The sequence below is a fragment of the Tenrec ecaudatus genome, chromosome 16, assembly GCF_050624435.1.
Source record: "Tenrec ecaudatus isolate mTenEca1 chromosome 16, mTenEca1.hap1, whole genome shotgun sequence".
Taxonomy (NCBI): domain Eukaryota; kingdom Metazoa; phylum Chordata; class Mammalia; order Afrosoricida; family Tenrecidae; genus Tenrec; species Tenrec ecaudatus.
This window is the reverse complement of record NC_134545.1, coordinates 106,755,743-107,038,972: the sequence shown is the minus strand read 5'-3', so window position 1 is coordinate 107,038,972 and position 283,230 is coordinate 106,755,743. Positions and strand designations below refer to the sequence as shown.

Below are 283,230 nucleotides of genomic sequence, written 5' to 3'. Positions count from 1 at the left end.
CTGAAGCACGTCTCCTCGATCTTTAATTACTTATCTCCTGCGTTTAGACAGGAGCCCTGGTGGCGTGGTGGCTCCGAGTTAGCATGCCAACCTAAAGGCAGTTCCACGAGCCGTTTCTCAGGAAAAAAGAGAGTTTTCTACCCCCGTAAGGAGTGACAGCCGTGGAAACCCACGGGGACACTTCTACCCGTCAGGAGTTAGAGTGGACTCGATAGCTGTGTTTGGTTTTCTGATTTTTTCTTCTCGACACCCTGCATCAGGAAGGACTTGTTGACTTTCATTGAGTTTTTAGGACGTCCAGGGAATCGAACATGTGAAAACGCTTCCCTTGTGCTCGGAAGACGTCACCTGTATTATTTTCCAGGCCTGGAGAGGTCACGTAGCTAGGTGGAAAGAGCAGGGGCTTTGGAGTCAGGCAGACCTGAGTGGGAATTCTGCTCTGCCACGTAGCTATGCTTGGCAGTCCCAGTTTCCTCACCTGAAAAACGTAAGACACTTTCTCCCAGTTCTTCGTAATTGGAAAATAGATGAGAGAAGAGCAGAAAGGGCCAGGCAAGGGCCTGACTACTTCAAGACACATGTATCCTGGTGGTTTCTTCACTCCATGTGGGACCCAGGGCGCAACTGGAGGTGCGGCACCAAATGAGGCAGTTGCTCCCCATGGGGGCTAACAGTCTGTTGGGGTGATTCTCAGCCATTTGGCTACCTAAATCCTGTAGGGGGTCTGTGGAGAGGCCCCAGGGCCCATGAATTTGGGAGGGGTTAAGAATCTACATCTCTATTTCCACTAAGATGTAACTGAAAGATAACCCTGGCATCAATGATCAGTGTTGACAACAAATCACACTTATATTATCTGTTCTGAGACTTTGGCATCAACAAAAACCACCAGTGTTTTCATACCAAATTACAGCTGATGTAGATACTTCAAAATACGGCTAAATGCAAAGCCGTGTGGGTCAGTGGGCCTACCTGTCAGTCGCATCAGGAAGCATTACTGAGGAAGTGTCTAAATTACTATAGATAGCTTGTTTTTAAAAATTACTTTACTGCACGCTCTTACAGACAAAGCAGGTCATAATTCAATTAGATCAAGCATAATTGTACAATTGCTGCCACCATCATTTACAAAACATTTTCTTTCTTCTTGAACTCTTTGATGTCAGCTCCCCTTTATCCCCTCTCTCCCCAACCCTACCCCCCAGGAACTCATTATTATTATTACTTTGCCATATCTTACACCATCCAATGTATCTGTTCACCTACAATTCTGTTAATCGTTCCCCTTGAGTGGGATCATACAGTCATCAGTGCTATCGATTTCCCCTTCTCCCCACCCCTCTTCCCACACCCTCAGGGAATCACTTCTATTTCTGCAGGCTCAATCTATCTGGATTTCATGCATCCAACAACCTTAATTATACAAATGGACATACATAGGTCTCACAAGATTACTGAGGTGAAACTAACCCATAATAGTAAGGAGAGGAAATATTAAAGAACTAGGGGATACTTAGGTGTTTCATCAGTGCCCAGCTGCATGCTGGATATATCATCTCTTCATGTGGCCCTTCTGTGAGGGACTGTCCAAGGATCTTATAGGTGGGTTTTGGGTTTCCACTTTGTCCACACTCCTGCATACCAATCTTATTGCTTGTTTTTGAATTTCTGATACCTCTTCCCATCCATACCTCATGATCACACAGGCTGGTGTGCCTCTTCCTTGTGAGCTTTGTTGCTTCCCTGCTAGGTGGCCGCTTGTTTACCTCCAATCCTTTAAGATCCCAGATGCTCTATCTTTTAATAGCCAGGCACCATCAGCTTTTTTCACCACATTTGCTTATGCACTCATTTTGTCTTTTGTGATTGTGTCAGGAAGGTGAGTATCATATAAGGTCATATTTCAAACAAACTGTTCTTGTACTAAGGTAAGATTTAAGTAGAGGCCCAAAGTCCATCTGCTTCTTTATTGTATTTACATATATATAGATAGACAAACACACCTATCTTTATACATTTATATATTTACATATATATTTATATGCCTATAGATATAATTTTCACTTTCTTGGTCTTTCCTCTCTTTTTTTCCTCCTGTCCTACTATCATGCTTACCCATCATTCACCTCTCAGTAATTCCTCAGGGACACATTTCAATTGATCGAACATGGCCAGGAATGCTACACCATCCTCACCACCAATTTTAGATCCTTTGCTGTTCCCTGTCCCTGTCATTATTTGTTCATTGCTCCCTTCCCACTATTAGATATTTTAAATATATATATATTTCATAACTATTTCAATATGATCCCTTGAAGTCTCATTCATGTGTGCAGTTTATTCTGAACGTGTCATGGCACAGAGCAGGTGGTTAAATCCTGGCCTGGTCAGTGCTAGGTTGGTGTTTATTCATCTCCAGGACAGAACGGCAGCTGCTCTACAAGGCAGTCCAATTTCTAATGCTCCAGAATAGGACACGGCGTAGGCAAGCCAGGCAGTTTCCTCCGCAAGCAGGAGAGGGCGGAGAAGCTGCGTTTTTCACGTGAATGTGATGGGCTGAGCAGGGAGAGAAGAGGAGACTTCGCCAGATGATGAGAACGCAACAGAGCGACTTCATTAAAGGATAAGAAAACTTGGAAAAATAAGAAACTGGGCGATGGTCAGTCAGCCTCAAAGATGCTTCCCTTTTAAGTTGTCTTGCTCATGTAATCAACTCCAAGGGAATATGTACCCGGGGCTTATTGTTTTCATAAACTTCCCATTTCAGTACTGACACCACCACCACTGCCCAAACACACACTCTTCTCGCTGTCTTCCCCCCTCCCTTCCTTTCTGTTTTTCCTTCTTCTTCTTGCACATGGTGGCGGGGCGGGGAAATGTACTGATCTGGAATCTCTTGTTTTCTTTCATGCTGCATTACACAATGCCTATGGAATTGGAAACCTCCTGCCATCTTTGCAAACGATGAACACGCTCGGGAATCCAGACGTCATTCCTAAGTAGTAAAGTTAGAGTGCCTCGTGAGCTCTCATTCCTCTCCAGGAATGAGAGACTGTGCAGTCTAAAGCTTCTCGCCTGCTGGGAAGCTATTCATGACATCCTGCAAGTTCTTAAGCCAATCATGCAAATGATTACGTTGATTTCAAAAGCACAATATACATCCAAAGAGCGAACCACAGAGTGGCTGCCTCTAAGCTATGATGAAACCGTGCCAATCACAACATCCTGATACCTGCCAGCTGGAAGATATAGCAGTGCTCTGGGTTAAGCATTGGGCTGCTTCTCGAAAATTCAGCAGTTGGAACCCATCAAGTCACTCCATGCCAGACGGACGAGGCAGGCTACTTGGACACAGACGGACAGCCTCAGAGGCCCTGTGGGGTGAGTGTAGTGTGGCCCACGGGTCTTTATGAGTTGGAATTGCCTTAATAGCACTGGGTTGGGTTTGGTGTGGGTTGGTTTCCTAAATTTTAAAAGGAGCTGGTCAGGCAATATAGCTTTTGTACTCAAAGAAAATGACTCATTTGGGCCACCAACCTATGAATTGTCTGATTGTTGAACTCATCAGCTGCTGGTTTTCATACCTTACTTGACAAGTCCAACCTAGAGAATCAGCAGGAAGTGCTCCTCCCGACGGTTGAGATAGTTTGCCTGTTTGTCACTGATGTACACATGCTGAGCCTCAGGACAGTCCCTGGCATCTACTCCTGACACTTTGGAAATCTCTGTTCAAGGAGAGAATTGGTCTTCCTTTCTTAGTGTTAGTCTAGCTGATGAATCAAGCATTTGAATTTTCCTCAAAAACTTAGCCAGTGATACAGCTTTCTTCTCAATTGTGATCCACACATCTTGCACTGGATTTCAAGTGTTAAGTTTATAAACGAAGGTGCATGGATATGATGTACCAAACCAACTTCACTGCCACCGAGTCTATTCTGACTCCTAATGACCCTGTATGACAGGACTCAACTGCCGCTGGGGGTTTCTGAGACTACGGGAGTAGAAAGCCCCATCTTTCTCCCAAGGAGCAGCTGGTGGTTTTGAACTGCTGACCTTGCAGTTAGCAGGACAACTCATAACCACTGTGCCACCATGGTGCCTCTGAATATGAACCAACACCTATGTCAACTTTCATGTTTAGTGATTTTTGAAAAGACAAGGTGGACATTGTGAAATTTGATCTGGTCCTGGAATGCCTGAAAGTGTCTGAGAAACGCCTCTCAGTGGCTTTTATCATCTGAGAAAGGTGTAATTCTCAAACAGCATTCATGGTCAAGAAAGGTTAAAATCCACAGTCTTCAACTGCATTTGGCATTTTTAGATAGCCATCATTTATGTTTTTGAAATCTTTCCGTTTTCAAAGCCTGTTCATACCCATGATCTCACTCCCCGTCGTCCATGTTGAAAGGGGGTGTCCCTGACCAACGGTGGGTGGGAAAGCCGAGAGACAAAGAAGTTACAGGACTCCCTCTTTAGGAATGAGGATTCGGGGGCTACCAGTTCTAAGGCAGGGATCCTTACCGGAAGCGTTCCCATCTCTCCAGCTGGGACCCTAAATACAAAGAGCGAATGGGTTTTTAATAGTACTACGTGTGGGCTAAAAACAAGTAAATACTAGGACCTTCTCTAATTTTGAGATTCATTTTTGTTTTATTTTAAGAACTCTTTGAAGATAGAATTTATTGGAAAACTATTGTTCACAAGTACTGCACGCTTTTGGAGTAACACGCACCCCATCGATAAGGACCGTGAGAGAGCACAAACGAACTCGACTTCAAACCACACTTGGTCGGTGGTGAACCTGAAGGACTGAACCGGCCAGGCACTGAGTGACTGTGCCCATCGGGGGAGGCCCAGCACACCTGTAAGCGTGTGTCTTGAAAACGTTCCGGTGAGAACGGTAGCTGGGGAAAGGAAGGGAGCAGGTGGGGGGGGCGTTCACTGGAGGCGTACTCTGGGCAGGTTGGGGAAAAGAAGATGCTGACCTGGGAAATACAGAGTGGGGTCCGTTCAGAACGACACGCATCTGATCCTGGACCACCCGGGTGCTGGGGAAGGCCACCGCTCACCTGGGAGCTCTAGAGATGGCAGCATGAGAGCAGGGCAGAGTCTCAAAACACCTGACAGAAGCACATCCTTCCTGGGCCATGTTCTGTAGGAATGTGACCAGTGTGGGGAGAATGCTCAAGGCATCTACTTTCAATCTACTCAGGATGCAACATACAAAAACCTATCATCGGCAAAAGAGCCACTATCTCTCCTTTTTCGTGGTGGTGATGAGCCTGGTGATGGCGAGTATTCAGTCAGGGTTCCAGGAGGCAACGATGCAACACCCAGTGGAAAAGCTGAGATGCTCAACTAAGGTGTGTGCAGAGTTGAAGAAAACCAACACAGTGGTGGGACAGCCGAGGGCCAGCAGCGGCAGGGAGATGCTGCCAAACCTGGCGAGGGGATAGTGGCTATGAGGAGGCCCTCCTAGAAAAGCATGACCACTGTCAACGTGAGGTCCAGCAGGGAGGGAGGCCAAGTGCATGTCTTGACCCCCTCTCCTCTGATTAGCTGCTGCCAGGGCCTCCCTTGGTCAACACAGTAGAGACTGCAGGACTAGACACTGGCTGACACGGCCTCATGGGTCAGCCTGGGAAAGGTTGGGGAGATCTGGAGACTGCCCAGCAGGCTAATGTAAAGGAATGGATGTGTCCAGGACCTGGAAGGCCCAACAATGGCCACTGTGGATCCCTTTGCCCAATGAATGGCTACTTCAACCAAAGGCAATGGGTCTAAGCGGTTTCCTTTTTTCTAGTTAAAAAAAAAAATGCCACTCAGCCAAGACCAACATGTTCTTCCACCACAAGAACCATCAGACTCATCCAACCAGCACACTAACCAGACAGACAGAGCACAGTGAAAAAAGCAAAGAGTCACCGGAAAACAAGTCTATAAACCGAAAGGCTACCCACCCAGCAGAATCTCTTTGGAATGAAACTAAGCGCAAACGAGAAGATGTGTACAGAGCCTAGACCTCGTCTCAAGCCACTCATTTCCTCCGTGAAGCAAACTGTGTTTCCACAGCTGGACAGTATGACAGACTCTCCCTTCATGCTGCTTTATTTGTTTGTGGGGTTCCCATCATAAATCAGGATTGGAGCGCAGGAATCTTCCCTATGCTATTAAGTATGGGAAGCAGCGGGGGGGGGGGGGGGCGGAGCAAGGGAGGGCCTGCAATGTGTCGAGGCCAGCCCTGATTCCAAGATAAATATATTTTAATCAAGCATAGATCATCATGGACGACAGGGACGTGGTGTTGGGCATAAAACCCCTGAAGGTTGTTTCTCCAACCCCAAGGAAAAGGGTCCTGCGAATACTGATATCGTGGCCCTCTGTCATTGCACCTGGAGAGTGACAGTTTGTCCCTGCTGCCGCTGCGCATGCTGACTGGCATGACTCCAGAAATGAATCTTCAAGAGAACATGAAGGGAAATGAGAAAGACATCAAGAGAAAGACATCCTCTTGCTCAAGAACTAAGAAAATGTTTTGTTTGTAACCAAAATATATCTGCGCATCCTGTCTGAAAGCCTGGAGGAAAAGCGGAGCAGATCCTGAGCTGTGACTCTGAGTTAACAAAAGAGAGGGACGCTTTCTTTGCTGGACGTTATTTTCAACAGACTAAAAGGAAAAAATAAATATTCAAATATATGTATGATGTTCATTTGGAGAAGCCTTTTCAAGCCTCAGAACTTAAACTAATAATACCGTCGGATCAACACGTGAGGACTTATTTTCCCAAAAGCATATTTAAAAGGGGTGAAGGGGACTTTGTCCAAGGAGCACCTCCCTCTGTACTGCTGTGAAACCTGCAAATCATTAGCTCACCTGCCCAATGCCAGAGCACACGCGGCAGACTGTTAGAGTTGAAGGCACACACACACACACACACAAAGGCTGAAGCTCAAGTTAATTTTTCAATAGCGTTTTTCATTGGAGTTGTTAACAGCTCCACTGAGAGCATTTTAAAATGGAAGCTTACCCGGGTCCTAGGAGTTTGGCACTGATTGATTTTCCTGCAATTCTCAGCCTCCCTTAACTTACAAAGAAAGCGAAGTCAGTGTTAGTCGCCGAAACTGCTGGAGAGCCTTCCCAACGTCCATTCTCCTTCCCCTCCAAGCTGCGAAGCATGATTGTGAACCTATGTTCCCCTTAGCTGAGGACAAGTCTCCACTGCTGCTAGGTGGGAGCGTGGGACCAAGTGCTGGCCCATAGCGTGGCGGGTTTAGGCATCTTTCTCTGTATATCTATGTAAGTGGAAATGTTGTTACGGACTTCACGGAAATGTTCCTGAAAAGAGAGGGCTTGGGCCATTCTGCCCAGCCTCTCTTCGTTCTTGGTGTGTGGATGGCCAGACCCTGTGGCCATCTGGAACCGTGAGATGATTTCAGGATGGTTGGAAACCTGAGGCCCTGCTGAGACCCAGAAACCCCACTCCGGCCACGCGTAGCCTGCCTTCCCCTGGACAGCTCTTAGCTGAGAGACACCGTCGTCTGGCCGACGCTGCTGTGTGTGAGGATGTTCTTCCGGGTACAAGAAAACGCTCCTTTGCTTTTCCTACATCGCTGCACTGGGTCTCGCTTACCCTCTGCTGTGCGGTCAGAGAAACCCTCTGCAGACGCAGAGAGGAGGAGGGGAGCAGATCGCTGCGCTTTCCCAAGTTTCCCAGAACAGGGCAACAGCAGCCCTGTAGGACAGGGGGGAACTGGCCCTGTGGGTTTCCAAGACGGTAACTTCACGGGAGTAGAAAACCCCATTTTTATCCCTCTGAATGGCTGTGGTTTTGAACTAGACCTTGTGAATTGCAGCCCAGTGTTTAACCTGACGCCCGCCGGTGTCTAGCTTGGGGAAATTACCACAATGTAATAGGCACATCTCTGCAGGCACTGTCATGTAATAAACATAAGGAACTCCATGTCCAGCTTCCATAGTAGTGGACAGACTCCTGGCCAATCTGCTTTCAATTACATTTCTACCCACTCCCACCTTGCCATGTGAATTACAGGTCCCACACCATGTTATTTCATATGTAGATGTTGCAACATCTCTAAAAGCAATATATATGTATATATACATATATATATGGAATGGGAAAAAGAAATCTCAGCAGAATTTTCGAGGAAGGGCAGATCAAAAGGTAAAGGGGCTGTGTTGGGCACTATGGAGCCCCTAAAGAGCCTTGTTGGTGCTGTGGTCAGGCCTTGGGCAGCTAACCATAAAGGCAGATCCTGATTCAAATCTACCAGGCGCTCCGTGGGAGAAAGATGAGGCTGTCTGCTCCCATACAGATGGATAGTCCTGGAAACCCTGTGCAGCGTCACTGGGGTGGCCTGGCCTCCAGAGTCCTGGTGGCCCAGTTAAGCCCTTGGCTACTCAGCCAAAGACTGGTGGGGGATTTGAATCTACCCAGCAGCTCCAGAGGGAAAGAGCTGTCTATCTGTCCCAGGAAGGATAAGCCCACAAAACCCAATAAGACAGCTCGTCTCTGTCCTATGGGGTCACTAATCATTTGGCACCTAACAACAACACAGAGTCTTGTTGGTTTAAAAGCAGCATGTCCAGAGAACAAGCAAAGAATGGGACATCCCCTCACAGAAGGGTCACAAGGAAGGGATGAGTCAACCAGGGCGCAGTATAGTGCCGATGAAACACAATATTCCTCTGGTTCCTGGAGGCTTCCTCACCCCCCACTATCATGACCCCAGTCCTGCCTTTCACTGCGGGTTAGACCAGAGCATGTGCACAGGTACAGATAAGAGATAAGAGCTCACGACACACAGAATCCAGAAACAGGAATGGGAGTAGCAATACAAGGAGGATACGGGGAAGGTGGGAAGAGGGAATTGATCTTAATGATTAATACATAACCACCACCCCCGGGGATGAAAAACAGAAACCATGGGGGAAGGGAGACAGCGGTCTGTGTAAGATATAAAAATAATAACATATTTTATCAAGGGGTCATGAGGATGGTGGGGAGAGGAGCTGATATTAAGAGCTCAGTAGAAAGTAAATGTTTAGAAAATGATGATGACAACATATGTACAAATATGCTTGATACAATTGATGTATAGATTGTTGTAAGAACCGCCAATAAAATGATCTTTTAATAAAAAATAAAAGAAGGCAGATAGACAGTGGGCCCTTACTCAAGTACTCCCTCAACACAAGTACACTTTGTTCTAACAATTCGGCACTCTGAGATGGTCACCTTCTTGGTATGATCGCTGAAGACAACGGGTGCACAAGCAAATGTGGTGAAGAAAGCTGATGGTGCCCGGCTACCAAAAGAGATAGCATCTTAAAGGGATCTTAAAGGCTTGAAGATAAACAGGTGGTCATCTAGCTGAGAAACAACAAAGCCCACATGGAAGAAGCACACTAGCTGTGAGATCACAAGGCATTGAAGGGATCAGGTATCAGGCATCACAGACCAAAAGAAAAAAAAACATATCATTGTGAATGAGGGGGAGTGCAGAGTGGGGACCCAGGGCCCATCTGTGGGAAACTGAACATCCCCTTGCAGAAGGGCCATGCGGAGGAGACGAGCCAGTCAGGGTTCAGTGTAGCAATGATGAAACACAATTTTCCTCTAGTTCTTGAATGCTTCCCACACCCCCCCCACTATCATGATCCCAATTCTACCTTAAAAATCCGGCTGGACAGGAGGATGTACACTAGTACAAATAGGAACTAGAAACACAGTGAATCCAGGACAGATGAACCCCTCAGGACCAGTGCTGAGAGTTGCAATAACTGGAAGATGGAGGGAAGGTGAGGGAGAAAGAGGGAACACCCACTATCATGATTCGAATTCTACCCTGCAAGTCTGGATAGAGCAGAGGATGGACACTGGTGCAGATAGGAGCTGGAGGCACAGGGAATCCAGGGTGGATGATACCTTCAGGACCAGGGGTGTGAGTGGCGATGCTGGGAGGGTAGAGGGTGAGTGGGTTGGAAAGAGGGAACCAATTACAAGGATCTACATGTGACCTCCTCCCTGGGGGACTGACAACAGAAAAGGGGGAGAAGGGAGACGTCAGACAGGGCAAGATATGACAAAATAATTTATAAATTATCAAGGGCTCATGAGGGAGGGGGGAGCGGGGAGGGGGGTTGAAGAGGACCTGATGAAAAGGTCTTAAGTGGAGAGCAAATGCTTTGAAAATGATGAGGGCAATGAATGTACAGATGTGCTTTCTACAATGGATTATGTATGGATTGTGATAAGAGTTGTATGAGCCCCTAATAAAACGTCAAAAAAAATAAAATAAATGTTTACATGAAACACATCAATAATTAAATTTTATAAATAAAAAAAGAAAGGGGGAACAGATTACAAGGATATACATATAACCTCCTCCCTGGGGGATGGACAGAGGAGAAGTAGGTGAAGGGAGATGTTGGAAAGTGTAAGATATGACAAAATAATAATTTATAAATTATCAAGGGTTCATGAGGAAGCGGGGAAGGAGGGGGGGAAATGAGCTGATATCAAGGGCTCAGGTAGAAAGCAAATGTTTTGAGAATGATGAGGGCAACAACTGTACACATGTGCCTGACACAATGGATGGATGGATGGACTGTGGTAAGAGCTGTACGAGCCCCAATAGAATGATTTTTAAATAACTAAACAAAAGAAGGGAAAGAAGCCGCATGTCCCTGAGGACTCGGTCCCTGAGCTGTTCTAGACACAAGGGGCTCGGACACAGCCATCTGTACCTCTGCGACTCTTCAGGTCAAGTCCAGCTGTACTCGTTAATCAGCTTAGTGGGTAATAAACTACGAACCTACATTAGCATCGCCCTTCAAACGCCGAGCGTAAGCCAAGTCTCCCTCCAGGGGTCCCCCTTAAGCAGTGCACTTCATCATCAGTATGTGACAAGATTTGTCTGATTAGTTTTGCCCAGCGAATAAAAATAGCAAGCCTATAAATAGCCATGGGCGGGGTCTTGCAAATGGCCAGGGACTTTGAGTCCTAAAGCCGCTCCTGCTAGAAAATGTCACGTCAGTGTTAACGGTTCGTACTGCTAATTGTAATAGCTTTCCCGGTTGTTTATCAACACTGGAGACAACAATTCCCTGACCAAACGGCTGCCATGGCCTGTGCCTTGTGGAAAGAGCTTTAGAAAAATATTTTTATATTTTAAATATTTTTTGTAACGTGAAAATGAATCGGTCAGGTGTTGCAAAGTGAAAGGGGTCAAAGGAGACACGTTGACATTTTAAAGGCAGCTTGGTGGCCTAGTGGGCATTGGGCTGCTAACTGTACCGTCGGCAGGTCAAGCCCAGCCAACCCTTGGAGGGAGAAAGATGAGACCTTCTGCTCCTGACGAGTCGGAATCAACTTGACGGTAATGGGGATGGAGTGACATTTTAAGAGCAGCTGGATCTTAAACCTTAGTAAACTTCTCTACGGTTCATTTCCAATTAAGTACTAAAAAGCTTCCAAAACACCACATGAAACATCACTTCAGAGCCATTGCACGTTACACAACAAGAACCCAAACCCATGGCCTTGGCGTTTGAGCCGGCTCCATCGGCCCTGTAGGACAGAGCAGGACTGCCCCAGGGAGTTTCCAGGGCGGTGGTTGTCATGGAAGCAGATTCCGGAGATCTTTCTCCCATGGACCACATGGTGGGTTTGGTCAGGCGCTTTAACCATGGTGCGACCAGAGCATATTTGGTTACACACAATTCCACAAATGTTTTTCTCCTCTGCTTTTTACTCAGTGGGGGAAAAAACATTAGTGATTTATTCCATTTTTTAAAATTGTGGTAAAATTATATTGACACAACATTTGCCAATTCAACCATGTGTGTACATACAATTCAGTGACACTGATTACATTTCTATTGTGCAAACACTTCCTAGTGGTTCCACCATCATTAACGGAAGCTCAGTGCCCCCTACAGCCTTCCGTATGGATAACGCTCCCACAGGCCCAGCACCGAGCCAAACCTGCGGAGAGACCCTATAGGAGTTTTACAAGGTTGTGCATTTCTTTTTCTGCAGCCTCATCTTTCTCCGGTGGAGCAACTGGTGCTTTGAACTGCAGACGCTGAGGTTAGCCACTCAATGCTTAGCTGACCGTGCCACTAGCACTCCTTATACTTTAACACAGAGAAAACAAAAAACGCTCCACGCTGGACCAAGAAGTAGCACCTTGATAAGGGAAATATGAACATTGTGAAGGATTTCATTTTACTGAGAGCCATAGTCAACACCCATGGACACAGCAGTCCAGCGATCAAATGGACCACTGCATCGGTCGAATACACAGCAAGATCTTGAAAAGGTTTAAACGCCAAGATGCCACCCCAGGGTCATTTCAATCCCTTCACAGACGTGTGAAAGTTGGCCAATGGTGAATGGAGACCCAAGAACTGACGCCCGTGGTGGTGGCGGTAGCGAAGTCTTGACTGTATCCCGGACTGCCCGAAGAATCAACAAACCTGACGGAGAATAAATAAGACCAGCCAGATGCTCTTTAGATGTGAGGACGCAGTGGTCATTTCATCCTTCTGACCTGCTGTCGGGAGAGAACCGTCCTCGGAAAAGGACATCCCGCTCGGTGAAACACGGGGCCAGTCCAGAAGAGGAAGACTCTCAAAGAGCTGGACCGACACAGCGCTGCACGATGGGTGTGAACGTGACAAGGACTGTGGGGCCGTGCAGGCCTGGGTGACGGGTGAGGATGAGACGGGGCTGGCTCAGTGGCCTCCAACAGCAGCACCGATGGCTACAAAGTCTGAGAAGCACATTGCCAGTTCTGTGTATTACTTGGGCATCTAAATACCCCTTGAAGCGATGGCAAAACTTGCGATAGAAGTAAAAGCAATGTATTTGATTAAATTGACTAGGTTGTCATCTTCTCTGAAAGGAAAGGAACTTGTCACGCGGGACCCACCATGTCTGATTTTGTTCTGTGAAAACCGTGGTTTGCTTCTGAAGCTAAAAGTCTTGCTTTCATCGTTCTGATCGCCATTCCACTCACCGCTGCTTCAACAGAGCCGCGTTTCTACACCGTGACCATGATTTCTTGAAAAACTGTCGGAGAACCACAGCGACACCAGAAAGGCCGTCTCGTTGGTGGCTGCTGCCACTCGAACACAGCGATGTGGGAATCTCGCGGCCGGCAGCCACAGAAGCAGTGACTTTGCTGGAAAGCAGGAAAAGAAAAGGAAGGACTGAGCGTCCGCCGGGAGGGCCGTCGGGTCACGGAGGCCTTTACTGCTTACACAGCCCGCCAGCGCCAGCTGGGAAGCAGCTAGGCCAGTACAAGAATCGTTGAAAGCGGTTGTCTTTGATATTCTGCCAACTCTCTGAAAATGGAAGCCACAGCTTCACCAGCGTGAATGCACTTTGTGCCCGCCTACGTAGATGCGCTTGGCAAGTCAGGAAGGTCGAACATCATTGGAGCAGGTTTCCGATGAGTGAGTTTTAGACATACAAGCACGTGGCACGGGCATCCGTTCACTCTCGGGGAAGCCTGTCCTGAGGTCGCGGCTCCTGCATGTACACGCAGGGGTGCGGGGCAGCTCCATTTCGAGTCTCAACAGCTTTGACAGCATCTCAAGGGGCGGTGCTGCTTGGGTTGTAAGCAAAAGTAGGGAAGAACTGGTCCAGATGGCAGCCGGGTGGGGTGCACAGAAACCACCCGGAGCAAGGTGCATTCCTTTGGTGAATCTCATTTCAGCCTGGGGGTTTTGAGGTCCTAGTTACTAGACTTGGGCCTAACGGGTAGGCCAGTGGGGGGCTGGACACCAGCTGCAGTATGTGTGAAGGTGGTACCCTAGCAAGGGAGGCCAACGTAGAGAGATCCAATTGGATGAATCCATGAAACCAAACATGATAGGCTGCCCCAAAAGAGAGCTAGAAGGACCCAAGAGGCATGAGCAGGGAGCCCCCAGGGAACCCACCAGCTCCTAGCAGCTGACACGCCAGTGGGCCCACTCCTCAGATGCAGCGCCATGGCTTCTGCTCGAGAGCATCGGATGGACTCAGCCGGCTCTCTGGTCATCTTTAACTAGGGCCGGGGTTCCCTCATGGGAGCATCAGTCTTGGAAGAAGTACACCCAGAATGCTCCTTACCGGCAAGGACAGCAAGACTTCACCTCACATAGTTTTGACATGCCGGGAGAGGCCAGACGCGGGAGAAGGACCCCGTGCTGGGTGAAATGGAAGACCCTGAACAAGATGGACGGACACCGCGACTGCAACATCGGGCTTCGGCAGGAGCACAACTGGGAGGACTGGGCGTTGTTTCACTCGGTGCCTTAGACCAATACCTCGCCCCGATCCCTTCACAAGAAAGGGACAAGAGGACCTTTCGGTGTCTTCCCCCCAAAAATGTTTATGACAAACCTGTGCACCCCCAATGTGTCTATGACAAACAATTGTCCAACTGACTTAGGGGTAAGGGCTCAAGATGGGGGAAGTGAACTGTGAGCGTCCTGTCCTCCAATGCTTAAATCTGCTCCTCCCACCCGAGCTAGGGGTAGGCTCTGTCCCTTACCTAGGAGGTCACACCTTTCAGCATGAGGGCAGGGGAGGTCAGGAGGCTGCTGCTGGTCGGGCAGGGGACGCAGGAGCAGGAGCCAAGCAGCAGTGACAACGTCATTGGAGATTAGAGCAGAGGTTCTCAACCTGTAGGTCGTGACCCCTTTGGGGTTGAATGACCCTTACACAGGGGTTTTCCGATTCATAACAGTAGTGAAATGACAGATATGAAGTAACAACGAAATAATTTTATGACTGGGGGTCTCCACAACATGAGGGGCTATATGAAGGGCCACGGTGTTAGGAAGGTCGGGAACCGCTGGATTATTAGCATCATCAGTCCTCAGGGCCGCTCCGCTGACCTCCCAGAGGGCAGCAGATTTTGGAAGGGCAAAGTGTTGCACTCAGGCTATTCCGTCACATGAGCTCTTCTCGCCATGGATGTCACCCAGGGGTGGACAGCGGTGAGGAAGTGACTGGGTTGGAATTCAAAGACAGCCCACCAAATCACACCTCAGACGTCATTGGGCAGCTAAAGCTACCCAGAAGCCAAGTGACACGTTGACCTCACTACCAGTGGTGCCCGTGACGTCAGCGCTCAGTGACTGTACCCAGCACCCTGGCAGCTCAAGCTACACAGGGCCTCCAGAGGAAGCAATTGAAGACACAAGCCACGACAACAAAGTCGCACTGCCATCAAGGGTAGAACTGTGTCAGGGTTTCCAAGACTAGCCCTATAGGAGAGTAGAAAGCCTGTCTTTCTCCTGAGCGGCTGTGGTTAACAGCCCAACGTGTAAGTGACCATTCTGCCAACAGGGCTCCTTGAAGACGCCAAGACCTGACGACTGACGCACTCCATGGGACACTCCTCTCAGGTCCGTGAGAAGAGGACACAGAGAGGAAGGACTGTCCCTCTGGTCTTCCTTTGGGATGAGCTGTGAGCAGGGCCGTTGTAGGGTGTCTGAATCATCGGTCTGGACCCCCCAGAAAGCAGCTGTCAAGACAAGTGGAAAACAGATCCGTGTGCCAAAGGAGTGGAAGACTCAGGGCATGGAGGAGGACCGCCCCCCCCCCCGCAGTCCTCCTGGGCCATGTCAGAACAGACACATGCTCCATAGGGGTTTCAAAGTCTGGGGCTTCGAAGGTCACTCTGGAAGTAGCTCAGCAGGCTCCTGTGGTGGCCAGCAGGGAGCGGACGAGGACGTCGTACAGATAAACCATCCATGCTCATCATCACGGGTCTGAAAGGCGACTGTGGTGGGGGACACTCTCAGGGTTATGAGATGTAGATATTACTATACATTCTCATGACTGAACACAGTCCCTCCATAACCTCCCCCCATAAAAGAACCGTCATAGAGGAGCTGCCATCCAAGGTGAATCACTTCTGTGTCTGGCGACGTCACCATGGTTAGCTGTAGACAAACGCAGCCACGGTCTATAGCCCATCCACCCCAAATGCAGCACACTCGGTTTTGACATCTCTTGCTGACATCCATCAGAGGTTACTCTCCCTGGGGAGGGCTGAGGGGCATTGAGGTCAACGAGCACCAGGTCAAAGTGCTGGTGCACCTCACTATCTATTACGTACCTACTAACTATGATGTACGAGCCTTGCGGAAGTTCTGTAAGCCTCAATATGTACACCCTCTGGAAAATACACCCTGTCCCCACTGCAAAATATACCCTGCTCCCACTGGAAAATACACCCTGTCCCCACTGGAAAATACATCCTACTCCCACTGCAAAACACACCCTGTCCCCACTGCAAAATACACCCTGTCCCCACTGCAAAATACACCCTGTACCCACTGCAAATACACCCTGTCCCCACTGCAAAATACACCCTGTACCCACTGGAAAATACACCCTGTACCCACTGCAAAATACACCCTGTCCCCACTGCAAATACACCCTGTCCCCACTGCAAAATACACCCTGTCCCCACTGCAAAATACACCCTGTACCCACTGCAAAATACACCCTGTACCCACTGCAAAATACACCCTGTACCCACTGCAAAATACATCCTGTCCCCGCTGCAAAATACACCCTGTCCCCGCTGCAAAATACACCCTGTCCCCGCTGCAAAATACACCCTGTCCCCACTGGAAAATACACCCTGTCCCCACTGCAAAATACACCCTGTACCCACTGGAAAATACACCCTGTCCCCACTGCAAAATACACCCTGTCCCCACTGCAAAATACATCCTACTCCCACTGCAAAATACACCCTGTACCCACTGCAAAATACACCCTGTACCCACTGCAAAATACACCCTATACCCACTGCAAAATACATCCTGTCCCCGCTGCAAAATATACCCTGTCCCCGCTGCAAAATACACCCTGTACCCACTGGAAAATACACCCTGTCCCCACTGCAAAATACACCCTGTCCCCACTGCAAAATACATCCTACTCCCACTGGAAAATACACCCTGTACCCACTGCAAAATACACCCTGTACCCACTGCAAAATACACCCTGTACCCACTGCAAAATACATCCTGTCCCCGCTGCAAAATACACCCTGTCCCCGCTGCAAAATACACCCTGTCCCCGCTGCAAAATACACCCTGTCCCCGCTGGAAAATACACCCTGTCCCCACTGCAAAATACACCCTGTACCCACTGGAAAATACATCCTACTCCCACTGGAAAATACATCCTGTCCCCACTGGAAAATACATCCTACTCCCACTGGAAAATACACCCTGTACCCACTGGAAAATACACCCTGTATCCACTGAAAAATACACCCTGTACCCACTGGAAAATACATCCTGTCCCCACTGGAAAATAGACCCTGTACCCACTGGAAAATACACCCTGTACCCACTGGAAAATACATCCTACTCCCACTGGAAAATACACCCTGTACCCACTGGAAAATACATCCTGTCCCCACTGGAAAATAGACCCTGTACCCACTGGAAAACACACCCTGTACCCACTGGAAAATACATCCTACTCCCACTGGAAAACACATCCTGCTCCCACTGGAAAATACATCCTGTACCCACTGGAAAATACATCCTACTCCCACTGGAAAATACATCCTGTACCCACTGGAAAATACATCCTCTCAGTCCTGACATGAGACGAGGAGCCCCTGCACCCCGCTGTCGGTCTGTCTGTAATATTTTCCACAATTGAAAAGTCACTCCTGAGGACCCGTTTGAGTGTTTGGGACCCCCTCACCCCGACACCTCACAAAGAGACTCTGCTTAACACCCGGGCACCACCCTGGGATGCAAAGATGAGATGCAAACCGCAGCAGGAGGCTTGGAGGATCTGAATTTGGTCCAAGAGGGAAGAGTCTCCTTCCAGGTCTAGGCAAGCCTGCTGTGGGTGTCAGACCTCTGGCAGAACCAGAGGGTGAACAGAGTGGGCCCAGGCCCTTACTGACTCTGACAAGCAGCACTCTGTGGACATTTGGATCCTGAAATCCTCCTCTGGATGTCTGGTTATTCTAAACATCCTGACCAAGATTCAGCATTGCATTTATGAATGTTTCAAAATAGAAGCTAGCCTGCTGGCCAATGCCAACACCTCCTTCCTTCCTATGGCCCGGCACATCCTTCTTCTCTCTCAGCTTTTGTTTCCTCATCTGTAAATTGTTTGTTTTTCTAACTAGCCTATAATCTTTAATAAGCCTTCTGATATTCCTTGCATTCTTTATATTTCTTATATTGTTATACTTTTGTTTTTATTTTACTTGTTGACCATTTGCTCTTACAGAGGTATTCTTTTTACATAGATTATTGTTCTTTTTTAGTGTGCTTATTTTATTTTATTTTTAAACAGTTTTATGGACATTTAATCCACCCATCACATTATTCACTATTTCAGTCAATCATCACCACAATCAATTTCGAATACCCCCTCGCCCCATGGTTAAATCACTTTAAAATGAGTTGTTTAATCACCATCCGTTCTAGTGCTCCCTCCCCCCTCCCCCCTCACACATACACTGTCTGCTCCCCCAACCCCCTCCTCATCTGCAACTTGTGAGTGGAGGCAATAGCAACATCTGCCCAGCCTCCTACCCCTGCCGGGGCTCAGTGAGGCCACCACCAGCAGGTGAAATCCGTGAGTAAGTAGTTGGACTGTCAGCGTTCTTCAAGACACATCGCCAATGTTTCTCTATTTATCCTTGGGCTTCTTTCAGTGGTATACTCAGTACACAGGAAAGGAGACCTCCCCACCACACCTGAAAGAATTACCCCTCCTGCATTCATATGACAAGGACCCCTGATGGCCTAGTGGGCTAGGCTTTGAGCTGCTAACCATAAGGTCAGCAGTTCAAACCCAGCAGGTACACTGTGAGAGAAAGATGAGGCTTCAGTCCAGTGAAGAGGTAAATTGTGGGAAACCCACAGGGGCAGTTCTGCTCTGTCCCATAAGGTTGCCTTGAGTCAGAACAGACTCAAGGGCAGTGAAATTTGGGGGATTCATATGCCACTTGGGACTGCTTACTGACACATGAGAACCTTTACTGAACGGAGGCTCTGGGTGGCACTCAGCTACTAGTCCAAAGGCTGATGGTTAGTGGTTACGAGTTGGGTTGCCAACCGCAAGGTCAGTCACCTGAAACCATCAGCTGTTCAGAAGAAGAAAGACAGGGATTTTGACTCCCATAAAAAGGTAGTTCTGGGAAATTCTCAGGAGCTCTTCTATAAGGTGGCTATGAATCACCATCGACTCAATCGCAGGGAGAAAGAGGTAACTCAGAAGAAAGGCCCGGCAAGCTTCTTCGGAAAGGTCCCAACTTTGAGAAGAGGATGGAACATGTTCTGCTTGGCACCCATGGAGTTGACACCAACGAGAAGGCAAACACAAAATAAATAGAACTTGGAAGTGGATTCAAAAAACCCTTTGTTCGACTGTACAGATGTGCTTTATACAATTGATGTATGTATATGTATGAACTGTGATAAGAATTGTATGAGCCCCAATAAATTGTTAAAAAATAAATAAATAAAATAAAATATTATTCAATGATAAAAAAAAAGATCATGAAAAAAAAAAACCCTTTGTTCTTTCATCATCAGTCTCTATTCAGCTCTGGGCCATTCCTGCCAATTAAGTCTCCATGTCTGTCAGTCCTTTGCCCCAGACATCCTGACCTGGATTGATAATTAATAACAGTCTGCTGAGCAATGTGAGGAGCCCTGGTAACCTAGTGGTTATGAGTTGGGCTGCTAACCACAAGGTTAGCAGTTCAAAACCACCAGCTTCTCTACAAGAGAAAAAGGAGGCTTTCTGTTCCCATAAAGAGTTACAGTCCCAACTGCTAAGTGGACACTTGCTCCTCCCCAAGAAGAATCCATTTCAAAAGACAGTATTGAATCTGCAGCTCCAGGAGAGGGACATACTGATCAGAGGACACGGGTGCAGATAAAGGGAGAGGAGGAGAGAGTGGAGCACATCCTGGCCCACCAGGCCTTGAGGACGATGTTCCCAATTAGAGCAGCCAGTCCACAGAGAGGACCACATGGCTGGCCACACTATGAGACATGACATCCCTCACTGACCCATAGTCCTACAGGGGACAACACCGGAAAAACAGTGTGGGAATCACATCCAATCTGATCCCGCCACGCCGAGGCAAAACACTAAGGGGGTGCAACAGAACAGCAAGGGAATGGAGTGGCAAGGTCCCCAGGGAATTCTGAAGGTAGACTTTGGGGCCAGGGGTTGGTGCCCCAACAGACTGGGCTGGAAAACATTCCTAAAGGCCAACAAACAATCCTTGAACTAACTACAAGCTTTTCTTTCTTGTTGTGTCTTTTTTGTCATTGGTTTGTTGTTGTTGTTTTGTTGTATATTGTTGCTTGGTTTTGCTCTGCCTTGTTTTTGTGCGTGTTATTATCTCTGCAGGACTGTCTAAATAGGATAGGCTGGATGAACAATCTGGAGGAGAAAACAACGGGACCAACAGTTCTTTGGGGACATGGGAGAGGGGGAAGTGGGGGGAAAGGTAGTGGTGTTAAACCAGGGACAAGGGAACAACAAGTGATCCAAATTGGTGGTGATGAGGGTGTGGGGGGCCTGGTAGGGCATGATCAAGGGTAATGTAACCAAGAGGAATTGCTGAAACCCTGGTGGGGACTGAGCATGATAGTGGGACTGGAGGAAAGTCAAAGGAAATAGAGGAAAGAGCTGGGAGGCAAAGGGCATTTATAGAGGTCTAGGTAAAGACATGTACATATGCAAATATATTTATATATGAGGATGAGGAAATAGATCTATGTGCATATATTTATAGGTTTAGTATTAGGGTAGCATAAGGATATTGGGCCTTCACTCAAGTACTCCCTCAATGCAAGAATATTTTCTTCTATTAAATTGGCATTCTCGCCGGACAGGGTAAGATATGACAAAATAACAATTTATAAATTATCAAGGGCTCACGAGGTAGGAAGGAGCAGGGAGGGAGGGGAGCAAAAGAGGACTTGATACAAAGGGCTTAAGTGGAGAGCAAATGCTTTGAAAATGATAAGGACAATGAATGTACAGATGTGCGTTATACAATTGATGTATGTATATGTATGGATTGTGATAAGAGTTGTATGAGTCCCTAATAAAATGTTTTAAAAAAATGGTACTCTATGATGCTCACCTTTCCAACACAACCGCTGAAGACAAAGCGGATGAATAAGCAAATGTGGTGAAGAAAGCTGATGGTGTCCAGCTATCAAAAGATATAGTGTCTGGGGTCTTAAAGACTTGAAGGTAAACAAGTGGCCATCTAGCTCAGAAGCAACAAAGCCCACACGGAAGAAGCACACCAGCCTGTGTGATCACAGGTGCTGAAGGGATCAGTTATCAGGCATCGAAAGAACAAAAATCATATCATTGTGTGCTCACTTCCATGATACGATCACTGAAGACAAATGGATGCATAAGCAAATGTGGTGAAGAAAGCTGATGGTGCCCAGCTATCAAAAGATATAGCGTCTGGGGTCTTAAAGGCTTGAAGGTAAACAAGCGGCCATCTAGCTCAGAAGCAACAAAGCCCACATGGAAGAAGCACAACAGCCTGTGCGATCATGAGGTGTCAAAAGAATCAGGTATCAGGCATCATCAGAACAAAAAAATCTTACCATAGTGAATGACGGGGGGAGTGCGGAGTGGAGACCCAAAGCCCATTTGTAGGTCACTGGGTATCCCCTTACAGAGAGGTCTCGGAGAGGAGATGAGCCAGTCAGGGTGCGATGTAACAACAATGAAAAATACAACTTTCTTCTAGTTCCTAAATGTTTCCTCCCCCTCCCCAACTATCATGATCCCAATTCTACCTTGCAAGTCTGGATAGAGCAGAGGATGTACACAGGTGCAGATAGGAGCTGGAGGCACAGGGAATCCAGGGCGGATGATACCTTTAGGACCAGGGGTGTGAATGGTGATACTGGGAGGGTAGAGGGAGAGTGGGTTGGAAAGAGGGAACTGATTGCAAGGATCTACAGGTGACCCCCTCCCTGGGGGATGGACAACAGAAAAGGGGGTGAAGGGAGACGTCAGACAGGGCAAGATATGACAAAATAATAATTTATAAGTTATCAAGGGTTCATGAGGGAGGGAGGAGCAAGGAGGGAGGGGGAAAATGAGGACCTAATGCCAGGGGCTTAAGTGGAGAGCAGATGTTTTGAGAATGATGAGGGCAATGACTATAAGGATGTGCTTTACACAATTGATGTATGTATGGATTGTGATAAGAGTTGTATGAGCCCCTAATAAAACAATTAAAAAAAAAGAGTTACAGTCACAGGGGCAGTTCTGCCCTGTCCTATGGATCATATAACAGGAATCAACCCACTATCACCTGACGGGGGCATCCTGGCAAGCGGCTAGATCACTGCGCCTCTCTATTGGTGTGAGGGGGTAGTGATTAGAGACAGCGCTCCCTCAAGTCACAGGGACCTTTCCAGTGCTGCTGCTGCTGCCGCCTGCATGGTGACCCTGGGCACACTGACCCCCACAGCTTGGAGCTCCTCCAAGTTGAGGCGAGCAGCCTGCTGATCATTGTGAGGGGTGGACAGGGAGTCTCCCTCCATTCTCCTTCCCAGGCACCCACTGCCCACGAGGAGGCCCGCAGCCTGCACTTGCTGTGCTGACAGACGGGGCAGGGCGAACTGGCAGAACCAGTTTGATTCTCTGTGAGGCCCTTGTGATGAATTCTCTTTGCATCCACTGGCCTCTCTTCTCCCCAGACTCACAGCCAACAAGTCGGTTCGCCCTGAGCGGACAGGACAAGGTAGAACTGTCCCCGTGGGTTTCAGGGACCTTAACTCTTTACAGGTGTAGAAAGCTCGTCTTTCTCCCAGCCTCTCTTCCTGAACAGGAGAAACTACGACTGTCCTGTTGTCACGGTGGCAGCTGTTTGCTAGAACATGGAGGAGAGTGAGTGGCCCACAGCGCAGCTTCACATGAGTTTGTGCTTCGACAGTGTCGCTGCCCCAGAATTCTGTTCTCAGCCTCCAGGAAGTGGAAGAAGCCAGGTGGGCAGGGCTGAGCTGCAGGCCTGTCTCACAGGTCGGGCTGGCTGCCAGTGGCCAGGGAGCTTTGTGCCAGGACTTCCAGGAGGCAGGGGCCTGAGGGTCAGGTCTGGGACACAGCTAGTGTGGGGTGCTGGTTCAAGCCCCACATCAACAAAGCTGAACAGATGGGAAAAGTTGCATTACCAGATGCTGCATTCCTGATAAGGGAAAACAAGCACTGTAGTGGTGAAAGGAGCTCAGCTGCTAACTGGAAGGTTGACGGTTTGAGCCCACCAGCCACTCTTGGGGAGGATGCTGTGACCGCGGTGTTGTCACTAAGGGAAGGGGCCGACACTGTCAGAGGAAGTGACACCAAATGGCTGTCTATAATCTTTTAGTGCAGTGTTTCAGCAAAACTTTATTTTTTCAATAAAAATATCCCTTTAGTTTGTTGTTAACAACAAAAGCACTTCTTTTGGGGAGCCCAGCATGCATCGTCTCCATATAGCTACAAGGCTAAAATGCTGTGCTAACTTACTTGTCCAAAGCTGTGTGGACCAGAAAAAAACCTTGAGAAGAATGGAAATTCCAGAACACTTCATTGTGCTCCTGAGGAAACGGATCCGAAATCAAGAGGCAGCTGTGCAAACAGAAGAAGGGAGACTGCATGGTTTAAAAGCAGGAAAGGTGGGTGTCAGGGTTGTAGCCTCTCACCATACTTGTTCAATGTGTAGGTTGAGCAAGTGACTGCAAAGCTGGGCTATATGAAAAAGAACGTGGCATCAGGGTTGGAGGAAGGCTTGCTTGCTGAAAGTGAGGAGGACTTGAGGCAGACGCTGATGAAGGTCAAGGACTGCAGCCTTGACTGTGGATTGTGACGCAGTGTAAAGAAGACCACAACCTTCACAACAGGTAACATCAAGACAAATGGAGAGAAGACTGAGGTTGTGAAAGATTTCTTCTTGCGTGGATCCACAAACAATAATCATGGAAGCAGCCGTCAAGAGATCCCATGATGCATCGCATCGGGCGACTCTGCTGCACAGACCACTGTAAAGTGGTGAGAAGCAAGGCTGTCACTTCGAGGACTAAGGCGCGCCTGACCCAGCCATGGTGTTTCCAATTGCCTCCTATGCGTGCGAAAGTTAGACACTGCCAAAGGAAGACTGAAGAAGAATCGACGCATTAGAACTGCGGTGCTGGGGAAGAACGCTGAAAGTGCCGCGGAACAAGCAAATCTGTCTTGGAAAAAGCAGGGCCAGATGCTGTTAGAGGCAAGGGTGGCAAGATTTTGTCTCAAATACTTTGGCCATCTTATCAGGAGAGACCAGTCCCTGGAAAAGGGCATGATGCTTCGTAAAGTGGAGAGGCATCGACAAAGAAGAGGACCCTGGACAAGATGGGTTTACACTGCCCTCAACCCCGGCTGACCATCAGAACACTCGTGAGGATGGCACAGCACTGGGAGGTGCTTCCTTCCGAGTCGGAGCCGACTGCGTAGCCACCTAACAACAGCCTCGATCCCACCGAGGAAAACACCCGCCAAGCCCAAACGGGAGGTCGTCCTACACAAACGTCTGACCTGCCTGCTTTCAGGAGTGCCACCGGCATGAAAGAAAAGGGCAGATAGTAGGTCACCAGATGGGGAAGTCTCAAGGGACATGACAACTGAACCCAGTAGAGGATCCTGAATAGGAGCCAGAAACCCTAAAAGGGACATTATAGTAAATGAACTGGTGAGATCCAAATAAGTTCTGTACTTTGGTTCATTGTGTTGTTCTGGGGCTACGTTCTTAGTTTTAATAACCGTAAGGAGCCATGGTGGTGTCATGGGTTACACATTGGCTGTTAGGCACAAAGTCAGCAGTTCGAGACCACCAGCCACACGAAGGAAGAGGATGAGGCCTTTGGTTCCCATGAAGAGTTACAGTCTTTGAAACCCACAGGGGCAATTCTACCGAGTCCTACAGGGTTGCTCTGAGTCAGAATCGACTTCATGGTAGTGAACGACGGTGACAGAAGATACTGACTGGCACTAGGGGAAGCTTCATGCAGGCGAGATGGGAACTCTTGGTATTACAGTTGCAACTCTTCTGTACGTTTGCCATGCTCTCAAAGTGAAAGCGTGTTTTTCCTTTGATCTTGCTTGGTTGTTTTAAGAAAGGCTGTTTGTGTTCCTTTTTCTGTGGGCTATCAACTCAAACTTGCTCGTTTTTAAATTTTAGCTCTTTAATTTTAACTCGGAGAATTGTAGGGGCTGTTTGATTTGTTAGGGAAAATAAGTTTGGGTCAAATTTTGTTGTAAATGCTTCCCCTATAATTTGTCTCTGGTAATTTTAAAAACTAAAAGTGTTTCATTTTTACATAAATACATGAGTAAGCTCTTCAAGTAGGATTACTGTTTCACCACTTAATAGTTTTCTTCTGATATGTTTATGGTTTTGACTTTTCACATTTAAACCTTGTATCCTTCTGGATACCCTTCCAGAGTAGAAGAAAGTTTACAATGTTAGCTACTCCCCGCACCCCACCCCTGTTCTAGGGACACTGAAACTCTTACAACCATCAGGTCAGCTCTGGCTTGGAACAATCCTATCGAACAATGTAGCACTGCCCCGAGGGTTTCCCACACTGTAACTGTTTTGTTTTTTATTATTATTGTTCTGGTTTTTAATATTTCATGTTCTATTGTTTTTCATTATTAATTGGGAGTTCGTACCTATATCATATCGTTCCATAGTGAAATCATGTCAGCAGAATTGTACAGTTGCTTCCAGGACTGTAAGTTGTCATGGGATTTCCTGTAGTTTGGGACCATCAAGTTGGTTCTGAATTCACAGGGACCCTGTGCACCACTGAAGGAAGCATCATCCGGTCGGTCCTACGGCATCCTCACCATTGTCCCTATGTTTGAGCCATTGTTGCAGTCACTGTGTCAATCCATCTTTTCCCGGGTTTCCTCTTTGTCGATGCCCCTCCACTTTCCAAAGAATGACATCCCTTCCCAGCGACTGGTCTCTCCTGACAACATGTCCAAAGTTCATGAGATGAAATCTCCCCTGCTTACCTCTCAGGAGCATTCTGGCCCTGCTTTTTCCAAGACAGGTTTGTTTGTTCTTTTGGAAGTCCATGGTACTTTGAATAGAATAGAATAGAATTCAAATGCATCGATTCTTATTCATTGTCTAACTTTCACACGCACAGTTTAAAATCAGGAAAGGTGTGTGCCAGGGATGCATTCTCTCAGCACACTTATTTAATTTGTAGGCTGAGTTAAAAATCAAAGAAACTGTATTATATGAAGAAAAAGGTGGCATCAGGGTTGGAGGAAGGCTTATTAACAATGCACCAGACTCTGAAGTGTTGAGAAGCAAGGAGGTTACTCTGAGGACGAAGGTGCACCTGACCCAAGCCCTGGTCTTTCCAACGGCCTCACATGCCTGTGCAAGCATGCAGTAGCCCCTTGTTCTGCTCAAACAGCTGTCTCTTGACCTATGAACAGGTTCCTCATGAGCACAGCGAAGTGTTCTGGAATTCCCCTTCTTCTCAAGATTGCAGCCTTCACTATGGGTTACATGGGTCTCAATGTAAAGAAGATCAGAGTCCCCAGAAGAGGGCGTGGGCCAAGGGATACGACTGCTAATACCGGCTGATCTTAGCTCAAAGCAGAGAACACCAGGAAGGTGTTTACTTGTGTGCCCTCTTCTGAATTCAACCTGAGCTTCTGGCAGTTTACCTGTCAGTGTACTGCTACATCTGTCATTGGATGATCTTCAACAAAATTTCACTTGTATGTGATACACATTATATTGTTCTATAATCTGTGTATTCTGCAGGGTCACCTTTCTTTGAAATGGGTACAAATATGTGTCTCTTCCAGTCAGTTGGCCAAGTAGCCGTCTTCCAAATTTCCTGGCACAGACCAGTGAGAGCTTCCAGTGCTTCCTTCATCCGCTTCTTGAGACATTTCCATTGGTATCCCGTTAATTCATGGAGCCTTTCGATGCATCTTGGACTTCTTCAGTACCACTGGCTCTTGATCACGTGCCACCTCCTGAAATGGCTGACGGCCAACTGGTTCTTGCTGGTACAATGACTTTGTGCATTCTTTGCATCTTCTTTGGATCCTGCATCAGTCAATATTTTGCCCATAGAATCTGATAATATTGATGATTTGGGGAGTAATTTCAGCTGAAGATATTCTGAGCATGTTCTTTCACACTTCATTAAAATGCTTTCCTTTGCCTTCTCGGGCAGTATACTTAGAAACAATAGTCAGAAAATATGGCCTTGGTGTTAGAAATGAAGCAGGAGATCATACGATAGAATTTTACAAGGCTAATGACTTCTTCATCAAAAATATCTTTTTGAACGACACAAAGGGTGACACATGGATTTCTCCAGATGGAATGCACAGAAATTAAACTGACCAAGCCCCCCAAACAAACAAACCTGACAGTGTCTATGGGAAGAGACTGTGGAAAAGTTCACTACCAGCCGCTAAAACAAGTCCAGGGGGTGACTGTGGAGCAGACCACCAATTGCTCACATGAAGTTACGGTTGCAGCTGAAGAAAAGTAAAGCAAGTCTGTGGGAGCCAAAATACGACCTCGAGTATCGTCCACCTGAATTTGGAGAACAGATTTGATGCCTTGAACTTTGAAGCCAGAGGCCTGGTGAGCTATTTGATGACATCCAGACCATCTCACAGGAAGAAAGCCAAGGTCACGAAAGAGACAGGAAAGAAAGAAAAGGCCAGGCAATATCAGAGGGGACCTGAAACTTGCTCTTGATGATAGAATACCCACGGCAAATGGAGAAGTCAAAGCACTGAACAGAGAATTTCAAAGGGTATCTCAGGAAGATCTGAGTAGAAAGCCTCATCTTTCTCCCACAGAGAGTGGCTGTGGTTTCCAACTACTGACCTTGTGATTAAAAGCCCAACTGCCATCACGTCAATTTAAAAAAAAATAAACCATTTTATTGGGGACTCTTACAGCTCTTAGAACAATCCATACATTAATTGTATCAAGCATATGTGTACATATGTCACCATTTTTTCCTCAACTTTTATTCTCTATTGAGACCTTGGGATCAGAGCTCCTCTTTTTTCCCTACCACCCCCCCCCCCACACACACACACCCTCATGACCCTTGATGAATTTTAAATTATTATCATTTTCATATCTTACACCATCTGCTGTCTCCCTTCACTCATGGTTCTGTTGTTGTCTGCCTCGGATGTGTGTGTGTGTGTGTGTGTGTGTGTGTGTGTGTGTGTGTGTATGTCAATCATTGAGATGGGTTCCCTCTTTCTCCCCCATCACATCAATTTTGACTCACAGGGACCCTGTAATGTGAACCAGGAGAGAGACAGTCAGTGTGAACAGGGGTGGAGCCTCATCTGTCTCCCCTGGCGCGACTGGTGATCTCAACGTCAGGCTTAGTGGTGGGCAGCTGGAGGAGTGACCCCCACACCCCAGGGCTCATTGTGGGAGTCTTCCTTTTCATACTGAGCTTTGTTGGGGGGCGTTGTTGATTTATTTTTGATTAGACTAACTGAACATAAGGCTGCTGCAAGGAAACATTCAAGAATGGACAGGAAGTTTCAGAGACAGAAGTAGCATGAGCCTAGACCTCACCCAACAGAGGCATTGGGGCCCATTACAAAGCTACTAGCAATCCAAAGCATTTGTTTACTAAACTGGGAGCCATCAGGGGCAAGGACTGAGTCATCCTGCACAAAGCACATTCCCCACAAGACCAGGAAGTCAGGACGTGTTTGTTGACTGACTGTGAGATCAGGCTGAAGGCCTGCGTGCGTCTCAGGGGCTTTTTGTTCGTTTGCTCTGCTGAGTCGTGTTTTACCTCCATTTTGCGCAGGGGCTCCGAATGGTTGAGCCAGTGCCCCAGATTCACAGCTCGTGATGCTGGTGTGGAGCTGAGACTTGGCCAGGGTAGTGGATGAGCATTAGGCTGCTAACCACAAGGCCAGCAGTTTGAAACCACCAGCCCGTTCCATGGAAGACAGATGAGGCTTTCTACTCCTCTTGAGTTACAGTCTCGGAAACCCACAGGGGCAGCTCTACCCTGTCCTAGTCTAGGGTTACTATGAGTCAAAATGGACTTGATGGCCGTGAGTTTGACTCAGCATTAACTTGACAGCAGCGATTTTTTTGCTGTGTGTTTTAATCTCCACTGACCTGCTGCATCCCCCTCGGGAGTCCAAGGAAAGGCATGCCCTGTAGTGTGTCCAAAGAAGCCAGTCCCTCCAGCCACCGCCCAGCCCAGGCCTTATGAAAGCAGCTCCTGATCGGGGTGCCATGAGTCAGCAGCGTGAAGGGCACTTGCCCCACCGCCCAGTCTGGGGCCAAGTTCCAAGCTCTGGACCTCAGCCAAGGAGTCTGAGTTTCCCAGGAACAGCTGTCACCTCCCAGGGGAGGGCCCAGGGATTTATGGGTCTGCTTGGGGCCTTTGGCCCTGTTATGGGAGCCACGAGACCATCAGGTCTCAGACAAGCACAGGTAGGTTCTAACTCAGACCCGGCTGCCGTGCATCTTGGGCCCACCTTTACCCTCTCTGAATCTCACCTGTAGAGGGGGTGCTCTTTACGGAGAGTGATGTGCATAGACTTTATGGGTACAATTCACTGAGGTCTCTGTGGGCTGTGACCTCTACTTCTGAAACCAGGTGTGGTGTGTGTGGGTGGGCTGAGGGGCAGGGCAGCAAAGTCTTGCTCACATCACCTTGACTCAACCTACCCCAGGTTCTACCTCGGCTGCTGGGGGCTCTCATTTGGGGTGCTGGTGCAATGGGGCACCCCCTAGATCCCATGGATGAAGGGAGATTGGCTTTTTGTTTGGCTGTGTCCCTGGGTTATATGGCTGTGTTGGTTAGGAATCCCCCAGTGAGGAGGGGAAGCTACCTAGAGGATCAGGGGCCACCAGGACCCTTGACCTGGACAAAGACCCCAGGAGACAGCAGGGACAGGAAGTGTCAGCTGGCACAAGGCAGCACTTCTGCGGGACACCCCACACACGACCATGCGTTTTGCTACTCTGTGACCTGTTAGCGGGGAGAAAAGAAAACTCCGCTGGGGTCAGGCAGACCCTGTGCATTAGTGCCACCTCCCTGTGCAGCGTCCCCTCCCAGGTTCCAAAGACCAGCCAGTGCCCTGTGATGGTCTGGCGATGTCCCCCTCACTCCTTACATCGAGCCGTCCTTCCGAAGCAGCAGTTTCCATAGCTAAAGAGCTGTGGCCACACGTTTGTGTTGTGGGACCCCTTCCCCGCCCAGGCAGGATTGGTAATGGTTGTTGGAAAACCCAGCTCAGAAAATAATAGTAATAATCCCATGGACATTGAAGATGTCTCGAACTTTCAGAAGCTGCTGAGAGAAGAGCTGGAGGTGCCAGGGTGCCCACGTAGGTGCTCCTAGTGGCAGGCGTCCTGCCAAGCTCTTGGGGAGCACCCCGGGCACAGGCTGGAGGTGCTGGTCCGTGGCTTTGTCGTCATGAGGAGCAGCCTGTCCCAGAGGCAGGGGAGAAGGAAGGCACACAGGTGAGAGACCCAGTCAGAAAGGAACTGGGTGTTGCTTCCTTCGGATGATGGAGTGGCTGAGGGCACGGGCCCTGCGTTCTAGCCCTGCTTTCCCCACGGCAAGCCTGCCTACCTCGCACGGGCTGGAGCAGGTACTCAAACATGTGCTGGACTCCTTAGCACCAGCCTTACAGGCGATAGTCTAGCGCTTACACACGGCACGCCGGATTTCCCGCACCACGTCGAGTACCATGAGATAGAACTAACAAAGGGTGTACGAGCTGAGCAGAGAACCAATTCTGCCATAATAAAGAGATGCTAATCATTAACGAAGACCGGATGCTGGCCGAGACTGGTTCACTGGTGAGAACAGTTAGTATTAGAGTTTGGTCCAATCTTCCCGTCACTCCCTTCTGTGGGTGCTGGATCAGGTGCCCCTGGACGGCAGGGCGGAACTGCCCCTGTGGGTTTCCAAGGCTGTAACTCTTTATGGGAGTAGAAAATCCCATCTGGGATCTATTGACTATAGATCTTCATTGATCGATATTCATAGAACTATCAATTAAAATTCTAGCAAGATTACTTGGGGGCTGTGTATGTGCAGGCAGGCAAGCTGAGCCTAAAATGTATATGGAAATGCAAGGCCCAACAATTACCAAAACGAACAGAGCTTGAGGATTCATACTACCAGGTACCAGCAGCTGGGACAGACCTGCATGCAGGTGAACAAATCACTGGACTAACATAGCATTCATAAACAGACTGGACTTCGATTGATAACAAATGCAACAGCTTAGCACAGGGAGGAAGGATTGTCACCAACTGAGTAGTCGCAGGGACCATTAGATCACAGCATCTGTCATCCTTTCAGCTTTTCCTACATTCTATGCAAAAAAAAACAAACCCAAAACATCAGCGGAAATTTTCAGGGCCTTGGATTAGGTAAAGATGTCTTAAACAAGAAACAAAAGCACTCAACCATAAATGGGAAACAGCTGGTAAATTGGATCACATAAGAATTTTTTAAAAAAAGTAGTACCGATGAAGAGCGCAGCTTTCCACCAGATCCTGGATGCTTCCTCCCCCCAACTACCATGATCCGAATTCTACCTTGCAGGACTTATGGGAGCTGGAGGCACAGGGAATCCAGGGTGGATGATACCTTCAGGACCAGGGGTGTGAGCCCCGATACTGGGAGAGTGGAGGGTAAGTGGGTTGGAAAGGGGGAACCGATTACAAGGATCCACATGTGACCTCTTCCCTGGGAGAGGGACAGCAGAGAAGGAGGGGAAGGGAGACTCCGAATAGGGCAAGATATGATAAAATAGCAATCTATAAATTATCAAGGGCTCATGAGGGAGGGGGGAGCGGGGAGGGAGGGAAAAAAAAAAGAGGACCTGATGCAAAGGGCTTAAGTGGAGAGCAAATGCTTTGAAAATGATTAGGGCAAAGAATGTATGGATGTACTTTATACAATTGATGTATGTATATGTATGGATTGTGATAAGAGTTGTATGAGCCCCTAAAATGTAAAAAAAAAGAAAAAATATATTGTTCCCACCGTACCCTCCTGTCATGGTGCTGCCTTAGAGTGCCCTCCGACAGGTACATGGCTGAGTGCTCTGCCGCCGGCAGCTCTTCTCCAGGAGCAGACACATGCTCCTGCTCTCTGAGGACAGCCCCTCCCTCACCTGCCCTGGGCACTGATGCTAGGTTACTCCCTTATGTACTCGGGGGCCTTTGGGGCTAGGGTACAGCCCACTTTGTTACACGTGTGGTTACCTGTAATTCAGGAGGCTTGCACGCCCCCTGAGTGTATAGATAAACCTTGATTGGAAATACATTCTCTCTCTCTGTGTGTGGACCTGGCTCCTGAAGTCAGGGTGGTCTCAGAAGTGAGCCTTTGAATGCCTTGTCTGCTGTCTCTAATGTTTCCCCTCAATTACACAACCGGCCCTTGGACCCATTCGATTGTGAGGGCTGGTACCTCACATACAGGGAAAGTTCAACCTCATTTGTGTCCAGAGAATTGCAACTTCAAACTACAGTGAAGTCACCATGACAAAGTAGCCAGTAGGGCTATACTTTTCAGCCGACAATACCAAGTGCCGGCGAAGATACATCGCCCGAACACTCAGGTTGCGTGGTTGTGTCAGCTGGTGTAACAACAGCAGAAAGCCATTGACTGTACCTATGAAGCCGAACGTTTGTATACATATGGCCAGCAATTCACGCCGAGTCCCGTGTTTACCCGCCCCAATAAATGAGGCATACATCTACCCAAACACGTGACAAGGGATGAGGATAGTCAGATGGGGCCTCATTTGTAGTAGCCTCCCAAATAAGTCTTGAACAATTGAACAATCGCTGAACTCAGCCGCCTGGTGAGCCTCACAAGCATCCCGCTTAGTGAGCATTAACAGCCGCGTTCGTAAACAGACCCAAATCCATATGCGGCGATCAAGGCGGTCGCTGTTGACACGGCTGGGTTGGTTGCTGCCTCAGAGCAAGCCCATCATCCAGAGTAGCCCTGCCCCGCGGGGCCACCTGGCTTGTCAACTTTATGGGAGCAGATGGCCGGGTCTGGAGTCCCTGGGAAGTTCAAACTGGCAGACTTTGGGGGTGCAGCCAAGCACTAAGCCACGACACCAGCAGGGCTCCTGAGGACAGAGATCGATGGAGGAGGTAAGTGACATAGGAGAGTCTAAGGGGCAGGTGACGGGCAATTTCTTGACCTCTAGCTGGTGACATCTAAAAAAAAACAAACAAACAAACCCCAAACAACGCCCCTGCCATCCACACAATTCCAACTCATAGCTGACCTACAGGACAGGGAAGAACTGCCCCGTGCATTTCCAAGGCCAGGACTCTTTACAGGAGTAAAAAGCCTTGTCTTTCTCCCACAGAGCAACTGGGGTGGTTTCAAACTGCTGACCCTGCAGGTGGTAACCCAATGCATAACCACTATGCTACCAGGGCTCCTTGGATAGGTTCATTTTATGAAAATTCCACAAGTTATGGTTTGTGTCTGTGTGGTATATGTTTATGGGTTTTTGTTTTGTGTATATTTTTATCTGTTAATGGTTTTGAATATGTTTGGGGGGTTTTGTTTTATATATTTTTGCATATGTTAATGGGATTTTTGGTTTATGGTTATTTTTAAAATATATTCATGGTTTGTGTCCTTTTGGGATACATGTTACACTTGGAAAAACATATACTCAAACAAAAGAAGAGAGGGAGAGAAAGGAAAGGGGGAAGCGTAGAAGGGAGACAGAGAAGCAGGGAGAGACAGAGACTGCACCACCCAGGTAAAGAAAGGGCGGAAGGCAGGACAGAGCCAGTCCCCCCTGGTCCCCCAGCGCTGGAGCACAATGGTCCGTGTCTGCTGAGGCGAGCTCACTCACACAATGTTTGGTCAGGACAGATGGCCAGCAGAAGGTGCCAGGAACCCCTCCCGCCACGTCCCTTCTCCTGAGGGCTTGCGTGTAGCTTGGTCTCGCCCATAGCTGTTGCCCACTCTCCCTGGGTGGTTAGAGAGCTGTGTGCCAGACTCCGGATAAAGAATGGGGATTAATTTGATCTGCCACCTGGCCACCTGAGTGGACAGGCCTAGAGAATGGGAAGGTGGAGGGGGGTGTGCACCCGGAGACATGGCGGCCGGGCCTCCAACAAGCCCTTCCTGTCAGGGTCAGCGTGGAGCACGCTTGTGAGGACAGGGTGGCAGTGGCTCCAGGCCACAGTCCCCTGCCTGTCCACCGTGACCTGCAGGATGCCATGAAGGACAGCAGCTGCCAAAGAGGGCCAAGCTTCCCGAGCAGGATGCCAGACCCTGTGGGGGCTCCCGCGCAAATGTCCCAGCCGTCAGTCAGGGACAAATGTTGCCTGGGATGATCTCCACTCTCCTTTTCTCAGAGAAACTCTCTGGGGCGGCCATGGACCAGAGCAGACGCAGCTGAAGCAGGAGGCCCAGGCTCGGGCTCCTTCAATGACATCATGACCTTGAGCAAGTCACAGTCTGCCCTTCTCTCAGCATCCTCGTTGTGAAATACAGGGGCTCAGGTCTTGTGCTGTCCAATATGGGGGCCACTAGCTACACAACCTATTGCTGTAGTTAGGTGCCGCTGCGTCAGCCTGTGTACAACACACCGGGACCCTGCCTGGCTCTGTGCCACCCTCCCGACCCTCCCCCTGTGTTTCTCTCAGGAGAGGCTGGTAGTTTCTAATGGCTGACCTTGTCAGGGTCTCCATGAGGCAGATTCGACTCAGTAGCAGAGAGTTTGGAGTTTTGGAGATATAATGGGAGAAACTATTTTGAAATTGGGTATCTGCTAAGGGTTTAAGTGTGTGTGTGCGTTTGTGTATGCGTGTGTGTAAAAGAATCACTGCCTCCCAGGGGAATGGACAACAGAAAGTGGGTGAAGGGAGACATCGGTCAGTGTAAGACATGAAAAATAATAATAATTATAAATTATCAAGGGTTTGTGAGGGAGGGAGGGGGGAAATGAGGAGCTGATGCCAAAGGCTCAAGTAGAAAGAAAATGTTTTGAGAATGATGATGGCAACAAATGTACAAATGTGCCTGACACCATGGATGGAAGTATGGATTGTGATAAGAGTTGTACAAGCCTCCAATAAAATGACTTATTGAAAAAAAGAAGCAGCACTGCCGCTACATCGATGCCAATTCAAAGAAGTGGGGGACAGGGGGGGATGAGGAGCTGATACCAATGGGCCCCAGCAGAAACAAACATTTTGAAAGTGATGATGGCAACATACACACAAATGTGCTTGACACAATGGATGGATGTATAGATTGTGATAAGAGCTGTACGGGCCCTCAATATAATAAATATTTAAAAAAACCTATGTAACTGAATTTATTCTGAAGACACTCCTGAGAAATGAAGGATGCTTTGGGCCCAATTTAACCACCGACACTGATATTTGTTGGCTCCTCCCCGATCGCTTAGATTTTAGCTCTGGAATGGCATATCCTCCACTAAGCTGCTCATCCAGTTTGGATCTGTGATAGAAGAGTTAAATCCCACATTATGGTAACTTCTGGAGCTAGAAAAGCCATTTCAGCAATTGAATCAACCAAGCCCCAAATCTCCTTGGATAGTTTTCTCAGTTATGGTCCTTCTGGCCAGCAGTAAGAGAAAGCCAGGGAAGTTAATAATCGGGAAATGTAGTACCTCACAAAGGAAGCGTCTAGAGGGGTTGATGACTCAGCTAGTCATTGTCTGCCCGGGTTCCGGTTACTTCCATGTCCACCCGGCCTTCTGTGGGGTCAGCGCTCGGATGGTCGGAAATGGCGGCCGCAGTTCCGGGCATCACAGGCACATGAAACCACCCCCAGAGGAACCAGGGACATGTAAATCCATGTATGTCTCATCAAGACTCCTTAGACTCCTTCCTCCAACACTCTCCTAACACCCTCTATCTCCTGCTATTCGGAGCCCATGGTTCCATGGCTATTTTGTAATAGTTTCCCTTTTAAACTGCAAGAGAGGTGAGATTAACATTGGGACCTATCAGACACACCCACTGACCTCAGAGCAGAGTCACCTTCACCTGAAACCCATGACTCCATAGGAGAGTAAGAAACACCTGAACAAAATCAAGGTCCTAAAACAAAAAAAACAAAAATACTAGTCTACAGGATACAGCGTTTCAATATTTCACCAGAATACTCATACTGAACGCACCTCCTCACTCTAGGTGTGCGCACGATATGTGTATGTCTGTGCATTGTTTATTTAAGTGCGTTACATGTTTAAAAAATCAGTATTCACAACAGCCAGAGGGTGGAAACCACCCAAGTGTCCATCAATAGAAGAATGGAAAAAAAGTGTATGTGCGTATATAAATATATATTTATATGTAAATGTATATATACATATAGCCAGTGGAATCTTAAGAAACCATAAAAAATTAATTAAATCTGAAAATCTCTACAAAGTGGTTGAATCTTGAAAATGCTATGCTGAGTGAAATTACTCAAAACACAAAAGGACAAATATTATAGCAAGGGGCTTCAAACGTGCTTGGAAAGATTCCATCCCTCATTTGTTTATTTCATCTTCTTCACGAACAGTTTGAAGTCCCCTCATATGACCCCTCTTACATGAACCATCTAGAAGAAGCAAGAGTATATGTAGAGAACGTAGAGCCCAGACCGGGCGTGAGGTCTGGCTGGAGGGAAGGCTGAGTTAATGCTGCGTGGGAACTACGCTTGTTTGGGGAGACGAAAACGCCTTGGAAGCAAATAGTGGTGATGACCGCATATTATTATGAACATAATTATTACCAACAGCCATGTTAGATGGTGAACTTGTGTCAGGTACATGTTACCACAATGAATTTTTAAAATTAAAAATCACATGAGACCTAAATTACATCTTTTTAATATGAATTATATTCCAATAGATAATGCTATTTGGAAAAGTGAGCATGTTCGAAAAAGTACACCTGAAAATCTCCTAAAATAAGAAAGGAACAATAAATAAATAAAAGTAACTTAGAACAAAATATTTTATAAATTAAAAAAAATCAAGTGACGTTTTTCTCTCAGTTTTATCGGCCCATAATCCACATCCTACTTTTCCATCATTGAATCGTGTCAAGAATTGTAGCCATCACCGCAATCAATTGTGGGACATTTTCTCCCTCCCACCCTCTTGAGCAAATCGCCTCTAAAATCAGCTGTGTGATCACACTCCCTTCTAGTGCTTCCTCCTCCTCCCACCACCACTGCTTACTCCCTGGAAATGTTTTTTTTTTTAACTCAAAAACTGAAGCCATCAGCTGTCAACCGGCACGTTAGTCTCATATGCATGTGAGTGTCCGCATCACTTGCATACAGGCAGGATTTCAGATGTGCAGGTTTCTAATGGATTTGATATCCTTTTGGAACATGAGGGGGCTTCAAAAAGCTTGTGGGGGAAAAATAAAGAAAAATTAAATCCTTTTTTTATATTCCATCTTTCCATGAACTTTTTGAAACCGTGTCTTATTTGAAATAACTCAGACATGAAGCTCAAGAAAGATGACTCCTGGCGGGGGTGGGGGTGGGCGGGAAATTCAAGAAAACCTTGCTTATCTGCAGCCAGTGTCAGTGTGATGCTACTGACAAAGTTCAAAGTTGGGTCCAAAATAGAGAAAACTTCTGGAGGCGTTGATTTGATAGTGAGTGTATTTTAAATCACCTGATAAACTTCATGTCTGCTACAATGTTACATGACTAATGGAAACATATATATGTTGTGGTTGTTACTGTTGTAAGTTCTGACCCACAGCAACTTAGGCACAACGGAAGGAAACACAGCCTGGCCCTGCACGTCCTCACGAAGGTTCCCGCGCTCGAGCCCATGTGGCAGCTCCTGTGCTTGTCCACCTCGAGGGCCTTCCTCCTGTTCCCTGCCCCTCCACCGTATGCAGCACGATGTCTTTCTCCAGGGCTGCTCTCTCCTGACCACGTGTCCAAAGTATGGCGGACGAGGTCTTGCCATGGTTGCGTCTCAGGAACACTCTGGCTGCTCTTCATCAGGCCAGAGCAGGTTGTCCTTGTCGCCATCTGTGGTACTTCAGACATTCGCCTGCATGTGCACCAGGATTCAGAGGCACCCCTGACTCTCCAGCCCCCTTTCCTTACTGTACAGCCTTCCCCATGCATACGGGGCGAGGGAAAATACCATGGCTTGGGAGCATTGAATCAGGCCTTTTTTGTGGCAAAATGTTTTCAGAGCCTCTAAATAGAAAGCTTGATTAGCAGTCTGAACTGGTGGAACGAACTCCAAATGCACTGTCCTCTCCATATCAAGAAAACAAATGAGCATCGTCTTGACCTATGATTTCACTTGATGAGATTTTGGGGGGGTGGTGAGGTGATAACAGTATCTCCCCCTGGCTTGACTGATGTTTGGTTTTGAGGTTGTAAGAATAGCACCATGTCTTCTCACCAGTAATGACCTTGTAAAAGGTCTGGGTTGCTTTGGAGCTGTTCTTTCAAGTCACAGCAAGTTTCCACTCGGTCTTTTCGCTGGTCAGTCAGAACCTGAGGCACGGACTTCGTAGCGACCCTTCTCATTCCCAAATCTACCATTAAAATTCTCTGAAACTAGCTCCAAGATAGTCCAGATAACTTCTTCGTCTCTTCAATGGTCCGTTGTTGGTCTTCACGCACAAGTGCACAACTTTTGTCAACGTTTTCATCTGTGAGGGAAGTCGATGGATGTTGAAAATGAGCTTTGTCATCAATCGACATTTGGCCTTTTTTGCAATGAGAAAACCACTCATATGCTTGAGTTTTTGCCATAGCGCTGTCCTTATTAACTGTGTTCAACATCACAACAGTTTCTGCAGCATTTCTCCTAGCAGAAAACAAAATTCCACAGCCACACGCTGTTCTCTTAAATCCACCATCACAAGAAATGAGGTTAGAGCAAACTGCTTTTACAAAAAAATTCACTGTGACCAGCGAGAACCTTCCGAGACGATGCCACTGAGTACACCAACTCAGAGCGAGCTGCTTGATGCTCACCTAGTCCAAAAAGAGCACACTGCAAAAGCTCTGCCCAGTGGAGCTTTTTAAAAATTTTTTGGTACCCCCATGTGTGTGTGCATGCGTATGTGTGTACGTGTGTGTATACAGACTAAAGAACTTGGAACCCAGATATTAAAAATTAGAATACTTACCTCAATGGGAAATTATATCAAACCTTATCTTCAGGAGAAATTATAAAAATAGGAATAGATTAATAACTGGAAAATGAAGTCACACTTTAGACAGGTGTGGTTTTAGTAAATAACCTTCTAGGAGAAATGACTCTACTTTCTTTAGGTCTATAAGAAAGGAATGTGGGGAAAATTTAAAAAGAAAAGAAAGAGAAGGAATGTGGGTAGGAACCAGTGGAGAGGTCTGAGGGTCTGGCCCCAATCCCAACTAAGTGGACAGCTGTCCCTCCCCCCAGAAGAATGTATTTGAGAGGCCAGCACTGAAGCTGCAGCTCAGGGAGAGGGACATGTCTGATGAGAGCTCACAGAAGCAAATGAAGAGGGAGGAAGAGAGAGTGGAGCACATCCTGGCCCATCGAGCCTTGATGATGAGATTCCTGCTCAGAGCAGCCAATCCACAGGGGAGACCATATGGTTGGCCCCACTATGAGACATGTCATCACCCACTGACCCATGCCCTACAGGGGACAACACAGGAGACACAGTGTGGGAATTGCGCCTGATCTGATCCCACCACACCGAGGCAAAAACACTAAGGGCGTGAAACAGAATAGCAAGGGAATAGAGCAAGGAAGTCCCGAGGGAGTTCCAAAAATAGACTTTGGGGCCAGGGTTTGGCACCCCATCAGACTTGACCGGAAAACACTCCTAAAAGCCAACAAATAGTCTTTGAACTAATTACAAGCTTTTGTTGTTGTTGTTGTGTTTTGTTTTTGTCATTGGCTTGTTGGTGGTGGTGGTGTTTTGTTTTCTTTTGTTGCTTGGTTTTGCTCTGTCTTGGTTTTGTACATGTTATTATCTCTGCAGGTCTATCTAAATAAGATAGGCTGGATGAACAATCTGGAGGAGAAAACAGCAGGACCGACAGTTCTAGGGTGACATGGGAGAGGGGGAGGTGTGGGGAAAGGAAGTGGTGTTAACAAACCCAGGGACAAGGGAACAACAAGTGATCCAAATCGGTGGTGAGGAGGAAGTAGGAAGCCTGGTAAGGCGTGATCTAGGGTAATGTAACCGAGAGTAATTACTGAAACCCAAATGAAGGCTGAACATGGTAGTGGGACAAGAGGAAAGTAAAAGGAAATAGAGGAAAAAGCTAGAAGGCAAAGGGTATTTATAGAGGTCTAAACTAAGGAATGTACATATGTAAATATATTTATATATGAGGATGGGGAATTAGATCTATGTGCATATATTTATAGGTTTAGTGTTAAGGTAGCATAAGGACAGTGGAGCTCAAGTACTCCCTCAATGCAAGAATACTTTGGTCTATTAAACTGGTATTCCATGATGTCCACCTTCCCGACACAATCGGTGAAAACAAAGTGGGTGCACAAGCAAATGTGGTGAAGAAAGCTGATGGTGCCCGGCTACCAAAAGATGTAGCGCCTAGGGTCTTAAAGACTTGAAGGTAAACAAGTGACCATCTAGCTCAGAAGCAACAAAGCCCACATGGAAGAAGCACATCAGCCTGTGTGATCACAATGCATGGAAGAGATGAGGTATCAGGCATCAAAGAACAAAAAGCAAGTCATTGTGAATGAGGGGCAGTGTCAAGTGGGGACCCAAAGCCCATCTGTAGGCAACTGGACATCTCCTTACGGAAGGGTCGCTGGGAGGAGACGAGCCAGTCAGGGTGCAGTGTAGCACCGATGAAACATACAACTTTCCTCTAGTTCCTAAATGCTTCCTTCCCACTCACTATCATGATCCCAATTTTACCTTACAAATTCAGGGTAGACCAGAGGATATACACTGGTACATATAGGAACTGGAAACACAGGGAATCCAGGATGGATGATTCCTTCAGGACCAGTGGTGAAAGTGGCGATATGGGGAGGGTGGGCTGAAAAGGGGGAATTGATTACAGGGATCTACATATAACCTCCTCCCTGGGGGACGGACAACAGAAAAGGGAGTGAAGGGAGACATCAGACAGTGGAAGATATGACAAAATAATAATTTATGAATTATCAAGTGTTCGTGAGGGAGGAGTGTGTGGGGATGGAGGAGGAGAAATGAGGAGCTGATGCTAAGGGCTCAAGTAGAAAGAAAATGTTTTGACAAAGATGATGGCAACAAACGTACAAATGTGCTTGACACAATGGATGGATGGATTGTGATAAGAATTGTACGAGCCCCCAATAAAATGATTTTTAAAAAAAGGAATGTGGGGAGGGAGAGGGGGAAAAGGCGCTGATACCAAGGACTGGAGTAGAAAGAACATGTTTTGAAAATGATGGTGGCAACATACGCATAAATGTGCCTGACAGAATGGATGGATGGATGGATGATTACAAGAGCTGTAACAGCCCCAATAAAATGATTTGTTTTTTTAAAGAAAGAAATATTTTGATTATCAAAGTTGCTAAAATGGTAAAAGTCATTGAAGATGTGAAACTGATGAAGGGAACCATGAAAAAGAAGGTATTACAAAAACAAATGTTATAAGTCTATTGAAACAATACAATGTAGCAATTCCTAAGGGGGCCAGGTACCTCTCACCTTGCCTAATAAGTTATACTGAAAATAGATTTGCTGTGTGGTGATCACCGTGAACAGATATAATTAACTTTTACATTTGTTTCGTCCTGAAAACTGGCCAAGAGACATTTGCAAAGTTCTTAGGATTTTAAGTCCACAGAGATTCATAAAATGAAGCCAACTAATATGACCTCCTAACAGTGTCCAGTCTTAGGACAGTTGACAATAGACACTGGCCTGGGAAACCCCAGGACGGCAGGTCGGCTAGGGAAACTGCGAGTGACTGCTCGGTGTTGCGAAGACACGGAGACAGTCCAACACTGGCAGCAAGGCTGTTGGCGGTGAGGGCCATTTTGTGTTTACTGGGACTCCCATTAGACTGGGTTCTCGAGAGAAGCAAAAACAGGGACACACACATGTACGTGTATGATAAGCCACCCTGGGCTTATCTATCTGTCTTTCTATCTTCCGACTCCTCCCACACACATTCCCCAAGACGGTCTAGTGGTTTCTCCCCATTTCAGGTCAGTTGCCCCACATTTGTACAGGTTTACATGAGACTGCTAACCTGAAGGTTGCGGGTTCAAATCCGCCCTGTGACCTGCTTCTGTTAAACTATGACCAGGAAGACTCTACGGAGCAGTTCTGCTCTGCACCAGCATGTTGCCAAGAGTCGGGCTCAGCTGACGGTAACTTCCAACAAGGCACATCTGTTCTCAGCAGTTGAGCCTTCGTGCCTTACCGCTAACAAGGGGTGCCCAGAGCAGGTGGTAACGCAGAACCACCCGGGCTACAACGCACGAAATGCCCTGCCCTGTGCCCTCCTCCTACTCCTTGTTTGAGCCCTTTGTGGTAGCCGCTGTGTCAATCCATCTTGCTGAGGATCCTCCTCTTTTTCGCCGCCCCTCCACTTTACCAAGCACAATGCCCTTTTCCAGGGACTGGTCTCACCTGGTAACATGTCCAAAGTACGTGAGATGGAGTCTCGCCCTCCTGGCCAGTCTTGTTCCGCGAAAGATTTGTTTGTTCTTTCGGCAGTCCGTGGCACTTTCGACCTTCTTCTCCAGCACCAGTTGACACGCGCCGATTCCGCCCCAGTCTTGCTTACTCCGTGCTCAACCTTCACATGCATGTGAGGCGGCCGAACCGAGCAGCACTGGGATCAGGCGCACCTTAGTCCTCAAAGGAACAGCTTTGCTTTTCAAGACCTTATGAGGGTCTTATGTGGCAGATTTACCCGATGCAATGCTTCGTTTAGTTCCGACTGCTGCTTTGGCGAGCGTTGATTGTGGAGTCGAGCAAGACGGTTCCTGGGCCATTTGAATCTTTTCTCCTCTTACCGTGATGTTACCCGCTGGCGTAGTAGTAATTGTATTGCGAAAAAAAGACCAAGTGCAAGTAAGTGCAGATGGGGAGGGTCGGTGCCCGGAATGACACTGTGAATACTTGGTGAGACTGCCTCTTCTCACAGTTGTCCATCAGCACCCTAAACCCACTGTGGTCGTGTCGATTCTGACTCATGGTGACCCCAAGGGGGCAAAGTAGAACTGCCCCATGGGGGTGGCAAGGCTGTCGCCTTTACAGGAGTGGACTGCCACGTGTGGATCCCGCGGCCTGGCCTGGCCAGAGGGCTCTGAGCACCAGGGCTCCTGCTCTCCGTGGCAGTCCTGCTTAAGGATGGGGCTTTCCCGCAGCAATTGGGTCAGGCCGGGACTGCTAGCTGGCGAGTGTTCTCTTCTGTTGGCCTCTGGAAGTCTCGCTTCCAGGACACGGATGTTACATTCGGAATGGCTGAAGAGGATTCTTCTGTGGGCCAGGCCGACACTTAACTATTCTCTGAGTATCAGCATTCACATTCTTTGCAGCTCTTTGCTGCTAGTGAGTGTGCAGCGGCCAGGTTCTCCCTGCCAGGTCTGTGCACAAATAGGAAGCTACCCTGGACTCCATCTGTGAGACCCGGTATTCCAGGGGTCACCTCTCTGTGGCTGTTCGAAGGTTTGCTCCCAGCCTCAAGGAGCAGAGCAACCCAGGGCCCTGCAGCTGGACTCTATGGGCTGCGGTAGGTGGGACAGGACTCATAGCGACCTTCCGAGACAGCATGGAGCTGATCCTTGGTGTGTCTGAGACGGTAAATCACGATGGAAGCAGACTGCCACCTTGCTCCCATGGAGGGGCGGGTAGGTTTGAACCACTGACCGTTTGCTAAGCAGCCCAACGTGTATCCACGAGGCGCCTGGGCTCCTTCTGCCCCATTTAGGGCAGCACAAGAAACACGAGGAGGAAAGGCCGCCGCCGAACTAGTTCCCAAGACTTCCCTCCAATCTGCTGGCCATGAAGTTGAAAAGTAAACACTTTCTGTCATTTATGAGCATCCCTTGGCAGGGCCACTGGGCCCTGGGCTTCCCGTCTGGCCGAATAGAGGGCTGCTGCGGGAGCGGAGGAAGCAGAGCGTCGCAGGAGGAAGACCTCAGAATCTGACCGTGGAGTTCATGAGCAGGGCTTCTTCCGACTGTTTCTGACACCATCCCCAGAATGCTGCTTTGGGAAAGAGAAGCCTCCTCAAGACAGGGATTTACGAGACCGCCCGTTTGAATGCATTCATTACTACATCACCGCTGCATCCCCATGGCTGCTGAATCCTTCTCCAGAAGGCCGGTTACCGGGCCGTTCAGCGCTCCCAGGCCTCGGAGTTTGAACAAGCCCAGGCTTCTTTTCCCCAAGGAGCTGGAGGGAGATGTGGAGTAAGCACCCTAAAAGGCTACGGCCCACTTACTAAAACTTGCTGCAAACTGTCACCATAGCTTTTGGAAGAGGGAGGCGTTTTGTTTCTCTGGGAAGGCATTTCCCCCCTCCCCCCACCCAAACACTCACACAATTCCTGTCGCCTGCAGTGTCCGAAGGCCCACGGCAGCTCCAAGGACTCCTTTTGACAAGAGGGTTTCCCATCACAGGAGGAACTCCGGGGGACTTTCAAGATGACATTTTACACTCAATGGGACTCAGTTCTCTGTCACTCCGATCCTCGCCCAAGTCTCCTCGAAACCACCATAAACATTTGAATCAGCTGTCTTTTAGGGTTTCTCCTGCACCAGCCTGACAAAGAGCCCAGAATGAGGATGAGATTACGATTTCAAAGAGGCTACCAGGAACCCGCAGACGTGGCAAGGCCAGGCTTGGCCGAGTGCCATGAGGAGACACGCTGTTGGTTGTCAGGTTGAACCTGTGTGGCACAATAATATCTTCCTGTCCAAATCCAAAGAGAGGAAATGGCCCCAGCTCTTAAAACAAACAAAAAGAGCCTAACGAAAAAACGAAGCTCGCACTGGCACCACAGAGCTGCTGGGTGGAGGCTGATAAGATGGGAACTGTCCTCCACAGCCTCCATCAGAGGCGGAGGCAGTTAGAAAGCAGAGGCCGACACTGGGGTTCTATGGAGGACAGCGGCTCTCGCCACCCCGGGCCAGTTCAAATGGCAGGCTCTCCATTATCTCGGGAAGTGGAGTTGGTGGGAAGATGCTCTCGTGAGAAACCAGACCAGTTTTGGAAGGTGGAGGGTAAGGCCTTCGGCCAGCTTGCGCCCAGTCCGGAGGCAGTAGCTCCAAAGGGTTACCTCTGGGGCTCACTGGGTCTTCAATGGTGGGTCTCGCCCATTCCACACGAGCCTGCGTTACGTTACCCCCCTGCGCTCTCGCGCCTTCACCCCCAAACCAGAAGAACAGTCAGTAAGAAATATAATACAAGCATAACCCACCAGGTCCTATACCTTCCACAATGATCCCCCGGGGTAACTAAAAAAAGTATGATTATTCAGATTTAAAACCAATCTTTATTCACCAAGATTCCCACAAGTTTATGAAATGTGTTTCCTCCACAAACCAAACCAAGGGGAGGGTTTGTCAGAAGAGCTACGTGAGTCATGTCCCTGACATACTGAGTCCAGCATCTGGAATTGTGTGGTCCGGGACTCCTTCCTGTGACCGGAGTTCCAGGCTCTGGACCAGCAGCCAGAGATGTGGCTGGTGCAACACAGTTGCCACTGTCACCCCCGAGAGAAAAATAATTCATTTATTGTGTAACATACTTATTTGGATGATTACTGACTGGTAATTAGTATTTCTACATGTTTTTATTTTTCTGAAAATTTTAAAGGCAACCATTTTAAGGGACAATACGTTATCAGGTGAGTAGAAAAATTAAAGCGGCCACAGAGCCCTCTTTGAACCTCACAGAGCCATGCAGACGGGAGGAGGGGCCTGGTGGGCCAGCCAGGCTTCTGGGTGTTTTCAACAGTCCCTTTCTGGCAAAGACAGATTTGGCTCACCACGGGAAGCAGCGCTCTGAGGCTGCTGTGGAGCTCGCATCCCTCTGAGAAAGTAAACGTGGAGGCGTGCTCATGGGAGAGGTAAGTTCTGATCCAAGGACGATCCACAGACTAACGGCTGCCCGTTTGCTGTCAAGAACCGAAACAACTCGGGTCGTTTCACTGGGGCCAAAATTTACCAGGACGGCTGAGAATCACACCAGAACGGGTCGCTGTGATTATCGCCCTGGCTCGGCCAAGAATCATGCTCACCGCCTGACCAGCCAGGAGCAGCGGGCAGGCCCTGGGCTCCGGCTAGTTTGGGGCACGGGACTGAGCCCCGAGGCCAAGGGTCCCTCAGACTCAGTCCTCGGGTCTCTCAATCAGCAGTAAGAAAAGGAGCGTGGAGTGGAGAGTGCGCTCGCGTCGCTACATCGGGGAGGGCCGAGTATCCCTGGAGTCCCCGTCAGGATGTGCCAGGGGCCTCGCCTCCCGGGGATCCGGGGAGTAGTCGCTGTGGGCGGGCTCCATCAGATTCTCATAGTCACTGTCGTCGGACCCGTCCACGCTGTCCCCCGCTGTTCTTTGGGAAGGAGGGAGGTCTGCCCCACTCGAGGGGGACTTGAGCCCTCCGCTGGTGGACGCATAGTTGGAGGAACCCACGGCTTGAGGACGAGGCATAAAGGCGGAATGGCTCAAAGTGCTTTCCTGATTGTTGGGGTGAAAATCAGAGTAAGGAGGAGGCGGGTCAGAGGCCTCGGCATCTCCAAGTGTGCTTCTGCCTTCAGCTGCGAACCCTGAGTAGGGCGTCCGAGGGCTGAACCCCGGCTCCAGAGCGTCAGCCGGCAGCTGTCTGCTCAGCACGGCCAGCTGCACGCCTGCGAAACAGACAGAAGAAACACTGTCACCCTTTGTGTCTTCTCGAAGCCTTTCATCTCCAGGCCGTGGACAGCCCACCTGAATTCTCTAGAAGGGGTCACTGCTCCCCTCCTCACTTATCGACAGGTTTCGCTTCCAAAACCAAGGCCAGTGTGTGAAAATTGGCATTATGGGAAAATGGATAAATGATGTCTTTATACAACAGTGAAAACACCAGGAATCGGGGGTCTGCTGGGCCGACCCACAGCCTAACTATCAACGCCAGGCTCCCTCTTACTCGGGCATCCACTGGGGTCAGATATAGTCATCCGTGTGCACACGGGTCAGGCTGTGGGGCTTTCTTTCACTATCTGTGGAAAGACGACGTCAGTAACGAGATGCACGGCAAGTGAGGTATAGATAGTATAGTTATTCTACATTTCCAGAGGACTTCCTGTTTGCAATCGCTTTCAGACATACTTCATTTAAACCTCCTGGTCACCTCCCGAGCCACCATCGTGACACGACATTTGTGAAAGCCTCAGCACCTCTGTCTGTCTGCCACTCCCTCACCCCAACCCCAGAGGTGGTCTGCAAGGTTTCCATTGCCGCCGTTGTCCTGTTTCTGCAGCACAGCCAGAGACCAGGGTCAGAAAGACTCAGCTGGCTCCACTAGGTTTCTCACAGGAGCATGTGGGCAACGGGACCCAGGACGACTTTCACTTTCTTTGTTCACTTTTAACTCGCATAGGAGGGTGTGTTATTATCCGCCCCCTTCCGAGTGTGTTATTTTTATGACCAGACACGTGTTGCTTGGAGTTGTTTTCAAGGGCTCGGGGGAAGGACGGGCTGTGGGACTGTTTCGAAGCACTGTCTGAAGGACTGTGAGCGGTGGCTCCGTGCCTGGGGAGTGGGCCTCCTAATGGCGGCTTTTCTGCCTTGGGGAGACAGGGGGTGTCCGTGCGTCTGTGGGGATCATTCTAGCGAGCGAGGTCTCTGACGTGAGGCCAAGCACTCCAACTCAGGAATGCAGCCAGTGGCAAGGCCTGGCCAGCCTCACTCGCTGTCCCCACTGACTGACGTCCTCCTGCTTCGGAGCTGCACTGCTTGCGTTCTGCACGCCAGCTTTATCGGGGTGCGCGCGTGTGTGTGTGAGAGAGAGAGAGAGAACGCGCGCAGGCACTCGATCAAGCACATAGCTGGGATCATGTTGCTTATGCAGTTTTAACGCAGGCTGTGGTTGCTGTTAGCTGCGGTGAGGTTGGACCCTGACAGGTGTGTATCATGTCCCCAATTGACTCAAACATGTGATTACATGGTGTTACAATTACTCTAGTAGATAGTGCCTCACTTTCTAGAATGATAAAGCTGAAGTTAACCTTTTTGTGTGTAAGTCCATGTTTGCATCTTTGACTGTTTCTAGAAAAAGTCTAAGGGCTATAGCTACTTAGGCATCAGTTGTCCGGTTATGTAGGCTCCAACTTGAAAGGGATTCATTTCAGTAGTCTTACGGTTCCTGGGAGGTGGAGTACAAGTGGAGATGGGGGCACAAGTGGATAAGATGACTTGTCAGAATGTGGGTGGTCCGAACCCACCCAGAGCTGCCTGAATGGTCACAATTCTGAAAGCACTGAGCAGCGGTGCTCTGCACCACGGGTCACCTTGAGCAGAGGGTCAACTCGAGGACAACCTGCAGCACACGAGCATCCTTGGGATGTGAGGGGTGACTTGGCCTCGCCCGCTAAGGGAAAGCGGCCATGGGATGGCCCTCTCGGCAGCCCCAGGGAGCATTCCTGCTGGGTCCTACAGGGCCCCCGAGAGGCGGGCGGGGTTGACTCGCTGGCAGTGGGCTTGGGGTCACCACACTCAGACCTCTGTACACCTGGCAGTCTGTGCCGGAGTGACAGGAGACACTTCCCCACCAGGGGGCCCACACCTCTCAACCTCCTCGTGTTCCTACACATACACCCGAGGCACGGCTGTGGCTCTGACGGGGAGGCGCAGATGGTTAAGAGCACCTGAGGGCGCGTCTGTCGTGGCTGTCTGTCCTCACCAGCCACAGACATCAGTGGTCCTCCTGGTCAGGGGCACATACACTCACAGCGGTCACTCCTGGGCTAGAGCCTCACTCTCTGCCACCTCTCTCGCTCGCTCTCCCTGGTGAGGAGACGGGAAGGAGGGTGAGAAGCCGGCACGCCTTGGAACAAAGAAGGCCTGCCCGCTGGCCCACCTGCACTGGGGACTTCCGCGTGAAGAAGGATTCTGGTACATTCCTTTGGCATTTAATTTTTGTACACAAAGCGTCTCTGTGGCCTGAGTGGTAAGATCCGGCAGAAACTTACGCTTTTCTTGTTCTTTTTCCGTTTTCCTCTGAGTGATCTGTCTTTTCAATTTGTTCACCTCTGCCTGACAAGCCTCCACAACCTGCTCGCTCTTCTCCACATCTGCGCACACTGCCTGAAGGGAAGGGGAACAAGCAGTGAGCTTCCAATCCAGGCGGGCCCGGGGGCGGTGACACTGGTCAGGCGTCTGGGCGAGGACAGCCCTGCGAGCTGATCGCTGGCGGAACCAGGGCAAGAGCTCATCTGTTCCACTTCCCATCGTTCTTACTGGGAAGGACAAAAGCTACCATAGGAAGGAGATGCTTTCGGACAGGACACAATGCAACAGCACAAAGAAACCAATGAAAAACCGGGAGAGGACAAAAATAGATGTTTCTCCAAAGAAGAGCTGTGAACGGCTAACAAGGACACTCATCATTATGGGAACGCGAACCAAACCTGGAGGAGACACCAGGCCACACCCTGGGACGGCCGTCCCTCCTTTGGGGACCGCGTGCTGGGGCAGCCGTCAGGAACGGGTGAGGGGTACCACGGTTCCCTCTCTGAAGGCAGGCGCTGCCCAGTGGGGGGAGGGGGGTCAGGGTGAGGTGGGGTCTGCTCTGAGGCGGAGCTGGCAGAGGCCTCGACTCCTGGTGAGCTCCTCTAACCCCAGGATAGGTCCGGGGCATCCCTGCTCAGGCAGCCGGGCAGACTCCAGCAGAAGGAAGCTGGGAGAGCAAGCGAGCGGGCCGTGGGAGCCGCTACCTGCACTTTCTCCTGGAGTGCGTTATAGACCTGGTAGATGGCCCTGATGTCCTTCATGACTCCGTCCTTGTCAAAGAAGTCCGTCCTGGAAGACACAAGGACATGTCACCCGTGAGCATCATGGCCAAGCCAGAGAGCCCTCCCCGCTTCCCGTCAGGGCGGAGGCTGAGCCAGGGGCTCACACGACAGGAATTGCAGGAGAGAGAGAGAAGAGTCCTGGTAATAGGTGAAGCCCCTGGAACCCCTGCTCGGACACCACGCTATTAACAGTTGGCAGGTTTGTCTGGGGCGGCCAAGATCTACCACGCCCCTGCTTGGCTCGTGCCTGCCTCTCAGAGAGGTCACTCTGGGGACAGTGCCCTGCCTCATATTGACACTGCGCCCTCACAGAGCTTCACAAAGCTTGAGGGAAATGGAATGGAAAGATAAGGTGAGCCCCTCGGGGGTTTGTACTTATTATTTTAAATCATTTTATTGGGGCTCCTACAGCTCTTATCAGAATCCATACACACACCCACTGTGCCAAGCACATCTGTGCATCGGTTGCCCTCATCTTCTTTCTATTTGAGCCCATGGTATCAGCTCACACTTCCCTCCCTCCCCTCCCCTTCCTTCCTCCCTCATCAACTCTCGATAACTTAGAAATTATTATTTGTTCATGTCTTACACTGACGTGATGTCTCCCTTCACCCATTTTTCTATTGGCCATCTGGGAGGGGATTATATGTAGGTCATGGTGATCTGTCCCCCCCCCCCCCTTCCCCTGCCCATCTGGTATCGCTCCTCTCATTGTTGGTCGGCCCTGAGGGGTTGTCTGTCCTGGATTCCCTGTGTTTGCAGCTCTGATCTGCACCAGTGCACATGCTCTGGTCTAGCTGGATTTGTAAGGTAGAATTGGGGTCATGATAGTGGGGAGGGAGGATGGGAAGCATTAAAGAACTAGAGGAAAGTTGTGTGTTTCCTCAGTGCTATGCTGCACCGACTGGCTCATCTCTTCCTTGTGACCCTCTGTAAGGGGATGTCCAATTGTCTACAGATGGGCTTTGGGTCTCCACTCCGCACTCCCACTCATTCACAATGATATGGTTTCTTGTTCTGAGTCTTTGATGGCTGATACCTGATTTCATCAACACCTTGTGATCACACAGGCTGGTGTGCTTCTTCTATGTGGGCTTTGTTGCTTCTCAGCTACATGGCCACTTATTTATCTTCAAGCCCTTTAAGACCTCATACACTATATCTTCATAGCTGGGCACTATCAGCTTTCTTTACCATATTTGCTTATGCACCCATTTTTGTCTTCAGCAATTGTGTCAGGAAGGTGAGGATCATGGAATGCCAGGTTATTAGAACAAAGTGTTCTTGCGTTAAGGGAGTACTTGAATAGAGGCCCAATCTCCATCTGCTACCTATTTAATACTTCACATATAAATATATACATACATAGATCTAGTTTGCTATCCTACTATATATTTACATATGTACATGCCTATATTTAGACCTCTAGAAATGCTCTTTGCTTCCTAGTGAACTTTTATCTACACCGGGAAACCCCAAACTGCCCAGCCTGCTTTCCTGTGGAGCTACTCGGCCGCGGTGGTGGGCGCTGAAGTGGCAGGCTCTCGGCCGCTGCCTCCACCAGGAGGGCGGTGCAGGTCTCGGGAGCTACACTTAGCTTGCAGACCCTCGGGGACGCACACACGAGCCAAAGTGTTGCAGCCATTGCGAGAAAGGAATATGGCCACTGATAACAGGCGGCTTGGTTTGGTAAACTGACTCCTGAGGTGGAAGAGGGTGTGGCTAGACGGTGGTGAGGGTCAAGCTAAGGACTGGCCAACTGGTAAGGCAGAAGAGCCTCCGGTGCCCCCTGTTCTGAGGCGGAAATTGATTCTTAGAAGCGAAATCACTGTATGTGAACAGTATTCTTTAAAAGCCTTCAGAGGTACTTCTGAGACACATGTGCATGTGGAGAGAGCCACATACAGCTCCCGGGTTGCAGTGGGCCGAGCAGGCTCTAGAGAATGACCCCACCGAGCAAACTCGAATCACGCCCCCCTCCACCAGTCTCTCAACGCTCTGATCAAAGCCGCGCCAACCGTGTGAGGGCAGGGCTTCCCCAGCGCTGCCGCCTTACCCGTGCTCTTTAATCACGTTGGCGTAGCTCTGCGAGGTGTTTGGCACTGAAGACACTCTGTACTCCTGCTGGCTGGTGTTGCCGAGGTTGGGCACGGCAAGCGACAGCCTCTGGTTATAGCTGCGGGGAAGTGAGAAGAGGTGGGGGAAGAGCCCGCCTCTGGCCCGCCTGCCCGCACGAGGTCCTGGAGGGGGGCTGCATCTCGGATGTGCTGCTCAGCAGGAGGTCTGCGGGCATCGGCTGGCCCCTCGAGGATGTGGGCACCAGAAAGAACTCTGAGAGACTGGTTCGCATGAGGAGGGGGGAAGGGCTGTGGCTACACATGGCGAGAAGGCAGGCAGCCTTGGAAGCTCAGTGGGGCAGTTCAAAGCTGTCCTGAGGGGTTGCTAAGGGCGGGGAGGGGCTCCGGCAGTGGGCTCGCTTTGGGGGTTGGTTGCTGCCTATATACTCAACAACAATAAAAGACACACTATTTGAAGAAGGAAAAACCACCAGTAGAAGCTCATCTGGAAGCCCCTGGAGGGCCGAGGTCATGTGGTGTGCGTGCTGCCGGTACCGGAGAGGCTTTTCCTGGTAGAGGATCTGTGTGGGCCGTAATGCGTGGCAAAGCCACCAGTTGCCACAACTTGCCCAGCATGCCTGGTACCGGCAGCGGCTGGGAAAGCACGCCTTACCTCCGGTTTGGCCTGAAGAGGACGTATTCTAAAGCATGGGTGGAGCTGTTGGCGGTGGAGATGAAGCTGAAGAGGAGGAAGACGAGGTCTGGCACACCCAGGATCCTGGTGAGCTGTTTGTGGAGAAGCTGCTCCCTGTAGGACATCTGCTGCTGCGTGTTCCGCCGAAATCGGTACCAGCCAATGACTTTCTGCAAGAAAAGCCACAGCAAACACACCAAGGTGGCATGAAGTCCCACGGGCACTAAGGTGCAGAGCGGCATCATTTGCAATGGTGAAAACCGGAATGCCCAATGGTCCACCAACAGGTAAACAGACAGACAAGCAAATGTGGTCTCCCCAGGTGTGAGAGCGTGCTCAGTGATAGGAAAGACAAAGCTGCTGGTATCCACCACAGCCGGGGCTCGAGGGAAGTCCGCACCAAGAAGGTGGCGCTCTGTCCCCGCCAGAGCGAGGCTAGAAGGTGAGCACTGACGGGCATCGAGCCGAGCAGGGGCGGGCGTTCAAAGGGACATGAGGACACCTTTCACAGGATGACTCTGTCCTTCGTCTAATGGCAGAAATGACTTCATGGGTGTATTGCCATGAAGCCTACGACACTCTAAATGTGTGTGGATGATCGTACACAAATTGCTTTATTTCATTTGCATTTTGCTCTGAAAAGTAGGAAGCCAAAAAGATCCTCCTACCATCCGAACCAATGAAAAATACGGTGCCAAGTTCCTTCCCGTTGGTGATTTTGATGATTCTACTGTTCAGAGCTAAGTGAGCTGCTAGGCTCCTGAGAAGTGGGCCTTGGAAGCTGGAGGACATTTATAAGAGCTTCAGTTGGGACGCAGTGAACGATCATGAGCTCTTTCCTTAAACCGTCTATCTACAATGGCAGAGACCACAGTGACAGACACGGTGACTCGGTTAGAGGGTGCCTCTTCTAGAGCAACGGGCTCAGCACCGGCCGTGGGGAGCATCATCTCTGGCTGTGTCCCTCTGTCCTCGGGAAGACACTGGCGGGGCTGCTCCACTGCCTTTATCTGTTTCAGAGCAGACACTTCTATAAGGCAGGCAGCTCCCTTCTAACTTGCCTTATTTGGCCTTCGCTTCAACCCTGGGGCGAGGAAGCTCTGTAAACACCACGTGGGCTCGACCGGAGCAGCAACAGGGCGCAGGAGGCCCCCCTCAACCACAGCCACGGGGCTCGGGCAGGGCAACAGAAGCCTTTCTGAGGTGAAGCCACCATTTGTGACTTCTTTGGGGACAGTCACAAATCTAGAATCAATTGTAAAGCTTTCCAGCCATGGAAATATTAAATACCCTTTCTACTTTGATGCTGGGAATTTGGCTTTTTACCAGGGGAGGGAGGAGGAGGGAGGAAGGAAAGAATGGTGTTTAGATTCTGTATAAAGCACCAGAAAAAACACACTGGAATCAAAGCCATCGTTACGACCCTGACTGAACCGGAAGGAAAACCAAGCATCTCTAAGTAGATTTTACTCATAATCGTGCAGGAAAGCATATGTTTTAGCACAAAGCCTTATAAGCCAAAGCTACAGATCAGCTTGCCGCTTATTGGAGATTCTTGGCCCTGGGAGCAGCGGTCAGGCAGACTCCAGCTAACCATGGGCTCCCTGCGCCGCAGTGGGCAGCTCAGGAGGCACGACCTGGCTGTCGCTCAGCGCCTGACAGGTATCCTAAGGAAAGCCATTTTCCTTCCTTCTGACCTTTTTCTCCGAACTCCCAACTTGCTTACTGACGTGTGGGTCTTTTAGCCTGTGCAGGAGACACGCCAGCAGTATTGTATTTCCCTGAGAACACACGCACGTCAGAAAGGCCGAGAGCTAGTGGAGTGGCCTCCTCGGGCCACGTGGGGACCGAGCCTCACCGTGACCTCACCGTGTTACGACGCATGTCTTCACTGACAGCCCCCGCCGACCAGCTTCTCTACAAGGCTTTCCAGTGTACACGTTTTCCTGTTTGACAAGCTGAAAACTCTTACTGGTCTACTTGAAATTAAAATGAGAAAAACTCAAGAGATAGGTGAACAGCCACCTATCTTTCTGAGGTAAATCTCCCATGGAGAGAACGGAGAACTCACGTGTGTCAGAGTTACGTGTAAGTTGCAAGGTTACAAATACGCCATCGGAAACACTGCGGTCGAGAACTTGGGCTCACGGCACTTTATGCGGGCAGACCTTCTACAAGCACGCCGACAGAACCCTCAGTAGAAGGCCTGCTGGGAGCACGTCTTGTTCAACTTTAGGGGAGTGGAAAGGAGAAGCGTCCCCAGAATGTTTGGTTACAATCTCCATGCTTAGGACACTCTTTCCCGCAATTGTACGGTTCATCTACAGGCAGCAGATTTGCAACCAGAGAAGGAAGAGGCTTTCTGCTCCGGGAAAGGGCTACAGTCTCTAAAGTTCACAGCGCAGGTCTCTCTGTCCTGTAGGGTCGCTATGAGTCCACACTGGCTCGATGGCAGTGAGACAGAGAGGGAGGTGGGTCTACAAAATTACTTTTTTAATGACAAGGTAGGAAACCAGACAACCCACAGTCAAAGAATGCAATGTCCTCGATCCTAGTTCATTTCTCTTTTCTGACACGCGCGTCAGCTGGACTCATGGTTCTGTCTATGGCTTCACACCGGACATCTGCCTTTCAAATCTTCACCAGGTAACAGAATTTGCACACCTTCTCACCAAATTTCATCGTCCCACGTTCCTCCCTGTTTGGTCTTTCCGGGGCAATGAGATACAGAGGGCTCTTCTGAACCCGGCTACTGGGCGGCAAGTAGAGCTTACCTTTCTTTTTAAAAATCATTTTATTGGGGGTTCTGACTGCTAACAATCCATACATCCACTGCATCAAGCATAGTTGTGCATATGTTGCCATCATCCTTTTCAAAACATTTTCTTTCTACTTCAGCCTTTGGTATCAGATACTCATTTTTTCCTCCCTCTCCCACCCTCATGAAGCCTTGATAAATTATAAACTATTTTCATATCTTTCACCATCTGCTGTCTCCCTTCCCCCGTGTTTCTGTTGTTCTTTACCCCAGAGCTCACCTTTCTGTGCTCCTTCAGAATCCTGTCCAAGTTCTCCTCATTAACTTTGCTGGCGTAGTCATAAAAACTGGTGTATTTTGTTAAAAGGAAAAAACATTTTCGGTTACATTAAAATCACACGGTATTGTGATATGGGCATTCTTAGTGGCCTCTAACCCTAAGAGTTGGTACCCAGGATAAAGTGGCTTGCCTTCCACAGGCACATGGAGAGATACTGGGCTCCATGCGTCAGTAAAATGAGGCCTCTTTTGGACCACAGGATATTCCAGAGTGTGCTTCCAGCAAGAGCTATTGCTTTCACATGTAGACATTGATACCAAAATGCAGGGTTTCCAGTGACTGTCGCATCTTTGGTTTCTAAGTGTCAATTCCTTAGGAAATAAACCTGGGCGGCAGTTCATTCTCTAAGGGTTTCCTGAGGGAAGGGGAAGGGGAACGAACATTTCCATGAAAGACTGCAGATGCCCCAGGCTGCACTGCCTTGTGCTCCCCTATTGCTGCCTTCGGTCTAGCCTCCATGCTGGGAAGACAACAGGGTTCGCTTCTATTTTTGTAGCTCAGACATGGAGGGCGAGGGACTTGCTCCAATCACAGGGCGGGTAGATGAAGAGCTGGGGTTGGAATGCAGGGCCAGCTAGCTCGGCCTAAGCTGCTCCCCTCTGGACAAACCCACCTGGCCCAGAGCCTGGGTGAGTGGACCTCCTCCAGCACAGCTGGTAGGTGTAGGCATGCCCAGGGCCCATGAGGCAGGAGGGAGTTTCCAGTACAGCAGGCAGAGTCAGAGATCCCACGTCCAGTCCCAGTTCTGCCTCTCACTGTGCGGCCAGGACAAGTCCCATGGCCCAGTGGGCCACCACTTCCTTGTTGGCCAAAGAAGGGCTTTGATGTGAGCAGGCGATCTGTAAGGCTTTTTCCCTAACCTCTAAGGATCAAGAGGCCATGATTTTACAGTCAGGCAATCCTTGTTTGGGTGCCACTTTGCTGGCAGGGCTTTAAGGAATTCCCCAGAGGGGCGAGCAGGGCGTGCCTGGGGGCCTAGGGCAGTCAGGGCAATGCTGACACATCTGGTGATGAAGCAGAAGCAGGGTGTGGAACAAGACCTAACCCATTTGCTCCAAGTTACCGGCCTCCCTGCCATAAGGTGGGACTGACTTGGACAATGACCCTCTGGAACCATCACCAAATAGTGGTGTGTGTGTGTGTGTGTGTGTGTGTGTGTGTGTAGTGGGCATTTGAAATAGTTTAAATGGTACCCTGGGTGGTGGCCAGGGAGCAGCAGCAGCCCGGGGAGTGGGACTCCTGGCCCTTTCTTCCCCCATCCCCCCATCCCCCCGAGCCTCCTGCTGACTGTTCTCTCCCTCCAGATCCTCTCTCCTCCCATTGCCTTTGCCTTCTGTTCTCCGGTTGGTCACCAGAGAGACCTGGTACATATTAAACACAAGAAGAAGGTTTGCCGTTCTCTTTCTTTAAAAACTTAACTTTGAACTCTAAATATTTTATGTGCCTCCTTAAAAACAACCATTCGATGATTCTCTCAACATGCAGTCCTTGCTTAGCTCCTCCCTGTGTGGGTGAAGAACCCAGTAAGGAACAAGGACTGACTAGGTTTAAATCATGAACTCATCGCCCTAGAACTGAGAGATGCCCACTCAGCTGCGGAACACCTCCACCCTAAATCCTGAGGCCAGATTGACATGGCTCTCCCCGAACCCACCCTGACCTAGTGCCTAGTTCCTGGCTTGCCCTCAGTAAGCAAGTTGCTGCGGTACCTCACTTCGCCACTCCCCCCATTTCCTGAGCCCTCAGCGGCTATAGGCCTCAATCAATCACTCAGGCTTTGGATCTGGCTCAAGGGCGACAAGGAAGGGGGTGACTTACCTAAACAGTCTGGAACAAGGCTGATGGTTATGGATTTCTGAAATGAGAAAGAGAGCAGAGGGGTCTCCATTAAGCAGGTAAACACAAAACTGAGCCCAAACCCCGTGGTCATGTCGGTCCTGACCCTACGGGTACCCGAGACTTGGTCTGGAAACTAATCCTTCTCCATCGCTCAATATTCAGGTAACCAATGGATAAGAACAATATGAGCGAGGGAGGCATACTTTAGAATCATCAGCCATCTAAGACCAAGAGGGCAGCTTTTACCTGCGCTCCGAGCTCCGAGCTGGGGGCAAGGAGGAGGGAGACAGGAAGACGGAAAACGCGGGATGGAGATGGGATGAGTGATGTGGCACTGGAGGGATTGCAGCCCATACCGGGCATGAACGACAAAAAGTGTACCAATTGCTGAAGGGAAGACGGATCTGCTTTTTTACACCTTCATCCAATTCAAACATTAAAAAATGGGGGGTGGGGTCCCTAGTTGTCAATTCTGCACTCGGCACCCCCATAGCTGCCATCCACCGGCCCCAACAGTTTCACGACTGACCATCAGGAGGGGAAGACCTCGAAGCCACACACAGACAGCGCGTCCTGCTTCCCACAGGCAGCTACCGCTCCCCACCGCACTGCTGGCCATCTCCAAGCCCTCCTGGGAGGGAACAGGGCGAGGGCTCGGAAGAGGAGAGCTCTGTCTGAGCAGCGAGGCTGGCAGCCAGACGGTGGCTTTGCCGGCCTCACCTACACTGTCCCGAGTTCCCACACCTACCACCTCCCCCCACGCCCACTCCGCCCTGTGCACCTGCCCGTGTGCACACACTTCTTTCAGCCTCTCACCATGGGGGACGGCTGCTGCGGCCGCCCTCCTGCTGGCTCACAGCTCTCCCCCTTTCCTTCCCCTCCACTCTTCCCCAGGGACTGTCTGCGAGTCATTGAACTGAGGACTCTGTCTGCTACTGCCTCCTCCTGGCACTCCTGCAACCCGGAGTTGACAAGCTCCACTGGACAGGATTTCGTGGAGCCTTTACACAAAAGTGCACGCAAAAGAATCCAGTTTACATCCAACCTGCGCGACCTAACACCAAACCCGGCGCCATTGCGTCTGTGCTGACTCAGAGAGCCCCTGTGGGTTTTAGATTCACACATTTTTAACACGTAATAAATTTGGTCAATGTATTTTACTTCCGCCACCTTATTCAAGCTATGGCAAGCATGGGAGGGAGCACAGCACATGGGCCACTCCACCCAACGGCTGCCCTTTTGGTAAAGGTTGGCCCAGAGACCCCAGTTTGCATTCTCAAATATGCACGTCTTTTTGAATGAAAAACAGTGCAGCAGCAACTCACTTCAGATAACAACACTCAGAAGCACTTTCTTCATGAGGTCCACAACTGTTTATCAACGAATGAACCGAAGGGAGCTCATCAATAAAGCAAGAGATGGTTGTCATGGCACTGTGTTAGCTGGGGCTTCTTCGCACCTACAGTACCATGGAAACCGGCATTTCCTGCGAGAGCCAGGGGGTTATACATCAAAATCAGTAGTACACTATGCTAGGCAGCATTCCAACGATCTCACCACCATTCGGTTTCTTTAAAAAATCATTAGACACACCCTCCCGCACACGTCTCAGTCCTGGCCAGGCCTCTGGTGCCAATGGGCTCTGGACTTAGCCCTTCGTCCCCGAGCCTCACCACCTGTGATCTCTCGCCAAGGTTTCCTTCAACGGGAGCATGGTGGCGTCCCTCCAGCAGCTCCGTCTGGCCACCCAGGGCTACTACCGGTGCTGCGTGGGGTCCATGTTCCCTGGAGAAGTTCCTTGTCCCCTGGGGAAGCCATCCCCCACTCCTGGGGCTTCCCAAGGCTGACCAGGGCCATTGATGGACCAGCTTCTCCTTCAGGAAGGCTGCCGTGCCATTCATGGCTCTCGTGTTGGAGCCCCCAGAGCACCTGGGACCCCACCAGGCCCGTGATCTGGCAAAGGACACCAAGGGGAAACCCCCTAAGCAGTCCAGCCTCTCCAGCGCCAGGCCCTCCTGATCAGCCAGAACCCCCGGCAGGGCCCCTCCCTGCCTGCCTGAAGACTAGGCAGGCTTCGAATCAGCCAAGTGTCAGGTTCTTGTTATAGAAAAAAACCCAAAACACCAGAAAGAAATTGAGAGAGCCCCTCTTTACTGTCTACTCACATGTGCACTTTCCCAACCCCCACAGCCCATGGAAGTAAACTCAAAACCACACACACACACTAATAATCACCAGAAACATGTTTTTTGAATCATGCTGGTGGTTTGCTGGCATCACAGCTCGGATTACCAAATGCCCCTGACAGCCCGGCGCAAACAGTGCAGAGCTGCACAGATGCCCCTGGAGACCAAACATGCACGTAGGGTAGGGCCTGGGTCACAGAGTAAGCAGCTGTCCCGCCTCCACGCAGGCTTTCACTAACGGGTTGAAATGATGGCGAGTGAGCTTTAGTTTCAACCGGCTAGCTCACTCTTGTTGCTGCTGGATTTCACACCACTCATCTCCACATGGTGGTCTGGCGTCGCAGGCCAGCCTCTCCCTGGGTGCTCTCGGCATTCCCCGGCTCCTCATGTCCACCTCTGGCCAGCTTTCCTGTCCCGTCCTGCCCTCATAGCATCAGTTGGCCCTGGTCAGGCTTGCACAGACCTATTGCATCCTCCCCATCTGGTCCGTGGGGAGCTGGATGTTCTGCATGCTGCCCAGCACCTGCCTCACCCGGGGAAGCTCCTCCACAAGTGGCTGCTGGACACAGGAATGGAAGGGCCCCTGCTCTGTTCACTGGTTGTCAGGCTAGCTGCCAGGTGAGGTGTCAAGGTGCCGTGGAAAGGACAATGAGCCGAGTTACCAAAAGGTGGCAGATGCTGACAGGGAACACCTGCAGTAGGGCCTCACCTGCCCCTGCCACCTCACCTACTCTGATGGTTCAGCTCATTGCACAGGAGACCTGGAAGTACAGCCACTCTCACTGGTGACGCCCCATGAACAGCCAGCCAGGGTCCTTCAGGAAGGACCACACAGCACTTCCACACTGGCATGCACTGTAGCAGGAGGCAATGCTGGCAATGGGCCTCATCTGCATACCTGAGGCTATCAGTAACCATGGAGACTCAGGAATCCACAAACCCATTCATGGCTAAGAGAGAGCCTTATGCACAATACCTCAACTTATAGCTAATACCATATAGGACCACGTGCGGAAATGACCAGAAGAGACAACTGTACCCTAAGACCCCCAGCTGCGCTGCAGGAGAAAGAGGATGCTCTCTACTCCAGTCACAGTCTCAGTCTCAGAAATCCAACGTGGCAGTTCTAGTTTGTCCTCTAAGGGCACAGTGTGTCAGAATCGACTCGACAGCAATGAGCATGCACAGTTCTTAATCCTTTAGGTCAAAACGAAGGGAATGAGTCCTAGAACAAAATATGCAGTGTGAAAAAAAATTAAAGATCAGTGATAACTGTACTTACCAATTACTTGCAGAAATTCTGTGTTACTGATCTGTGAGTCACTGATGCTAAAAGTCTCCTCTTGTTTCACCTCCCCCAGCAAGAAACCCTCCTAAAAGAAAAGAGAAAAGCTGCAGGTTGAAGTAAAGACTGTTTCCACCTCAATCAAGGCATTGAGGACGCTATAATGTCATCATCATGTCCACAATAACCAAGTCAGCTTGCTGTGGAAACTACTCTTCCACAACACCAGCAATTAAGACTACAGCACCCTCAGCTTCATCTACTAACTGCCTGTTTTAAACAAAGACATCCACAAGACTTGCTGTGGAAACTACTCTTCCACAACACCAGCAATTAAGACTACAGCACCCTCAGCTTCATCTACTAACTGCCTGTTTTAAACAAAGACATCCACAAGACGAAGGGATGGTACTTCATCCCGCAAGTCTTCCCTGTTTTCATGGAGTCCACTGCCTCCCTTTGTTGAGTCTAACAAGCCAGGTCAGGGAGGGGCAGGATGCATGACGTATCTCACGCTGTGAGGCCACCTCTAGCTGCCCTCCTCACTAGGCTGTCAGAGGAAACGAGCGTTTCTCACAGGAATTTCATTTACGTCGCTCACACCCATGGAGAACATAACATACCCACCATCATCTGACGGGGACCACTCCCCCCCCCGGGCGGCCTGCCTCCACCCTCCTTGCCATTGCCCAACGGCTGACAGAGCAGAGATGCCCTCTTTCTCTGGCCAGGAGTGATGCTGAGCTGACTTGTCCTAGGATGCTCTCTCCCCACACACCCACAGGGCTTCCGCCTTCCCTTCACACAGGCCTTTGCTCAAGTGATAGCTTATCAGAGAGGCCTTTCCTGCCCAACACGGGGAGATAGCAACTGTCGGGCTTGCTGTGCCGTAATACATGGTTGTATAAATTAATAGACAGCCTTCCCCAAGGGTTTTGTGCTCGGCTAGCCGCCAACACTCAGCTCCAGCACCTGGCCTGCAACAGGCCCCACAGGAGCTTTACCCTTAGCTTCTATACTGGATTTGGGCGTGATTGTGGCATAACATTCGACATCAGCACAAACAAGGCTTTTCTCAAATTTAAATAATAAACAGATCTCTAAGAAACCCCTTTTATTTCATCAGTCTTTCGGCCATAATTCTCCCCACAAAAGAGCAGCTCTCTGTAACAGAGTTGCTTAGATCACAGTGAAAACACAAGAAGAATCCCCTCCGAACTTCCGACCTGAGGACAGCTACTTCCTCCTAGTGTTGGCAGGCTGTAAATTTAGCAGGTAAAAATGCAGGGCACTCAAGTTAAATCTGATTTTCAGGTAAACAACCAACATCTTATGCTAAAAAAAAATTCACTGTTTGTTTAATCTGGAACTCAAATCCATGTTTCGTCTGACAACTCCACTGCAGTTCTGTTTGAGGAAGTGATAGAAGCCAACAGCTACATCAAGACAAGGCAAGTATACAATGCATATACAATGCATACAAGTATACAATGTACACAAGGAATGGCTAATTGCCTACTGGTTTAAAGAGGCTTTCTATTCCGGTAAACAGTTACCCAGTGGGAAGCTCACAGGGCCAGTTCTATCTTGTCCTACAGAGTCGCTAAGAGTTGGCGTCAAGTCCACAGCATTGAGTTTTGAGTTTTGTTAATGAGCCACTGACACTTTATAGCAGGGACAGGTAAACTACAGCATAGGGCCAAACCTAATCCGGCCCACAAGCTAAGTAAGAACGGAGTTTCATTTTTTTAATGGCCAAAAAATACATTTAAAAATATTTTGTGAAATGTGAAATTCACATAGAATTCGCATTTCAGAGTCCACAAGTCAAGTTTCACTGGAATACAGCCTTCCAGGTGCACTCACTGTCCGTGGCTGCTTTCTCCCTGTGACAGCAGAGTTGAAGAGCGGGACAAAAGAGAGCATATGGTACCCCAAAGCCTAAAATATTTATGGTCTGATCCTTTACAGGAAATGTTTGCTAAGCCTGGCACTATAGGATGACTGGGTTTAAACTAATTTTTCCCTGAACAAAATGAATCAGTCTTTTAAAAATTAAATCCCTGGGTCAACTTTAAAGTTCTTTTGCAGTATTTCACATCTACCATTGCTCGAGGCAAGAATAAAATAAACATGCTTAGTCATCTGACACACAGATGCAAACCACTAAGGCTGATGAGGAGTTCCATGAAATCTAGCATGGGGCATGGCCCAGAGCAGATACTAAAGAGCTATCATCTGAGTAATATAGCCACGTGACGGCAGCTGGTAGGAAAACTACCCATTTTCAACAAGTAGTGGTTTATTCTTTTTGTTGTTGTTTATTCCTTTAAGAATCTTGCCTCAGGGTAAATTCATAGTAAACAGATACTCGTAGACAGTCTTTAAGAAACAGCGAGGGTTGGAAGCACCACAGAAATCCTACTTACTGCTTCCACGGACACACGGAACTTTGAAAACTAGGCGGCCAGAGTACCAAAGACCTTAGTGGTGCCCAGAGAGAGATGCTTCTGGAAAAACTCATGTTGTCTATATTCCTATCATTAATCTCCGATCAACATCAACACAGAAGAGATGAAAGGTACGCTCAACTTACTAATAAAATCACCTCCTAGTGAAATCGGTTTTTATTCATGGAAGTTATGATTGCTGACAGAAACCCAAATCCAGTGCCTTCTACTGCATCGTATCCTTTTGCTTTACACACACACACACACACACACACACACACACACACACACACGTTTAATGAATTGGGATCATTCACTGTTTAAACTTCCAACTTGGTAAGCAAATTAAATACCTGATTTAGGAGCAAACATTTATTTTCACCAAGAATTTCCATCCAGAGGTCAGGGACATTAAGGTTTGTCATTGAAGCAAGCAGGCTCTGCCCCGTTGTGAGCTCCAACAAAGGCTAAGTATTTCCGATCTCGCTCAAACGTGGGCCTGTCACTTCCCTATTTCACTGCGTCTCGTTCCGCGGTCTTCGGAACACTCGCCAAGGAACTAACAAGCAACTGCCAAGGAAAGCCGAGTGGACCCCGCACCTCGGCGCTCCACTTTACAGCCTCCACCCTGCCCCCGCCCCCGCCCCCCAACGACCGGGTGGAGGAAGTGACCAGTGACAACCGTGATTCCCCCGTCACACCCGTGACAACCTGGGAGACCGGCGGGCAGGCCTGGGAGCCTCGCCTCCTGGCTCCTTCCCGACCCCGGGCGCCCCTCATAAGCAGTCCAGGATCCGGACTCTCTGGGAGGGGCAGGCGCTCGGCTTCCCCCGAGCGACTCCTGACACTACTGGCCGCCCGAGGAGGGCAGCTTTGCTGGCTGGGTGCGGCGGCCCCGGGAGCGCCGGGCGGCGGGGTGCGCCGGGCGCGGGGGCCCATCCGGGGCCGAGGCAGCCCCGGGGCCGGAGGTCGCTGCGGCCGGGAGCAGCCCGAGCACCCTCCTCCGGCCGGCCTCGAGCCGGCGACGAACAGGGAGCGGGCCCGGCGCGGCCGCGGACGCCGGCCGGGGGCGGCAGCCGGAGGACCCAGCAGCCACGGCGGGGTTCCCGGCACCTACGTGGTCCGCGTTGCTGTTGGCGCTGTGGAAACACACAGCGCTGAAGGTGTAGCCCGAAATGGAAGCCGCCATGATGGAAATCTCCAACTCCCCCATCATGCCCCGCGGAGGGCAGACGGCCTTCCGGCAGACCCTGCCCCTTGGCATCCTGGGAAATGGAGTCCGGCGAGGACCCGGCTGGCCGCCTCTGGCCTTGGGCTGAGAGGCAGGTGAGCTCCGTGGGCCTCCAGCGCCCGCCCCTTCTGCCTCCGTACCCCAGACCGGTTTTTCTCTTTGCAAGTCAAAGTCGCAGTGGTAAAATCCCATGTTTACCGAGTTCCACCTGGACAGGAAGAAGAGAATACACATGAACACGATGTGAGATGAGTCAAAATGTACAGCTAGAATACTTAGAAGTGAGGACAATGAGATTTTTGTCTCACGCACTGTGGACATGTAGCCTTCCCTGGAAAAGGTCATAAAACCAAACTCACTGCCATCCCCACCCCATCGATACCGACTCACAGTAACCCTTTAGGGACAGGGTATTAGGACCCCCGGGAGTTTCTGAAACTGTAACTCTTTGGGGCAGTAGAAAACTCCTTCTCTACCCCGCAAGTGGCAAGTGTTTTCGAACTGCTGACCTAGCGGTTAATAGTCCAACGTGTAAGCACTCCGCCACCAGGGCTGTGATAGCAAAAGGAGTTAAGCCTTCAACCTGGGGGGTTGACACAATGGCTGCAACAATGGGCTGGAACCTAACAATTGTGACGGTGGGGGGTGTACGTTTCATTGTGGGCCCCATAGGGCGCTGTGAGTTGCAACCGGCTGGACAGAACCCGGACGAGAACCCACGCTGCCTTATTCAGAATGGCTGGAAGTGGGCAGAGGAGAGATGATGCTGGCTTAGAGCAGCGGCTCTCAACCTTCTTCAGGCCGTGACGCTTTCATAGAGTTCCTTATGTTGTGGTGACCCCCAACCATAAAATGATTTTCGTTGCTACTTCATAACTGTCATTTTGCTACTGTTATGAAACGTCATGTAAATATCTGATATGCAGGGTGTATTTTCATTGTTACAAATTGAACATAACTAAAGCATAATGATTAACCACAAAACAATATGTAATTATATATTGTGAAATAATTACATGTCTTCTGATGGTCTTGGGCGACCCCTGGGTTGCAACTCACAGGTTGAGAACCGCTGGCTTAGAGGTTGTCAGAAGTGAGACCGGTCAACAGTGGGTGCACATGAACATAAAATGAATGAGAAATCATAGTTAGATTTAAAACAAGTTAGAAATAACAGTGAAAACAGGGGCAGAGCTCACGTTTCTAAACATTGTTTTCCAGCTTGCTCCTTCAGAGCAGGGTTGCCGGTTTCCCGCAAGGCTCCTTAAGTAACTTGCCCAAGACCATCCCTCAGTTGGGACTAAGTCAAGACTGGAGCTCAGGCAGTAAATACGAAAGAAAGGGTGAGTGATGTCTGTCTGAAGGGAGTCTCAGGCTCCTCCAGAGCAAGCAGGGAGCTGACAGCAAGCTGGAACCATGCATGGACCTCGCACTGAATGTATGGCCCTCGGGAGTTTGCTGGGAAGCTGCTGCTGCAGTTTCTGAGAGGTGAGCTGTGAGCTGTGAACCCTCAAGGCCCCAGGCAGGTAGGGCCCATGGTGATAGGTCCCTACGACCCCGAGACCAAAGGAAGCCTGAAAGGATGGGTTGAGGGAAAGGCAAGGACCACACTGGGCTTTGGGTGTAGGTCCAGTCAGGGACCATGCTGACAGCCAGGAATCTGAACTGAGAACTGGGAAAGGCAGAGAGATTGATCAGCTTGGGGGCGGGAGGAAGGTGGCCTGATGCAATTAAAGTCTAGAGGGGATCTGAGGGAAAAGGCTGGAACTGGAAGCAACCAAAAACAAGAAAAGGAGCCCAGGTGGAGCTTCAGTTTAAACCCACCAACTGCTTCTTGGGGGTGGGATGCGGCTGTCTGCTAGATTCACAATCGGAAACCCTGTGGAGGACTGCTATGGTATCGACTCAATGACAGTGGGTTGGTGTTTGCTTGTTGTTTTTTTAAATAAGAGGAATAGCTAATATTTTCTGAGTATGAATTCCAGGTCAGGCTGCGTTCTGAATATAACTCACCTTGTGACCTTAAAAGACAAGGCAAAGCTGCCTCTGGGAGGGGGTTCTGAGACTGCAACTCTTGGCAGGAGTCAAAAGCTATGGCTTTCTCCCATTTATTAATATATGACCCTCAGTGAGGTGTACTGATACCATGGCTGCAAAATTGAGCTCGGACTTGGCTCCGCATGTGAGGATGGCGCAGGGCTGGACAATTTCTTTCTGTTATACCCGGGGCTGCTAGGAGTCAGAACAGCGATTCTGGGAAGTAGGCCCACTTTAATTCCTTGTAGGTGAGTCTGAGCCAACCTGTTTTGAGCATGCACCATGTGCCAGGCACGTGGCGCTTCCCAGGGGTTATCTCACTTACTCCCTGCAGTGGCCCCACAGGACAGGGGCTACCATCATTCTGCTGCATAGAAGGATTAAAGGAGGTCTATGGAAATTACACATGGTTAAGGCCAGGGCTCAGAACCAGACAGTCCAACTCCAAGGCAGGTGTTAGCTCCCCGCTCCTTTTTTTTTAATTGGCTCACTTCGGAGCAGGTTTTGATGGGAAACATGGAGGAGGGCTTTCTGGAAGGATTGGTTCATGGTGCTGACTGCTGCAGAAGACCGAGGGCGTGGCTATTTGGTTTGCCAGGTGAGATGTGTTTGGGAGCCCAGAGGAGTTGTAAGTGAACAGGACACCAGGCTTCCGGAGGGTGAAGAACAAGGGAGAGAAAGGCAATACAGACTACTGGGAGTCTCCCTCCTGCCTCGCCTGCAGGCCCCTGGCAGGAAGTACTGTTTTTTGGCCCATCCTGTTTGTCCCTGGTGCTGGGCAATCCTGCTCCCACTGCGCTCCTCCACCTCACCCAGATTCCAGTTGCCCTGGGTGACCAGCTGTGGTGCCCCACAGCTTTCAGTCAGATCCATCGTGCCTGGAGCAGAAGTGGAACTTTGAATAAACCATGGGCTTTTCCAGGGCCCCGTATTAACAGTGGTTTATGGCTTTTTCCACCACGCACAGCTAACACATCTGAAGTGCTGGCAAGATAAAAAAGAAACTCCAAACTGGCTGTCATGGAGTCTGTTCCAGTTCCCGTGGACCCTACAGGGCAGGTAGATCTGCCCCTGGGGATTTCCAAGAGAGACGGTAACTCTTTACAGGCATGGAGAGACCGGTAGCATAAACTGCTGACCTTGGGGTCAGCAGCCGACATGTAACCCCACACGCCATCAGGGCTCCCCGGCAAGAGAGCAGGTCAAAAAGGCCTTATCTTTCCCAGTGCCTCTTAATGAGAATGGAAAAGGTGTTCAGTCCCACTCAATGACACTCGGGCTCCCTTTGTCTAGCACTGAGCCCTCAGAGAGGATCAAACCAACCCTTTGTCCGGGGCAGCAGTCGTTAACTGGCCACCGCATCAGGGTCATTTATTATGTGGTAACAAGGCCATTCCAGCTCCTGAGTCCTTTGATCATTATAAACATGGATTCCCATCGACCCTTTCCCTATTCCTCCACCAGTGATGGTCTGAGATCTCGGACACCTTGTATAGAAGGTAAGACACAGTTAATCCTAATCAGGCTTTCTGTGAGCTGGTATGGCACAATTGACGTTGCTTGCCTCTGGGACTGGTTATTAGGCTTCTGTTTGCAGGGCAAACAGAAGCATGGCCTAGAAAAATGATCCCTTTAGGTTGGAAGGCAGCCTTGCAGGGGCCTTTAAGACCCTAGGATCCTGGACCACCAGTATTCCATTGCTGCTACCCACCGAAACAAAGGCTGGTTTTGGCCTGTAGAGCTCTCGCATCCTAGAACTGGACTGAGACCAACACTTAGGACCTAGAGGTTGATGTAATTTTGGGGGGAGGCCAATTTCAGAACATTTTTCCCACACTCCATGATTTAATCACCTTTAAAACGAGTTGTGTACTCACATTCATGTTCCCTACCCCTCCCGCTTTCACTGTTTACTCCAGAAATCCCCTCACCCTCCCCATCTCCACCCTCACCCCCCATCCCCTACAACCTCCTGCGTCAGTTATTTCTACGTGTCCACTCCTGTGCTTCACAAACTGGTACACCCAACAGAAACAATCAAAACAAGAACTAAATGAAGTGGTAAGGACAAGACAATAGTAATATTGGTCATACTTGAATTTTGTTAGTGTCATATTTGGATCACACTCATCGGGAACAATCTTCTAGCTCAAGCCACCTACTCCGTGGAGTCCCACATAAGGGAGAAAACAGAAGCACAGGGTAAGGGAGGCAGGCAAGCTGCATGGTGAGCGGCCGAGCTGTGGCTGGATTCTAGGCATCTTGACTCTCACAAGAGAGCCCAGATGTTGCCCATTGGGCTGATCCTGCTCTGGGGGAGAAAGACCGAGCTTTCTACTCCCATACCCAGTTATTGTCTCAGAAACTCACAGGGCAGTTCTACCTACCTAGTCCCATTGGCTATGAGTGGGCCTTGACTGAGGGCAGGGTGTTTGTTCGAGTTTGGACTCCCCCCTCCCCCAGTATTTTCACAGTCTACAGATCCTGGGATGGGCCCACTTGGGAGCAGTTACAGAGTATTTATTTCCCTGGCTATACATTCCCATGCCCACCAGCAAGGTCAAGTCAGAAGAGGCAAGAATTCTAGCCACAAATGAAGTTGGCTATCCCACTGGGGAAGACAAAGGCATGGGGCGGGGCGGTGATCCGGTGGCGCCCCGGCCTCCCCCCACCCCCTCCCCCAGCGATCTGGAGGGGGAGGGAGGAGGAGATGGGTACATCTGGTTGGACCAATGTCGACTTCAGGTTTTTGGTGTGGCTTCCTCACTGCCAATTGCTCCAGAAACCAATACCTGGAATGGAGCAATCCGATAGGAGGACAGCATTTCCCAGGCTGTCATCTAGACTGAAGCATGTGTCTCCCAAGGAGCCGAAGCTGGGTTCGAACCAACTACCTTCAGGTTCGTGACCGAACGCTTAACCACGGCGCCACCAGAGCGCCTTTCCTTAAAACAGCGGCACCTCGAAGAGAAGGTCTGGATCGGACGCTGGTTGAAGGATCCGAAGACGGAGTGGAGGCTCTGCGGGTCGACACCGGTGCTGGGGGGCTCCCCTGGGCGGCTCCCCGCAACCCCCGACCCTTTCCAGCCGCAGTCCCAGCGGGATGCCGAGAGCAGTTGGAGACCCGCGCCCGGGCGCCGGGCTGGAGCAGTAGAGAGGGCGGCCTCCCGCCGCCTAGAGGCGCCCCCCGCCCGCGTCCGCTCTCGCCACGCCGCGTCTCTATGGCGGCCCCAACGGCTGTCCGGCGCCGGGGAGATGAGCGCGGGCGCTGACGGCGGCGCGGCGGCGGCGGAGGCGGCGGCGCAGCGGTCCCGGGAGGATGGCTTTGCCCCGTCGGCGCTGGGGACCCGAGAGCAGTGAGTGGGGCGCCGGGCCGGGAGCGGGGTGTCGGGGCGGGCCCGGAGGGGCGGGGCCGAGCTCCGGGCCGGGGGCGTGGCGGGGCCGGGGCCGAGGGCTGGACGCGCTCCGGCCGGCGCGCAGGGGGACCGGGCTGCGGGGCTACGGCCAGACGTCCCGAGAGCGGCCGGGTAGGAGCGGAAGGGGCGCCGGGGCGAGCGTGTGGACCGGGGGCGGCTGGGAGGGAGAGGGGCAGTGCGGCATCTCCGGGGAGACTCAGCAGCGCCTGGGGAACTGGTAGGTGGATGCAAGACTCTGGGGAGAAGGGGTCACCCGGAGGTGGCCGGGAGGAAGCAGAATTATGGAGAGATGAAGTGGGAAGACCCCCCCCCCCCCGAAAAAAAACCACCCCAAACATAACCAAAACAAAAATATTTCACTACCTTTGGGTTGAGGTCTGACTTTTAGAGACTCTATAGGACTTAGGACGGGCTCCATGGATTTCCAGGACTAACTCTCTACAGGAGGAGGAAGCCTCATTTTTTCTCCTGTGGAGCTGCCGGTGGTTTCAAACTGCTGACCTTGTAGTTAGCAGCCCAGTGCATAACCACTACACCGGGGCCCTTCAGACGCTCCACAAATGCTCAAACCCAAACTCACCACCACCAGATGGACCTAAGAAAATCTAAGCCAGGAGTAGAAGACAGACAGAGGCAGGAGAGACGAAAACCATAACAGGTAACCTGTTAGCAGAGCTTGTCCTGGGTGCATTCCATTGTGAGTCACCCCTGTGCCCGCAGAAGGACCTGCACCTGCACGTTCAAGACCGAAGTCAAGTGTGCCATCATGAGACTGTGCCTGCAGGAGCTGGGCCTGGGGTGTGCAGTTACTGGGACAAACACCTGTTTATTTTGGTAGTTTTTAAAAGTTCACTCTTACACAGCACTTGAAAGGTATAGGCCAGCAGTTTGAACCACCAGCTGCTCCTCAGGAGAAAGACCAGGCTTTCTACGCCTGTAACAAGTTACAGTCTTGGAAACACACAGGGACAGTTGTGCCCCATCCTGTAGGGTCACTGAGGAGCTGACATCCACTCCATGGAGGTGAGTGTGATTTTAGTTTGGCTCCCAGTGCTTTCTGTGTTTACACTTCCCTTGCTGGCCATGTCTTTCAGTCTGTTAACATAAGACTCATAGAAGATTGCGCTGTAAATCCTCGTTAACCATAACATTGTCTTCAGCCTCTTTCGTCAATAATGGGTGTATTGGGAGCAGACTTTTTAAATCTGTAAATGCAATTTAGTTCAAGAATTTTACTTTGCCTTTCATTCTCTATAGTTGGGATGCTGTGTATGACAGAGAACTTCAAACTTTCCAGGAATATGGAGATGCAGGAGAAATCTGGTGAGTTACAGGGGGCGTAGGGAGAAGAACTTATGTGTGTGTGCATTTGTGTGTACCAAGTGCTTATACCAACTCCAAAAAAACCAAGCTCTGCCATTGCATCGATGCCACCTAATAGCAACTCTGTAGGACAGAGTAGAACTGCTCTTGTGGCTCTCCGGCCTTGTCAATCTTTGCAGGAGCTGAAAACCTCACCTTTCTCCCGGCATGTACCAAAGAAGTGCTTCTTATAGCTTATAGCAAAGGAAAAACCAACCAACCAAACCAGCAAGCTTTTGGACTGATTCTGACTTTAGTGGGTAGATTTGTAGTATCTCCCTCTCTCCCTTCTCTTTTGATGACTAGATTTTAATTAGTGTTAAGAAATTCCACCCATCATATTTGTCCTTCAATAAAAAAATGTACCCATCAACATGCACAGATGTTAATATTGTTGTAGAAAACCTATTAATGAGCAGCATCTTGACCTTGTCTATTCTTGGTGGTTTTTCATTGTAAATAATAGACATGAAGCTTAAACAGCCACAGATAATTATTTCCTACTGTTAAAAAAAGACAAGTGTATGGTATCTAAATGGAGTATAGTTGTAACTTTTGCTTATACCCTGTTGTTACTTGTGTACCTGATAATCTGTTTCCTCATAGGTTTGGAGAAGAGAGTATGACCCGGTTAATAAAGTGGATGATAAAACAGAAGATCCCACTGGATGCTTCAATACTTGATATTGGAACTGGAAATGGTGTTTTCCTGGTTGAACTTGTTGGTACTTTTAGTATTCCTGTTTTTGAGCTAAATTTTAAAATGGCAGTGCGAAGTGTGTTGGGCGTCTATAGCTGAAGTAGTAAAGAGTGCTCCGTGTGAGCCACGTGGGACAAAAACTAGGCTGCATGGATTGTGAGAGAGCACCGAAGCCAGGGGACCTGAGTCCTTTGTTGGGCCCTTCTGGCTATAGACCCTGACCTTGGACAGCCACTTATTTTCTCTAGGTTTCAGCTCCTGCCTACGGGTTCTGAAGACATGATCTCTGTTTGCTTCCATTAGCTTAAAATTCTGCACAGAAGAAAGAGAACCACTTCCAGTAGGACTCCTGCACCTTGTCTCAGGGGAGCGTCTGAATGGACAAGTGTATTATTGTTCATGGCACTGAGGGTTGGTGCAGGTGCTCCTGTTGGAAACTGTCCTGTGGTTGCCCCATTGTGTGCTCATTGCTGTTGTAGATGCCACGCAGGAAGGATAGCATGAAGACTTGGTCCTAGAGGGTTTTACAGCCTGAGAAGGAAGACTATAAGAAGTAAAGATTTTCATTATTTAAAATTATTTAACTGTTTGATTGCCATATAATTCACAAAATCATACAATTCAATAGTTCTGTCATCTATAAAGTAAAAATTTTAAACTACCAAAGTACCAAGTTGCTTGGTTTATTTAATATTGGATAGACTGATGCATACACAGACTATCTCTTGGTGAGTATAATAACAGATGCGTATGAATTATAGAAAAGGGAGCAGGTAGCTTCAGGAAAGAAAACCAGGGATTTTGGAAGAACTGTTCTTCCCAAATCCTTTCCTGGCCTTTCCCAAAGTAACCTGCTCTCTTTCAAAGCCAGGCAGTTGTTGGACTGCTAATCACAAAGTCAGCAGTTCAATCCCACCTGCTGATCCTTGGGAGAAAGGTGAGACTGCTTGCTCCTGTAATGATTTATAGCCTCAGAAACTCTTTATAGGGTTGCCATGAGTCTGGATGGACTTCATAGATGGACACTTTCAGTTTGAGTATCCAAGTTGGGTGGAAATTGTGGGGCCAAGGTGGGGTGAGTAGTGATGGTGTGAAGAGGGAGAGACTTTTAAACATTGGAAGCAAGGTCTAAAAGCATTAATGTTTAGAGCAGTACCGCATGTTCTGGGGCCTATAAGTGATTTTGTAAATTGGAATGTAATTCTGGTATGGACATTTCTTTTACATAAATATTTTTAAAAACATTTTTCTATTGGAAATTGGGTGGGAGTGGATGGGTTACATTGCAGATCATCAGCTTTGGATCAGTAGTCCAAACCACCAATTAAACACTCCAGTAGTCCACCTCCCACCCATTACATTTGTTTTTTGGTTTTTCTTACATTTGTTTTTATAATGCATATATGAGTGGATTTTTTGGTACATACCTAAGCATGGCATTTCTAGGTCAGAGAGTGTATGTGTGTTTCACTGTAACTAATAAGCCAGACACTTCTCCCCAAGGACCTTGCCAGCTTATATACCTTCTGACAGTCTGAACGTTGCATTAACCCCACAGCCTGGGCACTACCTGTGCTACTTGGCTGATGAAAATGTTTCAGCTGTTCTGGTAGGTGCTCGGGAGTCCTGGGTGTGGTACAAAGTACCACACTTGCTGCTAACTGGAAGGTTGGCTGTTTGAGTCTCCCCAGAGGTGCGTGGGGGAGCCCTGGTGACACCGTGTTTATGCATTAGGCTGCGATCCACAAAGTGTGCAGTTTGAAACCACCAGGTGCTCATGGGAGGAAGATGGGGCTTTCTACTCCTGTGAACAGTTGCAGTCTTGGAAACCTACAGGGACAGTTCTACCGTGTCCTGTAGGGTTGCCATGAGTCAGAATTGACCTGATGGTAGTGAGCTTGGTTTGAGTTTGGAAAGGTGCCTTAGAAGAACATTGGCCATTGAGAACCGCATGTGGCCCAGTTCTAAACTCACATGTTTGGGGCCACTCAGTTGGAATTCTCTCAGTGCAACTGGCTGCTGCTTGTTGGTTTGGTCATTGTGTGGAGGCTCCGGGAGGGTATAGTTTTATTGCTCAGGTGACTGAAGCAGGCTGTGCAGCGTTTAGATAATTATTTTTGAAGTGGTCAAGATTTTTCTATCTTTTAAAAAAATTTTTTTTACCCATATTTAAACTCCGACACCATCTATTGCAATGGCATCCTTTAACCTGCTCTGTGACAGTGACTCCTCTGTCATGGATGGGTAATCGTGTATGTTTGGGTCTGGTTTGGGAATCTCTGTTCCTTTGTTCTGCTTGCGGCTGCTAGGGCTACAGTGCTACCTTAATGAGTGTGGTGCAGCTCTGTGGCTCGTCCCTGCTCTGGTCTTGGCTATTGTTAGCTAGCTCTCTGGACATTTGCTTACGTTTTAGAATGAGTACCACTTTCCAGCAAAGAAAACCCCAACAACTTGGGTTTTTGTATTTCGATTGTGTTGTATCTCTTGGGAAGAATGTGCATCTTTAATTATTGAGCTTTGGGTCCATTGGGTGTATGTTTAGGTCTTTCTTTGAGTGTCAAACAGTTACAGTCTTAGAAACCCACGGGGTCGCTCAGCTTACACACAATGGCAGTGAGTTTGGTTACAGATCTTTTGTTAGATTTATTTCTAGATGTGTGTGTGTGTGTGTGTGTGTGTGTGTGTGTGTGTGTGTGAGAGAGAGAGAGAGAAAGAGAGAGAGACAGACAGACAGAGACACTGGGAGAATGTGTGTGTAAGAGAGAGATTATTGTTAGACTTTTAAGATTTTCTTTTATTTTTAAAACTTAAATGTAATTAGCATGGTAGGTATAGAAGAAAAGCCACTTAACTCACACTATATGGATTGAGGTTGGGTGGGACTCAGACCAAACCCAAGGAAGTACATGTTATTCCAACACAAAGAAGGGGAAAGGGGAGGAAGAAAAGGGGTGGGGTGGGGAAGGGAGCCAGTGGCACTGGGGGAGCAGGGCACAGCCCACCCAGGGGGAGAGTACTGTTCAAGTTTATGTCTCCTCAGAGTGTGCATGCAGACCCCAGCACTGAGTACTAAACCTCAAGGCAACCACATGGAGCAACGCCTGGTTTGTTAAAATGAGAAATTTTTAAAATTATTTTTTATTGACATGTCTTATTCATTCCAATGTATCCATTCACATACAGTTCTGTGTTCAATTCCATCGGGTGGGTTTATCAGTTCTATCTCCGCCCCCCCCCCCGGATTTTATTTTACAATAGTTTATTGCTAGTGTATGGAAGTACCACCGTTTTCATTAATACTGGACTTGCACAAGTGAATTCTAATAATTTATAGATTCTTTTAAATTTTTCTCATAGTAATATCACAGGCAAATAAGCTTTACCTGTTATTTTCCAGTCTTAGGGCTTTGTTTATTAAATGCTGTTTCAAAGACTCTCGACTGTGTTGTTGAATAGAAATGGTGAGGGCACATAGCTGTGTATCTCCGAGTTGCCTGCGATCTGGGAAAATCTCACGTTTCACTGTTAGAGTTAACTGTTGGTCTTCACAAGATACTTGATAGTTCACAGTTAATTAGATTGGCTGAATTTTTTTCTGTTTCTGATTTGTTGAGTTTTTATCATGAATAGGTGTTGACTTTTATCTCGCTTGTTTTATCTGTTGATGATTAGATACATTTTAAATTTTATTGTTGAATTAATTGAATTTGAGGGGTGTATCCATATTTTTTTCCAGCTGATATTTTCATTGAGATAATTGCGGGGATGGATTTTTAGGGTCCAAACAAGCATACATGCTTGGAGTAAGCCTATTGGATGATGGCCTGTTGTCTGTTTTGTATTGTTTGATTTGTTTTGACAGTATTTTAGTTTGGAGACACAGAATTCTATAAGCGATTGAAGGAGCCCCGGTGATGCTGTGGATTAGGCATTGGGCTGCTAACCATAGGATCTGCAGTTCACACCTACCAGCTGTGTTTGGGAGAAAGATAAACTTTTCTGCTCCTGCAAAAATTTACAAGCTCGGAAACTATGAGCTGCTTTCGCTTGAAAGTGCCTTGATGCCAGTGGGTTTGGTTTGGGGCTGTACGAGAATTAGTAATTTTCTTGTAAGATTTTCATTTTAAGGTTATGCTGGCCTCATAAAATGAGGTGGGAATTCTCTTTTTTTAAAACAAAAATGTACATAAGTTTTGCTTTCTTTAGTTCTTAAATATTTGGAAGAATATGATGGCCTCAGGATGTGAGACTGTCTAAGGAATGTTGACCCAGACAGGGTTCTCTAGAGAGACAAAACTAGATTGCTGGTAATTTTATATGTATATATTTATAAAGATGGATATATAACACAAGGTATGAACCATTAAATTATATACAGATAGATAGATAATACAAGAAATGAACAGTTAAATTATGAATTATAAAGCAGTGAGACACTAGCAGTCCTTTAAGTCTTGAGGGCTGCCAGTTCCTCTTCTGTAGAGATAGCTGGGCTATATATACCCAGGCAGCAAACAGCAAGGCAGGTCACCAACTGTCCCCAGCTCCAGAGATGAACATTCCAATCATGTGGGCTTAAAGGGACCTTAACTTAACACAGCGACACAATCCACAGGCTAGGCTTCCCACAGGTAGTGTACCCTTTAAATTGAGGCACAGAACAAGCAAGGCAGCCGCACGCTGGTCCGATGATTAAAGAGCAAGAGACAAGCAAGGCGAGGCTCACCGAGCCATTTATCTCTCCGCCCTTCAATTAATTCTACTTGTGTGTATCAACCAGGCTGGCACAACTAAACTATCGCAAATGTTTTACATAAATCAGTTTTCATAGATTTAATACTCATTCCAATTTTTTTGTTTTTAGGACATTGATTTATTTTATCTAATTTCTTAAATATCGGCATAAAATTGATCCTGTTAAACTTTAAAAGATGAACATATTATGAAATTGAGTCAAAAAACAAGCAGAAAAATAAATTGACTCTTGCTTGCATCCATCTCTGAATTTTAGTGCTTCTAGAGATGTATATAATCAGAAGACAAATTGATCAAGCCAATTAGTGGCCCTTTTGTAGGCCTACATTTGGCCCCTGGCTTCTGCTGATCTGGTCTCGGCCCGTGGCTTATCTTTCTTAGAAAGTCATGTAGACATAAACCTGTGGTGTGCAAGCCGTGAGACCAGCTCACTCAGCATGATTCTCTTTGTAGAGGGCTCTGGTGTTTTGTGGAGCAGTGGTTAATTTCTTCTGTTGCTGTGTTTTATTGTATGTGGGTGTTGCATAGCTTACTTACTCATTCACTTGTTGAAGGGTATTTAGGTCAATTTGGGGAAATTGTGAATAAAGCTATAAACATTTGTGTACAGGTTTTTAAAGTTTTATTTTTTTCTAGGGTAGGTTTAACTTTATAAATATTTGCTAAACTTTTACTGAGTAGTTGTTCCATTCTGCATTCTCACTTTGCATACACGAGCAATGCATGAGACTCTGAGTTGTTCCGTGTCCTTGGCAGCACTTGAAATTGTCCATATGGTTTCATTTCAGCTGTTCTAATATGTATGTGCTTGTTGTTAGCTGCACCTCTAGGTGGCCTCTGGTTCCCTGATTCAAGGTGCACAAATACATGTCCCAAATACATGTGCACAGTTATGTATCTAAAAAATTTAAACTCACTGCCATCGGGTTGATGCTGATTTATAGCGAGCCTACAGGACAGGGTGGAATTGGCCCTGTGCGCTTCCAAGACGAGGTCTGTGGGAGTGAAAGCCCCATCTTTGTCCCATGGAGTGGCCGGCAGTTTCAGACTGCTGACCTTGCAGTTATCAGCAGTCTGTCCCTGGGCACTGTGTGTCCATGTAGAGGTGTCTAATCGTGGTTCTACAGGTGCTCTTAATTTACAACAGGCTTCTCCTATTCGCACAATTTTGTTCTGAGTCGGTTCTGATGTAAATTGAATGCTTTTTTTCCTTCATCATTATTGTATTTTATTATCAGTATCTTCACAAAGTCCATCTTTGAACATCAGTGAGTAAACATCTGATAATAGTAACATCAGCAAACGGTGTGCTGCGCATCCTGTGTAGTCCATGTCACTAACGATGACCCGCAAGGCCCCCACAGCACTGTAAGTGCAGCTTGTCATAACTGCAGGGAGTCGGGGGCTACCCGTAATTTGTTTTCCCCCTTAATTTGTGGCTAACCTTAGAATGTTTTTATTTTATTGTTGACGTCTGATTTTTGAGACTCCCTTATGTGTTCTGGGTTTCAGTCTATCTGATACGTGATTGCAGATGGCTTTCTCCCAGTCTGCAGCTTTTCCTGTCATCCTCGGAACTGAGCAAATATTGGTCACTGACTGAAGTTCCAGTTTTTCAAGTTAGTTGTTATGTATGTATTGTGCTTTTGATGTTGTACTAATACATTTTTGCCTCATCCAAAGTCATGGAGATTTCCCCCTTTCCCTCTCCTCCCTGGCCCAGAAGTTGTTTGTTTTCTGCATTTAGGTCTGTGAGCCATTTTGAACGATTAAGGTTTTTGTTGGGAGTCTTTTTTTCCTCATAGATGCCGCCTGCTCTCATGCTAACTGTTCTGTGCCTTTGTGTCAAGTCCATGGCTATGTTTGTGTGTCTTTTCCTGACTCCGCCCTGTTTCAGTGCTTCAGGGATGTGGACCTGTGCCCTGGCCAGTACTACACTGTGGTGATTAACGTCGCTTTGTTGTGCATCTTACAGCGCGCAGGGTGAATCCACCTACTTTGTTTGTGTCCAGTACTCTTTGGACTATGAGAAACCCTAAGTAAATTTTAGGGTCACCTTATTTGTATCGACAGAGAATCTGTGCTAAGATTTTTGATTGAGCTAAGTCTGTAATGTGAAGAGAATGAAGACCTTTGTTTTCTGGAGTCTTAACCCATGAGTATGCTCTAACTCCATCTTTTAGATTTTCTTTGCTTTCTTTCATTAGTACTGTACATATTTTTAGATTCCTATGAGGGGCTCCAAAAAATTCAAGGAAAAATGGAATTCAAAGACAATGGAACTTTTCCATAAACCTTTTGAAGCACCCACATAATAGGTATTTCTTATTTTGTTGAGCTATTTTAATGGTGTTGCCTTTTGAAATTCAATATCCAATTGTTTTTTCTTGAAATGCAATTGGCTTTTATGTGTTGATCTTGTATCCAGTGGCTGCACTTTTTAATTCTACAAGTTGTTTTGTGGATTTCTTGCATTATAACCCATTCTCCAGGGTGAAGTGCAGGTATTTGCGTTTGTCAGTCCAGTATGCCCCTTGGGGGCAGTGTGCTGTCTCTCCAGTTAGCTGTGAGTTGGGGTCTCAGGATGATCCTGACTTCATCAAACGAGTGTCTGCGTTTCTTTTCTTTTTTTTTTGGTGGAGATTGTGCAGAATTGGTATTATTTCTTCTTGAAATATTTGTTAGAATTTTCCAGTAAAACGATCTAATGTGGAAATTTCTTTTTTTCTGGATGCTTTTTTTACCCATTGTCATCATGTCATTTCCAACTTGACAATTCTTTGTTTTTTAAATCATTTTATTGGGGGCTTGTACAACTGTTATCACAAACCATCCATCCATCCATCGTGTCAAGCACATTTGTACATTTGTTGACATCATCATTCTCAAAACATTTGCTTTCTACTTGAGCCCTTGGCATCAGCTCCTCATTTCCCTCCTCTCTTGCTGCTCCTCCCTCCCTCACAAACCCTTGATAATTTATGAATTTTTTTTAAATAGGGGAGAGCGCGAACGCAGTCCCCCACTACCACAAATTATGCAGTTGAGTTTCCCGCACTTGGGGAAATGGCAGGGGTCAGCACACCCGCAGTGCAATGCGTGAGCCTTGCCCTGGGGAAACCACCTTCCTGATCACCCTGCCAGGTGATAATTTATACATTATTATTTTGTCATGTCTTATATGGTCTGACGTCTACCTTCACCCACTTTTCTGTTGGTCCACCAGGGAGAGGGTTATATGTAGATCCTTGTGATCAATTCCCCCTTTCTACCCCAGTCTCCCTCCACCCTCCAGGTATTGCCACTCTCACCACTGGTCCTGAGGGGATCATCTGTCCTGGATTCCCTGTGTTTCCAGTTCCTGTCTGTACCAGTGTACATCCTCTGGTCTAGCCAGATTTATAAGGTAGAATTGGGATCATGATAGTGGGGGGCAGAGGAAGCCTTTAGGAACTAGAGGAAAGTTGTATGTTTCATTTTTGCTACACTGCCCCCTGACTGGTCTTCTCCTCTGGTGATCCTTCTGTAAGGGATGTCCAGTTGCCTACAGATGGGCTTTGGGTCTCCACTCCACACACCCCGCCTCATTCACAATTATATGACTTTTAGTTCTTTAATGCCTGATTCCGGATCCCATTGACACCTCATGATCATACAGGCTAGTGTCCTTCTTCCATGGGGTCTTTGTTGATTCTCAACTAGATGGCTGCTTGTTTATCTTCAAGCCTTTAAGACTCTAGGGGCTATATCTTTTGACAGTCAGGCACCATCATCTTTCTTCATCACATTTGCATATGCACCCACTTTGTCTTCAGTTGTGTCGGGAAGGTGAACATCATGGAATGCCAGTTTAATAGAACAAAGTCCAACTTGACAATTCTATAGAACACAGTAGGACTGCTCTGTCAGGTTTCCAAGGATGTAGAGCGTATGGAAGCAGAGTTTCATCTTTTTCCTGCGGAGCTCCTGCTGGTGTGTTCCGACTGTGTCTACCTTTTGGTTTGCAGTTGAGCGCTTACTCACTGTACTACAAGGGTCCTTTGGAGGCTTTTACTCCAAATGGAATGTCTTTAGCTGTTAATGAACCATTCTGCTTATCTATTTTGTGTGAGTGAGTTTAGGTAGTTTGTAGTCTTTGAGGAATTGGTCCTTTTGAATGTATGTGTGTAGAGTTCTGGGCAGTATATAGTCTTTTCATGCCTGTGGGGGTCTGTAGTACCAGTTCCTCATTTGTGCATTTTTTCCCTTTGCCAATCACACTGGAGATCTATTTACTTTTTAAGAATCTTTTTTTTTACGAGAAAAAACACAACTAAAAAAACCTTAAGACCATTTTTACGAATGAGTTTTTGTTTTCATTGACTGTTTATTTTCGATTTTTTTCATACTTCATTGTTGTTATGTGCTGCTGAGTCAGCTCCGACTTGTGGTCCTAGTGACCTTTTGTGCAACAGGGAGAGCCACTGCCTGGTCCTGGGACATCTTCCCTGTCACCCTTGTGCTCGAGCCCAGGGTGACACACTTTGTGCCTTTAGTTTATTTCCCTTCTCTTTGTTTAATTTCTTAAAGTGAAGCTTAAGTTCTTGATATGAGAGGTTATGACTGTGAATATGTAAAACTGTGAATGTGGCTTGTTTTCTTTTGAGTATTAATATAGTTGATTTTGTGTGTGTGTGTGTGTAAGTGAGAGGTTTATATCCAAGAGTAATTGTATATTGAGGAAACATCCCAGCAGCCCAGGCCAGATCAGGTCCCTAAGTCGGCTATTAGCTCACATGTCTGACACTAGTCCATAAGTTCCTCTTTAGACCCATGCGGCACATGCAATGATGTTGAATGTAAGAAGATCACAGGCCAGTGTAGGTAGGACGTCTTGTGGATCCATTGGCAGTGGAATCATCTCAATGCTGGCATGGGTCTCCTCCAGCACTCTGTGTATCTCAACAGCAGGAAAGGGAAGGCAGAGAGCAATACAGTTCATTTTTACTTGCAGTGAAAATATTTTTCAAAAGCATTTTTTGTTTTGAGTCATGGATAACTTAGAGTTCTGTTGTTTAAGGAGATTTTTCTGTTATCTTTCTGTTATGGCATTGCTAGTCTAATTCGATTTTTGCTAGAGAACAGACTTGGTCTGATTCCAGTTCTTTTAAATTTGTTAAGGCTTGTTTTATGACTAGGGTATGGTTTATCTTGGTGGATGTTTCATGTGCACCTGAAAAAAAAGTGTGTTCTTTTTTATAAAAGTTCATTAGATCCAGTCAATTGATAGTGTTCAGTTCTTCTGTGTGTCCTTGGTTTCCTGTCTAGTGAGTATGTTAGTTGCTGATAGAAGGGTTTTGAACTATTCAGCTGTAATGTTACTTTGGTCAGTGTTTGCTTCAAATACTTTGAAGCACAGTTATTAGGTCCTTGTATGTTTAGGATTATCATTTTAAAAATTGTGTGTGTGTGTGTGTATGTGTGTGAATTGACTTCTTTTTGCATAATGCCCCTCTCTGATAGTTTTTTTGTTTGAACTTAACTTTTGCTGATGTTTATAATATAAGGTCTTTAAAAATTTTAGATGTAATTCATGAACTGCCAAATTCTCCTTTTAAAGTGTGTAATCCTTGGTTTATAGTGTATTCACTGAGCCGTGCAGCAATCTCCACTGCCTTGATCCAGGTGTTTCATTCCCCTCCCTCAGGCACCCCCATAGCCATGAGCAGGCCCTCCCTCCTGGCTCAGTCACTCTGCCTCAGGCTCTGCCAGTTATCAGTCTGCTTTCTGTCCCTGTGGATTTGCCTCTTCTGGGCAGTCTTTATAAATTTGTGGCCTTTTGTGCCTGGGTTTTTTATGTTAACTTGATGTTTCCAGCATTCATCCATGTTGAAGCCTCACTTAGCACTTCATTTCTATATGCGGATGAGTAACAGTTCATTGTTTATCCATTCATTAAGTGGTAGCTGTTTAGGTTGATTCTACTCTTTGGCTACTAGGAAAAATCCTGGTGTGAACATTTGTGTACAAGTGTTTGTGAGGATGTGTTATGTTATCCTTTCATTCCTCAGTAGTATTTTCATTTGATAGAGAATTCTAGGTTGACTTGTTTTTCTTTCCATACATTTTTTTTTCTGACTGCCATTGTTTCTGATGAGATATCCACAATAATTTGAATTATTATTTCTTTTTAATGATGTGTCATTTCTCTCTGGATGCTTTCAAGAGTTGTCTTTGCCCTCGGTGTTTAGCAGTTTGCGGATGATGTGCTGCTGTGCACATCTTCATTTTTGCCCTACCCAGGCTTCCGTGACTCTGGAATCTCTAAGATCCATCTTTTAGCATGTATATTTTAGCTTTTATTCCTTTAAATATTTCTTTTCTGCAGCATTCTTTCTCCTTGCTTCTCTGGAGTCTCCATGTGAATGTTAGAATGTTTGTATTATTCCAGATGTCCCTGAGGCTCTGTTCATCGTTTTTCGGATCGTTTATTTTCTTACTGTTCTGCTCATTGGACAGTTTCTACTGGTATATCTCCAAGTTCATTGACTTTTGCTTTGTCATCTCATACTCCCCTGTTTAAGTCCATACATTGCAGTTGGTTGATAGTGTTCTTAAGACTCTTTTAGGTTTCTACTTCATGTTTTATTTCACCTTAAAATTGATTTACTTAAAATTGCATCTGTATTATCCCCAACGTCCCCGAGGCCTTGTTTTTAGTTTCTCTCATCTCTTTTTTTCTTAGTGATTAAAAAATAAATATACTGTTGTCAGGATAGATCCTTGGTTTCCTCCCTCCCTCTGATCTTACTTTTTTTCTTTTTGGTCAATAATTTTTTCACTGTGTTCAGTTAGGATAATTTCTATTGGCCTTTTCTTGTTCTACAGTTTCTTTCTAAATAGTGGGGATTTCTCTGTTTGCTTCTTTAGAGTATTACTCAACATGTTTTCTGACTCCCATATTTGATATAAGGTTGAGATTAGATTTAGAATATGGAAGCAGCAAACTAAGGACCTCAGCTCACATCTGGGTCTCCACATGCTTTTATAAATCTTTATCGGGATACAGTGTGCGCACAGTGTGACTGTGTGGGTGCTGTAAAGGCAGAGTCAAGTAGTTTAACAGACGGTTATGGCTCTCTTGCTCTGCACCAAAAGTGTTGGATGATCTTCGAGCCAGAGACTTGATCAAATCCAGTGGTCTTAAAATTTTTTTTTTAATTCAGGATATTTTTAAAATTCAGAATCCTTTTTCTTGCTCTCTAATGGAAGAATATTTCTTTATGATGTTTTATGACTTCTTTTTTAAATAATATTTTGCAGAAAGCTGGGTAAAAGTTTTACACAGCAAACTAGGTTCTCGTTAGGCAAGTTATGCTAAGTTTTTCATTGACATAGTCGCCTTTATTCTGGTGTGCCGGTGCTCTCTCTAAACATGCCTTTCTTGTACTCTAGTTCTTAGCCGGCCTCCCAAGCCACCACCACCCCGCTTTCAACCCCCTGCTCTCTGTTTTTGAGAAGCTCCTGTCTCATGTCGATGGTTGATTTCCGGTGGGCATTGATCTTACGGTTAGCGTCCTACCGTTAACAGGCTGCACTGCTGTTTCCAGGCAAGAGGATCTTGGCATAGACCTGGGCTAGGTTGGTTTTTTGTTTATGCTTATTTTCTCAAGTTTTTTTTTCCAAAGATTTACACATAATATTCCAGATAAGTGAGTTTCAGTCGTATCTTCTTCCTTTGTTTGCCTTATTACACCTGAAAGTAATAAAATGCTTAGCTTTCTTTGCTGGTAGTAGCTGTGTGAAACAATTGGTTAGATTGTTCTTGATTCTTCCTAAAATAATTTTATAGGTGAGGTGTTTTAAATGTCTTTGGGGAAAAAGCACCTTGGAGCTTATAGGAATGGTGCTTGCTTCTCTGAATGGTTACAACTCCCTCATGGAGGATATCGGCTTTCCTGTTTACACTGATTCTTTCTTGAAGAAACTGCTTAAAATTGATAGCATCCATGATTCCATTTTCCACAGGGTGGGTGTGATTAAGTATAAACTTGAGAACCTGTTTCTTTTAGGGGGGGTCCCATCACCCCAAGCTTTTGCACAGCTGATGAAGTGGCATGGAGGGAGAAGGACCTCCGGGCAGTAGGCTCCGGAGACCCTGTGCTCACTATCTACTCTTCAGCTTTTTCTGAGTTTTCCTTTCCGTCTTGGAGGAAACATTTGCTGCCTGTCAGGCTCGTAAAAGTGGTCGTCGGGCACCACCTAGTCTTCTGGCTTTCTAGGGTACATAAGATGGTAGATTTTGTAGACACGTTTGTTTTCTTTTTAAAAAATAAACGATGTTACATTGTGGAGATTGCAATCACTTCCCCCACCCCTCTGTTTCCTGCGTCTTCCTTTTTTCCTAATCCTTTCTGAATTTTGTCCTTGGGTAAAGGCTGCTCTTCTGATCTAAAATGGTTGATTCTTCTGAGGCAGCAGTGCTCAACCTATGGGCTGTGACCCCTTTGGATGTCAAACGACCCTTTCACAGGAGTCGCCCGATTCACAACAGTAACAAAATGACAGTGACGAAGTAGCAACGAAAATAATTTTATGGTTGGGGGGGGTCACCTCCACATGAGGAACTGTATTAGTGTTGTGGTATTAGGAGGGTTCAGAACCACTGTTCTAAGGTGTGTTTGACCTCGGAGTATTAATTATTTCTGGCCATTATTTGACTGAATATTGAGCCATGGGGTGAGTTCATTTTTGGCCTTGAAAAGATAACAAAGGTTTGTAGTCTCTTGAGTTCCACAAGCCTCTCTGTCTCATCAAACTTTGCTTTTACAAGTAAAACCAATTTTGAAATTTTAAAAAATTAATTAATTTAATTGAGCTGTAATGAGCATATCATACGTAGTAGTTCAATCATATCAAGAAGGGTTATACTATCATTGCCACGATCAACCTTGGAACCTTTTCTTCCATTTTGTACCCATTGGTGTGGACTCCACATTTCCCTTGGCTTGCTTTTAATGTCCGCAGCCAGTGTCTTCCTACAACCACTCCTCCCAGGTGAACCGGGACTCAGCAACAATGACCACATAGACCAGAGTCTGGGCTCAAGCTGGAAAGCAGTCACCATTTGGACAATGGTGAAGAGCAGAGGGGGACCTGCTTGAATACCTGTAGCTGATTTTGTTCTTCCAAGTGATCGTAGCGTGAATGCTCTTAAAATGTTTGTCTTCGTGTGTGTGTGTGTGTGTGTGTGTGTGTGTGTGTGTGTGTGTGTGTGTTGGAGACCAGAAGCTGCCATGAAGCCTTTGTCACTGGCTCCACCATAGACCTTCCATTTCAGTGGGGTCAGACAGCAGCTAGGACAAGAGGTGTTACCACCACATGCTATGAAGTCCAGTGAGCTCTCTCTAATTCTTTAAAGATATTAGTATCTGCCTTGTCTACCTTGCAGGTGTTTTGTAAAGGTCTAATGAAAGTTATGAAAGGTTTAGCAGATCAAAATGTTCTATTCACATAGCTGTTGGAGAATTTAATAATTTATGTAGAAGGAAAAAATTTATAAAGACCTTTACATATGCATATAATTTAGTCGTATAAATTGTGTTCCATGAAATGTATGACAAATTCAATGTGTGAATTGGAGCAGATCAGAACTGTAGCCTTGCTTTGTTCTGCCTTGGGGCATAAGCATACATTTTCATTATCTTGGAGAAAATGAATTCCCTTTGAAAAAGAAATATTATAAAGACAAGTTAATTGCCACATGATATAAATTTAAACTTATGGTTCCTGTTTAAATCCTGCAATAAAATTTACAGGTAGATTTTTTGGATAGTATGTTGCATTTGATCTATATTAAAAATAAAACAGTCCAAACCTTACCAGGACTATGATAATTCACAGGCAAAAATTGTAAGGAATTTATTTAAACTAAAGAATAAAAATTTTCAAAAAAGAATAAAATTATTTTTCTGTCTCTAGGCAAAATGTGGTTTCTCTAATATTACTGGGATCGATTATTCTCCTTCTGCAATACAGCTGTCCAAGAGTGTTACTACGAGAGAAGGACTGTGTAACATTGAGTTGAAGGTAACTATTAGTTACACTATAACCATTTTGTTTTATTTTTAAACAAAAGTTATAAAGCTTGCATATTCCTAAAGTATGTTAATTTGTTGGCATCTCTTATAAATTAAGGATCAGGTGAAATCGTCCTCTTTCTCGTTCTTCCATCTTCCTTTTTCTGTCTTTTCCCTCCAGCCCTCTTTGCTGAACTGTTTGTCGAGCTCTCACTGGCATGCTTGCTCTCTTAAGCTCGCAAACACGGACCACCAGGCACAAAGTTAGAAAAGCACAAAGTGGTGCAATGCTTCCAAAGATTGCTTAACGTGAGTTTGTATCCTAATGTCTGTGAGGAGATCATGGCTCCCAAACTGGTATATGGAGCGCAGATCCTACGTAGGATCGTAAAAGAGCTACTCTTCTACACGTCCACTGGGATACCTCACTTGAGGAAGCATCAGAACTTTTCACGGATAAAAGATCATGAAATGTTCCATGGGCTTTTTAAAACCGCTTCATCGTCTCTCCCTTCACTGTTTAAAACAAAACTTTGGGTTTTCTCCCCGAGTCTGCCTCCTGCCCTTTCCCACCCCTTCAGTGGCACTTGCACTCACCCGCCAACATCCTTTGAGTCCTCTCTGCCATGTCACTCCTAATCCCAGTCCTGTTGTTTGGAACGTGGGCATTGTGGGCATTCAGCTCTCGTCTCCTCTCCAAGAATTCACCACCCTTAACAGGAACTCTGTGCTCTGGGTTTTTGTCTTCAGGGCATATCAGGAGTGTGATTATTGTTGCCATAACTAAGCCACCATAATCTGTTGCCCACACTACTACAGTACCTTTTGATTGGTTGGCCTCTTTTCTCTGTCCACTGCCCCCACTTCCTGTACCACTGGGTAGCCAGAGAAACCTTTTAAAATGGAAAGCCCTAGGGGGGTGGGGTAGGGCAGCATCAGAGACACAGTGCAGGAATTGTGCATGGTTTGACGCCCCATCCCAGGGCGTAACACGAAGGGAATGCAACAGAACAGCAAGGGGAGCAAAGCAACAAAGTTCTTAAGGAATTCTGAAAATAGACTGTGGACTCAGGGGTAGGGCTTGGCACTGCATCGGACCCGATCAGAAAACATTCATGCGGGTCAACAGACAGACCCTGAGCTATTTATAGGCTATTTTTTCCCCCTTTTTTCTTTCTCATGTCTATATAAGATTGGCAGGATAAACAATCCTGAGGAGAAAACTGGGACCGATGGTTCCGGAGGGACAGGGGAGAAGCAGGAGGTGGAGAAAAGGGAGGGGGGGAGCCAACAGACCCAGGGACAAGGGAACAACAAGAGATCTAAAATCGATGGGAAGACGGGCATAGAGTGCCCCTTGGGGTTCAATCAAGTGCAATGTATCTGAGACCGTACAGATACAGTAAAGTAAAAGGAAATAGAGGAAAGAACTAGGATGCAGAAGACACTTATAGAGGTATAAACATAGGCATGTGCATATGTAAATATTTTAATGGATAATGATAGGGATACAGCTCAATGTACATATATGTGTAGGTTAAGTATTAAGGTAGTAGATGGACATTGGGCCTCTACTAACGCACTCTCTCAATGCAAGAACTCTGTTCTGATCACCTGGCATTCTGTGATGCTGACCTTTCCACCAAGGCCGCTGAAGACAGAATGGATACATAAGCTACAGTGGCGAAGGAAACTGATGATGCCTGGCTATTACAAGATACAGCGTCTGGGGTCTTAAAGGCTTGAAGTTAAACAAGTGGCCATCTAGCAGGGAAGCAACAAAGCCCACATGGAAGAAACACACTCACCTGTGTGATCATGAGGTGTCTACGGGATGAGGTACCAGGGATCAAAAGACCCAAAACAAACAACTTTTCGATGCAAATGAGGGGGCTTGGAATGGAGACCCAAAGCCCATCTGTAGACAATTGGACACCCCATGTAAGAAAGGTCACAAGGAAGTGATGAGTCAGCCAGGGTGCAGTATAACGCCATGAAACACACGGCATTCCTCTAATTCAGCAGTTCCCAACCTGTGGGTTGCGACCCCTTCTGGGGTCAAAGGACCCTTTCACAGGGGTCACCTAAGACCATCAGAAAACACATATTTCTGTGATGGTCTTAGGAACGGAGATACCGCTCCTCTCATCTCCAGGTGGGTCTGATCCCGGCATGAAGACTGTGACCCATGCTCCACCAGGCTTCAAGACAGCATTTCATTTACCGAATATACTCGTGTATAAGCCGAGTTTTTCAGCACAAAGTGTGCTGAAAACCTGGGTTTCGGCTTATACACGGGTCAGTGGGACCCTAGCGAGGTGTAACATCTCGTGGGTGATTGCCATTCCTTCGCTGCTCATTCAAAGCCCCGCTGACACATCTAACCAATCAGAGCCGTCCTATGACGTGGACAGCTCCAATTTACAGAAGCACCCGTAGTGATTCACTTACGCTGGCAGCTGAACTGGTAAGGATGTGCCTGTGGCTGTACTCCGTCTCTCCCCTCCGGTCTCTGTGTTAATTCACATCCTGCATTTCCTACCCTAGGCTTAAACTCGAGTCAATCAGTTTTTCTGGTTTCCCAGGTAATAATTAGGTACCCTGGCTTATACTCAGGTCGGCTTATATTCGAATATATGGTATTTATAATTAGAAATAAATATTTCACAAAATATAACTACATATTGTTTTTGTGATGAATCACTATGCTTTCATTATGTTCCATTTGTACCTGAAAATATATCCTGCATATCAGATATTTACACAACGAATCATAATAGTAGCAAAATGACAGTTATGAAGGAGCATTGAAAGTAATTTTGTGTATGGGGGGGGGGGTGTCACCACAACATGAGGAACTGTATTAAAGGGTCCGGCATTAGGAAGGTTGAGAACCATTGCTCTAGTTCTTTAGTTGTGCCACCCCTGGGTCCCCACTGTCATGACCCCAGTTCTATCTTACAAATCTGGCTAGACCAGAGGATGTGCACTGATAACAGATAAGAGCTCTCACAGAACAGAATCCAGGACAGATGACCCCCCTCAGGACCAATAATGAGAGTAGTGATACCATGAGGGTAGGGGGAAGGTAGGGGAAAAGGGGGAACCGATAACCACAGTGATTGACGTACAACACGTTCCCCCGTCCCCTCCCAGGTGTGGGGCGAACAATAGAAAGTGGTGAAGGGGGACAGCCGGTGGTATAAAATATGTAAATAAAAACAGTTTATAAATTATCAAGAGTCACGAGGGTAGGAAGATGGGGGAGGGAGAGGAAAAATTAAAATGGAAATCCCATTGTGTTTGGGCCCAACTTGCTTCTACTTCTCCAGTGGCTTCCCAAGTGAGCTCAGAATAGAACCTAGACCACCAACCCAGCCTCATTCCTTTGCTCCTCCTCCTCCTCCTCCTCCTCGTTCAGTGCTCCAGTCACAGTGTCTTTCTGACCCTTGGTCTCCTGTTAGTACACCTGGTGTCCTCTGCTTAGCATAATCTTGTTCCAGATTTCCTCTTGTTGGTTCATTCTTGGGATTATTGAGCTCTCTGTGCAAAAAACACTGTCTTAGAGAGGCCGTTCCTGACTCCAGAACATCTCTCTTTCCAGTCACCTTTTCTCAGTACTCTGGTTTCCTTTTCTTCATAGCACTTTTTTTTGACCCGCCCGCCTCCCCAGCCCTCCCCTCTCACCCAGCTCTTCGTAGCACTTGATCGGAAATTATTTATGTAGCTCATTGCTGTAGATCATTGCTTTCCATTGATAGACTGTAAGGTCTGTTTTCATGGAAGATCATGTTTAGTTTTGTGGACTCTTGTTCTGTCTGATTGAGTGGGCTTCAACTTGTAACAACCCTGCTCAGTCCTGTGCCATCCTCACAATGATTGATTGCTCTGTGCTTGAGCCCATTGGAGCACTCTTAACATTCCCAGTGCTTAGAAAGTAGATGCCCAAGAAATACTTGTTGATAGATATGTTGGCTAGGTATAGCTGGGAGATACTGCAGGTTTGGCTGCAGGCCACTGCAGTTAAGCGAGTCTGTGCATCTCAAAGTTGCGTGTGTGCTGTACGACATCAAGTGTGTAGTAGCACGATGAGCACGTTTGTGTTACTGTGAGGATGACCAGTGTGGGACACAGACTGGACACTGAGCACATGCTGTTGGATAAATGTCAGCAGTGGACTCGTTGGACCCAGGGTTGCCACAGACCTTCAGTTTGTCACACAGCCTTGGTGAAGTGGAGCCCAGCAAGGTCTGCCTGGCCCGTAGCTGAGGCGTGGTCCTTGTGTTCTGTTAACTTGAAGTGTGCTTTTGAAGCAGGAGGAGAAAAAGTCATCTTCGAATCTGAGTGAACGTGAGAGCTCACATATTTAAGTCAGATAAAATTTTTAGATTGTACACTATGTTGAGTAACCATGAGCTAATTAGTTGCTTAATTAGTTGTTCGGTAGCTTTTCTGAATTAAGGTTCCTGGCAAATTGTGCTATCACAGACAGATCACTATTTCAGATGCTTATTCGGTGTCATTAGGCTATTGAAAATCAAAAGTACCTGATAGTTCTCAAGTTAATAATGTTATTATGGTTACATAGTTAGTTTTCTGCCAGTCATTTGATTCATTTGTCGCGTGATAAGCTGCTGAGTTGAGGCAGAAGGACTTCTGGTGTACTGTGTTGGCTTTAGTCCGTGGAACTTGTGGTGCCAGCTAGGAATCTCGTTACAGATCAGTGTCGTCATTGTGAAGACTATGCCAAACACTGTACTTCTGGCGAAGGAGCCGTTTCCTCGGCAGACTCAGAGACTGGGATGTGCTGGCCCGCGAGGCCCACACCTGCCTTTGATTTGATTCTCAGTGTGGAGGCAGGGCACTTCCAAGAAGCACTGCCGACCTTGCTCGCTGGTCCGAGCTTTCATGATCTTGCATGGAAACATAGAAGGTCGCTATCCAGTTGCAAACGGGTAGTTTATGCAAAATGTGACGATACTTACTTGGTCTGGGTAACCCTAACTTTTTAAAGGTGGTCGTTTCCATGCTGGCAAGATTATGTTTCTTGTTCTCACATTGATTTGATTTTTAACCAGGTTGAAGACTTTCTGAATCTTTCCAACAAGGTGTCTGGATTTCATATCTGTGTTGACAAAGGGACTTTTGATGCCATCAGCCTCAGTCCTGACGACTCACTTGGAAAGAGGAAGCAGTATGTGAAATCGCTCTCCAGGGTGTTGAAAAGAAAAGGCTTTTTTCTAATAACCTCGTGTAACTGGACCAAGGAAGAGCTGCTGAATGAATTCAGCGAAGGTAAGCGGTGCTGTGCTGTTCAAACATGTGATGCAGTGAAGCTCATTCACTTCTCGCTTTGTGGCCCTGCCTGCCTTCTGTTAGTGATTCTGGGACTCCTTGTCACAGTGGACACAAAGCAGAGAGGAATCCCAGTGGTGGAAAACCAGAGTCCTTTCAATATTTTCCCAAGTATTCCTTGCAATAAGGTGCTAACATTTATGAGCCTGCAACAATTAAGCTCTGTATTTTAAGCTATAAAATCCAAACTTGTTGCCATTGGGTCATTTTAATTTTTGCAACTCCCTAGGACAGTAGAACTGCCCCCAGGATTCCTTCCTAAGACTGCCATTGTTAGGGGCCCACGGCCTGCCTGCCTGCCGCCCAGCTGTGGGCTCCAAGCAGAATGCTTAGCTACCGTTTTACCAGAACTCCAGATTTCAGCCCTGCACTCTGTTACTTAGAGAATCAAAGATGAAAACACACATATGAGGGGGACTTCAAAAAGTTCTTAGAAATGCATTCTCTGGGGGTGGGGGTGGGGTGGGGATGTCCATGTATTTGGGATTGCGGCTGGCCCCACCCGCAGACCTCTATTGGTTCGCTGCTTCATGCCAGTATGTTGCATTTACGTCTTGGCCTACCCTGAGAATGATATTCCTGCTTGGAGCAGCCAATTTGAAGAGAGGACTATAGGGCCGGCCCCACCAGGAGCCATGACATCCCCTCACTGACCCATAGTGCTGTGGGGGACAACACTGGAGACACATTGTGGGAATTGTGCCCGATCTGACCCCACCACACCAGGGCAAAACGCTAGGGGCATGCAGCAGAGGGATGGGGGTCGGCAAAGCAACGAAGTCCCCAAGGAATACCAAAAACAGACTTTGGGGCCAGGGCATGGCGCCCCATTGGACTTGACCGGAAAAGACTCAAAGGTCAACAAACAAACCTGGAACTATTTATAGGCTTTCTGTTTTTGCTGTTGTTGTTTAGTTTTGCTTTGTCTTGTTTTTGTGTTTCTTGTGTCTGCATGTCTATCTAGATAAGACAGGAAGACAAACCATCCAGAGGGGAACTCACAGGGACTGACAGTTCTGAGGAGACACGGGAGAGGGGTGGGGGTGGGGTAAAGGAAGGGGGGTGCCAACAAACCCAGGGACAAGGGAACAACAAGTGATCTAAAATCAATGGCAAGGAGGATATAGGATGCCTGGTGAGGCTTGATCAAGGCCATTGTAGCTGAGAGGAATTACCAAAACCTGAATGAAGGGCGAACATGATAGTGGGACAAGAGAAAAGTAAAAGAAAGTAGAGGAAAGAACTTGGAGTCAAAGCACATTTGTAGAGGTCTAAATACAGGCATGTACATATATATAACGATAGGGAAATATATCTATGTACATATATTTATATGTGAAGTATTAAGGCAGCAGATGGACATTGGGCTTCCACTTAAGTACCCCCTCAATGCAAGAAGACTTTAATAACCCGGCATTCTGTGATGCTCACCTCCCTGATACGATTGCTGAAGACAAAATGGGTGCATGAGCAAATGTGATGAAAGCTGGGGTCTTAAAGGCTTGAAGGTAAACAAGCGGCCATCCAGCTGAGAAGCAACAAAGCCCACATGGAAGAAGCACAGCAGCCTGTGTGACCATGAGGTGTCGATGCGATCAGGCATCAGGCATCAAAGACCCAGAACAAAGAATCATATCAATGTGAATGAAGGGGAGGGCAGAGTGGAGACCCAAAGCCCATCTGTAGACGATTGGACATCCCCTCACAGAGGGGTCACAAGGAAGAGACGAGCCGGTCAGGGTGCAGAATAGCACTGATGAAACACACAACTTTCCTCTAGTTCTTTAATGCTCCCCCCACTCCCAACGATCATGGCTCCACTTCTACCTTACAAATAGGGCTAGACCAGAGCATGTGCACTGGTACAGGTAAAAGCTTCAAACACAGGGAATCCAGGACAGATAATCCCCTCAGGACCAATCATGAGAGCAGTGATCCAGGAGGGGAAGGGGACGGTGTGGGGAGTAGCGGGGAACCAATAACAGTGATTGACATAGAACCCCCTCCCGGGGGTGGGGGATGGGGGACGGACAGCAGAAAAGTGGGTGAAGAGAGACAGTAATCAGTGTGAGACATAAAAATTAAAAGTTTTTTGGATTATTAAGGATTCATGAGGGAGGGAAGGGGGAGGGGATGAGCTGATACCATGGGTTCAAATAGAAAAGAATGTTTTGAGAATGATGATGGCTACATATATACAAATGTGCTTGACACAATGGATGGATGTATGGATTGTGATAAGAGCTGTAATAAAATGATTCAAGAAAAAAGTTTTTAGAAAAATGGGAATAAAAAAGAATGGACTTTTCCACAGTGACTTTGTAGCTCCCTTGGATTGTGCTTCTGCGGTGCAGCAATTTACTGGTGAGTGTACACTAATGCAAGCAAAACCTTTGTTCAAGGTGTACACAGGGAGAGTTTCAGTTCTGTAGGTTCTTTGTATATCCTGAGTGACCCTGGTGGTGGTACTGTTGGGTAAGCATTGGACTGCTAGCTGCAAGGTTGATGCTTCAAACCCACCAGCTGGGAGAAAGTTGAAACTGTCTGCTCTGGTAAAGACTGACGGCCTTGGGAACCCCCTGGGGTTGCTGGGAGTTGGAATCGACTAAGTGGCAGTGGCCTTTTTGGTTCTGGTTTTGTGTGCTTGTCTGGAAATCATGTAGGCCTTTGGGCTCTGACTTGCTGTTTGCAGTGCCCCTAGAAACCGTCTTCTCCACATTGCTCAGAGACATGGCTAAGTGCAGGCTCATCTCCATTCCTCCACGTGGGAGGACTGCAGATTGCACTCAGCACTGCTTGGTTTTCTGTTTTTTATTGGCACATCTTAGGGTCCGTAATGTGTGCTACATACTGTTTGTTGTTTTCATTCTCAGATGTAATGTTGCCAACCCCTAAAGACAGTGAGCAGATGTGTGAAGGTGCTGACAGTACAAAGCACAAAAGAGAAAGAGAGAAAGGTATTCAATTCACTTCTCTCCGATGTAACTCAGACGAGTAGTCCTTGGAAAGGAGGGTCCGCTGCAGCCTCGGCCTCTGGAGGACGCTTCTGCTGTGCTCTAGCTTTGGTGCCTTAGCAGCCCCCCAAATAAATAAACAGATAGATAGATATCTGTCTGTCTATCTATCTAGGTCCCATCAACTGAATGTCATTAGTGCTATATGCTAAATGAAGAAATTGTAAAAATCAAGGAGCTATGATCGATGTGGAAATTGAGAATCTGTAATCTCTATGCAGAATACTTTGCATTCTCTGGAAGGCTGTTCTTATTCATTGTATTTATTTATTTATTTATTTATTTATTTTCCTTGTTCATTTTAAAGAATGTCTTATTTACTAGTTCACTTGTGCCCTGTGTAGACTTTTCTGGGAAATAATCTAGGTCTTGGCCTTTTTCTTCTTTAAGAGTCCTTTTCAGATTACTATAAATTTTTCTTTGTAACGGTGCCATTTTACCAGTTTCTGCTGTGATGTGATACATGTGAACATTTGGTAAGGGCTCTTCAGAAGGTTCCTGAGAAAGCCCAAGATCTTCTCATTTTGGTTTCCCGGCAACTTTTGGAGGCCCTCTCATCTGTATACATGTGAGACTTTTCCCTCCCCATTTCCACTTGCACCAGTCATGCTGTCTTCATGGTGTGCGACCAGGACGACACTCTGTATGGTTTGAATGTTTTTTAAAAAAAGAATAGGAGGTTCGAGCCCACCCAGGGACGCCAAAAAAAAAAAAAAAGACTAGGAGGAAAGAGACGATATTAAGGAGTCCAGGAAGAAAATTAATGTTTGGGAACTGATTGTGGTAGCAATTGTACAGTTTGGCTTGATGTGATTGAACTATACATGATGATACATGTATTAGCTTCCAATTAATAAAAAAAAAGGAATAGGCGTTTTTAAGGCTGAGTATTAAGCCAATAGTGTTGCAGTTAAATATTTGGTTGAATTTTGGAGCTCCATTGTCCCAAACTAATGGGATGTGAGCTACCTCAAAAGAGTAGGTTATCATGCACTGTTCCTTTGCCTCGTTATGTATTTTGGTGATTACCATATGTCTTTATTTGATGTTCCAGGGTTTTTACCTTTATTATAATTATTGCATTTGAAAAAATATATATACTATAAAAGTATTCAATTCATTTTAAGAAAAACATCAATAACCCTGAAAGGTAAGCATATGTGTTCAAATAACTGCAATCATTCTCAATAGCTACAGCTATTGTGATATTTTGGGTGTTGTCCATCAACATGGAATAATACCCTAATTCTGCAGGGAGTTAACAAATTGAGTAGGCCTGGAAAATCCACACCAGGCTCCACTTCCTCTTGAAAGAAATTTTTTTTGAAAATTTGTATGATCAAGGATTGTCAGTCTCGGTCAAAGAGCACCAGACAAATGTGAGTGTGTATTAGCAGACTTAGCACAGCAGCTCCCTCATCCAGCATTTGAACATATGTCCCATCTAGAAGCCTTTTCGAGGATCGAGGATCCTTTTGTGGAAACAGTTTCTCACTATCTGTTTTTAATTAGTGTATTAATATATAGTCCTATCTATTAAGGTGTGGTGAATTATGATGAAGAATTTGAATTAGAATGTGTAATGTAACAACATCTTAAAGACAAGTTGATGCACTAATGCATATCCTTCACATTATCTTTGTTTATGAAGTTTATTTGGGTTCAAGGCGTTTACACACACACACACAATGGGGGGAAAACATCTCTACAAAACAATAGCCCTCATTGATGGAAAAACCGTGGTAATGTGGCGCTTGCCCTTCCAGTCTTGTTTGTTTTATTTTATACTTAGGGAAATGTGACCCCATGTGATTTTGCTCTGTACAGACAGACTCACTGGACTAGGCAGGGGCTCTGTCACCTCTCACCTCTACATGGAAACTGGATCTTGCTTCAGGCAGCTCGCCTGCCGCGGCTCATGCCGGGTAACTGGTAGTGCTGGGACTTGATTCGAAGTGTGTGTGCTTACTTTTTGCCCTCGGTGCCCTTCACCTCAGTGTGCTCTGTTCTTGTTGTGCATTCCGTGAAAGTCTGCTCAGTTTACGTCCTGGCCGTGGGCTTCAAATCGCCCTGGATTTTTTAGTTAGCTCAGCGTCCCTGTATGCAGAGCCCCCGTATGGGTGGTGTGGATTTACTGCCTGGCTCCTGTGGTGAGCTGCTCGCCCTCACTGGGCATGGGCTGCCGGGAGGAGGAGCTGCCATGAAGGAACCCTCAACAGGAAGTGGAGGCTGCAGAGAAAGCTGCTGTTGTGCAGTGCAGCTTTGGTCCTCTTGGACCCTTTTCCAGTTTCTAAGGGTTTTGGAGTACATGTGCCTGCCACACACACCCTATATATTTACATTCATAAAATGAAGGCCAGTCACAATTTGGAGTCTGTAATCAGAGTTTTCTAAAGAGTTGGAAAATACAAGGTCAGCACCGACTTCCATTAGCTGTGGGTTCAGTTGCTAATAACAGTATCTTCCTTTTGTTTGACAGGATTCGAACTTTATGAAGAACTGCCAACCCCCAAGTTCAGCTTTGGTGGCAGATCTGGAAACAGCGTAGCAGTGTTGGTTCTCCAGAAAACCCGAGACTTCTCCTCGGAGCAATTCAGTTAGCTTTTTCACGAAGTTTTGCCTCAGAGTACCGCCCACTTGCCAGAAGAACAGGCCAGTGCGGAGAAGTGTGTAGTAAGTACTCAGGATGCGCGGCCGACTGGCTGTGGGCGCAGAGAACCGTGAGCTTGGATGTGGCGGGTTGTAGAGATCACGGAGGGGGAGTCCTCATTTTATTTTGTATTTGCAATGTAAATCATTGGCTTTTTGAATGGGAAAAATTGTTATTGCCAAACAGTTGATTGAACACTTCAAAACAGTAAATGGATTTACAGAAAGCATGTATTCTTGATTTGTGTGCCTTCAGGATGTTGGGATACACTTTCTTATAAAGACTAGAGTCTGTTATGGTAGGGCCAGAATAATATGCAAAACAGCCCTTTTGGTGTTTCCTAGGCTATTTGTGAATCACAATGAGAAGTACTACTTAGGGTATTAGTATTAGTAATGATGGTTATTTTTAAAGTTATCTAACATTAGGGGAACCCCCCTGGCCTTCAAGCACGCACTGAAGCATCCCAGAGAAAGCGCTCAGCCGATCAGGAGTAAGTACCAAGTGTGAACTGTGTGACGGGCCGGTGGTCTTCTGCATGGGGTGGGGTGGGGGGGGGGCACAAACAGACAGGAAGTCAGAGGAACTCGGACAAGCAGCTATTAACAGCTGGCTCCGTGCTAGTTGTGTTGCTCTATTAAATCATTACATCTTCCCAACAGCTCCCTGAAGTCTGCACTACGCCTGTCGTACAAATAGGAAAACTGCTCAGCTGGTTTAGGATGGAGCCAGGGTTCCTGGCTGGGTCTGTGGGCCTCACACCCATGGCATCATCTGCCTTTCGGGCACTCAGTGAGAGAGAGAGGGAGGGGCCTGTGCTATCATTCAGGGCCTTTCCCCGTCTGGCCACTGGTCCCTTGTCCCACAAGACTGGCCTAGATGACCACGGAATCGGACCCTGCTGTGAGAGCATGCCCTCCAATGTGGGAACAGAGGTGTCCCAGGGAGAAGCTAAATCGCCGCAGAAGTACTTCGTTACCATTTCTGACAGATAAGATTTATTAATACTCAGGACCACCTTATATTTGGGCTAGCATCTTTACATAGAAATTATACCAAGAGCTTTTGAAAAAAGTGCTAATATTTTTAAAATGGGTTTCAGCTCTCTTGGGCCTCTTGGGTTTCGCAGTCAAACTAGCAGAATTTTTTGTTTCCCTGGCAATTGCTATTCATCCTTTTTCCTTTTCCTCTTTCCTTCTTCTCTTGCAAATAGGGTCGGGGCCTTTGATAGACATCAATGTTGGTAACCTAGCATTGAGATTCCCACAGCTTGTTACTAGGTCGCTGGAGGTAGAATGCATTTATGTCACCTTTCAACACAACCTCTTTTCAAAAGGTTTTATTTTTGACCATACAATGTGAGAAATGCTTCAGAATATATAGGATGTAAACTTCTTAGAGACGGTGCTGATGTTATGAACTAGACCTGGACCCTTCATCCATTGAACTATGAACAACTAGTTTTAAGATTTACTGAGATTTGGTCTCTTGTTGATTTATTTTTCCTATTACTGTGTTTTGTGTTCCAGTTAATTAGGCCTTCTGTGTGATTAGACTAAGTCTTTCTTTGGTTTGAGTCACAGGCAACGTGGGTTTGAGACCCTGTCAATCCCAGGGCTTGACATGATGATGTTTGCATGTGTGCTCCATTTGAGAAGATGAAGTTTGTTTGCTTGTTTGCTTTTTAATTCTGAGCTGTTGATGAATGAGGATAGGAGAATTGTCCCAGTCTTGTCAGCTTAATCCTGCTGGCAGCCAGCCTCTTGGGTCTACAGAATCGGAACACACAGAAGGCCCCAAAATGCCAACAAATTATTATGTTCAAATAGTACCAAGCTGTTAATAACCAACACATGATCATTCAACCCAAGGTTGTTAATGTGTCCCTGTGGGTGACTGGGGAAGAGATCATGCAGTTATAAAAGGTGCTGAAATTAAGAGGAGTGATTGAGTGCTGTATTCAGTGGATAAGATGTTAGGGATCAAAATTTTGTTTTATTCAAAGACACTCTTACTTTTAGGACTCTGGTTTGAAATGCAAACGAGAGTGCTCCATGGAGCCTGCTCACAGCTGTTGGGGCACAACAGGCCACTTCTGTAGGTAGGAAGTGTGCAAGTCCAAAGGGAATTGAGGCCCGAATTGGGTGGGGGGGACTCACCAATTAACAAATAGAAAGTTTCCAGAACATTTGGTTTTAAGCCAGGTGCACAGCTAGAGCTGCTCGGGAGCACTGGCGTTCATGCAGCTGAGACTCGGGCCTGGCGCTCTTCTTGGCGGCTTGACACAATCCATTGAAATGAAGACTTTTCCTTCTCACCGTGCCTTTGTAGTAGCAGCGAGTGTTCAGGTTCTCCTGACTTTGGGATATGCCTCAGTGACCGGCCACTGGGCTGAGCAAGTGCAGAAGACCCCTGTCGCTGTGTCAAGAGTGCTGTCCACTCACTGATCACTTACTGACGATGTCCCTGAGGGTGGAATGCAGTATTCTCTGCTGATCCTAGTTCACCTTCGTCTAGAGGACAGGAGAAACCTTAATTGTAAAGACATGGAGAGTAGTAATTCTGTTGTCAATGGCCTTGGAATACTTTTTCTGAAGCTGGCCTGTGAAGAAATCGACTGCCACGTCCTCTGCTGACAGATTATTTAATCTGTGTTCTCTCCAGTCTGTGTGTGTCTATATGCGCATCTCTTTGGGGCTTGCAGTTTTCCATCTGGACAAAGATGGCAAAGCTGTTGTCCCCAGGCCAGCCCACGGCTGCTGCGGCTGGTCTGTCGCCAGAGTCCCTGCCCCAAAGACAAGCTCTCTGCTTAGAGAGCAGGAGACCAAATGGCTTCTCGTCCGCAGCAGTAGCCCCTTCTGTTACTACGTGGAGGTGCAAGCATGCTAGAAAGGCAGCCTATGTAGGACACTTGATGGGAAGCTGGCTGTCCACAACCGTGGGCCTGGCGGTGGGAGGCGTGGGACATGGCAGGTGGAGGATGACTGTAGGGCTGGGAAATGAAGGGCTGCTTCTCATTCTCTGGGAGGGGCAGGGCACTGTGATGCCCTTCGGAGGAGGAGGAGACCTCGCTCACAAGTGTGTTTTATGAACAGTTTAATGGAAGAAAATTCATGCTAATTTATTCTTCATGTACACCCTGCAATTTGTTTGAAAAGTAAAAGAATAGTTTGAAGTTCTTTGGTCAGTTGATGGGTTTCTATTGCTAGGGCCATGGAAATGAAACCCAACATTAAACATTAAAAACCCAAGCCCACAAGCTACAAAAGTGCTGAATGAACCCAGCCCCACAATAGGACTCTGAAAAGCGAGGGCTAAGAGCCTAATGAAGAATTGACTGTGACCTTCGCAAAATCCCCAGTGTGTTGTTGAGGGATCATTCACTTTCAGCTTGCATGTCAAGATGGGCTCTAGGAACCAGGGAAAGGGAGCTTGAGCCAGTGCTTCCTGTGCTTCAGAGTCTACCACACACTGCATTTGGCTCATCTTCAAAGGACCCCTGTAACTGGATTTGGAGCTGTCACTGGACTGTAGGCTCTGGAATGCCACATTACAAAACAGGAATAATTTCTAAGACATGAATATATCAGTACCTTGCCTTTTTTTTCCTGGAGTAGACCTTGAAAAACATGGATGGATGGGCTGCCAGAATCCACTTTTGTCATGCTGATAGCATTGTAAGACAGACTTACAACCCTGAGATCTTGAGGCCTGAAAGTGTTTGCCCATGACCTGCCTCCCTTCTTGGGGGAAGATAAACAGAAACAAAATAGCTGGGTTTCTAAAGGGCGGGCCTGTCCTGAAGAAATGACCAACCATTTCTGTTATTTTATATATATGTTCTGCATTAAAAAAGATATGTATATTAGTTATTTTGGAGCTTTTTAATGAACAGTGAATCTAAGGTGTTTGTTTCCCCAAAATTCCTAGATATTTATACATGAATGAACTGGCAGAGAACATCCCTTGGATGTTATCTGAGGGCTGAGGAGAGAAATACGAAAACCCTTTGGCTGAATAACAGCGCATTAGTATTTGTGAATATCAGTGATTACTGCCGGATAGGAGGACATGGAATGATCTAGTTCTCCAGGATTGCTGTGCTGCCGGGGACCCGAATGATCTAGTTCTCCAGGATTGCTGTGCTGCCGGGGACCCTGCAGCTTCTGTCCAAAGAAGGGAGGGAAGGGTCGTAGGTTGAAGCTGAAGGGCCAAGAATGTGGGTGCCGGCAGCTCCCATGTCTCTCCTAGCGCCTCCTCTAATGTGAAACGGCTTTCCTTTGTTCCCATCTAATTTTAGTACATCCTGGTGAAAAAAAAAAAACCAATAAAAAAATGCTGGATGAAAAAGGTCCGGATGGTTTCCAACCATAGAAGCTGAGGGTGGGTGCGCTCAGGAGGGGGGTGGAACTGGGAGGGGGAGAGGAAGGAGCCGTTTATCTTCTGCATCCTCTGCCTCTACCCCAGCGGCTGTGGGTCTGGGCTGTGAGACAGATAGATGTAGACGCTCTGAAGCAGCAGTGATGGGCTTTTCCTTGGAGGGCCCAGTGGGTGTCTGCTCTGTGGTCTGGGAAGCAATGACTGGCTGACTTAGAGTGTGCCTGCAGGAAGAGAGGCCTGGCACCAAGCGAGAGGAAGGGCGAGTCTGGGTTTATTGATAGCAGCAGGTCCTGGAGGACTTTTGCTGTCGTTTTAAAGAAATGCTTGCTGGTTTTGGAGATGAAGACATCAGTGGAGGTGCACACATTGAAGCTGTGAACTCTTGTAGCAGACCCCACTGACCGAGGCCAGTGTGTCAAAGAATGGATAATATAGTTGGCTCAAGAGACTAGAGCGAGTCCCCTGTGGTGCTGTAGTTGTGGTTGCTATGGTGGCTGTGAAGCCTCTCCCCCAAAGGCCTGCTCACTGGGTGGTGGACACTTCCTCTCGGAAACCCGGGACCGTCAGGAGGAATAGCGGATGCTGTGCTGTTCAGTCCATCAGATAGGTGGTACTCCAGGGGGGTTTCTGGCATGGAAAGTGGGTTGGATTTTTGGTTTATGTCTTATTAACATGTGATTCACATATACAGTGGTTTGAACATACTACAAATATCTGCAGTTATCACCACAGTTAATTTTAGAACACTTTCTTCGTACTTGTACTTCCGCCCAGCCTCTCCTGCCACGGCCCTGCCAAGCTGTCCATTGGTGGGTCGCGGGCTGCACTTGTCCCCTCATCTCGAGGGGACTCCGTCTATTTGCTAAATGTTAATTGTTAGTTAACTGTATAACTGTATGGTTCTTTTAAACCAAGACATCTCATAGTGCATATGAAAACAGACATGAGAGGGCTTCAGAAAGCTCATGGAAAATAGGGATTTTTTTCATGAAGGTTCTTTTTGTTGATTTTTTTTCCATAAAGGTTTTGAAACCCCCTTGCATACCATGTGGTAAAACCTTTGAAGCAATCCACTATTTTTCATCTAAAATTTTTCTGTGTGCATGTTAACCTGTCCTTCCACCTGCTTCTCCCCTCAGAGAAACGGAAGAATATTGAAGGGGCTAGCCTCACACCCACTGCGTGCCTTCCTCCGCATCTCTGTGAGGCAGCTTGGCCAAATGGCGAGAGCTGCAGTTGTTTCCACCCCGTCAAGTAGGGTTGTGGCACTGAACAGACACAGATCTGGCAGCCCCAGCCCTTCCTATCACAGGGGGAAGCCCACCTCCCTAGGGTCAGTGGACAGGTCACTGCTCAGGCCCTGAGTCGGGGGAACTGTGCTCTCTGCTGAGCTTTCAGAGAGCTTGCCAGGCCTTTCCTCTGAGGTGCTTCTGGGTAGACTCGAACCACCAGCCTTTCAGGAGGCAGTTTGTATTTGAGGAGTAATTCACTGCGGGAATATAATTAGAGCATTCGATAAGTAGGTGAGGGACAAAATTCAGAATGGATGCACCTTCTAGAACTTTGTTTAAAAAAATCACCTCATCAATCCTTTGCCTTTGGTCTCTAGGTAGGGTTGGTGCTGAGCACCTTTGAGGTTGTTAGCTGAGATGTTAGACCAAGTATCCTAATGCCATATTCCAGAGAACATCCTTGATGATGTATTTTAGCATATTGTACGAATCTGTTGAGTTTAGGCCATTATCTGGTTAAACGGAGATTCAACCAAGCCCATTGCCATTGAGCTACTTTTGAGTCACGCTGATCTTATAGGACGCAAGAGAACCACCCCTTCGGGGTTTCCAAGCCTTTGAATTGTGACAGTAGTTGGTTGCACTGATGGTGTGGCTGGTGGGTTTGAACCACTGACGTTCAGGAAATGGCTTGTCTTTTAGAATTAATTAACTATGTGAATCCAATTGCTAAGGCTTTATTTTGCATGCTGTCCAGCAAGGAAACCAAGCTGGCCAGGCATTTGGAAGTTGTAGCCTAGGTTAACTGAGAGGGTGGACATGGGTATCGGCAGACCCTGGAGGGGAGGAAGCAACGGGCCAAGCTTTGTCATTGTCCTCTACCCTGCAGCCTCTAGATGTGATTGTCTTTGATCAGTGAATTGTGTTTGTTTGCTCTGCTCGGAGTAACAGTGCCGTTCACAGTGGCACTTTAAAGTTTGATGTCAATCTGATCCTACCTGAATTTCTCCTGGAATCCACAGTATAGTATGTGAAGTACAATCAACCAGTAGCAAACATTGTGTTCTTCCAGGTATGTGTTTCTTTTGTTTTCTTGGTGGCGAAGTGACTGTCTCAGGGCTCGGGGTGCTTTGTGTGACTAGAAATGCCACTGACACTGTGGGGTTCTGCTTTTCCTAGTCTGTCCATCCATCCGCACTCCCCTCCTCCCCCCCCCAAGCTCTAGTCTCGGAGCCACTTTCAAGGATGAGGGCAACAAGTTGGCAAGTTCATCTTCAGGACAAAATGTAGTCAAAGCTCTGATGGTAGAGAGTTAGTCACTTGGTTTTTGCTCAAGATGTTCTCCGTGAGTTCCCTGTGAGAGCTAGTAGGAGCTGTAAGCCAGAGTTCTAAAAAGCCAGCCAACTTCTGTTTTCCGACTTATTTCTGCTCCAGGGACCTTGAAACCACAGCTGCCGGTGCGCACCAAGTAAGCCAGTCCTTGCCTGCTGAGGAGCAGCCCTGGAGGAGCTGGCAGGAGTGAAGGGAAAGACGGTAGCTTTTGGTTACTGTAGCAGACTGACAGGCTGCAGGCTCCTGTGCAGGGCAGGTGTGCTTTTCGTACGGTTCCCGGGAATTCTGATGGTTGGCGTCTCTAGATTGGGCATTCAAACTTTGGGAAGTCCCCACAGATGTGAGTTGCATGGTGTTCCTTCTCCGAGAAAGGAAGGGCAGCTCGTTTTCTTCCTTGGAGAGCCAGGAAGGCTAGCAGCAATCCGAGTCCCAGTCAGGATATGGGACTGGTGCGGAGGACTCCTTAGCCGAGAGTTTCCGTTGGAGGCTGATGGTTTAATAAAGCCTTCCCCTGGGTGGGCAGTTCAACTCTTTCCAGAAGGTGTTCATTCCAGCAAGATGGACCTAGCAGAGCATTTTGGTCTCTTCCGTGTTTTGCTGGAGGGACTTAGGCGCATTTGGTGGGGAGGTACGAGCACAAGGGGGGTGAGTGGCTCCTGTGAGCTCCAGTTGATCAAGGAGACGTCACCACGAGGTTCTGAATCTTGGTAGAATCGTAAAGTAGTGCCAGTAACTCTGCGTGGAGACTGAAACCCTTCAACTCACCGATTTAGGGACGCCTTTTCCGATCCATAAACCCCAGCGTTTGCTTTCTTGGGCTTGTTTGTTTCTTGCAGCACCTAGCACCAATAGCTACTGAGAGGTTTTCTTTTTGGCGGGAGGGGTGGGATGTGTGGTGGTGGTGGCTGGAAATAGGTAATGGGGCATGGCAACTTTCACTGTTCCTTGTCACTTGCTTTGCCCAGAGTGCTCCCAGCCAGTGAGTTGCAAGTGTGACATTTGCTGTGTTTTTAGCACCTGCCAACTTGGACACCAGGGTCTGTGTTCAGGACTTCAGCTTACAACGACCCCACCCCCACCCCATGGTACATAAAGCTGCCCCAGCCCCTGCATTTTCGTACCTCAGTGGTGCTAGACATCTGCTTACAAAGCCAGGCTGGTCCAGATGACTGATTTCAGCCCTCAGTTCCCTGGAAGCTGCTTGCAAACCCAATTGCCTGAGAAGGGAGTTAGGCGGTGACATGACATGCACAGCTCTGATGGTTTTTCAAATGTAAGCAACTTTGTTACTCTTGGTACTTTTGTCTTTAAGAACTAAAGTGCGTCTTTTAAAAGATGCATATATGTGTATGTGCGTGTGTGTGTATGTGCATGTATGTACTTATATGTATGTAAATATGATTCCAGCTAGAGCTATTGGCAGGAGAAGCGTTTCAGACCACAGATGACAGGACTAGAAAGGAAGGAGTAGAGGGGCTGTGTTGTTAGGTGCCAAGTCAGTTCTGACGCATAGTAACCCCGTGGGCAGCAAAGCAAAACCCTCCTTGGTCTTACGCCATCTTCACCATCGGTACCACATTTGAACCCGTTGTTGAAGCCACAGGGTCAGTCTGTCTCATCGAAAATCTTCCTCTTTTTCACTGACCTCTACTTTGCCAAGTGTGAGGTTTTCCCCATGTACTGGTGTCTCCCGATGCCATGTTTAAAGCACGTGAGACGAAGCCTTGCTGTCTTCGCTCTTAAGGAGCAACCTGGAGGTTTCCCTTCTGGGATGACGTGTTTGTTCCTCTGGTAGCCCATGGTACTTCCCACCCAAGCTCCACGCCGCCAGTCTTCGGCCGGATTCTGCGTTATGTGTCCAGCTTTTCACGGTGAGGGGGGCTGTATGGACACTGCCATGGTTTGGGTCAGCTTCTTCTCAGGCCTCTAAATGGCCTTTTTGCTTCTTAATTTTTATTAAAACCAGCAAAACTCTTAAAAGACGTCTTTTGCAGCAGATTTGCCCCGTGCGATACATCATTGGATGTTTTGGATAGTGGTTTCTAGGGCATTGATTGTGCATGTAAGCAAAAGGAAATCCCCATCAACTCCGCCCTTCTCTCCTCTGATCCTGATGTTGCTTTCCTGCCCCGGCAGTGAGGGCGAGGGCGAGGGTGTCCTAAATGGTGTGGCATCTTCCACACTGAAGCCTGTCGTTTTTGGTCAAGTCCTTTTTGCTTTCTGCAAGCGAGGCTGTGTCCTCTAACGAGCCTCCCCCAGCCTCTTGGATTATTAGCTCGGCACACAGGCCGACTAACTCATCACCATCCGTGGGAACTTTTCCGACCACACGCTGTAAAGAAGGGCTCCTGGGTGATGAAGAGGGACCCACATGCCAAAGAAATGTATTTTGCCAAATTGTCTTCAGTTTCTGCTTAAAAAAAACAAAACCCGACTTCAGGTGGCTTTGGTGATGCCTGTCTTCCCACACTCCATTATCAGGCCCTTTTATGGGTTCTGCTTAAAAGGAAAAAAAAAAAAGATCTTTTCACATGTAGAAAGGACAGTGTGAAATGTGAATGACTGGCTCTTAATACACCAGTTGTGACAAAGAGGCAGTGGCTTTTGGATGCTGAATAAAGGGGTTAGTACACATGCATCTGCAGGCTGCGGTGGGGTCTGCTGTGTGTAACTTGGTGGGCACTTGTTGAGCTCACTGTGTTGTGACAAATCCCGGGGTGCTGTTCTCAGCCAGTGTGCAGTTTGGGAGAGCTGAGCTCTGGCTACCCTGGAAATGCTGGTAGATTGGACGCCGGGAAGTGAGTTTCTCTGGAGCTTCAAAGCTTAGCTTTTCATTGTTGGAAAAATCACATTTTTTTTAATTCTAAAGACACAAAAGTAACATAGCCACCCACTAACCAGCCAGGATCTTGTTCTGTGTCTCTCAGAACCGACCTTTGCCCTCCTCTGCACACACGTGCTGAGATGTACCCTTTTATTAGCTTGTTGATACAAGTTATAGTTGGTTACACCCTTTCTTAATAAAGCACACCCTTATTGTCTCCTGTTGCTTAAGAGCTTTGAACGTAGGAAGGGCAAGCTCTCTGCTAGAGAAAGAGGCTCCACCGAAACCTCCCAGTCTGTGTGGAGTGGCTGTGTGATGTCTGCTGTTCATTCTAAGTGGGAGTTGGCCCAGGGGGCACCTGGGAGCTGGCAGGGCTGGACTGTAGCTCCTTGCTTTCACATACTAGCTAGAAAGATGGGCTGCTGCAGGCCTCCACACCAGTTAGTGGCTGCCAGGCTCCGGGTCGGTAGATTTGACAATACCAGAAAGGACCGGGCAGTTGCTCTGGGTAGACTCCAGGTGCCTGTGTGTGGGTTCCCCGGGCAGACTTGCAGCCTGGGCCGGATTTCATTTTGACTGTTGAGGAGTGAGCACCGGCAGGCAGCTCCACTGTTTTAAAAACCAGCGCTTGACTGAGCTCTGTGCAGCAGCGTGGGGTGGGTGCTCATAGGGAAGAAGCGGGGAAGCGCAGCACCTAAGAGCACGGCTCTTCCCCAGGACGGCTTACCACGGGGCCTGCTTTTCATGCACAGGTGTTGGTCCTTGGACAACTCAGTTCTAGAAATGAAAAAAAGAGACCCTTTGGCTAGGAGCACAACCCTTGAAGCCGGCCCTTTCGTTTGGTAACTCACAAGAATGGCCCAGAACCAGAAAAACAGGCTGCTGTGGGCTGGAAAGGAGGCGTTCCGGCACAGGAGCTTGCCATGGCCACGGTCCTAGGCATGTGTCTTGAGTCCACAATCAAGGCAAGGGCCACAAAGGAGCCTAGGGGTGACCGTCACTGTCTCCAGGACTGGGACCGAGACCTCTTGTATTTGAAGGTGCCCTGATGAGCCGGTCCTGGCAGGGATGCAGGGGCTGCTTGCCAGCAGGAGTCACTCTAGGCCATCTAATACACAGCTAGTCCCTTACCCCAGCTCCCTCCCTAACTGCGCGAAGATAGTCTTCTGGAGACGGAGGAGGGGCTTTTCCTAGAGGGGAACTGCTTCCTCGGATTGGCTTTGGGCCTTCCTTTGTGAAACCCAGGAAAACTTGGTTCTCAGGTCCTTCCAAAAAAAAACGGGCCCTTGAGCGGTATTGTTTTTAAGGCACAGACCGACCCACGCTGGGTGGGATGGCCATCCTTCAAGCCTTCTGGGCAGAGGGGCTGGCATCACTCTCAGAGGCAGGCAGATACAGTCCTTCTGGTGGTCTGCCCTCATCTCTGGGCAGGAATGACTGGGCTGAGTGTGAGAGGAGATGTCCGCCCTGGCTTCTCTGAAAAGAAGGAGGCCAGTGTGGAGAAACACTGAAAAAATCTCAGCAACAACCACGAAATATAATAGTTTCCCAAGCACACACAGCTCAACTAGTTAATTGTTCATTTATGTTTGATACTGGGATTGAAACATTGGATCAAACCCAATGCAATGTTCCTAGAAGCAACAGGAAAGGGTTCCTGATGTATGAATAGGACCATTCAAATGGTGCACACGCAATCCATGGAATGAGGTGTTCTGTTTTTTGGACCAGGAGAACACAAAACAGGCCTGGGGAGGTCTTTTAAAACTTTCCCCTGAAACATCTCCTTTTGGAGACAAGGCTAAAAGCACCATCAGCGGAGGGAGGAGCTGGCACGGGAGCTTCCCTTCCCCCAGTCCCCTCCCCCCAGGTGTGCAGTCCCGGGAACTTGCCACCCGTTGATTCTGTCAGGGTTGCATTCCTGAACTTAAGTCAACACCCTCAGTGACTGAGCCCAGCATGCTCGGCCCCTGCTTAGCAACCACCAGGCCGGCCTTCCCCGCTCGCATATATTTGGATGTGGCTTCCGAAGGGCACGTTCTTTGGTTGCGACCCGAGTCCCGAGTTGGGAAGCTTCAAGCGTGGCCACATCCCCTCCCCCGCAAAACTCCGGAAGCCGGAGTCGGAAGCCCACGCGGCCGGGGCAGGGGCGGAGGGCGGCCCGCGGCCCCCAGCTCCGCCGGGGCCCCTTCCCTTGGCCCGGCCCGCGGGCCGCCCTCCAGCCCCGCCGGCCGCGCGCCCGCCCGCCCCACTCCCCGCCCACCGCGGCCGCGCGCCCCGCCCGCCGCGCGCCCCCCGCGCCGGCCCGCCGCCCGGCCCGCAGCGTCCGCCCGCCGCCCGCCCAGAAGCCACACGCAGCCGCGCTCGGCGGCCCCTCGGCGGCGGCAGCGGCGGTGGCGGCGGGCGGCCTCCGGGGCCGGCGAGGGGCGACTCGCGAGCAGTTCAGGAAGTGACAAGCCGGCTTCCTCCTCCGGGACGCCGCGCCGTACAAAGCGCTCGGCGCCGGCCGGAGAGCGCGCGCGGCGGGCGGCCCGGGACGACCGGGCGAGCGACGGCGCGGGCCCCGGAGCCACAGCCAGCCCGGCCGGCCGTGTCTCTGCCGGCGCTGCCGCCGAGGTGGGTGGCTTCCGTTTTCTGCCGGGTGCCGCGCTGGGTCGGCCGGTTTCTCGGGGCGTCGAGTCCGCGCCCCCACTTCCCTCCCCGCGCCGGCCGCGAGCGGCGTGAGACTGTCAGCGCGCAGCCGGGGGAGCGAGCCCGCCCGGCCGCGGGCGCGGGGAAGCCCGTGCTTCCGGCGGGCGCGGAGGCGGCTGTGCCGGGGGCCGTCCCCGGCTTCCTCCGCCTCAACTTGAGTGGCGTCCCGGGACCCGGCCGCGGGTGGCCCCGCTCGCCCCGAAGGTCCCGCATCGTCGGGAGACCACTCTTTGTTCGAGCAAGTTTGCGGTCGCCTGCCCCCGCCCCCAAGACCCCATGCGGGCTCGCGGCCGGACTCAGTGGTCAGGGTGGGGGCGGGGGCGCCTGCGCCGGCGTGGCTTCTGCACATGGCGAGGAGGGCGTCCGGCTCGGCGCCCTGGCCGTCCACATTCGCAAGCCGTGCTCGCGTTCCTGGCCCTGGGCTTCTCCTGCCTGGGTGGGGTGGGGTGGGGACCTAGCAACCGAGCACCCTCTGAATCTGGGCAAGTCTTCAGGTATGCGTGGCCCCAAGTGTTCGCTTGGGAACCCCCAGCACCCCACCCCCGCCCGCGCACTTGGGCAACAATGCTCGGGGCGCCGAACAGGGGCAGCGGTGCAGCGCGGACAGGGTGGCCGGCTAGCTAGGGTCCTTGGATCCGGACGCCCCCCCCAAGCCAGGCTCCCTCTCTCTGACCGCTTGGTGAATTAACATGTACAATACTTAGTCCGACGGTGAACAAAGAGCAGCTCTTTGCAGCGTGTGATGAATGGGATTCTGCCTCCTATAGGCCGCCCTGCGAGTCTTCCATACGTTCCAGTCTCCGGCCTCGGGGTGGGGGAAGTGGCCCGCAAGGTGGGCTGAGATCTAGCCCTGAGTCCCCCGGGCAGGGCGTTCGTGTCGTCGTCCTCGTCGTCGTCGTCCCCGCTGCTGCTGCTGCTGCTGCTGCTGCGTCTGCCTGCCTTGCTGAGCGGTGCAGATGGAGCCGGGGCCCTGGTTATTCAACAGGAACAAATGTTTGTGGAATTGCTGGATGGGAGAGAAAGAGGCAGACTTTTCTGTGGGCTGCCTGCCGCCCGAGGTGGACTGGCATGGCTTATTGGCCTGGGAAGCATCTTGCGCTGCATGCAGCGTGTTAGACTTGCCAATGACGTGCTAGCATATGTGTTCCCAGCGGTCCCCAATGGTTGGCTTGGGACACCTCTGCGCTGCAGATCCCAGACGCTGGTTTGGAAGTGGGGGGGGGGGGGTGCCCGCGTGTGAGGACCTGGGGGACCGGATGGAGTCGGCAGAACTTTCCGTGAAACCTACTCTTCCTGACTTGGGCGGACTTTGGTTTCAGTTTAATTTATCCACTTAGTAGTAACCGGGCTCAGTTACAGTTTTCTTCCCCTGAGAGACCGCACGGCAAAGTAAACAGAAAGCAGCTACTTCCTACAGCCCACAGTCCCCCTTTCCGTGCATAGGGTTTGGGTCCAGTGGGCCTTGCCCCCTGACCCAGAGGCTGCGAGTCTGCATGCTGCCAGTCTCTTCTGCTGCAGACCTGGGCACACTGCGATCCAGCTCCTAGGGTGCTGCCCCAGACTTGGGAGGGAGCCTGCCCTGCCTTCCCTTGTATTTTACCTCAGTGATGCCCCTCCAAGAGCAGGTCATTTTAAGACCCAATCAAATGGTTTCGCCCAAGGGCCTTCCCTCCCCTCCCCACTCCCCGGATGTATGATTGTTAGTCAAGCGTTTTAACATTAGAAAAAGAAAACCCTCGAACTAAACTCACTGTCCTGACTGATGGCCACCAGTGGGTGGACCTGCCCTTGGGGGTTCGAAAACTGTCACTCTTTACAGGACCTGTCTTCTTTAAAGAAGGGGCTGGTGATTTTAACATTAAAGCTTTGCCTAAAAGTAAGGGTCCTAAAGTGCAGTAGAGAACACTGCCCCCCACCACTTGCCCCCAATCAGAAAAGAATTGAACTTGCTGCTTACTGCTTTCGTTAATAGTCCCCAGTTTCACCCAAAGATGCTCTTGTGCATCTGCTGGGCGTGGGTACTGCACCCAGCATAGCTGAGCAGGTCGGTCATGAAGCTTCCCTGGAAGGGCGCTGAGATCCCCTGAAGACCATCCTGGTGGTTCCGTGTGGCCACCGAGAGTTATTTCCTGGGCTCATTCCCTGCACATCTGTTAGTCCTTCTCTCCTATTGATTTCATCAAGTCCCCGTCTCCACCCTTGGTATTGGCAGAAGCCTCGTGGGTTCATTGAGCAGGAAGGAGCAATAGCTCTGCTCCAGAGGCTGGGGAGCAGGGAGCCTGCATGCAAAGCCGGCAGCAGAGGACGCTGCGGAGCCGTTTGGAGCGCCATTTTTGAGCTCTCTTGAGAAAGCTCCTAGCCCCCCAATGATTGAACCAATGGGCAGTGGACCCTGATCGATGAGGTGGTACAGGTGATGTCCTTGCCGGCGATGGAGATTAGTAACTAACCCTTCTAGAGTTCAGTTGAGCGTTCAGTGGTTCACTTTGTGCTCTCACTTTCGGGGGACCTGAAATAAGGAAATTCCCTGGTCAGCCCCCCCCCCCCCCCACGTGTGCCTCCGGTGATAAACCGGCCAACGCAGTCGTTATCCACCATGCTGATAGTACACGTTTCCCTTTGCGGATGTGGAGGGGCTCAGAGCAAACGGGAGATGTTACTAGAGGCGCACATACACCACCACCCCACCCCCCACCCCCCGGCAGACCCCAACGGTGACCCAAGCATGGGATGGGTTTTTTGTTTGTTTGTTTGTTTGTTTGTTTTAACTCCAGTGGAGAATCCCAAACTCCAGGCCTTTTTCGATGTTTTTGCCTCTTGGCCACGTGCTTCGCTGCAGCTGTCCTTTTTGTCAGCCTCTTCCTCTCTTGAAAGAGGGTCAGCACGTTGCCAACTCAGAGCACATGGGCAGCACTGGCCCGGCTCAGCGCAGCTTAGCGTTGCTGGACTTCTCTCATCCCACACCCTCCACCCTCCATCAGGGCCTGGCCCGATGTCTGGGCTGCAGCCAGGCCCGTTGCCTGGCCTCCCTCAACCCTTTTCTGAAACGTCCGATCCCAGGGAGAGAGGGGCTGTTTCAACTTGCCCGGTGACTACTCCTGCCCAAACCCTGGGTTCGCCTTCTGTAGTTAATTTCTGTGTTTGTTTCCTGACTCCTGATTTTATGAAGGTTCATTCTCCCCACGGCTGAGTCACCTTCATAATGGCCCAAGGTTGCGATGGCACTGTAATCGCCGCTGACCTCCGGTAGCAGCAGTTTCCTTGCATACAGGGATGTGGACTTTGGAAACAAATCCAGAGGCACCGATATGCCTGATGGGCCTGGAGACTCAGAAATGTTTGGTTTGGTTTTGTTTTACTGCCGTTTACTTTGCCATGATTACTGGCACCGCTCTGGACACGCTGCATTCAAACACAATCCACCACACTCCGGAGGGTGCTTCATCAGGTGAAGTCATTTTCTCTGCCACACGACTTGGTTTTTAAGCTAACTCCTTCTTTGATGCTTCATCCAAACCTCCTGCACATTCAGCTTTGGATCATCAAGTTTTGGGCTATGACTTTGTTGGTGCCAGGGGCCTGAACCTGAACCCTGGTCCTAGAGAGTCTTCCCCCTCCACCCCGAATGATGTCTAGAAGGTTCTCAGGTTCTGAGCTACAGAGGCAGCATAGTGGCAGTCAAGACAGAAGGAAGTCCCCCCCCCCCAGGGAACTTGCCTTTCCGGGTGTGTTGGAGGGATGAAGGGCGGGGGTAGCTGGGGGTGAGGACAAGATTCCAGCCCCCCAGCCCCTGCAGAGGCTGAAGATACTTAAGTTTTTTTTTTGTTTTTTTTTTTTTCAGGAAAACCAGAGCCATCCTTGCTGCATGCAGCCTTTTTTGTTAACTGGGGGGTTGATTGAGAGGGGACATGCTGATGGGTGGGTCTGAAAGAAAATAAGAACACATTGAAGGCTCCCGAAGATTTTGCATTTCAAAGGGTCCACCTTGTAGAATTTCACATCACGTCAGGGGTTAAGGAGAAGTGTGACCAGCCTGGGCCACTCTCTCTCTCCTCCTGCTGGGGACTTGTACTCTGCAAGGAGGGGGTTGCAGGGGAGGGGCAGCAGGCCATGGCAGCGCCTCCTGGGCATCATCTCTGGCTGGGAAGCTGGGTTCCCCCGAGCCACTAGTTGGAGGGTGAGGGCACAGCAGCTTAGCAAGCAGCCCACGTGGCTCCAGCAGGCAGTGGCAGACTCCTTCCCAGCCTCCTTGCTCCTGGCCTCCTCAAGCCAAACAAAGAATAAGTGCTCTCCTCCCCTGGTGTGCTGGGGCTCCCTGGCCCCCAAGATTCAGGGCCATGAAAAGCTGGACGCAGATTGTTGAGGCAACTTTGGCCTAGCCGCCCACTGGGGGTGCAAGCTCGCCTGTGCTTGCCGGCAGCTCCGCACACTTTGTGACTCGAGGAGCCCAGCTGGTGAAGTGGTTGTGAATCGGGCTGCTGATTGCAAGATCAGCAGTTTGAAACCACCAGCTGCTCCTTGGGAGAAAGGGTTTTTTGTTTTTTACTCTCAAAGGGTCTCGGAAACTCACAGGGGCAGTTCCACCCTCTCTTTTAGGGTCACTATGAGTGGGAATCTCCCCCAAGGCAGTGAGTTTGGAGTTTCGGTTCTGTAGTTCTCAAAGCAGTCGGGCCGTTTGGATGGGAGGAACTCGAGGCTCAGAGAGGCCAAGGGACTGGCCCAGGCTGCTCAGCCGGAAGGCATCCTGCCCAGCCCCTTCCGCCTCAGCCGGTTTGCTCTGCCCTCCCCAGCTGGCCATGTGGTTAGAGGCACTGCTTTCTGTTTTATCTCAGGATAAATTTTGTTTAGTCTTCTTAACACCACAAGGAACTTTGAAACTTTTAACTGCCTCTTCCCCTGCCCCTCCCTTTCCTATGACTGGTTTTGTCTTTTATAAAGAGGCTTGCCTGGATTCTGCATCTACGGGGGTGGGGTGGAGGGCAAAGGTAGGGCGGCCTTGTTTGATGAGACACACGTGTTGGGCTTCATCCTACAAGAGACAGATGGGGATAAGGTGATGGTGACCTGGAGGAAGCAGGAGAAACAGGGAAGGTGGGGGGCAACCTGGGTTGCCCTTGAGAGGTTTCTCCAGTCACTCCAGCTTCTGCCCTCACTCTCAAACTCAGGTCTCCTCGTGCATGTGTAATCTGATGTCTCCCAGTAAATGATTCTGCTGCCTGCCACCCTGGCTTCAGACAGTTTTGTGTTTTGTCTACGCATCCACATCATCAAATGAACATCTTCGATGATGCTTCAGCGGGGTGGGGTGTGTGTGTGTTTGTGTTGGGGGTGGGAAGATGCTCAAGTTCCTGCCCAGTTCTCTGCTGGTTGGTCTTGGGTGTGTGTGGCCGGTGGGTTGGTGGGGGATAACCAACTTCCGCAAGCATGGTCTGGCTGGCGCACCCCTTCCTTCTGCACAGTGTTTTTGTGGGAGAAGTCTGGGGCCCCTGTGGCTCGCTCCAGCAGCTGGACTCCAGCAGTGGTCCTCCAGCTCGGCTGTACCTGGTGAGGCAGAGCCCCTTCTCCAGGCCCAGGCGGCATCCCACTGCATCTGGAGAGACCAGTGGGACTGGTGGTGGAAAGTGGAGGCTTTGTGTGGCTGAGGCTGAGGGCTGGAATCCCCCAACTGCTGCCCCCCCCCCCAGGTTAGGACCTTCCTGCTCATGATTGGAAGGACCCCTCTGGAATATCCAGCTCCCACGAGTCTCAGTTCAGGAGGGTGTGAAAGGCTTCTTGGGAGAGCTGCTGCGTGTAGGTGCTGCTGTTGGTGCCGAGTCCGGACGAGAGGGGTGTGTCTGGACGGCCCTCTCGACGGCACCTTTAGTGTCTGGAGACTTTCCATTCCATCGTCCAATGCTCTTTGCAGCTGCTTTTTCCTTCTGGAGGTGTGGCCCCGGGGAGCTGTCTCCCGTGAGGGCAGTGAGGGGCATGCTGGGTGTCGCCTGGCCTTTGGGAGTGCCATGGGGGTTCCGTTCGTAGTGTGGTGTGAGCAGGCTGGGGCTGCTTTCTGCACAGCCTGCAGACCCCGAGCCCAGAGAGCGGCAGGCCTTCCTCAGGTCACAGAGCCCTGACCCAGGCTCCCTGGCCCTCCGGCAGGACACTTGTCTCTGCCTTGCCCAGCAGCCCCCCTGAACCACAGTCAGAAAGTTCTGGAGGCAAACGGTGCTCCGTCAGCTCCATCAGCCAACCTAGCCCAGCTCTGGCCGCCTCCACTACACCTGCTCATCGGAGCCCACAGGTGCCAAGGAGACCCACTCACTCTGAGCCTGGGATTCAGTGTCCAACCCTTTCTCCACCCATCCCCAAAATTGGTCCTGATGGGAGACCCCAATGGGGTGGGCTGTTCTCCTGTTCTCTGTGGGGGGAGGGAGTGGGCAGCAGGGGCACATCCCATGCTGCTGGTGGCTGGATTTGGACAGAGGGAGGAGGGTCCCCTGTTTCTGACTGCAGAAGTTCATTAGCACTGGGCTTCATTCTGCCCCTCCCTTGAGTCTGTCTCTCCACCGCCCTGGGCAGAGGGTCGCCCGACTCGGATGGCAGAGAGACCGGGTGAGTGGGACAACCAGAGTCTGACCTTCCCGCTGGCCATGGTTGCTGGGGGACGGAGCTGTTTGGGTGACTGTTGAGGGCAGGGTGCCCCTCTGTGGGCCCAGTGGCCCAGTAGTCCTGCGTACAAAGGTGGCTGCCCTGGGCTCACAGCCCCTCTGGCTGAAGTGTCCTGACAAACAGCCCAGCTGGGAGAGGCTCTGGAATTCCCCCAGCTCTGGCATTCGCCTTGGCTAGGGGCCTGGCCCCCATGGAGATTCTATCCCCTGCCTGAGAGCAGCCCTGTGTTCTGCAGAGGTGGAGAGAGATCGCCCCCTGTAGCCCACCTCTCCTGGCTGGGGGGTGGGGGGAGAAGGGCTGGCCCCCGGGGCAGGAGAGGCGACAGACGCCAGGGGGCTTGGCCCTCAGATGGTGGGATGGCTCTCTGGGTGGAAGGTAGCACCCACAGTTGCGCTTATACACTGGGACCTGGTTTGCCCTGGGACGGGCCCCAGCCCTGGCTTCTCATCCGGCACCTTGTGGTGGGCTCAGGCTACAGCATAAGATGCAAGGTCGCTGCTGCGTGCCCAATGGAGTGGGCAGGCCTGTCTGGGTGCTAACAGGGCCTCCTTGTGGGCGGGAGATGAGTGAAAATGTTCATCATGGCAAAGCTGGAGTGCCCAGGTTTGAATCCCCAGTCTGCCACTTGCTGACCAGGTGCCCATTTCTCCCAGCCTTCATTTTCTTGCCCAGACTAATCCATGCTGAGGATACCCAGTCAGTGGGGCTCAGGTATGCCTGGAGCCCAGGGAGTGTCTGGGGGTGTCTCTCAGCATGTGACCAAGCGCACGGTGTTGGGGGGGGGTGACAAGTGGAGGGATGGGCAAGACCTCAGCGGTTGTCTCAGTTGCCCAAGGCTGCAGTGATAGAAATACCAGGGGGGCCGGCTGTGACAAACGTGTTCCCTCCCAGCAGACTGAACCCAGGGTACCCGCTTCAGGGGAGGCTCTCCGACTGTACTCAGGACGGAGGTGAGCGTCTGTCCCTGGGCGAGCGCTCTGCCCGCGGCTTCACCGCCCGTGTCCATCGCCGGCTCTCTTCTGCTCACTTGTTCATCTTGTGTTTCACTTGACCATAGGCGAGCCCTCCACCAAGCTTCTGCCTCATTGCCATATAAAGATGGCCCATTCCCAGTTGGGATTAGAACCATTGCCAGAGAGGTCGGGAGTAGCCCGCTTGAAGTCACCAGGTTGGCTTCCCACCACCAATCTCCTTTCCAGAAAGAGCAGCGAACATGACGAGGCAGTACACTGAGCCTGGAGGATGGCGGTTGAGTCTCAAAGTCCTGGCCGAATCTCCAGCAGGCCAGAAGCACTGCCTGGGATCTAGTCCGGCCCCAGCATATCACTGCCTTTGACCTTGAGCCAGCCCCTTGGTCCCCTGGGTGCTGTAAGTCGGAGCACCCACAGCCTTCCTCCCAGGAGGCCTCCTGCTTCCATTCTTCCTCCCGCCTTCCCAGCTTCTCCCTGCAGACGCTTCCCTTTGGGTCTCTGGCCGTCTCTCCCTCCCTCTTGCTGGTGTTACTGCTCACCTTCATGGCCGGTCTGTTGTTTGGCTGGAAGTTGTCACAGGTGAGTTCATTTCCTGGTGAGAAGGGTGACGGAGGGCCGCCGCCTCTATCAGATCAGAAACCTGGGTGTGTGTGCTTTTAAATAATTACCCATAGGGCTTTCTAAGGCCAATTCTTCAGAAGTGCATTGCTGGACCTTTTTCCCCAGGTGCCAATGGGCGGACTGGAACCGCTCCCCTCTCCATTAGTGGCTGCATGTGGGAGCCAGTGACATCAGCCCGCCAGGGGCTCCAGTCTCTGAGTCTGAGCTCTCCTGTGTTCGGCGCACACTCTAGGACCATCTGCATGGGCTGGGTTACAGCGTGGCAGTAGGCAGCAGTCACGGAAGGACGCCGTTCAACATGACGGCCACGGTGCTGCCCGAGGAAGGAGAACGAGCTCCTGCTGCTGCCCCTCATGGTGGGCACGACTGCAAACACTGGCTGGCAGGCATGTGGACCGGGCACCTCTGTGGCTGCCGAGGAGGTGTCAGCAGGGTGACCGGCCTGAACTCTCCCTTACTGGCAGGCAGGTGGGCCTGGGAAGCAGAGTTGCTCGACTGTTTACTATCAGAGAGTCCCGGTTAACTGGCCGGCCAGTGGGGGCTGGCCGAGCCAGGCTCTCTAACGAGGTGTGGGTGGCGTGGTGAGGGAGGTGGGATCAGCAGGAACCCCCGCAGCTTGGGCAACATCCTCACCCTTTGGAATCAGGACACAGGTTCACCAAACCCAAGAAGAGTAAGATGCCAGGAGGAGCTTCTAGAGCTGGGGCCTGGAAGGAGAGAAAAAAACCAAGCTGCGCCCGGCGGAAGTAGCCACAGGACAGGCTGGCTGAGGAGGAAGTTGGGTGAAGAGAGAGTGTTTCAGGAGAACGTCTTAGGGCTCCGAAGGCAGAAGCATCACCCTGAAAGCCAGGTGGGAATACATGCCCCTCCCACCAGGACACCTTGCCCACACCCAGAATGCCCTCTGCATCTTCCTCCCCTGGCCAGCAGAGGGCCAGGCTGCAGCAGAGTGCACTGGTCACAAAATGGCCTGCTGATATCTCCCAGCACTTGGAACAGGGGACATATTACATCTGCTCCCAAAGGACCTGGGGCGAATGACCTTCCAGTGAAGTGTCCAGGGTGGGCTCTTTGTTTCCTAGTAGCTAGGAACTAGGCACACTGACATTTGTTGCACACTCAGTCCATGTTGAGTAACTTACACTCAGTTTCTCTCCTGATTGTCACCTCCCAAGACTGGTCAGCCCCTTCCCCGGGACAGGTGCCCTGCTGGTCAAATCAGGTTGCTGGCCTCAGAAACCCTGCTTAGACTCACTTCTTCACTCAAGTATCACCCTGAGTTTGTGGCTCCTGAGGCCTGGGGCATGGCCGAGGGTAGGGGAGACACTGCCAGGCTAGCAAGGTTTCCAGGTGTTCCTGGCAAGCACCAGGTGGCACAGCTGGTGGGGGAACCCCACATCGAGAGCTAAAGTCACATGGTTGAGGCAGGTGCCTGGGTCCTGACAGGTGGCCCTGATGGGTAGCCCAGCTGGTGTGCAGGCCATCTTGGGCCTCGGCTGCCCCTGGCGCACCGAGAGTCTGAGCTGTGTCGTGTTCACACGCTCGAAACCTGGCATCCTGTTTGCTGGGCACTGTGGCTCCAGTGGCCTCGAGGCTGAGCTTTCCACTCAGCTCGTTACTTCTCAGAAGGTTTAAAGTGTTGGGCTGGTGCAGTGCAGCTCACGGCCTTTCCCTTCAGCAGCGTCTGCCCACCTTGCTTCCTCTCACCCTCTGCAGCCCCTCGGTGCATCCTCCCGGGTGTGGCCTGCTTCCTCCCCATACTCCCCGGCCCAGATCTGCCACTTTTATGGAAGCCGGGTTGTGTTCGGTAGACTAGAGAAACCCAGAGACACTAGAAATCCAGAGACAATCGAGTATAAGAAAGAGCTTTATTTAAAAGAGTAACTGTACATTAAGAAAATATTCCAGTAAAAAAAAACCAAAAACATCCCAGTCCAGATCAAGTCCATAAGCCCAGTGTTAGCCCATATGTGGATACTACTCCATACACTTCTCTTTAGACTCACACAGCCATGCAATGATGCTGAATGCAGGAAGATCACAGGCCAGTAGGTGGAAAGTCTTGTGAATCAAGTGGTGGTGAGAGCATCTCAACGCTGGTGTGGGTCTCCACGTGGTTCCTCCAGCTCCAGGGCTCTCTTTCAGCATAGCTTCATTGGCTTGTCAATAGGAACATCTCACAGGGAGTCAAGCAGAGAGAGAGTGTGTGTGTCCCACCTCCAGTGAGCTATTTATCTTCGTTACGCCTCCAAATGAGGTCATCAAGCTGTGACCTGACTGACAGGCTAAACCCCAACCCCTTCACTCTTAATAGTCTCAAGTTGACACCAGATGATGGAACTGCCACACTGGTTCTCTGCAGACTCTGGTCGGAATCAGCAGGAGAAACATCGTGCCTCTTGTCATTCTCCTTTCTTGCCTCTGTGTCCTCCTTGCGGGAGAAAGACGAGGCTTTGTCTGGAAACCTGCAGGGGCAGCTCGCCTGCATCCTCTAGGGCTGCTCTGACTGTTAGGTGAAGGAGTACTTGTTCCTTCCTCCTCATCCCGACCCAGAGGCCTGTCGGTGTCAGTGGTGGCAGGTCTTCAGCGCTGAGCTTTGGTTTCCGTGACACCACTCCCCTCCTCGGGAGGCCCCTGGGTGAGTGGACCTTCATAGAACTGTGTGGGGCCATTGGGCACCCCCCTGCTGCAGCCACTGCCATCCTCTGGCAGCTGCATGTCCCCTCGGAGTGCCTCCCTTGGTGCCCGGCCTGGGGGCAGTTCCCACAGGCGCTACAAAGTTAGCGTTTCTTTGCAGTGGTGGCAATTGGGGTGTCCAGAACCGCCTCTTTTTTCCTCACAGGCAGACGGCTCAGCCTTGGCTTTTTGTGCCAGGGGAAACTGAGGCCGGAGCAGGTGATGAGCCGGTTGGTGGAGGGCCCCAGGCTGCCATGGCCATCAGCTATCTGCAGAGATGATTCCACTCTAGAGTGGTCGTCTCTAGAGCCTCAAGGGTACAGGCCGGCCCGTTTCAGCTCAAGGTGGGGCAGCAGAGAGGGGAGGTAGAAGTATGCCCGTGCCCCCTTTCCCTTTGCTCTGGGCTGTATTTGGAAAGGGAGTAAGGGAGTGCCGCCCCCACTCCCCAGCCTCAGGCTTGAATGACACTGCCCTCCCGAGTTGCCTGGCTTCACCCTGGTGTTCTGTGTGCCCTGGCTCACTCGTCCCTGGGCGGTGGTGGCACGTTCCTTGTGCTTTCATGTCCTCGCTGACACGTGGGGGACGTGTGCGGGCACGTGCCTCGAGAGCATCCTTGTCACTCGGGAGCCTGAGACGACAGTGACCTTCTCTGGGGGCTGGATGGAGCCCCTCCTCTTTCCCAAGGGGGCGGACAATGGGCTTAGTGTCTGAGGCAGCATTCCGCATGAGCCACGTGGGTGAAGGCAGACCTGCGGCACCCCCGGCGGGGGGGGGGGGGGGAGAGAAATGACTGTTTGGTGGTCTCTTCCTTGTTTATTCTCTGCCATTTCATGGGGTGAGGGGAGTGGCGCATGAGAGACCCTCTGGGGGCCCTGTGTCAACTGATTCCACCCCAGCAGTCTTGTCTTTGCTGCTCAGCTCCTGGTCGGCAGAAGCGGAGGCAGGACGGGTTGGGGTGCCTGAGTGAGGGGCAGGGGCAGCGGTGGCATAAGCTGGCCTAGCCCCCACCTTCCAGCAGCAGCCAGATGTGTGGTTGGCCTGGGGCGCTTCAGCATGAACTGAGGCTGGCTCTCCACCCGCAGCTTCCCTCCCCCCAGCTTTCTGGAGTGCTGGCATGGGTTTCTCCACACTCTTACAGTGCTGCCTCATGCCCCAGGGGTTTTGCACAATCCAGTGGCAGGTGTGTGTGAACTTGGGGTTCTGTGTACGTGTCATTGTTCTCATGACCTTCCTCCCCAAGTGGATGCTGGTCGGGGGATGAGCAGCGTCACTGTGGTCACAGGCTAGGTAGTGGTGCAGGCCGGCAGACACGCAGGTGAGCTGGAAAGCCCTCCCCCTGAGTGCACAGACTGTCACTGGAGCTCAGTGCATGCCTCCTGCAGAGACGAGCGAGGCCCTTCGCAGCCCACCAGCCAAGTGCCCGGGCTTCCCTCTGACTGGGTGTGAGCAGTGCCTGCCCCGCCGCCCACCCAGGCCCTGCCTGGAAGGAGGTGCCTGCTGACCACATCCAAGGATTTTTGTGCCGACCACAGATTCCACTGCTGCTGGAGCCCAGCCCTCCTGAACTGGAGGTGAGCTGCTCTAATGGGGGACCACGTGGACAGCTGGGGGAACCTTTTCCCTGTCGAGCAAGAGCGCCTCGTAGCTGTTGGCTGTAGTGAAGGCGACCCTCGAGGTGGGGAAGGGGTTCTTTGGTTCACAGGTGCTGGGGACCCAGGGGGCTCCAGTGAGAATCCTGCCTCAGGGACCTCCCAGTCCGTGGGGCCGACAGACATACCTCGGTTCCCATCACGTTCCTGGGACTTGCCCTCCACCTGGAGGCCAGGGATCATGGTGTGGTCAGCCCAGCTTTCTGGAGGAGGTGGCACCCGTGAGCCTCTCAGTGCTGAGGCGGAGGAGGGGTGGGGACAGGGATTTGATTCAGAGGAGCAATGCAGGATCGCAGGGTCCTGGTCCTGATGCGTGCTCGGTGCATGGGGACCAGGAGTGGGCTGTGTCGGGGCTTGGGTGCAGTGAGCCCTGGGAAGCCAACCTCACCTGGGAAGCCAACCTCACCTGGGAAGCCAACCTCTGGGCCCTGCAAGCTTTCTGACTTGGACAGTAGACTGTCCCTGAGGGTTTCCAAGGCTGACCAAGAGACGCTCCGCGCCCAGAGAGACCACCACACGGCCCGTGGGAGTGGGGCGTGGAAGGACACCCCTCTCGGCTGTCTGTACCCGCACCTCGGCCTCATGCATGTGCATGTCTGTCTGCATACCTGGGGAACCTCGGGCAGGCTGTGGTGGCCACAGGAACTTCAGAGGGTCCCACTGCTCACACTCTGAATGCCCTCTGCTCCTCTGAGCATCTCAGGTTGCTTTGGATTCCCGTTACTTGCTGGTCCCCGTGTCCACTCCCTTTGGAGCAAGGCCTGGGATTTGTGTGTGCTTGAGGTCAGCCCTGACACAATCGGGGACACAGTGAAGACCCAGGACTTAGAACTACCCCCGGAGAGAGCCTGACACTCCTTTCAATACCCTGGTACTGGCCTCCAGTGTCACTCAGCCTCGTACGGTCCCCTCATTCTGCAGGAGGTCTTTGTAGGTAGATGTAACTTCAGCCTTATTGTTTTTGACCCTGAGAATATTAATCCTCATCCACATCCCGTCGGCTTGCCCCTGCGTGAGTGGCCAGCACTGCTTCCCTTGGGTGTGTGTGTAATTTATTTTTCTAAGGTAGTTTCCGGGGTAAACCAAAACATTGTGCAGAAAGCGCTGATTGTTTTCCATGGGGTTCCTCTGCACCGTGTGTGCTGCTGCCTGGTTATGAACGTCTTCGTTCCTGCCGTGGGACCTTTGTCACCAGCGGATGAGCCAGGACGGATACATTGTGATGACTGAAGGCCAGTGTGATTAACCGCCGCTGTCAGTGTGGGTTGCATCTCCAATAGGACAGATGTCCCCACAGCCAGGCCAGGAAGCAACAGCAGGCTAAGCGGAGAAAACACGCACGCAAGTTGCCAGGGATTCCTGGGACCTGAGTCCACAAACACCAGCCCAGCAGCAGCAGTCAGGAGGTCGAACGGTGCTCTACTGCACTGGGCACTAATTCAGCAAAGTGTCCAACAGAGGACGGAGGGGCCCTTGACCCAAGGCCTGGTCCTTCTGGTGTGGAAACGAGAGTGACGAAGGAAGTCCAGAGAAGGGATGCCTACAATGACGGTGCTGGTGGCACCAGGGCACCAAGATCGGAAGGACAAACAGCTCTCGGCAGAAGCACAGCCTCCAACGTGAGCCTGAAGGGAGAGCCTGTCTCAGACACCTTGGGTTCAGAGGGAGCAGCCAGTCCCTGGAGAAGGCCTTCGGGCTTGGGAGAGGATCGGTGACAAAGGAAGACCCTCAGCCAGGTGGACTGGATCTGTGGCTATGAAAACGGGCTTCAGCACAGCACGGGGGGACAAGAACGGCGCAGAACTGGACAGTGTCCATTGTGTTGTACATCAGGGCACTGGGAGTCAGAACCGACTGACTCGGGGCCACCTAACAGCAGCAGCCACAAAGTCCATGGTTTAACATCAGCACTCCCACCCAGGGAATCTCGGTTCTGACCAGTGCCCAGGTCACCTGTCCACCAGCATAGGGACCTAAACAATGACTTCACTTCTTGAAAAGTGCCCAGTACACTCTACCTTCCCCCTGGCCCTGTCTCCCAAACCCTTGGGTGCCCCGGGATCCTTTAGCTCAGTGGTTCTCAACCTTCCTCGTGCCGAGACCCTTTCATACAGTTCCTCATGTGGTGGTGACCCCAAACCATAAAGTTCTCGTTGCTGCTTCATCACTGTCATTTCGCTACTGTTATGATTCATCATGTAAACATCTGATAGGATGTATTTTCATCATTACAAATTGAATATAATGAAAGCATAGTGATCAATCACAAAAACAAAATGCAATTATATATTGTGAAATACTTATTTCTAATGACAAATAAATGAAGTTGTCCTGAAGCACGGGGTAACATGGGTCACAGTCTTCATGCCAGGTGCGCGTAGGTGGCCGTAGCTGCATGTGGGCGGACCCGCCTGGAGACTGCGAGAGGAGCAGTGTCTGGGCCCCTGAGACGATTGGAAATAAGTATTTTCCGAGGGTCTTAGGCGACCCTTGTGAAAGGGTCATTCAACCCCCAAAGGGGTCTCGACCCACAGGTTGAGAACCGCTGCGCTAGCTGCTGGCCTTTGCTGCCATCCTACTGTACTTCCTGTGTGCTTCCCTCCCCCGGAGGTGTAAGCCCAACGGGGCCCTGGGTGGGATGGGGAGGCCTGGCTGCAAAGTTTTGCTGGCGGACTAGTACAGTGGGCTTCCTTGGGACAAGGGGCAGGCGGGGTCTGCCCCAGACCCGGCTGGATGGCCTCCCTGGTGAGACAGTGACAATGACCCCGAGGGCGGCGGCGGCAGCGGCAGCAGCAGCTGGTGCATTTGGCAGCCTATCAAGTGCCTCGGGGTCTGTTGTAGGCAGACAGGAGAATGGACCCTTGTTCCTCAGGAGCAGAGGCCATCGCTGGTGAGAGAGGATCCCCCTCTTCCCCACCCCCGGAAGTCTGGGTAACTCCTCTGGGGGCTGTGCTCAACAGCTGGGGTGGTAGCTGCTGAAGTTCTGCGAGAGGAGGCTTCCCAGGGTGCCTTGCTCTTTCCTCTTGGCCCCAGGTCTCCAGTGAGACCGGGCGGGGCAGCCCCTGCCTGGGAGGAAGTCGAGACAGTGCTGGGAGGCGCTCCTCTCCCCTCCACCGCACACCTTGGCCAAGAGGAGAAGGCCCAGTAAGCAGCCCCTCCACCCCAAACTTGCCCCATGAACCCTGGGCCGAGAGTGCGTGTCACCGGGTGGGTGGGTGGGGGCTGGGGAGGCCTCCTTCCTGCCCAGGAGTCGCAGGCAGGTGCGAGGGTCCCTCCTGCAGGCTGCTCCTGCCTCCTTGGGGTTGCAGCTGGGCAGGGGGGTCTTCATGACACCCTCTCCCCAGGTCCCAGGCAGAGGGCTATGGGCTTTGAGCTGAGAGAGCCAGGGCAGACAGGCTCCTTGGTGTGACAGGCCCATCCTGTCAGAAGGCCCCCGAAGAAATTGCTTTGGCAGATGGTGGCGTTCCTGGAAGTGTGGTAAATGAAGTTTGGGGGTGGGTACAGGCAGGAGACTTCCAGCGTATGTCATCACTAACCCGCATGACTCATTTCCACGCCGGTGCTCGGAAATCAGTCAGGAGGTAAGTCCATGAGAACAGGAATGTGAAGCTGTGAACATGTCATATTCGCCTAATTCAGGGTGTGACCTCCAAGCGAGTGCTCATCGGGCGGCTCTTGGGGTTGGGGCAGCCCTCTTCCCCTCAGCTTTCTCCTGTGCCATCTAAACCCCACCCCACCTGTGTCCCCGTGTGAGATCTCTGATACTGCATGGGAGCCATGGGCCGGGGCCTGGAAGTGACAGAATGAGTCTAGAGGGGACTGTGTCAGACACAGCAGAGCAGGCCAGGGGCTTGTGCTGAGCTCAGGCAGACTGCCTGCCAGGGCAGGGTGAATGTCACCCTTCTGGGCACTGAGTCGATTCCAATTGATAGCAACCCTATAGGACAGGGTGGTTAGTGGGTTTGAACCACAGGCCTTGAGGTTAGCAGCCTAGCTGAGCACCCATGAGGCCACCAGCTAAAAACGCACTGCTATCGAGTCATCCCATCTCACAGGAACCCTATAGAGCGAGGCAGAACTGCCCTGTGGGTTTCTGAGACTCAAACTCTTCAGGAGTAGAAAGCCCCGTCTTTCCCCAGGGGGTGGCTGATGGCTTTAAACTTGCAGTTTAGCGGCCTGGCGGGTGACATCAGGGCTCCTCACTCTGGGTCTTAAGGGCCCAGATGCAATTTTGCAAGATAAGGACATTTTAAGGGGAGAGGGTAGTAGATGGGGATAGACGCACCCTCCAAGAGACTCTCCTAATGTACACAGATCTAGCCCCGGGGGTCCTGTGCTTGGATGCTCATTGGAGGTTGGAGCCCACCCAGAGGCTCCTCAGAAGAAAGGCCTGGCAATCTGCTTCTGGAGAACTCTGCTCTTGCCAACAGTCCTCCTCTAACCATCTCGGGTCCACTCAGGCCTGAGGGGAGCGCTTTACTGCACCTCTACAGATGGAAAGCCAGCCGCAGCAACAGCACGGACATGCCGCGTCTCCATGTCATGCCACAGTCCTCCAAACATTTCCTAACACTGGGGCACTCTTAGAGGGAGCCCTGGTGGCATCGTGGGTTATATGTTGGGCTGTTAACATCAAGGTCAGCAGTTCAAGCCACCAGCTGCTCCTTGGGAGAAGGATGAGGCTTTCTACCCCCGTGGAGAGTTACAATCTCAAACTCACAGGGCAGCGCCGCCCTGTCCTAATGGGGTTGCTGTGAGTCAGCACCAACGTGACGGCAGTGAGAGGGTGAGTGGCATTTGTAATAGACATCCAGACCCACTGCTTTCGAGCCAGTTTGGACTCGCCCTGTGTGGGGGTTCCGGGGCTGCAGACCTGTAGGGGAGCAGGCAGCCACCTCTTCCTCCTGTGGAGCGGGCGGTGGCACATCATGTGGCCGTGGCATCCGTTTTATCATGGCACGGAACCCATCCCACCCCATGGCGAGCCCCGAGCATATTGGTTTGCTGTGTGGCCCTAGGAGTTGCCATCTGCAGGGGCTGAGGGAGGGAGCGGGTCCTCAGTGAAGTTCTTGATGGCCCCTGGCCTCTGCTGGGCCAAAAGGAGCCCCCATATACCGGGAGAAGAGACCTGGAACCTGGATGGCAGAATTCAACCCCACCCACCTCCAGCCATGCTGGTTTTGTGGTGTGCTGTCTCTGAGCCCTCCCTGCTCCCTCTCCGGGCTTTAATCATGGCTTGTCTAAGTGTGGTGTGCTGTAAATGGAACAGGTCACGGGCATCTTAGGCTAAGTGGCTTACTGTGGTGGTAGTGGTTTATCCCTGGGGCTCCTCGCCGACCCTCTACCTGCTGGCCTCGGCCTGGTTTGTAAGAAAAGGCGGCGACATCAGCAGAGTGCTGTTGCTGTATCACTTGGTCTCTTTCTCTTGCGTCCTGTCTTCCCCTCCCTTGGAATCTGCTGGGCAGTTTGTTGTGTGGACGCTGAGTGCCTTTGGGTCAATGCTGGCTCATGGTGACCCTGCAGGTCAGCAGTTAACCGCCCCACAGGATGCCAAGGCTGTCCACTGCACGGCAGAAGACCTGCCTCCTCTCTCCTGCAGAGCAAGTGGCCTGTGGGTTTGAACCACCAACCTTTCAGTGAGCAGCAGAGTGCGTGCCCGCTGTGCCATCAGGCTCCTCGGCAGCTCCAGACCACTGCAGACTCTTCTTGGGTGAAAATGGCAGGAAGGGTGGTGGGAATCGTCACTGCGCACTGAGCTACACGACGAGCTCTTGACGAGTCACCCTCCTGGTTCTGGGCTTCGGAGAGAATGGGGGTGGGGGTGGGGGTTGAATTCCTGAGTCCAGGTCCCCAGACAACTATGTCCCCGAGTCATTCCATCCCCTCCCTTTCCCCACACACCTCTAGAGGTGCTATTTGCCTAGAAAACAAACGGAAGTTCTCCCCAGAGTGACAGGAGTGCCCTATAGGATCTAGCCTTGATGCCTCAGGTCAGAGAGAACTCGGGTACTGCCCAGTGCTGGGTGAGGTGCTGTCAGTCTTCACCCCCCCCCCCCACCAGTGGTGCTGCTGGACTGCCAACGGCCAGGTGGGCGATTCCAACCCACCAGCCGTTCCAGGGAGAGAGGGGAAGCTGTATGCTCCCAGAAAGGTCTGCAGTCTCGGAAACGCTCCTGCACTCTTGAGGAGTCTAAGCCTGAACCCGATCCGCTCCCTGTTTTGGGTGACAATGCCAATTGGGGGTAGGTCCCCTTTGTTAGGTACATGAGACGGGCTTAGTGTGGGGCGGGTCTCGAGTGGCCTCTGGGGATCTGAGAGCACATGAAGCCACTCAACTCAAGCGGAACAGGAGGGAGCCGGGGCCTAGGGCAGCTCTCCACAGTCTGAGGAGACAAGGACCCCCACCTCCAGCAGAGAGAGAGTCAGGGGGGGAGGAAAGGCTTCTAGTGCCTTCTCTCCAAATTTAGACTGATAGGCTCTTAACTGTGAGAAAATAGCTTTCTGTCTGTAAATCCACCCACTTGGGATATCTCTGTTTCAGCAGGACCAGAGCACCAAGACCGTGGAGTTGAGCAGAAGGGGGCAGACCCCCTGCTCCACCTTGGGTAACTGTGTGACCTAGGGCCTCAGTCATACTTGCCCCGTAAAGGGCTAGCACAAGTCCCCACAGTGCCACACTGTGTGTGGTGGTTATTCTTGCTCGGTCCGTGCTGCTCGTGTTCCTCTTGGTACAGATCATTGGAGTCATGAGGTTCCGACCCAGGAGGCCCAATGCCCCACCCAACGGAGCACCGCCCGCCCGAGCCAGCCTCGCAGGGTTCTTGAACCCATTGCGTCGGCCACGGTGTCGCTCCCTCTTCTCTTTGTCGCTGCCCCTCCACTTCACCAAGCATGGTGTCCTCCAGGGACTGCTCTCCCCAGTGAGGAAAATGTCATTGATTGGATGCAATCAGTCATCAAGATAGCGATGTTGAAAAGTTTCTTCTGGGTCCAGCCCTTGTTGTGTGTCTTCCTGATGCCAGGAATGGCAGAAAGAGCATCTCCTCTCAAGGGCTTGCTGGTGGGGGGGTGGAGAGGGGACATGGGACAATGACATTGAGTTCCTTTCGTCACAGTGACTCCACGTGCCCCAGCAGAACTGCCCCACGAGGTCACTAGGCGGGCATCTTTATAGGAGCAGGCCACCCCCTCTGGGTGGATTTGATCTGCCAACCTTTGGTTAGTAGCAGCCTAGTGCTTATGCGAGGGACCATCAGGGTGCAAGGTACCCTTCCTGTTAAGGACGTGGAAGACAAACCCATCGTTTATCAATCACCTGTTAGTGGGGCTTGCCAGCGATGACTGGGCCGGGTGGGTGGGTGGGGGGCGTTCAGGTGCTCTCTGTGGCTGCTGGGTGTCATGTGGTTACCTCTGACTCATAAAACGAAACCCTGTCGGGTCCTTTGCATCTCGCCACACATCCTCTTGAGACTCCAGCCCCAAACCAAGGCTGTGTGGTAAGTTTGGAGCTGTGAGAATGGGCCTGGGAGGCTTGTACGGTTTCCCCTTTGACCCTAATGGCTTTGTTCCCACATAGCGAGCCGGAGGGCTCTCTGTGCTGGTGAAATTCTGCTATCTGTGGATGAGAGCCTGACTTGGGGGTGGGGGGGGTGGGAGGGGAGTCTAGAATCCAACCACCCCTCCCGTCTGATCTGTTGATGAATCTGGAGGGGCATGAGAAGGTAGCCTTGTGGAGTGGCTTCCCAACCCTGGCTACAAGTTCCTACTCACAGCGAGGCTGAAGTTAGGAATGGCCAGAAGTGCACAGCCCCCTGAAAGCCCTATAGGAGGCGGCCTTGCTGCATGGCCCAGTTTGGGGTGCAGCAGGCTCTGAAGAGGAACAGCTGGCTGGAGCCCTCAGGAAATCACCCCTAAGGGGCCGAGGTTCAACTCTGGTTTTGCTCAGAGCCCAGGTGTAGAGAACTCACTTGTGCAAGTCACGAATACAGGCTCTGTAGAGAGCATCCCACCTGTGTGCCCAGAGTGAGCCTCTCCCTTCCACAGGGTATCTGGCAAACCCTTGTAAGTGTTCCCCAACTTCAATGAACCTTTCCTGAGTGTGAAGAGCCCTTAGCCCGTGCCCTTAGCCAGCGGCCCTGCCCTGTGGCAAATGGGCCAGGCCAGAAAGCTGTGAGTGCAGACACACATAGTGGGCCACTGGCCAGTGAGGTTCCACACTAGCCTGTCCCTGGTGGCTGTGGCCTCTCGAGCAGGGGGAGCCTCGGTTCTTTTTTCTTTTGCAGCCATGGTCTTCTCGTCTGGGCAGTGGGAACAGACAGGGGTCTCTGCCTCAGGGACATAGACCTGCAGAGGCATGAGCTCTACCGCGGCTGGGGCTCAGAGAGGCAGGGGGTCCTGGGCCTCTGGCTTGAGCAATGAGACACCCCGATTCCCACCTACAGCCCCTTCTTTGGGCCCGTCTTGGGCAGGAAGTGCCCTTGGGCTAAGTGAGGACTTGCATGCTGAGTGGCTGCCCTCGGCTGCCACGCCTGCGCTAGGCCTGCCAAGGTGGTCAGAACAGGGTCATGGGCTGGTAACAAGTCTGACCTTGCCCTCTGCTCATGCACTGGGGTCCTTTGTCTCCTCCAGACCTGTATGTGTGTGTGTGTGTGTGTGTGTGTAGGGGGTGGGGGGGGGGGTGTCCTTGACCTAGCCCTCCTCTGGTCCGAGTGTGGAGGACATGGGGCAGCATAGGGGTCTGTGTCTCCCGGGAGCATGATGAAGTGCACAGGGCAAGAGGGACAAAAGGGACAGCATATCCCACAGATGGGATGCCAGCCCAGCCCTCCAGCAGCCTGGGATCTGAGGACCTGGATGTCTAGGGACAGGCTTGAGGTGAAGGTTAGGTGCCCAGCCCCACAGCAAGCCCCCCACTGGCCCACTTAGCCCTTACCCATCCAAGTTTTGAACTAATTATAAGTTCGCGTGCTGTGGAAATAGTACGCTTAACCCCGCTTCCCCTCAGTGGCAAAAATCTTGCAAAACTCTGATACAGGAAGCAAGCTGACATGGGGACAGTCCAGACACTGAGCATCCACCACCACCAGGGGCCCCTGTGCCCTGTGACCTTTTTATAGACACGCCTACTTCCTCCTTCCCCCCCCCCCCCCCCCCCCCCGCAACCACACACCTGCCCTTCAGTCCGTTAACGTTGCCATCGGGAGTCAGCCGCTCGGTGGCAGTGAGTTTGGACCCTGGTGTCTGTGCTGCAGTGGCAGGATCCCTGATGGCATAGCGTGACGATGAGGTCTGCGTTGGACTGCCACCTGCAAGGTCAGCAGTTTGAAACCACCAACCACTCATTGGAAGAAGAAAGATGAGGCTTTCTACTCCTGTCAAGAGTCACAGCCTTGGAAACCCGCAGGGGCAGTTCTACTTTGTCCCATAGGGAGGGTCTCTCCAGGTCAGAATTGACTCAGTGGTGGTGAGTTGGGCTCCAACCTGTGGAGATCAGCTCCGTGCAATGCTGTATCGGGAGATGCGTGCAGGTCAGTGTACGCATCCCGGAGTTGGCTCCCGTCCACGGCCGAGTGGGTTCCGGTGAGGATAGATCAGTCCGTATAGCCATCTCCCCTGTGGAGGGTGGTCTCTGGGTTCTGAGGATGGTGACAGACGGGTGCTACCATGAGCATTCAGGTGCAGTGGCTGGTGTCGACATAGCTCTCTGGGAGGCGTGCCCAGCAGGACAGTTCCTGGCTCCGCCAGTGGCTGCTCATGTGGGCTTGCAGAGGATGTGTCCAGGGCACTGTCGGTGGGCCCCAGTGGGGAGCACAGGCCTGGGAACTGGTCCTCCCAGGTTCAAATTCAAGTTCTCGCTCTGGGACTCTGGGTGAGCGGATGCTTCTGACTGTGAAATGGGGGTGCGTGAGCCTACCTTGTGGCTGGTGTGTGCAAAGCGGGTGGGGCCTCTGGTTTTTCCTGCAACTGTGAGAGCACACACCAACTCAGCATTTTCTGTTTGCAGGATTCGAGGACCTGGGTGTTCTTGCAGTTCAGCCATTGTCCCCCTCCCCCTGAACGTCCACTGCTCCCAAGGCCCCTCTGATCTTTCCAGTTGCTGGCTTGCACCCACAGAGATTGAGTGCCACTCGAGACAGGGGCAGACGCGGTTCTAACTGGGTCCAGAGGGCACTCCCAGCAGGCCGCAGGGGAGGACTTTGTCAGGTGTCACCTTGGACAGAGCCCCGGCTCCTCCCTGTTCTCAGCCTGGGCACTCCCTGTGAGCTTGGCAGGCCCCAGACCACAGGAATCTCCGGGAATTCCAGGCAGCGCCAGGTCCTGGAACATGGGCCCAGGGAGTTAGCCTCACAAGGCCTGAAAATGTGCTGGCTCTCTTCTGCTGCCGGGGCACAGCGTTAGACCGATTCCAGAAGCATCTATCATGCTCCTAATTCACACAGGGTATACAGTGTGCCGGGCCCTGTGCTAGGTGTTGCCACCTTGGGGAGCCCTGGCATGCCAAGCCCTCGCCCTGGCTTGCATCTGCCTTCTTCAACCCCTTCCAAGTACCTGGGCGCCAGCCACAGGCCTCTCTTGCCCTGTTTCCCAGCGTGCCCCACTGACTTATGTCTTTCCTTCTGCTGTGGGTGGGTGGGGTGGGGGCTGTTCCCGCCCTGGTAAAACAGGACCGGTTTTTGAGGCTTAGGTGAAATATGTAAGATTCTTACTGAACTATTTGCAGAGGCCCCAGAGCAGGCCCTCTCCTGGGCTTGGTGAATTTCACTTTCTAGCAGCCTGGCCTCTGGGATACACTGTATCCTTGCTGTGCAATTAAAATTGCCACATTCAATGTCTTCCTGTAGGCACAAGGCATTCCCTTACTTGGTGACAGGCAACGGCATTGTTTTCTTTGTTCAGCCTGTGCCCAGGGGAGGCAGCTAGTTTGTGCTCAGCCCTGGGCTCCTACCTTTGGCCTGGGTGTGCCAGGGACCCTCCGTAAGGCCCAGCTCTGCCTGCCTGGCTGGGGTACCTGACATGTCTGCATCCTCTCTCCTTCAGCCGTGAGCCTGAGCTCGGGCTGGACCTTCTTACTGTTCTGGGTGCCAGTCACTTCCGGTGTCAGCCCTTGGGCTACTTCCCTTCTCCCGTCCCTTATAGAGGGCTCATTGAGGCTGGAGCCTGGATGTCCCTCACCACTGCTTCAGGGGGTATCTTGTTTCCGTGGCAATAGATAGACTTATGCACCATGCTCCTTCCTGACAGTGCATGCGTTAGGCCATCAGAGAGACTGGCCCCAGGGGTGGAGGACTTTAGTGAAGAATGGAGAGGAGCAGCTTGCGTGTCCGTTACTGATGTACCTGGGCCCACAGACTCCCTGGAGACTCGAAGGCCCAGCAGGTCTGCCAAGTACTTGCTGACCAAGCTGGGCAGGGAGCAGAGGGCTTGGCCTGCCGTTAACAGCGAGAGCCAAGGGCTGAGGGGGAAACCGAGGCTCAGATAAGTCTGTCACTTGCCAGAGGTCACCCAGATTTTCCAACGCTGGGATTCCACCTCAGCTGGGTTTGACTCGGGCCCTGAGCTTGCGGCTACTACCCCTGGCTGCTGCGGAGGAGGTGCAGGGGAGGACAGGATCGAGGCCGGTCACCACTGGAGCGCCCCCTTTGGAGGGCTGAACCCAGCATTCCAGGTGTGCTTCCTCCTGGTGCTGCCGGCAGCAGTTCTGGCGCAGGACAGCGGGGAGCAGGACAGACTTGCCTCTTGACCAGGCCATACTTGGTCCCGTGGCACCTCTCGGCGGAGTGGGACTGGAGCTAGGGCCCCAGATTCTGGGGTGGCCTGGGAACCCTCTCCATCCCCAGCCTTCTTGAGCGGTGTCGGCCCCCTCCCCTTCCTGGTCTTGCATGGTGGACGGACTTGCTTTCGCAGATCGGTAGAAGGTAGTTTCCCCAAGGTTGCCAGCTGGCCCCTAAGGGAGCGCTTTCTAGAGCACCGACAGGGAACCCTCATTGGAGCCAGCAGGAAAATGGGAGTTACAACCTTTGTGGCAAGTGGAGACCAGCCTGCAGTTCACTTTGACCCAGGCTGTGGGTTTGACTCTCAGTCCCTCACAGAGGAGCAGCTGGCTAAGGAGGACAGACAGGCCCCACCCAGCTGGGTGCAGAGCCCAAGGCTGTGAGGATTGGGCCTCACCTGAGCCTGACCATGGGACGGTGATGGGAACTGTTGACGGGCCGTCTCCATTACAGCTCACAGCTCGTGGAAGGGGCAGCCTCGCGGTGACGCCAGACATGGGGAGGGGACCTCGGGCTGCGGATCTGTGCTTGCAAGGTGGTGTTTCCAAGGGTGAGAAAGCTGTGCCCGTGTGTCTCTGAAGCCCCCTGCCTCACCTGCCTCACCCAGATGGAGAGGTTGAAGGTTTGAATCTAACCAGGGGTACCACGGAAGAAAGGTCTGGCAGCCTTCCAGTCCTGGCCAACCATCTGTGCTTGGGGTCACCATGGATGACTTCACAGCATTACGTTTGCTGCTGAGGGAACCTGGCTGCCTGAAAGTGGTCTCTTCCATTTTGCATGTGGAGATGACATGTGCTGTGTTTCCCTCTTCACCCCTACCGTGCCCGCCCTCTAGCCTTCAGCTCTGGTGTGGGCTGCAGCTGACTGCACAGCCCACTCTGGGACAGGATGTCACGTGACTTGGGCACACTCAGCAGGAACCCCAGGTTGTGAGCAGCCTAGACCCCAAGAGACCTGAGAGGCTGAGCCCAGAGGTTCTGCCTTGATGTGCCCCGTGAGCAGGGGGCCTAGGCCTTCCCGCCCTCCCTGGAGGTGACTTCTCATGCCATAGCCCCCCGCATCCCAGGAACGTGCAGCCCTTGGGGGCCCTGTTTTTCCTCATCCTACAGCCCAGTCCCCTCTTTTGTCTTACCAGGAGGGCCCCACGCAAGGCTGCAGGGCAGCTGGTTCTGCTGATGCCAGGCGCCTGGAGGGTGCCAGGACAACGCCCCTGTTCTCACCCACCCACTGATGATGGCTCGAGGCCACCCTGGGCTGGAGCCCTGCCCCTGAGGTCCCGACCATGGTGATGGTCCTGAGCAGAAGTCTCAAGAACCAGCAAGCTGACTCCGTTACCTGCAGGACCTTCAGCCCAGAGCTGGTAAGAACTCGGGAGGCCCCATGGGGTAGGGGTGGGGCATTGGACAGACCCACCCTCTAGGGCTGGCAGGCAAGCCCCTGGGAGTCTGAGAAAGGGTAGGCGAGAGGATGGGTGAGTTGGGAGGACAGTCCCAGGATAGAGGTCTTGGGTGAGGCAGACAGCCTGGCCCCTGGTCAACAGCAACCCCCTTCAGTGTGGCCGGCCCCCTCCAGCCCGAGGCTGGCATTCCGTCAGTCTCGACCATAAAGAGGGGCTGTTTCCAGGGGTGAAGCAGGCGGTGCCTGCATGGGGGGCCAAGATAAGGCCACACCTCCACAGGGAGTTGGAGCGTGAGCTGCACCCAGGGAATGGTTGGAGAGGGAGTCCGCCCTCCAGCTGCCCTCTGCCAGGGTGCCCTCCGAGGGGGGCTGTCTCAGGGAGGCAGGGACAGAACAAGGGCATACAGCCGAGCCCCTTCCCAGCCGGACTCCTTGGAAAGAGGGAGCAGAGGTATGTGTGGAAGGACTATTGCCTGTGGGTAAGTCCCCCGAGGTCCTGGTGGCCCCTGTGGGCAGCAGGGGGCTGGCCACCAAGGTCATGTTGCCCAGCCACCTCATGAGAACTGATAGCTGGCCCTGTAGTGGGCTCTGGTCTACAATGCACCACCAAACCTGGCTGGCTGATCCAGGAACACCACCAAGAGCTGATTGCACCCCCGCAGACCTGTCCAGAGCCCCTGTGAGGGTTGGGTGATAGGCCACAGGGATTCTGGGAACGAGGCTGTGTCAGAGTGAAGCTTGGCCTCCTCTCTGCCCTGTGACACCTCTGCTCTGGCCTCTCTGCTGCCGTGGCTCCCACCTGAAGCCCAGCAAGTCCAGAGGGGGGAGGGCTGCTGGCTCACCTGTCACCGGGACACTGGACTGGGCTTGGTTAGGGGTGAAAGAAGTGTCAGGGTCCCCTCCCTGACATTTTGCAGGCCTGGCTGCCCCCTCACTCTGTGATGCTCTCCCCATTTGTGGCTCCTGAGGCCAAGGCTCCAAGGTACACATGAGGTGCCCCCAAGTCCTGCAGCCTTCAGCAGACAGACCTGGTGGATGGGCCCTGCCTCCTGGTGCTGGCAGCACATGGTTAGGGTAGGCACCTAGGATGTGCTTAGTAGATGGGTCCCTTGTCCCCTGCATTCATCGACCTTTTGCCCATCTCTGTTTCCTCCCAGTTTGCGTTTGGTAATGACTTCTCGTGTCCCCGCTACCCCCACCCTGGGCCAGCATGCACCCTCTCTCCTGGATTCTTACAGTAACTGCTCTCTCTCTCTCTCTCTACACACACACACACACACACACACACACACACACACACTTTCTACCTTCTGATCTTTTCTGCCCAGTGGCCGCTGGCTTTAGCCACAGCCAGGAACCCTTTAGGATGTTCGAGGCCTGGGTATGCACAACTCCTGCTGCCTTGCCCTTCCCAATGTCATCCCTGCCCCTGGCCCGGCCCCAGGGGCTGTGCATCTCTCTCTCTCCCTTCTGCAGCCACTGGACCAAAAAAGAAACTCCATGCTCCCTCTAGCCCATCCACCTCTCCACCCCTGGACTTCCCCCACGGAGGTACTTAGCGCTTTCCAACGTGTCACATATGCTCTTGCTACCCAAGTGACCCCCCCCCCCACCCCAGAAGTGAACTTTGTCCTGCCTCTCTTGCTGGTGGCTGACCACTCGGGACCGAAAGGCTGGGCCCAGCAGCCCCGTCCCTCCTCGGCCTGTTGGTCCTGGGGCAGGTAAAGGGGGCGAACAAGGAGGGGTGCTGTTTCCTGTTGGTGGTGCCTGAAGAACTCATCTAAGAGCCACGATGTCTCTATGGGTTGGCGCCCCTTCCCCCACCGCCCGACTTCCTCCTGTAGCCGAGCACACAGACAGCTCTAATCATAGAACGTAGTGGTGTCACAGGGTTGGTGTCACCCCTGCAGTGACAGTGTCGGTGCCCTCTCTCCCCGCCCCCCGGCCTCCTCCTGTGTAAATGAGCACACCGAGTGCTTCGCGATGCCGGCTGTTGGTTTTCTCCACAGACTGATACGTGATCAGCGTAGCTCTCCATCGCTGAAACGGGGTGTTTCTCGGACCCGTGGGCACAGAGAGCGATGAGCTGTCGCACTGACTCTGTTAGCACAGCACCCCACTCACGGTGGGGAAGCCTCCTTTGCGTTTTCTCCCCTTCACGTAGGAGCCCTGGTGGGGTAGTAGTTTACGCGTTGGGCTGTGACCTGCACGGTGGGCAGTTCAAAACCACCTGCAGCTCCGGGGAGAAAACCTGGGTTTTTCTATTTCCTTAAAGGGTTGTAGTCTCAGAAACCTACAGAGGTCGCCGAGTCAGCACTGACTCGATGGCAGCGAGTTTGGAGTTTGGGGTTTTCCTTGTAATGCAGGAAGCTCGGAGGTTCCGTGTGGCGTGAGCTGGTGGTAGTCTGAAACGCCTAGGTGCTCCACGGGAGGAAGGCGAGGCTTTCTTCCTGTAGTTACGGGCTACGAAGCCCCCAGGGCAGTGCTGGCCTCCCCTTGAGGGTCGCTAGGAATAGAAGTCAACTCAGTGGCAGTGAGTTTGGATGTTCCTTTAATCAGTACGTCCTTTCCGATACAGTATTGATACAGATTCACAACTACTTCCCACATGACCGTAGCTAAAACTCCAGAAAACTTGGGGAAAAATAAAAAATGAACAATTGTAAAAACTGTTGCCATGAAAACGGCGTGTACGTGTGGTGTGTGCAGGAGGCCACGTGATTCAAAGCTAATGGCGGCCCTGGCCGGAGCCCATTTGGCAGTCCAGCGGTAGACTGCCCCAAAGCTTTATCTGTAAACCAGGCCTTCCAGCAACATCGTTGTTAATGGAGACGACAAATCTCACTGCCATCCAGTCGATGGGGGTGCCTGCTGAGACTGGCACGAGAAAGGCCATTTGGGTGTCACCCCTATGACACCTGCAGTCTGCCCCCTCACCCTGCCCATCCCAGTGACCCCACCACTCTCAAATGGCTGTGACCAGACTTGAGTGTTTGCCGGGCGAGGGGCCCCGAGAAGGCTTGCGTTTTCTCCCCTCGCTGGCACCAGCTGTGCAGATGGCCCTCTCTGGGCTGGTGGGCAGGACCACACAGCAGTTCTTTGGAGAGCTGAGTGTGAGGCCCCGCCGCAGGACTGAGACCAACCTGCTGTGCTGGGGAAGCAGAACCAGCCTGTGGGGGAGAAGGGGGAAGCCGAAGTCCAGAGGAGGGAGAGTAGGGGTGGTTTGCAAGGGATCCTGGGAGGACGGGCAGGCTGCCGCAGAGGATGCTGGGAGGGAGAGCTGGAGGGAGAGCGGACTGCAGGGCATCCTGTGTTGTGTCCCATATGACACCTGTTGCTCCAGAGACACCTCTCCCTCCCTCCTGCTGCTGCTCTTAATGGTCAATCCCAGAAGCTTCCAACCCAGGCTGGGCCCCTCTCTCCTCCTCGTCCTCCCCACTGGCCTCCCAGATGGGAGTGGGGCCAGGGAGCAGCTGCCCTTTGAGCCAGAGGGCTGCCTTCCAGCCTGGCCTAGACCTGTTTGCTGGGGGCCAGTGGAAGCAAAGGGTTGGCAGTGGGTGGAGTGGGCAGGCAGGGATGTCCTGCAGATGGGAATTGTGGGACATGGCACGGGGACCAGCTAGCTGACTTCCACTTGGGAACCCAGCCCAAGCTATCTCAGGGCTCCGCCAGGCCTCTCCGAAACAACCAACCCAAGAGCCAACCCCTGGAGGACGTGAGGCAGCCTGGCCCGACCACCCGCCCGTCTTGGGGCTTGTTCTGTTCACATGACGCTGGCGGGGTTAGGCTTCCTACACTTGATCTTAGCCAAAAGGCCGAGAAGCGATAAGGGGTTAGGCTTCCTAAACAAGACAGACAACCTCAAGTAAATGCCCTCGAGGCGGCAACAGGGAAGGCAGGCGAGTTAATTCTGTCTCAATAGGGGCTACGCTTAGAAAGGTAGACGCAACCATGGGTGTGTGGCAGTGAGCCCCACAGCTGCTGGGATGACAGGGTGGGCCCAGAGGCCCTGGACCCCATCCAGGGGAAGTGTCTGGGCCCTTGGAAGCAGAGGCTGCCCCTGAGACACCCACCCCCACACCCGAGGAGCGAGCTTTCCCGTCCCCCTCCCAGCCTTCCAGGGAGGACTGCGTGATGGTCTGTGTGTACCTGGTTTTTCAAAGTGAAATGCCTCTGACCGCATGGCTGCCCCAGCTCTTGAGAGAAGGGAAGGGAAGAACAGGAAGGAGCCACCCCACTCCCCAGCTTGGGAAGGAACTGGGCCTGGGGAGACATGGACAACGCATGCCCCAGTCCAACCTCCCACACCCGGCCAATGGCTGAGCCAGTTTCTGAGTTCCTGCTCCAAGGGGCTCTGCAGAGCTGCTGCTTCCTGGTGTCATTGGTTCTAACGTTCAGTGAGTCAATGAACCAGTAAGTGAGTGAGTGAGCCAGTGAGTGAGTGAGCCAGTGAGTGAGTGAGCCAGTGGGTGAGTGAGCCAGTGAGTGAGTGAGCCAGTGGGTGAGTGAGTGAGTGAGTGAGTAAGCCGGTGGGTGAGTGAACCGGTGAGTGAGTGAGCCAGTGGGTGAGTGAACCGGTGAGTGAGTGAGCCAGTGGGTGAGTGAGCCAGTGAGTGAGTGAGTGAAGAAATGCTTCCTGGACTTGCAGACAGGAGAAAGGTAGAAGGAAACAGGAAAGATCTAGGAAGCAAAGCTATGGATAGGAGAATAAACATAGGCGTGGACTCATGTAAATATATTAATTCATAAAAATAGAGGTATTGGCTAGGTACATATCTTTATATGGCAATACACTGAGGTAGTGGATTGATTTTGGGCCTCTGCTTAAACCCTCCCTCAATGCAAAAACACTTTGTTCTAACAACCTGACATTCTGTGATGCTCACCCTCCCGGCAAGATCACTGAAGGCAAAATAGGTGCATAATCCAATGAGGTAAAGAAAGCTGACAGTGCCTGGCTATCAAATGATAAAGCATCTGGGGTCTTTAACAAGGTATCCACGGGATCAGGTAACAGGCATCAGAAGATCCAACATCCCCTCACAGAAGGGTCACAAGAAGGAATGAGTCAACCAGTTCGCAATATAACACCAATGAAACACACAGTATTCCTCTGGTTCCTTTTGGCTTTCTTCTCCCCCCCACCCCCCTCCAATCCCTGATGCAAGGTGACAGTGGGGTGGCATCTCATCACCGCATGGCTGCGACCTCCCACTCACATACCCCACTCCTGGGGCTCAGGTCTGGAGGGCTGGGCACTGCCTTCTGTCGGGAGGACTAGCGAGTCCAGTGGGAGGATCAGGAGTCCAGCAGGAGCCGGTCAATTCCTGATTATGCCTCACCCCCCACCCAGCCTCTTCAGCTTTCCTGCCCTTGTTGGGGCTTGGGCTTCTGTGGACTGTGCACAGCAAGGCTGTCTCCCCCCGCCCCCGTCCCCCCTGCTATGACAGACGTGGGCTGGGTGGTTCCCCAGGTGCCCCTCATGGGTCTGGGTGCCCATAATCTGTGAGCTGGCTTCCTTGTTAGGCAAGGCCAGGCCGTGCATGAACCTGCCTCCTTGCCCTGCCCCTGTCCCTGGAGCCAGGGCCCTGTCAGCCACACCGCCCACGGGGCCATCTGATTGCTGTGGGGCCATGCTGGCTGGGCTTATGAGTGCTGCCACTCGTGCCCCACAAGGTGACCTCAGCTGGACATCTAGCGGGCAGTGAGCAGAGTGCCAGCTGGGAGGAGGCAGGAGGTATGGTCACACTGAACTCTTTGCAAGGTGGCTGCTGATTGGATGGCTAAGTAATGGGGTGACCCTTCACAGCAGAGGGTGGTTCCCCCCTCCCCAAGGAAGGGGCGCCAGAGGGGGCCTCCCCCAGGGCCATGTGGGCTCCTGCCAGACCTTCCTAGGAAGCCAGCCCTGATGCCCCATCCCCACCCCAGGTCTACCCACCAATTCTGCCTCCTCTGTCTTTCATTTGTCTCCTTGATTATCCTCTGCTCTCCGTGGGAGCCTCCAGAGTCCCATGTCCCCAGGACTGGCTCTCATCCCCATGGCAAAGGTTCTGGGATGGGGCAGCTGGAGGCAGGGACAGGGAGCTGGTGCCAGGCACTTGCCACCTCTTATCTGGGTGAGACAGTTGTTCTCTGCTCAGCTCCACCCTTATCTGTCCAGGCCTCAGAGAACCAGGCTTGTGCTCCCGCCCGCTTCTTGGCCTCCTGTATGCCCAGGTATCTCTGTCTCTTGGGGGGACTGGGCCACTTCCTCTGGCCAGCTGACTGACTTCAGGGACTGAGGGTTGCCTTTCACCTTTGCATGCCCAACCCCCAGCATAGCACCAGCACGTGGGAGAGATCCACATCTGCTGGGTGACTGCACGGATGGACAGACGGACGGTCAGATGAAAGGACACTTGAGGCAGGCCTTTCTGCCCCTCTGAGGTCAGAACAGTGTTCCTGACTCTTGGGGTCAGGATTCCCCTTGAGCGTGGTGGTGTGGCATGGACTCTGCTGGCCACGGCGTGGCCCCACCGTCCGTGCTGGGTGTGGGGCTGGCAGGGAAATGGAGGCTGCTGAGCAAGGAATGGAAGGCTGTCAGAGGAGTCAGTGCCCGGCTTCCAGGGTCACAGCAGTCATGCCCCGGCCAGGGGAAAGCTAGGAGTTTTGGTTCAGGTCAGATGTGGGGGCGGGGTGGGGGTACTCTCCTATCTTGGAGGGGGATCCCTTCCCAGCCTGGGCGGCAGGAGGCCTCACCGTCAGCCCAGCAAGGCAGTTAGCTGAGCTCATGGTCCTCCCACCTCCCCTGTCCCCCTCGGGTCACTCCTGTGGAAAGTCGCCTCACAGTAGGGCAGGGCCAGGGATCTCTGATCTGGGTGTTCCAAGCCTCGGGCTTACTGGGCGTCCCCAGTCACCCGGGCCCACACCTGTCTGTGTCCTCCCCTGGCCTGACTCCAGCCTGGAGCGGCCACCCCACCCCATCCCGAGTGGCTCTAATGCGCACGCGGTACAATCTGTGTGTGATGCGCCTCCGTGACGCCAAGGAGTGAATAGCCTTTCTGGTTGTTTTCAGCACACGCCCGAGAAGATGAGTCAAGGGCCTACCCTGTTCTCGTGTGGAATTATGGGTAAGTAGCCGAGCCATCTGTGTGCTGCTTGCTGCTCCGTCCTCCTGGCGCCCCTCCCCTCGGCCTGCGCCCTCTGAGTGAGACGGGTGGGGTACGGGTGTCTCCTGTGGGCGCTCTCTGCTGGGGTTCCCAGGCTGCTGGGCTGAGTGACAGGTAGTTTCTATCGCTTAAAATCTCTCGTGGCTGAAGATGAATCACAGAAACCTCCCTCTGCTCCCCAACATCCCCCCCCCATGCTAAGCCACATGAGCGTTTCGTTGTTCCCGTGCCCTTGGCGGTTTGTGGCGTGCTCACGTACAGCGATGCACAGAGGAGCCCACTTCTGCAGTGGTGATGGTGCCCACCAAAGACAGAATGGGAGAGAGACCCGGAGAACAAAGGCAGTGCCTTACTTCGCCGTCCGTCTGTCTGTCACGGGTGCCACTCACTGATCACACAGCCCCCTGTGCACACCCCTTGTGCCTCGCCCTCCTGGAGGGGGGGTGTTGGGTCCCCCATCTCTCCTTGAAGTTAAGTGGTTCTTCCCATCTGGTTGCCACGCTGTCTTGTGTGAATTGGCATGTTTGGCTGTTGCCACTGTAGTTGCCACTTGCTGGCAGCTACTGCTGTGTGTGTGCACATGCTTTGTGCTGTGCTGCAAGCCCTTCTCTAGGACAGCCCCCGTGGAGGTGAGGGGGATGAGTGTGAGGGGTGTGTGTTTCCGACAGGGAGAGAGGGTGGCCACATGGACTGCATTGGTTCCTTTCTGCACCTGGTGCAGGCACGATGTCTGCTTCAGCTCCCCTCTCGAGGTCAGGCAGAACCCCAGAGTCGCCGGCTACCTTGGGGCATGTTGGTGGGCGCCCGTGTCAGATGGGACAGCAGACATGCAGGATGGCCTGCTTTCCCCTGTTGGGGACCTGTCCCCTGGGAACAGGGCCTGAGTTCCCTCCAGGTGACGATGGCTGAAATGAGTCTGGTGCAAGCCCCTCACAGGTACAGTCCCACGGACCCCCTGGGAGAATGTTTTGAGGTGAGGGTGCTCTGTCCCTTCTGGGGAGACTGAGGTGCCCCCATCCTGGTATGTGCATAGGGGGTGGTTTTCTCCTGAAGCACGTGCCCCACCCTGTGGGGAGCCTGGGGTGTTGTCTGTACTGTCACAGGAGAGGGGAGGCAGACCCTTACTCACCAGTCCTTGGCCTCTCCAGGGGCCACCCTGAACCTATGCCCACAGGGTGGGCTGCCCGAACACTCGCCGTGTGTCTAGCCATGGGGCCTCAAAGCCTGCCCTGGTACCCAACTCCCCAGGCCCCTCTCTGCTTGACATGGCCAAGAAAGAGCTCCTTGACCCTCCACGGTCTAGGGTTTGGCTGCCTGATGCCGTGAGGATGTTGGATTTCATTCCCGGGCACCCAAGGGCAGACTTCTTGGCTTTGCCTGCAGACATCTTTAAAGGTGGTTCTCAACCTGTGGGTCGTGACCCCTTTGGGGTCGAACGTCCCTTTCCCAGGGGTTACCCGATTCAAACAGTAGCAAAATGACAGTGATGAAGTAGCAACGAAAATACTTTGATGGCTGGAGGTCACTGCAACATGAGAAACTGGATGAAAGGGCTGTGGCCTTAGGAAGGCGGAGAACCACTGGTCTGTGGGCTTATTGTGACTGCCCCTGGGAGAGGCTCGCCTCACTCCTCCCGCCCTCAAAGGACATTGTGTGTGGGCCCCTGGGCTTGCTGAATGGGAATGTGGGTGAAGTTCAGAGTGAGCACTCCGGGAATCACAGGCTCCCAAGGAGGCCTAGGCCTGCCCGGCCAGGCCTGCTGATGCCCAAGCAAGTTGCCACATCGCTCCTCAGGGAGGCACAGTCGGGGAAGACCCAGGGCCCAGGGGAAAGGGGGGTGTCAGGGTGGAGCCCCAGGGGCCAGGCTGTATGTGGGGAAGATGCTATTCTCAGATTCATCCCGAGTCTTCTGGGGACTGAAGCCCCTCCTCATAGCGACCTGCTCTGCCTTTTGGCTCCTGTCCCAGCACGTTTCTGCCCACGAACCCAGTTTCCTCTGCTCACCATTCTTTGGGGACAAGCCGCAGGGCATTGCACTTGGATATGGCCGCCCAGTGGCCAGCTGCCAGGCCAGCGAGCTGTCCCCAGCACTTGGTTGCTGGAGGGAGGGACTCTGAGCTCTGCCAAGAGACCACTCTGTATGGGGAGTGACAAGTCTCTCATGAGCACTTGTGCCCACCACACCCGGGGGGGTGGTTACATTTGCATGGAGGACGCTTCTCTCTGGGCTCAAACGGTCACATGTGCACTGCACAAGTTTAATCTCTTTGGGTGGGAGGGGGGCTGTGAGACAGGGTGTGTGGGGTGGGAGCAGGCTTCGTTCACGCCCCCGGGCTAATTGCAACCATTCAGTGAGCCCTGTATTGTGGGGACAATGGGCTCTCCCCCATTTCCATTTTCCTCACTGCTCCCCGGCAAAGAGAAGACCTGGAAATCAAATAGCTGTTGTGAGGGAGGAGCGCAGGACCAATCATTTCCAGAGGCCACTTGGAAAAGTCTTGTAAAGACAAGCCAATAGGCAGGGAGCACAACAATTCATATGCTAAAAAAAAATTGGACAGGGAACCCATAATTGCTTTGGGGAGCTATGGTAATAAATTATTTATTAATGTAAATGACTTCCTGGGGCCCAGAACTCGGAGGTAACTTGGGCAGAAGGATCATGCATTATGTATAAAAAGGAATTGTTAAAAATATCAGAGCGGTCTCCCCGGGTCGCTCGCTCTTCACTCGGGTTTGATGGGGGGCTGTTTTAATTACAAGCCCTCATTTCTCGAGTTTAATGACTCGGCTGCTAAAGTCTTCTCGACATCAGAGGGTTGTTCCCTGGGCCCCCTCAGCAGTGATTTCTTTAGGACCAGCCAGTGGGCTGTGGGGAGCCTTGCCGGGGGAAGGGCTTGTGCCCTTAGATTTGGGGACTCCCAGTTTTCTCAGGAGGCCGTCTGTGTCGTCAGAGGTGGGATGTGATCACTCCTGGTGCAGGAAGAGGGCATTTGGAGACTATTGGCTTTCTAGAACAAACTCATGAGAATTTAACCCAGCTAGCAAAAGTAACCGAACCAGGGCTGCCCAACCCGATGCCTGGTTTCATGCCCCATCTTTCCAGCAGGGCCACTGGGGATGTAATCGCAGGGCCGGGCTGTGCACCGGGCTGCCGGTGTGTTGCTGAGCTGCTGCAGTCTAGAAGGAGACTCACTTCCGTAGTCACAAGCACATCCTTATACACACAGAGGCCTGCGTGTGGTTTCTCATCCCTGAATTACAGTAGCACCACTTGTCCATCAGTAACGGCCCTTGATAACATGGGTGGACACGGTGGCTGCACCCGTGGGCTCAGGCATAGAAACAACTGTGAGGGTGGCCCAGGACCGGGCGGTGTTTTGTTCTGTTGTGTCGCTGTGGGTTTCTGGATGGCACCTAACAAGAACAAATTAGGACAAAGTTCACCCTTACAAAACCCACTGCCATCCGACTCAACAGTGACCCTATAGGACAGGGTAGAACTGCCTCTCTGGGTTTCTGAGGCTGTCACTCATAATGGGAGCAGAAAGCCTCATCTTTCTCCCTCAGAGTGGCTGGTGGGTTTGAACTACTGACCTTGTGGTTAGCAGCCTGATGGGCTATGCCATCAGGGCACCTCCTTTAGAAGGTGCTCTAAACTCTCTCTGGCACCCGCCTTGGACAGTGCTTCTGCCTTGAAGTACACACTGGATGTGGCTGCACAGTGCATTTGGCTCCTGGCATCTGCCTACAGTGACCGGAGAAAGGGAGTCCCCTGGGTGTGGGGAGGGGGTATGATGATGCCAGAGGACAGGGGAGGACCCTGGTGAGGCTCTCCCCCATGTACAAAGATGGGAGAGAGGCGGACAGTCTGGCCCAGCTGCAGAGCATGGCCTTGGGATCACAGACCGGGCTCAGGCTGGGCTCTGCCATCTGCCAGCTATGAACTCACAGGCTTTTCCTCTGGGGAGGACAGAGAAGGGTGAGCTAGGTGCCGGCCAGTGGTGTGCATGAACCCATGCTCTTTCCTTGCGGTGGCAGGCTGGCTGGTGAACAGTGGTGTGCATTCGCTGACTGTCCCCTCATGGGGTGAAGCTTGGGTTCCCGTGTGGACCCACAGGTATTGTCCACATGCTCTGTGCACCTGACACCCACGGCAGGATCTGCTGGCCCTCCAGCAGTCCCCTGGTGGATACCAGACTTTTCTTGATGCCCTGGAGAGTGGGCTACATTGGGTTGGCACAGGCACTCAAACCAGCACGCCCTTTATACCTCTGCACTGCCTGTGTGCTGTGTCCACTGGGCCCCTCTCTCACTCACTGAAGCAGAGCCAGCCCACCAGTTAGCAGAAGGGGGCTGTCAGGAGGGTGTCTCAGCTTCCTTGTCTCTAGCTTCTTTAGAAAGGGCCTCCTCCTGCACTGCTTCCCTCCAGCCCAGGTTCCTTGCAGCCCCAAGGCCATGTGCACAGAGCCCCTGGGCTGACAGGAGTGGAACTGCCCCCTAGCACCACAGCTACGGCGAAATCCTGAAGCGGGTTGGCCAGGTGCTGTCTGCTTCACCTCTCCAGAAACTGCCCTCTGTGTGGTTCCTTGAGGCAGCCTCTGGGCCACAGCCGAGGTCAACTCACAGGCTGGGGCTTTGGGGCATAAGAAGGCCTTCAGTCTCCATGGACCTGAGCCCCTGAGATTCCCCTTCGAGTTCGAAGGCAGAAATAGAAACGAGCATCTTTGAGGTCAGCTGCTCCCCTGATACTTCTTCCTCTGGTGCGAGGGGCTGTCCTGCAGTCTCTGCCCCCCTCACTTGGAGGCCGGACCTATGCCGGGGGTGGTGGTGGTGGTGGTGGTGTGGCACCTGACTCTCCAGTGGTCAGCAGCAGTCTAAGGCTCTGGGACTCTGGGTTTTCTCTTCCAGCTTCCCTGCATCAGCCTGCAGCCTTGGGGGTCACCGAGGTCACGGGACCACCAATGAGAGGCAGGCCTCAGGATATTGGCATGGCTAAACACCATGTGTACTCACACACCCATCCTCCCATTCCCACGCATGCACTCACACGCATTCACGCACATGCACTCACACATACATTCACGCACGTACTCACACTCACATTCGCAGGTGCTCACAGTCACATGCATGCACTCTCACATTCATGCACACTCGTGCACTCATACCCTTAAAAATGCACTTGCACTGCCTACATGTTTTCACATGCCATATGTAGACATTTTCACAGTCTCATGCGTGTGCACTCCCATCCACCCACACACATTCTCCCACACCTTCACATATAACCCCCCTGCCCCCCTACACACACAGAGCTTTATAAGGTCCCACTGTGAAGAGCTGCTCGGCAGGGAATGGAGTGCTATGGGTAGTAAAGTCAGGGCAGAGTAAAGGGGAGACTGCTGTGGCCGTCACCCTCTGTGGCCCTTACCTGGGGACCCCATGTTGGCCTTCAGGTGGTGGGGAAAACCCTTGGTGCAGCTGATTGGGCCGCGTGTGTCCTGGGGGGCCAGGGGAGCTGAGGGCCTGCAACCACTGCCCTCGAGTTGGTTCTGCCTCCTGCTGGGGCTCCATCCTCTTCACACATTAGTTTCTCGGGTCCTTTCCAGGGCTGCCCCGTCCGGATCTGCCTCCATCCCTCCCAGGGCTGCCCCCGTCCGGATCTGCCTCCATCCCTCCCTGGGCTGCCCCCATCCGGGGTGTGTTCTGTGACTTGACAGGGATCCGCATGCGCAATGCTTTCAGTCCGGGAAGGGCAGTGCTCTCCTTGCACGTTGATCTACTTTCCAAAACAGGCTAAAGGCAACGGCAGAAACACACCAACGCTCGGTGAGTTTCTGATTCTAAACTTGGAGTGTCTAAACTGGACAGCCGGCTGGAAGCTTCCTGGGTGTGGCTGCGTGGTTGTGTGCAGCTGCTACTCTGGCAGGTGTATAAGAACCAAGCCCCTGGTGGCCCGCAGGCAGAGAGGGTCCTGGTTCCCAGTGTCGCTGCATTGGAGCCACTTGGTGTGCTTGTCACAGTCCAGACTGCTGCCCTGCAGGCACGTGTGACTCTCAAGGCTAGAGGAGACTAGACTTGGGGTTTTACCACCCTCCAGGATGTCGTCTCTGTTCCCCACTCTGCGGGGCCTCTGCTCCAGCTGGACTCCAGAGTCTGGTACCTGGTTCATAGCGCCCTTAGTGGGCGCAATAAAACTGCCCCTAGGACTCTCAGGGGTTGTAATCTTTACAGATACAGACTGCCTCGTTGTCCTCCCTTGGAGTGGCTGGTGGGCTCAAACTACTGACCTTTCTGTTAGCTGCCCAGTGCTTTAACCCACTGCACCAAATAGAAACATACCATCCGGTGTGGTCCTTAGAGCAATGATAGCTTCCCCTTAGCAGCCCCTGGCCCTGGTCCAGCAGCCCCAGTACAAGGTGCCCCCTCAACTCTCCTAATAGCGGGATAAGGTAGTTGCTGTCTCTCACTCCCACGTGAGAGATGAGGAAACCGAGACTGCAGGAGATGCGCTGACTTGCAGCTCTGAGGTTTGAACCCCGGACCACGCCTTTCCCACCACACCCAGTGGACCCCACGCTCAAGGTCACGCCCCTTGTTTGTGCAGAAGTGCCACTGAGGGGAAGGCCGAGGGCAACCCGGACCCTTTCCCAGAGCCCAGGCCCACTGCTCGGGGCAGTTTGCCAGGGAAAACTCACTTGGTTCCTGTTTCTGTTGTCTGGCGGCCTGACCCAGTAGCTCCCGAGCGAGGGGGAACACAAGTGCTAAACATAGCCTGGGAGGCCCGCCCTTTCCTTGTGTCGGACTCCCCAGAGCGGTACAAATAGCAGTCACAGTGCTGTCTGCTGGTGGCGGGTGGGGGGGGGGTAGCACTCGGCCCCTCCCTCCAGCCAGTAGCACCCGCACTCACGCACCACTCTTGGCCCGGCCAGAATGAGGAGTTCAGGGCCTGCCTGTCAGGGAAGGCCGCTAGTGCCCCCCGCCCCCATGGCCTCTACCAGTTCTGTGCCATCCGCACCTCCCTGGAGCCCTCTGTGAGCCTGGCCCGTGGCAGCACAGGGGCTGGTGGAAGTAGGCACTGGCGCGGGTGCGGATGAGTAATGGTCAGCTTCGTGTTTGCCATTGTGACGGAAGTTGGGGGAAGTCACTTCCCCTGGGGGAAAGCATCCGACATGGCCCTTGTGAGTGCCAGACCCTGGTGGTAGAACTAGGTCGCAGGCACAAGAAACACTTTCCTGCTGGAAAAGCAGGGCCATTTCAAAGTCTAGCTGGCCTTTCTGCTGGTCCCCAGGGCAGAGTGGACTGGGGCTCAGGTCCTTGTGGGTCCTTGTGTGTCACTGTCTGTCAGACTCCCCTGGGAGTGCATGTGCGGTCATGGTTACAAACAGAAGGGTGGGACTCAGGCCTGTGGAGGAACCGGCCGGCGGGAAATGGTGTTGTGACGAGCAGCCCGGTGGACACTGCAGATCAGGCAAGCTGGAGACAGCAGGGAGGACGCTGGTGCTCAAGGGGCTTACGATTTGGAGAAGCTGTGATGTAGCAGTGGGCCAGCGCTGTTTGCGTGTAACCTGCGCGCTCCTTCCTGTTTCACCCAGTTGCTTTGTGAGGAAGATGTAGCACATGTGTATTTCAAAAGCACACCCTGGGCCTAGAAGGCAAGAGGATGAGCGAGGGCGGCCTCGGTAGGAGCTGCCACCACTGCCCACACTGGCCTGGGCTGCCTGGACGCTCAGGGAATCTGACCTGCCCGGGGACCCCAGGCTGCCGTGGGTTGAGTTGTGTCCCCTGAAATGTGGGTGGCTAGGATTGTGGGTGGTGTACGGGTTACGTGCAGGACTGGTAAGTGCAAGGTCAGCAGCTGGACACCCATGGCCCCTCGGAGGAGGAGGAGGGATAAAGAATTACTGTCTTGGAATTCCACAAGGGTGGGTGCACCCTGGCCTGCAGAGTCGCTGAGTTGGAATTGGCTGGTTAGCAGTGGGTTTGAGGCTAGTGGGCTTATGTAGCTAGAAGCCCTGCTGACTAAGCAGCGGCTGGACCCCACGAGCTGCTCCCTGGAAGTAAGATGGGGCGGTGTGCTTCCGTGAAGATGGCAGTCCTGAGCACGCTGTGGGGCAATTCCACTTTGCCTCACCCCACCGCTGTGGGCAGGGACTGACCTGGGCACAGTGGGTCTGGCGTGGACTGTACCTGTGGATGTAATTTTGCCAGAAACGGGGTCTTCTTGGTCTCCTTCATGAGCCCCTACCCAGAGGAGGGCGGATTCTAAACCTCAGCACTCCTGAGTGGTAGAACAGAGCAGAGCAGATTCGCGACAGACGCATGGGGAGCCAGATGCCACAGGACAGTCACCAGGGACCTCCAGAGCAACCTACAGGAGGGAGTTGACCTTTGGTCCTGGACCTCATGGACAGCCATTTCTGCCCTTTTAAGGCCACACAGGTGTGGCACTGGTGTCTCAGCAGTACCAGGGATCGGAGACGGAAGCTCCTGTGGAGAAGCACCACTCCTTGGGCACACATTCTAAACAGCCACCCAGTCCTGGTCACCACTGAGGTCCAAAGACAGCCTCGAGGCAGAGCAGACCCCGTGTCATGCACGTCTGGCTACTGCGTGGAGTCCCACAGAGTGAGACTGATGCCTGAGGACCTTCTGGGACTGCATACCCAGTGGATGGCCACTCACATGTGTCCTGTCTGACCAGAGAGGCTGAGGGCCGAGTATTGTGCCGGGGGTAGGGGTTGGGGGCACAGACTGCTGGGCAGCTGGGGGGGCGGGCCTTCAAGCCAGGCGATGACATTTGTGTTCCCCCGAGGGGCCGTGGACAGGAAGCAGGAGGATCACAGGATGGCCACGCTTGCCAGAGCCGGGGGTGGAGGAGGACTCCAGGACTGTGAAATAAAAATGGCACTGAGAGCGGTGTCCTCTGAGGATTGACCTGAGTGCCCCAGGCCCAATGGGGCACTTGGTCAGCCACACCCCCAGCTCTTGCCAGCAGCCCATGTGGCGTCATCTTGGGGTGCTGGCTGCTCCCCGCCTGCCCCACAGGCTCCTTCCTTGGCCCCCATGTTCCTGGCTCTGCCCACACCTCCCTGGAGGGTTTGGAAGAAGTGGGTGACCAGTGGTCCTTCTCCAGGGACTTCTCAAGAGACCCAAACGAGCACAGCAGGGAGATGGGGACAACAGCCCTGGCCCTGGACACCAATGGCCTTGTGGTCAAGCCCCACCACCCCCCTCCATTTTTGTTAACCAATGTGCTGTTCTGACTTGGTGAGACAGTCTTCCTCACGGAACGCGCAGGGACTCAACATGGTCAGGAGCTGATTTGAATCAAGAAACTGCCCGACAGCCGCGGGCCTCAGTTGGGCTTCTCTCCGCATCACATTCCGAGTCTGTTGCTGGCGAGCGAGAGGGGCTGAGAGCCCGGCTGGACCTGCTTCCAGCTCCTTAGGTTGACATCGGCAACACCACCCTTGAAAGGGCCTGTTCCGGCTGCTCGGGGCTCGCCGGTGCAGGGCCTTCCCGTGAGGTGGTCACCCTGCTGTCACTCAAACTCTTGTGGAGGACATGGCCGTGCCTGGCTCCCCGAGCTTCCTCACGCCCTCTGCTCTCTATTGGACGGTGGGAGGGGCATAGCTGGAAGCTGGCATCGTCTGTCTGTCTTACTGATTTTTCTTACCGAGCGTTTGAACTGCTGGCTGTTGTCAGTTCTGTGACAGTAGCGTGACTGCTGGGTGGAGAGGGTGGTTTTGTGTATAGTAAGACACATTTGGAGCAACAAGCTGCCCACTTGCCTGAGAGACCAAGTGCGTGGTGGCCAGCCTTTTGGCCGAGGGGACAGAGGTTCTTAAAAGATCCAGTGTCCTCAGCAGGTGCTGTAAGCTTGAGGTTCAGGTGAGCAGGTGTAGTCTGCTTTGTCCCCAGCAGGTGCCTTAAACATGGGGCTCAGGCGAGCAAGCTGAGTCTGGTCCATCCTCAGCAGGTGCGTCTTGTTGCTGAGGCCCAGGTGAGCAGGTGTGGCCCAGCCTGCCTTCCCCCCCTTGGACCTCGGCCTTCTGAGCAGCCACAGATCTCCTCAGTTGTGCCCCAGGTTTTCCAGGCCCATTCCCGGGCACCAGGGGCCCTCTAGGGCATGCCCTGTCTCTTGCCTCAGGGGCCCTCTGGGGCATGCCCTGTCTCTTGCCTCGACCTTGCAGTAGGTCAGTGTAGACAAGTTTAGACAGTGTAGACAGTTTAGCATGGTGCAGTGGGAGGGAAGAGCAGGGCTTTGGGTTTTCCTAGAGACAATGTGGTTGGTTAGAAAGAGGCATAATGGGAGGGAGGACCTTGTCCAAGTCCCTGGACCTCCCCCAGCCTCCACCTGGGCCTTTGGGACTCGCTTCCTGCCTAACCTCAGCTCTGCACCAGTGGGGTGAGGTGGGACAGGGCCTTCCAGAGCCTAACCCCGCTGTGTAAAGGGGGCTGTTAGCGTCGAGCTGAAGGGCTGGCCCCCAGGCCTTCTCAAATCCTGCTTTCTCTCTGTTCTTTACGAACCAGAAAATGACCGGTGGCGAGATCTGGACAGGAAGTGCCCCCTGCAGATTGACCGGCCGAGCAGCAGCCTCTGGGAGTGCCTGCCAGAGACGGGTCAGGATGACGGCCTGTGGCCCCAGGAGGCCGGGACCGCCTGCTCGGTGACCAGCCTGATCAAGGACTTGAGCCTCAGCGACCACAACGGGAACCCCTCGGCGCCCCCCAGCAAGCGCCAGTGCCGCTCCCTGTCCTTCTCGGGTGAGATGGCCAGCCGGACATCGTGGCGGCCTCTGGGCTCCAAGGTGTGGACGCCGGTGGAGAAGAGGCGCTGCTACAGCGGGGGCAGTGTCCAGCGCTACTCCGGCGGCTGCGGCACCATGCAGAGAAGCTCCAGCTTCAGCCTCCCTGCCCGTGCCAACGCGCTCCCCTCACCCTGCGAGCAGGCCGGCTTCCATCTCCAGCTCTCTGGGCAGCCCTTCCTGGGCCCGCAGGGCCAGGCCACCTGCAGACAGGTGGGCGACCTCTGGAGTCAGGACCCGCTCCCCGCCGGAGGGGTCCGGCCCGACTTGCCTCGATCCCTCTCCTGCTCCCACGAGCACTTCTCCTTCTCGGGATACTGCATCCCCTCAGCCAGCAGCACCCCAGCATCAACACCCGAGCTGGCCCGACGCTCCAGTGGCCTTTCCCGCAGCCGCTCGCAGCCCTGCGTGCTCAATGACAAGAAGGTGGGCGTCAAGCGGCGGCGGCCCGAAGACATGCAGGAGCAGAGGCCTTCTCTGGACCTGGCCAAGATGGCACAGGTAAGGCCCCTGGTGGTAGGGACTGCTGGCGACTGGAAGGGGCCTTTCCAGGTCAGCTGTGGAAACACCTTGAGCTGCTAAGGGCCCTGCTTTTAAATCCTATCAACAGCCCCCCAGTTCCCCCAACTCACCACAGTCGAGTTAATTCCGCCTTCTATTGGCCCTATGGGACAGGGTCAGGCTGCCCCCAGGAATTTCCGAGATTAATTCTTTACCAAAGGAAAGGGCATTTCACCTGTTAGTGTCTGTTCCTGCCGGGTGCCTGTCAGATATGCCGAGAAGTCTGTGGTGACAGGCGAGCCGCTGTGACCGGGCACCGTTGTCCCTTTGCTGAGGCCTGTCTCCAGGAGCCCAACCGTGCAGCCACTGAAAGGAGCTTGCACTTGGACCACTGGGCTCAGCATCCCTCCCCGAGGTGGTCCAGGGCCGTGCCCACTTCTTGGATGGGATGATCAAGATAGAAGTCTTTGAGAGCTTGTGGTCAGTCGCTTGCCTCTGTGCCACTTGGGCACATCCCGGCTGTTCCCTGCAAGTGTAGCCACTGTCACGGGTCCTCTTTCTGGCCTCCCTGCTCTGTGTTAACACCCATCTTGGGATATGCATTGAAGATGTCCCCTCCAGTGAACTTGGAGGGGGGACAGGGGCAGCATGACGCTCGCCGAGCGAGTGCAGGTGGTGCCTGTGCTGGGCTCTTCTGCAGATTTCTCTTGGGTTGGAGGGGTGGGAAAGGGAGGGGGTGGGCAGCATGGCCGAAAGGCCCAGGAGAGAGGTGTGGCCCTCCGGGTTCAGGAGCCGAGGACGAGGCAAGGCCCATGTGATATCCTCATCTCCTGGGCTCGCCCCTGCACCTTCTGTGGCCTCCAGCAGAGTGGGGCTTGAAGACTGGAGCGATGGGTGGTGGTCTGCTAGTGCCGGGTCACGTGGCGGGGGAGGCAGGTGCGCCATCAGTTCCCAGGAGTCTCTTCTCTCAATGTGGGTGTTTAGCCTTCCAGACTCTGCCAGCTGGGCTGCAGAGGACCGGCTCAATGTGACCCGGGGACGAGCCTGCTGGGTTTGGTGGCTGACCTGCACCCTCGGCCAGTGTCCATTTCCCCCATGGCGGCCCCAGGCCTGGCCCCACATGGTCTTGGGCATTTTGATGTTACAGCTGGACAGCGCTTCCATGTGCTCGTGTACTTTGGACAGGCCAGTGGGCTGTCAGGCCCAGAAAGAGGTCATACACACTCCGAAAGGAGGTCATACACACTCGTTGTACTTTGGACAGGTCAGTGGATAATGCTGACAAATGTCATCAGGGAAAATCTTGAGAAGGTGGTGGGCTTGCTGACGGGAGAAGGGACCCCAAGATGCCCCGCGTCCTGGGTGAGCTGAACGGGCTCAGTGCCACGCTCAGCGCCCAGCGTGTTTTGTTAGCTCACGGACGAGGTGGTGACAAGATCAGGGTGTGCCTTTGAGCTGCATCTGGAACAGGTATGTGAGGGCTTCAGAGTTGGGGGCAGCAGCCATCTCCCTAAGCCCTGCGATGCTGCTAGGCTTTGTGGGGGTGACCCTGCTGCTGACCACTGACTGGTCCTGCCAGCAGAGAGGGGCCACGGGAGGAGTAGGCAGGGCAGACCAGTGGTGGTAGGGTGGGGTGGGGTTGGGAACATGAAGGCCTGTCCATCCTCCAGGTCCAGCAGTCAAGTTCTTCATCTGAACCCAGGGTTCACTGGCACCTCCCAATGGCTCTGCCTGAAGCAGAGGCCCAGAGCAGAGGGCTCATGGCTTTTCCCTTCTGGAACCTGGTGCTTGAGCTGTGTCTGTGTTGTGCAGGCCTCCAGAGGAGGGCTGAAGGCACCAGGGCCAGGGTGCACGAGAAAGAACTAGAAGCAGTGAGGTTTCTTAGCTTGAGGCGGGAAGTGGAGCCTGCAGGCAGGTGGGAGGGCTGACAGGGTAGGCTCTGGCATCAAGCTCCCCTGGGCCAGTTTTTTGTTTCCTGTTTTATATCACTTTATTGGGGGCTCATACAGCTCTTATCACATCCATCCATTGTGTCAAGCACATTTGTACATATGTTGCTATCATCATTTTCAAAACATTTTCTTTTTACATGAGCCCTTGGTATCAGCTCCTTGTTTTTTCCCCCTCCATTCCCTCGTGAACCCTTGATCATTTATAAATTATTGTTATTTTCATATCTTACATTGACCGCTGTCTCCCTTCTGTCCCCTTGGGGTAGGGTGCGCTAGTTTCTAAACACCTCTGTGCAGCCCTCTCCAGCAGCGACTCTCTGTCCTTGTAAGGCTCTTGGGGCAAAAAGGAAAGCTCGTATGAGTGTGCACGTGTGTCTTCGTGTATGTGTGTGTGTGTGTGTGTGTGTGAGAGAGAGAGAGAGAGACACGTGTGTAACCATAGCAGGCTGGTGGTTCAGACTCATGCATGGGCTCTGTGGGAGGAGACCTGGGGTCCCTCTCTTGGCTTTCGGGGAGCTCCCCGGCAGAGAAAGGAAGTGACTCCTTGTCAGTGGTGGCCAGTGGCTGTGGCCCTGGCCCGGCTGCCCGGCAGAGCAGAAGGGGGCATCTCGAGTCTGGGTAGAAATTGCTCGTGCCGTTGCCTTTACGCATGGCCCCCAGAGCCCCGATGCCTGTGGGTCTGAGGTGGCCTGGCCACCAGTGGATCCTGGGTGAGGGGAAAGCCCCCCTCGGGGGGCTGATGCTGAGAGCTGTTGTAGCAACAGCCCCCCACTCCCCGACTGCGCTTCCACAGGAGCTCTGTCCTCTGTTCCATTGGAGGGGCAGCTGAGCCTGGCCCCATCCAGGTCTGAGGCTGTTATTCTATGCACAGCTGGTCACCCTCATGCGATCTCCCCAGACCTTCTGCCTGGGCTCCACGTGACAGCCTGCCCTGTGCACAGTGACAATGTGTGCCACTGTGCTTAGGGCCCCACCGCCGCCGGCAGCTCTGAGCTGGCACTGGTCTGAGCAGCCAGCACTGACTGATGGTCTTCCAGTCTGGCACGGTGACTGGGAGTGTGTGTGTGTGTGTGTGTGTGTGTGTGTGTGTGTGTGTGTGTGTGTGTGTGTTGGGGATGGTCTGGCACGGTGACTGGGAGTGTGTGTGTGTGTGTGTGTGTTGGGGATGGTCTGGCACGGTGACTGGGAGTGTGTGTGTGTGTGTGTGTGTTGGGGGTGGTGTAGACTTCAGACCAGGAGCAGTGAGCCATGCCACAGGGGGGCTAGGGGGTGTCACTGCCCGGGTTGTGTTCGCAACACCAAGCTGAGGCGCAGAGTGCTGATTGTGGCTGCCACACCCCAAGCCCCGAACCTCCCTGACGGGCCTTGGAACAGGCATCAGCTGTCTTGTCTGTAGATGTTGGGGGCCCATAAAAGCAGACCGAGACTGTGTTTGCAGAAAAGGGCATGGGGGTGAGACGGGCAGGCCAGCACATCTTTGGGACACGGCAGGGCCCTAGAACTGAGATCCTGGGTACCAGTCGGGCCAGGGGCTGAGTCAGAGGCCTAGATGTGTATTGGAGTGCACGTCTGCCAGCTTCCGCTTCTGCCGGGGTTTGGTGGCTTAGACCCTGCTGCTTGCTGCCTGTGGAGGCCCTGCATAGCTCAGGCCACCTATATAGAGTCCTTGGGCTTCAGGCTGGCTCTGCCTCCAGCAGCAGTGGGTGACCCACTGTTTGGCCTGCTGGGATGGGTGTTGTCTTGCAGCAGGTGGGTACAGAGACCTGCTCAGAGGGGTGGCAGGAGAAGCGCTGCTGTCGCATCTGGGCAAGGTCAGGACCAGGCAGGAGTGAAGGGAAACCTTGATGGATGGGCACTTAAGCGGTTGCTCTGACCAGAAGCATCCTGCACAGAACCAGGCAGCGAGAGCAAGCCTTCCCAGAGGGCTGCTTCATCGATGTCGCCAGGGACTTGCCCAGCCCTCCACCTCCTGAGACCTGACAGACATGACTAGTCAATCGCAGCAACCTTTCCTGTGGAGCTCAGAGGAAGTCTTAAAATCCTCCACTTGCCATCTTGGCAGTTATTTTGTGGTCGAGCATGGTTTTTCCGTCCCCATTCTGACTTGTCCCCTCACTTGAAGACAAGAGTCAGAGTCAAGGGGGTGAAAGACTTATCAAAAGCCACCTGGGGAATCAGGAACCTATGGGCTCTGAAACTCTTCCTTGGTGGCAACTGCCCTGCAGGCCTCTCCAGGTGTCTACTGCTGGCAGGAGCTGGAGGGCGGGGTGGCAGGTGGGCAGACCCTGCGCCCTGTCCATTCTCTTAGCTGCAGAATGAGAAAGACCAGCCCACTTCTCCTGGGTGGAGGGAGGGTCTGGGGAGTTGAAAAACACATCACATGGGTCTGTGCTGGCTTCGATGGCACTCAAGCCCCCACCCCATCCGGGAAGCTCTTGAGGGGCCTGCAATAATCAGTGTGTCCTTCAGCTCCATGGGCTTCAGTGGGTCAGAGGCAAGCGGAGCTGGTCCACAGGACTGTCCAGCAGAGTGGAGTGGCCGGACAAGGGCAGTGATGCTGGGGAACAGGTGACACTGGAGAATTCGTGGGCACTCTTCTGTTTCCAGGAAAGCCCTGTCCACACACCTGGAGTTCTGCTAGCTGTCTCCCCCACCCCCACCCCCCTGTGAAGCCACCAGGTTGCATAAGTGATCTGCTTTAAGGCCAGTCCAACCAGGGCTGAGTGTTGACACAATAGCTTTGATCTCTTGGAGAAAAGACCAGGAGGAGGAGTTCAGCCAGGGACAGGCCAGGGAGGCCGTTTCTAATGCCACTTGGGGATTTTCCACATTGTAGTGGAGAGTCATGGTAGAAGGGGTGATCGGAGCTTCAAGGAGAGCTGCCCTGTGTCTCTGGCACGGGGTGGGTGGGGGAATGGCAGGGGTGGGGGACTCTCTTCATGCAAAGCTCAGTGCACAGGGGCCCTGTGGCTGTGCCTGGAGCCCCTCAGCTCAGCATAGCCTCTTGGCTATGTTATCGTGTAGGGATGGGAGGGAAGACTCCTCAGGTCTTGCTTTGTGGCGGCCAGTGTGGACAGGCCTGTGGACCCACTGAAACCTATGGAGCTGAGGGACGAACTTCAGCAAGTCCATCTGTGTGACATGCGGAGTGCTGAAGGGAGAGCCAGGCCAGAACCTGCCTGCCACTGGCCCCCGTTCCTCATGTCTCCAACCCACAAGGCAGGGCAGTGTCTGTCACTCAGGAACCTGTGACTACACTGTCCTTGGAAATGGGATCTTAAAGACACTCTCACTGGTGGCGTGTGATGGGGTCCTTGGGAGGGGGGACGGCAAGTGGAAGATAGGCGGCTATGTGCAGTCTAGAGGATCCCGGTGACTTGTTTTATACCTCACCGTCCACCGACCCGTCCTTGGTTGGCTGACCCAGGTGGCCCCTCCTACGCCGGCAGCTAAGTTCTCCTCTGGTTTTCCAGCTCCCGACGTCCTGAGTATTGTCCACGGGAGTCTGGGCACCTGCTCCACCTGCCCCCTGAAGGCTGCTGAGGAAGGCGTAGAGCAGAGGTGGGGAGGGTCAGGGCCCAGCGGGGCCCCGGGGGATGCATCAGTTTGAGGTGCTCTGCGTGCACCCTTTACCCCAGCTGGGGGAGTGTCTCCAGGATGTGCAGGAAGGGAAAAAATGGCTGAAGAGCCACCAGCTCAGACCCAGAGGAGTGGGGCGGGGGCGCGGCCATGCGCAGAGGTGTCTGTTCCCCTGGCTTCTCCCTCCTCCATCTGGAGCACTGACCTCAGGACCTCTCAAGGGCCTGACTGAGTAGGCCGGTGGGCCTGTCTGTCTGTGTAGGCACCGAGGGTCTCTGGGTGTCTAGAGGGCCCATGAGAGAGAGAGTAAGATGCCTATGAGGTGGGGGGTTCTGTGAAGTCCCCCAAGAGGACATGGTGTGGGCGGTCTGTGTGAGGGTCTGTAGACCTGGAGCTCCACCTGTACCCAGGGGCTCCCCAAGGCAGAGCTGTGACCGGCCTGGCCTCTCCCTGACAGATCAGAGCCTGTGTAACCTGACATTCTGCATTATCAGCCAGTGGGACCAACCGCCCGGCTTACAGCCTGAAACCCTGGTTGAGAATAAAGAAAAGCCCCCGCCGCCTGGCACAGGGAGCCCCTGGGCCCCGAGTGGGTGCTGTGGGCCTATCTGTGACCCAAGATTGACAATACCTCCTTTGACAGTCTGAACATCGGGCACAGCAGAACTCTTGGATGACGCCTGTGTTTTGGAGGGGTGGGGGTGAGGGGTGGCTTTCTTCCCTGGAGGCAAACAAAAGAAGTGCTTGGTTCCAGATTCCAGCTCCGCCACCAGAAGCGGCGTCTGGGCAGCGGCAGTGAGCTCACACCAGCGATATGCGCTCTAAGGTCACCAGGCATCCAACCCTGCGGGGGATTGGGTGCAGACCCCCAGCTAGCCGGGGTGTGCCCCGCCCCCCAGGAGGCAGCTTCACCAGCAGTGCTAGCAGGGATGGCAGTGTGGACAGGTGCTGGTGTTGGGAGCACCGAGAAGAGAGCATGCAGGTGTCACGGAGGAAGCGCCTACAGGAAGCCGCTCCCACCCTCGAGTGAGGGGCCCCGGGGGAAGCTTTGGCCTCAGCTCCCAGGACTAGGGCCTGGATCTAGGAGGGCAGGTGGGGCTGGCTGGTGTGTCAGGACTGGGAGATGGTGCCGCCCACTGTGATGACAGAAACACGATGCTCTGGCCCGGTCCAGCCTGGCCAGGGCGATGCTGATGGCAACAGGAAGCAGGCAGGAAGCCGCGTGGTCTGCCCCGGCCTCGCACTAGCTCGAGCGCTCAGGAAGCTAATGTCAGGAGTCTGCAGAGAAAGGCCCTACCCTTGGAGTCTTGGGGAGCCAGGCCCTCAGCCCAGCACGCAGCTCCTCCATTCAAGCACTGCCCAGGGGCCGCCAAGGCAGGTCTGGACCGAGCGCTCATGGCGAAGGAGCTTTCTGGAAAGAGGGATGGGGTGCCGGGAGGCGGGCAGGCCGGCCTCGGGTCAGAGGCTGCAAGGAGGGTCTCTGAGGCGCTGAGGCTGAGCAGAGCAGAGTGATGCCGTGTTGGGTCCTGCACAGGTGTGAAGAGAGCACCCGGGTACTGGGGGTGGGTGGGTACAGGACTGGGGTGAGGAGGGGCCAAGAGAGCGTGAGGGCACTGGCCATGGGGGTAGAGTCACTCTGCTTGGTGCTGGGACTTGCCCTTAGCCATCCTGGGAGGAGTGGTGGCGAGAAGCCACCACTGGGGCACTGAGGCAGGGCCTGGCACGTGTGGAGGACACGTGAGGGCTTGCCTTGCAGCAGAAGGAAGGTCCCTACTGGACCCCTTTCCCACCCCAGAAAGGCAAGGTGCTGTGGGGTTTGCTGTGAAGGCCTTGGGGCTGCCTCTCCACCCTGCTGCACTGGTCCCCAGCTTCCACTCTGCTCCTCCCCCAGGTGGGCTCCCTGGGAAGATTAGAAGAGGGGGTGACTCTGGCTATCTAGACTCTTACCTCTCCTGCCTTTTCATCTTGGGGCGTCATGAGCCTTGGAGCAGGGCAGGTGCTGCCTGGACTCGGGGCCACAGTCTGGGACTCTGGCTCACCCAGCAATGGCCCCCATACGCACACTGTGTGGGCCAGCGTTGCCTCTGTGCGCCTTTATAGTGGGATCCCTCCCAGCCCCCAATGGGGCTCCCACCTCCCATGCCTCTAGGGCAGACCTGAACCACAGGCCCTCCCAGGAACCTGCAAGCCGCTGTCAGGTGTCAGGGCAGGGCCCCGGCAGGCAGACACATTGCCTGTGGTCACGACAGATGGGTTGACTGTGACTGTGTGGGTCAATGACAAGCACAGAAAGGCTCCTGGACCTGCCAGCCCCCCAGGGTGACACAAGCTGCCCAGAGTGACAGAGGCCGGGTGGGCCCCAGGGAAGGAGACCTGGGTCGGCTTAGCAGCTGGTGGCTCTGGGCAGCTCACGGTCCAGAAGTCCGAATCTAGGGCACCAGCCACAGGGGAGGCTTTCCCTCTCTGTCAGTTTTGGGGGAAGGTGCTTGTCATCAACCTTGTCCAGGCTGCTCCTGTTCCTGGCTCTTCTTTCCTGGTGGCAGTAAGATAGTTGGTTCCTGGGATTTCTGCTGGCTTGTTTGCTCTCTCTTCTCTGTCTCCGAAGAGATTGCCTCAGATACAGTGATCTAATCCTGTAGATTGCCTCCTGCCCTGTGGACAGTGTGGCTGCTGGTTATTTATGCTAGGGTGTACAACACAGAGCCTAATCACATCAGGTCACAAAATGCAGCGTAGGGACCTCACACCGAGACTGGTGGCCTGGCCAAGAGGACACTTACTTTTGGGGGCCACCATTCAATCCACAGCCCATCCCTGTTCTAGGTCTGCTCTCCCCAGTGTGGGAGGTGGGGGGCGGGGGCGGATGCTCACTCCTATGAGCACAGGCACTAGGAGCCGGTGGCCAGTCACAGGACAGCAGCTGGCCCTGCCCGCCCTGCCCAGCCTAGCTGTCGAGAGTTGTCTAGACGGCCGGAGGGACACTTGTCACTATTTTGGATAAAGAGACTAAAATTGGATTCTTCGAGAAATCTGAAACTCGGGCTAAATGCAGTGACAGTGGAGGCCTCTGTCCACTCAGGACACGTTCCGCTTATGACAGGACCATGTGGGCACCCGGACGGCTGCTACCTAGGGCCCGGGTGCCTGTTGAGGCAAGGATGCCGTGCCGTTCTCAGACCTGGCCAGACCCTGTTCTCCGGGACCTGCCATCTGGACACCGTGGGGGGGTGCTGACTGGACATGCCTTGCTCCCTGGGGTACTCCCCCGCCCCAGTGTAAGCAGGCAGAGGGGAATAGTCACCTGGAGTGGCAGGACCAGGACGCAGCTGACAGTTCCCACCAGGACTAGGGATGGGTGGCGGCCCTGGGAATTGACGCTCATGTCCCATACTGCCATTCTCTCACATGTCCTGTGTGTGCTCTGGCCTCGGGAGCTGCCATGTTCTGGGATCTGAGCCTGTGCCGCTTCTCCCATCTGGTGTTTAAAGAGAAGCCGGCGCCCTGGGGTGACCTCTTGCTGCCTGGATCCTAGACCTGCCCCAGCAGGGCCACCTGCCTCTGCGAGGGGGCTACTACAGTCCAGGGCCCCGGCATGCCAGTGAAACTGAGAAGGAGGAGAAAATGGAGGCTCAGCCACCTGCAGCTGACCCAGGTCGCCCAGCTGAAAGCCACTCCCCTGCACACACCGCCCCTGGATTTCCCACCCTTCTCCTAGCAGTCCTTCATGTCCATGTGGCTGGTGCGGCACTGCCTGGGCCTGGGAGGGAGGGGCCAAGGGCCAGAGGGACCCAGTGGAGTCCCCTCATGGAAAATACACGTTGCCTGAGCAACCTCATGGCACCTGCAGACCCAGGGGAGCCTGGCTCCCATCCCCAGAGCGCCTTCTCCTTCCTGTCAGTCACTATGGCAACAGAAGAATAGTCCAGCATCCGGCTCCCCCACGCTCCCCCGCATGGTCACTTTGGTCCAGGGCCAAGCTATGAGTATAACAAGCACCCTTCCTGTGGCTCACGCCTGTTGTCCCCGTGCTGGTGGAGACGTCTAGTGGCCATCACCACCACTGCTGAGCGGGGCCCGGATGGTCTGAGGGCCGGGCGGGAGAGGGGCCACTGCCCACAGGACGGGGTCACTGGCTGGAAGGGCTCCCCTCCACCTCTCACTGTGTGAGGCGTGCCCTGCTGTCCTGGACACTCCCCGCTGTGTCACCTGCAGGCCAGGAGCCTGTTTATTGAGCCCTGATCCCCAGAGCACAGGACAGTGGGTGTCTCACAGGTGTGGCCTGAGTCCCTGCAAACAGAAACCAGCCTGACCTGTAGCCGTGACCGTTCAAGCCCTCGTCCCAGTCACAGCAGTAGCCACGTGAGGGGCCTGGCACCCACCAGCACTCAGGAAGCTGGGGTCACTGCGGACCTGGGAGAGGTCACCTGACCAAGTGTCTGCCTGTTGTAACCACAGGACAAGGTCACCAGCCCTGCCTGCTGATGCTGTACTGCATGGCCCTGTTCTACGAGGGTGTGGTCTGGGGACCTGGGGAAGGGGGTGCGTGGCCCAGGCAGCCCAGCTTGAGCCCCTCTCTGCTTGTGGGTGCCTGTCCTGCATTCCACAGACCCAGGGCCACTCGGCAGCACCTCACGCCGCCAGCCTGCACGTCCGGGGGAAGTGGAACTCGGGGCTGAGTCCAGCTGCTGGAACCCTGGCCTCTGAAAGCAGGCTGACCGTGGTCACACTGGAGGCTCTGAGAGAAACCTCTGTCTCTGCAGAAGCAGAAACTGAGGCAGATGGACAAGGGTTTGCCTTGGTGTCAACAGCTGCCCTGCTTAACAAGTGCCTCCCCAACACACACACACACACACACACACACACCACCTCCACCCCCACCCCACCCCACCCCCACCCCCCTCCTGACCCCTCAACAGGGACAGCATGGCCTGCCTCCTGGGGGCATTATGACGACCAAGAATGTGTGGGCCGTGCCATACGAGCCTGTGTTGGCTTCCTGGGGCCTGAAGGAGCCCCAGGTTGAGTGGAATCCCTCAGAGAGGGAGCATACGCAACCACGCCCACTGCCAGCTGATCCTGGAGGCTCTCCCACTTGGCAAAGCGAGCATGTGGCTGAAGCCCAGCCCGGGAGGTACCTTAGGATAGAACTTGTCCAAAGTGCTGCAGGCTTCAGCAAGTTGGGAAAAGCACCTACGGACTCACGTGGACTCAGGACTAGCCCAAGCAGCCCATCCTGCTCCCCACACCGCTCCTCCCCAGACCCTACCCTTGTGGCTACACGGTGGTCAGCGGGGGCCACGTGGATAGCACCCAAGAACAAGGGTAGGTGTGCTGCCTGGGTCCAGCTGAGGCAACCATGGGGTTGACTCCTGGCCTGACAGGTGTCTGATGACCACTAGTCGGCCTTTATCTGCTGATGCTTCAGCAAGCCAGTCTCCCGGCGTTCCTTCAAGACGCCTCTGGGTGGACTCATCTTTCCACTCTCAGCAGCAGGCAAGAGCTTACTCTGGCAGCCCCACCCTCCCTCTCTCTCCTTCCTCTGGGAGGACGTGAAAATGTGCACCTACGCAGGCTAGGTTCCTGGCTCCGATTTTGAGGTAGTTGCAGAAGGCTCAAAGGGCCTTGAGTCCGATGCTCTCTTCATGTAGCTCAGTGAACTGAGGCTCAGAGAGGAGCGGCACATAGGCACAGGCCACTCAGTTGGTGTCTGACTCCTTTGCTGTCCTGCTCCGCTGGCCCTCTGGCTGAGGGCATGGCAGAGCCCCCAGGGTGGGCACTCCTCCTTCCTGGCCTTGCCCAGGCATCCAGATGGTTCTCCTGGTGGTCAAGCATTTCCACTGGCCCCTAGTGGCCCTGCTTGTTCCTCAGGATAGCCTCGCAGGACTGTTCCTCCAGCCTGGCCCTCCCATTCACACCGGGCCCAGTGTGCAGGGTGTGTGCTGTGTACAAAGGTGCCTGGCTGTATTTGTGGGACCATGTAAGTGCACACAGTGCCTCTGTGTGTGTGTGTGTTACACTCCCAGGTGCTTATGTGAGCGTGTACGCACTGGTGTGTGTGCATATGCTCATACGTGTGTATACAGGGGTACACAGTGTAGGAGTGGTTGAATCCCTATGTACAGGTGAGCACGTGTGCCTGGGCGTGTGTTTACACATGTACTGTCTGCACCTGTGCCACTTGGTTTTGCCAGAGGACAGCCTTGAACTTGCCTCTCACCAGTTTGGGTGACATGGCTGGTGCCTCTGTTTCTCATCAGAGTGGCAGGACATTTCCCTGGCTTCGTGGTCAGGGCCTGGTGCAGCACCGGCCTAACTAAGCGCCCAGTATGGGGGTCACGGTAGAGTTGATCTTCACCATCCATGGAGTCTGTGCCAGCAAATTCGTCTGCTCTTGCTTCCATCGCCCCCAGCCACCCGGTGCAGCTGGGTCGGCTTGCTGAGGACGAGCTCAGGACAGTGTCCTGCGGCAGCCCGGACACGCCGGTGGGGCCTTGCGCTCCCGAGGCAGCCTCCTACCGTCGAGTTGTCTAGTTGGTGCTGCGTGCTCTTGTTGGGCTGCAGGTCTCGCTGTTGAATTGTAAAGGGGCCCAGGGACCGCGCGCGCGCGCGCGCGCGCACACACACACACACACACACACACACACACACACACACACACACACACACACACACACACACACCCGCCACACGCTTGCATGGCTCCACAGAGAACGCACACCACACAGGGTCCCTTCTCATCCCACATGAGAGCCATTGTGTTGTTTCTCAAAACCCTTCGGGGCTTCTTCATGCAAATTTAGGCTAAGGGAAGTTTCGATTCCTTTTTCTACCTCTATACAGGGCGGCATGCTCTAGTGCCCCTGCCTCCCCCCCGCCACACGCCCACTGAACGTGGGTGAGGCAGAGTGCCCCCATGCGCGCGCACAGGACGCAGTGAGGCAGGCCATGCAGGGGTGTGCAGTCTGTTCACGCAGCTGTGAAACCATTTCCACAGTCTGTTTGAAAACACTTTCCCCCTCCCCCCAGCAAAACCGACATCCATCCACAGCTGCTCCTACCCGCACCCCCCTCCCCACCCAACACCCCACCCCACCCCCACCCCCGTTCATGCCCTGCTCTGATTTCACGAACAGTCTGCAGCCTGTGGTCTCTACCTGCGTCCATTCATGCCACCCTCTGTGCTGAAGCCGGGCTTGGCACTCGCCACTGCGTGCGTGAGGCCCCGGCAGGACCAGGGCACCTGAGCAGGAACTGGACAGTGCCCCTCTGCAGATCACCCTGTTACCGGCATTGTAGGGTTAGCAGCTAGCGCTCAACCACCATGCCACCAAGGCACCTTAGCAACTGGACGGTGCACCTGCACTTTAGTAACAGAGCAGTGTCGTTTCCCCCCCCCCCCCCCCATTACTCCTGTAACCGGTACTGCAGGGTTTGCAGCTGAGTGCTTAACCATCGCGCCACCGGGCACCTTGGTAATGGCGGTGTCCCCTCCGTAACGGGTATCACAGGCTGTCTGGGTTCCTCCCTTCCCTCATTGGACAGTGAGTGACCGGGAAGTCTTCCACCACTGCATGGGTCCTGAGTGATTACCTCATCAAGGTCAAGCTCCCAGAAGTGGGAATGCTGGACCCAGGAGCCTGGGACATGTGACAAGTGAGCAGGGTTTGTGCCCTTGCTTATGTCAATGCAGCCTCCAGCCCACCCACCTGGGGGTGGGCCGGCCGGCCTGTTGGCCCCTCACCAGGGAAGCCATAGCAAGGCCTGGCCGTTGACGTATCTTCAGGAGCACGGGGGTATGAGGGGTCCTCAGATGGGCCTGTTTCTCCACAAGGGCGGGACTGGGGCTGGTGGACTCTGGGAGACCCTGGCCCTCAGTCGCCCCTCTGCTTCTCCCCCAGAACTGTCAGGCCTTCAGCAGCCTCAGCTGCCTGAGCACCGGCACAGAGGACTGCAGCCCCCCGAGCCCCTTCGCCCTCCATGCTGGCAGCACCCACGCCTGGAGCACCTTGCTCTCAGCTTCCACCACCACCGCTGGGGGCAGGACCCCAGCTGGGACCCCGGTCCTCGAGCTGCTGCCCCGATCCTTCGATGACCATCTTGCCAGCAAAGAGCAGCTGTCCTGTGAGCAGGCGGATAGCAGCTGCATCCTGGACATGGACGCTGGCCAGAGGGAGGAGCCGGGCTTGGCCTGGCGGGACTGTGGGGTGGCGGGCAGTGGCCTCTGCTCCCTGGACGGCGAGTTAGACATTGAGCAGATAGAGAACAACTGAGGGATGAGGGCCCTGCCACATGGGGCGGGGGGAGCCCTCAGAATCCACACCCCCTCCAGATACCGGGTGACCACTCAGGGTGAGGCTTTATCCCTGTGCCAGGTGGGTGCCTCCCTGAACGACATGGGGCAAGGAGTTGCCCCCCCCAATCCTCACCCCTGTCTAGAGAGGGCCGCCCTCCTGCTCCTGTGTGCACTGACCAGCTCCAGCCAGCCCCCCCGCCCCGTGCCACCCGGCTGCACCATGGGCTGGGGGCCATGTGACTACTGTAGCCGCCAGTACTCCGGGCTTGGGTCCTTCACCCTCCTCTGTTGGCCACCTTGACGCCCCCACCATGGCCATGCCCGTGCCCGGGGCTGCTCGGCCCCTGCTCAGGTCTCACTCCGCTTCATCCTGTGCCTTCTGTCCCAGGTATCCTCGCCACACGTGGCTCAGGGCGACCAGGGAGTTGTTTCCTCTGAAGGACCACCAGAACCATTTGGCCTTAATTCCCAGGTGGTGGTGGGGGGGTGGGGGGGTGGGGGAGGGCAGACACCCAGGGGACCTGCTAGAAGCCATCCACCTTGTGTCTGTTTCAGAAAGACAGGTCTCAGGTGGCCAGCTGCCCGTCTCCCTGTGGCTCCGGTGCCACTTGGGTGGGGTTGGCAGGTGGTAGTCCTTCTCCAGGGACCAGGCACCCCCTCAGGAGGCAGGAGCCACCAATAGCAAGTGCCCATCTTGGGCCTTGGGGGGCCCAGGACAGGAGGGCTTCCCTCTTCCCACCCCCCGTTTTTGAAGCACATTCTCTTTGGGTCTCAGGCTTAATCCCAATGCCCCCCCAACTCAAGACCAGCTGCCTATCCCTCTGCAGAGAGCAGCTTTTCCCCAAGTGCTGCCTCCCTGCTGTGGCCCAGCCCTCGGCCCCCTGGAGGGGCCCATGTGGCCCAGCCTTCCGCCCCTCCACACCCCAGGGTTCTGTGACCCCTCCACACTCTGCACGGGGAGCTGGCCTGATGCCATCTGGACTCTCCACAGACAGTAGTGCTAAGCCTGTGCCCCTCTGCAGGGGCTGGCCTCCCCCTCCACAGGCTGAGGACACACCTCTTCTAAATCCCCTCTGGAAACACGGTGGCCGTCCTTGCCTTGGCTCCATGGAGGAGCGGGCTTGATGCCTTTTCTTAGGAACCAGCCAGAGTTGCAGAAAAGCCCCAGCCTGGGGGCTCAAAAGAGGCATGGGCTGGTGCTGGGCATGGCTGAGAAGCCCTAATTCCAGTTTCACCAGGGCTGCCGTCAACACACAGCCACACAAGATCCCGGGACATCTCCCTGGTCACCCGCTGTGCTTGGTACAAGACCTGAGGAGGTGGGGGAGGGAAGGGTGGACCTGGAGGCCCGGGTGTATGGTGGTATTCACCCTGCATTGGGGGGGGGGGGCTGAAGCAGACCCTACACTCCCACCCTACACCACCGGCGTCCAGGGCCATCATGCGGCCTTTTCTCGGGGCAAGGGTGGAGGCCCTGAGTCCAGGCTGCCCTGGGCAGAAGCACACTCAGCTCTTGGCAGTCAGGGGAATGGCCAAGCCTGGCTTCCTAGCAGCTTCATGGGGTCAGACATTTCTGGAAAGAGCTGCTACCCCCTAAAAGGACCGTCCCCAGGCTGCAGGCTCTGGGTGCCCGGGCTCTGGTCCTGTGACTCCCTGGCACCTGCTTGTCCTCTGGGCGCAACCACCTGCCTCAGCTGGTGCCTGGAAAGGGCTGAAAGGAGCTTCCCCCACGCACCCCAAAGAGCTGGGTCGGCCAGGCTCAGGGCGCCCACCCAGACCCTCTTGCCTTACTGTGGCCCCGAGCCCAAGGGCCACGCTGACGTCAGGGCCCGAGGAGTGGAGCTGACACAGCTGGATGTCCGTTCTCAGAAAGCCTTACTTTGCAAGTTTTTGTAGCAGGAACGTTGTGTGCATTTGTATGCCGAAAAGAAATTTAAATAAAAATATGACATTCAAAAGAAACCAGACCCACATGTCCACACACATCTCCTTGGACGAGGTGGGTGTGGGGGCCCTGATGCACCGCCCAGGAGTGTTGCCCTGCCAGCCAGCTTGGGCCACAAGACCAGGGAAGAGACTGCATGCTGCCAGGCGGAGCTCTTGCCCGGGGGGGGGCACTTCATCTGTTGGGTGTTTCCTCTCGAGGGCCAGGTGAGGGGCCCCCAGGGCTGCTGGGGAAAGTGTGACAGGAAGGGCACTGGGGACCAGGGAGCACGTATACACACACACACACACACACACACCCCACCTGGTGCATTCCCTGGCCACTGCTCTTTTGGCCTCCGTGATTCAAAGGCCACAGAATGATGGGGGGCCCAGAATCCCTGACCCCACTCCCACAGCAGGGCCTCCAGGAATTTGGGGGCCTGTTTTCTACTGCTATGCAAGGGGCTGGAGACATCTGGGGGTTCAGGCACATGGAGGAAAAAGGGGGGTGCCTGGGCTTCACCCACTATACCCCCAAAAGGGCCCTTCTGGATAGTCCATGGCCAAGTCAGTGCTGTGCAGTGGTGATGTTTATTGAGTCAGGAGTCTCCTGCTGGCCATCCACTGGTCACAGGCAGCCTTGGGGAGGGGAGGCTGGGTCTTGAGATGAGGGGTTGGGGGTAGGGCTGAGAGCTGAGTCTTCACTGGGGGTATGGAGTGGGGGGGCGGGGGACGGAGGGGTGGATAGGGGAGAGCAGAGAGCTAGGCACTCACTAGTGGGGTAGGGCTACCTTCTGGTGGGTGGGGTTACCCAGCAGCCCCCAGGGGGGCTCCTGAGTCACTGGAGGGCAACAATGGCAAGGGTCTTGAGACTGAAGTCTGGGGTGTGCCTCCATCTCTGGGGACAGTTGGGGTCCCAGCTCAGGTGGGGAACAGGTTCCTAGGTCAGTAGTAGCCTGTGCCTTCGGGGGCATCTGTGGGCAGGCTGTCCGCTGGGCCGGGGTTCAGGGCTCAGCATGCTGCAGCAGCAGGTCCACAGCCTCCGCCAGGTTGGCCACATAGCCGTCGGCCTGCACTTCGGGGTGGTGCTCATCGCTGGGCCTGCGGGGAAGGTAGCAGCTGGTTAGAGGTACCCCTACGTGGACCCACCGACTGCTCAACCCAGTGGCCTTGCACAGATGGGCCCTGCAGGACACCCAGGGCCTTCCCCCGACCGGCCCCCTGCCCTCACTGCACACACTACCCCCCCCCGGAGGCCCCCGGAGACCCTTTTGCCAGGTCCAGCGCCAGGGACAAGGGCCGGCCAGAGCCACCTGCCCCACAAGTCGCTTCCAGCTGGGATTCAAGGTGGGAAGAGGCCCCCCAGCCTCCCTGGAGTGACAATTGTTTCCAGAGGCAAGCAAGCCTTGGTGACACGGCGAAGCGCTGGGCTGCTCACAGCAGGGTTGCTGGTTCAAACCCAGTAGCCATCAGACACAGAAACCTCACAGAGGGGTCATTATGGGTCGGAGTTGACTTGATGGCAGTGGGTTTGATTCGGTTGGATCTGGGGGCCGAGCATAGGCCTGCCTGTGGTCTCGGGGGCGGGGGGGAGAGGTGGTGGGGGCAACGACACGGTCAGAGACAGGCCATGAAAACAGAGCAGTGGGCCCCAGATGGAAGCAGAGTGAGGGTGGGGTGGCAGAGGACAAGGAGGAAGGGGAGCAAGGTGGGTGGGATGGGGAGAGAGATGGGGCCCCTGCCCTCAGTTCCTTGGGGGTAGACCCCCGTTTCCTGCATCCCACCGGTTCACCTGCCGTAGGGACATAGTCCCTCCCCTGCCCAGACCCACTGCCACATGGCCTGAGCTGGTCTCCTGACCTCTGGGGCTTTGGTGGGCATGTCCTGCTCTCAGAGCCAGTCAGCATTTAACGAGGTATGACTGAAAGGCCAACTGTCACTGCCCCTGGGCTCTGAGCCAATCAGCTTTGCCCACCCTGCCCTTTGCCCTCACAGGAGAGAAAAGGGCCAGGGGGCTGAGGGCTCTTCAGGGAAGCTTCCAGAAGGAAGGGCTGTCAGGGCCCTGTGCAAAGCCAGGCTCCCACCTACCTGTCTGCACTCAGGACTCGGAGAGACACTCAGACTAACGTCGGGTCTTTGGGGGGAAACCAGTGGGCTCCTCTTTGCTCCGGACTCAGTCCTGGGGGACACCCTGGGAATGCTAGAACCTAGGGGCACACTGTACCCTAGTTATCATGACCAGGGTCACCCCCAGAACCAAAATGGAGTCCCCGTCTGACTATGTCTAGCTGCACCCCCAGTCCTGTCTCCTTTCCTTGCCCCCTGCCAATCCCCACCCTCTGGATCTCTCAGATCAGTTCTGAGCCCTACCTGCTGGCCCCAGGCCTGTCACTCAGAGCCTAGCCTGCCACCCCTCAAATGTCCTCACTCCCCATCTGGAATGCCCCTCAGTCCTGGCCCACCTGCAGATGCCTGTACATCCCTCAAGACCCCATTCAGCTGCCCACTCTCCCACCCCCCAGCCCTGATAGCCACCTTTATAGCCCTGGGCTTGGAGAGGGAGGGCTGGGGCTTTGCCCACCAAGATGAGCAAAGCCCCCCTCAGAGTTCACTGGCCTTATTGCTCCCCCTCCCTCTGGAGACAGCCCCTGTGAGTGTCAGAGGTGCTGCCCAGGATGCCCATCCTCCTGCCCCTCCTCTGTTCACACGGAGCACCAAGGGGTGCCTGTGGCCGCTATGGTAGACTAGCCACACACCCCTGGCAGTGGAGAGAGTTGGTGTTGGTGTGGGCGGTCCTGCCATGGGCAATGGACATGGGATGACAGCTCAGGCTGCCTTGGGCATTGAAGAGTATGAGGCCTTGGGAATGACATGGGAGGTGCCAAGGGAGGCTGGCATAGCATAGGGGGCTGGGGAGAGCATAGCCCTGGGCATGATATGGGGACATGCTGGAGGTGGACACTAGGCATGACATGGGAGTTCCTGCAGTAGATTGGCATGGGGATGGGCTGGTGCTGGCAAGGCATGGTAGTGCCAAGGGTGGGCTGGCGTGGGCATAGGGGCAGAGGGCAGTGCTGACGCAGTTGGAGGAAAGAGCAGAGGGCGTTCACCCACGGGCTGGAGGTTGGCCAGCGGGTACAGGGTGTGTCACTGGACAGTGAGTACAGCCCCAGCCCGGACTCCTGCACATGCTGGGCAGTCGCTGGGAGTGAGTGGGGACCCAGCCGCCTGTGGGGCCGCGATGTATGAGGCTGAGCCTGGGCCTGGCTGGAACCACCACTCCCTGCAGCCCCCCCTCCTCCACTGTCCAGACGTGGCAGACAAGGGACCTCTGAGTGGAGTGGCTGTTGGGGGCCAGGAGGCACTTGGTTGTGTGTGAGGTGGGGGTGGGGGTTGGCGACCGCCCCCAGAAAGGTCTGTCTACCAGGCCTGGGGTCCGCAGGGAGCCTCTTTGCAAGTGGCTAGGCCCTGGTTTAGTGGTCACACACTGGGCTGCTAACCGCAAGGTCTGCAGTTTGAAACTCAGCTGCTTCCAGGGAGAAACACGGGCTTTCCACTCCCGTAGTCTTGGAAACCCACAGGCAGGTCTACCCTGCCCAGAGGGTCGCGCTGAGTCAGCACCGACTCGACGGAGGTGAGTTTGGTCTTGGAGGGCGCTGCATGCCCAGGAATGGCAGCTTTCCTTGCTGAGTCCAGGCCAGGGCACACAGGGCTCTCCAACAGTGGTCCGGGCCCTGTGCCCTTCAGCCTGAGTCGAGGGCCAGCCTGGGGGCCAGGCAGAGCATCAGCTCAGCTGGCTGGGGAGAGCGCACAGCTGCTTCGGGCCACACTGCTCATGGGAGACCACAGGGCCTGCTGACAGTGCCAGGTGACACCTCATCATCCAAGAGCACCCTGAGGTGCCAGCTTTCTTGCATGGTTCTCATGCCCTCACCCCAATCCCACCATGAGGGCCTGAGGGCTGCTGAGACCAGCGGCCAGGAACCATGCAAGGCAGGCCAGTGAGGACCCTCAGGTGGCCTGTGGTTCTCGTGGGTCTGAGCTGTGGCACTTGGCCAGTGAGGAGGGCAGCCATCATGGAAGGGGACAGGCAGCTCCCGGGGAACAGCACTCCCGCCTCCTTGTCTTGCCCCCGGTTGGGACACCTGCCCGTAGAGTCAAAATCAGAATTTGTTGCCCAGCCCCAATGACTGGGCAACTTGGACAGTCCCTAGAGAACACACCACCTCCTCCAGGAAGCCTTCCCACCCCAGCCTCACGGTTAGGCGCCCGCTTTGCTCACCACGTTGCACTGCCTCATCTGAGCACCTTTCATTCTACTTCTACTGCCTGGTCCTTTGTCCATCCCTGACCTGTGAGGTCTGTGACATCCCTCGGTGGCCTCAAGCCCCTGATTAGGGCTCTGGCAGAGGCAGGAACAGCCTCTGTCCTGCTCACTGGGGCAGTGTCTGGTTGCTCAGGAGCCTATGTCTCCCTGCAGCCAGGGCTAGGCAGAGGCAGGACAGGGGCCTGGAGCTCAGATCTGGCCTCACCCTCCTGCCCCTCTCTGAACCAGTCTCCCTTGTAAGATACCCTCCGCCTTCTTGGGTCCCCATGCCTGGTCCCTGAGCTCCTAGTACTGGAAAACCATGAGCCAGTGTCACCAGCCCAGACTGGGAGATGGGAGACAATGCTTGTGTCCCACCCAGGCCCCAAATCCACCAGGTGGTCCTATTCCCTGGTCTTCTGTCCCGCCGAGAGAGACCCCCAAAAATGGGCGCTCCAGTGCTGCTCACAGAATCCTGAACCTGACAGTCAAGGGGCCTCAGTGCCCCAAGTCAGCCCTGGGATGGAAGCGGGTGGTCTCTGTAGCAGGGCGCACAGACAGACCGGTGGGCGACGATCGGTGCCCTGGACACACTTCTGACCCGAGAGGGTCCCACCTGCTCCCAGAAAGGTGCCAGGTAGCCCGGCAAGCAGGCAGTGGGAGCCCACTTCCTCAGGAGGGTCCCCTGGGGCTCTCGGCACCAGCAAGGCTGCCACATGCTCCCCAAGGCTGCTGCAGGCCCAGCCATACCCAGCTGATACCGACCCCCCTCCCCTGGGCTGGGTTAGGGATATAAGACACATGGCCCATTCTGGACTCTGTTAAGACTTGATGCCTCAGTGGACATAGCCCCAGTGTCTGCCTACGGCCACCCTGGCCTCATGGTGCTGCGTCCCTGCCTGCTCCCGGGCGCTGACCTGCTGCTCGCACACTGGGCAGCGCTGGGTAGCCACAGCCCCCTGGGGAGGGGAGGGGAGAGAAGAGAGGGGGCCAGAGACCAGACCCCCTGGAGGGGCACAGGCTTGCTTCTGCAGAAGAGGGCTGGGCCTGTGGGGCAGTGTCTAGCTTCTAAGCAACGGGGCTGACAGCTGCTCATAATATTTTGATAAAAACAGGGTGAGCACCTGGCTGTGTTTAGATTAACAGCTGGCCCAGCCCCCCTGCAAGCTGTTCTCCAACGGCCACTTCCCCCGTGAGTCCCAGCAGGGCAGGGCAGGGAGCTACTTGTCAAATGCTGCCTGCCCCACCCTGTGGGCCGCCTGGCAGGAGTGCGACTCAGTCACCCAAATGCCCCAGGTTCTCTCCAAAGTGAGTGGGACGAGAGGGGAGTGGAGCCCTTCTGGTGCCCTGCAGGTCAGCCATGGGGTGCTGGCACCTCAGCCCAAACCAAGCCCAGCGTCCACGTCAACTCTGGACAGGCTGGCATTGGGCTGGGGCAGTGACTGCACGGGGCTGCCTCCTGGTCACTGCGTCCCACTGTCCTGGGACCCCTCCTCCTGGGCAGGATGTGCCGGGCCAGGTCTCCACCTTGGTGGGGAAAGTGGGAGGACAGCCTGAGACTAGAGCTCATGCTGCCCCCTGCCCCACCCCCACTGTCCCTAGGGTGGTGGCGCTGCCGTGTGGAGCTCCTGCAGCTGGGCTGGGGACAAGCAGCTTGTGACCTGGCTCCTGGGGCAGTGAAGTCGGGGACTCAGCAGCTTGTGGGAGGGCAGCGATGGCCCTGAGGAGGAGAAGGGGCCAGGAGTGCACGCAAGACTTGAGGCTCTGCAGCCAGAGTCGAGGGAAGCTTTGAGCACACAGCTCAGGAGGGACAATGCCTGGGAGCACAGCCCAGAGGGCCTTGTCCCTGGCCACGTGAGAGGTGTGTGAGGGGCCCGGGGAGCAGCAGCCCTGTAGAGCCTGGGGGCTCTTCTTCCTCACGGAGCAGACCCCCGCTGTGTGCTGTGCACGCAGACTACCATGGGCCCGTCACCTGGCTGCATGGGGACAGTCAGACTCCAGGCTCAGTTCAGCTGGATTGCTCCTCGGCTCTCCCCATGCCTGGCATGACAGTTCCCTTGGTTAATCGGCCCAGCGGCTTCCAAGCCAGCTCCCGTACACCCCTGTGTCTGGCCTGGTCTTGTCCCGTTCAGGAGAGGCCCCTGTCCTCCCTGTGCTGAGTCCCTTGCATAAAACGGGGCCGGGGGTGTGTCAAGCTGGACTCCCCTGCCTCCCAGATGCCGAGTGGGGCGGATGCAGGCCTGGGGCTGGGAGGCGGGCGGCACAGCACGGGCCAAGCTCCCCAGGGCCGAGTAGAGTTTCAAAGCCCGCGTTTAATGGGTCTCATTACTGCCATAGGTTCCAGCCCTGCAGATAACAGGTCTCTGAGGACATGTCCAACGTGAGATTGTCACCTCCTGCCTCCCAGCCTGGTGCCCCCACCGAGCCCTGCTGGTCAGAGGGCAGGGGCTGAGAATGTTCAGCTGCCAAGTGTCCCGGGTGCCAGCCTCCTTGAGTTGCCATGATGGCCAAGGGACAGTCCTCGCTCTGTCACCAGGAGGTGAGCTGGCCACACTCATTGGCACTGTTGATGAGACACGGCCTCTGTGAGGGACCTGAGTGAATTGCTAGTCACTTGCTGGCTAGTCACAGAGTGGCCCAGCATAGTACACGGGAAGACCCGGGGTCCAGATCGGCTCACGCCCCTCCCAGGACCCTGGCCTCTACCCTAAGGGACCTGGGAGGACGTTCGTTCCTTGGCCGACCTAGCTCAGAGGTCAGTTCCTCTGGCCTCCCTCACAGAGGGCAGGTGGGCTGTGGGGAGACTGTGGCTGCAGCCCCCCCACAGAGGGAGTCCTCCCCAGGCGCATCCGGGGGACATCTGCAAAGGGCCAGGAGCCGCTCGTGCTCAGCCATGGGCAGGGTTTCCCAAGCACAAGGAAGGGGGTGACAAGAGCAGGCGGTGGTCCAAAGCCGCCAGTTGGCTCTGACTCACAGCACCCTAGAGATCAGGGGTGGGGAGCGCCCAGCCTGAGGGCTATAGAAGGCCCGTGGCGTCATTGATGCCAGCTCACACCCCAGGCCTCACCAGAGCAGCAGTTCATTCTGGTGGCTCAGTGGTGAGTTGCTAACTTGTGTGGCTCCTGGATGGGGTTCTAAATATCCAAATGGCCCTTGTTCTAAAGATCCAAATGGCCCTTGGCGGAATGAAGGCTCCCTGCCCTGCTCTGTGCGGTTTCCGAGGCTGACGATCTTTACTGGTGCAGACAGCCTGTGTCTCTCTCAGAGCAGCTGGTGGGTTTGAACTGCTGACCTGGCAGTGAACAGTCCAACGCTTATCCCCACAGTGTCCACGCCCAGGCAGCGAGCACCAAAAGACCCAACTACTGAGGGCAGCAAAAAGTCCAAGAAATCTTTCAAAGTGGGACTGGTATGTTTCATTGAGAGTCACGGGCCGCCACCACCTGGGTCACCCTCAGCCTCACCCGGAAGCAGCCCTCAGGCCCCAAGCTCCAGCGGGGGGTGGGGCAGCTCTGCTGCTGGACAGTCATGTGCGGCACTTGGGCAGCACTGTGAAAAGAGCCGATTCTCTCCCCTGTGCCTGGAAACCCTTCCAACGGGCTTCCTTGAAAGCAGCCTCGGACTACTCCTGCCATCTGGAAAGTTCTCAGTACAGGTGTGCTGAAGTGAAGGGGGAAAGGTGGCAGGTCTGTGGTGTGGTGTCTGTGACAGTGCTGTGTGGGACAGAAGAGGTCCCGGCCCAAAAGACCCTTAGGACAGCATGGAACTGCTCCCCAGGGTTGCCAAGGCCGAAAACCTCTGTGGACAGAAACACCCTCCTTTTCTCCCAACGGGGAATTGACTCACTGGCACCTGGTTGGGTGGTTGGTTGTTGGGGGTGGTTGGTTGGGTGGTTGGTTTGTTGGTAGGTTGGCTGGCTGTTGGTTTCTTGGTTGGGAGGTTGGTTGGTTGGTTGGTTGGTAGGGTAGTTGGGTGGGTAGTTAGTTGGTTGAATGGGTGGTTGTTGATTGGTTGGGTGGGTGGGTAGGTGGGTAGTTGGTTTGTTGGTAGATTGGCTGGTTGTTGGTTGCTTGTTTGAGTAGTTGGGTGGGTGGGTAGTTAGTTGGTTGAATGGTTGGGTGGGTGGATGGTTGGTGTTCCGAGCACCCTCGCTCCAGGCTCCACACTGACTTGGTCAGTGGTCTGCTAAGGGTTCATCCAGGTGCCCCCTGTACACCGAGGGCTCCTGAGGCAGCCCGGTGGGTGAGCACAGAGGCACAGCTCCTGCCCTGCCAGCCTGTTGCTGTGGGGTCTTGGATGAGTCCCTGCCCTCTCTGGGCCTGATTGTACTCGAGGTTTCATCCTAGGCCAGGGGTTCCCATCTGTGCTTGGAGCCACATGCTTCCCATGGGGGCTCACGTGGGCCAGCTAGCTTGCTGGGTGGGGGGGGGGGGCTCCTCCTAGCTCTGCACCACACTCAGGAGCCCCCACCCATGCTGCGGTGGCCTGTGTGGCCAGCTCGGTCCCTGGACTTGTGCACTGACCCGCAAAGGGAAAAGGCGGGTGGACACAGGAACACATCAATCGAAATCTATTAAAGTGGGCTTCTGGTGGTGCCATGGTTCAGACCAAAACCCACCTAGAGGCGACTCGGAAGGCAGGCCTGGCAATCTGTTTCTGCAAGGTCACAGCCCTGCACCCTGCTGAGCATTTCTGCACTGCATTCATGGGGCTGCCAGGCATCAAAAATGATGAAAGTGACGATGACATCACCGGCACAAAGAGACCCCTCGAAGGGGACAACCCGAGAGGGAGGTGCCCCTCAGCCATGTGTGGACTCCTCTGGTGGCACTTTGATTTGCACAGGTGCCAGCCCGTGCTTGCCCTGAACTCCCCTCTGGAATGTTCTAGAACACGCCCCCCTTCCTGTCCTGCCAGTCAGGAGAGTGGGGGAGAGAGGGGAGGGTATGAGCCACCACGTGGTGGTGCTGGGGGCGGGGCCTGAGTGGGAATGTCCCTGAAAGGATGGAGTTGGCAGGCAGACAGGCCCCTGCCCTCACGGGTCAGGAATGATGAGCCCATTCAACACAGCGCCTGGGGCTGCTGCCTACTGCTCAGCGGAGTCCCTTGAATCAGAGGGGCCAAGGCTGCACCCTGAGGAGGGAGAGTGGCCCCAGGATGGCAGTATCTGAGAACAAGGATCGGGTGGGGAGTGCCAGGAGCCTGGACTGCACCCTCACAGCCCCTTGACCAAGAGAGGTCGAGCTGAGACCGGCGGTGGCTGCACCGCGGAGCCAACTGCAGCCCAAGCCTTGATTCTAATGGTGAGGCCGCTGTCGTTAGAGGTGCTTACAGCCCGGAATGGGGGGATGTGAGTCCCCGTTAGCATGTCCTGAGCCAATGTGGCGGAGTCCTGGTGGCTCAGGAGCAGCACTGGGCTGGTCACTGGAAGGTCAGAAAAGATGAGCTCCTCAGCTTCGGGACAGACATACAGCCTGGAAACCCCACGGGGCTGCTCTGCTCTGCCCTCCAGCTTCCCGGCGATGGAGGGCGGGCGGAGCTGGTGTGGCAGCTCCCTCGGTCAGCTCTGAGCCACATGAGGCAGGAAGCAGCGTGTGCCAGGTTCTGCCCTCCGACCCACTTCTGGTGGGCCCTGCTGGCGGCTAACACTCCTCCAGAGAGATGACTGTCCCAGAGGCTGTCTATAGCAGGGCCTCGGATCTGACCTTGAAGCACAGGGGCCCTGGTGGCGTAGTGGTTACATGCTGGGCTGTGATCTGAAAGGTTGGCACTTGGAAACTGCTTGCCTCTCTGAGGGATAAAGATGGGCTTTCTGCCCCCATAAAAAGTTTCAGTGTCCCCCCCCCCACTATTATGACTCCAGTACACTGGTACAGATAAGAGCTCTCGACGCATGGAATTCAGGACAGATAACCCCACTCCCAGAAACAATAATGGGAGTAGCGATACCATGAGGGTAGGGGGAAAATGTGGGGAATCGATCGCAAAGATCAATGTATAACGCCCCCACCCCACATACACACATACACCCAAGGTTATGAACAACAGAAATATGGGTGAAGGGAGACAGCGGATGGGGTAAGACATGAAAATAATAATTTATAATTTGTCAAGGTTTCATGAGGAGAGGAAAAAATGAGGCACTGATACAAAGGGCTCAAGTAGAAAGAAAATGTTTTGAAAATGATGATGGCAACAAATGTACAAATGTGCCTGATGCAATGGATGTATGGATTGTGATGACTTGTAAGAGCCTGCAACATAACAATTAAAAACAAACAAAGAGTTCCCAGAAACTCAGGAGACAGGTCTACACGGTCCTATGGGGCACCATGAGTCGGCATGGGGGTGCAGGAGCATTAGACACCGGCTATGAGATGGAAGAGTTTGGTTTTGGTTGGACATTGAAGCGGATGGCCTGTCTGCTTTCCAAGGGTCAGCAAGGGGGCACCGTGGAGTCCCTTCTGAGTCCTCATTAGCCGCACTACCAGTGTCCACGTTACGTGGGATCACATTGGTAACTCAAAAGCATCCTGGGTGGAGGGATTTACACCAGGAAACGGGGCAGGAGACACAAACCAAGCCCCGCCCCACCCACAGAGCTGCCTGGTGCATTTCAAGCTTGACCCTCTTCATCTGACACCTCCACAAGACAATGGTTTGCGTGCCAACAGCTCCAGGGACGGAGGTGCACAGGTGCATGGCTCCAGCTTGCCAAGGCCAGGGCAACCAACCTCGGTAAATACTGTCTGGGATAGGGGAGGGGCTGTGGGCAGGAGCAAGCCTGAGATCCGTGAAGGTTTTTCGCGTCATGAAAACGAGTATCTAAAGAGCAGAGCTGTCACTCTGAGGACGAAGGTGAGCCTGGGATGAGCCATGGTGGCCTCATGGGCCGCGTTTGCCTGCAAGAGGTGGACAGTGGACTAGGAGGACGAGAGAAGAGAAGGTTCCAGCCCCGAGGGTCGGCGAAGACTGGCCATTCCAGAAGGACACACGACAGGTCCTTGGAAGCGAGGAAGGCAAGATGCCAGTCAGCTTACTGAGGACATGTCATAGCAGCCAAGGCCCACCCTGGAAAAGGACATTATGAGGGGTGCTGTGGGAGGGAGAGGTGGTGTCTGTGAACGAGAGGGCAACCTTCAATGACATGCATTGACACAACAGCCAAACCACAGGCTCAGACAATGGCATGCAGACAGAGCAGGACCAGGCAATGTCCCTGCTGTTGCACATAAGATGGCCCTGTGTGGGTGCCAACACGGTGACAGTAATACTAGCAGGAGAGGCACACAGGAGGGCTGGGAGCTCCTGCCCCAGGGGCCCTCTGCCAGCTGCTTATCCTGCTAGAAAGTCTCCTGTCTGTCCACTAGCATGTCTTCCTTCCCTTCCCTCTGAGACTCAGTTCAAGTGCCACCTTCTCCAGGAAGCCTTCCTGGGTCTTCACAGACATTGCTGGCTGCACCTGTCTCTAGACAGACTCCATCCTTGGCTGAGCATTCACAATTCTGCGCTGAGTTTATCCCCCTCCCCAAGATCCTCACTCACATGGTCACTGACCATGTCTACACTAGATCACACTGGGGTTAGGGTGACTTCCCTGGACACTCTGCTCCCCTGCAAGAAGGAGGAGTACTGGGGAGTACTTCACGTTTTCCTCCCCACTGGTCTGGCGCATGGAGGGGAGAGCGAGTGACTGAGCTGGCTGACCTCCCACCTTGTTCGTTCCACCTGCCTCTTGTTGTGACAGATGACAACATCTGGAACCGAGCATGTGCAGAAAGCAGGCCTAGGAGAAAGGTGGCATTGCAAATCAGTGAGGAACGGTGGATGATTAAAATGCGATGTTGAAACAACTGGTTATAGCCCTAGAGCCTAGTCAAATCCCTACCTCACACCATGCATTCAAATCAGGTCCCTACCTCACACCATGCATGCACGTCAAATTCAGACTTAGAACACGAGGGTGCAAAGCTGGGCTTTGAAACTTCTGGAGGAGAATGCAGAGGGGTGTCTATGGGGAGAGCAGGATTTCTTCGACAAGATAGACAGGGTATAGGCCATCCTAGAAACGACTGATGACATTTGTGTTTGAAACTGTTGTTCAGTAAGACACCATAAACCAAGTGAAGAGAAGCCCTGGACTAGGAGGAGATATTTGCATGCACATACAAGTGACAACGGAGTTGTTTCGGGTGGGCATCAGGAGCTGGTACAAACCAGTGGGGAAAGGATGAGCCATCGGCAAAGCAAGCAAAGGCTATAAATCCGGCATTCACAAGAAGGAAACGCAGATGTTGGTTTAACGCTTTTGAACGTCCCCCGTGGCACCAAGGAGAATGCAGATTCGATGAGAATCAGATCTGACTGCACTGCCCTGAGACTGGGGAAGGCTTCCAAATCCTTGAGATCCCCTGGCAAGGATGCCGTGGGGCAGGAAGGATAATTTCCACTGCTGGCACGTGTGCCTTCACTTGCAGAGATGAGCCACATCTAATCAGTATTGGTAACCTCCAACCAGGAGAGAGGGAGGGGGTGGGGCTTTCTGCAGCCTTGAAGGGGGACAGTCTCGGAAACCCACAGGGGCCGTTCTACCCTGTCCTCTAGGGTCGCTGTGAGTCGGCATCGACTGGAGAGCAGTGATTTTTTTTTTAACTAGTTAAAGAGGTGCAACGGCTAGTGCTCGGCTGATAACTGTAAGGTGGGTGGTTCAAACCCACTGGGCAGCTTTGAAGGAGCAAAGACCCGGTGGTCTGCCCTCACCCAGCTGCAGCCTAGAAAGCCCTCCTCAGCCACGCAGCATTGCTGTGGATGGCACGAACAGGACAGCGCCCAACCACAAAGCATCAAAGGGGCTAGCTTGCTGGGAGCACACGGCTTCGGCAATAGGGAGCTGACCTTCCTAGGTGGCAGGGTGACCGGAAATATCTTGGAAGAGGGGAACAAACCAGACCTTCCGGGGGAGACCTCGAAACAAGCCCTCCCAGGTGGGGGAGCACCCTAACCAGGGCCTCGCGCGAGGAGACCCATCCTGGACTGTTCGGGCAGCAGGAATTCTCGTCGGGAAGCCGTGGCCCATGACTGGGAGCCGGGCCCCTTGGAATGCTGGCTCCGAGGGCTGGGAATAAAGAAGGGCTGTGTGTAGCGGCCCCTTCAGCACTGCGTCGAGGAACGCCGCTCAGGAGCCCTGGCAGGCAGCCAGCCTCCCGGTCAGGTGTGGGCCGGCCCGGTGCCAAGGCAGACATGACTCAGACTGGCCAGCTCCCAGGGCAACGGGCACTGGGGACGCTGGCTCCGAGACCCGCCTCGGAGCAAGGGCTCAGCCAGGCGCCGGTGGGGCTGTGGGCGTCACATCCCTCCCAGAGAGGGCAGCACTTCTGTTCCACCGAGCAGAGAAGCCGCCTGAAATTCCAGGGCAGAGGCCCACAGACAGCATCTGGAAGAACCACAGGGGCTCTGTGTGGTTGTGTGCATGTGTGGGTGGTCATGTGTACCATGTCTACTGGTGGGGTAGCCATGCGTTTTTGTATGTGCCTGTGCGGTGCATGTTTGAGGTGTGCATGTGTGTGCATGCGTGGGGGGGTGGGCGTGGGCAGCAGGCGTGCTATGGGAAGTGAGGCGGCTGGGCCAGGCTCTGGGGCACCTGGTGTCAGGTTCAGACACAAGCCTCAGCGCCTCGGGGCCCCACTCCCCTGAGCTCCGAAAACTGGGGAGGATGGTCTTCTGGAGAACGTCAAAGGTGACAGTTTATAACCTAATTATGTTTTTCCTCTGGATCAATAAAAGCTCAGGGTGGGCTCTTTCCAGGGAATGTTTGGCTTTAAAGAAGGTGAGGTGGGAGGCAGGAGGCAAGGCTGTGTGGGTGGGCTGGGGGCTGGAGGCCCGGCTGCAATCAGGGGACAAGGCCACCCTTGACGGGTTGGCACTCAGCAGCAGAGGCGGCCCTGGAGACCTGGGTGGCTCTGGGGCCTCTGGGCTTCTTAGCTCACCTCTCAGCCCCAGGATGGTGCAGGGGAGGCCTGGTACTGTGGTCCCCGAGAACGTGACCTCCTCATTGGCTTCTTGCTGCCCCTCCTGGTCAGGGTTAGAGCCCCTTGGGGTCCCGGCCCGTGTGGGTAAAGCTCTGGTGCAAACAGGCAGTGAGTCTGCACTGCTGAGCCCAGGCTGTCTCCCTGTGAAGGCCCAGCCCCGGATCCCCGACGGCAACAGCGCATCAGACACCACGGCATCGCCACGGGTCAGAGTCCTGGGTGTGGGGAGGTGCCAGCCCAGCAGTTTCGTCCGGGTGAGGGCCCTGTGCACGTGCCTGCCCCGGAGGAGGGAGGGGTGTGGGGAGGGAGGGCAGGCGCCCCCCAGTGGCCATGCCCCTCCTCCCGCTTCACAGCAAACCTACACCCCCCTTGCTGTCGGCTGTTTAAGGGCTGCAGGCGGGAGCCACGTGGCACAGCAGCTCCATCTCCGGTGTGGCAGCACACATTGTTGCAGGAAGACCTCTCAACCTTGCTGATGCCGCCACCCTTGCATGTAGTTCCTCATGGGGTGGTGACCCCCCAACCATCACATTATTTTCGTCGCTATTTCATTACCTATCATTTTGCTACTGTGATGAATCAGGTGACCCCTGTGAAAGGGCCATTCGACCCAAAGGGGTCGTGACCCATAGGTTGAGAACCATTGCAGAACACACGGTGTCCCACAGAAGACAGAAACCCTGCACTACACGCAGAGTGGAGACCAAGAGGCTGGTTCAGGCCATGCTTTGGGGAGTTTCAGAAGGTGGCAGGGGAACAGGCCCTCCTGCCTGAGATGACCCCCCTCAGGGGTCATCAGGGGCGGGAGCCCCCTCTGAACCTCGGATCCCATTGACACGTGAGTACCAGGGGACAAAGGTCACACTGGAGCTGGGACAATGGTCCCTGGCAGTGCAGCAAGGAGGGGCTATGGCTTTGCAGGTGCCCTGTCTCCGTAGGTTTGGGACTGGTTTCCCAGTTCACAAGTGCTTCTGCTTGTCTGAGTCACCCACGTCTGCTTCTCCACGATCGTGTCAGAAGCCCCTAACAGGCCCCCTCTGGGGGCTCTCCCCACCCTGCACTCTTTTCCCCACACAGTGTCGGGTCATTGCAGCCACCTGGGACAGCCTCATAGCCAGCCTACATGGCCTGCAACCCGCTCCCCGCTTGGGGCCCTGGAGAGATGAGAACGCAGGGTGATGCTGAATGGACGGGGATGGGGACAGCAGCACTGCCCACACGGCCCAAAGGGAGATGGCACACAGGTCCATGTGGTGAGCACAGACAACAGAGCCATCTTCAGCCACAGAGAGACGTAGTCCTGATGCTCGCCACCACGTGGCTGCACGTGGGAAAGAGAAGGGGCCAGCGGCAGCAGCCAGACTGAGAGCCACATCTCTTAGGTCCGTGGGGGTGGACTGTGCCCAGCCAGCCAGGACCCGCAGTGGCTGGTGATTGCTCAGGGCTTGGAGGGCTGCGGGTAAAGTGGCAAGGAACAGATAGTGGGGACAAGACGTCTTTTTTTAAAATGTTAAATTCTTTACTCCAATTGCTGTAGCATAGCTTTATTTCCAACTGAAGACCTTTTAAAAATGTCTTTAAAGACAATGACTTATTTATGAATAGCATTCAGAATGGCAATTTAGGTTTTGATATCATTTTTCCTAAAACTGGATGGTCTTATCTCATTTTAACCGAAAGCCTTTCATTTCAATGTAGCATATAAAACCCCACTGTTCTTGTGGGTGACCCCGTTCAATACATGTTGGGGTTTTAGAAAGCGTACTGATTACACTAAATTCCAATTTCGCAGTGCTACAGCCAAAGGCACTTCAATTCCCATTGCAATGCTAACAACAGTCAAAGTAATCTTTTGGTGGGAATTTTAAGTTGACTGAAACCGTTTTGGGAGATAAAAGTGCTTATAAGCACCAGCATGTGCCAGGTAGTGCTCCAAGAATCCTCCTTGGGCTGTCCATTCTATTGCCTATCTCCTCATTCAAGCTGAGCAGGGAGGGGCTGGTCAAAGACTGCATGTAGTCAGAGGGGGCTGGGATTCGAGCCCCCTGGCCTCCATCCCACCTGATGTCTTTCCTCTTGTGTTTAGCAAGCGTTGACCTGGCAGCTCGGCCGGGTGTGTGCACACGGAGTTAACTGGGGTGCGGAACTGCTGAGTAACAGCAATGGACACTGACCGGAGGGCCTGGCCTCCTGGCAGCCCCTGACCTGCCCCCTGGGGAGCAAGGTTATTCAGGGGGTATGACTGGGGGGTGCCAGCAATCCAGACGGGAGCCTGCTCCCGGGCCTGGTACAGCTGCCCCGGAAGTCTAGAGAGAAAAAGGGCAGTGGTGGCTGGGAGACAACCTCACTGCTTCCCCTTGGGCGCGGTGCCCCCACCTCCTACCCTGTCAGTCTCACAGAGGGCTTGGACAAGTGTCTGCCAGATTCTCTACACCAAAGGCAGGCCTGAGAGGGCACGCTGGGTCTCCCAAGGGAGCTTCCTACCCCATTTCCATGGGGCAAAGACTCCCACCACCGGGTGGCTCTATATTTCAGGCACCCAGTGTGCTGCAGCAGAAACACCACAAGGTTTAACAAATAGATGTTTAAGCTCTCCCCAGTAAGGAGGCTAGAAGCCCAAACGCAGACAGAAGTCTCTCTCTCCCTCTCTGCTCGGAGGGAAGGTCCTATCTCCCTTCAACATCTATGGGCTCCATGGCACCTCTTGTCAACCACCATGAGTTTGGGCGTTGCTCTTCCCCTGGGTTTAGGAGGTTCTCAGCACAGGGACCCTGGGTCCGAAGGATGCACTCCACTCCTGTCTCTTCTCTCTTGGGAGCGCTGAGGTCCCTCCTCTGTTCCCTTCTCTCTCCTTTGTCTCTTGTCAGATACAAGATGATGCAGGGCACGTCCCAGGGAAACGCTCCTGACAGCAGATCAGGCTGTGACCCGAGGAAGGCTGTTTCATCCCACCCTGATCCTCGCGTCCTCTTCAGCAGCCCAGATTCCTACCTCACTAACCACAGGCAAAAGAAAACAAAATGATGCTGACTCGGGACGGCCCTACAGGACAGGGAAGAACTGCCCCCTGGTAGTTTCTGAGACTGTAACTCTCAACTGGAGTAGAAAGCCTGTCAGCTAAGTTCCCCACCTGTGCCAGTTCCACAGGGGTGGCGTCTGCTGGTTGCCTTTTCTCAGGGGAGTTGAGATTTTCCTGGTTCTTGGAAGGTGGTGGTCTGGATGCTTGTGCATGGCGGTTATTGTGGTGTAAGTGCGAGGCTCCCCACCAGCCCTCTGCTAATACCACCCTGATGGCGAACAACAAGAGTATCTTCTTATTGCTCCCCAAAAGAGGAGTGACCTCCTGTGGAGGATGGACGATGGGCTGGACCTTCATGGATCCTTGAATGCTCTATGGGGAGTGGCGGGGGGGGGGTTGTGGGGAGGGGGCTGAGATGAGGAGAGCCTTGGGCCCTCCACTGAATGACAGAGCAGCACACTGTCAGGAATCAGTCCCCTGGGCCTGGCTGGTCAACCTCCTCCAGGACGAAGACAAAGGAACCCATGCAGATCTGTCTACAGCAGTTGGCTTTTAGCTCGGGACAGGCCTGGGCCCAAGGGTGGCATCTTCCACAGCAGTTCCATCGTTAGCCCATGACCCAGACCCCCTGGCGGCCTTGGTGGGCGGCCTCCGTTGCAGCAAACGGCACGGGTCATACCTTCTCTGGGAGGGTTTGGGCCCTGGGCTGGGAGCCGAGTACCCACTGCCGAGCAAGTCCAGGAAAGCAGATCCAGATAGGGGCCAGTTGGTCGGGGTCATGGGCCAGTGTTCTTAGACCTCACTCTTGAGACCACATTCAAAAGACACTTGCATTCAAGAGACACCACTTCTTGGATGCAGGGCCAGCTCAGAGAGCAGAAAGCAGAGTGCTTGAGAGCAGAGTGCACCCTCGCATGGCACCATCTGGTCAGAAATAGCTGCCTCCTCTCTCTCCTGCCGAGTCTCTCCTTTGCGTCCCTGGCTGGGGGTGGCAACCTGACTCTCTGGATCACTGCTTCCTGGGAACAGCCCAGGCGGGGGCCACCGGTGGTCCCATGAGCTTCATGATACCCACGGAGAAGCCACTAGTGGCCCTTGGAAGAGCCCCAGTACCGTGGCTGTCGGGACCCAGGAAGTAGGCCTCATCATAATTTATAACCCCTGCTCCGGCTGAAAAGGCCAAGAAACAATGGGACACCTTGACATTTTCCCCAAACATCGTCCCCACCAGTGTTTGGCAAGGGCCTTGGCTTAGCTGAGAGCTTGAGACGGACCGCCTGGGGCTGCAGCGTCGCCGGGAGGCAGCTGGGCTCAGCCCGCGCAGCACTTGGGGCCATCCAGGAAGCACAAGGGGCAGATGGTGGCATAAGAGTGGCCTCGGGAACGGAGGCCCTGGCCTGCCACCCCACACCCCCAGGCCCACCACGATGGCAGCTGAGACTCTGGCCCTGATCCAGGCAAGTCTGCTTCTGAGCAGGACAAAGATGACCCCGCAGCCTGGGCCTCTCCTCTGTGACCATGGACATGCGGCCCCCCTTCCCACCACTCCAGCGGGCCTTATGTGGAGAACGGGGCCCAGGGATGGCAGCAGCTGGAGGATGTACATCTGCCAGGATGTGAGGCCCTTCCAGCTGCTGCTGGGCATGGGGATCAGGTTCACAGGCCACCAGTACCCCTTGCCCAGATACACTGCCAAGAGCAGCCCTGGCAGCAGCTGTAGGGGCCCTGGGGGAGGTGGAGCCAGCTGTCCAGTGGGGCATGGGAATGCCGGTCACCGGCTGCTCCTCCTGGGTCTGAGCCTCCCTGTCTGTCCCCGGGTCACCCTGTGGCCCTGAGGATCCCAGGAAGCAAGACAGGAAGGTGGGAGTCAGGAGGGCCAGCGAAGAGGCACCCTGGGACCCTCAGTGGCAGGATGCATTGCTGGGGAAGGGCCGGGCCCCACACTGTGGCTACATGCCCCGACCACCCTGGGCCCACCCTGAGGCTCTCCCCAAATCTGGGGGCAGACCCCACAGCCGCACACGTCCAGTCCGTGTGTCTCTTTCAGCCCAAGACCACACGTGGGACCCTGTCCCCATCCCATATCGCGAGCCGCCTTGCCTAGGCAATGGGGTGACCAGTGACCCCGCCCATGGGCACCCCAGGTGTGCGCTCACCAGCGATGGAATGACAAGGTCACGTGGGGCGTCGACCCCCTGACCCCGGCCCTCCTCTAGGGAACAGATTTTCCAAACAGCCTGTGACTTTCTCCAAGACAGAAGTCCCTCAGTGACCTGTCCTTGCCACCCTCATCCTGAAGGACTCAGCAGACAAAGCTGCCTGGGCCTGAGCTCCAGAAACGCGACGGGCAGCCCATCTCCCCGGTGCTGGGTGGGGGTGGGTGGGTGAGGCAGCGAGATGGCCACTGGGCACCACCCTTGAGGCCTCCAGCAGGCCCCGGGGCACCACTGAGCTGCAGCCTCAGCAGCTCATCTGCGAGCGGCACTAGGCCCAGGCCGGCCAGTTCAGATTATTGTGCTGTTGAGATTTTTTTGAAAATAAAGAAACTTGAAAATAAAAAATGGTGGTGTGAATCCATCCACAGGTGCCTCAAAGAAAGGCCAGGTGATCTAATTCTGAAAAGTTAGCCCCTGGGAAACCATGGGGCACACACAGCTGTACTCAGACGCACCCGGGGTTGCCAGCGTCGATGGACTGAGTTGTGCTCCTCCCCAGCCCACCCCCCACGTGTGTGTCGGTTTGGCGGGGCCATGATTCGTAGGGGTTGGCCGCTGTTTGTGTCCTGGTGTCGTGGTCTTCCATGATGTCACCTGATGCGATCCATCAGTTGTAGGGTGGCAGCCCCTGGGTCAGTCCTTCTTGCTGAGGGTCTGCCTCGTCTGCTGACTCTGCTTTGCCAAGCATGCTGTCCCTTGCCAGGGATCGGTCCCTCCTGTTACCACGTCCAGAGGACGGGAGATGAAGGGAAGCCATTGCTTCTGAGGGGCACACTGGCCTTACCGCTGCCAGGGCAGGCTTGTTTGTCCTGGCAGCACGCAGTGCTTTCAATCATCCTTGCCAACCCCGGAATTCAAACACATCAGTTCTTCCATATTTATTGTCCGACTTTTAGAGGCATACGGAGTAACTGAAAGTAACATGGCCTGGTCAGACACACCTTAGTTCTCCATACGATATTCTCGCTCTTCCGCCTCTTGGCCCAATGCTGTACACGAGTGCAAATTCCTACTGCTGCTTCCGTGCGTGCGGAGCGGGACTCCGGGAACAATGGAGCCCTTGACGGGCCCATTCTTGTCCCGTGCATCAAGACGCTATCTCTTGACCAGCGGTGAGCAATTCGGCTTTCTGTACGGCGAGTTGCAATCCACGCCGGCCGCCGCCTGGGCTCTCCATTGGCAAGTGCTGCAGGTCTTCCTGCTTTCAGCAAGCACGTGTGCCGTCTGCTTCCCTCGGGCTGTTAGCCGAGGCTGCGTTCTTCTTCGTGTAGTTCAGACGACTTGCCCAATGAGTGTGTGCAGTGAAAGGGCACGACCTTGACAGACACCTTGCTCCGTTCCCACAAGTGCCTCCTGGTATTAGAACCCAGCGGGGCCGTTCTACCCTGTCCTCCAAGGTCTCCACGAGTGAGTTTATAACGGAGCAGGAGACAGCAGGCTCTTGGAGTTGACTGTGAGCGAGCTGCAGAAACCATGGTGAGAGGTGAGTAGGACACCGACCGGGCCACGGAAGGCATGCGCTCGCTCCTTCTCTCACAGTCCAGGACGTGCTGGCTGCAGGCTCTCGAGTGGCCAGCAGGGACTGTGGAGGGCAGGGAAGGACAGAGCCTGGGGGGCTGGGGCGTGTGCAGCTCCCAGTGGTGACCAAGTGTCAGAACCACAGCTGACCTGGGAGCAGGAGCAAGGCTGGCCCTTCCTGGGACTGGTGGGCTTCCCTGGGACTTGGAGGGAGAGGGGCTCTGCAGCAACCTGTCTCTGAGCCGCTCCTTCCAGACACACCGAATGGGGGTCTGGGCTGACCCTGGGGCTGACCACCACAGTGCCTCTCTGGTCCCAGGTGGCCTCTCCACGACACCTGGGCCCTCCCCTCCCCGATAGCCCCTGCCCCTGAGAGGGCCCATCAGGCCAGACAAAGCAGCAAACAGACCAGTGTAGAAAGAAAGACCCTAGGGAGGTCCTTGGGGACCCCCACACCCCCAAGAAGCACCGAGTCTGCCTCTTGCCTCTGGTTCAATGTGTGAGTTGCTGGTTCTTTCTCTGAGCTGGAAAATGACTGAGGCCGGGGAGCCTCCTCACAGCTCCGGGCGCCCCCTGGCTCTGCCTCTCATCGCTGAGTACCCGTCTCAGGGCCCTGGTGGCCACAGTGGTGCTGACACAACCCCGGGAAGGAAGGACTGACAAGGTCCGCAGCTGCCCAGCTGGAAGGCCAGCTTAAAGGAGATTCCGGTAACCGCTAGGAGTTTTTTAAATGTTAATTATGGCCGCCTTAATTAGCTCCGAACCCATTGATCTATGGATTATATTAGGTTTATCAGTGTAATTACCTAACAGGCATATGGATTACAATTAGGCGCCAATTAAACCCCCTACACTGAGCATCTAAATGAGCCCAGCGGCCGCCTCATTCTTGGTGCTGGAGATGAAAGGGTTTGCATGGACTCCAGGCCCTCGAATGGGGGCTTGTCCTTCGTGGTCTGAGGGACAGTGGGGAGTCTTGAGGGGGGGGGGTCTATGTGTGTCTGGTGATCCCCAAAGAATGGAAGCCCAGGGATTCTGGGTTGATGTAGAGTGGATGGGTGGGGGAGGTGCGACTAGGGGTAGGGGTCGGAGGCCTGCCCAGCTCCCTCGCTCCCTCTCCCTGAGATAATGGCCCAGTAGCCCCCACCCACCCATCCCTCGGGGAGAGCCCATTAATTACACTGCCAGCTCCTCCAGCAGGGGTGCCTGCTTCTCTGAGAGGCTGGGGAACAAGATTAAGCCACTTTCCTGGGTGGAGAGGAGGAAGGCGTGGGGCCAGCTGGGCGGCCGGTGCCTGGACACTGGCCTTGCTGACTATCTCAGGCCTTCTCTGACGCATATGAGGGACTCACCTCACACCTGGAAGATGGGGGACAGGAAGTGCCTGGGTGAGGAGGCGGGGACCCCGATGCCTCTGAGGTCACAGAGCAGGGTCAGTCCCTCATGAACTGGTTCCAGGACCAGAGCAGGGGGTGACCTTCTGGACATCTGTCTCTGGGGTAGGCCTTTGGTCGCTGACCTCGGCCCCCATCACTTGGCTCTCTAGACTGGAAGGCCCAATTGCCCACCGCGGTCATCCCTACCATCGGCCCCTCGGGTCACAAGGGTCCCTGAAGAGCAACTCGACCACACTCCCATCCCTCCTGCCACTGCCGGGCCTGCCTGCAGACCACCTCCAGCTGCTGACACTGCCTTCTGGGGGCCAGAGGACAGTGGCTGCTCCTGGCCCAGCCGGGAGCAGACTGGCTACGCCTTGAGTTCAAGGAGCCCTGGTGACATGGTGGAATGCTTCCACAATGTGTGGCGTCCCCTGAAGGCCTGTGGGGCAGTGGCCCAGTGGGTGGGGGATTGTGAATCACATACTGGGGTTCAAAAAGTCCCTCCTCTAAAAGCAGCAGTGAGAGCCTCAGGGGCTTCTGCCAATTTGTTTCACTGTCTTGGACTCTCAGACGCAGCCCTGTGACACCCTGTGGTGGTGTTCCACAGTCATGCTCTCCCCCCCCCCCCCATTTCCTGGATGAGAAAATGGTTGCTTTGCAGCGGGTGGAGACTCTGGCACAGGCCTTTGGCCAACCTTGACCCATCTGCCTGCCTGGGGGGAGGCTTCTCCACTCTCCTCCACCCTCACTCCGGCCCCCAGCTCTACAAGGGCACAGGAGTCCCCAGAGCTGGACGCCAGGGAAAGGCTGGTGAATACCCTGCTCTCTCTGCTCTGGGGGATATCTGGGGACCAGGGGGCATAGCATAGCACCACCCCCGGAACAGCTTCTTCCAGAACCGTCTGGAACAAGTTTTAAAAGGCAGGCAGTTGAACACAGTGAAAGGGCAGTGTCTGGTCTGGGCCCTCAGAGGCCTCGGAGGTGTGGGGTTCCCAGAGGGGGAATACAAGGAAATGACAGCCAGTGTTGACTGGGCCCTCAACCAAGGGGTACAGAGAGCATGTTTGGGTGCAGTGCCCCACGCCCTGGCCCTGAGGGTCTCGACATGGGGCCCCCCCTGTCTGCTGCGGGCCTCACGTGGGCCCTAGGCATCACTGCATTCTCCCCGGGGTGCCCTGAGGTTTCCAGGGGAAGGATGCTTGTCCGCCGCTGGCCCCCAGGAGCCCTGGGAGTGAACAGGGTCTGCACTTGGCTGCTAACGGGAAGACAGGCAGTTCCAATCCACCGTCCTGGGCAGGGCAGCCAGAATGGAAGCGGTACCCTGTCTGCAGAACATGCCCTTCTGTGTGGCCCCACTTCAGGTGGTGGGGTCTCTTGCTATTCCCACTTTAAGATGAGGAACGGAGGCAGGAGGGATGGGAGCTCAGAGGAACTCCATAGCTGTGCTCAGGGGGACCGTGCTTCGGGAGGCGGGGTTTCCAAGGGCCACCCCCACATTTCCTCAAATACCCACTTCCCAGAAAGGCCTGGAATAAGCCTCCTCCATGCCAAGCCCGCCTGTCCAAGCAACCTCCTTCTCTGATCCCACGAGGCCGGGCTAAACATAGCTCACTCCCTACAAGTTTTCCAGACAGGAGGGTCGGGAGCAGTGTGTGTGGTGAGCCTGTCGGCAGGCAGGCCAGCCCACCCGCTCTGGGCCCGGGACAAGGCGGGCTTAGGCAGAGAGACCCCATGAGCCCGGAGCCCCCTCAGGCAGGCGTCTGGCAGCAGACAGAACACCATTGCCACGGGTCTGTCCTCCACCTAAAGCAACCAGAAGACTGCGCAAGGCCTCTGTGGGCAGGCTCATGCTGCAGCCCAGCCCCGCAGAACCACGGGGCAGGGGTCACAGTCTGCTCCTTAGAGCCTCAGGGAGGGGGTCTGCCCACCTTCCAGCTGGGGGGGTGTGTGGGGGGGCCCTCAGCACCAGCAGTACCTGCTCTTCCTCACACTGTGGAAGTTGTGCAGGCTGGGAGCCTGTCCTGACAGGCCTCCCCGCACTCCCCCAACCTCCCATCAGGTGTGAGGAGCTGGCAGCGGGGACCACCTGGGCAGAAGGTGGGGCCATGTGGTCAGCAGGGTTTCCAGAGGTGGACGCCAGGCTTTTCTTCTGAGGTGCAGCTGCGTGGGCTCAAGCCGCTAGCCTTGTAGTTGACCCTCCAACATTGCCATTAGGGACGGACAGACCCCAAGAAGAGCCATGGTCTCTTAGGGGGCTACAAAACCCCTTCAGGAGAAGGGGGGCAGGCTTTGGCCCCAGACACCCTAGCAGGGGAGTGGGGGGTAGAATGCTTCAAACAAAGTTTTAGTCAGGGCTCTGCTAGGTCTTTCTCTCCCCGCGGTCATCTGGCCACTTGCTTACAAATGCCCCCCGCCCATGTCACAGATCTGGCTGGTTCTGCCCTCGGCCCCTGCCCTCAGGGTTGGCACTCATGTACATCTTCATATTGTGAGAACCAACCCGGCCTAGCTCAGTAACACCCAGGCTCGGCCTTTCCACAACATCTCTTGGGGTGCCATGTGGAGGCTGCAGGGCCTCGGGGCGCCTGGCGTCTGCTCAGGGCAGGGTGATGCAGGGAGGCAGGGGCTGCACTGCCAGAAGCTTCCACAGGGTCACACACCCTCCTCGTCCGGTTCCACAAGCCGCTCCCAGAGTGAGCCTGCCAGCCACCCACACCCTGCACCTCCCGGCCAGCCCCCTGCTTCCGGTAACCACTCGGAGCCCTCCCCTGGGCAATGCCCTCCACACTCCTCCAGCCTTGTTCCCGTGGCCCCTCAGGAGGCAGTGAGGGCAGCAGGGAAACTGAGTCTGGGCCAACAGGGCAGGGTCCTGACACTCAGGGTCCTTCTTAATGTGGACACGGCAGAGTTCGCCTCCTGCGCTTGTTGGCTTCAGCCGGACGGTGACCCTGCAGGTGCCAGCGCATTCTACAACGACGGCGATGGCTTTTGCCACCAGAGAGGTCTGGTGGCCCGGCACCCGTCCCTGCATCTCTCAGCAGCAAAGGGACTACAGGGTGGCTTTCAGTACGCCCCAAGCTGGTCCCTGGCCAACCCATCGGGCCTCTACTGGGCTCACTGCTAAACGCAGGTCAGTTTAAACAGCCCAGGCTCCCAAGCACTCCCCCAAATGGGACCCTCGTCTGGGCCCTGGGGAAGGACGGGAGGGACCCCTTCCTGAGGGGCACCGAGCTTCCTCCAGCCCTCCCCCTTTTCAGAACTAAATCACCAGGCCTTTCTTCTGAGGTGCAGCTGGGTGGGCTCAAGCCTCCAGCCTTGCAGTTGACCCCTCCAATACTCCCCGTCTCCCCTGCCTCTCTGCAGCCTTGCCGACCTACTGTTCAGAGCCATCTGGAGCCCTGGTCCCATACCCTGCCTGCCCATGGCCCACCCAGACCCACCCAGCGGACGGACAGCTGGGCTCAGGCTGCCCGGGGCTCGGAGGGGCTGGACCTCGGACCCTGTACAGTTCAGGCTACAAGCCTGAGGCTCTCCTCCCCCGCCTTCTCTAGGTATTTATGAAGGGAGGATCCAGATGTTTCTGTGGAAATTCTTTGAATAGAGGAGGCAAAGGCCAAGTCTGGGTTCATGGGGATGAGAGACCAGCTTGTACTATTGGGACCCCCGACTGGGAGTGAAGTGTGGGTGAGGCCGATGGATAGCTACCCCCGGGTGCCCACTAGGGGAGAAGCAGGGCCTTGCCGAGTGCCTGCTGCCCCCTGGTGTCCAGGGTTTCACTCACTGCGGGAGAAGCTGGGGTGGAGTCTGGCCAGCCCCAGCCTCTGGCAGGCTCTCTCCCATCCTATTCCGGGATGGGGTTACACCCACAGGGCCGGGCAGGTTAGGATTCCAATGTTCATTCGGTGGCCGGGGAAGGGGGGCGCAGCGAGTGGGAAATGCTGGTGCTCCCCAATGCAGAAAGGGCAGCTTGAGGCCCCCGCAGAGTGCTCAGAATCTGCTGAAGGTTATATTTTTTAATCACTGTATTGGGTGGGGGAGGGGTCCCTTACAAATCTTATGACAATCCATCATTCAGATGTATTAAGCACACTTGTACATAGGTTGCCATCAACATTTCCAAAACATTTTTTTTCTGCTTGGTATCATCTCCTTCCCCTCCAGGACCATCCCCCTACCCTCATAATATTGCTACTCCCCCACTGTTCCTAAGGGTTTATCAGTTCTGAATTCCATGTGTCGAGAGCCCTGGTCTGTACCATTGTGCGTAGTCCGGTCTAGCCGGATGTGTAAGGTAGAACTGGGTCATGGTAGCGGGGGCGGAGGAAGCATTCGGGAACTGGAGGAATGATGTGTGCTTCCTCAGTGCGACACTGCACCCTGGTTGAACTGTCTCTTCCACGTAACCCTTAAGACAGGTTGTGGCCACCTCCCACCAGAGCACACCAAGGACTGACCTCCACACTCCACATCCACCTGCCGGCCCCAGTGCAGAGGCTTGTGACCCCAGAGGTCTCTGGGTGGAAGGCTGGGGAAGCAGCCCAAGGACATGCCTGAGCCCATTCTACCAGAGTGGGGTGGAGGAGGGCAGGGACCAGGTGCCAGTCGGAGGCCTCCCCCGCCACCCCCACCCTCCGGCAGCATTAGGGGAGGTGTGCGGAAGATCAGAGCACCCTAAGCTTGCACAATGTTCCCAAAGGCTGCCTGTGGGGCCGCCTTGCCAGGAACCCCAAACCAGCAAGGGCCGCTCCCTCAGAATCAGGGGCAGGGGTCCAGAGGACCGCCGGAGGATCCACGCAGGCAGGGGCTCTGAGCACCTTGGTGGATGTGAGCGCCTCCTGCTGTCACCCAGCTCCCATTCCCAGCAGCCTCCGCTCTAAACCAAGAAGCCACCCTCCCTGCCCTCAAGGCCATTTGAAGGGGTAAGCGGGCCTGTAGGGCTGGGTACAACTGCCCTATGGGCTTCTGGGGCAGAAAGCCTCACCGTGCTCCTGTGGTTTTGAACTGCTGGCCTTGTGGTTGGCAGCCCAGTGGCCACTCTGCTCCACCAGGGCTCCTGGCATGGGGCTCGGAACCCACCGGGACACTGAAACTTGTGTCGACGTGAAAGTCCCTGGCTGGGCCTTTGCTGTTGGCTGCCCCTGCCAGGAGGGAGGTCCTGCTACCTACACAGAGGGCTGAGTCACCAGCTGGCCGAGCCAGGCCGGGCTCCGGAGCTACTGTGAGGGTGCGAGGGCTACACTGAGTCCTCCCTGCAGAGCCCAGACTTCGGCCCGTCTTTTGTCGGCACCGCTGGTCAGACCCAACTGCTATTTCACAGGGCCAGGATCAGCCAAGTCAAAGTCAAGGCAGCAGATGACTGCAGACCTGGGCTGCCCTCCCCCAGGGTAGGCACTGGGCTCCACGCTCACCTGTACCTGCCGGGGCTGACAGCGTCCTGTAACCCGCGGAGGGGTGATGCCACCTCTGGGCGGCCACAGGCTGGCAGAGCAGGGGGTCAGCGGGCCTGGCCTTTCCCCGGCCCTCCCCAGTCCCATGCCAAGCTATTGGATGCTGAAGAGTGAGTATTGCCCCCACCTGACACCAGCTCTGTTTACAACCCCATAGAGACTAGGGGACCCCTAACCATACAGGACTCGGGGGGACAGAGGGCGGGACTCATGCGAGCGGCAGCTGGAAGCCAGGAAGGCCTAGGCCAGCAGTTCTTAGCCTTCCTCATGCTGCAACCCTTTCATATAGGTCCTCATGCGGTGGGGACCCCCCACAACATGATTTTCGTTTCTACATCATAACTGTCATTTTGCTACTGTTATGAATCGGGTGACCCCTGTGAAAGGGTCGTTCGACCCCCAAAGGGGTCGTGATCCACAGGTTGAGAACCGCTGGCCTAGGCTGATGTGGAGCTGGGAGCCAGGCAGGGCCTGGGTTCTTTCTCGGAACCTCGGGGAGGAGTCACCAGGGCCTGGGCCCCGGCTTCACACACCCAGCCTCCCGAAGCAGGAGACAAGGGAGGCTCTGTTCTGTAGGCCACCCAGTGGGTGGTTCTTTGTAGCAAAGCCTAGAAAACAAAGGCCACCTCCTGCCTCTCCCCCATGGGTCAGGGAGACCAGGACAAGGTCTTCAGAGAAGGGCCCTGTCTGCCCCCACTGACGGTCCCCTGACCTGGACCCAGCTGGGCAGGCCCCTGTCGCCAAGACACCTGGCTCGAGATCCCTCCCCAAATGGTTCTTCCCGCAGGTGTGGATGGATGCCCCACCCCTACTCCCATGCCCGCCCTTCCAGGAAAGGCCCACGGAGCCAAGGGGGCTGCAATGACCTATTCCACAGGTGCGAGGCGCTGACCCCTAAACAGTGATGGGCTTGAACCACAGGCCCCCCACAGACAGCCCGCCTAGGTACGCTTTCACCAGGGCCATGGGGGCAGCTGGCTCAGCCATGCCTGTAATGGTCCTGGCTGGATCTGCCCAGCAGGGTGACTGTGGACAAGTCAGTTTCTGTCTCTGGAAAACAGAGAGGACATTCTCTGCCTGCCCCCGAGCCTCCAATGGGGTCTGAGGCAGATTGAAAAATGAAAGGCCTCTCCCAGCAAGGCCTTGTGGGGCTGCCAGACACTGGCCAACTGCCCATCCCCTTGTGGAGGAGGACGGGGAAGCAGACCAACCTGCCCAGGCAGGGGCTTCCCTCCTCCCTCCTTCTCTCTTCCCTCCCTAGTGGAGGGACGGACAGGCCTGAGGCCCAGGACACTCGATCAGGACGCCCCAGTGGGAAGGTAGCTTGGGTCCTACATAAAAAACCTTTTGGAGAGACCCGAGGCTGCTGCTCCCGGACGGACACAGAGCCACGGAGACGATGAAGGGCGGTGGGTTGTTCTGGGCATTGGTTTTGTCGCGTGTTTTGAGTACAGGTGGATCCAGGGATCGATATGGACATAAAAGTGTGTGTTGTGTGTGCGCACACATAACTGTGTCACACCTTGGTCCACTCTCAGGGCCTGGGGCACTCAGAGACCATGGGAACATGTCCAGGGCCCAGGCTCCTTGGAGAGCTGGCTGGCGGTGGTGCTGAGGCATGCCCAGACAAGATGCAGCGGCTCAGAGAATGGTGGGGCTGTGTCCAAAGAACACAGCCTGCGGAGGCACAGGCTCCGGCCACCTCCACAGAGTGCACTGTGACAGTACCAGAAAGCTAGCCCACGTGTCCACAGGGACCCAAATAATCAAGCCAGGAGGGGGGACACCCATCCTGACAACCGAAGGCATTCACACAGGACGGGTGGCCGGACACCGGCGTTCCCTGCAGCAGCCAAGAGGTGGGAAGGACCCAAACATCCACAGCAGGCGAGTGGGCAGTGCAGTGTGAGCGGCCACACGGGAGGAGCAGCCAGGGCAGAGCTGCAGCTCAGCTCGGGGCTGTAACTGATCCTTGAGAACAGGACTCGGCCTGAAAGGAGGGAAGGGTCATGACAGGGCAAGGGCTGTCACCCACTTCGGTCTGTGGAGTGTCATGAATGACCTGTGGCAGGGTGGGGTCTTGCAAAAGCAGAGACCTACCCTTGACCCTGGGTGATGGGCTACAGGACAGGACTTGCTCACGGCCAGGGGACCTCTGAGTAAATTCTTTTCCCCTCGTGAAAGGGAGCGGCAAGTCAATTATGTTTGGAAACCTAGGATCTAGAAGCAAATGTTTAGATACCGGAGTTTATCAGTGGTTACCCAGGGGCCAGTAGTATGTGGGGCAGCGGGAAAGACCGGGGAGCTGAATTTCTGTGAGGAATGAAGGGCGCACTGGGGAATGGAGAGGGCGGGAAGCTGCACAACCTTCTGTAAGACGGGACGACACACTGCCCGGTGCGGCGCCATTCTCACAGTTGCACCCACTGTGTCCGTCCATCTCCTTTGCTTCCCCTCTGCTTTGACAAACATGAGGTCCCTGTCCAGGGACTGGTCTTCCCCAACAACGAGCCAAAGTACAGAAGGAAACGGCTCGCCATCCTTGCCTCTAAGGAGCACTGTGGCCTTACTTCTCCTGAGACCAAGCTTTGTTCTAAAATCTGTCCACGGTGCCTTCAGCATTCTTCTCCAGCAATGCAGTTCACAGGGGTCAGCTTTGTTTCATGTCCAACTTCCACATGCACAGGAGGCCACTGATAACCCCGCGGGGGTCAGTCACACTTTAGTCCTCTGCTGCTTTTCAGGACTCTGAGGGGGTCTTGTGCGGCAGACCTAGCTGATGCTCTAATAATCATCTTCTGCTCTCGTGACTGCTGCTCCCATGAGCAAGGATTATGGATCCAAGAAAGACAAAAATCCTTGACAACTTCCACCATTTCCCTATTCATCATCCTCTTACCCTGTGGTCCAGGTGTGAGGATTTGGGGTCTTCTTGACCTTCAGGTGTCATCTCATTCTGAAGGCTGCAGTCCTTGATCTTCAAAGTGCTTGATCAGCAAGGGCTTCAAGTCCTCCTCACTGTCAGCAAGCACGGTTGTGTCATCTGCATATCGCAGGTTGTTAATAAGCTTCCTCCCATCCTGATGCTGCAGTCTTCTTCATTGAGCTAGCTTCTCTGATGCTTTGCTCAGCACACAGACTGAATAAGTAGAGTGAGCGGATACAAGGCGGACGCACCTTTCCCGTTTTTTAACCCTTGTTCTGTTTGCACAACTGCCTCTTGGTCCATGGACAGGCCCACGGAGCACAATGAAAGTCTGGAATTCCCATTTTCCTCAAGACTGTCCACCGTTTGTTAGGATGCATGCAGTCAAATGCCTGGGCACAGTCAAGACGATATAAGTCAACATCTTTCTGGCATGTTCTGCTGTCAGCCGAGCTCCATCTGACGTCAACAATGACATCCTTGTTGCATGGCCTCTTCTGAATTTGGCCTGAACCCCTGGCAGCTCCCTGTCGGTGTCCTGCTGCAAACCTTGCAGAGTGATCTCCAGCACAATTTGCTCTACAAGTGGAGCGTCCAGTTGGGCCACCTTTCTCTGAAATGGGCACAAACATGGATCTCTTCCAGTCAGGTGACCAAGCAGCTAGCTGTCGTTAAGATTTCCTGGCATACACTCACACATTTGCAAACGGTAAAAAATGATTCCAAACGGGGGGTGGGGGGATGGCCCCCACAGCTAGATGTGTGGCGGTCACTGTCTTTATCAAGGCCCCCATGGTAACAGCACCAATACTGGGCCCGAGAGACAGGGTGTGGCTTCTGAGGAGAAACACACACAGGAAACCTCGGTCAGAGCACAGGACACACTGGACACGTCCAAACAGAGGGGCATGCTACAAGATAACCGTGACCGAAGGTCCGGACAGACAGGCTGGGGAAGGACTCCTGGGGAGGGAGTGGAGAGAAGGCACCACCCAAACGTGCCTCCCAGCTGCACCGCCCTCTCCAAGATGGCATGGCGGGAGCAGCGGGGGTGGGGGCTTTCTCCAGAACACCCCCCCACAGAGCCCCTCTGACTTGCAAGGACCCCACAGGCCTGGGTGGACGCCGCCTCTGGCCTCTGGGTTGCTGAGGCTGGACATCTTTATGGGAGCGGGAAACCTCGTCCTTCTCTGAGCTGTGGGTCCGTGACATTTCTCTGTGCTGTTCTTGGAACCTGGGAGCCCTGGTGGGGTGGTGGGTTAGTTAGGCCACCAGCTGCTAAGCACAAAGTCTTCAGTTCAAACCCACCAGCCACTCCACAGGAATAAGATGTGGCAGTTGCCCCAAAGCGCAGCTCTACAGGGTCACTGGAAGTCAGAAGGGAGGCCTGGAAGGGAAGTGGCTATGGCCTGGGCTGTGATCCTCATGGTCAGCAGTTCAAAACCACCAGCAGCTCTGGGGAGAGAGCCTGGGCTTTCTCATGTTCCTGAAAAGAGTTTGAGTCGCATAAACCCACAGAGGTTCGTTATGAGTCAGCGCGTGGGTCACAGCCAATCAATGGCGAGGAGTGTGCGTGGGGTGGGGCACTGTTCCGGACGCCTTTCTAAACAGTTTGGAAAATAAGAACTGTAGCCACTCTGGGGAAAGAAAGACAAGCTAATGAGCTGCCCCCCCAGTCGACTTCCACTCCTAGCCCCTCTACAGAGGAGGGCAGAGTGGACCCTGGGCTTCTGACCCTGTCTGTCTTTAGAGGAGCAGAAAGCCTCATCTTCCTCCAGAGGAGTGACTGGTGGATTCGAACTGATGGCCTTTCGGTTAGCAGCCCAATGAGTAACTCACTACACCACCAGGGATCCTAACTCGGCGGGGGGCTCCACAGTCCCAGAGGGATTATAGCCCAGCCTCTTGGCTCCCTAGTTGGGGACTCGGAAATTGTGTCACTGGGAAGGGTCCAGGCAAGCAGAGGGAGGGAGATACAAAGGGCGCTGGCACACCTTGGACAAAGGAACCGGTGGGGGCCCAGGGGACGTCCTGCTCAGGTGGACCCGGCCTGCCCTGATCCCAGGAATGTGGGAGGGCCATGGGAAGCATGTCTGCTTGGAGCTGGTCACCCAGCATCCCCTGAGACATGCCCCTGGGAAAGCGCAAAGGGCCAGGAGGCTGGTGGGCTGCTGCACCTGCCACCCACCCGGGCCCTGGTTCAGCGAGATCCTTGCTGTTCTTGGTGCCACCTGCCTGTCCCATCGCGGCAGAGGAGGGGGCAGGGGCTGGGGGCCGGACAGCATGCCCAGGCCTGGCACCCAGGTCAGCTGAGAGCAAGAGAGAGCGCCCTGTGAGGGGCCTGGGGGTGAGGGTGAGCACAAGTGTGGGATGGAGGAGTGGGACCTGTGTGAGGCTGGCGGGAGGCCCGGGAGTGAGCATGTGACTGAGAGGGAGAACACGAGTGTGCATGTGTTACATGCGTGGGAGTGTGTGATGGAGAGGGGCACTCCTGGGCGCTCTCCCCTGTCTGTCCCTCTCACCCAGTATTGATCCTGTCACGTGGCACCGAGGTGGCCCAGCGCCCTGTCCTGCTCTGAGTGGGAAGATGGCTGTAGGCAGGGCCACGGCTCACAGCACACGTGGAGCTGCCACTAAGGCCACAAGTTGATTCCGAGACACAGCCACCCCATGAGCGACCCCACAAAACCCTGTCCGGTCCTACGTGTCCGTGCAATTGTGAGAGCTCACACTACACACACTCGGCTCAGATGCTGGTGGTGGGTGGAGCCAGGAGGGAGAGGCTAAGCCTGGCCGATGCCGCCAAAATAAGAAGCAACAGTGCCCTGGGCCTCTTTGGGCCTCCGTGTCCACATCTGAGGGGGTGACCTTGATATGGGGGTGGCCTCGGCTACCAACCCCTCACTGATCAGGGTGACAGGATCAGCCTCTCAGGTCTTCCTGGGCAGACAGGGGCTGCAGGGGTGGGTGAGTCAACACAGTCTCTTCTGCAGCCTTCTAAGGTTGGCAACTCACCCACTGCCATTGATCCAACTCCGACGCATAGCAGCACTATAGGGCAGAGTGGACTGTCCCCATGGGCACTCTTTACAGAAGCAGAAGGCCCCGTGTCCTTGTCCTGTGGAGCAGCTGGTGGTTTTGAACCGCTGACCTTGTCGTGAGCAGCCCAGCATGTAGCCGCTCTGTCAGCAAGGCTCGGAAATTACCCACATAGACCCTCCCGATTACTGGGGGCTGCTCTGTCGCACCTCCAGGGCCAAACCAGGTCCCTCCAGCACACAGAGAAAGCGAGTGGAACAGCCAGCCAGCAGCCATCTCTACCTGCCGCACAGACAGGGCGCGGGGGCCAGTCACCCCTGCTGCATCTCCCACTGCCGAGGGACAGGTCCCTCGGACACTGGACCAAATGAGGCTCTGGCTATACTGCGGGTCCTAGTATACTGAAGGGGCCAGTGGCTTGGCAAGCCAGCTTCAGGTCCAGCTGGATCCAGGTGCTCAGTGATGCAACCAGAACATCTCTCTCTCTCTCCCCTATGTGCTGGCCTTCCCCTCGGCCTACGGTGACAAAGTAGTCACAGTAGGGCCAGCATTTATTTCACTGGCCACGTTCCCAGGAATTCCAACAAATCCCAGGGCCAACTCATGGGCCTAATTCGAACTACACGGCTGTCCCTGTGGCCGGGCGCCTGAGGGCTCTAGACTGGGCCTGCAGCCCCATAGGGGCTGGATGTACAGGAAGGCTAACCCCAAAGAGACACAGGGACCACAGACAGCGGGTGGAGTCAACAGTGCTGCTACAGGACACAGCAGAGGAAGCCAAATCTTCCGGTCACACCCATTCCCAGGCCTACGCCCCACACCTCCTGTCCCAATCCTCCACTCAGAAGCAGCTCAGGGTGCTGCCTCTCCGAGGGGCTCCTACCTCTACCCCAGAATCATTGCATCCACCTGGCCACACAGAGTGCAGGCTCAGTAGGCCTCAGACCCCAGGGTCTTGTAAACGTCCCCTCCGAAAGTGTGATCCGCAGATGTGGAAGGCCACACGCATTGTCACATCTAAGGTCCCCTGAGGGCAGTGTGGCTCCACAGCTACAGGGTGGGAGGCGGCTTGACTGACCTGGAACCTCGCTGAGCCCGAGGCCACACCTGGTCCTGCTGGACACAAGTTGGGTGTGACTGTCTGCAGTAAGGGCCGCGTGGAGAAGTGCGCGCGCATTGGGGGCGGGGCTATTCTGAAGCTAGTCCTCTCTCCTCGTCCATTTCTGGAGGCCAAGAGGGAGGGAGACACAGAAATCAAGTCCCCTGGTGGACAAAGGGTAAAAACAGGCTCCCTGGCATGTCAGATGCAGCGGAAACTCCCAAACTACTGCTCTGCAGGTAGGGCTGTGCTGCTCCCAGGGGCGACTGTGGTATGGAGTGTGTGTGTGTGTGTGTGTGTGTGTGTATGCGCAAACAAGACCCAGATCTCCAGCAGGCTCCTGACAGCCTTTGGGGGCAGCCGGCTGCGCCCAAGTGGCCAAAGTCCAAGGTTAGGGAACGTTCTGGGCAAGCGGCCAGCCCAAGGCAGGGTGGCCAGACCCAGTCTCTGCTGTCACCGCAGTCTGGTGCCCTTTACATGGTGGCATGCTGGCTGCGGTGGCCAGAGCTGCCCAGACTTGCCTGCCTCACCCACGCCCCGCTCCCAAACACAGGCGGGGAGGGAGGGAGGGAGGCTGGGGTTGAACTACAGAGCAGCAAGGGCTGCCACCTGCCACCTCCGCCTGCCAGGCCTTGCCAGGGTGAGTGGGGACAGACAGACTTCAGGACTGGGCCAGAAGACCCCAAAGCCAGACCCTGCTCAAGCCACATCACAGCCCTCCACTCCCCTGCAAGCCACCCCTCCTGACCAAGAGCAGGCGTGTTCCCGGAGCCCCTCCCTCCCCCATCAGGAGTGCTGCAGTCCATCGTCCCCTCCCGCACTGGGCCTGATAGCAGCCACCTGGGGGCCTCGTGATGTGTCCATGGCCAAGCCACCCTGCAGCAGCTGGGGCTGTGGGGGCTCAGGGTGCCTCCCCAGGAGGAGCTGGAGTCTGCTAGGGCCACATGGCGGTGACTCAGGAGGAAGGTATACTGACCATCCCCCTCCCCTCCTCCAGTGATCTGTGGGGGAGAAGGGCGCGTCCACAGGGTTGGTTCACCTCCCTCCGAGGGCACCTGGCACTAGAAGAAGCCAGGATGTCTTCAGACCCAACCTGCAAAGCAAGGGAGACGTGCCAAGGGGGACACGACACAGAGGGGGCACTGCTCCATGGGCACTGAGCTAGGCCAGGTGTCCTCTTACTCCCGGGGTCCCCCATCTATGGCTGGTGGGCCACATTCAGGCCCCAGCTGAGTCCAGGCTGGAGAAGGACCTGACAGGCCTTCTGGAAAGAGCAAGCTGCCCACTGGGGCAGCCTCCCAGACAGGAGGACGGCTGGTTTACACAGTAGCCCGCTACAAGGAGGGGCCGTGTGGGTAGCGCCCTCTCTGGCGGGGCAGAGGAACGAGGGTGCCGTGTGCAGAGTTGAAGGGACAGGCTTCTCAGTGTCCATCACACCCTTGGAAGGGGAGGGTCTGGACTGGGATGACAGTGCTGCGGGGGACAGTAGAGGCCTTTCACGGGGAATAAAGACTTTTCTGCATGTTTGCCAAAATGTAGGGCACCAGGTCCCCTAAGGAGAGGGGTTGCTGAGTGGTTGGGGCTGGGAAGGGCTCAGTCCTCCTAGCCCACCCTGCCATTCACACAGCCCGGCTCACTGGGTGTCCCCAGCAGGAGACACATGGCAGCTGCCAGGGCTGAGCCCAGCCTTGGGGACACCTTGCTTAACCTTCAGAAAGGCCCCACCCACAAGGAGCACAGACTCTGGCCCAGGGCCTACCAGGCCAGGGTGGGCTGGAAGCTCTGGAACAGGGTGAGTGGTCACAGGAGGCCACGCTGGCCGTGTGGGACCTCCAGAAGCGGGCCTGACAAGGAGGCTTTGTGCTGACCCCAAGCTTGCAGAGGTGAGGCTGCCATCTGGAAGTGGCAAGGTTCAAGGATTTCCTGCTGGGGTCACTGGGGAGACCTTGTCCAACTCAGACCCCAGTGTGCCACCTCCCCACAGGCTCGGAGCCCTCTGCGCCAGACCGTCTGCGGGGAAGCAGGAGGCAGCAGGGCGCGAAGGCAGTGTGGAGCCAGGAGCTCACAGAGCCCAGAGCCCACACTCCCCAGCAGGGCCTCAGCTGCTCAGAGGGCTAGGAGGCTGTGAAGAAACCAGGGTGATGGTCGCCAGAGGGTCCTGCAGCAGGGCTGAGCCCACTCCAGTCACCCTGTCTGTTGCCAGGACCACCCTCTTCACTCTTCTAGACAGACCTGGGAGGCCCTCCACATCCAGCTGGACCACCCAGGGGCCCTTGGCTCCTCCAGGCTGATGGGAGGTGAACTTTGTGGGCTCCCCTCCCCCCATGTGGCCATGCTGACCTCCAAACCTAATTGCCTGCCTGCTCGCAAAGCAGGGCAGAGAGCCCAGGACTCCGGAGGGGTCAGCCATTCTGGGAGGGAGGAACCAGTCTCCCCAGCCAGCAGTGCTGGCCCAGTCACCCAGAGTGCACGCTGGCATCAGAGGCCACCGCTGGGCCCCCCAGCCACACCATTTCTGGGAGCAGCAGTCAGGATGCCCCAGGGTCCCCAAACACAGTGAGAGTCCCCCAGCTGCTGGTCTCTCTGCAGCCGCGGAGCCCAAGAGAAGGAGCAGTCCGATCGTGCCACCTGGAGGCGGCCACGGGAAGCGCAGGTGAGTCCGTGCTGACTCAGCGCCCCCTGCGGGTTTCTGAGACTGACTGTTGACCGGAGCATAAGGCCCATCTAACTTCTCCAGGGTGGTTTCAAACTGCCCACCGTGCGGACTGCAGGCCAACCCGTAACCAGTGCCACCAGGGCTCCCAGTGCAGTGCAATTTAAATTGTCCCGCAGCCACAGTCACGGAATTCAAGACACACTGGTGACGCCGATAGTGGGACCACTTTCATTCAACACGGCAGACCCCAAATTGCAACGTTTCAACCCGTGGTCAATATAAAACGCAGGCCGCTCTCACCTCCCAACCCTCCTGAGCGCCTGCTGTGGGCCAGGAGCCCTGCAACCCCAGGGACTCACTGGGATACAGGGATGCCAAGGACGGAGCCAGGTCGGTCAAGGGAGCAGGCAAGTCATAAAGCAATGCCGTCCGTCTTTGTCAAAAGGGAAAACCACCCCTCCGTCTCCAGTTTGTCCGGAGAGGACCTGCCGACGGGGTCCCTGGCAGCATGGTGTGCAGGTATGTGTGTGGGGAGCAGGTGTCCTGGAAAATGCGTACGTGATTCCCACCACACCGAGGCAAATCACTGGGGGAGTGCAGCGGAACAGCAAGGGAATGGAGTGGCAAGGTCCCCAGGGAATGCTGAAAGTGGACTTTGGGGCCAGGGCGTGGTGCCCCAACAGACTGGACTGGAAAATGCTCCTAAGGGCCAGCAAACGATCCCTGAACTAACTACAAGCTTTTCTCTTGTGAACTGTTTTGTTCTGTTCTTTGTCAGTGGTTTGTTTTTGTTGTTTTGTTGTCTGGTTGTATACTGTTGCTTTGTTTTCCTCTGTCTTGTTTTCGTGCATGTTAGTGACTCCACAGGTCTGTCTGAATAGGACAGGCTGGATGAACTATCTGGAGGAAAAACAATGGGACCGACAGTTCCGGGGGGACTTGGGATGGGGGATAGGGGGGGTAAGGAAGTGGTGTTAACAAACCCAGGGACAAGGGAAAAACATGGGACCCCAAATGGTAGAGAAGGGGGAGTGGCAGGCATGGTGGGAAATGATCAAGGGTAAGGTTGCTTAGAGAAGAGGTATACTCTAGCCCAGGTGGCAATGAAGCATGGTAGTAGGGCAGGAGGAAAGTCAAGGGAGATGGAGGAAAGAGCTAGGAGTCAAAGGGCATTCATGGAGGTCTAGACAAAGACATGTACATGCAAATATATATAGGAAGATGGGGAAATAGATCTATGTGTCTATATTTATAGGTCAAGTATTAAGGTGGCGGAAGGACCTTGGGCCTCTACTCAAACACTCCCTCAATGCATGAATACCTTCTTTTATTAAATTGGAACTCTATGATGCTCACTCTCCCGACACAACGGCTGGAGCCAAAGTGGGTGAACAAGTAAATGTGGTGAAGAAAGTTGATGGTGCCCGGCTATCAAAAGAGATAGGGACTGGGGTCTTAAAGGCTTGAAGATAAACAAGTGGCCATCTAGCTCAGAAGCAACAAAGTCCACATGGAAGAACACACCAGCCTGTGTGATCGAGTGGTCCCAAAGGGATCAGTTACCAGGCATCAAAGAACAAAAAATCATATCATTGACTGCACACCTCCATGATAGGATCGCTGAAGACAAATGGGTGCATAAGCAAATGTGGTGAAGAAAGCTGATGGTGCCCGGCTATCAAAAGAGATAGTGTCTGGGGTCTTAAAGGCTTGAAGGTGAACAAGCGGCCATCTAGCTCAGAAGCAAAAAAGCCCACATGGAAGAAGCACACCGGCCAGTGTGATCACGAGGTGCCAAGGGACCAGGTATAAGGCATCATGCAAAAAAAACAACGATATAAGTGTGTGTATATATGTGTATATGTATATGTATATATATACCATATTAAATGAAGGGGGAAGTGCAGAGTGGAGACCCAAGGCCCAAGTGTCGGCCAATGGAGATCCCCTCATAGAGGGGTTTGGGAGAGGAGATGGGTTAATTAGGGTGCGAGGTAGTACCGATGAAGAACACAGCTTTCCCCCAGATCCTGGATGCTTCCTCCCCCCAACTACCATGGTCCGAATTCTACCTTGCAGGACTGGATAGGGCAGAGGCTGTACACTGGTGCATATGGGGGCTGGAGGTACAGGGAATCCAGGGTGGATGATACCTTCAGGACCAAGGGTGTGAGGGGCGATGCTGGGAGAGTGGAGGGTGAGTGGGTTGGAAGGGGGGAACTGATTACAAGGATCCACATGTGACCTCTTCCCTGGGAGAGGGACAGCAGAGAAGGGGGGAAGGGAGACTCCAGATAGGGCAAGATATGACAAAATAACGAGGTATAGATTACCAGGGGCACATGAGGGAGAGGGGAGGGGGAGGGAGGGGAAAAAAAAGGAGGACCTAATGCAAGGGGCTTAAGTGGAGAGCAGGTGCTTTGAGAGCGATTGGGGCAGGGAATATATGGATGTGCTTTATACAATTGATGTATGTATATGTATGGATGGTGATAAGAGTTGTATGGGTCCCTAATAAAATGTAAAAAAAGAAAAGAGGCGAAAAAAATGATTAGGGCAGGGACTGTACAAATGTGCTTTATACAATTGATGTATGTATATGTATGAACTGTGGTAAGAATTGTATGAGCCCCTAATAAATTGTTAAAATTAAAAAAAGAAAAAAAAAAAGAAAATGCGTACTTGGTGATTGTGCTTCAAGGACCTGGGTCTGGCAGCACGGGGTGTGCTGCAGCCTACCATGCACCCACCTGGCCCCTGGGTCCTGCTGGTTGGGCAGGAGTCTTCCTCAGAGACCCTGCTTGTGGCTTGAGTGGGCCCAGTGCATTCTCAGGCTCCGGGGCCACCTACTGAGGCTGTGAGCCCCAGGAAGGCCAAATGGAACAAGGCAGACAGGGTGTTTCCCCGGCCAGAAGCCAAAAGATAGCCTGGGACAAAGGACGCTAGTCTGCAGTCCTGGCCTGGGCTCAAGCCGGCACCCGTCTTGTCTGGTGGGGGGAATCCGGGGTGCCACGTCCTGAGGCTCTGGGGGAGGCACTGTGGCTCTGGCAGTGAAGCAGGATCAGGGATGGGGAGGGCCCCGTGGTGGGCAGCAGGCTCCTGAGGCCTGTGCCTGGGGCCTTCCTCTGAGGAGAGTCAGGAAGTCCCCTTATAGGTCCTGGAGAGGAGGGCTGAGTGTGCCCAGGAGCTGCACAGGGGCCTCTGCTCTGTAGGGCCCACAAGGGGGCTGGCGGACTCCCATTGGGCTATGTCCCCCTTTTGTCAGAAAGCTGCAGGTTCCCTGGGTCCCTGACAAGGCACAGGTTCTCAAAAAGGGGCCAGGCCCCTCCTCTGTCTCCTCAGCTTGCCCAGTAAGATGTAAAAGAGCCCCTCCCACCACAGGTACCCACATCATCTAGTAAGTCCCCCACCATCCACATGAGAACCCACATCTAAGAAGTCCCCCACCATCCACAAAAGCACATGTTCCCTGACGGCCATGGCTGAAATCACCTCGTTGAGGCCAGACCTCAGGACAGGAGAGACCCGTTCCCAACAGCTGGCTGAAGCCACTCCTTGCAGGCAGCTGCGCTGGCCACCAGGGTGGTCGACACCACAGGGCTTACCCACAACCTCCTGGTGCCCGGGAAAGAAAGCACAGCCAAGGTTGGGATCAAAGCACCCCTGACCAAGGACCCCCCGGGGCCTGGGATGGAGCTGGCCCAGCAAGGGGAAGGGTGAGCAGAGAGGGCTGAGCACTCACACAGTGAGCCCCACGGTGGGCCCACTGCCTCTTTACCCGGAGAAACCCGCTGCCAGAGGGCCCCACAGACTCACGCACCCCCATGTGCTCAGAGGGTCTTCTAGACTGATCCTTCTGGGAGGGGATCACCAGGCCTTTCTTCCCAGGCCCCTCTGCATGCCCTCAAACCTCCAACCTTCCAGTGAGCTGCCGAGCACGGGGACCACCTCGGGTCTCCCGCCTGCCATGTACACATATTCCGAGGCCGGTTGTGACACTGGTGGAGCCTGTGGGAGCCTGGGTGCCGGTGGGGGGGGCCCTCGCCTCGCTGGGGGCTCCCGCCTGCTGTGACTCTTCACTGGGGGAAGGTGCTTGCCTTCAGCTTTCACAGGCCTTCCTGCCCAGGAGCCCAAGCTCAGCAGTTCTTGGGCGAAACCATGAGTTTGGCCTCGGCAGTGTTTTCTGAGACACCTGAAGGACAAGACAACCCCAAGGCGGGAGCGTGGCCTTCATAGCATTCACACCTTTCGTGCCTCAAAGGAAATGAAAAGCCCTCTGGGGAGGGGGGAATAGCTGCAGATCATATATTGGCTGTTGTTGTTGCGAGGTGCCAGCAAACTGGTTCCGACCCACAGCGACCCCCTGCGCTGCAGAACGAAACACGGCCCGGTCCTGCACCACACCAGCAAGTGGCCTAGAATGCATACAATTCTCAACAAGAGACAAGCAGCCTGGTTAAAATATGGCCGGAGGACGTGGACACGCACTTCTTGGGGATATATAAATAAACAAGAGTCCATGAGACGTGCTAAAAAAGAAAACGAGGGGTCTTTTTAAATACACTTTTCTGCCCCTTCTACAAATGACTGCCAGATCGGGAGCTTTAGAGGGCAGCTTCCCCAAGGGCAGGGAACGCTCGCAGATCAGGCCTGAGAAAACAACCGCTTGATTTTGGAAAGACCAGTACAGGTCCTGTGGACCCCAGGGCTGTTGGTGGGGGTGGCGACAGTCACGAGACCCGGGCACTGACCTGAACTTCCCGGTTCGAACCTGCAGTGCCCGCATCCCGCAGCGCTGGGCCCCGCCTACATCGCCCACGATGTCGTCTCCGATCATGATGGCCTGTCGGGACAGAGGACAAGCTCAGGAGGGGTAGTCGCAGAGTCTCATTCCCGTGCACCTTCATTTTTTTACATAATAAATATCCTGGTCTGATGTCTGAAACCACCATCATAAAAATTAAACAAGATAACACTGTCATGGAATAGGTTACAAGTCAGCCCACCTGGAATTATCTCCCTCGGCACCGCCCTCATGCTCCCCCTCCCCAGACCAAGCCTCTGAATGGTAACATATGTACGTAATTTGAAACCCACCAGCAGCTGGGCCGGGTGACTCGGTGCCAGGAGGATGTGGACGTGCTGTGTGGGCCAGTGTCCCCGAGCCTGGCAGGTCTCGGGACTCACTGGGAGGCAAAGCGACAAGCTAGTCTCTCAGCCAGGGTGCCTGGACACGCAAGCAGGGAACAGTTGTGTGTCGGGTTGGCCTTCCATTGCGCAGACACAAACCAGACTCAAAGACGGCCTTTCTTCAGCAGAGAGTCCATCTCCTCTCCTCTTCCTGCCACCGAACCCCAGGACTTCCGCACAACTAACAATGTTTGGGGGCAGAACCAAACAGAACAGACATCCTGTGCCAGCGGTCGACGCTAAGTCCTAGCGACCCTGTAGAACTGAATGTGATAGGTAGGTTTGTTGTGCCAACATGGCCAGTGAACACATGTGAGAGTAGTTGAAGGCAGAGAGATAAATGGCTTAGCGAGCCTCCCCTCTCTCTCTCTTGCTCTTGGATCATCAGACCGGTGTGCAACTGCCTTGCTTGTTCCGTGCCTCCATTTGCAAGCTACACTAACAGTGGGACACCTACCCGTGGACTGTGTCGCTGTCACTTGGGGTTCTTCCTTCAAGACCTGCTTTGCCATGCCACTGGAAGGTGCATCTCTTGAGCTGAGGACTGTGGGACCCTGGCATCTGGCTGACTGTTGGTGACCTGCCTGCTGTTTGCTGCCTGTGCCCGGATAGCCTGAACTGCTCCACGGTGGACTACCCAGCGGCCCTCACGACTTGAAGGCCTGCCAGAGTACTAGCTGTCTCACGGGAGTGAGCTGCACTGAGCCGTTTGTACTGCTTTATAGATTAGTTAACTTTATTTCTTATGTTATCTATATAAATACACACAAATTTATTAGTGTCCTGGTTTTGTTTCTCTAGCAAACCCTGCCTAACACGGCCCCTATGGGTTTCCAAGACTGTAACTCTTTATAGGAGCAGTCAGCCTCGTCTTTCTCCCGAGGGGCGGCTGATGGTTTTGAACTGCTGACCTCGAGGCGAGCAAGCCCAACGCATTCCCATGACATAGACTTTCGAAGTCGAATAAATGTTGTGCCTGAGTCATCTTTTTATGGTAAAGGGGTGATGCTGCCTTCCCTTTCTAATCGCGATTACAAGCGTCTTCTGAAAGGCACTTAGGAGTGGCATTTGGAAAGCAAGCCAACTGGTGGGTGCACTCAGTAACTAACAGTGCCAGTGGCACAGACAGGGCAACATATTAAAAGGTTGAATTTTCCCCCTCTCTCCAAAATGACTAATGTCCAGGGAACTGCCAGATCTAAATGGAATCCGGCGTTTGCGTCTCTGAAACTGGAAATAGCTACGTCGCCAAGGAAAGGGGCCCGTGGCAATGTTCTCCTGGGATGACAACTGCGCCAGCCTCGGCGGCACACGGGGCCTGCAGGGCCGTGCCTGGCCACGCTGCCTGGGTCCTCCAGGCTCACTGGGACCTGGGGGCCGAGGACTGGCCCCAGGCGGCATGGCGGCCACTAGCCCGGGATCACTGTGTTTCCTGACAGCACAACCTAGGCCCCTGGGCTTAAGCTCCACCGCTAACCTGCAAGCTGGCGCTTCAAGCTCATAGCTGGGGGCCTCAGAGGGAAAGGCCGGCGACCTGCTTCCGTAAAGATGAAAGTCAATGAGCCACAGAGCAGTTCCGCTCCGAGGCGCGTGCACACGCGCACACACGCACGGGCACCATGAATGGGAGTAGACTCGGTGGTCCTGGGCTGGCGGTGATTTCCAGAGGCTGCAGAGACCAGCTGGTGTCACAAGGAGGCCTGGGGTGCAGTGGGCTATCAGCTGCTAACTTAAAGGTCGGCACTTTCGAGCCCACCAGCGCTCTGAGGGGGAAAGGCCCAGCACTCTGCTCCTGTGGGTGCTACTGCTGTCTCACGGGGTCACTACAGGCCCGAGATGACAGCACGCAACCACCTCCAGTTATTTCACGCCAGGCTTGCAGTCTCCGCGTTTCTGGGAGAAGCAGACTCCCGCAGCACCAGACTCTCCACTCACCCCACCCCGCCCCCCAGCCCCCCTCCACCTGCCAGGGCATCCTTCCTGGGTGTGGACGTCTGCTGACAATCTGGTGCCGGGAGGGAAGATGTGATTCTGTACAAACCAACATCCTGACTCCGGCAGAGCCCCAAGAAGCTGCACGAGTGGCGGACGCCCAAGGGACGGGGAGGCTGGGACGGGGACACTCCGAGCAGCAGGGGGCGGGGGGGGGGGGTGCGCAGCTGCATGCGCAGTGAGGCCTGTCTGGGCCAGCTTGTGGGTCCTGCATACCAAACCACGTGCTTGTGGGACCCTGGGGACTGCACAGATTTACTATCGGTGAAGGGCAATAATCACGCCAGGCGGAGCAATTATTGCCAAATCATTTAGGATTTAAAAACCCATTGGCAAGAAGATAGAGGTCAGGAGGTGGCCTGTCGGGGGAAATAAAAAACTCCACCTGTCAGCTGGGTTTCACTTCTTCTCTGACTGCAGCGCGTGTGGAGGGGGCAGGGACCCCACATCGAAGGCGGGGCCCTCAGAAAATGGGAATGGGGAGCCATGGGGAGGCGTCCAAATCGCTGATGCATGTTTCCCTGTTTGGGTGCAAATGCCGGGCGCACCCACCCTTCTGGAAGGGGTGCCTGCCTCTGGAGATATTTTTCATGGTCAACCTGGGGGAGGGGCTCCTGGCTAAAGAGGCAGTTAAGCCCCACAGTGCACAGAGCAGCCTGCCCAGCACGGAAGCGCCCAGCCCCGCATGTCCATGGTGCCAAGGTGCAGGGCCCCAGCCTTCACCCTTAGACCAGGGACGGGGGCGAGGGCTTCATGAGATAACACACATGAAGGTGCCCAGGTATTCCTGGCACGTGTATGTCCAGAGGAGGCAGGGGTCCTCCCACTCAAGCCTCAGGCTCCTCTCCCATGAAAGGGCCCCTGCCAGCCAGACATCTGTCTCGTGCACAGCAGCTGTGGGGTAAAGAAGCGTCGGGTTCTACCAACCCCAACAACCCTGCCATCTACACAACTGGTCCCAGCAGAACTTCTGGTGGCTGCGGGAGACTGCCCACATCGACCCATCCCTGCGCTGGGCTGGGGCCTCAGCGATCACCTCGCCCACGGATTCAGAAGCCTCAGGCCCGGAGAATGAGGTGTTTTCAGAGCAGTGGTTCTCAACCTTCCTGATGCCGTGGCCCTTTCATACAGTTAGTTCCTCATGTGGTGGTGACGCCCCAAGCATAAAATTATTCTCGTTGCTATTTCATACCTGTCCATTTTGCTACTGCTGTGAATCGGGTGAGCCCTGTGAAAGGGTCGAGACCCACAGGTTGAGAACCGCTGCTCTAGAGGAAGCCTGCCCCGCTGTCCTTCCCTTTCTGACTGCGCTCACACAGGCCTGCCAAGCTCTCAAAGGCCCAGCTCCCCAGTCTGTGACGGGAGAGCAGCGATCGGTCCTCCCAGAGGTTCTGATGCAAACTGGGCCTCGGGTGTCAGGTCCAATTCCAGGGCGGTCCAGAAACTCGGCAACAGCCAGGAGCTCGGAAAGCAGCGGCCACCAAGGGGAATGACGGACACTCTCTCCATGGATCGCAGCAGCTTCAGAGATCTCGGTTCGCCGCAGTTGAGCAGCCAGCCGGCTCCTTGAGCGGCATTTGTCATTAAGGAGAGGAAGCCTGCCTCGTGCGTGAGACCCAGCCCATCAGACATGGCTGCTGTTGAAATGTCTACTCATCCTGGGCTCACCTGCCATGAAGGAGCACCTCAGAAAAATGGTGGGGGTGGGGGTGGGGGGTGGGTTAAGAATCGGCAATTGCTGTTCAATTGTCCTGGGAAGAGCAGAAACGGCAGCTGAGGGAGAGAGAGGATGGTGGCGAACAGGAGGATGGGGGCCCAGCTCTGCCTGGTGCTCCCCGAGTTAGCGAGCACCTCGCCTTCCCTCCCAGCCACCACCGGTCCTTCCAGAGAGGTGGCTGCCAGGGTGGGCTGACAGCAGGGCCCACGTCCAACCCCTCCCAGGCCCTGTGTCCCCTCTGTTGGCAGAGAGACTAGGATTAACCAGCCTCGGGCCCCCACCACGGAGGCTGCCACACCACAAGGGCCTCTGGTCTTCTTTGTGGGGTCAGAGTTGGGGGGGCGGGGGGAGGGCAGAGGAGGGGAAGAGGTGGGAGGAGACTTTTTTAAGAGATGCTAATTACAGGAAAAAACCTGGAAAATGCCGAAAAGGAAAGCAAAGGGAGGGGGTGTGCACTCAAGGCCCTGCTATCAGTCGCCATCAAGCCAATTTGGACTCAAGGTGACAGCACACGCGTGGAGCACACAGGCTCCCCTGGGCTCACCCTCCTGGCCTGAGGACCACTCGGGCCTTCCTTTCCCCAAGCAGTTTTCTCGGTCCTTTTAGGGTCTGTGGTTCCTTCGAAACTCTTCCCCAGCCCCCATCACTCACATGCATCGACGTGCACAGACTTGCTCATGTTTTTGAAAATGGAAAGATAGGCGACACGAGTCACGAGCGAGGGGTGGAGACAGGCAGGAGCTGGAAGATATCTTGTCTCGTGGACTCTGAAGCCACGTGGCGCTAAAACCAAGGTCAGCGCTGGGAAATGACGTCCCTCAGAGCACACAGGACAACTCATCCAAGCTAATGAGTTGGTGGCACATTCGCCAGGGGAGAACTTCTCCTTCCAGCTTTTAAGACGTAATGATTTGATGATGAATATACTCTAGGGATAAAAAGGTGCCCTGAAGGTGTTAGGCAGGGGTCCTCAAACTTTTTAAACAGGGGGCCAGTTCACTGTCCCTCAGACCTGTTAGAGGCCGGACTATAGTTTTTTAAAAAGCTATGAACAAATTCCTATACACACTGCACATATCTTATTTTGAAGTAAAAAAAAAACAACAGGAAAAAAACACCCGGTGGTCCAGATAAATGTCCTCGGCAGGTCACATGTGGTCCACAGATGTCCTCGGCGGGTCACATGTGGCCCGCGGGCTGTAGTTTGAGGACTCCTGGTTCTAATGGGCTCGGCATTGGACATCTGAGAAGGTCGGTGGTCCCAATCCACCAGCTGCTCTGTAGGAGACGGATGAGACTGTCTGCTCCTGGCAAGAGTTACAGTCTCGGAAACCCTAAGGGGCAATTCTACTCTGTCCTACGGGTAAAAGAAAAACAAAACCCAGTTTTAAACCAGGCGTCCCTTCAAGAGGTCCTCTTCGGCACTGAATCCTGGTGGCTGTCCTGGTGTTAATGGAAACGGCTGGTGCCGCACCAGCTTTGTCTCCTGCTGCTTCCACGGGCGCGCTCTCTTTGCGACGTGAGATTCTTGCATATGTGATGGGCTAAAGGCAAATGACCCCTCACGCGCGTATTCTTCAAACTTGGGGTCTTTGCCGTGAGGCCAGGAAAAACAGCTCTAAGACTGACGGGATTAAGTGCAAACACACGGGCCAGGATCTCAATCAGAAGAATCTGTGTCAACCCTGGGTGCCTTTTATGTTTCCAACCACAGAGATTCCCCAACTCCGCCCAGTGCGAAGGCTCCCCAGTGGCCAGAGCAGTGCAGTGGGCAGCAGCGATGCCCCAGCCACGGCTTCTAAACGCGGTTTCCACCGAAGGAGGCAGGGCTCCTTGATTCCAGGCCTCAGTCGGGAAATGCACAAGACACGTCAGGAAAATCCGGTTATACCAGAGGCTACCAGGGTCACAGCAAAGGACCCTGTCCCATCCAAGGGACTCGGATGTCAACTGCTGGTCAGAGAGGACATGACTAAGTACGTGGAACCTAAGAGCTGCAAAGGCTTGAAGCACACCCCGTCTCCGATAAGGACCAATGGTTTTAGATCTCATTCATCACCTCGGGATGATGGCAAAAGAATCGACTCATTATCCTGGAAGCTAATGAAACCAATCAAGGGAAAACAACAGACAGAGGCAAGTCAAGCATTTCAGTAATCTGTGCAAAGCCCTGGCTCAGAAAGACGAAAGAGAAGAAGATGCCCTTCAGCGGAGGGAAATGAAGACAACGACCAAGTCTCAAGTTGAGACGTCGAAGGCTGTGAGTGAAATACCAAATGACGCAGGAAGTATCAAAGGAAGATGAAAGGCAGGCCCTCGGTCACTGGACCAAGCAGGACTGGAGGCGTTCCAACCACTTCAGTAGGCAGCACGTGATAAAAACAAAACCTGTGGTGTGGAAGGAAGACGGCTCTAAGAATCGACAGAAAACCAATTGAGACGCTTCAACGAACAGATGCAATGCTGGAGCGCTCACTTATCCTGGCTGAGACACCTGGCCGCTGGCTGGAAGACAGCGCCATGTATGCCCACTCCTAAAAGGGTGAGCCAACGAATGTGGAACTTGCGGACAGTACCAGTGTGGCGGTTGCATAATGTGGTGTCAACTTGCAGAGGGGTGGAGTCTAGCCTGTCAATCAAGTCGCAGCTTGATGACCTCTTTTAGAGGCCCCATGGAGATAAATAGCTCACTGGAGGCCAGATACACTCACTTCCTGCAAGGTACTCTGACAAACCTGATGGAGCTATGCTGATGCAGCCAGAGCCCTGGGGCTTGAGGAGCCACGTGGAGACCCACGCCAGTGCTTAGAGGCTTCCACCACCACTGGATCCACAAGACTTTCCATCCACTGGCCTGTGATCTTTCTCCTGCATTCAGCGTCATTGCACATGCTGCGTGAGATTTTATAGACCGGGAATGGACATATGGGCTGATATCGGGTCCATTTCTCTAGTCAACCCAGACGAACACAATCAGCTATGTCACCAGGACTGGCCGTGTGTGTGCTAAGGATCATTCAAAGGCAGTTGCAACCGTACTTTGACAAGGAACTGTGAGGAATTCAAGCTGGGTGCAGAAGAGGACGTGAGCCCCGGGGAAACATCGCTGAAGTCACGTGGATTGGGGCTAAAGCAAGAGAACACCAGAGGCATGCTGGTCTGTGTTTTGCTGCCGGGGCAGAGGCATGTGGCTGTGTCAACCGCAGCAAATGATGGGTGACCTTGCAAAGAATGGGAATGCTTGGTCACTTTGTAGTGCTGTGCTGACCCTGTACACAGGCCAAGAGGCAGCTGTCCACAGAGCAAGGGTACCGTGCCTGACTGAGAATGGCAAATGCTCTGTATCGGGATGTATTCTCTCACCCTATTTACAGGTGCCTCCAACCACGTAAGAAGCGGGACTCTAAGAACTGGCATCAGGAGTGCAGGGAGACTCCCACAACCTGCCGTGTAGAGATGCCACTTAACCTTGCTTGCTGGACGGGAGGGGACGTGGTGCAAATCGAAGACGACAGTCTTCAGTATGGATCACACCTCACTAGAAGGTAAACAAAGCCCTCACAACTGGACCGAGAAGCCACATCCGGATCAATGCGGGGCACACCACGGTTGTCACGGATTTGGGTGAGAAGAGGTGGCATTCAGCGTGTGGATCGTGAGCCCTGCGGAGAGGTAGAGACTTGCTGTGGGAAGGGAGGCTGGTGTCAGAACTGGTTACCCAGATGGGAAGGTGGAGGCATTTCGGACCTCTCAGCACTCGGCCTTGGGTTGGTGCTAATGTAAGTCTCTCTCCCCTCGGGACGTTACAGGAGCTCAGATACTGCTGACCCACGGTGCCATTCTCACACCACTGTGCACCAACCTGATGTTTGCACCGGACTGTGGTCCATTACGTACACAACAAACAAACAAACTCCCTGCCACCACTTTACCCTACAGGACAGGGTAGAACTGCCCCTGTGGGTTTCCCAAGACTAACTCTTTACAAGTGCAAAATGCCTCATCTGTCTCCCGAGGAGCAGCTGGTGGATTCGAACTGCTGACCTTGCAGTTGGCAGCCCTGCACATAACCACTCCGCCACCAGGGCTTCTACATCATGGAGAAGCCTGAGATGGTGTGAGAGTGACCAACAGGGAGACTCGCTGCTGGAAAAGGGGCAGGTGCAGGCGACCTTGGATTTGTGAGAAGCAGGGAATAATGAATGACTTTCCAGTACAGAAACCCAACATCTGCCGTCAGATGAACTATGCCTGTAAGAGGGATGGCGACCAGCCGCTGGGAAGCCTGATACCAACGTCGTGGAAGGCAAACAGGGGGTCTGATCGGTGCTGCAACCCCCACCTAATGAAGTGTCATGAAGGGGTTGATCGTGGGGCAAACACCACTGCAGCACGTGTTCAGGCAAGACTATCAACGGTGGCTGCAAAGTAGGAGGGAAAGGATCTGTACCGTGTGTTGTTATTCCTCGCCCCACAAGCTACTTCATTAAAAGGGACACATGGAAACACGCACTGGGGAGAAACTCGGTGTCTCCAGTGTAACATCGTAACATCACCACATCACCTGTTCTGGAACAAATGATTATCTGCCTCTGGATAGGGTACGCCTGGAGGGGGTGTGGCCTGTTGCTATGGGAGTCCAGCTCAAAATCCATCACGAGAATGGAATTGCATGGAGACATCAGGGTGGGAACGGTGGGCATGCTGCAAAAGCAACGCTGTTAACCACCAACCCCCGTGCCATGGAATTAACTCTGAGTCACAGGACCAGCTGTGAGTCAGCAGTGGGACGCTTCGCACAGCCCTCCGCCGTCTGATTGTTCTGGAAGCAGATCACCACGTCTTTCCTCTAGATCTTTCTGGAAGCCAGCCTTTAGGCTAGCATTTGAGCACTTCACCCCTGACACCACCACTGGCTGGCACGGTTCAGAAAAGACTGAGGAGCTGTCACAGACTGAAGGATGAAGGGGACATAGCTACTGAACGCCTGTGTGATCCTGGCCCCCAAAGGGAGAGTAGTGGGGTGATGAACGGCGTTTGAAAAAGTCTCTAGATCCGTTCACATCGATGTGACTTCACCGTGGGGTTCCTGGTCGATGGCTGTGTAGGAACGTTCATAGACGTTTGCCGTGTGGGAGTTCTCCATCCCATTTTTGCAACTCTTTTCTACGTCTGCACTTCCACCGACGGGGGAGGGTCGTGACTTTAAGGGGTGATCAGTTCCTCATGGAAGCCCAGTGAATGGCACCTGGGAACTTCCAAAGACAGTTAACATTTTATCTTCTTCAGGCAAAAAATACACAAAGCCAGTGTTGGGTCTGACCCTTAGACACCCTGACTAGTGATCGCCAGTCACACTGTCCACACGGCGTCAACATTCCTTTCTGGTCTCACCCACCGCGTCCGCTGCGGCGGCTCTGTCTCAGGTGGTTGCGTTACGAACACCAGACTCGGCGGGCCATCTTTGCTGTTGGCACGCAGCTGCTACTTAGCTTCGAGGACACTTCATTCAGGATTTGAAGAGCGCTCAGGCTGATCTCCTAGTGGGTTGACATGGTCTCTGACAGCTTCAAAAGGAACTGCAGAGACATGACAGCCGGTTTGGACACAGGTCACAGACGGAAGGTCAGAGAATGCTCCTGAGAGCCGGGGGGCGTGTGAGTGTGGGCGAGGCCAGAGAACACTCCGGAGGGGCAGCATGAAAGGGAACAATCACAACACAACCTGAGGTCAGTGAGAAAACGCGAATGGGCAGAAAAGGGGTCTTAAGAAAGAAAGGCGAGGGATGGGAGAAGGCAGGGTGATGGAATCGCGTCTGTGTGGAACCCCAGTCATGTTGGCCTGGCGTGTGTGTGCGCTGGTGGTTTCTGAAATGAAAAAGAGCCTGTCCTACGAGCCGCCTCCCCTCACTGCCATCTCTAACAGCACCTGCCCGTGTCAGTAGGCTCTCCAAACTGTACCCTAGAGAACCGCAGAGGGGTCAGGGTACGGCAGCCCCATAGCAGACCCTCAGAAATGCTGGCCCAGCACAGGGCAGCACCTTGGTGGGCCTGGGCCTCCGCCTGCCCCGGGAGCAGCCATGTGGTTGATTCCCCCGGACCCCCTGAGGAAGAGACGGCAGTGGGATTGGAGCTGGCCCAGGATGGTGTCTGCTTTTCTTCCCTGCACTGGGAAAGCCCCTCACTGGGACGCGGAGGGGCTGTGGGCACAAAAGTCCCACCGTGTTCATTGCCCCCTTCTCCGCTTTTGAGGCATCTGGGTGTGCCTGGGACGTTGTCTGTCCCCCATGCCTTGCGATTTCTTGCACGTGCTTCAATCTCGCTGTTGCTCTTTCTCTCTGATGAGCTTGTTTAAACTGATGGGTTGGACCCGAGGGCAGCCAAGAGCCAGCTAGGACCGGCCATGGGCATTTCCAGCTCTTGGCTTCACACTGAAAGCAGTGGAAATGGGGGCCTTGACCTCACCTGCTGTCATCCCGCCCCCCACCATGTCCAGCTAAATCGGCTTCTGCACAGGGTCTGGGTGCTGAGCCCGCACCCCCTTTCCAGCTTGGGCAGTCTCAGCCCCAGTGCTTCAGGCTACCCTGCAGCAACCAGCCAGCTGCCTGCTCCCACCCACGGCCCAGGTGCCCTCGTACCTGGTGAGCGTCCACCCCCAACTCCTGTAGAGCAGACTTGAAGAACTCAGGCGAAGGCTTCCCCACCACCTCGGCTTCGATGCCACAGGCATACTGGGGACAGAGAAGGCAAGCCTGAGTCTTGGGTGGGAGCAGGGGCACACCCAGCCTGCGGGGATAGGGTGGGGGGTCTCCCTCTTTCAGACTCTCATCTGCTGCTGTGGAGCCAAAGCCATAGCAGTCAAGCTGAGGTTCCAAATGTGCGCTCAGGGGTCAGAGACCACAAGGGGTGTGGCCGAGGTGCTGGGAAGTGCCTCTCGTGGGTAAAGGCTGCCCAGCATGCTCACTGCACCCCTGCTCATGGCCCAACCACAGCTGGGGACCAAGCTATATGGGCTGCCTTCCATCACCCACCAGCCCTTCCCCGTGCCCGCCGGGTGTGGGTCTAGGTAAAAGTGACAAGAGCTGTGGAGGACAGGAGCCCCAAGTTGGGGTGGCAGACTGCCAGTCAGGGAAACTGGAGGCGGGGATGGGAAGGAGGCTAGTGAGGGCCTGCCCAGTTTGAGGTGCTCTGATATGCAGGGTCAGGAAGGAGGTGGGGGTCAGTCCAGAGTGGAGAGGAGAGAGGATGAGAGCAGATGCGGGGGGTGCCAGCCTGCCATTGGGGGAGGCAAGCAGGGTGGAGCTGACATCCGTGAGAGGGAGCACCCAGCTGGGCACCCAAGGTGGAAGTAGCCTTCCGAGCGCAGGGAAGCACCCCAATGGGCACAGTTGGCACTGGGGACGCCCCTGGGCAGGTACCTCAAGGGCCTTTGTGTAGGCGCCCACGTCCAGCATCAGGCCAGCCGCCTCTTTGTAGTAGCGTCTGGGAATGAGAAGGAAAGAACAGGACGCAAAATCAATAGGAAGAAAGACCAGGCCAGGCAGGGGGCGGGGGCGGGGGCGGGTACTGGCCGGTCAGACAGACCAGTGGAGTCCCCGACAAGGCAGCCCTTGGTTCATCTCCGCTCCAGCCTAGAAACAGACTCATCACCATGGCTCAATTTGCAGTCAAATAATACACCAAAACTCAAACCCACTCCCATCGAGTGATGTAACTGTGACGGGAGTAGAAAGCCCAGTCTTTCTCCTGTGGTGGTTTTGAACTGCTGACCATGGGGATTGTAGCCCAGCTCAGACCCACGACACCATCGGGGCTCCAGTAGCTGAACAACAGACTCGTCTATAAGGTGAACAATGCCCCCAGGTAGGTCACACTCTGGCTTAGACGAATCGAGCACAGGAGACCGAAAGTGCGGCATTTACTCAAAGATAACGCCCGACAGCAGGGAGGTTTAAAGGAGGGACAGAAACGGGGTCCACAGGGAGGGAGGAGGCCGGGTGGCATGACATTGTGGGCAGGGCGGTCAGTGGCAAGACCCAACCTACTCTCTAAACCCACCCAATTCACAATAAACCAAACTCACTGCCATCAAATTCACTCCGACGAGCAGCAACCCTGTGGGACGGGGCAGAATGACCCCCACGGCTTTCTGGGACTGTCACTCTAGACAGCAGTAGAAAGCCTCATCCCTCTCCTGAGGAGCGGCTGGTGGTTTTGAACTACCGACCTTGAGGTTAGCTGCCCAATCAGTAACCACTATGCCACCACGGCTCCTCACTCAATTCCCAAGAAAATGTTAAAAATAAAGAGAACTGGACGTGATCACAAGGTGCTAACGGGATCAGCTATCAGGCATCAAAGAACAGAAAATCTTATCATTGTGTGCTCACCTCCCTGACACAATCGCTGAACACAAATGGCTGCAAAAGCAAATGTGGCGAAGAAAGCGGATAGAGCCCAGATATCAAAAGATATAGCATCTGGGGTCCTAAAGGCTTGAAGATAAACAAGCGGCCATCTCAGAAGCAACAAAGCCCACATGGAAGAAGCACACCAGCCTGTGCGATCACGAAGTGTCGAAGGGATCAGGTATCAGGCATCAACGAGCAAAATAATCATATCACTGTTAATGGGGGGGAGTGGGGAGTGGAGACCCAAAGCCCACCTGTAGGCAATTGGACATCCCCTTATAGAAAGGTCTCAGGAATAAGACAAGTCAGTCAGGGTGCGATGTAGCAATGGTGAAACATACAACTTTCCTCTAGTTCCTAAATGCTCCCACCGCCCATATCATGATCCCAATTCTACCTTACAAATCTGGCTAGACCAGAGGATGTACACTGGTACAAATAGGAACTGGAAACACAGGGAATCCAGGGCGGATTAATCCCTTCAGGAACAGTGGTGTGAATGGCGATACTGGGAAGGTGGATGGAGGGTGGGGTGGAAAGGGGAAACCGATTATAAGGATCTACATATAATCTCCTCCCTGGGGGATGGACAACAGAAAAGGGGGTGAAGGGAAACATCGGACAATGCAAGATATGACAAAATAATAATTTATAAATCAAGGGTTCATGAGGGAGGGGGCAGTGGGGAGGGAAGGGAAAAATGAGGAACGGATGCTAGGGACTTAGGTGGAGAGCAAATGTTTTGAGAATGATGAGGGCAATGCATGTATAAATGAGCTTTACACAATTGATGTATGTATGGATTTTGGTAAGAGTTATATGAGCCCCTAATAAAATGATTATAAATTAATAAGTAAAGAGAGCTGGAGGGATGGGAGGACAGGGTTGGCGGTGGCCTGGGGTGGGGCCAGGAGGCTCCAGGCCTGGGTGATGGGGCTGCAGAATCAAGATGAGGCCCAGCCCAGAAGCCCTGCTGACAGTGGCCCGTGGAGGTCAGTACATTGAGCTCAGCGAGTAGCAGCAGCCTGGTTACAAGGCCTGCCCGCTGCCAGGCTCATGGGGACCCCACCACAATGATTATCAGGGGCCTTCGGGACAGATGGTTCCCAGGCTGCGACAGAGAAAGACAAGCGCCCTGTGTTCTGAGAAAGCACATCAGGCCCAAGGAGCATGTGGCTAACCCCTAATTGCTAATCATTAACCCATAATTGCTGCCTGGAGAAGAAAACCCCATTAGTTCCACAGCACCCGGTCACAAGGAGATGCCAGTGTCCTGGGCACCAGATGCTTCCCAGAAAAGGCCGCCCCTCTCCCAGGCCCCACACCTTCCTTGTGAAACTCAGTGCTGCCCAACGGCTGTGTCCAGAGGCAGCTGGCTGGCCACTCCCCACCCGCCCCAACAGCGGCATCCTGGAGCCCTGGGGAACAGGGAGCTTGTGCTTGGAAACAGACAGAGGCAACCCCCCAGCAGCCGGTCTGTGGTGTGTCCGTCACACTGGCTTCAAGCTGGACTGGATTCATGAGCCACTTTTTCTTCTTCACCCCATAACATATCACTTCCACGCCGTGACACAGACACCTCTGGGGCCTGGCTCGAGGTCACCTGCACACGTCCTGACGTTTTAGTCGCCCATGGAGGCGGGGCGAGCATCTTGGTGCGTCCTAAGTTGTGTCCTCAATCAGGGACAGGTGAGAAGTTTTGAGGGCCTTAACAGACATTATCCATTTGCCTTCCACAAAGGTGGGAAGATTGACTCTCTCGGCAAAACAAACTCAGGGCTGTTGAGTCAATTCTGATTCACGGCGATCCTATAAGAACTGCCCTGTGCGTGTCCCAGACTCAACTCCTCAGAGGAATAGAAAGCCTCGTCTTCTCCCTAGGTGGCTGCAAACTGCTGACCTTGAGGTTCGCAGTCCCACATTTAATCGGCTACGCCACCAGAGGCCCCTCCTCATCAACAGAAGCAAATGTTCAAAACCAAAAAACCCCAACGAGATTGGCATCGAGTCGATCCGGCTCACAGTGGCCTGATAGGAAAGAGCAGAACTGTGGGTTTCCTAGACAGCAACTCTACCGGAGGGGAAGGGCTCATCTTTCTCCCTCGGAGTCGCTGGTGGGTTTGAACTCTCAACCTTGCCATCAGCAGCTCAACCCGTAGCTCACTACCCCACCAGCATTCTAGGACTGCAGTTCCCGGAGCTGCAAGGTCCTAACGCTTCCCCAGCTCCTGCAGCAGGGCGGGATTCTGGGGCCCTCTCAGAGGGCACGGCGACCCGCTCAGGAGCTTCTGCTGACTGCGTCCTCACTGCCTCGGCCTCCTGGACACGCTGGCTGTGTCTCCGGCCCCTGGCCAGAGCTAACCACTTCGCAAACCTGCTGTGATTGCTCCCACTGTGCTCCGAAGGTGCTGGTGGTTGCTCGTCGGATTTTTTCAGCAACAGTGTGTGGAGTGAGTCTGCGGGCGCCATTTCCCCCACGGAGTGGGCTCCCTCTGTCTCCGGGTCCTGTGGGTCATTCTCACGATGCTGCCGACACACGGACACAGCGCTGCAGGCGCTCACTCGTCCACACCAAGGAACCTGGAAGGGTCTGTATTTGTGCCATTCTGAAGAAGTGGAGCTGGCAGAACACAGACGTTATCAAAGCAACACCACGTGCCAGGAAAATGTGGCTGGAGAGGGCTGGGGACAGTTGCAGCCGTGCATGACGGGGAGCTGCAAGACATGCAGGCCGCGGAGTCAGAAGACGGCGGAATGAGGGGTGTCATTCCCAACATCGGGGGATCTTGGCTCTCAGCAGAAAATACCTGAACGATGTTGACTGTGTTTTACGGACTGTGGATAACCTTGGGAATTCTTTTTTTTTAAATCATTTTATTGAGGGTACATACAACTCATCACAATCCATACATCCATCCACTGTGTCAAGCACATTTGTACAATTGTTGCCATCGTCATTCTTAAAACATCTGCTTTCTACTTGAGCCCTTGGCATCAGCTCCTCATTTCCACCCTCCCTCCTCACCCCCTGCCTCATGAACCTTTTTAAAAAAATCATTTTATTGGGGGTTCATACAACTCTTATCACCATACATACATCAATTGTATAAAGCACATTTGTATATTCTATACCCTCATCATTCTCAAAACATTTGCTCTCCACGTCAGGTACTCACTCAACCTGCAAATGAAACCAATAACCTCCTAAGGCTGACTAGATGAAGAAACAGTACCCAGGTCAGAGTGAGGCTCGTGAACAACATGGACTAAGCAGATGATACATGGAGACGATACACGATACAAGGAGAAGGGATGGAAATTGTCCAGGAGCTCGGATCTCGAGAGACCAGAGGACAGACTGCCCTGGGCAAATGTGCTGCAGGACACCTCTCTAGAGTGGGACGGGCAGAGCTGTCACTTCCAGGACTAAAGTGCACCTGGCCTCAGCCACGGCATTCCCACTGCCTCACACGCACATGCAAGAGGGCAATGAGAAAGGGAACCCGAGGGAGAAATGAAGCGTTCGAATCCCGAAGCGGGCTGCCCCGGGAACAAACAAGTCGGTCTGGGAGAAAGTACAGCCAACATGCTCCATAGAAGCAGGGATGGCCAGAATTCAGCACACACCCCTCGGGCGTGTGGACAGGAGACCAGTCCCTGGAAAGGTAGGCCCGCAATGAAAGGGGCCGACACCCAGGCTGCAGCCAGGGACCCGCACGCAGCAGTGGGTGTCGGGGTGGGGCGCCGTTTCACGTTGTCTAGCTCGATCCCTATGAGTCAGGATCGACTCCATGGTTGTGAGTTTGGTTGCTTTGGGCTGTCCCTCTGAGACCTGGGCAAACAGAGGGGTTTCAAGAAGCAGGCAGAGGACAAATTTGTTTTAGGAACTGAAAGAATTCCGGGGCGTTGGTCATACCATAAAAGGCGCCCAGTGCACAAAGGGAGCATGAGCACGGCTGGCTCAGCACCCCCACCGTGGTGGGCCCTCCGGTGGTCCACACGGTTTTCACTGGCTGGGAGTTTAACACATGGCTCGCCGGGCTGTACTTTCTAGTCTGTCTCCGTCGGAAGGTTTCTCTGAAACCTGGTTGGCATCACAGCACACAAGCCTCCACTGGCAGGCCGGCAGTGCGGCGGTTCTCAATCTGTGGGTTGCGACCCCTTTGGGGGTTGAACAACCCTTTCACAGGGGTCGCCCGATTCATCACAGTAGAAAAATCAAAATGACAGTGATGAAGTAGCAACGAAAATAATTTTATGGCTGGGGGGGGGTCACCACAACCTGAGGCACTGTATGAAAGGGTCGTGGCATGAGGAAGGCTGAGAACCACTGCGGAAGTGGCTGTGCATGAGGTCACCGCCTGGGAACTGACCCCGATCTCCCACGTGGAATCTGGGAACTCTGCCGCTGAGTCCGTGACTCTCAACACCCAATGGAGTGCAGCTGCAGCAAGTCCAGCGGTGTGGGGGCGGAGGGGGGATGGGGGGAAGGAGAGCTGTCGTTTAGGGGTCTCCAGCTGGCCAGGCCTCCTTGCCTGTCAGTCTGATGTACTGTGGAGGTTTGCATGTGGCTGTGGCGCCGGGAGCTCTGTCCATCCAGCAGGGTCACCCAAGGTAAACAGGTTTCAGCAGGTCTTCCAGACAAGACCAGGCTACGGGGGAAGGGCAGGTAGTCCATGGAAAGCCTCACGGCCAGCAGCGGAACACCGCACACGGTGCCTGCAGCAGTGGCCCCGCACGGAAGGGCAGTGAGGAGGCCGCAGGGCCAGGCAGTGTTTGCCTGTTCATAGGGTTCCAACTCGAAGGTGCCTGACACCAACAGCAACAAGCTGGCAAGGGCTCTGAGTCGGCTTCGGTCTGGGGTGCTTACAGCCGGGAGCAGCGGGCAGCCCAGCCGCGAGGTCGCCTGGACCGAGCAAGGAGGGTGGGGAGGCGGACAGAGCGCTCCTCCTGGAAGGGAGTGATTTACATTTGGCATCTGTTTGGACCTGAGAGTGGGAATTGGCTTTGTAATTTCTTCTGTCATGCTGCCCGTCAGAAAATTAAGCTGTTTACGCTGCCGCCTCTAGAAGGTTAATGGCTCTTCTGGGAAAGGTCAAGTGGTCATTTTTGAAGGGAGGCAAATCGAACAGGGTGGGTGGGAGAAAGGGCAGACCCTCGCACCGGATGCCCCTCTGGGCTGGCCCGCCTCCCACTGGCAACCTGGGCTCCTCCCGCTGGCTGGCGGGCGCACACGGGCCCAGCCTGGGCCCACACTTGATTATTCTGGAAACAGAATGGGATATAACCGGGGCCTGGATCCTAAACAGGCCGGCACCCTAACCGCCGCCAGGCTCTGGTCTTCAGCTCAGCAGCGAGCCCCTCTCCAGGGGCCTTGTTTTTCCCCCAATCCCAAAGGCCAGTTCTCCCTCCATTTAAGTAACGGGCCCAGCTCAGTTCAAGAGGGGACATGCTGACGTTCCTCTAAAGACACGACAGCGTGGGAGGCAGTTTTTACCAGGCTTGTATGTCTGTCTGCAAGTTGCATGTGGTTGGTTTTCCCACCCAGGAGGAGATTCGTGCCCCAGAAAGTCCAGAGGAAGAGGTCAGGGACCAGAGGCAAGCCAGAACTGTGCCTGGGGGGTGGGGGGTGAACGACTCTCCTCCGGACCTGAAATCCAGCAACTCCACTTGGCTCCTGGCCATCCCATGCAGGACAGGTCAGTGCAGAGCTGGGCAGGTCTATGCGCCCGGGGCGTTCAGAGGCTGGTTTCTCTAATGCAGCTTGCCAGGGTGGGTCCACTGGGTGGACCTAAACCTCCCGCTCAGCAGTCAGCAGCTGAGCATGTTATCTGTTTGCACCACCCCCCACACCACCAAATCCCCCAAGCCAAACTCACTGCCAGTGAGTCGAGGCCGACTCATAGAGACGACATAGGACAGGGTCGGGCTGCTCCTGTGAATTTCCAACGCTGTAACTATTTATGAGACTAGACATCCCCAGCTTTCTCTGGCAGCGTGGCTGGTGGTTTCGAACTGCTGACCTTGTGGTTAGCAGCCCTAAGAGCCAGCACGGTGTCACCAGGGCTCCACCGGAACACACACATCTGTCAACAGGCACTTGCCCGGGACAAGGCTTGGCCGGACATGCAGCGTGTCGGCGGCAGGACTGAAAACCGCTGCCATTTCCTTCCTTTTTGTGTCTTCTCATTTTTTTTCCTCGGGGAACATGTGTTTTTTATTGGTGGTGAGAAAGGATGTTAAGAGTAACCAACACTGGTTTCTTTAAAGGAGCAGACAGTGTGGCCATGTGGCAAAAGCCCAGACAAAATGTAAACCACAAAGCCGCCCCCTTAATGGAGCCCTAGCTCCCAACCTGGAGCAAGGGAGGGTGCACACCATCAGCCAGACACACACCCATCCTCAGACACACGGGCGGGGCATGCACACACACCATCAGGCCCACACTTGAACTTGGACGCATTCATCCATCCAGCCCTGGGGAACCACACGCCCACCAGCTTGGTTCCCACTGTGTAGCTGCCCTCTGGCACAACTCGCCAACACCTAGTGCTGCAAAACCTGCACTCAAACCACAAGCTCTCCAAGGCTGAGCCGCACCTGCCCCCAGGTGCAGTGCACCCTCTCCTTTGTGCTAAACTAAGACCAGCACCGCCTGGCCTCCGGGTTCTCCCAGGGGTCCCGGTCTGCAAAGACCCCCTGAGCTCTAGCCTCAGGGTCAAAGGAAGCTTGAGCAACCAGCATCCAAGGACAGTATCCTAATCTTCTAAAAAATTTTATTTTAAGGGAGAGAAAGGAAAAACAGAGTCTCCCTACTTGCCTCCACCACCCCCCCCTCCCCTGCCCAATCCTCTTCTCTGGACCTCCGTGTCTCCCTCCCTCCCTCCCGGCAGCCCCTGACCGGCCTGACTCACCCCTTCCCCAGGGAGATGAGCACGGGCGTCTCCAGCTCCATCAACACCTGGAAGGCTTTATTCATGTTCTGGAAGGAAAAGCCATCGGCGGCGTCTGCAATCACCACGCAGTTGGGGTTGGATGTGTCCACCTGGTGGAATTCCGAGCGGAGCCCTAGAAAGAGGACGCAGGCCCTCAAGCCCCTGACCTCCAGCCAGGCCCACCCACTGCCTCTTTCCCACCTCAGGGCCACAGTGGGAGGTGTTCCCATTGTACAGATGAGGGCGCTCATGGGGAGAGTGCGTTGCCCGAGTCTGTGACCGCCCAGCTCCTGGCTGCAGGGTTCCCTTGGTGACAGAGCAGGCAGGAAGTGGCCAGTGCAGCAGCTCTGGAGAGGACAGAGGATGGGTCTGCAGGGAGAGAGGAGGGGGCTGCACAGATAAGACCCACAGGCACACCTCAGCTTCTGAAGGTGGGGCAGAACAAGGGGCGGCTCCGGGGAGCCACACCGCCTCACCTGCCCCCTTAGCAGGCTCTTCTTCTTCCTTGATGTGACAATAGAGACAGGGACAAGGGCAGGGTCTCCAGGCCCAGGAAGAGCTTACATCCTAGAGCGCTTCATTTGCGCAAGGCCGTGGTCCACAGCGGAAGCCTGAACGCCGGTTGAGTCTTGACATCCTTGTAAATTCTGATGCCACGCGAGTGAGTCACAGCTTCTTCCCCATGCCTGCTGACCATTTAGCCAGCACTGTGGCTGCACTCAGGCCCAGGAATCCCACTCCTAGGTCAGTCCCAGAAGAGCCCGGGAACACTCCGACCGGCTCGTTCACAGCAGCCCAAGAGAGGTGGCTTGGACAGGAGGATGGAGGAAAAACTGCCTACTCAGTTCATGGAAACTGCTCGGTCATAAGAAAGAAATGGGGTGGCCCTGTGAGTCGGGTGCTGGACTGCGAACTGCCAGGCGGGCAGTTGAAACCCACCAGTGACTGTGGGAGAAAGCGGAGGCTGCCTGCTGCAGCGTAGACACAGGGGCTCAGAGTCCGATGCAGGCTTGCTGTGTGTCAGAATTGGCCGACCACTATAGCTGGGTTTGGTTTATGAGCAACTGGACAGTGAAGACTATGTACCACCGAGACCAGAAAAATTCTAAATAGTCGCTACCTTGGGCCGGGGAGCAGGGAAGCGGGGAGCAGGCGGGCAGAGATGGACTGGAAAGGCCATGAGGAAGCTCTTGGGGAGCAAGTAGAGTACCCTATCTTCATAGGAGCTAGAGTCACACCCAAAACAAATTAGCCCAAAAGAAACCTTTGCTGTATCACTTTAGAGTGCTGAACCGCAAGAAGGTCACTTTGAGGACCAGTCTTTTGCATCGCCTCACGTGCAAGTGAGAGCCGGAGACGGAACAAGGAAGACTGAAGCTGCATCGATGCCCTCGAGCCACGGTGCAAGTGAAGAGGGCTGAAAGAAGCAGGGCCTCCATGAGCCGACAGAGCTGTCTGGGAAGAAGTGTGGTCAGAGTGCTCCTTGGAGACAAGGATGGTGAGACTGTCTCACGTACTGTGGAGCTGTCGGGAGAAGCCAGTCTCTGCAGGACGTCATGCTTGGTAAGGGGGAAGGGCAGTGAGAAAGAGGGAGACCCGTGATGTGATGGATTGACACGGTGGCTGCAACAACGGGCTCACAGATAAGAACAATCGTGAGGACGGCGCAGGACCAGCCGTGCGTCCCTGCTGTGCACAGGGTCACTGTGGGCTGGAACAGATTCAATGGCATCTAACAACACACCACCTCCTTGGTTTCAGAGATGGACCTGTGTGTTGGAGAAACGTGCTTCAGAGGGCGTTCGATGGCTGGCTTTCAGAAGGGGATCACCAGGCCTTTCTCCCTCCGTACTGGAGTCGGTTCAAAGCACCCACCTTTCACTCAGTAATCGAGGGCTTACCGGTTTGCACCAGAGGGGCATGCATTTGTCCAAACCCCGTGCAAGGACACAAAATGTATGGAGTTCATTGGATGCAAACTTTACATCAAAATATATGCTGGAAGGTACCGGTAGTTAATGGTACATTAAAGTCTGCAGGGGAAGTGTAGCAATGTCTGCAATTTACACTGAAATTCATCAGGAAAGGAAGATGGCTGGAGGGTAGATTGGAGGGCGGAGGGGACTGTCACAGATAAAGCAGCAGGGTGGAGGGTCAAATACAATGGCTGGTGTAGAAGGACTCCAAATAACATTGTGTGGGCTATGCCTCCAACCGGTTTGAAACTTTTCATAATAAAATGTTGTGAGGTGAACCCCCTGCCTGATTCCAACTCATAGCAAGCTTTCAGGACAGAGTGGAGCAGAAAGCATTATCTTCCTCCCATGGAGCAGCTGGTGGTTTCAAACCACTGACCTTTGGGCTGGCAACCCAATGTGTAACCCACTAGGCCACCAGGGAGGGCTCCCTGGGGAAGGGGCACTGGGGTGAAAGAAGCCATCAGCAATAAAATGTCAACCCCAGCTCCTTGATGGAAGGCCTGTCCCTGGGCCGCTCACGCTGTCATGTCCGCCCCTTGGGGCCCTAGACTGAGGCCCCCCTCAAGGCTGTAGGAATCTCTCTTGGTGCAGCTGGTCCCAGCCCTGTCCCTTCCCTGGGACACTCCCTCTTATCTAAGCCTCTCTCCCTGCGGACCGAGTTCTGTGGACTCGGGCAGGAACCCTGGGGAAGGGTTTTGAGGGATGCGATTCCCAAGGCCTGGGCGGTCAGCCCTGAAACGAGCACCACACTCAGGCCTCTGTGAGGGTCCTTGGCGCCGCGTGCCCCCTCCTGCCCAGGGGAGGGGAGCCTGCTGCTGCCCCCCACCCCTCTGCCAGCGCTTCAGGAAAGCAAATGTTACGTGCATCTCTGAGGGGGTGGCCTAAGTCCTAGAGTTGCTAACATCCTTCTAGAATGTTCCCAAGGCACCAGATGCTCTTGCTTTGGTTCTGGGGAAACCACTGGGGTCAGAGGGGCTCTTCCCCAGAGGCTGTCCCCTCTGTGGTCACTAGAGCTCCAGGCCTCTGGGCTGCTTCACAGGCCACGCACGGGACCGAAGTCAGAGACGCCAGGCTCAGGCTACCTGCACCTGTGTGTGTGTGTGCTCACGGCCTCGGTGGCTCTTCTCGGCCTCTCTATTCTCTGTGTGTCTCTCTCTGCCTCTTTCTTTTGGTCTTACCCCCCTGCTCTTCATGTCTCTCTCTCTCTCTCTCTCTCTCGTCTGTGTGTCTCCCTGTCTCTCTCCTCTTGCCCGCTTGCTGTCTCTCTCTCACTGTGTGTCTCTATTCTGACTTCTGTCTCTCCAGCCTCTGTGTGTGTCTCTTGCTTCTTGCCATTCTCTTGTCTCTTACTCTCAAGTTTTGGATCCCTGGTCCCTCCCAGGTCAAGAGGAGTCCTCAAGTCCCCTCTCAGAAGCCACCTGGCACTTCGTGGTGTGAGGACGGAGGATAGGTAGTAGCCATGCACTGCACACACCCCAGAATGCCACCCACCCACAGACCTGTGATGGCAGGAGAAGCCCGTGACCCTGCCCTCTCTGAGGAAGGTGGCCCTACACCCCAAAGGAAGAGTCCCGAGCCCAGGCCTACCGTCGTGGATGAGCAGGTGTGGCCGCAGGCCTCTCGCTCTCAGCAGCTGGCAGGCGGCCGGGGCCGGGGCAGTCACCTCGCCCTCTGAGAGGTGGAAGCCCAGCCTGCATAGCAGCTGCACCAGCTCCCGCCGCGACTTCTGGGACTCGTTGGTGCAGAAGCGTACCTTCAACCCGGACCTTTTCAGCCTGTGGGGAAGGATGGGTGGGTATTGTCCTTGGGCCGATCGGAAACAGGGCAATGGCAGCTGGCATCCAGGAGGGTCACCTGGGAGTGTGGCTCAGGTACTCTGACCCTCACTCAAACCAGACACCCTGCCGTGGGGTCAATTCTGACACACAGTGAACCGGTAGGATGGAATAGAACTGCCCCAAGGGGTGTCTGGCTGTAAATCCTGTTAGGTAGTTCCAGCGCAGGGATGGGGAATGTCAGTTAACGCATGCCCAGAGAGCCAAGCACGGGAACAAGGAGTGGGGCACTGCACATGCTCACAGGCTCAGGTTTCCCGCCGGTAGGCATGGGTGGGCGCTAAACCTGGATTGACCCACCTAGGCCACCTGGATTGACCCACCCAGACCACCTGGATTGGCCCACCTAGGCCACCTGGATTGACCCACCTAGGCCAGGTGAATTCAGTTCAGTCAATGGGGTCGATTAGGGGTCATCCACCATGCCTCCCTGTGGAATCCTTGAAAAGGCAGGAGCCTAGAGTCGAGAGAGACTTTGCGTGACACTGAGCAGTCTCTGCCAGGCTGCATGGTCAGGAGGAGTCCTATGGGTGCCGTGCAAACCTGAAACTTCTAACTCTCATAAAACTCGCTTGGATCACGAATTCTTTCTCGCGCGGAGCCAAGGACCGAGGGGTAACTCCATCTCCAGAGAGATCTAACAATCCTCCCAGAAGCAGACAGCCTCAGTGTTCCTCCGAGGAGCAGCTGGTGGGTTCGACCCGCCAACCTTGTAGTCAGTAGCTCAACACTTACACCCACTGTGCCACCAGGGCTCCTGGGGTCAGGGGGACCCTAACTATGACTCTCACAGCCAGAAGCCCAGGCAGGCTGTGGTCAGAGGAGGCAGCAGGGGAAAGGTGGCAGGTCCTAGCCCAAATGTCCCCTCCCTGTCCCTATCCCCAACACTCCGCGTTTCTTATTTCTTGATGCAGCAAACCACTACTCGGCCCCAGCCTCGATGTGTCTGTCCATCTCCCTGACCTATGTCCCCTGAGCCATGTCCCCAGCTCACGGGCCTGACGGAGGAATCTGCTGACCCAGGAGAAGGTGCAGACCGAGCGAGGGGCAGCAGTGTCTTTCCGGTAACCTAGGCGATCTGTTTCCTTCTTACTATTTGCCTTTCCTAATCAGAGGTTTATGAATGATCAATTACACTTAGTGGTTAATTGCCCTTCACAAAGATCGCTTTTTTAAATTTTTATATTAGGCGGTTAATATATTGTAACTAATCGCATCCCCTTGCACCTCGCAGATAGATCTTCATTGGCAGGCGGCTGGGAGGTGTGATTCGCACCCAAGTTAATGGAGCAGTTGAGCAAAGAAATGCAGGGGTCCCAGGGGGCTAATGATTGCTAATGGGTCATGTGTGACCTTCTCAGAACAGTGAACAATCCCTGCGCTGGGGATGGCAGGCCTCACATCTGCCACTCCAAACACAGCTTCAGATGGGGGGGGGGCGTCACTGAGGCACTCCCGCCTCCTCTGAAATGCCCACCCTCGTCCACCCCTGCTGTTGGCCGGCCATCTGAGCCAATGTCCATGCTACACTGGAAGCTGTGCTGGACGCCCTGATGCAGAAGGCCGGGGTCAGGCCTTCTCCCTCCCCTGGCCTCCTCTTGGTACCCACCCAAGGAAAGGGCTTAGGCCATCTCTCCCCATACTTAGGGCTAAAACGGGACCACCCACAAGAGCCCGAGGTAGGACAGCCCATGTGTGCATCAGCAGCTGAGGGCATGGTAGGTTGTGCCGGGGTCAGTGTTTCCGGCCCACCAGCTGATCTGAGGAAGAACGACGAGGCTGTCTGTGCAGGGAGAGATTCTCGCCCTCAGAGACCCCTTGGGGTCCAGGCTCCAGGGCTCTCAAGTCGGTTCCCTCTCACAGGGAGCCCATCGGACAGAGCAGAACTGCTCGGGTGTGTCGAGACTTTAAATCTGTATGTACGTAGGCAGCCTCATCTTTCTCCCGTGGAGCAGTGGGGGGATTCAAACCGCTGACCTTCAGCGTACAGCCCACAACCCTGCCAGAGCTCCTATTAGAAGGCCATGGGTTTACGTTTCGTGTGGGAGGGAGGGGGGGACAGGGAGTTAAAGAGACAACACAACAGTGAGCTACCTAATAAAGCATCGTGATTAGGACAGCAGAGAAGCTACATGGGTGGTGCTAATGAGCCCATGAAGCAAAAGCCATTGTGCCCATTTCACAGGTGAGAACGCTGAGGCTCGGAGAGGGTGCTCTGGCCAAGGTCGCCCAGCCTGTCAGCCGCAGAACCTGGAAGCCCTGCACCCTTCCTGCATTGGGCACGTGGTCCCTGAACCAGCAACACTGCCTCCTGGGTCCCTCAGAGGGGAAACCCTGCCCTGAGCTAGGGCTCCAAAAGGAATTTGGGATTCAGCCTCAGGAGGAGGAAACACAGGATCCTAGGTCAGGAAGCAGCCAGGTGGGGAGTTCTGCCCCAGGATGACCCACCTCCAGTGACCCCCGAGGGATCAAGCCACCCAGATTTCTGCATCTGACCCCACCTACCCAAGAACCCCAGGGAAAGGGAGGCTCCACCAGAAGTTATCTTGTGAGAATGGAGAGAGGGGTGTCTGCCACTGCCCAAGTTCCATGAACTGACCTTTACCTCGTCCGTCCCCACAGGCCAGGACGCACCTCTGAGTGACAGCGCTGCCCGGCACAGTCACCGCGTGTCCCCTTACAAATCACCCCGACTTCACACATCTGCTGGCTGTCGGCATCTGCCAGGAGCGCTCACCCGAAAATAATGAAAACCCTCTCATTACGGCTCCAGAACAGGTAGCGCGCGAGGACAATTACTGGACACCCCGTGTGACCTTGGCCAGCTCTGTGGCTGGTCCTCTTGGGCTGCCGGGCTAGAGCCAGGGGCTCCTGAGGGCTGGGCGGGAAGTGGCTGTCTTCTGTCCATCTCACAGGCGCTCAGGAGAGCTCCTCCCCACACACACCTGGCCTGGGGTGGCAGGTGACACCCCGAGACTTGGAGCTTCTAAGGGGCCATAGTGCAGAGTGTGGGCCTGCTTTCAGGTAGGGATCACCAGGCAGCCCCCAGCACCCGGTCGGAGCTCTGAAGCTAGCTAAGCCCACACCCCTGCTGCCCCTCATCCTGGTAGCTCAGTGGGGGAGGGCCTGGGAGAGACCACCTGCCCCAACCGGAGGTGGTTAGGTGGCCCGAGAGCCAGCCTCTTGCTGTCCCTGAGTTTCAGCCTTGCCTGGGTCTGGGTGTCAGCAGTGTCTGACCCTCAGCTTCCTGGGACTGCTGAGAAGAGCAGCAAAGTGGGCACAGGCCGGGGGCCAAGCAGCCCTCACCTGTCGGGGTCAACACCAGGCTGGTTTTGGCCAGCAGCCCAGCTGAGCTTGCTGGGCCAAGAGACTGAGGAGACATCCGAGCCAGGGTGGGGGCCAGCCCCTGCCCTGCCCAGGGCCAGCTCTCACTGAACGCTGTTGTAGGGATGCATACATGGCGCTTCGGTCTCTGAAGTCTGACTGGGAAAAGGGGGCCAGTCAAGGAGCGAAGGGAGGAGCATAGCTGGTCCCCTGCCTCTGTCCACGCACTGGTCTATGACCTCAGGGGAAGAGCGACGAGGTCAGACTACAGTTCAGCCTTCAGCCAAGACCCTTACGAAACTCAGGCATGCCTTCCCAAGCACACAGTGGCCGCCCGCACCTGTGGGGACACGGCCTGTTGTGCTCTCTCAAAGGCTGGACCGAGAGCTCATAAACGAAGTTCATGCGAAGTTCAGTCACAGAGACCACTGTGGGTGAACTGGACACCTGAGGCCCTGCAGAGCCAGATCGCCTGACTCCAGGGGCTCCTTCACATGGTGACAGAGGCCGGATGGGGGAAAACAGGACATGGGGGCTGAGGGTCACCTGTGTTCTCTCGACCACTCACCAGCTGTGGAAATAAGAGTGGACCACCATCTCCCTGGGGACCCGGCCGGGCATGGATGAGGACAAGTTTCGAGATCCTGAAATTAAGGTGTGGGGGCAGCTCTGCTCAGTAGCTGTGTCACCTGGCCCTCTCCAACCTCAGGGTTCCCATCTGCAAAGTGGGGCACCAAGAGTCGTGGGCAGGAGCACCGGTAACATCTGACTGCTGACCAAAAGGTCTTCGCTGCCCTCCCCCCACCCCCCAGCCACAGCCCCAGCCTCCAGGTCCCAGCCCCAGGCCCCTCCGTGCAGGAAGCTGTGTCTGCCTGCTTCTGTGAAGAGGGTCTCGGGAACCCACAGGCGTCCTCAAGGTCGCTGAGTCAGAATGGACTTGAAGGCAGTGAGTTTGAACTCTCCCACCCTGACCCTTCAAAGGTGTACTTGGGGCAAAGCAGTTAAGTGGTCGCTGCTACCCCAAAGATCCGTGGTTTACACCCTCAGGTGCTCCTTAGGGGAAGAGCGGGGCGGGCGTCTGCTTCCGTCAAGCTGCCCAGCCCACAGCATCCACTCCACGTCTTGCCTAGAAACCGCTATACGAAAAGCACCAGACACACCACTGCCTCCAAGGCAATTCCAACACCAAGGTCTTAGAGGAGTGGTCACCAACCTGTGGGTCTCGACCCCTTTAGAGGTTGAACGACCCTTTCCCAGGAGTTGCCCAATTCATAGCAGTAGCAAAATGACAGTGATGAAGTAGCAACGAAAATAATTTTATAGTTGGGGGGTCTGCACCACATGTGGAACTGTATCAAAGGGTTGCAGCCTGAGGAAGGTTGAGAACCACTGTCTTAGAGCTTTCTGAGACCACATCTTTAAGACAGCCTCCCCTTCCTCCCTTGGAGAGGCTGGTGTGTTTGAACCTTCAACCTTGAGGTTATCAGCTCAATGATTAACCAGCAAAGGGCAAATACCTGTAAAGGCCACTCAAAAAACGCACTGCTGTGGCGTTGATTCTGACTCGTAGTGATCCTAGACGTGCCCGTCTGCATCGCAAACTGTAACTATTTACAGAGGAGAAAGTCACATCTTCCTCCCATGGAGCGGCTGGCGGTTTGGAACTGCTGAACCCCGAGTAAGTAACCACTACGCCACCAGGGTTCCTCCAGGAAACACCACAAGTCCCCAGGAAATGGCAGTCCTGGGGGGGGGGGGGCGGGTACAGTGACAGCCACAGCCGCATATGCCCGGGGCTGGCAGGGGCCCACATCAGGGGCAGCACAGAGCAGGTGTGAGGGGCCTCCCTGCGGGAAGGAGCCCAGAGAGCACTGGCCAAGGACAGGCTTTGAGCAAGAGCAAGGGCAGGGGTCAGCCAGGTCACAGGAGGATGCGGCCTGGCCCGAGGGATCCCAGGCCCCCTGGTCATAGGAGTCCCACCAATGTCCAATAGCAGGGCCAGGCTTCCTCTACACACACCTCCCTCCCCCTGTCTGCTTGGCCAGTGTTCAAGCTGAATCCTGAGGCGCCAGCAATACACCTCGGCACCCAGTCACTGGGATTGTGGATCCTGGGGGCCGCCTGCTGCGGGGGCAGGGGGTGCTGGGGTTGGCTCTCACCCCAGGAGGTGATCCTGCCCAGCCTTTGATGGGATAGCATCAAGTTCTGGGGGTGGGTCAGAGGTCCACCTGGCCTCCACTCTGCCTAAACCCCAGGGGACATCACTGAGTAGGTCTTGTCCTCTCTGAGCCTCTGTTCCCTTCTCCACACAATGGACATCACAGTGTCTGGCAGCCCCCCCCCCACCCAGAGTCATGGAGAAACCACACAGCAGGGCAGGGGCTTCATGTGGCCAATGGACCTCTCAGTACCTCAGGGTGTATGTGGGGGTGGGTAGGGGAGGGGGATGACACATTTGCATAATCTGTACCCACCCACCTCCAGATTGGCCCAGGGCTCCTTCCAGAACCAGCATCTGCCGGGTGGGTAAATCATTAACTCCACTGAGAACACCCCCACCCCCATCCTCCCTCACACCCAGAGCCCAGCAGACCTCAGCGGGATTTCCAGGATTCCCGAGGGTGACCCTGCCCACCTGGGTGAGGTCGGTGAGCAGAAACAGCTCACACTGCCTCCCAAACTGTTTTCCCAAGCTACCTTCCACACAATTCATGGTCACGGGCCTGTCACGGCGCCGCCCCAGCTAGCTGGGCGCTCGCGCTTCCTTCTGTGTCTAAAAGGAGCGCACACGGAACTCCACTGAGCCTGCACCACGGCCAGGGCGCAAACGCCGGTCCACGTACAAGACAACCTCGTTCTTGGCAACCCAAAATCCCAGCTCACCGCCGTCAAGTCCATCCAACCTCCCTGTGGGCCTCGGAGACCATGACTCTTTACGGGAATGAAAGCCTTTCTCGCGGAGAGCAGCAGGTGGTTTTGAACCGCTGACCTTGCAGTTCACAGCCAACCACGTAACCCACTGCGCCGCCAGGGCCCCTTGGTCTTGCCCACAGCTTCATAGGTCTGTGACCTTGGCCGCTTCCAGAAGGCACTCCTTGCCACACCCCAGTGTACTTGCAGATACCACCAGCCAGTGTCAGACTGGAGGGCCCATCCACACACATGGGGGGGTGAGGGGGGGGGTGTGGACTTCCTGGCTTTTGTTTATCTGTTTCCTCATTCTCACTGGCCCCACAATCAGCAGTGAGGCTTAAAGGTGGAAAGCACTGGGCTGCTCATCTGCTCATCCACTCATCCACCTGTTTCTCATACCAACCTAAGAGCCACGGGGCGGGGGAGGGGCAGCTCACAGGTACAGGGGCCCTGGGACTGAAAAGTAAAAGAAAGGCTAGTTGGCAGCACACCTTTTCAAACAGGGACTTCTGCCTCTGGTGACTTGTGAACCTAGACACACGTGGGGGAGCCCAGCCATGAAAGGGGGGCAGGGGACACCGGTGGGGTGTGGCACTGCTGCACAAAACCAGGAGGGGAGGAAGGAGGGCTGTGGGGAAAGAGCGAGCGAGCAGGCCTGCAAGGGTGTTGGATGCCCCTGGAGGTAAGGGACCGAGGGCTTGCCGGGCATCTATGCGTTGGCTGGAATGTTTACAAGAAAGTCCCTTGTTACTTAAGAAAACTTAGGGGGGAGGAGGGGGTGGGGAGGGAGGGGGAAAATGAGGAGCTGATACCAAGGGCTCAAGTAGAAAGCAGGTGTTTTGAGAATGATGATGGCAACATCCAAACGAATGTGCTGGACACAAATGAAGTATGTACGGATTGTGAAAAGAGTTGTGTGAGCCCCTAATAAAATGATTATTAAAAAAAAAACCTTAGGATGCAGGTATTGTGCGTGTTCTCTCTCTCTCTCTCTCTCTCTCTCTCTCTCTCTCTCTCTCTCTCTCTTTCTCTAACAAAGGCCCCAAAGGGGGAGCATTTGCTTTCTACTTCCCTCCACACTCAGTGGGACCCCACAGCGATGGGACAGTCTACAAATACGCCGGGGCCCAAGGTTGGGGTCTTGCCTGGAGCTGAGTCAGGGTCCAACAGCGCCCTGAGGATCACCCCCGCACCCTACCCCACAGGTGCGCGCCACGTGGGGGCTATGGTGGTGATGTGGGCAGCCCCTCTTGAGACAGCGGTCTCGGGGCGGCGCATCTGCAGAGTGGCTGCGGCCAGCCGGCTTCCTGCCCTGTCCCTCACTGCGGGGTCCCTCACTGCGGGGTCCAAGGGGAATTGCTTTACAAGGCCTCCATAGGCCAAGCTGGCTGCCTCCTTCCGCCACAGATGCGCTCCAGAGGCCAGGCCCGACCTTAAGGGCCGCTGCCTTTCACATGCAGATGGCACGGCCATGTGGGCCTTTGTGCGCGCCGCCGGCCCAGAATGGGCTCCATAAAGGTCTGCAGGTGTCTGTGGCTGCCCCGCCCACCAGGCCCTCAGCCAGGAGCCCTGCTCAAGCAGACCAGGAGGCGGAAGGGGAGGGGGAGGCACTGCCCTGGGCCAGGATGTCCTTCACATTCTCTCCTCTCACCCACCACACCCATTTGCCAGGCCAGGACCAGGCCCTCCCTGGACAACTCAACTCCAGCTTGACTTAAGCCTTCACCTCCCTCCCCTGGACATCCTGGTCTCCCCAGGACAGCTGCATCGATAAGCGCCCAATGAATGAGCTCGAGTGACTGAGCCAATAGAGTGAGTATACGTATGCGTAGCAGAATGAGTGAGTGGGTAAATGAATGAGGGAGAGTGAATGAATGCATAAGTGAGTGGGGAAATCAGCGGTTCTCAACCTGTGGGTCTCAACCCCCTTGGGGGGGTCGAACGACCCTTTCACAGGGGTCGCCCAATTCATCACAGTAGCAAAATGACAGTGATGAAGTAGCAACGACAATAATGTTATGGTTGGGGGGTCCCCACCACATGAGGAACTGTATGAAAGGGTCACAGCATTAGGAAGGTTGAGAACTGCTGGGGTTAATGAATGAGGGAGGGAGTGAATGCGAGAGTGGATGAATGTGTGAGTGAATGAACGCATGAATGAGTGAAGTGTGGCCAGTGGAGCTGGGTGTGATTCGACTCAGCTCCTTTACAAGAGGCTGCCATGGCTGGGCCCTGCCTGAGGGCGGAGAAAGCACCTGCTGTGACCCCGCCCCCCAAGGACACTGACCGACTGTACTGACCTCTGTGGTTCTTTGAAAAGCAGCCAAAAGTAAGTGGGATGCTTTCGGGAAAGCTGAGGGAAACCCAAACAGAGTGTGTGTGTGTGTGGGGGGGGGGGATTGTGAGTCCAAGATAAGGGGTGGGCCCCACCATACTGGGAGGGGTCCAGTAGGCCCTTGCCCATCCCACTAGGCGGTGGCCTCACCCCAGGGAACTTCCTTGAGTAGCAGGCAGACTTCAAAGCCTGGGGTGAGGGAACTTCCTTGAGTAGCAGGCAAACTTCAAAGCCAACATATCAAGGCACTGCCGCAGGTGGAAAGTGCACTGAAGCTTCCCTCCTGGGGCCAAACCCCAGCTGACCGCTGGCCCTGATCCTGAGCCCACTGGGTCACTGCAGAGGAACAAATCCGGTAGCAAGGAGGAATCGCCTGCCCAACCTTCAGGGTCAGCAGGCACTGTGTCCTGGGCACAGGACTGTGGACCCCAAGCCTCCATGGGCGGGCACTGGCAGCCTGGTGAGCCCCGCCAGCCAGCGTAGTGGGGCCTTGTCCTTACAGAGCTGAGCGAGGGCTGGCAGTGAGTACCGGTGTCACCAACGGCCAGCAGGACTGCTGTGGAGAAGGAGCCTCCCTCAGAGAAAACCCTCCCCAGATCTCTGTGAGCCCTGGAATCAGGAGGCCTGAGCTCAAAGTTGCACCTGTGCCAAGGCTTGACACGTCTGGACCCTCTGGGGATGATGCCATTGGCAGGGTCCCGCCCCTGGGCCTCCAGAAGGGGACGCCTGGCAGCAGACTTTGTGGCACAGTCACCCAGCTGATGCAGCCCCAGCCCGGTTCCCCAACATGTCACTCTACAAGGGCATGTGCCCACCTCCTCTGAGGTCACTGCTGGCCCCTCAGGTGGACAGGGGCACTCAGCAGCTGGTCCTGTCTTTACTGCTCAGGTTCTTTGAGAGGCGAAAGTGGAGCTAGGGCGGGTGGCCAGAACACACTGGCTGTAAGGAACAGAGGCTCAGTGTCTGCAGCTCTGGAGGGCTGATGTCCGAAGCTGGGCATTAGCCAGGTTGGTTCTTTCTGAAGGCTCTGAGAGAGAAGCTTCCAAGCCTTGCCCCCAGCTGAGCCACCCACGGAGGAGCTCCTTGGCTTCTCTCTGCTTTATGGTCACAGGGCTGTCCTTGCAGTTCCATGGTCCCGCTCTAGGGCACCGGAGGGGAATAGGGAGGGCAGGGCATGAGGGCACATCTCTTGGTGTCGCTCCTCTCTCTGAAAACCGTTAAGTCTCAGAAATTCGCAGTGCAGTTCTCCCCTGCCCTCTAGGGGCGCTCTATGCCGGCATCCACTTGATGGGGGTAGGTTTGGTTTGGGGGTTTCCACCCCACTGCCGCATCTTTCTCCCTCCGAAGGGCTTATGGATTTGAATCCCGCTCAACCTTTGGGTTAGAAGCCAAGCACTTAACCACTGCACCATCGGGTCTTCTGAATATGTGTAAGTAACTAAAATCATTGTTTTTCAGTGGTCCTGATTTCAAAAAGAATCAGGAGCCTGCTTTCTCTCACTGCCATGATTATGACTCAGAGCTACCTGAAGAAGACAGAGTAGAACTGCCCCTGTGGATCTCTGAGTCTTTAACTCTTTACAGGGGTGGACAAACCTCTTCTTTCTCTGAGGAGCAGTTGGTGGGCCCCTCCACCTTGGAATTAGTAGCTCACTGCATAGCCGGGGATCCAAGAGCATGCTACTGAATAAAGTGATACGTACTTGGTATGCTGAAGTGGGGTCTAGCCGTGCCAAGCTCTGGCCCGGGAACGGGACCTATGTCATAAACTATCAGGGAAGCAGCATGAGTTCCCCTCCCTGAACGGCACCCAACCCTGGGAATCATCCTGTGTCCCAGCAACCACCCTACTTCCAGAGCAGCTGTAGCCAACCCCTCCTAGCTCCATCTCAAATCTGTCTTAGAAGAAGTAGGGCCGGAGGATGACGAGAGTTCATCTAACATCCTTTGGACAAGTTATCGGGAGAGACCAGTCCCCGGAGAAGAGGACATTGCACTTGGTAAAGTGGAGGGGCAGCGGAAAAGAGGCAGGCCCTGGAGGAGATGGATTGACATCGTGGCGGCAACAATGGGCTCAGACATAAGCTCAATTGTGAGGATGGTGCATGATGGAGCAGTGTTTTGTTCTATTGTGTGCAGGGTCACTATGGGTCAGAACCGAGTCACTCGAGAACAGACCCGGAAGAAGGAAGGTGCTGTCCACATAGCCCAGCACTCTCTGCAGTCTTCCTGCTGGCATCACCCACATGGGCTAGGGTCAGGGTCTTGGGGGTCAAGAGAGAACAAGGCAGAGGCAGGCAGGGCTGCAACTGAACTTCAAACCTCGCTGAGCCCCCACAGTCAGGGGTCTCCCAGGTCTGGGCTGCTTCTCACATGGTCGTCTACAGGTAGGTAAACTGAGTCCCAGAAGCCAGGCCACGAGCTCGGGTACCCCCCACCCCTCGGGAGGCTACTATCTGTGCTATGAGCCTTTCCCAGAGCCACGGATAAGAATTCTAGTGCCCAGGGTCCTACAATACCAACCCTGGCCTCGTCTCCTACTGCCGTCATTACCAGCAGGCACCCACCACCCACGACCGCCCAGCCGACTCCAACGTATAAAAACAACCACCCAAAGAAGTCTCACTGCCACCCAATCAATTCTGACTCGTGACCCCACAGGCACAGGGTAGAACTGCCCCTGTGGATTTCTGAAACTAACTCTTTACAGGAGTAGAAAGCCCCGTCTTTCTCCCGTGGAGCAACTGGTGGTCTCGAACTGCTGACTGTGAGGATCATAGCCCATCTCATAACCACTGTGCCACTAGGTCTCCCTGACTCCAAGGCAAAGGGACACTAAATCGATACATTCCAGTAACCAGCTGTGCCACCACCACCGATCTGCCAGTCTGTCTTACTGTGGTGGCTTGGGGGTATCTGCCATGCTGGAAGCTAGCTACATCACCGGTGTTTACAAAACCAGCAGGTCATCCAAGTGTCAGCGGGGTGCTGCTGGACATCTCGGGCGTGCTGTACCCACAAGGGCAGCGGCCAACCCTCTGGGAACCCTCTGGGGCAACTCAGCTGGTTGCACTGGGTCACAACAGGCTTGTCAACGAGGAGTTTGGTAGATAACGGACATAAACAGGTAAAATAAGTTTAATACATTTATTTCCCAAAGGACATTCCAGGTGGTGTCACTTCAGAAAATTCCTAGTGGCATATTCCTTACTCTAGGCTGCTAACCTCAAGATCAGCAGTTCGAATCCACCAGCGGCTCTGCTGGGGAAAGATGAGGCTTTCTACTCCAGTGGAGAGTTACAGTCGGAAACGCACAAGCGCAGTTCCACCCTGTCCTATCGGGTTTCCATCCGTTGGAATCGACTCGATGACAGGGAGTCTGGTTTTCTTATGATCACTTTAACTTATCAATATGTTTTATTGAACTATGTTACATCCTCCTTCTGTACTAATAATGTACAGACCTGGAGTGTAGGCTACACCTCCAGGACATCTCAATTCCACCCTCCACCTTTCAAGTGCTAAGTCGCCACCTGTAACGAGCGGCTATGGTCCTGACAGCGCAGCTCCAGGCCTGAGAGGCCCGGGCTGGCCCCACTCTGCGCGGGGGTCCCACGGGCTGGGCTCAGCTCCCATCCGGCCCGGTGAAGCCCCGCCCCGTGTGACTCGCTCCGCCCCCGGAGATGGCCCCGCCCCCAGAGCCGGGTCCGCCCCCACGCCGGCCCGGCCCGCCCTGGCGGTTGCAGCTGGCCCCGCCTAGTTGAGCAAATCCTGGCGCTCGGGGTCGTTCGCGCGCCGACACTAACCTCGCCACCGCCTCCACGGAGCCCGCGATGGGCGTGCCGCCGCCCTCGCCGCCATCGTACAGCACGCCCGAGATGTCCAGCAGCACCCCGCGCACGCCGGCCAGCCGCTCGCGCCACGCAGCCATCGCGCCCCGCTCGTGGCGCGTCTCCCTGCCCCCGGGCCGGCGACTGCGGACTGGGTGACAGTGTGCGCAAGCGCTCCTGGGAAGTGTAGTCCGGCGGGCGGGGCGTGTCCGGGCTCCGTGGAGGCAGGACTCTGAACCCTGCAGTCACGCGCCCAGAAAATGGAGACCTTGGGAAGTTGACGTCTCCCCAGGAGACGAGTGGGCGAAGGGCCGAGAGAGCAGAAAACAGTCCCATGGAGATGAACCGCCTAGAAACCAGATCCAGGCACCTGTTAACAGCAAACATGCAACGCAGCAGACAGGCCAGGCCGTCACCGAGGAGACCGGCTGAAGTCCTCATCCTTTGACGACAGCCCTAAAAGCCGGAGAAGTGGTCGTTCCCTCTGAGTGGTCAGCCACGTGCTGGACATGATGCTAAGGCGAAATGTCAGCTCGAGCACCCGAGAAGGCCGGCAGCGGAGCAACTGGTCCAGGGCAGACATTGCTCCAGAAGTGAGGGACAGCGCCGAGTGAAAGTCACCGCCATCCAAGAATCCGGACTAGGAGCTGATACTGAGGGCTCAAGAGAAAGTAAACGTTTAGAAAATAAATGATGGCAGCATATGTAGAAATATGATCTGTAATCGATCTGTTATAAGAGTTGTAAGAGCCTCAATAAAATGATCTTTAAAAAAAAGAATACAGACTTGGCTTCACACAATTCACAATAAATCTTCTTTTAAAAAATGGATAAGGACTGGGTCTTGACGTAGGGGCCACAGCCAGAATGCTCCTGAGACCGTCAGACCGTCATGACCGTCATGACAGGCTGTCAGGAGGGAGCAGTCCCTGGAGCAGGACTTCATGCTTCATGAGGGCGAGTTCAAGTAGCACCTCGTTAAAAGAACGAATGGTTCCCAGATTCGGGCTACAATAAATGCAAGTTCAAAATCCATTCATATAGTGGTATTTTTAGCAGTTTGATTGACATAAAATTCACATGTCATGCAATTAGATGGTTTAAGCCTATTTAAGAGAGCTGTGTAATCACCAGCACAGTGGGCTTTAGAACGCCTTCATTCTTGTACTCGTTACTGGCTCCCCTGCAATAAATAAAAACTGATGGGACAGAGGAGCTTCCTTGATTGGGCCTCTGTCTTTTCAAGTATACTCATTGAAATTTAAGGAAAGTTGAAGGAGCCCTGGCAGTATAGTGGGTTACCAGTTTGAAACCACCAGTCGCTCCTCTGGAGTGAGGTCAGGCATTCTGCTCCCGTAAAAACTGGCTGCCTCGGAAACCCACAGGCGCAGCTCTGCTCTGTCCTGTAGGGTCGCAATGAGACAGAATCTCAGAATCAACTTGGTGGCTGTCTAAAGCCACTTGCAAGTTTTTTTGTTGTTGTTTTTTTTACTTTATGTGTTTTATTTTCAAATTACATTATAAAACATCCTGAAATTTAGAAATACCAATATTCATGGAATTAATATATTTGTTACTCTTAGAAAAGCACAAGGTATGTTATAGATCTATTTATAGATTAGTTTCCCTTAAAATCATATGCATAAAATTATTTCATTTCAGACATTAGTTTTCTTGTTAAAAAACTGTTATGCCACTGAAAATATAATAATCACAAAAGTTATTATGACTATGAGTTTGGTGGTCTAGCTACTTAGTTTGACTTTTTTTATTTCACAATTAATGCTAAAATCTTTCATTCATTTTCTTTTTAAAAAATCATTTTATTAGGGGCTCATACAACTCTCATCACAATCCATACATGCATCAATTGTTTAAAGTACATCTGTACATTCATTGCCCTCATCATTCTCAAAACATTTGCTCTCTGGCATCAGGTCCTCATTTCCCCTCCCCCACTTCCCCCTCCCTCATGAACCCTTGATAATTTATAAATTATTATTTTATCATATCTTGCCCTGTCTGACGTCTCCCTTCACCCACTTTTCTGTTGTCCATCCTCCAAGAAGGAAGTCACATGTAGATCCTTGTAACTGGTTCCCCCTTTCCAACCCACCCTCCATCTACCCTCCCGGTATCGCCACTCACACCACTGGTCCTGAAAGTATCATCCACCCTGGATTCCCTGTGTTTCCAGTTCCTATCTGTACCAGTGTACATCCTCTGACCTAGCCAGACTTGCAAGGTAGAATTGGGATCATGATAGTGGTGGGGAGGAAGCATTTAAGAACTAGAAGAAAGTTGTATTTTTCATTGTTGCTACATCGCACCCTGACTGGCCTACAATATAAAACAACAAATTTTATGCAAAACAATGTACCACTTTGGGTACAAAATTACTGACATAATTAGACTTCCAGGAAGGTTAATGCTCTGTGTAAACAAATCTTTCTAGCTGGGATGGCTTTTATTATCTGCAAGAGAAAGAGAGAGAGAGAGAGAGAGAGAGAGAGAGAGAGAGAGAGAGAGAGAGAGACCTGATGTTTAACTCACCTGGCTAAATCAGAGGATCCTGTTCTAGTGTTGGGCTGCCCAGGACTAAGCAAACCCATGGGTCAAGTGTCCCCTGATGGCTCACTGATCACTCTCCAGGGCCTGGCTTGGAAGCAGAGTCTCTGAAAAGGCAGCAGGCCTGAGCCAGATGCCCTTTCCCCCATCTCACCAAGAGCATGGCCTTTGCAGGGGTCAGATCCTGAAGGGCGTCAGGCCAGGAGAAGGCATGGCATCTTTAGCTCATAAACCACAAAACCAAACACCAAACTCATTGCCATTGAGTCTATGCTGATTCATAGCAACCCCACAGGACAGGATAAAATTGTCCCTGTAGGTTTCCATGACTAGAGCCTTTTACAGGAGTGGAAAGCCCTGTCTTTCTCCCTCGGCGTGGCTGGTGGTTTTGACAGCTGATCTTGCCCATTGCAGCCCAACCCATAACCACAACACCGCCAGGGCAACTCAGGAACCACAGGAAGCCGTCAAATGGCTGTGAGCAATGACTCATACCATCGACTGGGCATGTGCAGAGCTGAGCTCCTAGACCACGGTCCACAGTGTGCATTGGCTGGCCACCTGTAAACATCTTCTTCTTCTTCTTTAACATCTTCTTTACTGATGCAACTATACAGAGCAAAATAGACACCCACTCAACAGCTTCTACGTGTGCCCTTCAGTGTCATGGGTTACATCCTTCAAGTTGGACAGCCACTCTCCGTATTTGTTTCTAAATAAACCCACCACCATTAACAGGAAGTTGGTGCGCCCGGAGCCTCCTCTCTGACCTTGCCAGTGACAATGATCCGCTGGATCCCATAGAAACTATTCTTTCAAAAAGCATAGTGCCCAACACAGACATGCTTTCTTGATTAAGTGAAATGACTGTTTGATTGAGAGCCCTGGTGGCACATGGCTACATGTTGGGCTGCTACTTGCAAGGTCAGCAGTTTGAAACCTCCAGCTGCTCTGAGGAAGACAGAGGAGGCTCTCTACGCCCATAAGGAATGACAGGGGCAGGTCTACCTTGTCGTTAAGGCTGCCATGAGTCGGCATCAACTGGATGGCAGTGAGTCTGGGTTTTGTATTGTTTGGTTTAAATAACAGACTGAGTTTGTGGTTTAAAGGTGATTTCGGGACAGTCGTTTTAGGGGGTTATCCAGCATCCCTGGCTCCAGAAAGTCCAGATGCCATGTGAATTAGGATCTCTGATGCATATTGCCTCCGCCCCGCCCCCCCCCCGCCCCCGATGGTGATTCTTCTTCAGAATTTTTGATGCGCCCATTCAGTGGTGGTAGCCAGGCCCTGTGGAGGCAATTAGACACGCATCCCAGTCCTCCTCTGATTCCTGACTCCTTCTCCCAAGCAAGCAGAGACTGATCGCTATACCTTCAAAGGCCACTTGCAAGTGTTAAGACTCCAGGCCCTGTGCAATCAACTTGAAGGCAGAATAGAAACACTAAATGCATTTTTAGTGCAACTGATGGGATGCACCATGAAGCTAGGCCCCTGCATCTCCGTAACAGTTTGGTTACTGTGTTAGGCTGGGTTGACTGGAGAAGCAAATCCAGAGGCACTTATATGTGCATAAGAAAGAGCTTTATATCAAGAAGTAATTATATATTGAGAAAATATCCCAGCCCAGTCCAACTGAAGTCCATGTCTGCTACTAGTCCGTAAGTCCCTCTTCAGACTCACACAGCGACATGCAATGATGCAGAATGCAGGAAGATCACAGGTTGGTGGCTGTGGGTGCAAAGTCTTGCGGATCCAGTGGCGGTAGACTTCTCTCCAGGGCTCTGTCAGGTCCCAGAGTGGCTCACCCGCAGAAAGGTGGAGGCAGAGAGAGGGGGAGCCCCCCCAGGGTCCTTCCTTCTTATGAGAAAGTCACACCCATAAGGAGTCACCATCAGGCTGTGACCAGATGGACAGGCCAAACTCCACCCTTACACGTTTATGTATCTTCAAGTTGACAGGAAATTGTGTAAAGCATTCAAAACTTTAAAGAAGTTACAAGCAAAGGAACCAAGACTTCCAGTTTCCTTTGGACAATACGGGGATCAGGCAATGCTGGTCCCTGTTCCCAAGTGCGAATAGATTCACAGCCTCACCCTACGTGGGGACACAGCCCTCCAGCCTCTCCTCGTCCCTGCCTACATGGCTTCACTCATGCAGGTCACTGCCTAGCCCTTCAGAGGCTCGGGTGTGCGCATCCAAGAGAGGTGAAAGAGACTGGAGGTGCCAGGCTGAGGCAGGGAGACCAGAGGGAAGAGGGAGGCATCAAATGTGGATGCAGATGTAGGAGCAGAAAGAGGGGCCAAAGAGGAGCTGATAGCAAGGACTCAAGTAGAAAGAAAATGTTTTGAAAATGATGATGGCAACATGTGTACAAATGTGCTGGATACAATTGATGTATGGATTGTAATAAGGGCTATAAGAGTCCCCAACAAAATAACTTCTAAAAAAAGAAAAGAGAGGAAAGAAAAAGCACCTAGCCATGACTGAGGTAGTCACCTAATCTGGCGTCAATTTAAGAGCGCAGGGGTGGAGTCCAGGCTGTCAGACTGGAGATAGCCAATGAGACTCCTGTGGGCATGGCCTTCTCCTGAGAATTCTGGGAAACCTAGTACTTCCTCCTTGGAGGTGGAAGACACCTCTCTCTCTGCGACTCCCTGAGAGACTTGGACGCAACCAGACCTCAGAAACCGGAGAAGCCACCGAGAGACCCCTGCCAGCACTGAGAGGCTTACAACGCCACTGAACCCAAAGACTTTCTACGCACTGGCTTGTGTTTGTCCTGCATTTAGCTTCATTGCATGCGTTTCATGAGTCTGAAGAGGACTTTATAGATTGGTATCGAACATGTGGGCTAATACCAGATTTATGGCCTTGGACTGGACTGGGTTGGGATGTTTCCTCACTGTTCAATTCCTCTTGTATATAAACCTCTCCCTTATGTACATATGTGGGTCCATGGACTGGTTTCTCTAGTCTACCCAGACTAACACAGTGACAGATCACGTGGGTAGATCACATGGTCTCTGTTCTCAGGGGAGAATACATTCTGCGCACTTGCTTCCTGCTTGTAGGCTCACCGGCCCTGCCCTGCCTTCTTGCCTTTGTCCGGCTTGCCTCTCCCTGGGGAGTACTCCTGCGTGCTGGCGCACAGAAAAACCCAGATGTATCTGTGCCGCTCCTCCAGGCCAGGTCTCTCACCCAGTCTGCCTATGTCCTTAGCTTGTCACTTGGCGTTTTTCCTCATTCTCTTTTTCCCATTACATACCCTTCTCCACTTTTCTAGATGCCCAGGGCAATCTGGCTCACCTGGCAATCCCCTTCTCTCTGCCTCCTCCAGGGACTGTCTGTAAAAGTTTAGAAAACGGTGATTGGGAGAGCTCCAAAGGCCCACACCAAGGATGCACCGGGCAGGGTGCGGATGCCTCCCCTTTCCCTGGAGGGGCTCTTACATAGTCTAGTCGAGAAGGAAGGACAATCCACCCAGTGCAAGTCGACAACTGGGGCAGAAGGTCGTTTTCCGTGACGAGCAGCTTACTGGTTCTGGGCTCTGGAATGTCACTGCTAAGGCTGAAATCTGAACTGCCCCACTTTCTAGCTCTCTCGCGCCTTGGACAAGTGATTCCCTTCCAGGCACATCTGTTTTCTCACCTGTGCCTGTGTGACGCCGTTTGCTGGCGAGTCCAGCGCTGGATGTTGGCTGAGCTGTGCACAGCGGACCAACGTGCTATCCCTGAGACTGCATGCAGATGGGCAGGGTTTTCAGAAGTGGATCCCCAGGCCTTTCTTCCTGGTCTGTCTGAGTCTGGAAGCTCCATGGAAACTTGCGAGGCATCACAGCAATACGCACGCTTCTGCCCAGAGAGAATGGGCAGCCGCACGCTCATGGGCCTTTGGTCTCCAGCGTGGAAGAGGCCCACTGGCCCACCGAAGCCCTCCTCAGGGAGTGGTGTTGCTGCTGTTGCTACCAAGCCAATAAGCAAGCTCAGCGCCATCCAGCCACTGCTGACCCAGCGACCCCCTGGGAGTTTCTGCGGATGTGACTGTTTAAAGGAGTAGAAAGCCCCGTCTGTCTCCTGCGGAGCTGCTGGTCTTTTCAAACAGCCAACCAGGCAGATCAGAGACCAACTCTTAACCACGACACCCCCGGGGCTCCTGCTGTGGTTCTAGATGCCATCGAGTCAGTTCCACACAATACAACGACTTGGTCCTGGGTCCTCGCACAATTGTAATTTCTGAAGTCGCGTGGCAGCCACTGAGTCACCCCGTCTCCTTGAAAGTCTTCCTCTTCTGCTTTAATGCCCTTCTCCAGGACTGACCTGTCCTAGGTAACGTGTCCACCGGCCGTGGGACAAAGTCTCGCCATCTAAAGAGCACTTGGGCGGTCTTTCTGCCCAAATCAGATTTGTTTCGTCTTCTGGCAGGCTCCAGCATCTTCAGCATCCTTCCCAGCACCAGCGATCAAATGCCTCGGGTCCACGTAGGCACGTTCCTTATGGATCGTGCAGTGTCCACAGCCATAGAATGTGATTACAAACGCCCTGGGGGGGGGGGCACATCTCCGTCCTCCAAGTGACAGCTTTGCACTTTACAAAGGCCTTGTGCAGCAGATGTGCCCAGTGCAATCTGTTACTTGATTTCTTGACTGCTGCCTCCATGAGCGTCAATTGTGGATCCGGGTAAAACGAGATTGTCGACACTGCCGTGGGGATGCAGGAGGAGCTCAAAAAAATACCAAAAGCCAAAACCAAACTCCCTGCCCTCCAGTCCAGGCCGACTCATAGCGACCCTGTAGGACAGGTGGGGCTGCCCCAGAGAGTTTCCGGGACTGTAACTGTTAGCGGGAGCAGAAAGCCCTGTCTTTCTCCCACAAATAAAATAATATGGGCAAAAAGCTCAGCCCACTGCCTCTTCCAGAGGAAGAGCACCTCTCGCTGTTCAGACTATTTTTAGGACCAGGGACACACATGGACTCTGCTTACCGATGTCAGCCTTACACTTCAGCTTCTTGATTCGGCCTCTGTGGTTCTCAGATCAACAGTTTCAACCTGATGAGTTCCAAGAAGAAATGCTGACTTCTTAAAACACACCACAAGCCCTGGAGGCATTGTGGGTTACACTTTGGGCGGTTACCCACAAGGTCAGCAGTTCAAAACCACCAGCCTCTCTGCAGGGCCAAGATGGGGCTTTCTACCCCTGTGCAGTTACAATCTCAGAAACCCACAGGGACAGTTCTTCCCTGTCCTCTAGGGTGGCCATGAGCTGGAATCGACTCGATGGCAGTGGGCTCCTTTGGTAACTGCAGCACACCTGCAGTTTGGACCCTGGCACTGGGGAGCAGTCCGCTTTGAAAAGAGCTTCGACCAAGCAGTGTGTCTGAGGTGGGCTTCTAAAAAGGAAGACCGGCCCGGCGTGGAAGCTGGTGGGAAAGGGGACATGCTGGCCTTAAATACGAGCCAGGGTGGCAAGTTGGGCACCCTCTTGGCTGCTGCGAGGAGGATGATTTGCGTCTCGCAGTGGCAGTGAGGGAGAAAGATGAGGCAGTCTGCTTTGAGAAGGATGGTCAGCCTTACAATCCCCACCCCCACCCAGCCAGTTCTACCCATTGTGTAGGGTGGCTCTGCGTCAACAGTGACGCAGCCAAAAACGGTCCAGACCAAGCTCACCGCTGTCAAGTCGGCTCTTACTCATGTTTGCTGCTGTTGCCATTAGGGGCCTTAGAGTCAGAACTGACCCAGAGTGACCCTGTGCGGAGCAGAATGATACACGGCTATCCTAACAATGCTTGGCCCCATAGGGACCCTATAATAGGACAGGGGAGAGCTGCGCCTATGGGTTTCTGAGACCAAGTCCTCGTAGAAGAAGAAGGCCTCATCTCTCTCCTGCAGAGTGGCTGGTGGTTTCCAACGGCTGACCTTGTGGTGGGTGGCCGGGCTCTGTGCTAACCACTCTGTCACCAGCGCTCCTATGGACCCGACAGCAGGGTGTAATGGAGTCTTTAATTTTAAGCAGCCAGAGACCCAGCGTCAAGTAAACAAACAACTGCTTCCTCAGCGATCAGCTTACTCCCGTCCCCCATCCTTTAAAAACCTCATCAGCATTGAAGAAGTAGATCTTATGGCTAAAGACCTGACTGCCACCACTGCCGACTTCTCCCTCTTTGTCACCAAGCTGTGCCCCAGAAAGAGATCTTTTTGGCATCTAGCCCTACCTTGTCCTGGAGCCCTGGTGGCATCGAGGTTAAGAGCTGGGCTGCTAACCACAAGGTCAGCAGTTCAAAACCACTAGCTGCTCCTGGGGAGAAATATGAGACTTTCTCCTCAGGTAAGGAGTTACCATTCCAGAAACCCAATGGCAGTGAGCCCTACCCTGGCAGGGGCTGGCCCAATCCACAGGGTTTTACCAAGAGAGTTGAGGGAATGTCTGACTGCAGCAGCATCCTATTTTACCTAAGGTGCTGAGCGCTGCTCGCCACAAGGTCCTCCCCCTGCATAGCCTGATTCCCGATGTTCTCCAGGCCCAGCTCCTCCCGGCTGTGCCGGAATTGCAGGCCACTTTGTTGATGAAATAGCTGGAGAAGCTGGGCACCATTGATTTGCATCAGTGCCTCCGGAATAGCCTTTGCCTTCTCCTTAAAGATACTATCTAAACTGTGAAATTCATTAAATAGCCCCAGAAATGGATCAGGTTATTTAACACAACATCCCTAATGGCGCAATATCTCAGCTGTCCACACCGATCGTGAACATTGTCTCGGATAGTGTTATCAGCTCAGGACACCCGCTGTGAATATTGATCCCGAGCTTGTTACAGCCATCACTTGCCATCAGGACAGGTCAGGGTTGGAGCCCACCTAGCATCAAAGCAATTTAAAGACAGCACTCAGGCGGAATGTTAATGTGCATGCTGAGAAAACAAATCAACCGCGCACACACAGAGGGCTGCTGTATGTATTTATTATGGCGGGAAGCCCTGGGTCTAAACACGGCGGGAGGTGGGGAGGTGTCCAAAGGCTGGCCAAGTGGTACTGAAAGGAAAGCTGTCCTGCTCCCTGGTCTTTTTCAAAGCAGGTCACCAGGAACACAATCGTCCAGGGGTCTCCTCCCTGCACCCTGGAAGTTTAAGGATTTAGCTTATCCCTCTGGCTGGGGTGGGGCATATTCCTCTTTGAGCCAGGCAAGTAGAAGAGGGCATCTTCTCTCCCCAAAGTTGGTGGGGCCTGGGGCCGGGGAAGTTCCGTGTGTCACCTAACTGCAGGGCCCAAGTATTGCGTGTGAGCTTGCTGCCCCTCACATGCTCCCCACCAACCCCTGCTCCTGAAATAAAGGACAAAGAATGTGAAAGAAAAGAAAACATGCTTTTAACTGATTTTTTTAAAGAGGCCTTTGATAAATAAGTTCTTAAAGATTCACAGCTTTATGGCATACTGCCTTGTGGCTTCCTGACTTTGCATTTTGCCGCCTCTCTCCTTTCCCTAGTTTCGTGTGCTCCTGGATGGTACAGTCTGCCCTCGAATATGAACCGTAAAGGTGGGCAGTTTGGACCACTCAGCAGCCCTGCGGAAACAAGGGCTGGGGGTCTGCTTCTGTGAAGGTCACAGCCAAGGAAGCCCTGTTGGAGCAGTTCCTCTATAACTCCCAGGGTCAGAATGTGGTCACAAGTTGGAATCTATGGGACAGCAATAGGTTTCTTCCTGTCTGGCACCTGTGGGCTATGAACCTCAGGGTCAGCGGTTTGAAACCACTAGCCACTCTATAGGGGAATGATGAGACTTTCCACTCCCATGAAGACTGACAGTCCAGGAAACCCACAGGGCCAGTCACAGTGAGTGGGCCTCACTCCACTCCTGTGACAGCACCTGTGAATCCCAAAGAAAGACAGTATCCTGTAAAGCAACATTTCGGAGGCAAGTGAAGCGAAATGAAAATGCTCTGGGTCTGGCCTGCTGGTTGCTCTTGGCTGTCTGGTTTGGGTCTGGGGTCCTTGGCCCACTACCCCCTAAAAAAGTCCTCAAGGTTTCTGGCAGAAAAAAAGTGGGGGCGGGGCCACATATTCTGTGGGGGCCGGCCTGAAGGAGGCACGTTTCTTTCTAACTGTCCCAGTATGGGGAAAAAGGGAGCCATGGGAGGAATAGAGAAAGGAAGCTTTCAGAATAATGCAGCCAGCCGGTGGGTGGGTGAGGGCTGGGTAGGGAGAGCGAGAGTGGAGGGAGCAAACCCCAGTGGCCTGCCATTCACAAAGGAATCCAGGGAGCCCCCTCTTCTGGCAGGCCCTTCTGTGGGAGGCGGTCCGTGTTTTGGGCAGGACACTCCCTGGCCCGAGCTTTATTAAGCAGAATCCATCTTCCCTTGCTAGTCTAGATAGAGGGAGACTGGGCTAGCCTGGCAGAGGCGCTTTCAAGTGGGCCCTGAAAGCGCTGGCCAGGTTTGAATGAGAAAGACTTAGAGGCACCCCTCACTGCCCTGGAAGGTTTCTCCGCCTCTTCCTACCCTTTACCTGCTCAGACAATACTAATGGCCTAGCCATTGAGGGGCAGCCCCATGGGGCAGGGAAGAAAGGAGAGGCGGAGTTAGAGATGGTTTGGGGAGGAAGGAGAAGTCTCAGAAATTGCCGCTGGCGATCCAGGAAGCCACACGGGGAGAGGAAGGAGCTGGACTGTGTGGTGGCTGCTAGCAGTGGCCAGCGGACACCAGTGCCTGCCCTTCCACGGAGCCTGATGGGGCAGATTCTGACCTTCAGTGCAGAGCAGACGAGCATCTCCTCATCATTTTCCCTTGGGGTCTGGGGGTCTGGGGGTGAGGGTGGTGTGGGGGCTCAAGTTTTCTCCTGAATCCCACAGGCCCAGTTGCAAATGCTAGAGCCAGCGAGGAAGGCCTGAAATGAGGGTAAGGTTGTGCACAGCGTGGGTGCACAGCAAGCCCGGGTGTCCTCCCTTACCTGGCTCATGTCAGCCTGGAGCCCGCAGCCCCAACCAAGTTCTCAAAGCCCCGGGGCTGCTGGCAGCTCCCCAGACACCTGTCCAGCACCTCCTGTGGCTTTGCTGACCCAGCGGGGCTCTGGGTGGAAGGAAGAGACTCGGATACTATACAGGCTCGATATTCTTTCTCCATTCCAGAGAAAGTAAGGGTGTCGTGTAACGGACACTGGTCTGGGAGGAGGCGACCAGAGTTCAAACCCCGACTCTGTCACCAAGGACCACGGACAAACCCCTATCCTCGGAACCCCAATTTCCTCAGGCCACGCCCACTGCTCAGCGCTGCAGAGTCCAAAGAACTCGTGCAGGCCACAGGGTGTCCTTCGTAAAGGGATGGGCAGTGGGAACAGGGGGCTTTTCAGGGGAGGGGACTGGGCCCGAGGCCCTCGCCGGGCGCTGCGGCTCTTGAGAGGGACAGGCGAAGTGCTGAGGGTGGCCTGGGACGAAGAAGCAGTCCTGGCCTCAGCGGCTCCCCGAACCAAAGGTGGCCGCGCCTGAGATGAGCGCCCACCCAACCCGGGATTTGTGTGTGTGGCAGGCGGGGTGGCCACTTTCCCTCCCTCCTTCCCTTGTGCACGCCCCGAGTCCCTTCGGCTTGGGCGGAGGCGCGCGGAGCCAGCAGCGCTGTCCCTGCGGGCGCGCGCACAGGGCGCAAGGAGCGCCCCCTCCGCTAGGTGACCTGTCCCCGCCTGGTGCCCAGCAGTCTTGGGCCGACTGCAAGCGCGCCCTGCACGTGGCGGAGGCCTCCGTCGCTTAAGTGCCAATCGGCGCGCAGCCCCCCGTGGCTCTCCCCGCCCCCCTGCCCCCACCCCCCAACTGCACTTGTCGGCCCAACCCTCCTCTGGGCCGGAGAGCTGCGGCTGAGTCCCAGCTGGACGGCGAGCCGGAGAGCGGCCATCCTGGAACCCGAGGGCGGCGGGTATGCTGGCATGGCAGGATGGCGTTTCCAAGGCGGCTCCCTCCCCCCACAAGATCTCCTTCTCGGTCCTGGACATCCTGGACCCGCAGAAATTCACTCGTGCCGCGCTCCCGGCCGTGCACCCTGCGCCCCACGAAGCTAAGAAAAGTTTGGCTGAAGCGGAGAAGGACACTAGCCCCGGGGACCCGGCTCGGCGCAGGGAGAGCCCTGGTAAGGATGAAAGGGGCCCGGACCCTGGGAGACCCTGGCCTCCAGGATGCGCGCGGCTCGGGGGGAGGGACCGCCGAAGGCCGGGCGAGCCGCCTCTAGCTCAAAGGGAGCAGGAGCCACGAGCGAGGCGCGAAACTCAACCCCGGCCAAAAATCGGAACCCATATCCTCAAGGCAGAGAATGCCTCCGCGCCCCTGCCCTGGCTACCCGCCCAGCGGGCCAGGCACCCCCTCCGAGTGCTAGAGGGGGACTGCGCTCGGATAAAAATAATGAAACACTTCCGAACCTGCGAGGGAGGCGGCACCTCTAAGACGACTGGCCTTCCAGGGAGGTGAGCACGGAGGCTCGCTCAGGCTTGTGCCTAGACTTGGTGGGCAGCCAGGTCAGGCCTGCAGCCACCTCCAGACGCAGGCAGAGCCTCGTTCACCGTGCATTGGGGCTGGGGTCGGTCGGAGGGTGGGGAAATAGGAGGGCAAGTCTGTTCTGCAAACTCTTGGGCATTTACGCCCCCGACTCTGGCGGGTGCCGGGTGAGGGCTACAAGTTTGTGGGTGGAAAGCAGTATTGCTGACCGCAGGACCCTTGCTGGTTAGAGGAGTGGGCTGCTGGTTCCTAAAGGGACGCCGAGCGTCCTGGTACCCCCTCCCCAAGTTTGGCGGTGATTGTCTGGGGCTCCGGATGCCTCTGGAGACCGCACTTGGGCCTGGGCTATGGGCCCGGTAATTGTTCCGCTCGCCCCTCGGAGGGGCCGCGCGCGCCCCCTCCCCACCCTCGGTGATCGATATTCTATTACTGGAGCCTGCATATCTCCTGCCCCGCAGCTTGCAGGTACCGACTTCAAACCCCCTTCCCCTGTCTGATCCTAATATTGTTCGATTAAAACTTACCTTTAATAGATGACATCTATCGATCCGGCCCAGCACAAATCTGAAACTCTATTAACACGGCAGGAGAGAGAAGATGGGAAAGGGGAATTTCACTTTAAGGAGTGGGGGTGGGCGGGGGGGAGAATTTAATAACTCCTTTTTTAATTGCTAGGAGTCCCAGACCGAAATAGGTTTCTGGGGATTGGGGAGACACTCCTTCCAACCCCACCTGGACATCTTCTTGTACAATAACCCTGCCCCCCCCCAACAAGGTTGCCCAATAAACTCACTGTTCATTTTTGATAGAAGGCCATAGATTTCATGTTGGGGACCAGATGGCAGATGTGTAGGGGGCACCCCCAAACCCAATTGGGAGGCGCTGCTGAGGATGTGCCCCAGGGGACAGAAGGGGCTTTCGGGCTTCTGCTCTTGGTCCCCTTCTCCCGTAGATGATGCGGACCGAGGCGCGGGCACGGCGTCCCCGCTGGACGACTCGGAGGCCGAGGAGGCGGAGGAGGAGGACGCGGAGGACGCGCGGCGGCGCCAGCGGCCCGAGCGGGGGACTGCGGGAGGCGGGGGTGCTGCGGACTCCCCAGGCTCGCCCGGTTCCCCGCGGCCCCGGCGCCGGCGCTCGGAGCCCAGCCTGGCCAAGCCGCGGCGAGCGCGCACCGCCTTCACCTACGAGCAGCTGGTGGCTTTGGAGAACAAGTTTCGGGCCACGCGCTATCTGTCGGTGTGCGAGCGCCTGAACCTGGCGCTGTCGCTCAGCCTCACCGAGACCCAGGTCAAGATCTGGTTCCAAAACCGTAGGACCAAGTGGAAGAAGCAGAACCCGGGCGCCGACGGCGCGGCCCAGCCTGGGGCACCGGCAGGGGGCAGCCCGGGTACCCCGGGCCCGCCGGGCCCAGCGCTGCCCTTCCAGACATTTCCATCTTACACGGCAACCAACGTCCTCTTCCCTGCCTCCGCCTCCCTCCCGCTCTCGGCTGCTGGGGGCCCCTTCGCGCCCTTCCTTGGGCCCTCCTACCTGAGCCCCTTCTACACCCCGCACCTATGAGGCCAGAGACCCCTGCGCTCAACGGGCGGAGGACCACGGAGTGATTGGTGTGGCTGTGTGGGCCTCCCTTGGTTCCCAGGGGCACAGAGGCACAGGGATTGCTCCCCCCTGCTTCCTCCCACGGTCTGCCTCCGCTTGTTCCCCCAACCCCCTCTGCGGGGAGTCGCCGCCAGGGGGCAGGGAGAAGCTGTGGGCACATTCCCAGCTGTGCCCCTAACTGCTACATGGACCTGTCCTCAACCCCGCCCCCCACTCCCACCTGGCTTTCACTCTCCCGCAGGCCCCCCGCGGCTCCAGGGCTCTTTGGAGGGCTGGGGGTTTGGAGCGCAGGGCTAATAAATAGGAAGTCTGGAGAGGCCTCCATCAGCTGCTCCCCTGGTGGGTCGGATCTGCCAAGATTGGACCCCACTCTGTGGGTGAGGAGCTTGGTGGCTTTCGGGAGGATAATTCTCTTTTCAGCATTGAGTATGGGTTCAAACCCAGCTGGGCGCTGCCCTCAACTCCTGAGCAGGACTGTGAGAGTCACTTCCACATGGTCGCATTGCCATTTTGAAACGAACTGCGCTTGCTTTGGGTTTGTAAACATGCAACTGGACATTTTTCTTGCAAGCAATTTCTGTTCCAAACAGACTCTCCACAGCCTCTTGCTGAAAGAGTAGGTGCCCCCTTTTCTGAGTGGCCCAGTGTCCGCCTGGTCAGGGCAGCCCTCTTCAGAGCTGGACTTACTCACAGCACAGCAGGTGTTGAGGGCAGTCTTGACAAACCACAGTGATGGGGCACCCAAAAGTGACACACAGAAACACCCGCCAAGGGGACCAGGTATGTCAGTCTATGCAACAGATCGCCTGTTTGAATCCAAGGTTTCGGATACTTTAAAACTTTAGTCCTGTTTGTCTCAGCTTGGCTTCCCACCAGGGCACAAAACTGGGGGTTGGGTGGGAGGTGGGTTTGGGGCAGCTTAGCTCTACTTGCACACCCCACAACTGGAATTGACCTGCTTATAAGCACAACACACCACCCTGTGCACTCTTCATTTAGATGCTAACTTACTCCAAATAGATTCCGTGATGACGTGGCCAATAGGTGAAGAGGTGCCAGGTTCTTCACAGGTGGTGTGGTTCTGGGGGGTGTATAAGGGCTACCCCAAGAGCAACACATACGCTGTCCCTGTGGATTCAACTGCAGGTGCTTCACAGGAGATCAGGCACTCCAGCTGTTGCTTGTACTGTCTCCTGTCAAAGATAAGGTCTATGTCATTCCCTTTGAAAAACACTCCATTTTCTCTGTTTCGCCTAGGAAGGTGGCTTCTGCCCTGTCACATGTGTTTCCACTCACTTGATGACTTGAGGGCAGCTGAAGCTCATATGGACACACACCACTCACACACTCTTTGCTCTTTTTTTGGCAACCTATGCTATTAATAATTCATGATTTAAAAAACAAAAAAAAATTCATGATATTCAGTAGTAATTCAATGATTCCACGGCTTCTTAAAAAAAGGAAAAGCACACCCTTTGGCATTAGGAGCCCATTGTTACTAAATTCTTCAAATACCAAATTCTTTTATTATCAGGAACATTCCTCCCCAAGTAGGGGATGACTTCATTCATGTTCAGGAGACTTCTGTCAGGTTTGAGAGCACTGAAGGAGGCTCTTTTCTTCCGTTCGGAAGGACAAGGATGCCCCCTGGGGACACAGTATAACTTCCCCAAAGATGGCTGGTGGCAGATGAGATTAAGCCGACAAGTTGCTGGAGTCAACAGTGTGATTCCATTCATTTTACGGACTGGTCAGCAGTCTCCTTCAGCAATTTGCTTTCTCAAAAGCAAGCTGCAGTAGGGATTGAAGGCAGGCTCCGTTGTGCAGAAACGATTTCTTACACAGCAGGTGAATGTTTAATATGTCGGACGGACCCTCCTCCTCCCAGCCCCATCACCCTGCGCAGGCACAGACTCAGGAGGCTTCTCTAGAGAGGGGACTGGGGAGGGAGGCAGAGGGGCCCTGTAGGACCAGCACGGAGTGCTCTACACCCTGCCCCTTCTTTTCCCACCAATTGTCACTGAGGAATGCCTCAAGGGTGGGGCTTTGGACTTCTGCTCCTTTTTAAAAGGCTTGTTGGCTTTTCAACCAGCTCCTCATGCTGAATCAACTGGTGTTTGTCTAATAAATTCTTTTTATAACCATTTCTTGTTCTCGTATTCCCTCCCTCTGTTAGCAGTTTTAAAAGTAATTTTTTAAGTATCAGAAGTTATACATGCACTCACAGCGACTTCCACAATTCCAACACTCACGGTGGCCCAGATAAGGCAGAGGAGAATCACCTCTATGGGTTTTTGAGACTGTAAATCTTTGCAGGAGGAGTAGAACATCTCATCTCGTGGTGTCAAACTGCTGATTGTGTGGGTAGCAGCCCAGCACTGCACCACCCAGGCTCCTTTCACACCAACACCCACACACACCTTTGTCATCGTAATGGAGCTGTTGGGTGGAACTCCACTATAAATCAGGGATTACCTGTACATCTTCCCCCCAGACCTGGCCAGCTAGCATTCATCAATGGTATCCCGTTTCAACGTAAGCTAAATAGTGGCAGGGGCACAGTACCTGCCTCCGACTCTGTAGTGAACACGTTCATCAGTAAGCACAAGTACACCCTGGCCCACCTTGCTGACTGGGTCTTCAGTTCTGGGCAGATATGCTCAATGTGAAGAGGCTTTGATTCTGTACAAAAGAGCTGTGGGGTGGGGGAGACGGAGAGAGATGTCGGGCAGACCTCCAAGCAGAATCTTCGATGTACACAAGGTGAAGTTCACTGGCCATGAGTCAACACAAGTAAGGCGTGCTGACGTTGCTTACTGAACTGCGGCTACATTTATAGGGAAGGTATGCAGGTGGAGGTTTAGGGGAAGGCCCTCGCAGACCTTTCATTGCTAGCTGCTGTCCAGTTGCCTGAGTTCTCGTGGTGACCCCACATGTGCAGAGTCAAACGACTTCAGCAGTTCTCAACCTATGGGCCGCAACCCCTTTGGGGGTCAAACGGCCCTTTTACAGGGTCACCTAAGATCATTGGAAAACACATTTCCGTTGGTCTTAGGAAGCAAGACACCGCTCCTCTAGCCGACTCCAGGAGGGTCCGCCCACATACACCCACCTACGAGTACCCCCGGTATGAAGACTGTTACCCATGCTACACCATGGTTCAAGACAAAATTTCATTTATTTGTCATTAGAAATAAATATTTCACAACATATAATTAATTACATATTGCTTTTGTGATGAGTCACTATGCTTTAATTATGTTCAACTTGTAACAGTGAAAATACATCCTGCCTATCAGATATTTACATGGCGATTCATAAGAGTAGCAACAGGACAGTGATGCAGTAGCAATGAAAGTAATGTTATGGTTGGGGGTCACCACCACGTGAGGAACCGTATGAAAGGGTCGCGGCGTCAGGAAGGTTGAGAACCGCTGCATTACTTCCTGAGGTTTCCAAGGCTGTAATCACTTAGAGGCAGGACCATGAGCCTCTGGGCGCCTCTTGGTGGGTTTGAACTACAGAATTTTCAGCTCATCGTCGATGCGTGCCCTCGCCACCATCTAGAGAACCCTGCTGTGCGCCGTGAGTCGACTCATGCTCATGGAGACCCATGGGAACTCAGACTACCTCACAGGGTTTTCTCTTCTGCCGTCCTCCTGCGAGCAGGTCACCGGGTCTTCTCCCTCAGAGCCCCTGGTGGGTTCCAACAGCCTCGCTTTCTGTTAGCAGAGGAATGCTTCATCATCACCCTGCAAGGCTCCTTCCGCCACCCCGGGCTGTTAGATGCTGTTGGGTCAGCTCTGACGGGGTGACACGCCGGACAATAAGGACCTCCCAATCCTGCATCAATGTCAACATCTTGGTTAAGTTTGAGCCCACTGTTGCAGATGGTATGTCACCAAGGGACTTCTTCATTTTCGATGACCCTCTACCAAGTATGATGTCCAAGGATGACTGACCCCCATGGGCACACATGTCCAAAGCACATGAGATGAAGTCTCACCATCCTTGCTCCTAAGGAGCATAGCCTGGCTGTATTTCTTCCGACATATATTTGTTCATTCTTCCAGCAATCCATGGCATGGTTAATACTCTTCGCCAACATTATAATTCAAGGGCATGGATTCTTGGGTCTTTCCTTAATCATTGCCCAGCTTTTGCGGGCATAGGTGACTGGGAATCCCAGTCTTGATTCAGGTGTACTTTGGTCCCTAAAGTGATGTCTTTGCTTTGTAACGTTTGAAGGAATTGGTCAGGAGCCGCAGATTTGCCCAATGCAATCATCCCGTGACTTCTTGACTGCTGCTTCCACAGGTGGATCCAAATCAAGTGCAATCCTTGACAACTTGAATGGCGTCTCCATCCATCAGTGATGCTGCTGCTTCTTGGGCCAGTCCTGAAGACTGGTTTTCTTCCCATCGTGGTGTAATTCACACTGTGAACGTAATTCCTCAGGAAGTGCTTCAAGCCCTGATCACCTTCAGCAAGCACAGTTCTGTTGTCTGCCTATCACAGGTTGATACTGCTTTCTTTTTTTCACTCATTTTTATAGTTTTTATGTCTTTGTTGACAGTCTCTCTCTCTTTAATAGTTTTATTAGCACGTCATCCACATGTCATACAATTCAATAATCCAATCACATTAAGAAGAACTGTAGAATTTCTCAACCATATTCGGTTCTAGAACATTTTCTTTTCCCTTGTTTTCTTCTTCATAGTTCAACTTCTGGCATTATTTTACTCAGCGTACAGATTGAACACGTACGGTGAAAAGATGCAACCCTGACACCCACTGCCCTGATCTTCAACGAGGCTGCATCCCCTTGTTCTGCTTGAGAGACTGTCTGTTGCTGTTGGTACTAGTTCCACGTGAGCACCACGGAATGTTCTGAAATTCTCATTCTCTGCAAGGTTATCCACAGTGGATTATGATTGACACAGTTACATGCCTTTGCACAGTCAATAAAATACAGGTGAACATTCTTCAGGAGTCATCACCTCACCCAACATTAATAGGAAAATTAAAAAACAACCAAAAACACCAACAAAAACCAGAAAACAACAAATGCTGGCGAGGCTGCAGAGAGACCAGAACCCTCAGACACGGTAAAATGGGGCAACCACTGTGGAATGTGATGGTCAGTTGCTTCCTCTCAAAGTGGCTGCTACAAATAGAAGGTTGTTTTCAGGTGCTGCCAAGTCTGTTCTGATGCAGGTGACTCCATGCAGAACAGAAGGATACACTGCCTGGTCCTATGCCGCCCTCCTAGTTCTGATGTTTGGGCTGACGGTTGCAGCCACTGTATCAAGACGTCTCTGTGAAGGGCTTCTTCCTTTTCCTTGCCCCATTCTAAGCCTGATGTCCTTCTCCAGGGACTAGTCTCTCCTGGTAACATGTCCAGTGTACTCGAGAAGTCTCGCCATCCTTGTCTCCAAGGAGCACTCTGGTTGTATTTCTTCCCAGACAGGTGCGTGTGCTCTTTTGGCAGTCCGTGGTATTTTCGAGATTCTTGGACAGCCCCATCACTCAAAGGCTGGGCCCTTCTTTCAGCAAGGTCTAACTTCCACTGCAAAGACCGTGGCTGGGTCAGGCCCACCCTAGTCCTCAAAGGCACGTCCTTGCTTTTCTACGCTTGAAAGTGGTCTTGTGCATCAGATTGACCCAATTTGATGTGTCCTTTGATCTGCTCTGCTGAAACCATTCACTTTGAGTGATGCTGATGGTATTCGAAATACCAGTGACAAAGTTTCCAACATCCCAGCCACACACAGGCCACCAAAACACAACAGGGTGACAGGCAAGTGGGGGAGAAATGCCACGTGGCCCAGCAAGTCCTCTATGGTGCACGTCCAAGAGAAAGAAGAGCCATAAATAGAACGCTTTGTCTGAGAACCGTGAATACCAGATTTAGTCCCAAGGAGGTGGAGATGAAAGATATCCCAAATGTCTACCTTTCCCACAAGGTTACCTCGCTCCTCCCCTGCACGTCTTCCTCACAGGTCCCCTAGTTCTGCGGTTCATGGCAAAGTCTCACAGAACCCACAAAGCTTTAAGGAAATGGCTCATGTGATTGTGAGTGCTGTTAAGTGCCAAATGCAAAGTTCAGATGTCTATCTGGGGGATTTTCTTCCTGGACCGGGCTAAGGAAGCTGGGGAAGCCAGGTCAGGTGATATCGCTCCATTCAAGTTCCAAGAACTGTAGGTCAGCGAGAGGCAAGCCAAATGCAGGGCCCAGAGCCAGAAGCGTCCAAAAGTCAAAACAGGTCTTCTACCAACCCTCTCCATCAGGAAGGAGAGCCCCCCGCTCCCCCCTACACACACACAGGAGGCTTTGGTGGGGTCAGGGCGCTGGTGCTGCTGGTGTCGTGGTTACACGGTGATCCTCATAGTTTGCCATTCAAAAGCCACCAGCAGCTCCTCCTTGAAGCAAGACTTTCTCCTCCGGAAACAACTCCAGTCTCCTCCGGAAACAACTGAGTCAGCATTGCTTGGTGGCAGGGAGCTTTGGTTTTTGATGGAGGTGTGGCTTTTGTCTTTCAGCAGATCAGAGCCCCAAGGAAAGAAAGGGCGGTGACTTGAGCTACACCCTAATAGGGAGGGGACTGGGAATACCTCCCACTTCATTAGCATAACAGAGAGCGCCCTCTAACGTGGGGTGATGGGCTAGAATTGATCCAGCATCTCTAGAGGAGTATGACTGGAAAGGCCATACCAAGTAATGGACTGCATTGCTCAGGCCCAAGTTCATCCCAGCACTATTCCTAATAACAAGAATATGAAAACGGCCTCAGAGCCCATCGGGGGAAGAATGGCTAAATAAACGCTGGTTCCTACAGACAAGGAATGCTATGCCACACGCCACTTTACAAAGTAAATTGAATAAACAAAACACCTCACAGTGCGGGTGCCCTGGGAGGACAGTATCCTGAGGGAAACTGGTCAATCAACAAAGGGCAGATTTCTTACCTTGGAGGAGCGAGTCCTTCAGTGGTTTGTTGAAACATTCCCATTGGCATTCCATCACTTTTTGTAACTTTTCTCACCAATGCCTGCGGCCTGGGCCTCTTCTTTCATTCCCATTGGTTCTGGGTCATATGCTACCTCTTGAAAGGGTTGAGTCAACCAAGCAGTTTTGGTCCAGTGGTCGCGTATTCCTTCCATCTTCATTTGTTCGATGCTTTCTGCACCATGCAATATTTCCCCGAAAGAATCTTTCAAAGTTGCCTCTCTGAGCTTGAGCATTTTCTCTAGTTCTTTCCTCTTGTCTGACGCTGGCTCTCCCTTCACCCATTTCAAGGTAGTATTTGGTCTTCTCCCGCTGCCCTATGAAACTTCTATGCAGTTCTTTCTTTCTTAACAGTTCAAGGTCCATTTGTTGGCCTTTACAAGGGTTTTCCAGTCGCGTCTGGTGGGGTGCCACACTCTGTCTCCCAAGTCCATTTGGTTTTCACTCTTCCAGGCCCTCTTGCTACTCTACCTTCAAGAACAAGTTCCGGAGTCTCTTTGGACATCAACATTGACCTTTTCTCTTTTTCTTGCCTTTTGAACAACTGTTGGAATAGATGTAGCAGCAAAGACCGACGGAGCGACTCAATGGCGGGAGACCGGTTTATTGGAGGAAACCTGGGAGGGATCTCTGACCTGAGTCTAAAGACCCATCAGTACAGACCCGCAGGGTTTTATAGCACTAGTCAAGGGGTACATTTGTGGGTGAAGATGTGTGATTTGGCTGATTGCGGGAATCATTGTCATCTGCAGGCTGGCGGGAGATGTGTCTTCAAGGGACACTGAACAGAATGCTTCTGTGTGCAGGGTGGGGGTGGGGCGGGGGGGAGGGGGCTCTAGAAGTCACTCTCCTTTCAATGACCTTCTACTTTTGTCCTGTGTGACGTTCTCCGTGTCATCCCACAGCTCACCTGGCCTTCAGTTATTAGTGTGTAAGGCATCACTCTGCTCATGACGTGGTCTAAACGCAGAGAGGACAGACTCAAGGGACTATGTTGGTTCTCGGGGACTTGTTTGAATTTTCTTCCGCTTTAACATAAACTTACATGTGCGTAATTGAGGGTCTGCTCTAGAGTTGGCCTCTGGCCTTGTTTTATCTCCTGATACTGAGCTTCCTCACCTCGTTCCACAGATGCAGTACTTTGATTCCTGTGCTTTCCATGTGATGTGGCAAACTGTGCATAGCTTCCAGTCACTTTGCAAGAAGTATTCTGGTTTCGCTTTGTGGTTTTAATTGTCATGCTTGATGAGTGAAGATGACCATTCTGTATATGCCTCTTGGCCAAAAGAGGTGTGTTTTGGAGAAGTGCCTCCTGGAGAACCCATTTATTACTTGATAAACTGAGACTTAGAGGGGTAGTGAGGGGTCCAAGGGTACCCATATTATCTGAGGAGAAATTAGACTCAGAGATTAAGCAACGCGTCCAAGGTCAAACACCGGATCAGAAACAGATCAGAGCCTGAAATCAACGCCTTTTGACTCCAAAAGTGTTCAAGATTACCTATGAGGCTGCCAATCACGTGTGAACTTTGGTTTCAAATCTTTGAAAATGATTTGAGAGTGACTTGGGCATTGTGTCACCATGAGAAGATGCAGGAGCTCACACGAAAGGTTCATTGCCCTTCCCGCCTTCCCTCCTTCCTTCTGGCTACAAATATTTACTGCCCCTGTCTATGCCAAGGACATCTGGATGACAGGGATTAAGAAAACAAACAGAACCCTAGCCATGGTGCAGATTACAACTGGTTTGTACGTCAAGTAAAATGAGCTCCCTCCACCACTTGCTAGTTCTGCCATCTTGGGCTAGTTTCCTAACTAGTTGGAGAGGCAATGTTTTTGCAAAAAGTTCTTCTTATTGATTTAGAGTTGTCCAACTGGTCCAGATAGGAGCTGGAAACACAGGGAATCCAGGACGGAAGATCCCTTCAGGATCAGTGGTGTGAGTGGCAATACTGGGAGGGTAGAGGGAGAATGGGTTGGAAAGAGGGAACCGATTATAAGGATCTACATGTGACCTCCTCCCTTGGGGACGGACAACAGAAAAGTGGGTGAAGGGAGACGTCGGACAGGGCAAGATATGACAAAATAATAATTTATATATTATCAAGGGCTCATGAAGGACAGGGGGGCGGGGAGGGAGGGAAAAAAAAAGAGGACCTGATGCAAAGGGCTTAAGTGGAGAGCAAATGCTTAGAAAATGATGACGGCAAAGAATATACAGATGTGCTTTACACAATGGATGGATGTATGGATTGTGATAAGAGTTGTATGAGCCCCTAATAAAAAAAAAGAATTGTCCAAGGGCTTTGGATCGAATTGCATCCCCCACGACATGTGTCGGAATCCTAGCTTCTGTGTCTATGGATGGCTAGACAAACATGTGCACTATAACTCGAGTTGGCACATTTATTGGTGGGGCAGGAGGAGGACCTTGCTTGGAAGGGTACCAGAAGGTGGGGACCCTGTTGGCTTTGAGACATGGTGGCAGCCACCACCACTGGAATCCCAGAGTGCAGTACCTCGAAGGGTTTGAACTTCTGTCCTTGCCCAGCCAGCTGTCTCGGGATTGGTGCCAGGGGGAGACACCGGGCTCTGGCCCATCTTTTCCTCCTTTGGGGTCTCCAATTCCCATCAAGCTCACCTGGGGCTATTCAGTGAGCCCCCTGCTCAGAGGCTCCCCAGGGGTGACCTCCAGGCATTCACAGAGAGCTAGAACAACTTTCCAGCAAGGGCTTCAAGTAATTTCTAGAAAGATGCCTTGACTTTTAATTTCCATTTTCCCATGAACTTTTGGAGGTCTCCTCTTATATCTAACTCTATACCGTATGGTGTTCTTGGCAGAAAACAGGGTTCCCTACTCCTGCTCTTAAGCTGCACTCTGAATTCAGATTTCTAGCCCCCAGAGAGGCTAGAGATGTGAGCAGAGACATTTCTTTCTTGTAGTTTGTTCAAAGAATCTCCATCATTTATATTTTTAAGATCGATTTTGTTCCAGCTTCATTTCTGTGTGCCCACAGTTTTCTCTTTGAAAGCTCTTCCTTGTGAATCGGGGGAAGGTTACAGGGCAGATCGGTTTTCTACTCCATTGTCCAGACACCATTTGTTTGTTTCCTGCCAGGGTGCAATCCCCTCATGGGACATCACTTAGCCCACTTGCTCTTTGGCTTTGTCCTTCCATCCATTGCTTCTTTTTCCTTAACTCTGCTCAACTTTGGCCTGGGCTAAGGACAACTCTTGTGAGCTTCTCAAATACCATATATACTCGAGTAGAAGCCAACCTGAGTATCATCCAAAGCACCTAATTTTACCACAAAAACTGCATTAAAATGTGCTGAAAAACTCGGCGTATACATGAGTGTATACAGTAGTTGCTGATCTAAGGTATTTGCACCTCTCTGGTGTTTTATCCTCCTTATGGACCCATCTATTGTTTTGCTAAAAATCTAGTCAAGGTGCGTTCAGTTCCAGGTCCTAGTCTGGGGGTTCCACCAGTCTTGTCTGAGCAGTCAGCCTGGTCTCTCTCTCTCTCTCTTTTTTTTAATGTTGTTTTTGGTTTTGTTCCCCATTTTCTTTCTCTCCTTCTGTGTAGACCTTCTAAGGTGAGCTCCTCCAGTGTAATTGCGCCTGGTAGCTGGGCACCTTGTGGTTCTTCAGGTCTCAGGGTCGTGGAGCGCGTGTGTGGTCCATTAGGACTCGTTGTTTCCATGCTTCTTGACTTTTCATCCCTCTTCTCACCTCTGGACAGGGAATGAGAGACGGCACTTCATGAGTTTTTACGACCCCAGTCACTGTGAGGGGAGACCAGCCCCTCACAACTATCACAGGTTCAAAGGCACAACTGTATAGTTAAGATATATGAAGCTTATAGTAAAGTCACGGAAGATAGGAGAGATGGAAGAGAGCGTAAGATAAAGGAGTCAGACACATCATGGTAGCCTGCTCACCGCAGCCCTTTTCGGTGGTCCACACGTGGAGGTGCAGGAGGAAGAGGGCAGGAGAGAGCGAGCACGATTTATTTCTAACCAAGGCTTATATATCTTTGGGGGCGTGCAAGCCCCTGGATTACAGGTAATGACATCCATCACAGAAAGGGGTTGTACTCTAGGTAACACAGCAATGGGAGGGGGACGATCTAGGGGTACACATACTATGGGAAGAGGAGGGATTAAGGGGACACAAGCGACCAGATGGGTGGATCCTAGATTCATGATGATGGCCTAACCTTGACTGTCCTTGAGTTGAAGACGTGATTTATGATTTGTTCAAAGCTTTCAGGGGAAGCAATCCACTGTCCTTAACTGTAGGGAGTGAGTCCCCCTATGGCCGGACAGAAAACAGGGTCTGCTTGCTTTGAGTGGCTGATGCTTTCAGGGAGCTAACTTGACAATCATTCAACTTTAGTTGCAAACAGTGTCCTAGGTCTGATAGATATTTGGGGGAGAAAAGCTGGGGAAAGGTCTTTTTGTATCCCACAAGCCACGACTAGCCAAGGTAGGATGCAGAACATGGTCTTTGCGGCCTACGTTATGCCACTCATGGTTAGTGTGCTCCTGATCCCCCGGCCCAATGACTTGTTCCCTCAAGGCGTTTGGTTAGTTTAAGAAGTTATCATAACTTTATATCCAGAATGCTTTCCCACGATACCTTTGGGACATTTTGCCATGGGTAAGTAAACATGCATCGCTAATCAGGCTCCTACATGTTCAGGTTTATTCCAAAGAAAACATGTTCAAGTAGGTCACCGTGATCCCTGGATGAGGTTGGCTCCGCCATGCACTTATCTGAGTCTCATTAGGGTGACTTACAAAAGGCGTTCAGTACAAACAGTGGCTTCTCAGAGGATCTGGTGGGTCACTTAAACTCAAGGCAGAGAGATCGGCTCTGACGATGGCCGCTGTGTTTTGGGATTACAAAGGGATGTTCTCGGTAGATTTTTCTGGAAGGACACAAGGCACTCACTCATAGGGGCTTGTTATGAAGAAGTCTGAAGATAACGGAAGACTATCGATGAGCAAACAGACCTGGAAGTTGCACCTAGCATGTGTTTTCCATCACCCCACCAAGGCCCCGGAAAAACCTCACACCATCTACCCTCCCACAGCCCCGATCTTGCCCCTTCGGACTCCTTTTTGCTTCCCAAACTCAAAGCACATCTTAAAGGAACAGGCTTTGAAGCCCCCGAGGATGCCAACCTGTCCATCTTGGACATGTTGTAAATCAAAGAGCACAGAATCCTTTGGGGAGGGGCTAGAGAGATGGAAACACCCCCTTCAGAAATGTATGGGCCTATAGGAAGGATGAGTTGAGAATCATCCCAGTTTGAGAATTTGGGGTTGAATAAAGGTTGTCTGTGACCTTGCAGCAATACTTTTGGAGTACATTCATTTGCAGGATGATAGATTGGCTGTCATCGCTCTCTGGGGTGTTTAGTGGGCAAGACGGGCCAGATCGTTGCCCTCCAGTCCTTCCATGAATCTCGACTTCCAGCTCTTTTGCTCTGATGCCTTTCAGAACCAATTTGAAAACTTGTATGGTGCCTGCATCCTCCTCTATTTATTTGTACACACTATACTGTCCTCCCTGTCCTCGAGTCCGTGCTGACTTGTAGGGACCCCTGTGGGTTTCTGAGACGGTAACAGTTTATGGAAGTAGAAAGCCCAGTCTTTCTGCTGCAGAGCAGATCGTGGTTTTGAACTTGAGACCATGTGGATCACAGCCCAATGAGTAACCACTACGCCACCAGGGCTCCTTCTGTTTATTTAATTCCAGATACATTTTTATATAAATAAGATGTATATAATTTTAAAATGATGTAACTCTATCTGAACAAAATGTAATTCCATATAAATAAAAAATCTCAAAAATCTCTCTCTCTCTCTCTCTCTCTCTCTATATATATATATATATATATATATATATATATATATTTTTTTTTTTCATTATAGTCCAAGAGTCAGAATTACAGTCCTTGAGAAGTAATAAAAAGTTTCCAAGTTTTGGCAGGCAGAGTCACCCTCCACGGAATCAATAAAAAAGTCCTTGCAAAACACCGCTGGGTTTTCGGTCCCTGACTAGATAAGGGTGTGAATATTTAACTAGAGCACTTGGGCTCTTGGAGGAAGTACAGCCGATGCTCCTTGGAATCGCAGACGGCGAGACTTGGCCTCACTGACTTTGGACGTGTTATCAGGAGGTACAGGTCCCTAGGAAAGACATCACGCTTGCTTGGTAAAATAGATGGTCAGCAAAAAAGTCGATGACCCTCAATGAGATGGACCGACACAGCCATGGCTGCCAGAGGGCTCAAACGGGTGTGGGGGGGGGGGTGTGTGCTGTGGGGAGGACACAGAGCCCAGGAGGGTTTCATTCTGTGAGTGAAAGCTAATGAGATGGTATCTAACAAGGACTCTAGGCTTGTCTTCATTTATTTCCTATTGTCATCTGGGCGAAAGGTTCCAGAGTACAGTAGTTTCAGCGATACAGACATATTTTGTTTCATCTCATTCTTTATAATAATGATGTAAACATTTTAAAAATACATTCTGATCACTAGCTACTTGAATTTTTGTTAGGTTTTTTGAGTTTAGTATTTGTTGTTGTTGTGTTACTGTGTGTTCCTGTGGTTAGGAGCCATCGAGTCGCCTGGCCTGTAGCGACCCTGTGCTCCCAGTCCCGCGCTGTCCTCACAATTGTCCCCATGGGCTGCAGCAACATTTTACTTGCATGTGACAGTGATGATACTGTTCCATTCTTTCGGCATTGTTGGGTCACCTTTCATTGGAATGGGTGCAAGAGACAGTCATTCACATAGAGTAAGGGGAGATGGCACGGTTTTAAAAAAGGAAAGGTGGGCCTGTCAGGGTTCTATCCACTCCCCACCCCCATGGTTATTCAAACTGGATTCTGTATTACAGCTTAAATTCTCCCTGCACCCTGGTTTGCAAAAGGGTGTGAATGGCAGTGACAGACCCAATCCATTTGCAGAGTCCCCACATCAATTAAGCCTCCCTCTTCAAATGCTTTCTGATCATTAACTAAGAATGTAGATAATCTTGCCCTCAGGTAGAATGCCTCAGAGAGTTAATTGCCTCCACCCCTGGCCATCCCAGGGAGGGGCAGTCTGGGCTTGTTTGCCTTTGACAGAAGTCACCCTACTGGGGCCATACAGGAGGTTGTGTGGTTGTCAGTCATACCCTATCATCCCCCACCTCCTGACTGCCTTGGTCGGAAGACCCTGGACCAATCTTGTAAGCCCCTTCTATGTCATGATGTACATGGGTCCTGCTCTTGCTTCTGTGGTCCCACCTGAAACTGTGATGTATTGATCTGCCACCAATCATGCTTTAGTGACAGTTTCCTTTGCCCACCCATGCCTTTCTAAAAGCTTGGCATTTCAATGGTCCCTCGGATACCATTTCAACCTCTCATTGATGCTCTCCCTCATCCAGACGATGTGTCGCTACTTTAGCATTGTCTTTGTCCCTGGTGAGACTGAACACATGCTCTCTTTAAATTATATTCAAGACTAGGGTCTCATTTGTACCCTAATGCAACGCTGAGCACACAGAGAACTGAGACTCTGTGCAGGAGAAGATGACGTCAGGATGGGACAGTGACAACCTGAGCTATTTAAATGACACAACCTGGCTTGCTGAAAGAGGACTTGGGAGTCACTGAGTGCAAAAAAACCCCCAATGATCTTCCCGGTTGGACCAACATGCAACGTGATGATGGGGCTGGGGTAGCCGGAACTAGGCTGGGGCTTGGGGCTGGCCCCTCGGGGGAGGCTTCTCAGCAGAGGAGGAAGCTGAATAGTGGCCTGCAGAGGGCAGAAAGAGAGAGAGACCACAGGAGGATGCCAAAGCCCCACCTTGGTGGCATGCTGACCTTTTGTTCCCTCTTCCTTCCCTGGGAGACACCCAGGAGACAGTGACTGAGATTGAGTTGTCCCCTGCCTCCATGGCAGTACTGAGTCCAACCCGAAGATTGAAGTTGTCAAGAATTTCCCTGTACTTGGATCTACAATCGATGCTCATGGAAGCAGCTGGTGGCAAGTCTGTGGCAAGTCTGTTTCCCGACCTCTTGAAGGTGCGGAAGAGCTATCCTGTCACGTTGAGGACTGGCGTGGCCGACCCACGCTGTGGTCTTTTCAGTCCCCTCACTGGAATGCTCCTTAGAAGCAAAGATGGTGAGACTTTGTCCCATGGACTTTGGGCGTGAGATCAGGAGAGTCCTGTGCCGGGAAAAGGACTTGAGGCTTGGGAAAATAGAGGGTCAATGGAAAAGGAAGACCAGACACCCCCCCCCCACATGAGATAGATGGACACAGTGGCTTAACAATGGGCTCAAACCGGGCACTTGGGATGCTGGCGAGTCCATACAGGAGACGGAGGAAATAATGACGCTTTGAGGGGAGTGTACCAGACATTCGCAGGCATGTGGCAGACAGCATGAGATTGTAAGATAACTCACGAGACCTTGACAGTCTTGCCTCAGCCGTCTTTCAGCCCGCAGACTCCCTCCTCCTAAAAGACAGGGTTCAACCGGTTTAAGGGTTTAAGAGACACGCACCACAGGGGACCAAAAGTGGCCGTTCCAGCACTAACTTGGGATTTGAACTAAGAATGAAGACCCTGGTGTACATGCCCAATGAGTTACGCTAAGTACCCCAGGGGCCCTTGCTACAGACTCCATTTTGAACATGCAGCTCTAACTTGGCTCAGTCCTGTGCACGCACCCACTGCAAAAGGGGGCCAGGAAAGAGCTGGTGACAACCACGTGCCTGCACAGAGTGCCCAACCCGAAACCTTGCCCTAGGGTGCACATACCAGTCCTTGATGGAGACAGCCGCTCTGTAAACCATTCACTCGCAAGCTTCAAGAGACTCCGCTGCCTCTTGCCTCACCCTGTGAGGTTCTGGCTTGTCTTCATTTTTTAACGCCGGGCTCTCCCTCACTGCCTTGATATTGCTCCCAACTCATAAGGACTTGGAGCTGTAGGACAGGGTGTAACTGCCCCTAGGGTTTCTGAGACTGTACCTGCTTACTGCAGTCGAAAGCCCCCTCTTTCTCCCCACAAAGCTGGGGAACCTTTATTCTTGCCAAGGGCCATGTGATTTTTATAACATCATTTTTTGGCCACATTGGTCAAACATGGAATTAACTGGCCCCTGTTGTCATGGCTGGAACGGCTTCTCTTGGGGGAGGTGTGTGATGGGAGGTCGTCTTGATGACTCCTTGGGCCTTATGCGGCTCGCAGAGCTGTTTCCCATCATCTTTGCCGTCCTTTTGCCCATCTGGAGAGCAGGGAAGACAAGGCAGGACTGTGCAGGGTTTCCTTCTGTTGACACGCGGCGGCTAGGAGTCAGAACTGGCTTGCGGGTGGGTACCTAACAGCAACAACAAGAACTCACCGAGAGTTGCCTGCATAAGAAAAGTAGTCTTGGCAGTGTAGTGCTGTGAGCCCAAAGGTCAGCAGTTTGAGACCAGTGGCTCCACCTTGGGAGAAAGACAGGGCTTTCTATGCCCATAAAGCGTTACAGTCTCAGAATCTCATAGGGGGCAGTTCTAGCTTGTCCTATAGGGCCCCATAAGTTGGCACCATCTTATGGCAGTGAGTTTGGTTTGGTTTTGCATAAGGAATCAAGAACTGTGCCTTTTCTGTATAATGGCAGTATTTAGTAAATGCTCATAGTTTTAAGATTTCTGTTTGTACCGGGTGTAGGAGCATTTCATGAACTCCTTCCTACTTACTGAAGAGACCCACAGGTTTCTGCCTGATGTGCAAAACCCTGTAGTGCTAGCTACCAAAGTCACTCAACAGACATGTGCTGAATGAAGTCATGCAGACTGTGGGTCCTATCCTGCTTTGGGGCTTAAATTCTGTGCACCAAGCTTGCAGAAGGCTGTGAGTTTACAATCCTCAAAACTCACTTCTATCGAGTCCATTCTGACTCACAGTGACCCTATAGGACAGGGTGGAATGCCTCTGTGGGTTTCTGAGACTACTTCTTTATTGGAATAGAAAGTCTCAGCTGATAGTTTTGAACTGCTGCCCTTGTGATGAGCAGCCCTAGCATAACCACTATACCATCAGGGTTCCTGTGGGTTTATAGAGGGAAGCCTGGATCCATTTTTGAGTCTCTGAGTCGATTCAGCCTCCATGGAGTTCTCTCTGACTCTGGTCCAGCAGAGAAAACAGCTTTGCCCCAGGCAGAAAGTATTTGCAAGTGGATGACTGCCACTCCCCTGGCCAGCCCAGGGAGGGGCAATCTGGCCCTGAAGGACTTTCCTCGGCCTGCCCTTGAAGGAAATTGTGCTGCCGAGGTCTCAGACGCCTGCCACACCCGACTTCCTTGGTAGGAGAGACCTGTAGGGTGTGTAGGGCAAGGCAACTTATGGATAGACATTTCTAAACAAGTGGAGCAAACATTTCTAATAGTGTACGTATCCCATCGAGGATACATCTCTTTTCCCTGCTTCTGTTGCCCCACCTGCGATTACGATGAATTGATCTGCCACCAATCCTGCTTTTGCGAGTTTCCTTTGCTTCCCAGGCTCTATTTAAGTGGCTGTGAACCTCTGGACACCGCTATGATCGCATGCTGATCATCTCCCTTCTTCAAATGAATTGTTTTTGTCTTGCTGTTGTCCCATTTAAGATATAATAAATGTGTCTCTATACATTATATTTGAATTTGGGGTCTCTTTTTTTAAAAAAAAAACACATCATTTTATTGGGGGCTCGTACAACTCTTATCACAATCCATACATACATCCATTGTGTCAAGCACATTTGTACATTTGTTGCCATCATCATTCTCAAAACATTTGCTTTCTACTCGAGCCCTTGATATCACTCCTCATATTTCCCCCTTTTTTCCCGCTCTCCCCTCCCTCAGGAACTCTTGATAATTTATAAATTATTTTGTCATATCTTACACTGTCTGATGCCTCCCTTCACCCACTTTTTTTTTGCCCAGGAAGGAGGTTATATTAGATTCTTGTAATCAGTTCCCCCTTTCTACCCTACCTTCCCTCCACCCTCCAGGTATCACCTTTCTCACCATTGGTCCTGAAGGGATCATCCGTCCTGGATTCCCTGTGTTTCCAGTTCCTATCTGTACCAGTGTACATCCTCTGGTCTAGCCAGATTTGTAAGGTAGAATTGGGATCAATATAGTTGGAGGGGGGGGGAAGGAAGCATTTAAGAACTAGAGGAAAGTTGTATGTTTCATCATTGCTAACCTGCACCCTGACTGGCTCATCTCCTCCTCGACCCTTCTCTAAGGAGATGTCCAGTTGCCTACAGATGGGCTTTGGGTTTCCACTCTGCACTCACCCTCATTTACAATGATATGATTTTTCTTTTGTTCTTTGATGTCTGATACCTGATCCTTTCGACACCTTGTGGTCACCGGGGCTGGTGTGCTTCTTCCATGTGGGCTTTGTTGCTTCTGAGCTAGGTGGCTGGGGTCTCTTTTACAGTACTTTCAATGAGGTTCAGGCTTTGTATCTTCAGGGTGCATGATCACTGTAGAGTTAACTAAGGGGCATTGGTAGAAACCCTTGTGGTGCTGTGGGTTAAGTGTTGGACTGCTAACCACAAGGTTGGAGGTTCAAACCCACCAGCTGCTCTTTGGGAAAAAGATGAGGTTGTCTGCTTCCATAAGGATCTACAGTCTCAGAATACCTATATTAGGTCACTATGGGTTGGATTATGTAAAGACATTAGACTGCATGGATCATAACAAACTATGGATAGCCTGGAGAAGAATGGGAATTCTAGAACACTTCACTGTGCTCAACTTGTACATGGATCAAGGGGCTGTCACTCAAGCAGAACAAGCAAATAGTGCACAGTTTTAAAGAATTAGGAAAGGTGTGCGCCAGGCTTGAATCCTCTTACCATGCTTATTCAATCTTTGTGCTGTGAAAATCCTCAGAGAAGGTGGGCTGTATGAAGGAGAAGCTGCTAATATGCTTAAAAATACAATTTTCTGCATATGAAATCCAGGCTAGGTAAATCTATAGAGCCAGTAACTGGATTAGTGGTTCTTTGGGGGCAGTTGTAGGAGCAATCAGAAACAAATAATGCTCAGTACAAAAATGAAGAAAACGTTCTAAAACTGATGGTAGTGATGATTGGACAATCTTCTTTACGTGATTGAACTATTGAATTGTATTGTGTGTGAATGCTAAGCCAATGAAACTTTCGGGGGGGAAAGAGAAGAAGAATGCAGCATCGGAATTGGAGGAAGGCTTCCTCACAACCCTCGATATGCACAACCCTCACCCCTGCTTGCTGACAGTGAGGGGGACTTGAACCACCCACGTGCTGATGAAGCTCAAGGATTGCCGCCTTCAGTATGGATTATAACTCAGTGTAAAGAAAACCAAATCCTCACCACTGGACCAGTAGGTAATATTGTGCGATAAATGGAGAAAAGATTGAAGTTGGTGGAGTTCATCTTGCTTGGATCCACAATCCATGCTCATAGAAGCTGCTGTTAAGAGACCAAATGGTGCACTGCATGGGATAAATCTGCCACCCTAGGCCTCTTTAGGGCGTTCAAGGGCAAGGGGCTCCCTTTGAGGTCTAAGGTGTGCCTACCCCACACCATGGTGTTTTCAACTGCCTCATATGCATGTGAAAGTTAGACAAAGATCAAAATGGACTGAAGAATAAATAATGCATTTGAATTCTGGTGCTGGTGAAGAATATTGGAAGGACGATAGATTGCTCAAAGAAGAAGCAAACTTGTCTTGGAAAAAGTACAGCCAAAATGCTCCTTA

At 53.2% G+C, this 283,230-nt stretch overlaps 5 protein-coding genes and 1 pseudogene across 9 annotated transcripts; 3 read left to right on the top strand and 3 right to left on the bottom strand.

Moving 5' to 3' along the window:
* Positions 1-45,621: 45,621 nt before the first annotated feature.
* Positions 45,622-70,085, bottom strand: ABRAXAS2 (abraxas 2, BRISC complex subunit). 2 transcript variants are annotated; one of them, XM_075534574.1, is made up of 11 exons: positions 69,788-70,085; positions 65,975-66,034; positions 64,845-65,166; positions 61,275-61,365; positions 57,786-57,822; positions 55,908-55,974; positions 52,849-53,039; positions 52,175-52,294; positions 50,041-50,125; positions 49,297-49,411; positions 45,622-46,974 (listed from the first exon to the last, which is right to left on the bottom strand). In XM_075534574.1, coding segments are annotated over exons 2-11 (1,479 nt in total). In that variant the 5' UTR covers positions 65,977-66,034; positions 69,788-70,085; the 3' UTR covers positions 45,622-46,525. The 2 variants fall into 2 exon arrangements, with proteins under 2 accessions (XP_075390689.1, XP_075390690.1); XM_075534575.1 differs by lacking the exons at positions 64,845-65,166; positions 65,975-66,034; positions 69,788-70,085 and adding an exon at positions 64,081-64,303.
* Positions 70,086-70,192: 107 nt separating this feature from the next.
* On the top strand, positions 70,193-136,372 carry EEF1AKMT2 (EEF1A lysine methyltransferase 2). 4 transcript variants are annotated; one of them, XR_012780427.1, is made up of 7 exons: positions 70,193-70,351; positions 71,669-71,734; positions 72,380-72,494; positions 87,189-87,296; positions 92,365-92,581; positions 98,135-98,328; positions 136,233-136,372. XR_012780427.1 is itself a non-coding variant. In XM_075534577.1 (6 exons), exons 1-6 carry the CDS (start codon positions 70,251-70,253, stop codon positions 98,254-98,256), a joined length of 729 nt encoding a protein of 242 aa, XP_075390692.1. In that variant the 5' UTR covers positions 70,193-70,250; the 3' UTR covers positions 98,257-98,531. The 4 variants fall into 4 exon arrangements, 3 of the variants coding, with proteins under 3 accessions (XP_075390692.1, XP_075390693.1, XP_075390694.1); XM_075534577.1 differs by lacking the exon at positions 136,233-136,372 and having other exon boundaries at positions 98,135-98,531; XM_075534578.1 differs by lacking the exons at positions 70,193-70,351; positions 136,233-136,372 and adding an exon at positions 70,429-70,522 and having other exon boundaries at positions 98,135-98,531.
* Positions 80,226-80,380, bottom strand: LOC142430165 (U1 spliceosomal RNA; annotated as a pseudogene).
* FAM53B (family with sequence similarity 53 member B) lies at positions 136,317-170,739 on the top strand. Its single transcript, XM_075534576.1, has 4 exons — positions 136,317-136,457; positions 143,550-143,604; positions 154,180-154,955; positions 168,385-170,739. Exons 1-4 carry the CDS (start codon positions 136,380-136,382, stop codon positions 168,754-168,756), a joined length of 1,281 nt encoding a protein of 426 aa, XP_075390691.1. The 5' UTR covers positions 136,317-136,379; the 3' UTR covers positions 168,757-170,739.
* A 534-nt stretch (positions 170,740-171,273) lies between these two features.
* LHPP (phospholysine phosphohistidine inorganic pyrophosphate phosphatase) lies at positions 171,274-248,956 on the bottom strand. Its single transcript, XM_075534402.1, has 7 exons — positions 248,775-248,956; positions 236,149-236,336; positions 232,562-232,715; positions 224,655-224,718; positions 223,875-223,967; positions 213,090-213,181; positions 171,274-171,806 (listed from the first exon to the last, which is right to left on the bottom strand). The coding sequence occupies exons 1-7, from the start codon at positions 248,897-248,899 to the stop codon at positions 171,710-171,712; spliced, it is 813 nt and encodes a 270-aa protein (XP_075390517.1). The 5' UTR covers positions 248,900-248,956; the 3' UTR covers positions 171,274-171,709.
* Positions 248,957-261,258: 12,302 nt separating this feature from the next.
* NKX1-2 (NK1 homeobox 2) lies at positions 261,259-263,388 on the top strand. The gene is made up of 2 exons (XM_075534296.1): positions 261,259-261,466; positions 262,781-263,388. The coding sequence occupies exons 1-2, from the start codon at positions 261,259-261,261 to the stop codon at positions 263,386-263,388; spliced, it is 816 nt and encodes a 271-aa protein (XP_075390411.1).
* The last annotated feature ends 19,842 nt before the right edge of the window (positions 263,389-283,230 follow it).

Coding starts and splice junctions, on each gene's coding strand:
- NKX1-2 (XM_075534296.1), top strand. CDS start 261,259: ATGCTGGCATGGCAGGATGGCGTTTCCAAGGCGGCTCCCTCCCCCCAC. Junction 261,467..262,780: donor TCGGCGCAGGGAGAGCCCTG/GTAAGGATGAAA, acceptor CTTCTCCCGTAG/ATGATGCGGACCGAGGCGCG.
- LHPP (XM_075534402.1), bottom strand. CDS start 248,899: ATGGCTGCGTGGCGCGAGCGGCTGGCCGGCGTGCGCGGGGTGCTGCTG. Junction 224,719..232,561: donor CTCATCTCCCTGGGGAAGGG/GTGAGTCAGGCC, acceptor TCTCATTCCCAG/ACGCTACTACAAAGAGGCGG. Junction 213,182..223,874: donor TGGGGGTGGACGCTCACCAG/GTACGAGGGCAC, acceptor CTGTCCCGACAG/GCCATCATGATCGGAGACGA.
- ABRAXAS2 (XM_075534574.1), bottom strand. Junction 57,823..61,274: donor AGAATTTCTGCAAGTAATTG/GTAAGTACAGTT, acceptor TTCTCATTTCAG/AAATCCATAACCATCAGCCT. Junction 52,295..52,848: donor CTCTTCAGGCCAAACCGGAG/GTAAGGCGTGCT, acceptor ACTTCCCCGCAG/CTATAACCAGAGGCTGTCGC.
- FAM53B (XM_075534576.1), top strand. CDS start 136,380: ATGGTGATGGTCCTGAGCAGAAGTCTCAAGAACCAGCAAGCTGACTCC. Junction 143,605..154,179: donor GTTCTCGTGTGGAATTATGG/GTAAGTAGCCGA, acceptor TTTACGAACCAG/AAAATGACCGGTGGCGAGAT. Junction 154,956..168,384: donor ACCTGGCCAAGATGGCACAG/GTAAGGCCCCTG, acceptor CTTCTCCCCCAG/AACTGTCAGGCCTTCAGCAG.
- EEF1AKMT2 (XM_075534577.1), top strand. CDS start 70,251: ATGAGCGCGGGCGCTGACGGCGGCGCGGCGGCGGCGGAGGCGGCGGCG. Junction 70,352..71,668: donor GCGCTGGGGACCCGAGAGCA/GTGAGTGGGGCG, acceptor CATTCTCTATAG/TTGGGATGCTGTGTATGACA. Junction 72,495..87,188: donor GTGTTTTCCTGGTTGAACTT/GTTGGTACTTTT, acceptor TTCTGTCTCTAG/GCAAAATGTGGTTTCTCTAA.